General features: G+C 36.4%; 1 protein-coding gene across 7 annotated transcripts; it reads left to right on the top strand.

The window, feature by feature from the left end:
* The first annotated feature begins 9,128 nt into the window (after nt 1-9,128).
* RNF180 (ring finger protein 180) lies at nt 9,129-229,696 on the top strand. 7 transcript variants are annotated; one of them, XM_078004430.1, is made up of 9 exons: nt 9,129-9,460; nt 44,050-44,184; nt 46,061-46,554; nt 55,341-55,436; nt 56,810-57,769; nt 60,769-60,804; nt 170,291-170,516; nt 192,477-192,602; nt 226,457-229,696. In XM_078004430.1, exons 4-9 carry the CDS (start codon nt 55,389-55,391, stop codon nt 226,654-226,656), a joined length of 1,596 nt encoding a protein of 531 aa, XP_077860556.1. In that variant the 5' UTR covers nt 9,129-9,460; nt 44,050-44,184; nt 46,061-46,554; nt 55,341-55,388; the 3' UTR covers nt 226,657-229,696. The 7 variants fall into 7 exon arrangements, with proteins under 7 accessions (XP_077860556.1, XP_077860555.1, XP_077860557.1 ...); XM_078004429.1 differs by having other exon boundaries at nt 9,129-9,208; XM_078004431.1 differs by having other exon boundaries at nt 9,129-9,208; nt 46,436-46,554.
* Nucleotides 229,697-288,358: the final 58,662 nt, after the last annotated feature.

Raw genomic sequence — 288,358 nt, forward strand, 5'->3', positions numbered from 1 at the left:
CCGGAGGGCGGGAGCAGCGGTAGTAGATGGCCACAACACCATTTAGGCACAATCACTACCTCCTGGCACGTCTGCACAGAAGGCTGTGTTAATAGCACTAACCAAGGCCCTAGAGCTTTCCAAGGGAAAGAAAGCTAACATTTATACTGATAGCCGATATGCCTTTGCAACGGCTCATACTCATGGAAGTATCTATGAAAGAAGAGGTCTCCTAACCTCAGAAAGAAAGGAAATCAAGAACAAAGCTGAAATAATTGCCTTATTGAAAGCCCTTTTTCTTCCTCAAGAAGTGGCTATAATTCACTGCCCCGGGCATCAGAAAGGACAGGATCCAGTCGCAGTAGGAAATAGACAGGCTGACCAAGCGGCCAGGCAAGCCGCCATGGCGGAAGTACTGACCCTAGCCACAGAACCTGACGAAACCAGCCATATAACTATTGAACATACTTATACCCCAGAAGACCAGGAAAAAGCAAAAGCCATAAGGGCTATAGAAAACAAAGACACTAAAAACTGGGAAAAAGGAGGAAAAATAGTCCTTCCCCAAAAGGAGGCCCTGGCAATGATCCAGCAGATGCATGCCTGGACACACTTGAGTAGTCGAAAGCTAAAATTACTGATTGAAAAAACTGACTTTCTAATCCCAAAGGCAAGTACCCTTGTAGAACAAGTGACATCTGCCTGTAAGGTCTGTCAGCAGGTAAACGCTGGGGCTACCCAAGTGCCAGAAGGGAAACGAACTCGTGGTAACCGCCCAGGAGTCTATTGGGAAATAGACTTCACTGAAGTAAAACCTCACTATGCTGGATATAAGTACTTACTGGTGTTTGTAGATACCTTTTCAGGATGGGTAGAAGCCTACCCCACCCGGCAAGAAACGGCACACATAGTAGCCAAAAAAATTTTGGAAGAAATCTTTCCTAGATTCGGACTTCCCAAGGTAATTAGGTCAGATAACGGGCCGGCCTTCGTTTCGCAGGTAAGTCAGGGGCTCGCCAGGATATTGGGGATTAATTGGAAATTACATTGTGCCTATAGACCCCAGAGCTCAGGACAGGTAGAAAAAATGAATAGAACAATAAAAGAGACCCTTACTAAATTGACCTTAGAGACTGGTTTAAAAGATTGGAGACGCCTCCTATCCTTAGCTCTGTTAAGGGCCCGAAATACGCCTAACCGTTTTGGGCTCACTCCATATGAAATCCTCTACGGAGGACCTCCCCCTTTGTCAACCTTGCTTAACTCCTTCTCCCCCTCCGATCCTAAGACTGACCTACAGGCCCGGCTAAAAGGACTCCAAGCAGTACAGGCCCAAATCTGGGCCCCCTTGGCAGAACTGTACCAACCAGGACATCCACAAACCAGTCACCCCTTCCAGGTAGGAGACTCTGTCTACGTTAGACGGCATCGCACTCAAGGACTAGAGCCTCGGTGGAAAGGACCCTACATTGTTCTCCTGACCACGCCCACAGCCATAAAGGTTGACGGAATCTCCACTTGGATCCACGCATCCCACGCCAAGGCTGCTCCAGGGACGCCCGGACCAACACCACCTGAGACATGGAGACTCCGACGCTCCGAGGACCCGCTCAAGATAAGACTCTCTAGTATCTAGCCCCTTGCTTGTTACTAGCCCTCCTTCCCTGCGTCGCTGGCAGTAATAACCCCCACCGGCCATATAACCTGACCTGGCAGGTAACTGATTTTAGTACTCATGAGGTCTTAGATAAAACCTCAAAAATTGCTCCTATAAGGACTTGGTTCCCTGACCTCTATTTCAACCTAGACAAAATAGCAAAGATAGATGACATGGAAGGGGGAGAATGGAGAAAACAGGCTAGAAAGGTGTCCGTAAGCCGGAACGGGTTCTATGCCTCTCCCGGATTCAGGACAGGAGAAATGAGGAAAACTTGTGGAGAAATAGATGCCCTGTTTTGCGCTAGTTGGTCCTGTATAACTACTAATGATAGAGAATGGAAATGGGCCACGAAACCCTGGTACATAACCATGTCCTTTGTCCAGCGCTGCACCAGAACCCGATATTCAAAAACTTGCAATCTGGTTCGCATCAAGTTTGAAGATGCAGCAAAATCTGATAACCGTTGGATATCCGGGTTAACATGGGGCCTATATTTATACCAAAAGCCACTGTATGGAATCCCTATCCAAATCAAATTAATAGTCAACCCTATCACAGCCCCTGTCGCAGTAGGACCAAACCAAGTTTTATCAGAAACAGGGAAGCCCCTGGTTCCTGCATCGAGAGAGCCCCAACCAAGAGCTCCTAAAAGCACTTCCCCGCCCTTAATCTCCACCTCCTCTAAATACACACCCTCAGCCCAAAACGTCACCCGCGGGCCCCTTGACTTAGGAATAGGTGATAGGCTCCTAAATCTCACAAAAGGCTCCTATTTCGCTTTAAACCAGACAAAGCCAGAATTTACCTCCTCTTGCTGGCTATGTCTGGCAACAGGCCCCCCTTACTATGAAGGCATCGCCTCCACTAATAATTTCACTAACTCCGCCAATCCTACTGGATGCACGTGGGAACAACAAAGAAAACTAACCCTGGCTGAGGTTTCTAGGTCGGGAACCTGCATAGGCCGAGTGCCCCCTAGTCACCAGCATCTTTGTAATGTAACCTTGACAGTACCCAGCTCCAATCACTATTTGGTCCCCTCCGAGACGGACTGGTAGGCTTGCAACACTGGGCTCACCCCCTGTGTATCCACAGCCGTTTTTAACAGCGGCACCCACTATTGCGTATTGGTACAAGTTGTTCCCCGAGTATACTATCACTCTGGAGACTCCTTTGATCTCCAGTATGAGCAAAAAACTCATACTAGACCAAAGAGAGAACCTATCTCCCTCACCCTCGCCGTTATGTTAGGAATTAAGGTAGCGGCTGGAGTTAGGACCGGGACAGCAGCCCTAGTGCATGGTAACCATCATCTGCAACAACTTAGAATAGCCATAGATGAAGACCTTAGAGCCATAGAACAATCTATCACAAAACTTGAAGAGTCCTTGACTTCTCTGTCTGAAGTTGTATTACAAAACCGACGAGGACTAGAAATTGTCTTTCTGAAAGAGGGCGGGCTCTGTGCAGCCCTGAAAGAGCAATGTTGTTTTTATGCAGATCATTCAGGAGTAGTTAAAGATTCTATGGCAAAACTAAGAGAAAGATTAGACAAGAGAAAAAAAGAGAGAGAATCTCAGCAAAATTGGTTTGAAAATTGGTACAACCAATCCCCTTGGCTTAGCACCCTAATCTCCACCATCTTAGGACCCCTCATCCTGCTCACGCTCATCCTGACTTTCGGGCCATGCATACTCAACCGCTTACTCACCCTTATTAAAAATAGATTAAACATAGTACATGCTATGGTTCTGACCCAACAATACCAGACCCTCAGGACTGAAGAAGAGGCTCAAGATTGAGCCTCTGACACAAAAAGAGGAGGGAATGAAACTAGGCCTCATAAAACTTAGAAACTAGGCCTCATATAGAAAAAAAAAAAATTTAACACCAGGTGGCTCTGGATAGGGACCCTGCCTCCATAAGGACCCACCCTGATAGGGTCCCACCCTGCCAATTCCGGGAAACAACCTCATGGGGTCCCACCCTGCCAATTCCGGGGGTCCCACCCTGCCTCGAAGTTCCCGGAATCAACAACTCCAGGAAAAAACCTCATAAGGTCCTGCTCTAACCAATTAGCATAAGACACCTTGCTCAGGCCATAGCTAGACCCAATCATTTTGCGCCTTAAGCTTTGTTTGAATTTCGCGCCATAAGCTGTGTTTGAACTTGTGTTTGCCTATATAAACAACCTGTAACAAGCAGTCGGGGTCCCAGGGCCAACTTAGAGCTTGGGACCCTAGCGCGCTAGTAATAAATAACTCTCTGCTGTGAATCTCGTGTTGGTGATCCTTCGCGGCGACCCCTGCCCAGGAGGGAATCGACAGTTCGGTTCCAACAAACTGGCCATCCCTTTCACTCTGGCATTTCATCAACCAGAAAAAGGGAAACCACAACACCGTAAAATGAGAGAGGCCCCTCATGGATCTTTCATCTCTCATGTTTATATAGCTGCAGTTGGAGTCCCACAGGGGGTACCTGATAGATTCTAAGCCCAAGACTAAATAGCGGCAGGATTTGAATCATTATTTCCATGGCTAACTATTAATAAAAATGTAGATTGGATAAATTACATCTATTATAACCAGCAGCGATTACTTAATTACACTAGGGATGCTGTCAAAGAATTAGCCAAACAATTAGGGCCTACTAGCCAGATGGCTTGGGAAAACAGAATGGCCCTACATATGATATTAGCAGAAAAAGGTGGAGTTTGTGTTATGATAGGAACCCAATGCTGCACCTACATTCCCAACAATACAGTCCCTGATGGAACAATTACAAAAGCTTTACAAGGTCTTACCTCCTTATCAAATGAATTAGCCACAGAATCTGGGATAAACGACCCTTTCACAGGATGGTTAGGGAAATGGTTTGGTAATTGGAAAGGACTCATGGCCTCTACTATTACTTCTCTTGCAGTCACAATTGCTGTGTTTATTCCTGTTGGATGCTGCATCATATCCTGCATTCATGGACTAGTCCAAAGACTTATAGAAACAGCTGTTACCAGAACCTTCCCTAGTTCTTCCCAATCCTATACTAATAGATTCTTTCTCCTGGAAGAACAACAAAGCTGAGTCATATTAGGTAAGTTTGAATAACAAAACGTACAAATTCAAGAGCGGGAAATTGTTGTTAAGAACAAATAGTTCCCCTCTTCAGCGGGTTTCAGTTCCTGATTCTTTGTTCTATTCTAAAAGGTAATCTTACCCATTCATCTATCAGCCCTCCCTATCTCTGCTATGCCCAAACACCTCAGGAGGTACCATACCTGTCCTTCCGGTCAAACGCCCCTTGCCTCCTTTGATGATGTCAACAGCAGCCAATCGGAATTAGCCTAGATTGTGTAGTCTGACCCCAGTCCACAGTGGGAGGACACAGGAACAGGGTTTGCATTAGGAATAAAAAAACTTCTGCTCTCCTTTGTTTTGTGTGCTCTCCCTTGCCTCTGCCTTGCATGCAAGAGGTGCCCTTCTATAGAAGTACATTTCCTTGCTGAGAGAACTTTTGCCTGAGTGCTAGTTTCACTCTGTGGCATTGAATATTTGTTTCTAACAATAAGAACACTTAGATCCACACATGCCACACGTGCCTGAAGCTATCATAGGCTTATCCATACAAACTAGTGAATATTTTCCTTGGGCCAATTTGAGTTAGGTTTCTGTCATTTCACTGAAATGAGTCCTAACTTCTGGATGGAATAGATTGAGCAGTGCCTTAGGCGCTGTTTTCTTAAAGATTGTCATTAATACTAACAACAACAGCTGATATTTATTGAGTGCTTACTATATACCAGGTATCATTTTAAGCACTTTGCTTGAATAAAATCGTTAAAACCTCACAATAACTCTATGATGTTACTATTATTATCTCCTGTTTACAGGTGAAAAAACAGAGGAAGAGAGATTAAGAAACTTGTCCTCAGGTTATACACTTGTAACTGGAAGATTTGAGACTCAAGCCAGGGAAGAGTTCCACACCTGTGCTATTCTACACTGCCTCAAGAGTCAGCAAATCCAGTCACCTTTTCTTATTCTCTTTAGCCTCTTTGCCCAGTTCGACTATCCATTTGCTCTTCAAACTTGCATAGAAAGCTTTAGCTTTCCAGTCCTTCTATTAGGAACTTCATTAGGTTTTCTTTTGCCCTGCCTTCTAAATCTAAGGTTTTCCTAATAATTCTCTACTCTTTTCTTGGTAATCTCACATACCTTTGTGCATTAACTCAAGCCTCTAATTTTGAACTTCCTGCTGTCTCCAAATAACCCAAATGTCCTGCTAGGGCCTCAAATGGCATGAATTGCATCACACAATGTTGAGTTTGTAGGAAGAAATTAAATTTTTATTATTATTTCAGCCTTGGTTGGACATTATAATTTATGCCAGAGGTTATAAAATCCAACCGTTAGGTAATAAGATTATTGACACAGGTGCTTTGGGAGGACTAAGGATTCAGCTAGCCATTATATCTGGTGTGATGAGAGATGTTAGTTAATATTTACATACTAATTACCTAGCAGTTAAAATAAATCTGTACTTATGCTGTATCTTATAATCATAAAGCTGAGTTTTTGTCTGTCTTTTTACTAAAATGTAAATGATCTTCCCTGAAATACTGAAAATAATATTCTTCATTTGTACCTTGGAGATGAATATTTGTTAAGATGTTTATTAAAGCAAAAAGTGTTTCTTCTCTTCTGGTTGTAAAATGACTGGAGAGGTTGTTTTTAGTTTAACACACCTGTGCAAATTAATTCCTCTCTAGGGTCATGGCTTCTCATATTTGGCCTTTCTTTAGAATCGTCTGATATCCCACACCAAGAAATTCTGATTCAATTGTACCAGAGTAAGAATAGGGCATTGGTATTTTCACAAGCACTCCAGGTTATTCCAATGTGCTTCCAAGCTTGAGAATCATTGCTCAGAAGGTACACTTTTTAGGGTTGCTCAATAAATATGGAACACCCAGTTAAATTTTACTTTTTAGTAACCAAACATTTTTAGCATGTTTTATACTAAGAATTAATTCACTGTTTATCCAAAATTCAATTTTAACTGGGCATCCTGTGTTTTTATTTGCCAAACTTGTTAACTTTATCATTTATCCGAGTTCATCCCTGTGATTTCATCAGAAATAAGAGATTATATTACATTACTGAATCAGAAGCATCAAGACTATCATCTTGTCTTTCTTCTTTCAGGCCTGTTTGTAATAAATCTTGTACCTCCAAAAGTTTATTTCTTTAAAAAGGAAGCACTGCAAATTCAGCCAGGAGGCCAACATTTTCCTTTAGAAGTTGCCCACATTCTCCCTGTTGTGTGTTTCCCAGGTGGTTCCCTCAAAGGAAGGTCAAGTCTCTCTCAGGCTTCAAAGCTCTCTGACATTTCTTGCCGTCTCATCTTTCTGATTCTAGCTAGAGAATGTTTTCTGCTTTTAAAGGTTCATGTGATTAGGCTGGGCCTGCCTAGGTGATCTGAAATAGTCTCCCTATTTGGGTCAGTAACTTTTATTACATCAGTAAAGTCCCTTTTCTATATACTGTAACATCTTTACAGGATCCAGAGATTAGAATGTGGACATTTTGGGGGATACATTCTGCCTACTACAGTTGTTACGGATGGCACTTTCACTTCTCTCTTCGACAGATTCTCTGCCTATCCACTTTGTCATAGAATACATCCTCCAATTGCTTCCTGAGAAAGAATGCATGAAAATACTATTTAAACATTTGTATATTTGAAAATGTCTTTTTAGACCTCATACTTCATCAATTTCAAAATTGGAAATCATTTTTTTCTCAGAATTTATCTTTTATGTTTCTGTCGAGAATCCAATGCCATTCTGATTTCTAAATCTTCATAAATCATCTCCTATTTTTTCCTCCATGAAAGCTATTAAGATCTCTCTGACTCATGTGGTTTGAAATTTCACAACTTTGTTATAGATAATTTTTATCTATTAAACTGAGAGCTCATGTGCTTCTATCCTTTAGTTCTGAGAACTGTTGTCCTGGTTTTCTGGTAATTATCTTTCTTCTCTTTTCTCTACTAGCTGTTAGATATTCCACCTTTCCTTGCCAAACTGCCCTGGCTAGTGCCTCCACTATAATGTTGAATAGAAGTAGCGACAATTGACATCCTTGTCTTATTCCTGATCTTAGGTGAAAATGTTCATTCTTTCAAGATTAAGTATGATGTTAATTATGGATTTTTCATAGAGGCTCTTTATTAGGTTGAGGAAGTTTCCTTTTATTCCTAGTTGAAGTGTTTACATCAAGAAAGGGTGTTAGATTTTGTCAATTGCTTTTCCTTCATCTTTTGAGATGATCATGTGGTTTTTGTCATTTAGTCTACTAAAGTAGTGCTTACATTAATTTTGTATGTTACACTAAACTTCCATTCCTGAGATAAATCCTACTTGGTCATGTTGTATAATTTTTTTTAAATGTTGCTGGGTTTGGCTTGCTAGTATTTTGTTGAGGATTTTTATGTTACTATGCATAAGGTATATTGGTCTGTCGTTTTCTTGTGATGTCTTTCATTTTGTTCTTTATTTCCTTGTATTTCCAGATGGGAAGTCACTGTATACAGCCCTAATCTTAGGACAAGTTTCCAAATAAGCCACTTTAGGCAAATAAAAATTTCTGTATCTAGCAGAGAAACAAAGCTATATATTCTTTTGAGGTTCCCTCCTAGCTTCCTTCCCTCTCCTCAAGCCAACAAACTTGTTTTTTATATTCCAAATATTATTTATAGTCGTTTGATCATCTATGAGGCACCTGCAAGTCAACATTTACTGCAAGCGGCCCCCTCACTCCCTAAATAAGCAGTTTTGATTTAGCTCCAGTCATCAACTCACCTCCCAACTGTAATTTATCAAGCGTAGTGTCAGTCAGGTGCACTTCAGTGGTTAATCTCCTTGCACACCGGTGGAACTTTAGGCACAAGAAGGTAAGCAACGAAGATAGTGATACACAAAGGGAAAACTAAATCCAGGTAGTGATATACAAAGGGAAAGATAATGATATACAAAGGGAAAACTAAACCCAGCTTAGAAAGTCCTAGGAATGGGGATGGGTGGCTGGGACGCCGGCCTAAGATTTTAGCAGGGAACAGACCCAGCAGTTGGATGGGATCTCTGAACTCCAGAAAAGGCCGAGTGAGGACAAGGAAGACCACACTGATAATTTCTATGGCTCTGGTAAGGGGATGACAAGGGAGAAAAACCTTCCCACGGTTCCGTCTGGCCCGCGGCGCTTGTCTGCCTGCGCGAGGTCAAAGCCCGGCGCCGCCCACGCGCGGCTCAGGTGGGAACCCGCAGAGGTGGGGTGAGCAGGGCAGCTGGCGGCGGCGGGCTAGCGCCGGGGCGCCACGTCCGAGGCCGCGGGGTCGGGGCTGCAGGCACAGCTAGAGCGCTTTCCGCGGGGTTTGGCTCCTGTCGCTTCCCGTCTCGCCGAACCGGCATCGCCGCTGCTGCCGGAGTCGCAGCGACTCCTCAGAGCCTGGCTGCTGGCGGCCGGGAGCGCCGGGAGGGGGCGCGAAGCCGGAGGCTCCAGAACGTGGACACAGGTAAAGGCCGGCGGGTCGGAGTCGGGCGGAGCGCGGCGGCGGCGCCTCTCAGAGGGGCCTGGCCTCGGCCGGGCCCTGCCCAGCCGCGGTGGCCCGGGTCTCCACGTTGGCCCAAGCGGGGACGTGCCAAGGGGCTGGGCTAGGGCTGCCGCTGGCCTGGCCGCCTCTCGCCCGGGCCTCCGGTGACGCGGCGGCGGCTTAACTTTCGCACCTGAGACTCTCCGAGCGGCCTCGGGGCGCGCCTGCCTTGAGGTTGGAATCACACGGGGTGGAAAAAGCTGAGCCCTAGAACGCGAGGCGCCGGAGGCGTGGCGGAAGAGGCCGGGGAGGGTAGGGTGGGTGCCAGGGGTCCAGTACTGAACACTCTCCAGGTCTGAGGTGGGGAACTGCGTCCTGTTTAATTTCGGAGCTTGTGGGGACCACACACGCCCTTCCACGGCCAGTGCCTTCCGCACGGATCCACTTTCCTTTGTCTGGTCCATTTCAGTATTGGCGTCGCAATTGCTTTTGTTGCAGCCTTGGGTCCGGAGTGTACGACTTTCTACTAGGCAGAGGTCATAAGCTCTGAAATGCATCCGGGCGGAGGTGGGGAGATTGTCCTTTGGTGGGAAATTACTAGTGCTGCTATGAGCACTAACACGTATATACTACCTTGTTTTTTTTTTCGAGATAGTGCTCATTATTTTCGTAGCATCTAAGTGCTTTCGTCAGTGCAGCTGTGAGAGCTTTCATTAGTTAACTTCAAAGGTGCATTATGCGGACAGGTTACTATTATCCCATTTTATAGACCAGACAGCTGAGGCATCCAGGAGGAAAAGTGATTATATCAAAACTAAGCAGTCAGTCCTTGTGGAAGCTGTGATTAGAACTTGTCTGACTAGAGTTGTCCTTGGTCCAGTTGGTCTCTTAGCCTCAAACAAAATTTAGCGGTCAAAGATGGACGATATGATGCTCATTGTATTTTTATTTACTAATTGTTAAAATCTTTCTTAAAAAATAGAGTCGAATCCTTTCAGACTCCTGTTATAGTACCCCTAAAAGTGATACTTGAAAGATCATAATCACTCTGGTTTCAAATGAGTGGTATCATTTGAGTCGTGGAAAGAAGTAAAATTCCGTTGTCTTTTATCTGTCAAACTTTCATCTCCTGTATAAATGTAGTGCCACTGGCAGCCCGAAGATACTTGGTGACAATAGCAGAGACTCTAAATATTTAATAAGTAGAATCGAGGAGGCGAGCTGTTAGATTTCCCGAAATATTTGAGCAGCAAGTTTTTTCTCATAAAGAATAAAAATTTTAGGAGAATAGTCATTTGAATTACTTTAATGAAAATTATCTCGTAATTGTGTGCGTGTTACGTTGTACTTTATCTCTCTGGAACCATAAAAAATTTAGCAGTTTCCCTAGGGTTTGCTCTTCGTTTTGTCAATGGTATTTTGTTAGTCCATTTTTCTTCCTCTCTCATTTTTTATGTGTTTGGTTTTTCAAATGAAGATTTTTTTCTTCAAAAATTCAAAAAATAATATTAAAAAAACAAGCTTTCTTTCTTGATAACATAGACTTAATGAGCACTTTTTTGAGTGTGTCTGAGGACCGACACCAGCCTCTTTAATAAGCACCTCATGAAGCAGGAATTCTTCCAGGCAAGAATGCAATACATTAATCATTTTAATCTATTTCTGTAATATTTTATGATATAGCTACCTGAATAATAATGCTTTTTACTCTTACAATGTCTTTTCATCAAGGAGCATAAAGATTAAAAATTTCGCTTAAATTTTGCTAACTACATAGTACAAGGGGGCAGTATGCTTAGACTTAATTGTTGCTTTCGTGGAATAAACACAATTCTCTGTCCCTTATACCACCTCCATTTGGCCATCTGAAAAAAGGATGGTGATCTGTCCTTCCCTTCATAGGGATATTTGGGGAATTAATGAAGTAATATCTCGAAAGCAGTTTGAACTCCACGGAAGAAAGCAGCTTTGTAACTTTGAAATGTGATTGCAGAGTCTTGAAACATTTTCCCTCCTTAAACATGCTGCTGTTTATATTTTTAGAGAGTGGTCATTCCAAGTAGTCACCTCAGGAGGCTAAACACTTATTCCCGTAGTGCTGCTGCCATTCATAATTATTTTGTATTTTTTGAAATTTCTAGTCAGTTTACAAGCAAAATAAAAACATTTCATGATAACGTTCATAAACACTTGTTTTTTTCTATTTTTTATCAAAAATCTAATTCAGCTTGAGTACCTGTTTTCTTTGCTAAATTTGGCAGAATGATTTCTACATGGTTGTAAAACTCAATTCTACCTTCAAGATTTTACCACTATTAAGGATATTTAAAGGATTGTCCTGATGGCTATGAAGGCAGTTTCAAAAGGGCAGTTTAAAAATAGTTTAAAATAATGACAGACATTATTAGAATAAGTTTGCAATCTTCCCAGAAGTCTACTACAAAGGGGACAATGCTTACCTGGAGGCTGAAGTTCTGTGCATATGTGTACGTTTGTATGTAGTCTCTATTGTAACCCATCAATTATCTCTTTTCATCACATTGATTTCTTAGAAATTATGTATTTTACTTACATATTAAATAGAGTACATTAAGTAGATCACATCATACTGGAACAGTGTTAGATTGGGAGTATATTTCATAGAGAAGTTTGAATTTCACATAAATTTAAATTTAAATCTTTGTAACAATTTTGAATACTAAAATGTGGCTCCATATTATATGTTTTGAGTGTAATACAGCCGAGGCAATATAGCCTCAAAATATAAAATTGCTATTTTCAAAAAAAGTTATTAAGTTGTGTGTGCAACAGACTTTCCTGACCACACCAATGTCAAAATAAAAAATTTTGACAAATTAGTTTAAATATCAAATTGGTTTTTATTAGCAATTCTCAAATTGGGTAGCATCTCATTCCATAAAATAGAATTCCATGCCTTAGGCATGGCAGAATAGTTGGTTTTTTGTAAGGTGGGAACAAGGAAACAGAGTAATTTTTAAAAGTCTGTTGGTTAACATCAGATTACTTAAGGTTACTTTTAAGTGTTAAAGCAGAAGGGACTACTTACGCCAGCTCAGGTTTACTAACCCCTTTCCTGTTGCAGTGAATCTCCTGTTTTCAGGAAAAACTAGTTTGGTCTTTGACCTACTTCCTTAAAGTTTCAGTTTGATTATGTGGCACTGAGCATGAGTGACTCCCTTTTGGTTTGATCTCTTGGGGCCTAGTGGAGGAGCTCCGTCTAAAACAACGTCCTGTTGTAAATTTTTATTTAACAATTCTATCCTTTCAGTAAGCTTTCACCTAAGTGAGAATGTGACCAAAACTTAGGGCATTAATGCTACTGTCAGTTACTATCATTCTGGGTTTTCAGTCTCAACATGTCACTAATAGGTTAGGTGTCCTCATTATCATAGGTTTCTTTGAGTTTTTATCATATCAGCTGGAGAGAGATCATTGACATTCAGCAGATTGCTGCATGCAGTCATTTAAAACTTTTGAGAGAATGCAGCACACTAGGGAGACTGCTGTTATGACTATCAGAAAGATAATACCAAGAGTTTGGAATGTGCTCCTTAATCAAAGTTCCCATGAACCAAACCAACTAAAATTGAACAGATCAAAGAATGAGACAGACAATGAATCCACTCATTTTAACCAAGTAGCCTGTTCTTTAATTTTTTTTGCAACTGAGTCTCTATAATACCGGAATTTATCTGTGTGCAACAATAAGTGTTACCAACTGCAAAGACTCCTCTCTCTTTGACCAGTAGAAATCTAGAGCAATTCTGTTAATATCTAGTATTACTTTAACAAGAGAATTCAAAGAAGTCTTGTGCAGCTATAGCATTGCAGTAGAATCTTCTATAGAGGCCATTGTGAGGGATAAATTATAATCAGTGCTTTGTTTGTATTACTCCAAGCCATAGGAAAAGGGACCTAACAAAGCCCATCCAAAAGGGTTAATGCATCTTGGCAGTGTTGTCTTTAATCTATGACATAGGTTAGGAGGAGTGAGCCAGTGTTCCACTTCTGGATTATGGAGTGAAAACTTACCATTAAGATTTTTAGCCTACATTGGCCCTTCATCCTTTACCTGTCAAGGCATGAGGTTGCCTGTGTATAAGGTTGGCCACAGAATTATCCACAAATAATGATATACCCTGTGGGTGCACATGAAGACTGCTTTCCAGTTCTGTTGTTCATGGATATATTGCTTGGAATGGTGGATTTAGCAGTTTCTAGCCAAGAAGCTGAAGCAGAGTTTATAAGTTAAAATAACTGTAATATGTTTGCACATAAGTCAGTTTGCAAGAAACTCTATTCAGGCTTTTGGTACAATCCTGTCTTATGATACACTCATTTGGACTTGGTTCTTGTATCCCATGACTGGATTAAATTAAAACAGGGAGAGAGAACAAGTGGATCTAGAAATCTGACTCTATAATAGGGACAATTTGAACAAGCAGTTGTGTTAGGGATGTTTTTAAGTTAGCCACTGAGTGGACTAAAAGATATTTTAAGTTATGTAAAGATTTGGGTTTGGCAGGACAGATCCAACACTCTGTGAAATTACCTACAGAAGCAACTGGTTGTGACAATATTATCCTGCCAAGCGGAAAAGGCATAAGTAAGGAAAAATTAAGAGGGATAAGAGTCTTATTATGATGGAGGATGTTTTTCTGATGTCTTGGGGAAAGCCGTCCACAGTGTGAAGTCATCAACTTCTTATCCTGGTTAACGTGATTTTTTAAGGTCTGTGGCTTAAGAAGAGAAGCAAGTGGCATCAGGAGGTGGTCTTTTATGAGGGAGATGTGAATCCAGAGGTCAACACCTTTGAGTTTAGCTGCAGTGTCTGTAGTCAAGAGCACTTGGTAGGGTCCTTTCCAGGGGATTCAAAAGCAGTCTTTCTTTGATGGCATTTCTGGAACACCCAATCACCAGGATCCAACAAGCCTTTTTGGATCTGTGTCTTGAAAGTCTTTCTTTACCTGTTGGTGATAACTTTTAGCATAGTGCATTAAGAATGTACAGTATTGGGTCATTTCAACATCGGTCAATTAGGGATATACATTTGGTGTAGTAGCCAAAGATATAGACTAACCAGCAATAATTTCATAAGAAGTTAACTTGTGTTTTCCAGCACTGTTGCTCTGAAGAGTCATAAGAGCCAGAGACAGAATTTTAGGCCAAAGAAGTCTAGTGATTTCAGATAAGTTGGAAATTCTGAGGTTAAGTATCCCATTAGTTTTATCAACCTTACCAGAGGACTGAGGGGGATAAGGACAATGATAATGCTAGACTGTTTGTAATAATTTAAGTAGTGCATGAATTACTGTCCAGTAAAATGAGTGGCTCAGTTACTTGAAATGGCATTCAGTATACCCCAGGTGTGAAGTACTCCTTTTGGCAGTTTTGTTTTACAGTAAGGTCATGTCAGCCTTTTGACCTGGGAAGGCCTGAGCCCATCCATAGAACACACAGATTATAACAGGCACATACAGACTATTGCAAGTACATGCTTGGTGGGAGTGGATGAAGTCTAATTGTACATGTTCAAATGGGCCTAATGGTTGGAGTGAGGGCTGGTCATTCCAGGGGAACATAAAGAGACTTTCTTGGATTATGAGTTTGCCAGGTTAAATATTGATTTTAAATAGCTTTTATAACTTTATAACAATTTTCCCATCAAAACTTTTTGATCGTTTGATCTCTCTTGTCAGTACCATTATGGATAAGGGAATGTAAGAGGCATAACAAATACCCCTTAAGTGACCTTTGGAGTACCAAGTAGCTGTCCTGGCCTTCCCAGAACTTGGAAAGGAAATTACAAGAACATCCTTCTCATACATCCTTCTCATTCCGAAAATTCATTTTAATTTGTAGAGGCCTTCTCCCCCTCCCCCCCAATAACTAATAGCATCTGGTTGTAGAGAGGCAAAGTTAAGTAGCAGGGAGCATGCCTTACTGTTTCCAGCTGTTGGATATAGACAAAAGACCTCACAGAGTTGGGTAACATTTTTGGCACGAACATCAGTTGAGGCATTTACCTGATATTCAGCCTCAGTTCTCTTTGTTTGAGTCTCTTTTTTTGTAACAGTAATCTCTTTGGGCATCAGTATCCAGCAAGGAGGTTATCAACTTGCGGGCCACTTTTTGTTGGTATGCCTGAAGGAGTGAGGAAACCTCTTTGCTTCCAAAGTGTTTCAAAATCATGAACCACTTCAAATGCATAGTGACTGTCAGTGTAAATGCTGACAGACTGATTTTTAGATAAAATGCAGGCACAGGTATGTGTGTGAGTATTCCCCAATGCCTGCTTTAATGTACAAAAAAGATCCAAGGTTTTGAATCATTGGACAATTCTAAAGCAGGGGGCTAGGGGTCGTTGTACTACCCTTTTTCATTCTACAAAGCTGCCTTATGTCCCCCCCTCCCTGCCAGCTCCCGCAAGGAATGGGTTTAGGAACTGAATTTTTAGCGAGTTCAGTAAGTTGGGATGCTAAGAGTAAACATTTAGGAACCTGTAGATGGCAATATCCAACTAACTCTACTAACATGTTGTCTCTTAGTTCTGGGCCTGGGAAAATCATGGATAAGCCTAAGTTTATTAGGAGACTTAGATACTTACAGCACTTAGATCATGCCTTAAATAGTGAATAGTATCTGATGATAAATATAATTTTTCTATGGAGACTTTGTGTCCTTTCTCTATTAACTGTTAATAGGTAGATGAAGTACTCTTAGGATGCCTCCTCAGTGCATGAACAAAGAGGTCCTCTATGTATTGCGGGAGAGTTGACCCTTGATACTGGAGGGTGTGCTCAAGTCTTGATGGAGCACTTGAGAGAAGTAGGAGGGGGCTTCAGTGAACCCCTGAGGCATGACTGTCCAGGTACATTGTTGATTATTCTAGGTGAAAGCAAATAGATATTGACTATCATGGTCAGTGGGAATGCTAAAAAAAACTGAACATAGTTCTACCACTGTGAACTGTTTAGAATTCGGGGGACCTGGGGCAAAAGATTATTTGGGTTTGGAACCACTGGGAAATGAAAAATAATTATCCTGGTAGTGACTCTTAGATCCGGAAAAATTGCCATCCTTGCATCCTTGCCTGTTAGGTTTTTGTCCGTAAGTATACAACAGACTATACAAAAAATAGAATCATATTAACCAAAACCAAATATCCTTGATACAGTATATATTAACAATTTACTTAAGGTTTTTATTTTCTTTTACAGAGATTATTTAATTACTTGAATTCCCAGCCAAAGTAGAACCCACCCAATAACATTTAAATGAGAATCATTTTACATGTTTCTTGAATGTATATACAATTTTTGTTGTCATATTTTTGTAAATAGCCATTTAATTTCACTATACTTTTATTTATAATTTATCGGGAGAACCCGCTCCCGATGTTTAATGTGGGTTCTTTTCTATTTCCTAAGTGTCTTGGCTGGTTTGAGAAATAAAGGGAAAGAGCACAAGAGAGAGAAATTTAAAGCTGGGTGCCCGGGGGAGACATCACATGTTGGCAGGATCTGTGATGTGCCCCAGTCGAAAAACCAGCAAGTTTTTATTAGTGATTTTCAAAAGGGGAGGGAGTGCACGAGTAGGGTGTGGGTCACAGAGATCACATACTTTACAAGGTAATAAAATATCACAAAGCAAATGGAGGCAGGGCAAGATCACAGGACCACCAGATGGGGCGAAATTAAAATTGCAAATGAAGTTTCCACACACATTGTCATTGATAACATCTTATCAGGAAACAGGGTTTGAGAGCAGACAACCTGTCTGACCAAAATTTATTAGGCGGGAATTTTCCTCATCCTAATAAGCCTGGGAGCGCTACAGGAGACCGGGGCTTATTTCATCCCTTCGCTTAGACCATAAAAGATAGCACGCCTTAAAGGGGCCGTCTATAAGCCTACCTTCGGGGCGCATTCCCTTTCTCAGGGATGTTCCTTGCTGGGAAAAAGAATTCAGCGATATTTCTCCTATTTGCTTTGGAAAGAGGAGAAATATAGCTCTGTTCTGTCCGGCTCACTGGCGGCCAGTTCAAAGTTACCGCTCTTGTTCCCTGAACATCGCTGTTATCCTGTTCTTTTTTTAAGATGCCCAGATTTCATATTGTTCAAACACACATGCTCTACAAACAGTTTGTGCAGTTGGCACAATCATCACAGGGACCTGAGGTGATGTTCATCCTCCTCAGTTTATGAAGAAGATGACAGGATTAAGAGATTAAAGACAGGCATAGAAAATCACAAGGGTATTGATTGGCGAAGTGATAAGTGTCCATGAAATCTTCACAGTTTATGTTCAGAGATTGCAGTAAATACAGGCATAAGAAATTATACAAATATTAATTTGGGGAACTAATAAATTTCCATGAAATCTTCACAATTTATCTTCTTCTGCCGTGGCTTCAGCTGGTCCCTCCGTTCGGGCTCCCTGACTTCCCGCAACAATAATTGAGACATTTTTGACACGTATATTGTACATATTTGGGGGTACAGTACTGATACATGTACATGTTGTATGATGATTAAATCAAGGTATTTATTACCTCAAAGATTTGTCATTTCTTTATGGTGAGAACATTCAAAATTCTCTCCTTGGTTATTTTGAAATATATGCAATAGAGTATCATTAACTATAGTCACCTTGGTATGCAGTAGATCATCAAAACTTATTCCTTGTACGTAACTGCAAGTTTGTACCTATTGACCAATCTCTCTCCCTCTTCCTTTCCCTTTCCCCTTTCCCTTTTCCCTCTCTCCCCTTTTCTACTTCCCAGATACTGGTGACTGCTGTTCTCTGTACCTCTATGACATAAACTTTTTTTTTTTTTTGAGATGGAGTCTCAGTCTGTCACCCAGGCTTAAGTGCAATAGCGTGATCTTGGCTCACTGCAACCTCTGTCTCCCGGGTTCAAGCGATTCTCCTGCCTCAGCCTCCTGAGTAGCTGGGATTATAGGCATGTGCCACCACGCCCAGCTAGTGTTTGTATTTTTAGTAAAGATGGGGTTTCACCATGTTGGTCAGGCTGTTCTTGAACACCTAACTTCGTAATCCTCCTGTCTTGGCCTCCCACATTGCTGGGATTACAGGCATGAACCAGTGCGCCCAGCCTGACATCAGCTGTTATCAGTTGCATATGAGTGAGATTATGCAGATTTTGTCTTTCTGTGCCTGGTTTATTTCACTTAATATAACGTCCTCCAGACTCATCCATGTTGCCACAAATGGCAGGACTTCATCCCATTTTTTGACTGAATAGTGTCCCATTATGTATATATACAACATTTTCTTTATCCATTCATTCTTTGATGGACACTTAGATTGATTCCATATCTTGGGTATTGTGAATAGTACTGTAATAAACATGAGAGTGCTGATGTCTCTTCAGCATACTGATTTCATTTCCTTTGGATATATACCTAGTAGTGGGATTGCTGGATCATGTTGTAGTTCATTATCAATTTTTGAGGAACCTCCATACTGTCTTCAATAATGGCTGGACAAATTTACATTCCCACCAAGAGTATATAAGAATTCCTCGTTCTTCATATACATTCCAGCATTTTTTTTTGGTCTTTTCAATAATAGCCATTCTAATTGGGGTAAGATGATATCTCATTGTGGTTTTAATTTACATTTATATTTCCCAAACAGTGATCGTTGAGCATTTTATCATATACCCGTTGGCCATTTATATGTCTTCTTTTGACATCTATTCAGGTCTTTTGCCCATTTTTGATCAGATTATTATTTTGCTATTGAGTTAAGTTCCTTGTATCTTCTGGATATTAACTCAGATGCATAGTTTGCAAATATTTTTCCCATTCTATAGGTTCTCTTTATCGATTGTGCCCTTTGGTGTGCAGAAACTTTTTAGTTAAATATAATCCTGCTTGTCTATTTTTGTTTCTGTTGTCTGTGTTTTTGAGGTCTTATCCAAAAAAATCGTTGCTTAGACCAAGGTCATAAAGCATTTCCCTCATGTTTTCTTCTGGCAGTTTTATAGGTTCAGGTTTTACATTTAAGTCTTTAATCCAGTTTCTTTTTTTTTTTTTTTTTTTTGATGGAGTTTCACTTTTGTTGCCCAGGCTGGAGTGCAGTGGCATGAACTTGGCTCACTGCAACCTCCGCCTCCCGGGTTCAAGTGATTCTCCTGCCTCAGCCTCCCAAATAGCTGGGATTGCAGGCATGTGCCCACCACACCCGGCTAATTTTGTATTTTTAGTAAAGAAGGGGTTTCTCCATGTTGGTCAGGCTGGTCTTGAACTCACGACCTCAGGTGATCTGCCTGCCTCGGACTCCCAGAGTGCTGGGATTACAGGCATGAGCCACTGCACCTGGCCAATCCATTTCCATTTTGAGCTGATTTTTTTTTTATATGGTAGAAGACAGGGGTTTAGTTGTTGTTCTACATGTGGATATTCAGTTTTTCCAGTATCATTTATTTAAAATACAGTCCTTTTCCTAACATGTGCTTATTATACCTTTATCAAAAATCAGTTGGTTGTATGTGGATTTATTTCTGTGTTCTCAATTCTCTTCCACTGGCCTTTCTATTTTTATAGCAGTACCATGCCATTTTGATTACTATAGTTTTGTAGTATAGTTTGAAGTCAGATAATATGATCTCCAGCTTTATTCTTTTTGCTCAATATTACTTTGGCTATTTGGGGTCTCTTGTGGTTCTGTATGAATTTCAGGATTTTTTTTCATTGCTTTGAAAAATGTGATTTGTATTTTTATAGGGATTGCATTAAATCTGTAGATTGCCTTGAGTAGTGTGGACATTTTAACAATTAATCTAATTCATGAACACAGAATATCTTTCTTTACATTTGCATCCTCTTCAATTTCTTTTATCGATATTTTGTAACTTTTACAATAGAGATTTTTCACATGCTTGGTTAAATTTGTTTCCAGGTATCTAATTTTTTGTAGTTACTGTAAATGAGATTGCGTTCTTGGTTTCTTTTTCAGATAATTCTCTATTGGCACATAGAAATGCTACTGAATTTATATATTGATTTTGTATCTTAAACAACTTTACTGAATTTGGTAATTAGTTCTAACAGTTTTTTGATGGGACTTTTTAGGATTTTATAAATCCTGGAAAATTTTGAGAAGAATTGGTATTAGTCTTGAAATGTTTGATAGAATTCAGCAGTGAAGCCATCAGATCCTGGGCTTTTACTTTGATGGGAGACTTTTTATTACTGATTCAATCTCCTCATTTATTATTAATCTTAATGTAAAGGTTTTCTGTTTCTTCATAGTTCAGTCTTGGTAGGTTGTACGTATCTAGAAATTTGTCAGTTTCTTTTCAGTTTTCCAATTTGTTGGTGTATAGTTTTCATAATATTTTCCTTTGTATTTCTGTAGTGTCATTTGTTATATCCACTTTTTCATTTATAATTTTATTTGAGCCTCCTGTCTTCTTTTTCTTACAAGTTCTGTCAAGTTTGTTTATCTTTCCAGAAAACCAGCTCTGTTGTGCTGATCTTTTGTATTTTTCTTTTTAATCTCTTCACGAAAAAGTCCCTTTTTGCGAGGAATGCCAGGTACCTCTAGTCAGCCATCTTGGTGACATCACTATTAACAAGGTGTTTTCTTGCTTTCTTAGATTTTAGAAAATTTTTGAGAAATGATGGCTGAGTTTCCATAAAAAGGCTGGCTGAGGAAATTGGAACTCCTGGGGTTTTTAAATCTTGATAAATTTTTCCATAGCAAGCAGAAATACTGGAGAATATTCTGTTAGTAATTGAACTGTCCTTATGTTCTATAATCTCTTTACCTGATTAGTTCACTGATGGTTCGATATCTGGAAAACCTTAGAAACAGCCACAGCTGTTTAAAAGCAGCTTTAAAACATCCTTGATAAAATTGCTGAAATAAACAGTGAGGCTTGTTCTGAATGAGAATTGCCTAGTCTATTCAGAAACCTGCTGAAAAAATGTATCCTAGAGGCCAAAATTGATGTATGGACACATATTTTGGGCAGCAAGGAATGAATAGAATAGATCTGTGGGCCAATGGTATTATAGGTAAATTGGGGGCTGTTTACTCAAAGTTTGTTTAATAGAGTTAGAAATTAACTGCATGAGGAGAAGTTCTGTCTTTCTGGCCAAATTTTGCTCAGATCTTTGGTTTCAAGGTGGAATTTGTTATTTCCCAGACTGTTTTCTGATGATCCGTAAAGTGTATAATAGATATTTATATAGCTACATGTGTCTGACTTAGAACTAATAAGGCTGTAGAGTCAGAAATAAAGCTTTCTCTGCTCAGGTCAAACATTATACTTACTGCTAGCCAAACAACCTTACACTTTCCCAACTTAGTGTTTTGGCTTATTTATTTTCCTTGTTTTAGATGTCCGTATCTCTTCATTCTACTTGGCTAATGCTGTTTAAATCCCCTCTATACTTTAAGACCCAACTGGAAGACTACTCTTTTCACTGACTCCCTAATTCTTGTTTCTTGCCCTTAGTTTATCTGATACTGCTTAATTACTAGTTATTTTCTGTGTTCTTAATTATTTCACTTAGTTTGGCTATGAGCTTGTTCTCTATTTAGATTTTTTTCAAAGGCATAAATTATGCCATATATATATATATATATATAAGTATTTTTTTCTTTCTTGAATCATACGTAATACCTAGAACAGTGGTTAACAGTGGTATAGATCAGCTTATAAGATTAGATCTACAGAATAAATTTATTACTCTGATACTTTGGTATAAGGCATAATTTATACTTAGTAATGTCAGTCAGTGTTCTGGTAGAAAATAGATGACATATTCAAATGAGGTAACCGAGATAAGTTTAATTTACATAGGTGTCTCTAGGTTAAAATAAACCAACAATGGGTGGTGAAGCACCCCAAGACTAGCAATAGTGAGAGTCATTATCATCCCTAGGCCTGAAGAGGCAAGAGAAGGACCATTACTGAAACTCACATGGAAACTATGTAGAAAAGGCTGCCTGGGGCTGAGTGTGGTGGCTCACACCTGTAATCTCAGCACTTTGGGAGGCTGAGGCGGGCGGATAATGAGGTCAGGAGATCGAGACCATCCTGACTAACATAGTGAAACCCATCTCTACTAAAAATACAAAAATTAGCTGGGCGTGGCGGCATGTGCCTGTAAGCCCAGCTACTCTAGGAGGCTGAGGCAGGAGAATCGCTTGAACCAGGGAGTCGGAGGTTGCAGTGAGCTGAGATCACACCACTGCACTCCAGCCTGGTGACAGAGCTAGACTCTGTCTCAAAAAGAAAAAAAGAAAAGAAAAGAAAAGAAAAGGCTGCCTGACAAGAACTCTGGCCTTTCTGTGATCTGACAGGGGAGCACCAGAGGGAATACATACCCCCAGCCTCACACTCTTGTAGTCCTTTCATCTCCACTTGATACTTTCCACTGGCAGACAATATTAGAAGCCAAAAGGCCAGAGAGCCTTGTTGTAGCAGTCCAAAAGTCAACCTCCTAGGAATTAGAGGAAAGTTAAGAAAGTAAAGAGTAGACTCTGGAATGTGGAGCAAGGAATATCCAGCACTGTAATCATATCAAGAGAGTGTTTCAGTTACAGTTAATGTTTTATGCCTTTTTGTGCTGTTTTTATTTCTTGAAAGGCACCTATGTTTTTCTGGTCTAATTCAGTTACTAACATCCAAGAACATGGTATGATTGATACATTGCATATGAAATACAGCTACTGTCCCCTTTTCTTGTGGTATTAACTTGTGTAGTATTGTTAAATGTGTCTTCTTAATTTTTTTTTATATTTTTCCATTGCTTATAGAGTGAGTAGGTAGAATACATGGAACTGTCCACATAGCCATTCCAACTACATGTTTTTTCTTAATCAGTCAGGATTGCTCATTTTTCTTTTTGTGTCATTTTCATAGACAAGTGGTTTTCAGTCTTCTTGTGTATATGGTCCTCAATGTAGACATTTTGATTCAAGCAGGTTTAAGATGAGCCCTGAGCATCTATTCTTTAAAAAAAAAAAAAAACCTTTCAGATATTTCGGATGCACAGTAAATGAGAACTGCTTGCACAGGTAATCATTTTGACCCAAGTGGTGTTGCTGCTCCTTCCACACTCCCTAGTATATATCATACTTTTTAGTAACTGAGGCTTAAACGGAAATCTAATGCTGCTTTATGTGCTCTTCAAAGCAAATGTTTTATATTTTTCATATTCACAAATACTTATGGGATAGAAAATATGTGGTTTGCAGATTCCTAATAAAACAAATAAATTAAAAAATTTTTAAATAAAATATTTCAAATTTACAATATAGAGAATAATATACTGAACTTCTGTGTGTTCTCACCACTTAGCATTAGAAAATATTAACATTTTACTATTTTTCTTAAAAATACAGATAAAATTTAAGCCTCCTTTGATTTCTTCTAGAAGTTACTATTCTAAACTTGGTGTCTGTCATTCCTATGCATGTTCCTATGCTTTTGCTACACATGCATGTATCAGTAAACAAAATATTACTTTGTTTTACATGCTTTAAACCTTTTCATAACTCTTACTATGCTGTGTTATTCTTTAATGTGTATATTTCTGCAGCCTTTTTACTTAAAATAACTGATTTTTTTCTAGATACATATAGCTTTATTACTTTTTATTGTGATGTAGTATTCCATTGTATGAATGAACAAATACTTATCAAATCAATTGATGCACATTTGGGTTGTTCCCAGTTTTTTATATTATTGCAAAGTGTTGCTAAAATGAACATTCCCATATGATATGTTTCGTTATTCATATACAAACCTAGAAGTAGAACTGCACGTCCACAGATAGACCTATTTTATTTTACCAGACCTTACCAAATTGCTTTCCAAAATGGTTGTGCCTAGTTATACCTCCCTGTAGCAGTTTTTGAGATTCTTGTGGCTTCATATCATTTTTATAGTTGGTATTGTAAGACTTTTTAATTTTTCCCAGTGTGATGGGTATGAACTGGAACCTTGTTTTATTTTTCATTTTCCTGATTTCTGGTGAGGTTGAACACTTTTTATGTAATTGTTGGTCATTTGGGTTTCCTCCCCTAGGAACTGCACTTCCACACTCCTTGTTCATTTTTCTGCTGGATATTTTTCTTTTAAAAAATTTGTAGAATTAATTGTAGCTATTAACCATTTGCTTATATTTGCAGATTTCTGCTTCCAGTCTGTGGGTTGTCATTAATTTTGTCTTTTCTTATACTGAAGTTAAAATTTTATCAGTGTATCACTTTGCCACTTTATTCTACTCTGTTTTTTGAAACTTGACCCAGCCTATAGTCACAACTTTGAGCTCAAGGTTTGCAGCTTTCTATAATATCTTACTTTCAAAAATTGTTTGTAGATAAGGCAGGGTATAAATAAATAAATAAGTAAACATGCCATACAGTTTCTCATTAAAATTTATGTAAAATTATGAATTTTTAAAAAATTATATGAGGGAGTCTCCTGGTTCAGAAATGGCAGCTAGCAGCCTCCAATGTACCCTTTTCTCATTTTTCATTAAGTTCCTATGAAGATTTAGAATAAAATCAAAATTTATCACAAAACCAAAATTTAAAAACTTCAGAAACACAGAAAGCAGGAGGCAGTACCTTAATTAAGAAGCATTTGGCCTTAGGTTGAGAGGAATTTCTCTACTTTAGCGCCTGCATACCCCACCCTTGCCTCAAGATATAAACAACCTGATAAATACAGGCTAAAAGGCATTATTCTTCCCCTGTAGTCAGTTCCTTCACAGAACTCTACCAACAGCAAAATGGGAAGACATCCCTTTTCGCCTCTCAGATACTACTCTGGGAGGCAGAAACTGCTGAATTTCTTTCATTTCCTGTGTTCCCAGCAAATTTCAGGAAGCAACTAGGCAGAAGGGGAATTTGTTATGGTGTAGTAGGGTTCTCTAGAGGGACAGAACTCATAAGATAGATGTATATATGAAGGGGATTTTATTAAGGAGAATTGACTCACAGGATCACAAGGCCATCTGCAAGCTGAGGAGCAAGGAAGCCAGTCTGGGTCCCAAAACCTCAAAAGTAGGAGAGCCAGCAATGCAGCCTTCAGTCTGTCACTGAAGGCTTGAGAACCCATGGCAAACCACTGGTATAGGTCTAAGAGTCCAAAAGCCGAAGAACTTGGATTCTGATGTTCGAGGGTAGGAAGTATCCAGCATGCGAGAAAGATGAAGGCTGGATGACTCAGCAAGTCTGCTCCTTCCACGTTATTCTGCCTGCTTTATTCTAGCCTCGCTGACAGCTGATTAGATGGTGCAACCCAAATTAAGGGTGAGTCTGTCTGCCTTTCCCAGTCCACTGACTGAAATGTTAATCTCCTTTGGCAACACCCTTACAGACACACCCAGGAACAATACTTTGCATCCTACAGTCCAGTCAAGTTGACACTCAGTATTAACCATCACACATAGGTACCACAAAGCACTGGCAGATCTGACACAAAAAGAACCCTGTTGATTATGCGTGGTATCAATGGCAATTACAGTTTTTTGAAAGGGTTTCCGCTCCCAGAAAAATAGGTAGGCAATAAAGGGTATTGAAAAATGCCCTCGCTGAAGAATATTGAGCTAAAAATCAGGTAGTAAAGGCCTGTTAAGGATAGGTGAACAAGACGGAGTGCTTTGTATGTCAGCAGCCTTTGCCTAGATAGGAGCAGATGGGCAGAAAAGTGATCATGGGTAGTTTCCCTCAACTTGTCTGTCTGACACCAAAGTTTGGGCAGATCTCTCTGTAATCTCTCGGTGTATGCGAAGAAAAAGAAATAAAGCAGCCTGAAATGAAACCTCTGAAATACTGTGGAACGAGGGAAGATTTATTAGTGAAAATAATTGTAATAAAACATTAATTTCAGTAATTTGACTGATAGTGGTTTATGAACACCGTGTTTTATATCAGTAGTGCTCAAACTGTGTCTCAGGGACTCTGCAAATAGTGAAATATTTAACCCCTTAATTTCTTTGGTCAGGTTGACATTTTGGGGTTCCTTATAAGATTTTGTATGAGGGAAAAGTGCAACTGCTGCTTTCTTAATATGATTCACAAAGAAAATTATTTTAAAGAAATTTCACAAAATGAATCAATCCAATTGGATTAGAAGATCTTCACTGATCACCATTAAATATTTTATTGTGAAACTAGGAGTGCTGAATTTACTGAGAGTCATGAGAAACTTCAGAATGTAGGAAACATTAGTGTCTGGAAACATTTAAAGAAAATAAGCTAAATTGCATACTTCAGGAGCCTCCAAGGGCCTCAGTGAATGAGAAGACAGAAGAAACAACTGGGACAGCTTGGCTGTTTTAGTATTATAACCTAAATCTTTATCTTAGTGTAAGATCTAAGAGTATCACTGAATTTCAGGGAGATACATGCTAAAGAACTATATAGAACAGCTTTCTCCAGAGGCATTTGCTGCCAGATAGTAGTAAGTTTATAGGAAAATAAGTGATAGCAAATTGGGTATGTCTTGATGCAGATTCCATATTCTCAAAGAAAGGGAGAAAAGTACACAAAAGCAAAGAAAAAGTTTAAAAGTAAAGAAGGCTGCCAGTATTCATATGGCAAGATAGTAGTGTGTGCAGAGTTTTTTCAGACCCTGTCAATGTATTGGACCCTGTTTTATTTTTAGAATGGCTAAAGGAGAGTACTTCCAATGTCACCCAAAAGGTGATCAAGACTGAATGTAGATCTTGACTTTCCACCTTGGAGCTAGTTGCTGCTTCCTTGCCTTACCTTCTGCTACTGTAGCCAGCTAAGATGCCAGCAGGTTGGGGTGGACGACCAATGATGTTTGTTGCATCCTCCATTCCAGTATGTGCCCATCAGCTTAGAATTCTGTCAGAACTTCAATGCATCTTGCTCTTCTCATCCTTAGAAATCTCAAGACTACAAAATAAGAACATCCTCCTCACAAAGTGGTGGGAATAATTTGAGAAGTCACTTAACTTCTAGGACTCAGTTTCCTCACCTATAAAATGGAGTTAACAGTCCCTACCTCATAGGAATGTCTTGATGATTAAGGGAACTAATGCCACTTAATAAGTACTACACTAAAACATTATAGCTAGTTTTAAAAATAATATGCTTTGATTTCATGTTTTATATGTGGAAATTTTAGTTTTGAATATATGGAGGATATACCACTTTCTGGCCTATTGCCTATTAAAAAGGGATAAAGTGTACCTTTTTTTTTTTTGACACAGTCTCTCTCTCTTGCCCAAGCTGGAGTGCTGTGGTGCTATCTTGTCTCACTGCAACCTCAATCACTGCAACTTCAATCAATTCTCATGTTTCAACCTCTTGAGTAGCTGGGATTACAAGTGTGCGCCACCACACTTGGCTAATTTTTGTATTTTTAGTAGAGATAAGGTTTCACCATATTGGCCAGACTTGTCTTGAACTCTTGGCCTCAAGTGATCTGCCTGCCTTGGGCTCTGAAAATTCTGGGATTACAGGCATGAGCCACCGCGACCAGTTAGAAAGTATACATTTTTTGATGGATAGTTTCATAAACAGCATAATAACATATAGTCATCAAACCACATATCATGTCCTGAAACTCAGACTGTGTTCTTTAATGGATTTTCTAAAACATCAATCTCTATAATAGCTTTATTAGGCTGAATTGGGCACCCCCAAATTCATGTGTTGAAGGCCTAATTCCTAGTACCTCAGAACATGACTGTATTTGGAGGTTAGGGATTTTAAATAGGTGATTAAGTTAAAATCAGTTTGTTAATGCGGGCCCTGATCTGATCTGACTGGTGTCCTTATACAAAGAACAAATTTGGACACATAAAGACCTACTGGGTATGTGTTCCTACAGAAGACAGATCATGTGAGGACACATTGAGAAGACAGCCATCTGCAACCCAAGGAGAGAGGTCACAGAAGAAACCAAACCTGCTGATGTCTTGATTTTTGGCTTCTAGTCTCCAGAGCTGTGAGACGATAAGTTTCTGTTGTTTCAGCTACCCAGTCTGTGGTACTTTGTTATGGTAGTCCTAGCAAACTCATACAGTTGTCCTGTTTTTAGTGATTTTGGTTTGATCTTTGAGTGTAAGTGGTAACAGCCTTATTTGCCCATTATAGGGTGCTTTATTATCTTTTTTTTCTAATTGTTTTAGCATCTATTGATGGTTTTATCTAGATCCATTATTTCATCAGGGGTCAAAAATGGTAATTTTAATATAATCACCCTTCCTTTTTTTAGCACTGTGCTTCTATACTGAAGAATTTTTGTTCACCAACTATTTGGTTACTGTGAAATTGTCTGTATTGCAAAGGTACAATAAATGCTTGATTGGATTCTTTCTCTTTTTAAATTCATTTTTAGATTCTGACATCTTCCACATCACCTGAGAATCCTAAATTTCAGGTTTGGGGATTTGAATTTATACTATTAGGGTGAGCCAAAGACTTCCAAACTGAGAAATATATAAAGTATCCCTGGGCTGGTGATACCTTTGAAACACCTGGCAGATACATTGTGAAACTCTGTTTCGAGGAGGGACAGGTTCTCAAGGTCCCATGCTAGTCTCATGATAAAGGTAAGTTTATTTCCCAAGCTGCAGAATCCATGAGGAAATGAATGAGAGTTAATATATCCCCAGAAAATTTAGGTAAACCCAGATCTCAGTCTTTGGTCTTTTCTCTGTCCATACTCACAAACTTGTAGATATCATTTATTTTCATGGCTTTAGAGAACCATCCCAAATTTAAATCTTTTTTTCAGAGATCTTATACCTAAGTATGTCACAAACCAACTCCTGACTGTCCTTTCTGCTTCACTGGCAGCCTTTCCCATACCCATTGATGGCAGTTTCATCTTTACAGTTGCTTATGACAAAGAATTTGGAGATCCTTAGCTCCCTGTAGACTCAATTCTACATCCAATCTGTCTGGAAATCATCTCTGCTTTACTTTCAGTATATATCTAGAATTTGACCATAACTTAACACCTTCACTGCTATCACCTTAATCTAACTTTTGGCTATATTCCTGTAGCAGCATTTTTCATCATAATAGGGTTTGTCTGATAGAAGAGTTAGTTGATACTTTTCATAAACATAGTCCTGTTTTACACTCAGAGAGTTTTATTTAAAAATAAATATAATAATTCATTTAAAAAGTACTGCTTTATCTCATTTTCTTTATGTAATTATAAGTAAATTAAGAGTTTACTAGGAAAAGGGCAGAAGCTTGTAGAAGTGTATTATATACTAGGACAAGCATTTTGATTCAACCAGAATCATATGAGTATGTAAATCATAATTTAGTTTCTAATTAGGTTTTTTTCCCATGTAGTACAACCTAATGTACTTAAACATTGGTTTGACTCTTAGGTGAATTTATATGAAATAAAGAATGTGGTTTGTACCTGATATGTTTGAATTTCCTTTCAATGCCCAAAGAGAGAACAGTAGCTCTAATTGCCATAAATTCATTTCAGCAAGATATATACTCACATATAAGACTGTCTGTGGTATTGAGGGGGACTACAAAAACTTGAGCTACTGCTTATACCCTTTCTCTGGGAGCTTACAAGTAGAGGAAGAATCAGATGTACACATTAGTGTGGTATCTGGTGACTCAAAGACATAAGTACTACACAAAGGCATAGGTAACAGGTGAACGAAGGTATCAGATGAACAAAGGTAAAAGCTGTTTAGGAACAGAGAAACAAAAGTTCTAGAAATGTAAAACTCTCTTTTGGGGAAGATGGGGGATAAATAAGTAAACAAGCCCAAATTTCTTGGCTTCCCAAGCAGTGCTTTATTGGTCACTGTTTTATCTGCTAGGAGATACCTCGGTTTTTTTTTTTTTCCTCCATTATCTGGCAGTTTTTTGGAGCCATATCTTTTGGGTAACCTAGTATAGTTGCGTCTCTATCAAACAAAATGTCTCTGTGTGTGACAATTCCTCTTCCCTGAAGTAAAAATGATTTTGAAGCCAAGTCAATGTGCTTGTCTGTGAAGCCGCCTTTCATCTGAATCCTTTCTTGATTGCTGATACATCAAGAAGAATATATGTATCTAGTAAGAGTATAGCAAATTAGACAAATACTTACTATCCACACTTGCTTAAAACAATGCTTTATGTCATATTAATATATTTCACATAAGGTAAATATGTTTTAGCCCATATTTCCCCTTCTAAGACGTCAACCTGAGAAGCAGTTGGGGGGAAGAAGGCTCCATTTGAGTTCAGGCTCAAGTCTTTATTTAGATGTTTTCCTTTGAGAACCCTGACAATTTTTGCCTGTTCTCTCCCAGTCAACTGGCTTAGAACCCCTCTCACCCTCTCATATGCTTTCATAGCACATGTCTTTGTTATTCTTTATGTTCTGTGACAAAATAATAGTTTTTCAGCAAATAATTACTGAATAGTAACTGAAAAGAAATTTCCTGATTTTATTTTCTTCTTTACTGTATCTTTATGGTCCAATCAGAAATATTATTGGCACCTTTATTAAAATTGTATTTAGATGTGTCATGTCCTGGATTGCTCAAGAATCTCCAAAAATAATGAAAACTCTTCTTTGGAACCAGAACTTGTGTACTCATCATATGGTGATTTCTGAAAGTCCCTTATAAATACTGACATGCACACACCATTTTGAAAAGTGTATTTCAGCATTTTGTACAATTCTCTTAATTCTGCATGCAATTTCTACCTTTCATATATTTTTCCCATAAGAAAGTAGTATGTAAAAAGTCAGTGAATATATAGGTCCTGTTTATTGTTACTTTCATTCGTCTTTAAAATTCATTCTTTTATGAAAGAGAAGTAGCAATTAAAATGGACAGAACTAATCAGAACACATGTCTGCATTTCTTCAGTAGTATTTTATAATTCTTAAAGGTGTCACTTGGATTGAAAGACTGCAGTGGGCATTCAAGTCTAAGTGCCTGAGATATGTTTGTAAGAAAAAAAAAAGGAAAAATGAGTCAGTTTACAAGAATAAAATGCTATTCAACTTTAATTGAAGTGTGTGACTTAAGAACCTATGGGACAAGATATGAAGTACTGGTAGTAAGTACAATGCGAAATTCATATTACTTTTTGTCATTAAGGTTGTTTATTATGCATTGCACTATGCCTAACTCAACAACCCAGAGAAGACAGAAGAGAAGTAGAGATAAGGAAGGTGAGAGGTGGCTAGATGGAGATGGGAAAAATACTTATAGATGCGAACACCAAATTATATGCAGAACCATTTAAACTGTTGAAGTTGACTTCATCATGTTCAAACACAGAAGTATGTAACACCAACAATTATTTAAGAAGACTGTGGTCTCTCTTTCTGTCATTTGTGTTGGACAGTTTGAATTAATAAATTAGCAGTTTCAAATGCAGTTTTCATTAATGCAGCATAGAATTATAAAATGACAGTTTAGAAATCACCTGACACAATCTGTTTGTGTAGATGAAGTATCTGATATCTTTCACAAAGATTGAACAGTAATATGAGAGGGATCCTGGATTACAAACTCTGTCACCAAATAATACCGGTACTTGAAATATTCATTGAACTAAGTAAGGCACATACATTCCATCGGCATCTAGCCATAACTGTGAGAAGCTGTTTTAATTTCTACTTAATATAGGATTACTTTCTGTGTCCTAAGGTATTCTTAAATGAGTCACAAACAGATTTGGTGATTATCTGTTGTTTTGCAAACTCAGCTATTTTACGTTTTTGCAGTATTTCACAGATCATTGACTATAGTGTTGCTAGCATTTCTTTGCTGTGGCCTGCTTGGATTTGGACTTCTTTTATTTCAGTTCTTCCGTACTCACAATAGACATCAAGAAGATTCAGTATCAGTAGGGTGAGCTGACATGTAATCAGTTTTACAAAATAATTAATATCTGGGCAGCTCATCTGACAGAGTTATTATGTATGGTGTTCTGCTCATGTGAACAGCCACGGATTCCAAGGCCCACTTCAACAAAGCAGTTACGGATTATTGTTGGGATTGCTGTGCCCTGTATAACAATGAGATTTCCCTTACATTAAGAACATGGTATTTATTTATATCTACAAAAGGAATGCTCTTTCTCATTTTCTGGAGACATAAGGTACTGAACACTTATAGTATACAACCTTTAGGTGATTAATTATGCTAAACTTAATGGTTACAAATACATTATGGTGCTTGTAAGCAAACAAAATATATGTACATATTTTTAAGTGCCCAGGAGGTATGGATAGTTTTTTTTTTAAAAAGACAAAATTTAGAAATATTATTTGCCCTGAGATGGTTTGAACTGGCTAAATTATTTAAGCATTTTATTTTCTAAGTTGGTATACTTTGCTCCTTTTATAAATTTATCAATTTTACCTCACTTGAATTTTTATCTTAAGAAATATATTGATAATTGCTAAGGGAGCTCTAAATTCTTTGGTCATTTCTCTTCTTGATTTTTCTTTCTTGTTCACTAACAGGATTTTTACCCTTTGAGAAATATTTAATTTGGTGGGGTTTTTTTTGTACCATGACATTATGCATGTGGTATAACAGAAAAGACACATAATAAACATGAGCATTCTAATAATGACAAAATTGGGAGGACTGTCTTGAGTTCTATAGGTACTGTTACGGACTGAATTGTGTCCCTCACACCCTGCCTCAAAATTCATATGTTAAAGGTTTAACTCCCAATGTGACTGTATTTGGACATGAGGTCATAAGGGGAAAATTAAGGTTAAATGAGGTCACAGGGTGAGACCCCAATCTGATAGGACTAGTGTAATTATAAGAAGAGGAAGAGACATCTGAAATATACACAAACAGAGGAAAGGACATGTGAGGACTCAGCAGAAAAGTGGCCATCTGCATGCCAAGAAGAGAGGTCTTACCAGAAAGAAACTCTGCCAATGCCTTGATCTTAGACTTTCAGCCTCCAGAACTATAAGACAAAAAATTTCTTTGGTTTAAGCCACCCAGTCTGTGGTATTGTGTTATGGTAGCCCAAGCAGAATAGTGCATATTTTGGTACTGTGAATTGGTATTCTCCTGTAACAATCACATAAAAATGTAGAAACACTTTGGAATTAGGTAACGTATGGAAGCTGGAAGAGTTTTGGTGCATCTGTTAGAAAAAACCTAGATTGACTTGAAGGAGTCATTGGTAGGAATGTGGATGTTAAAGATGATTCTGGTGAAGTCTCAGATAGAAATGAGGACTGTGTCATGGGAAATTGGAAGAAGGTAGTCCTTGTTATAAAGTGGCAACAAAATAAAAGAAAAACCTTGGCTGAATTGTATTCTAGTGCTTTGTGGAAGGTAGAACTTGTGAGTAATGACCTTGAGTATGTAGCAGAGTAGATTTGTAAGCAAAATGTTGAAGATGTGGCCCACTTTCTCCTTACCACTTACAGTCACCTCAAAAGGAGAAAGATGAATTGTACAAGGAATTTTAAGCTAAAGGGAACCAGAAATTAAGATTCTGAAAATTCTCAGACTGTTTATATTGTATAATAAATATTGGAAAGCATGTTCTGGAGAGGACACTCAATGTATGGTTGGACAATCTTTCCATTCATAAAACTGTGATGGGATTATAGCAGCAGAGATACTGCCATTTTGGATTAAAGGAGACAAGACAGGACAAAATAAAGGAAGGCTTTCAGACTTCTGGGATTCTACAGAAAAGGACCACAGGCCTATCTGGCTATGAATATGCCTTATCAACTTCAACAAAAGATAAGGACCTGAAGATGATACAGAGATGCCTCCACAGGCCCAGAGCACACAGACTCACAGGGCTAAGGCTGTTTCTTCCTCAGTTTCAGAGTATAGGGCCATCTCTTCAGTTTTAGTGGTTGAATATTTGTATACTTGTGTCCATAGCCTTAGGGGCAAGGCTGCCACCCAGAGCCAAGGGAGCAGGCCTACCATCTCAGTGGGCCAAGAAAGCAAAGCCACTGTTATGGTGGGCCTGTATGTCAGACCATTAAGCCAGAAAGGATTATTACTGTGCCTTAATATCTAATGGAATTTGTCTTGCTACTTGATGAACTTGCTTGCGACCTGCCACCCCTTTCTTTGTTCTGATTTCTTCCTTTTGGAATGATTCCGAATGGCAACCCTATGCATGTGCCACCATTGTATCTGAGAAGCGTATACATTGCATGTTTTCAGTTTCACAGCTGGAGAGGAATTTTGCCTCATGATTAGTCATACCTTGAGTCTCATCCATACCTGATTTAGATGATATTTAGATGAGACTTTGGATTTGGAGTTAATGCTAACGTGAGTTAAGACTTTTGGGAGCTGTTGGGATGGAGTGAATGCTTTTTTGCATGTGAAGAGGACATGAATTTGGGGGTCCAGAGGGAGGAATGTTACAGATTGAATTGTGTCCTCTCCCCTAAATCCATATGTTGAAGTCCTAACCCCCAATTTGGAGATAAGGTTTTTAAGGAGGTAATTAATGTTAAATGAGGTCAAAAGGGTGGGGCTGTAACCCAGTAGGACTCCTGTCTCTAAAAGAAGAGGAGGAGACACCAGAAATACACATGCACAGAGAAAAGGCCATGTGAGGACACAGCAAGAATGTGGCTGTCTGCAAGCCAAAATGAGAAGCCTCACCAGAAAACAACCCTGCCAGCATCTTAATTTTGAGTTTCCACCACTCAGAGCTTTGAGAAAATAAATTGATGTTGTTTAAGCCCCCCAGTCTGTGGTATTGTGTTATTGAAACCCAAGCAGACTAGTACATATATCATACTGACAAAGTATAACTTTTTTTACATTTAGAAAACCAATGTTGATAATAAAATTTCGAAAGAAGGGTGTAAAAACTCAAGACAAAAGTAAACTTCTCCTTTTTTTGTTAATGAATGCCAATAACTTTGAGTAGATGGTATTGTTATTAGATGTCGAAATAATTAGTTTTTTAAATTCATAGACTATTTTTAGACTAGTCTGTTTATAGAAAAAATGAGTGGAAAGTTACAGAAAGTTCCCATTTGTTTCTGTATGGAAAGTACAGAGTACTTCCTCTTACCCTCCAGTTTCTCCTATCATTAATGTCTTGTATTAATGTGGTATACTTGTTACAATTGATCAATGAATATTAACTAAAATTAATAATTTACATTAGGATTCATTCTTGGATTTGTATAGTTCCGTAGGTGTTAACAAATGTATAACATCATGTATCCACCATTACAATATCATACGGTATTTTTTCACTGCCCTAAAATTCTCCTACATTTCACCTGTTCATCCTTCTCCTCCCCTCACAGATTCTTAGTTGTTTATACAAAGTGATGAAACTGCTAGAAAGCACTAAAGTTGGAAATTGTCTTTCTTTACTATTCTGATAGAAAATATAGACTATTTTACAAAGGTCAATGCATGAAATACAAACATATTTTTTCTGTTGTCTAATGACTTTAAAGACTAATATGTCAGTGTTTAATTGGCTTATTTTTTTGCTATTGAATTTTAGAAGATTATTATATATTTTTATATTAACACCTTATCTAAATGGTTTCAAAATATTTTTATCCCCTTCCATAAGTTGCCTTTTCACTCTGTTGATTGTTTCCTTTGTGTGCAGAACTTTTTGGTTTAAAGTAGTCTTACTTGTCTATTTTTGGTTTTATTACCTGTCCATTTTGTGTCAAATTCAAGAAATCCTTGCCAAACCCAATGCCAAAAAACTCTATTTTCTTCCAGGAGTTTTACAGGTTCAGATCTTATCGTTTAAGTATTTAATTCATTTCGAGTTGATTTTTGCATATGGTGTAATATAGGGGTCCAATTTCATTTTTTTTTTTTTTGCATGTGGGTGTCCAGTTTTCTCAGCATCATGTGTTGAAGAAACTGTCCTATTCCCCCACTGTGTTCTTGACACCTTTGTCAAAGATCGCTTGATCGTATATGCCTGATTTTGAGATAGCAAACAAGCAATTAAAAATGGGTAATAGACTTGAATAGACATTTTTGCAAAGAAGACATATGGCCACTAATATATGAAAGTGTTCTTAATATCAGTAATCATCAGGGAAAGGCAGTTCAGAATTACAGTGAAATATTCCCTCCCATCTGTTAGGATGTTATCAAATAAACAAAATGTAAGTGTTGGCCAGGATGTAGAGAAATTTTGTACACATTTGATGGGAATATCGAATGGTGTAGTCACTGTTAAAAACAGTATGGAGTGGCCAGGCACGGTGGGTCACGCCTGTAATCCCAGCACTTTGGGAGGCCGAGCTGGCGGATCATGAGGTCAGGAGTTCGAGACCAGCCTGACTAACACAGTGAAACTCCTTCTCTAGTACAAATACAAAAATTAGCCGGGCATGGTGGCGCATGCCTGTAATCCCAGCTACTCAGGAGGCTGAGGCAGGAGAATCGCTTGAACCCAGAAGGCGGAGGTTGCTGTGTGCACTCTAGCCTGGGCAGCAGAGTGAGACTCCATCTCAGAAAACAAACAAAACAAAAAACAGTATGGAGGTCTTCAGAAAACTACCACATAATCCAGCAATCCTATGTCTGATGTATATACAGAATAATTGAAATAACAATCTCAAAGAGATAACTGCATCCTCATGTTTATTTCAGGATTATTCAGAGTAGCCAAAATAAGGAGAGAAAAATCCAGGTGCCCATTGACAGATGAATGCTTGCAGGAGGTGTGGCATATATATATACAGTGAAACATTCAGCATCGAAAAAGAAGGAAATCCTACCATTTGTGACAACATGGATGAACCTAGAGAACATTATGCTAAGTGAAATGAGGCAGTCACGTAATGGCAAATACATTATTTTACTTATATGAGGTTATCTAAAATAGCCAAACTCATAGATGTAGGGAATAGAATTGTGACAGTCGGAATGGGGAAAGGAAATCGGTAGCTGTTGCTTAATGGGTATAAGGTTTTAGTTATGTAAGATGAATAAGTTCTACAGATCTGATATGCAATATATTACCTATAGTTAACAATACAGTATTATACACTTTAAAATATTTTGAGGATAGATTTCATTTTAAGTGTTCTTAACCAAAACCAAACCCTACAAAGGACAAGGAAATTTTTGGAAGTGATGGATATATCTAGTACCTTGATTGTGGTGGTAGAATCTTGGACATATACATATGTCTAAACTCATCAAAATGTGTATATTAAATATATGCAATTTTTGTATACCATTTATATCTTAATAAAGTTTTTTTAATAAAAGAATTAACATCAGTCAATATAAAGGATAGCAAATCACAAAGTTACCTGTTTTGAGAGGTTCTCAGCTTTACGTTAGATCTTTCTATCTTGGCCCATTCGCAGTTGCTTAGGATTTGGATTGTGAAAGTCTTCTTTAGCGTTTAACCAGTTCTTTGGTAGTGACAAGGGCTGGTACTATTTATCCACATATAAATTTATCTGTGTTGTATATCACTTTAATAAAGAAAGATCAGCCTGGATTCATTTCCACACTTTCTTGTTCTCCAGTTTTTCCTTGGTAATGGATAAGTAATCCCCATATGGGCAATGGTGTGAAAACACATCTGTGATTTCTTGTCTCATTGCAAGGACTTGACTTTTACCTACCCTAAAACCTTGGCCTTTTAACCAGGGCCCAATAATAAGAGTTGTCACTGTAGACACTGCCCCATATTGGGCATTCTTTACCTACTGTTATCAAACAGAGGCAAGCATAAGGTTATATTGATGAGAGGAAAAGAGGGAAAGGAAAAGAGACACACTTTAAAGTTACAAGTTTTAAAAGAAATTTTCATATTGAAATATACATATAGAAAAATGAACACATCACAAGTATACAGCAAATGACTTTTCACAAACTGAACATGTATTTATGTATGTAAAATAGCAGTACCCAGAGTAGGAAAGCTAATAGTATGTTAGAAATTAGTGTATTTCTAGTGTCACAGAAGCTTTCAGGTATTATGTTGACTTATTTATAAATTTAACATTGTATCCCAGGAGTTTTTTTTTTTCTTTTTTTTTTTTTTTTTGAATAGTACAGTTTCTCCTTCAAATAAGGAAAACTATATAGGAAAATATTTTCCATGATCTTATCCTCACCAGTTATCCTAGTGAGAAATGTACATATTGAGTGTAGAGTGTCTTCTGATTGATTAGTAATACTGAGAGTTATTTCATGTAAGTCCAAAAGTTGAATTTAAACATGTTTAAACCAAGCATATTTACTAATATAGGAAAAGTTTTATATACCAAGTATATGAAAGTGATGTAGTGAAAATCATTTTAGTAAGTAGATAGTTATTAACCACCTCCTGTGTAGTTAGGAAATAAAGAAATACCATATCAAAGGGGTGTTGTGTGTGTGTGTAATGTAAGTTTTGTTTATTCATACATGTGTTCTCTCCAGTTCCTCAGCATCAGGGAACAAACTTGCTAACTGTTGTTATTTATGTGCAGTAAGTCCTCACTTAATGTCATTGATAAGTTCTTGGAAACTACAACTTTTATTGGAATTTAGTATAATGAAACCAATTTTACCATTGGCTAATTGATGTAAATAAGAGTTAATTTCCTATGGCATATTTCTGGTCACAAAAACATCATCAAACTTTTAAGTAAAGACCAAAACACTTCTAATATTAAGTATTAAAGTAAATGTAAGCTATACAGACATTTAAGAAATCAAGACATTTAAGAAAATAAGATCAATATTCACCCAGTTATTCTAGTTCAGGGTTGCAGCTGGCAGAAACCTAATCTGTCAGCTCAGGGTGCAAGGTGGGAACCAGCCCTGGACAGGGCACCATTCCATCACAGGATGCACTCATACTGTCTCAGATTGGCACAATTAAGACATGCCAGTTAATCTAATATGTACATCTTTGGGACATGGGAGGAAACTGCAGTACCCACAGAAAACCTGCACAGATATGGGGAGAGTATGCAAACTCCACACAGACAGTGGCTCTGGTCAGGAGTTGATTATTTTTCTCATAATGTTACAATGGAAGTTGACTTTCCTTTCCTCATCAATTTTATAACTAGGTGATATTGAATAAAACAATGTTATTCAAGGGCCTGCTGTATTTCTAACAAGATGGAAACACCTGTAACCTAAAAACCAAAAAATGAAGTCATATATTAACAGGAACTTAGTTTGTTTTTTGTTTCTTTGTTTTTTTTTTTTTCCCTCACTGTTTAATGCTTTCTGATGCTGTATCTCTTATTTACTAGCATTAGCTAGGAGTTGTGCTACAAATTTGGATAATAGGAAAAATAGTGAGCGTCATTGTATTCTCCCTGATTTTAATGGAATGATTTTAAAGTTTCACCATCAAGTAATATATGATTGCTAATGTTTTTGATAAATTCCCTTTCTCTCAGGTTAAGGAAATTTCCTTCTGTGCTAGGGTGGTGGTTTTTGGTTTTGTTTTTCATTTCTGACTAAATGTTGAATTTCACCAAGAGTTTTATTTTTTGCAGTTTTTAAGGTGAGCATGTTTTTCTGTTAATCTTCCATTTCAGTATATTGAATAATTTTTCACCCAATTTTGACCATTCTTGAATTCCTGAAAGTAATCTTACTTGGTCAAAATGTATTATTATTTTAATTCATTGATGGATTCTGTTGGCTAATATTTTATTTAGAATTTTAGCATCTATGTTTGTAAATAGATTGGTTTATTTTTTTCTCATACCTTGTCTAGTTTTATATTTCCTTGTCTAATTAATATGTCAAAGTTATATTACTCTTATAGAATTATTTGGAGGAGCTGTTTTTTCTTTTCTGTATTCTGGACTACAGTTTATAGGTTATAAAGATTATTTCATAAAAGATTGGTAAAATATGGCAGTTACAGCATTTATGCTTATATCCCCCTTCCAACTTGCTTTGGAGAAGATATCTGAGTTCTGTTTCAATATTAAAAATTGTTTTGTTTTATTCGTATTTTCTAACTTTAGGTTAATTTTAATTTATAATTTTGTCCACCTCAAGTTTAAATTTATGAATAACAAATAAAAAGGTCAGCAAAGACTAAAGACCCAGGAATGTGGAATTATTACTGTGCCAAATGCTGGTATTTTACCATAAAGTGTAGCAAATAGCAAAGGATAGACAAATAAATGCAACTTTGTTATGGAGATTATAATTCCAGTGCTTGGTATTATAAAAAATTTCAACTTAATCTGTTATAAATATGTTTCTCCATAGGGACTCATCTATCATTCCTAAATATTTTGAAGAATGTTATTGAGAAGTAAAATTTTCAAAAACAACATTTTTGAGACAGCTGTTTTGCATAAACTAGCATTTTTCTAAATGTGGTTCATACCCCTGATGTCTGTGAGACCTTGTCAAAGAATCTGGTCAAAACTGTTTTCTTGGTAATATTAAGATGTCGTTTGCCTTTTTCACTGTGTTGACATTTGCACAAATAATACAAAAGCAATAGTGGGTAAAACTGCGGGTCCCTTAGCAAAATCAAGGCAATGGTGACAATCTGTACTGGAAGTCATTTTATTCTTTACCACCATACAGATGCAAAAAACCTGTTTATTGAAGCAGTAAATAATATTTTATTAAATCTTTACTTTTAAGTACATCTTTTAAATGTTCTTTGTGGGAAAAAATGAGAAGAACCCATAGAGCACTTCTGCAGTCTACTGATGGCCGATGATGGTCTTGAGGAAAAACCCATGTTCAGTTGTTTTGGTTGAGAGTTGAACTAGGTACCTTTTCATGGCACATTATGTTTTACTTGAATGATTGGCAAACTGTGTATTCAGACATGGATATTTGGCAGTGTTATAAGTGATAAATTTGAACTTTATGCAAAGATTTATATCCTAGAAACCCTGAATTAGAATCTCTTAGATTGTGGCCCACTGACTTGTATTTAAGTAAATTCAAGGGGTTCCTTATTCTGTATATTTGAGGAGATGACATTGAACCGAGATCTAAATGATGAGAAAGGAGCCAACCATGCAGAGACCCAGGAGAGGTGAGGAGGTCTAGACAAATGTTATCCAGTAGAAATATAATGCAGACCTTATCTATAAAGCCACACAAACAAGTACAAAGAAGCAAGTTAAATTAATTTTATAATACATTTTCCTTAACTTGGTATATTAGAAGTATTATTTCAACATGTACTTAAAAATACTGAGATATTTTACGTTCTTTTTTTCTACCAACACTTCAAAATCTGAACATCTCAATTTAGATAAGTCACATTTCAAGCACTCAATAAGCATGTCTGACTAGTAGCTACTGTATAGAATAGCTCAGATCTATGAAGAGTGAACAGCCAGTACAAAGGCCCTGAAGGAGATTCGTAGAGAGATGTGCATTGGCATTTGGAAATTGAAAATATTGGATTAGAGCTTTGGAACAAGACCAAAACAGATCTATGGATGTAAAAATCATTGATACAGAAGAATTATCGCACAGAGTGAGTATAGTTTTCAGTGTTTAAATGAAGACTTACAATAATCTCCTACAGGCTTTTTTCCTACTACATAATTGTACCCCAAGAAAGCATGAAAAAATTTCAGGGAGAAGAGGGCAGGTATCTCAGGGTTGGAGGGCACAGGCAGATGTGGAGTTTCTCCATACTTGATTTTGATATGACTCCTCCCTACAGTCCCTATCCTGGCTGTGGACCACTGGTTAAAAGGGAGGTGAAGATAAAAGAGGCTAAGAAGGATATAGAGAGGAAAGAAGAATACTAAAGAAGTTAAGTGTGTTAGTGCTTCAACAATGAAGAAAGAGGAGGGCAGGACATTTGCAAATTAAGCAAAATTTTTTTTTTTTTTTTTTTTTTTTGAGAGAGTTTCACTCTTGTTGCCCAGGCTGGAGTGCAGTGGCACGATCTCGGCTCACTGCAACCTCTGTCTCCTGGGTTCAAGCAATTCTCCTGCCTCAGCCTCCCGAGTAGCTGGGACTACAAGGCGTGTGCCACCACACATGGCTAATTTTTTGTATTTTTAGTAGAGACGGAGTTTCACCATGTTGGCCAGGCTGGTCTCGAACTCCTGACCTCAGATGATCCACCTACCTTGGTCTCCCAAAGTGCTGGGATTACGGGCGTGAGCCACCATGCCTGGCCAAATTAAATGATTTTTGGTGATCATTGAGGTTGCAGTTAAAATGGAGTGGTCAACTGGGCTAAGATGCATTCTGAAGATGGGTCAGTAGAGACAAAACTGCAGCTTATCTACTTGAAGGTCTGAACTAGAGGGGCTTGCTTTGCCCTCAGCCAGAGTTCTTTAAGTCCTACCTTTAAAGTTGATTACTGTCTGTCCATGTTCCCTCTCTTATAGTTGCATTTTACTTCATTGTTAATTGTATACACGTCTCTGTGTTCACTCTGACCATACTATAGATTCCCTTGGGGATTTTTTTTTTTTTTTTTAATGTCCATTTCTACCTCCATCCCCATCTCACAATCAGTAAAAATTTCTAGGAGTGGGACCTAGGCATCACTGTTTTTTTAAAGCTTCCCAAGCGATTCTATGTGCTACAGTTGAAAAACTGCTGATCTGTAGCATAGTGAGCACCTCTGAGACAGAAAGTAAGTTTTACTCATTTTCGTGTTCCCAGAGTTTGACTCATTGTCTGGCACATAGGTAGCTTTCAGTAAGTGTTGGATGAATGAGAAATGAATGAACAAATGAAATGTGGCCAGGGAACTAGGCAGGCCCATGTGGGTAGCCTGATAAATTAATATTGCCTTTCTTTATAATGGATAATTACCAGACAAGTTATTTAACACCCTGTACCTATTTTGGAATTGTTAGATATTAGTGTGAAACTATTATCCCAGATTGGTTTAAATCAAAGTAGTGACATAAAATCTCAGGTGCAAAAATAGATTGCAAAATTGGTGGGGCTGTTCTCTGAGTCTTGCTTGATTATATACCAGAGGTAGTATATAGTTAACTGTACCAAAAAGTACAATATAATGGAGACTGTTGCTTTCAGGATAAAGGATTTTTGCTATCAATTTAAAGTAGACACTTCCAACTTTCACAGAATTAACAACACGGTAAATCTTATTTTTAAAATTTAATGGTATGACTATTCAAAACATCCTGCTTATAAGAATATTTAGTTCTTTGTCATGACTTTTTAAAACCGCTATAGGCCAGATGCAGTGGTTCACGCCTGTAATCTCAGGACTTTAGGAGGCTGAGGCAGGGGGATTGCTTGGAAAGCCAGGAATTTGATACCAGCCTGTGCTACCAAGCAAGACCCTGTCTCTACAGAAAGTAAAAAAAAAAAAAAAAAAAAAAAAAAAGCCAAGCGTGGTGGTGCACTCCTATAGTCCCTGGTACTCAGGAGACTGAGGCAAGAGGATTGTTTGAGCCCAGGAGTTCGAGTCTATAGTGAGCTATGATTGTGCCATGGTACCACAGCCTGGGTTACAAGAGTGAGACCCTGTCTAAAAACAAACAAACAAAAAAACTCCTGCAGTAACTTATTGAATTGACTCTACAGATTGTGTTTACCACTTTTAGTGAGAGTCAAGTGAAAAGCAGTAGATATAAAGCTTTTTGCACAAAGAAAATAACCTGGTAAGTCACTAACATAATGTATCATCATAATTAATTGGAATTTTCAATCTCAGATGTAATGTATAGAGTACCCCAGACCTAAGACCTGATAACTAGTAGGTACCTTAATAAATGATAGTTCACTGCTTTATGCTCCACTTGTAGCTAATGCTGTGCTAAGGATTTAGAGAGTCCAGTTTATCTGACAGTTTAACAGTCTAAAAATGCATTATTGTTTCCACAGATGAAAAGAAGCAAAGAATTGATAACTAAAAATCATAGTCAAGAGGAAACAAGTATTCTTCGTTGTTGGAAATGTAGAAAATGTATAGCAAGCTCTGGTTGTTTTATGGAGTATCTTGAGAATCAAGTGATTAAGGTGAGTATTGGTAACTTCAGTCTTTGTTTCCTGGTAGAGGAGTGCTGTGGTTTATCCACACACATGCATACTTACTCTTCTCTACCTTATTAAGAATATTTATAGTTCTTTGTCATGACTCTTTGACTCTTACCTTATTTCACCTGACCCACTGAAAACATTCTAAAGTGGTATTCAAAAAGCATCCCCCTTCCACAGTTAAAATTAATTTTGCCTTTAATTACTAATGTTAATATGACATCAGTGTTTTAAGTGCAATGTTATAGGCATAAGCTGAAGATAATAGTCAATGTTTTTTATTACCACTATGAGTGAGCCTCAGTAATCACTGCACAACTAAATTCAGATTCCTAGTAAGAATTGGAAACTTGTTGTATAGGTTTTTTTTTTTTTTTTTTGTATTCACTATGGGCCTAGAAGAGAAAGTTCATGTATAATATAAAAGTAACCCATAGGAAAACCTGAATAATATTCAAGTGTATGTTTGTTCATCCTGGTAAAAAAATGAGTGTTTTTTAACAACAAAAATAAAAATTCCTTCACTTCTCTAAGAGTAGTATCAAAGAGGCATGAACTAGAAAGTAATTAATTAATGGAGTTTGGAGGGAATTCTGAATTTAACAGAGAGAGTGACTGTAATCACCTGTCATTGTTTTCTTCTGCTTTTTTGAGAGACATACTCAGCTTTTGGTTTTTGTTTGTTTCGTTGTTTTACCTCAGTTATATTTGTTAATGATGGTTTCCCTTCTACTTTAACAAATTAGCCAGTCTAAACTGATAATAGTAGATAACTTTGATTGGATACTTACTACATGCCGAATACTTATTTTTTTGAGATGGAGTCTTGCTCTGTCGCCCAGGCTGGAGTGCAATGGCGCGATCTTTGCTTACTGCAACCTCCACCTCCCAGGTTCAAGTGATTCTCCTGCCTCAGCCTCCCAAGTAGCTGGGATTATAGGCTCCTGCTACCATGCCTGGCTAATTTTTGTATTTTTTAGTAGAGATGGGGTTTCACCATGTTGGTCAGGCTGGTCTCGAACCAAATACTTTTTAATGACTTGAAATAACATTTTAATTGGGAAAAAATACAAAACTTTTTATGCTAAGAGTATTTTGGTGGATATAACTTATATGTAATACAAAAATTAAATGCACAGCTTGATAAGTTTTATCAGCCCTGCCATGAATCAGATCAAGATATGCATTTGCATCACCTGAGGAATTTTTGTCCTGCCCTTCTGCAGGCAGTGGACTCCTCACTGACGTCTTTCACCATAGTCTAGGTTTGCTTGTTCTTTACATTCCTTCAAATGGAATAATACAGCATGCACTCTTTTGTGCCTGACTTATTTTTGTCAGCGTAGTGTTTTAGAGATTTATGTTTTGCGTGTGTCAGTAGTGTGTTCCTTTTTTCTCCTGAGCCGTGTGCCACTTATGAATATACCACAGTTTATCAATTTTTTTCTGCCCAAGGACATTGGCATTCATTCCGGTTTTAAGTTATGAATAAAACTGCTATCAAAATTTTTATAATTTTTGTGATCATGTTTGTTTCTTTTTAATATATGCATAAGAATAGATTTTGGGGGTCATGGGGGTAGATATAGTTTAATTTCTTAAGAAATTATTAGTAGTTTTTCAAAGTTTATGTTCACTTCTGGTGGCAACAGATGAGAATTCCAGTTACATCTTTGCCAATACTTAATATTTTCTGTCTTTATAATTTTAGCCATTCTGATAGATGTATAGTGGTATATATATCATTATAGCTTTAATTTTCATTTCCTTGGTGACTAATGATGTAGAGTACTTTTTTATGTACTTGCTGGTTATGAACTGTTTTAAATGCTTTTTAAATATTTTTCATTCCTTACAGTAACTCTTTGAGGAAGATAACCTATCATCTCCATTTGCTAGATAAGGAAACTGAGGCACAGAAGATTAGGTAATTTGCCCAGGTTCACACTGCTACTAAGAAGTGCAGCTGCAATTGGACTGGGCAGTGAGGCTCCAGAGCCTGTGCTCATAACCTCCACACTCTCTTTGCTGCGTTTGCTCTTCCTTCAGGATAGCATACAATGTCACTTCTCACTAGAGTGGCTGATCCTTTTATTTAGCTGGAGAACTCCCACTTATTCATTCATTAAAACATACTTAATGAGCAAGAACAGTTCAAGCACTGCTGTAGGATGTATTGGAATGGATAGTGGAAGAGTGGTACAGAGTTGAAAAAATATACTCTGGTCCTTAGGATCTCTAAAGTCTTGTTGAAAATAGGCCAACCAGTATAGCCTGATTTGAGGAGTACTCTAAAAGAGGAATGCAAACAAAATTCTGCCTGGGCTGGTCACAGAAGACTTCGCAGAAAAGGTAATATGTGAACATATATATGTTTGTTTCTTACAGATTTTAAAGTATACTTTGTAGACCATAAAATTCACCCATTGTTATATAACAACTTAATGATTTTTAGTTGTGCAGCCACCACTATATTACAATTTTGAGCTATTTTCATTACCCCATAAAGTTTCCTCAGGCCTCTTTGTCCTGCTCCCATCCCCAGGCAGCTTACCAATCTTATTTCTGTCTCTGTAGATTTATATGTAAAATAAAATGTATAAACATAATAAAATATGTAAACCATGGAAAATACCTTATAAAATAAAAATACATTCATTTATATAAAATTGCATATGTAATTTAAAAATATCTAAAAATTATATACTATATTATATAAAATACACAAATTATTTTAAAATGAAGAAATAATTCAATATCATGGTTAAGTCTTAGCAGAAGGAGTAGTATAAGCAGTGACTCTGAGGGGGGCTTCTAAAGTAATGTTAATGTTAAATTTCTTAATCTTGGTAGTGGGCATATTGGCATTTTCTTTAAGTTCCCTTTAAACATATTTTATATTTTATAAATCTGTATACATTATCAAAATATTAAAAATGAACATGAAAGGATCCTTTAAAGGAAACCACAGAACAAATTATTAGAACCCCAAAGTAATTTTATCAGTACTGTGCTGAAAGATTGCTAAATTTATCACCTATTAAAGTAACTACACAGTTAAAAATAAGCCATATATGTAATAAGTGTTTTGTTTCTGAATTTTCTGTAAATGAAATTATACTATGATTATTCTGGAAATTGCTGTTTTTACTCAGTATTACCATGTCGAGTGTAGATTTAGTTCATTTCCACTTCTGTATAGTATTCCAGTATAGTATTCCAGTATATTAATATATCTCAAACTTCATAATTCATTTTGTTGATAGTCATTTGACTTACATCTATTTGTCTTGCTCTTATAATCAGTGCTGCTGTGAACTTTCTTATGCATATCTTTGCACACATGGGCATGAGTATTACTCTAAATGGAGTTCCAGCATCATAGGGTATGTGCATGTTCAACTTTACTGGACAATGCTGTTTTCAAATGACAGTCTCACCAGCAATAGTTCAGCATTGTTGTGATTTTACATCCTCACCAAAATTTAACATCTCATTCTCAGAGGTCAAGTGTGTTTTCTGCAAAATGTCTTTTTTTCTTGCCTGTTTTTCTATTAGGATGTTTTGTTTTTGATATTTGAAGATTCTGTGTTCTAAATACTAATCTCCTTTTGGTTATTGTGTTGAAACTATTTTTTCCAGTTTATGTAACTTATATTTCATTCTTGTGGTGTCTTTGTTGAACAGACATTCATAATTTATGAATGTATTAGTTCTGTCCTTTGTGTGTTGTACTGTTTAAGAAAATCTCTATCGTGAGGGGAAGATGTTTTTTCCTCTCCTTCTACTGAATATCAAAGTTGAGATAGGCAAGTTTCCTTGTGTGCCCTTCTGAGAAACAGGTTTCTCGTTTACCCTCATACTGAGGTTATAACCAGCTTTATGTAGGAAGTTTCTCTGTAGGTTCTTTCCATCCCAAGGGAGCCCATGGCTTTATCTCCTGTATTCCACATGCAGACATGAAATGGCTCTCAGAACAACATAGAGGATAAGGAAACTGGGGAAACAACATCAATAGCTGTTGACTCCGGGACCACACTTCTTTAGCCCTGACCATTGACAGGAAATTTTTTGTAATGTTGAGCGGATGTATCAGATGTGTCAAAGTTAGGTTGGTACGGAATTTGACCTGTAAGGGAAACTGGGACATCTGAGCTTTAGTTATCTAGCCACTGGCATGCAGTAAGACATGAGAAAGGGAATTTAGAATGGAGTTTCCAGACAATCTACAGTGCCCACAAGGAGAAAAGGGGACTTCAACCTTGCCTTCAGGCCTGAGATAGATGAAATGTGGGCAAAAACCAAAATCAAAATAACAACAATAAAGACCCTAAAGATGTAGAAATAAAATAACAGAAATGGTCTCCATTTGTGCAATCTGTGTTAGGGAGTGACGTCCTTAGTTTTAGTTAGTTTTGTTGGTTTTGGACATGTGAAGTTTATATGGCCTGTAGAATATTCAAATATTTTAGGAAGCTGCTGGGTTATGTGGATATGGGATTCAGAAGAGAGATCTGAACTAAAACTGTGGATCATCAGCATGTAAATTTTAGGTAAAGCTGTGAGAGTAGATGAGATTACCATGCAGTGTATGAATGGAGTGAGAGATAAGTAGTTCCTATCATATAGGAACATTTATAGGATAGACAAAAAGAGAAGCTCTCACAAAGGAGAAAAGAGTGAAAAAATAGAACTGAAAATTAGGATACAATATTATGGAAGTCAAGGGACAAACATTTTCTAGAAAAAAAAGTGTTGATTATTCATGTTAAATGTTAAATGAGATCTAAAAGATCAGACATTGCCTTCAGTGTGCAGACTGTATACTGCACAATTCTAGGGGGAGCTAGTTTGTGAAAGGTTTGCCCTGGATTTGTGCAGAGTTAGCATACAAACTATATATCCGTATGTAAGACCCTAAATGAGAGTTAAAAGTGTCCATTGGTTTTAAAAGAAATCATTGGTCAACATTCATTGTAGTTGTGAGACTTTTAGGGACAGTTACCAAATTCCACTGGGTTCAGGTAATTGGGAGCTGAGGGATAATAAAACACTTAACAATAAAACACTTTAATTATTAGGTCATGACTTCTTCTGTCACCAGGCTATGAAGTATTTCATCTGTATAACACCATTGCCAATGGATTGGCTGACATGAATAGGACTGATGAATGTTGAATTGATTATTGAAGTATATACCTCCTCCCTCATGTCTTTTGTTTAGAAAATTTGCTTGTTTTCTCTCTGGCTTTATTATTCTGGTGGAAATTTTCCTTCAATGGCTGTAATATTGAAAGAAATATTTTTATTGCTTACTACATTTTTAATACTTTGTGTTCCCTTTTCTTAGTGACAGTATTTGTTCCATGCTAGTCTTACCACATGCTATGCTATGGACTGAATTGTGTGCCCTCCAAGTGCATGTTTTAAAGGTGCAGTCAGTGTTACTGTATCTGGAGATAGGGTCTTTAGGAGTTAATCAAGGTTAAATGAGAGCATAAAGATGGGGCCTAATCCAATAGGACTGTGGCTCTATAAAAGGAAGAAAAGAGAAAGAGATCCTGTGAGGACACAGTGAGTAATCAGCCACCTGCAAGCGAGAAAGAGAGCCCTCACCAGAGCCAGAACATGCTGGTACCCTGATCTCAAACCTTCAACGTCTAGAACTGAGAGAAAATAAATTGCTATTGTTTAAGTCAAGTCTCTGGTATTTTGTGATGGCATCCCAAGCAGACTTAGACCGCACAGGTCCTGTAATAGGAACTGGAAATTCCAAGATGAGCAGAAGAGAAATGGTATGTCCTTGTGAAGGTTTCAGGATTTATCATTTAATTTTCTATTAATATTATAACATTTATAAATATATTCTAATTATAGTATAATTAATCATATTAAAAGTTTGATATTTATAACTTAATATTGAAATAATTTAATATTTGTAATATTGACCAGTTATATAAATATCAAATATTGATTATACATATAGATATAAATTATTAGCTGTTTCAGTGGCAAAAAGGAAAAGTATAGGAAGCCATAAGAGTAGGATATAGATAGGGTGCTGGACCTAACTGTAAGGTTTTTCTGAGGAAGTGACTTGTGTGGAGAAATGATGGATAAGTGAGGACAGTACAGGTGGGAGAACATTCCAAGATTCAGGACCAGCATGTTCAAAGGCCCTGTGGTGGATCCCCAGTTTACTAAAAGAGATTGCCATGATTGGAGTTCAGAGATGAAGAGGAAGTTTGGCAAGATCTGAGAGTAGAAAGTTGGGTACTGTTCAAATCATGTATGGTCTTGTAAGTCAAAGATTTTGATCTTTATCCTAGGAGCTGGGAAGTTAATGAGAGGAAGTAACATGACTTTTGAATTTTGAGATTAGTTTGGTAATAGTGTGAAGAGTGAATTAGAAAGGTACCAAGAATTGAGGGAGGGAGCCTGTTTGCTTTTTAAGTGAGGTTTTCATTTTTTTCAATTCATTGTGACCTTTTGATTATAAAAAGTTTTTAACCCTTAAAGTACCTTCTCAAAGTACAAATAGACAAACTAGGCAGTCCAATAGAATTTTGGTTCCTTTACATTTGTGACACTTTAGACAATTAATAATGTTAATTTAAATAACATTTTGATTACATAATCTTTTTTTGAGACGGAGTCTCGCTCTGTCGCCCAGGCTGGAGTACAGTGGCACAATCTCGGCTCACTGCAAGCTCCACCTCCGGGGTTCACGCCATTCTCCTGCCTCAGCCTCCCTGAGTAGCTGGAACTACAGGCGCCCACCACCACGCCCGACTAATTTTTTTTGTATTTTTAGTAGAGACGGGATTTCACTTGTGTTAGCCAGGATGGTCTCGATCTCCTGACCTCGTGATCCGCCCACCTCGGCCTCCCAAAGTGCTGGGATTACAGACGTGAGCCACCGCGCCCAGCCTCGTTACATAATCTTTTCCCTGTGGTGTTAGCTGTGGTAGTCAAGTAATATAGTTGGTTCACATTTAAAGAATTAGCTGAGGGAATGTTACTGCTTACATTGGAAATGCCAAGGGTTAAACATCTTCCAAAATTTTATATATTACCAACTTTTTGCATATAACTTGTTACACTTAATTAAAAATATTAAAGATCACATAATGATAAAAAATAAGGCATCAAATTTGTAATTTTAAAATTAAGTGATATTTCTGTTATAGCAACTGAGAATATTCCCAACACTTAAAGAAAAAATTAAAATAACAATACATTGGCTCCCTTTGCTGCTTGAACAAATTATTTCATTTACAAATATAATTTTGTCAACATTTTTCTGACATTATTATGTGAAATTGCTATTATTTTCTCCTCCTTTTCCTTCCTCCTTCCTTCGTGTGGGAAATTTGAGACATAAAGAAAATCTGTCTGGTAATTTTTTTTAAATCCTAGTGAAACAGTTCTAATTTTCAGTCAAATTTTTCCTGAGGAGATTAACTTGTTGTGCTAATACTTTGATGGCTTTAAATTCCTTAAATTGGGTTGCCTCCAGTTTCATCATTCATCTTAAAATATGTCCATCAAAAATTGTTTTATCATTTATATATTTGTGTGCTTTTACAAAATTAACTGACTTAAAACTTAGAAGCAATGGTACATCCTCTTTACTTGTAGAATTATATTGGAAATAAATATTACAAATAAAAAATACATGTTTTCTTAGACTGTGTTGGTAAATACAGGTGAAAGTAGTTGGCAGTTTCATTTATAATTGAGGTGTCTGTGTTTACCCTGGTCCATATGTAAAGTTTTCAGAAAATGAAACAATGTTATAAATTCAACCCAGCTTTTTATGCTTTCCTACCTGTATCAATTGCTATTTCTCTTTTTTTGGTTGTGAGGAGATGAAAGTATACTTTAAATTTTAGCTATTTAAAAGAAACAAATATATGCTGTTTTATATTATTTTTTCTCAAATGAAGGAGGGTGGGTTGAGGGGTACAAAAGCAGAATCAGCTGTGGAATTTTTTCTAAACATACCTCTCCCTACATAAATTTATTTTAGTTAATTTAAAAATAAGATATGCTTCAGTTTTAGTTTTATAAGCTTAGAGAAGAATAGCAGTATCATGCCTTAAAACATACACAGGCTGGAGATAGAAGAAAGTTTATTGCCCTAAAAACTATAGTATTTTATATGGCATAAGAGGCAATGTGGAAGCTTGGGATCTATTTCAGTGTTGTTCTCTGTAAGACAGTAAAAACTCTTAAGACAGTGCCTGTGCATAGTGAGCACAATATAAATATTTGTTATTTAGTGAAAATAAGAATAAGTACATTGGGCAACAGAGTGAGACTCTATCTCAAAAAAAAAAAAAAAAAAAAAAAAAAAAACTTCCACCTACAACTGTGACTCCAGTGTTTATTCTCATAGGAATATTCATAGAGCATTTCCGAAATTTATAGTGGGTAGTGGTTTTTTAGTGTTATGATCAATACTGTGTGATTAAAAAATGATAAATTTATATGATTAAATGAAATAATGAAATGTACATAGTAAAATAAGACATAGAACAGTGAAATATTAAAACATTAATACAAATAATAGAAGTACCTTTATGCAACACAATCCCTGGCATATTAATAAGTATGTCTCTACTTGCTTTGTGTGGTCAACACTGTATTTAGTAATCACTGAATAAATATTGATAGGTTGAGTGCCATTAACTATTTTGACATTGATAATCTATTGTTCTTTCTACCAGTGTAGAAATTTCCTCCCTCCCTCTGTCGCTCCCACCCTTCTTTCCTTCCTCTGTATGTAGACATAATCTTGAAAAGTCAGAGCAAAATTCTGGATCTGATAATGAAAAGGTTACTTCGTTTGCCAATTTCAGTTTGTATTCTCTATAAGATTGTTTTAAAGAATTCATTAGAGTTATACTAATCTTCATAACTGTCAGCTCCTAATGAAAGGAGCTAGGGTGTATGAATATGGATGTTTTGCAAAATTAATTCTACTTTTTCAAAAACTTATCCATACCTTTATTTTGTTTCTGGGGCAAAATAGATAAAGCTATACTGTTTAGTTTTATTGAGTCACTTCCAATATGTTTCCCAATGTTCTTTAAAAATTTTATATATGAGTTGGAGAGAAAAGCTAGTCATGACTGAACTGTTATTGTAAATAAATCGCTATTAGAACTTAGAAAAGGCAGATGACAGAAGCACACAAAATCGAACACTACAAAATGATGTCTCTGGGTTCATAACTTTAGTGTATATGAAAATCATAAGTAGGAATTTATAGACACTCTTAGGTGTAGCCCACAAGTATAAATTTTTAGTAAGTAACCCAACTCACGTCTAATGCTAGTGATCTAAGGACCATATTTTTTGAAATACTCCTCTAAGGTGGCTCTTCACAGAGTTCATGATCTTGATGCAGGCTCTTTTCTTCAGTGCTAGTCAAAAGAGAACCTTTAACTTACCAGAGTGTTGATATTCTCTCTCAAACTCTCTGTAGAAATTGGCATCCACAGATTTCTTAGAATAATTAAAGTTTGGAACCCTAGGATTATCAATGATTGAAGATGCCAGAATTTCTCTTTTGAGGGGGAAAATCTGATAACATCAGTTTATATTTGTATTATGTTGTGGGTTTATTAAAAAATCATTCTAGGGTGTTTGTTTTCATGCAGTTTGCTTGCTGCTGAACAGTGGAGATAGAATGTGACTTTTAAGTTTCTCTTCTCTAGCTAAAATTGAAGAATTTACCTCTCAAAAGGTAATATGCTTATCCATATACAGACTTGCACTGAAGTACACCTCTTCCCACCCAGTTTATTAGATGAATTGGTAAACTTACTTAGAGGGCCAATTTCAAATGAAGTTTTGAAGATACCCTTATCCTGGTGTAGGGGATGGCACTGTTATACAACTAACAGTTTCATATGCCCACTGTGTAGTAACAGACGAATACACTGAGTAGCAGGATTTGCAGCAGGGAAGGAATGTCATGATTGCAAGGTGTCCAGTGAGGAGATGGGAAGAGACCCTCAAATCCTTATCTCCCTGAGGAGTTCTGGGCTGGGATTTTTAAGGAGACCATGGAGAGTGAGGAACTGGAAAATTGGGGTGGCTGATTGGTTGGGGAATGAGAGATGAAATCATCAGGATGTGGAAACTACATTCTTTGGTGAGTCAACTTCTGGTGGTATCCTTCATTCAGAGCAGCTGGCATCAATGGGATTTTTCAGTCCAGCTGGTGTTAATAGTTTCATTGGTATTCAGGACCTAGAGGAATATCTCAAAGGGAAACTTTGAGTTTCATAATGTTGAAGTTGTTACCTATAGAGCAGTTAAGGGAAACTGTAATCTAGGATCTGTGGGATTTGGGGCAATAGGCACCAAATAGCCATGAGGAAGCAGGTCAGAGAGCAAGAAGACCTGGGGATTAATGCTCAATGTGCTGCAAGCTTGGCTTATTTTTGTTTGTCCCCTTGTTCTTCCTTGGTTAATTTATAAAGTTTATAAGGACAGTTTTAGCATCTCTCACATAAGAGTCTTATGACATACTTTATGCGAGGTCAGAAAATCCCTCCTAGGTTATTGACCTGCTTCAGGGGAGAGGGCAGGGGAAAGGTTAGTAAGACCTTCCTGCCTCTGCTGTTTTTCAGTATGCCACGGAGGCCTATTTTGGGGTAGTGTGTCCTGAATCCCATCATTCTACTCCCCCATCTTTCTGCACATTCATCTAGCATCTTGATAGAGAATGTGGCAACTTTATTCTGTTGTTAGTAGAATTCAGATAGAATAGAGATTTGGGGCTGGAGAAAGTTGCCATGAAAGATACTATTTTGTCTCACATGCAGAAAAAGGCACTAGATGTGTTCATTCAGTAACTGACTGCTAAATTGTAAATTTCATTTGATGACCTCAGTGAGATGGAAGGGCTTTGTCTTAAATCACGGGTAGTTATTCTCTGAAGAAATTTTAAAAAGATCTTTTTTGTGGGCTTGTTTTTTTATTATGGGAGTTAGGAAGGGAAGGCAGTGTATATTTGCTTTATAACTAAAATAGACTGTATTTTTGAGTTTTACTTAAATATGAAACCTGTGAAATAAATTCTGAACTGGTAATTAGTAATATCATTTATTTTTATTTAACAGGATACAGATGATTCAGTTGATGCTCAAAATATTTGCCATGTGTGGCACATGAATATAGAAGCCCTTCCAGAATGGATAAACTGCCTGATCCAAAAAGTAAGTTCTTAGTTTCTGAGTAAAATTAAGAATATACAACCTTCAGAATGTTTTTGTCCTCCTTTTAGAGCTGTTTTTCTTAGATGCATTGCTTGGCCAACCTCTTACTGTTCCTCACTCCCATTACCCCTCTTCACACTTCTTTTCTCCTTTCTCTGCTTTATATACCTATCTGTATTTTACACACACATATACACACATGTAATATATGTTACTTATACAGAAGCATATGTATGACATAAATATATATATTATACATGCACATATACATATTTACCTACATACACATATAGCTTATTTAACTTGTTAATTGCCTAGCTCCCACCCTAGAATATAAGCACCATGAAGTCAGGGACTTTATATTTTTATTCATTTGTATTTCCCAGCACCAAGAATAGGTCCTGTTCAATAAATGGAATATTCTGTATGTGTTATTCATATCTATATATACACACATAAATGCACAAACATACAAAATAAATAGGATAATTAATGACCTTCACTGGTATAATCAAAATGAAAATTCTACACTTTAAAGGATCCTTAATGAAATATTATAAGAGCGAGAACTGACCTTGTATGTATAGTTATTTTTTACAATTCAAAACTCCTGTCTTAGAAAATTATAAGTAGTAGGACTTTGGAAATATATAATTACATTTCTCCACTGAGCAGCTTAATTTTTTGTTAAAAAATAACATTTGATATCCCTTCTCACACTGTAACAATTTTCTAGGAGAATGCCAGTGCACTGTTTATAAGTGTCCTGAACTTAAAATATATTAGGACACTGCAGATATTTCACTATCTCAGTTGAAAAGATAATTTTAAGACAGTTCATTATTAATTTCCAATCCAAGCATAGAAAATGCACTGTCTGATGTATGCAATCAATATCTTTTGGTTGTATGTAAAAAGCCAGGAAGAGCTTTATTCTCTTGGTTGGGTAACGTTCCCTCCCACAGTGCTTGGTATGCAAGAAGTGTATCAAAACAGACACTTTTCTGTGAGATTTTACTTGCAAATTAAGCTCTGTCCACTGATTCGCTTCCTGGTTCCATAGCATATTTTTCTTTAGTTCACACTGTATCCATATTTAACCTATTGTTCAAGAGACTCTCATTTAGAATTCTTAGGAATATTGTTTGCTTGGGCATGATTTGCAATGTGTTATTCTAAAACTTTGGCGCTGCTTATCTTTATTTATTGGAAGGCTTGTTTTATTTGCTGTTCAGTCTACTAATCAGAAAACAGAAAGCTAGCCTTTCTGTGGCATAGAAAACTTTCATGTGGCTGGCTGTAAAGAAAAAAAAAATTCTCTTCGGTTTCTTTATAATGAAAGCACTGTCTTTATTTTTCTTTGTTACCTGTAGGCCCAGTGGACAGTTGGAAAACTGAATTGCCCTTTCTGTGGGGCCCGTTTAGGGGGCTTTAATTTTGTCAGCACTCCAAAATGTTCCTGTGGCCAGCTTGCAGCTGTACATCTCTCCAAGAGCCGGACCGATTATCAGCCAGCACAGGCAGGCGGACTAATGAGACCATCACTGAAATACTTGTCACATCCTAGAGTTCAGTCAGGTTGTGACAAGGAAGCTCTGCTGACAGGTGGTGGCTCTAAAAACAGAAATCACAGGCTTTTAAACATGGCCCGAAATAATAATGACCCTGGAAGATTAACAGAAGCACTCTGCCTGGAGGTGCGATCAACATATTTTGAGATGAAGAATGAAAAACTGCTCTCCAAAGCATCAGAACCAAAATACCAGCTTTTTGTTCCCCAGCTTGTGACTGGCAGATGCACTACAAGAGCTTTTCATAGAAAATCACATAGTCTGGATCTGAACATCAGTGAGAAACTGACTTTATTACCCACTTTATATGGAATACATAGTAAGACTACTGCCTATTCCAGACTAAATGAAACGCAGCCTATTGACCTTTCAGGCTTGCCTTTACAATCTAGTAAAAATAGCTGTTCCTTTCAGAATCCATCCAGTTTTGATCCTAGTATGCTGCTGCAAAGATTTTCAGTGGCCCCCCATGAGACCCAGACACAAAGAGGAGGAGAATTTCATTGTGGTCTAGAAGCTTCTTCAGTGTACTCTGACCATACTAATACTAACAATCTGACTTTCCTGATGGACCTGCCCTCAGCTGGCAGGAGCATGCTGGAGGCCTCAGACCAGGAAGAGCACCTCTCCCCTCTGGACTTCCTGCACTCAGCCAGTTTTTCATTGGGCAGCATTAATCAGAGGCTCAATAAGAGAGAAAGGAGCAAGTTGAAGAATCTAAGAAGGAAACAACGAAGGCGTGAAAGATGGCTACAGAAACAGGTAATATTTTTCAAAAGAGTTTACTAAAAAATCTGTATTATAAATACTGGAGTTTGGGGAGTGGAGCTAACTTTCAACATCTGTATAATAAAAACTTGGTTTTAATAATTCTGGAAATGCTATTTCTAAGTGCACTCAATAATCATGCAGCTGTATTATAATTGACATGTATAACCCAGTCTCTATGCTTCATGCATGTTTAGAAAAAAACCTCTTTTTCCCAATTCTGGTAATATTTTAGAGGGATATTAATCTCTAATTAACACTGGATTGTTTTTTACTATATTTTAAATGTTTTACATGTTAGGATTGTTTTGCAGTGGTTTTATTTTGGGTTAAAAATGTGTTTTTTTTTTTATTTTGGGTTGAAAAAATGTTTCTCTAAGTAAATTCAATCAGGTGACAAAGTCATTCACTTTTCATCACTTTATAATAGGTTAAGTGGGTATTTCAAGGAGCCTTAATCATGGGCTCACACGATCTAATTATGATTAACTGTGCTAAATTGTGAAAATTATCTAAAGGCTAGTTTACCCTTACTGTAATTTTGTAGGAGACTATGCTTCTCTATGATTTGATCTACTTCAGTGCCCATAGTAATATGCTCCAGAGTAGGATGTGTGAAGGAACTGAACAGTAAATGTTAGGTGCTATGGAAAGAAAGCAATTAAAGCCAATGGATGAGATGCTCATGAACATTTGAAAGTTTGAACCAATATGTTTCTGAATAAACTTTTTTTTTTGCAAACTGACTTTATTATCTACTTATTCATAATAGTGTCCTTATTAATCAGTGTGTTGTATATTAACAGAACTAAAATATAGAAAGCTGCAACTTGATATATTAGTTTTTTCTTTTAAAAATTGTTAACTGAGTCAAATGGTATTTCTAGTTCTAGATCCTTGAGGAATCACCACACTGTCTTCCACAATGGTTGAACTAGTTTACAGTCCCACCTGTACGTTGTGCACATGTACCCTAAAACTTAAATTATAATAAAAAATTTAAAAAAATAGTTAACTAAACTTATGGCTTATGATTCTAGTTTTGACTCAATATAATAAAATTACTGCGTTGAATGTTTCAGATTGAGTGTTTTTGCCATCTTTCAGTTATATAGTATAATTATTTCTATAGGTAATTTTTTATTATATTTTTGGTTGCTAAAATGCATTTCAGTTTGGTTTGTTTACAAGTGATAGTGTAATGTGACATCAAAGCATATATTACAGAATGTAAAAAATGAATGTGTTTTAGCATCATTATAACATACTTCATAGTTTAACTTAACTGAAACTGCAAAGTTCAAATTTTTCATTGAGACTTGACCTATATATAGGTAAATTGGAGATGGTCATAAGTTAAGTGAATATTCAGAAAGAATATTTTCAAAATGATTAATGTAATGTAGAGGGCTCTAAAATAATTCTGTAGCAAATAGAAATGTAAAAGAAGTATGAAAATTATACTTCATACTGTAAATATATGCAAATAACATCTTTGCAATTTAAAAATGTGTTTAATTCTTAGGCTAGGTAGTTTTGAAAACCTCAGCTACATGATTGATCATTTTCCATCATAGGAATACTCGTACACAGTTTAGAGTAAAGCAAGTATAAAGTTAAAGTGGTTTTTTTTTTTTTTGTATAGATGAAGTTATTTGTATTCATTCACATACATATGATATAGCTTAGCTAATTGATCAGAATTAATGAGTCTTAGACCTGTTGTCACAGGTCAGTATAGGAAGTGACATGGCAGGATCCTACTGAGTTTGGTAGCACAGAAGCTACAGGCAAACAAATACCCAGTGTTTGTTTAGCACAGAAAATTTTGAAGTGTATAGCAGCACAGAAATTTTGTGTTAGTGATGTAAGTATACATCGCAGTTAGAACCAGAATAATTACAATTTTTAAGTCTGTTTTGCTAATTCAAGCAAAAAGGCAAATCCTAGAAAGAGTAAATATCTGAGACAAATTAATGGCATAGGTGTGCAGTTTCATTCCATATTTAATAAAGATTGTGTGAACACTTATTAAATGCTTGTTTGGGATACTGTGTCTGAGTAATGACTTCAGTACAGATCGATCTTGCCTTTTTTAAAATGAGGATAAACATATAATATGTAAAGTAAAAGTTACTATTATTAATGATAGCTTTAAGTTTAGAATAATTGGTTGATATATCTGGATTTCTGACTTTCACTTGAGGTTTTTAATAAATGTTTGTAAGCTAGACATCTTTCAGTGATCTATACCATGACAGAAAGCATTAATGACAGTACAAAAAGTTATTTAAATATTTGAATCTTAGGGATGTAAATGAGATGGATATTGAAGCAGACATTACAGCCAGTTTTCAGGGTTTTTGTTTAGCAAAAGTTAATTGAGCATCTACTTTGGGGAAAGACATAGCACTGAACCACATTTAACCAGCAAACTTCTTTTTTATCCAGCATAGTCCTTTTGTTTTTCATTTTTATTTTTTAAATTATCATGCGATAAAATTATTCTCTACATACAGCTTTATGACTTAAACACATGTAAAGGTTTATATGTAATGACCAACAGAATGGGCACACAGAACATTTTGATCACTCCCAAAACTCCCTTGTGCTATGTGCCTTTATAATCACGTGCTCATCCCGTTCCTAATCCCTGAAAACCACTGATGTGTTCTCCATTATTTTTGTCTTTTTGATAATGTTGTACAATATTAATATACTGTTAAAATATAGAATCCTATAGTATACAACCTTGAGACTGGCCTCTTTTACTCAGTAAAATTGCCTATGAGATTCATGCAAGTTGTTGCATGTATTTATAGTTTGTTGTTTTTCATTGCTCAGTAGTATTCCATTGTATGAATGAACCACAATTTATCCATTCAGCTGCTGAAGGACAAGCAGGTTGTTCTAGGTTTTGACAATTATGAGTAGAACTTTTACAGACATTCATGTGCATATTTTTGTGTGAACCTAATTTTTTATTTCTCTAGGGTAAATACTCAGGAGTGGGATTGCTGGATCATATGGTAAGTATATATTTACTTATATAAGAAATTGTCAAATTGTTTTCCAGAATGGCTGTACAATTTTGCATTCCAAGCAGCAAAGAGTTCCATTTGCTGTGTATCCTTGAAAGCAAGCACTGGTATTCTCAATATTTTAAAATTTTAGTCATTCAAATATATAGACATTTGTATCACATCATGATTTTAATTTGCTTTTCCTTAAGGATGCTGAACATATGTGCTTATTTTCCATTTTGTATGTATTCTTTAGTTAAGTGTCTTCAAATCTTTTGGGTTGGTGTGGCAGCTTATGTCTATAATCCCAGCATTTTGAGAGGCCAAGGCAGGAGAATTGCTTGAGTTCAGGAGTTCAAGACCAGCCTGGGCAGCATCGCAAGACCTTATCTCTACAAAAAAAAATCAAAAAAATTAGCTGGGCGTGGTGGTGTGTGCCTGTAGTCCTAGCTACTTGGGAGGCTGAGATGAGAGGGTTGCTTAAGCCCAGGATACCAAGGCTACAGTAAGCGATGATTATACCACTGCACTCCAGCCTGTCTCAAAAAATACAATCTTTTACTCAGTTTTTAATTGGGTTATTTTCTTCCTTTTAAGAGTTCTTTATATATTTTGGATACAAGTCTTTCAATGAATATGTGATTTGTAAAAATTTTCTCTCAGTCTGTAGCTTTTCTTTTTATTCGCTTAATTATTTTTCCTGTAGAGCCAACCTGTTTAGTTTTTATGATGTCCTATTTCTCAAAAAACGTTTTAATAGATTATGCTTTTGTTGTTATATCTAAGAACTCTGTCTCATGCTAGGTTATGAAGATTTTCTCCTATGGTTTTTTCAAAAAATTTTATAGTTTTAAGTTTTACGTTGAGAATTAAGATTCATTTAACATTAATTTTAATAAGTTGTGAGGCTTAAGGGGTTTATTATTTTACATAGAGATGCTCAATTGTTTCAGCACCAGTTGTTGAAAACAATGTCCTTCCTTCATTGAAATGCATTTGCAGCTTTGTCAAAAATCAGTTGTCTGAAAATGTGTGGGTGTATTTCTGGACTCTCTTCTGTACAGTTCATCTTTTTGTCTGTGCTTTTGTTAGTACCCCTTTTTTCCTGTGACTTTATTACTCTTTTTCAAAATGTTTTAGCTATTTTAAGTTTTTGACTTTCCATGTAGAACTTAAAATCAGTCTGTTTATATTTATAAAACATCATGTTGGGATTTTGATTGCAATTATATTGAAGTTATAGATAAACCTGGAGAGAGTTGAAATCTTTACTATGTTGACTCTCGTAATATGTGAACATTGTCTTTCTTTTTATGTCTTTTTATTTAAGTCTTTGATTTCTTTCATCAGCATTTTGCAGTTTCCAGCATTCAGAACCTGTGCATGTTTAGTTAGATTTATACCAAGCATTTTTTCTTTTGAGGAGTTCTTGTTATTTAAAACGTTTTTGACTTACAATTATTTATTGCTAATGTTTAAAAACACTATTTTTGTTTTGACTTTGTATCTTGTGTTATTAAGAGTATACATTCTTGATGTCTTTTGTCAGATTTATTCCTATTCTTTTTAATGCTGTTGCTAAATGCTAATGTTTTATTAAATTTTAGTTTCCAATTCTTCATTATAGTATAATGCTGAATGAAAATGTTGAGAGCAGAAATCCTTGTCTTTTTCCTGATATTAGCAGGAAAGCATGCATTCACCATTGAATATAATGTTAGTTGTATGCTCTTTTTCAGGTTGAGGACATTTTCTTTCATTTCTAGTTTGCTGATAATATTCTCATGAATGGATGTTGAATTTTGTAGAATGCTTTTTCTGTATGAGTTGATATGATCATGTGTTTTCAATGTTAATATAATTCACTATCAAATATTGAGCCAGTCTTGCATTCCCACCATAAACTACACTTTGTTATGCTATATTATTATGTGTATTACTAGATACTATTTGCTAATCATTTTTGAGGATTTTTTTATGCCTCTGTTGATGAAGAATATTAGTCTGAAATTGTCTCTTTGTAATATCTTTGTCTGATTTTGGTACCAGAGTATATAATACTCTGAGTATATAGAGTATTATACTCTCTATATATAATATAGAGTATAAAATAGAGTATATAATACTCTAAGAATATAACTAAATGAGTTAGTTGTCTTTTTTTGTGTTTTCTGGAAAATAATGAGGATAACTTTTTTTTTTTTTTTTTTAAATTGAGATGGAGTCTCACTCTGTTGCCAGACTGGAGTGCAGTGGCACAATCTCGGCTCACCGCAACCTCTGCCTCCCAGGTTCAAGTGATTCTCCTACCTCAGCCTCCTGAGTAGCTGGGACTACAAGCGCACACCACCACATCCAGCTAATTTTTTTTTTTTTTTGTATTTTTAGTAGAGATGGGGTTTCACCATGTTGGCAACGATGGTATCGATCTCCTGACCTCGTGATCCACCTGCCTCGGCCTCCCAAAGTGCTGGGATTACAGGCATGAGCCACCGCACCTGGCCGAGGATAACATTTTTTTACTTAAATGTTTCATAGTGAAACTACCTGAGCCTGGAGATTTCTTTGTTGAAAGGCATTTAACTATGAATGCAGTTTATCTAATAATTACAGGACAATTCAGGTTATCTACTTCATATTGGGCAAATTTTGATGTTGTTTTTGAAGAATTATCCAAGTTGTCAAAGTTACATATGTAACATTGTTCATAGTATTCCTTATTTGTTATTATTTTAATATCTATTGGGTCTGTAATGATAACCTCTTTTCAATCCTGATAATGATGGCGTCTCTCCTTTTTTTTCAGTCTTGCTTAGAGGTTTATTAAGTTTATTGATATTTTCAAGGAAACAACTTTTTCAGTTGTTTTTATTGTTTTTAAAATTGTTTTACTGTTTTCAAAATTTGTTTATATATAAATATGTATATATTTACATATATTTCTTCTCTTTACTTCCTTTGCTTTGAATTTATTTGTTCTTCTTTTATAATATTTTTATGATAGAAACTTCTATTATTGATTTGAGAGTTTTTTCTTACCTTATCATTTAATGCTATAAATTTACTGCATTAGCTGTATACTATAAGTTTTATTATGTGGTATTTTTATTTTAATGCAGTTAAAACTTTTTCTAATTTGTTTTGCAACTTCATTTGGTCCATCTAGTTTATCTAAGTTATTAGTGTAATTAGGAAATTGCCAATATATCAGCATTTTGAGAAAATTAATAAAACATTTAATCCTAGAGCAAAACATTTTTCTCACTGAATTGAGGGAAACTAAAGCTACCATTAGTATAGTTGCTTAGTATTTCTTAGTATTTCTAAATAATTCTATTTAAACAGCATTTCATTCTACTGTATTTGCATTTCTTACCTTTTGGCCTATTTAATATGAATAAAAGAAGATGTCTCTTTAAGGCCAGAGGACGCTGTTGTGAAAAGAGGGAGTTTTGCCTTATGTGTCTGTGGAGTATTGTACTTGAAAATTTAAAATAATTGACCATATATCATGGTTTGTAATAAATCACTGAGTCATCTACAATAATTCTGTTACATTATTTTCAGTGAGCTAAATGAATTAAGGTACTTATATTATTAGAAAGGTATGATTTAGACACTGGGGATAATAGAAGCCAATAAGTTGTATTGAAGACCTGCTTATTTGGTTTTATCTAGCAAAGACATATCTTCCACAAAGGCACTAAGTTTCATTTTCATGGATCTGCATATAGGGGTCATTTTGAAATTTTTACAGTTTTTAAAGGAGCCCATTTAATATTTCATCTCTTGATTCATCATCTTAAAATCTTATACAAATCACACTCCCAATATATATTTGATTATCTATGCAGTGGAAATATTGGAGAATTATTCCCCATTCATTCTTCTCTTCCTCAAGGAGAAAATTAATAGTTATTGAAATGAAAAGCTGCAGTAATGAAAATGTGACAATTTTGAGTTTATAATACGTTTCTTATGGTTTTATTAAACATAGAAAGTCACAAAATAGTCGTTTAGTAAAGAAGACAATCAATAGAGTAAAAGAACATCGTGACCTTATTACTGACTCTACTTTCTGTCAAATTATTTCAGTGTAAGTTTGTTTGTTTATTTTATGATTGTAAAAATACCTAGGACATGCTCAGTAAGTTGATAATTCTAATTTTATTCTACCTTCTAGGAAGTCATCATCTAGAATAATAAGATATAAATGTGCAGTCAAGTTAAATAAATAAAACTAAATATCTTAATTTGGCCTTTCTGCTAGCATACAGCTAAATGAGCAGGTATGGAACAAAATAACTAATGATTGATAATGCCTTTACCTGAAGTAATTATATAGATCTAGTTTTCTGATGCTTAGCACAGTACTTTGTACATAATAGATGCTCAAGTATTTTTTAAAGAGTCTTTTTTATTTTAGGATAGTTTTGGATTTATAGAAAAGATTTGAAGATAGTACAGGGAGTCCCCAAATGCTCCACCCATAGTCTCCTGGATTGTTAATATCTTACATTAGTATGATACATTTGTCACAATTTATGAACCAATATCAATACATTATTATTAATATTTATACTGTATTCAGATTTCTTTAGTTTTTACCTAATATTCTTTTTTTCGTTGTTTCAGGATACCACCTTACAATTAGTTGTCATGCCTCATTAGTTTCCTCTTGACATTTTCTCAGACTTTCTCTGTTTTGATGACCTTGGCAGTTTTGAGGAGTACTAGTTAGGTATTTTGTAAAAGACCCTTCAACTGAGATTTGCCTGATGTTTTCGCCATGATTAGACTGGTCTTATTGGTTGTGTCATGGGTTCCCAAAACTACTCCCGTATTTGATGATTCACTAAGAGGACTCATAGAACTAAGCAGAACGTCATACTTCCAGCTATGTTTTATTACAACAAAAGGATATAAACCAATATCAGCAAAGGGTGGGGTGCATCGGGTGAAATCTGGAGGAAACCAGGTGCAAGCTTCCAAGAGTTTTAGCCCCATGGAGTTATACAGAATGTGCTGAATTCCCCCAACAGTAAGTTATGACAACAGGTGTGAAATGCTGGGCACCAGGAAGGTCATTATAGACCAAGTAGCAAAGGTTTTTACTGGGAACTGGTCACATAGGTACCCTCTATCTGGCACATACCAAAATTCCAAACTTCTGGAAGGAAAACAGGTGTTAAGCATAAATCACATTGTACTGTTTAGGCACGGTGAGTCACTATTATCAATTAGGATGATGGGAGCTCTCCGAAAATTCAAGTTTCTGGATGACACAAGGGCCAGCCTTGTAAGTGAAGACAAACATGCTATATTATCTCTTCTCTGCACATGAATTTCGGGGAGGAAGACTACAGAGATAAAATGCCATTCTTTATTAGAAGAACACGTACTATCAACATGAGTTATCACTGTTGATGTTAACTTGGGAATGTTTTGTAACAGAGAGGAAAAATAATTGTCATGCTTACATATCTCTTATATTAGTTTTCTATTGCTGCTATAACAAATCATTATAAACATTGGTTAAAATAACACAGTTTTATCATCTTATAGTTCTGGAGGTCACAAGTCTGAAAATGGGCCTTATGGGGCTGATATCAATATGTTGACAGGGCAATATGTCTTCTGGAGGCTCTGTAGTAGAATCTGTTCCTTTCTTTTTCCAGCTTCTAGAGCCTACCCTCATTTCTTGGCTTGTGGCCCCCTTCCAGCCATATGGCATCACTACAACTCCTGTTTTCTTTCATCTCATCTTCTCTCTGACCCTTTTAAGGACCCTTGTGATTACATTGGGTCTACCTGAATAATCCAAAGTAATTTTCCCATCTGAGGGTTCTTAACTTAATCATAGCTGCAAAGTTCCCTTTCCCATGTAAGGTAGTATATTCACAGGATCTTAGACTAGGAAATGGACATCTTTGGGGAGTCATTATTCTGCCTACCTCACCTTTCTAGATGCCAGTTATTTTTCTGAGTGCATTATTTCATTTAATTTGACACAATTTTAGAGATAATTTCTATTATCCCTATTTTATAGATGGATAAACTGAGTCTCAGAGTGGTTAAATAACTTCCCTAGGCCTACAAACCTAATATGTGATCATAGACCTGTGTCCCAAAGTTTGTGCCCTTAACCATTACTCCACAGCCTTTCAAGAAAGAAAGTTTTTCTCCCACATATTTTATCTTTTTTTGATGATTCAGAAAACATTTTACTATCATATATCTTTATTCTTCATTCGTCCTTTCCTTCATGTAACTAATGATCACTTGGTAGTTTACTCTTTGCCAGAAACTGTGCCAAATATTGAGGATACAACAATGAATGAAATATTATCCCTTCCTGGAAATGGAAGTAGATAGGGGGAGACACATGAATTTCAGTAATCATTTGCTTGGGTATTTGCAGAAATGTCATATCATAGAGAATTTTGGACCACAGTTTACTTAATATGTGATTGCTTTGGCCAAGACCTTAAGATGCAACTGAGAATTCTAAAGTAGTCACAAAGGAGCGAGCATGATTGGCTCTATAAGATTTCCTTCAGTTGGTCTAGGCTGGGCTGTGTGTGTGTGTGTGTGTGTACATATTTATATCTCAAGTTATTCCAGGGTCAAAAAACTATTGAAAGGAAGAGAGGTCAACAAAAAGGAATTAAAAGAGGTTTAGACTTGAGGTGATAAGAGTCCTTGACAAAAGACTTATTAACAGCAGCAAAGAGAATTCTGACGGATGTTATAGAGGGAAAGACAGCTGATTTCAGTGGTTGCCAGGCAGAGAAGGGTAGATAAAGAACCATACTGGGAGAGAGAAAATATTTTGATCCTATGCTGTCCAACACCTAATATAGGTCCTGGCACCTAGTAAAATGGTATAAATATTTATGTCCAAGTAATGTTTAGTTCATTCATACAGCTTTTCTTACCCTGCTATTGAGAGAATGAGAGTTTTGATTACGAGCAATGGGGAAAGAGAAAATGGGAGGGAGAAATTCTAGTGGTGAGATGATGACAGCAGGTTAATATTTAATGAGCTTTACTATATGCTGGGTACAGTGGAAGGTATTTTACTTGCATTACCTGATTTACATGAGCTACTAGGTCACTGGAGTATAGGAAAGGTTTGAGAAAGGAGCACTGACCTCCTCAGGCACTGGGGTGAAATGTCAGTTGGGAGGTAGGAGAACAGCAAAGATGCATGCATGCTGTCTTTCCCAAGTGCTATGGTTTGAACGTGTCACCTCCAAAATGCATATGTTGCCTATGTGATAGTATTCAGAGATGGGGCCTTTAAAAGGTGATTAGGCGTGAGGACTCCTTCCTCATTAATGGAATTAAAGCCCTTTTGAAACAGGCTGCATGCAGCATTCGGCTAGCTTGCTCTCTTACCCTTCCACCTTCTGCCATGTGAGGATGCAGCAAGAAGGCCCTCACCACAGCAAATGCTGGTCCCTTGACCTTGGGCTGCCAGCCTCCCAAACTGTGAGAAAATCATTTTTTGGTCTTAATAAATTACCCAGTCTTGGGCATTCTGTTACTAGCAACCTAAAAGGAGTAAGATGCTAAGTTTTACGTAAAACCAGCTTGTTAGGGGAAAAAAAATCAGAATCATCAGCTAGTCTCAGAGTAGTAACACACACAGAAAACTGGAATTAACCATTTTTGTCTGAGCTTAGTGCTAGCTGTGTTTGATGAATAGAACTAGGTGATACCTTCAGCTCTTTTGGCCTTATGCATAGGAAAGCCTGTCTTTTGTACATTCTAAATCTGCACAGTTGGCTTTATTTACCATGTCAACCAAGATAAACACTGCCAACCTGTTTTTCTCTCTCATTGCTCCATGTCTGCCCTTACCCATTTTTAAAACCATAGTCACTTGCTAGCAGTGCTTCCTTGTCCTGTTTAAACCTCCTTAAAACTTGTCCCATGTGGAGATGCAAATCTTACCTACTCTTCTCACATGTGGAGACCTCACAATATCAGCCTCCATGTGCCCCCAAACTGGGGTGGTACCTAGAATCCTCTCCTTGGCTCAGCATACCGACTAATTATCCCCTGGGATTCCTTTTTACAAAGTAATATTTTAAAGTTTATATTTAATCTTAGAAGCAATATAATAGTGTCAGAGAGCTGAAAACTGAAAAATATATTTAAGCATCAATCATTAAAAGGCCAAATTTGGCGAGGCATGGTGGCTCTTGCCTGAAATCCTAGCCTTTGGGAGGCTGATACAAGAGCACTGCTTTGAGCCCAGGAGTTCAAGGTCAGCTGGAGCAACATAGTGAGACCCCCATCTCTACAAAAAATGTATACTTAGCCGGGCATTGTTTTGCAAGCCTATAGTCCCAGCTACTGGAGAGGATGAGGCGGGAGGATCGCTTGAGCCCAGGAGGTTCAGAGTGCAGTAAGTCATGATGGTACCATTGCACCCCATCCTGGATGATAGAACAATACCCTGTCTCAAAATAAAATAAAATAAAATGCCAAATTTGAGGGAGTTGTTATCTATGAAGGGGAAGGAGAATGTATTCTGGAATGCTATTATGTTTTATTTCTTAAGCTGGGCGGTATTATCGCAGATGTTATTTTCTGTTCTATTTTATGTCTCCAGTATTTTGTAAAACATTAAAAAATCATTTTAAGTCATTACCCTAATAATACCCTTTTTATTCATTACTTTGGTGCAGAATCTTAGATCGCTCACCTTTGTTCTCCTTGTAAAGCTAGAGGGAAAATCTCCAACAGATCATGTAGCCAAGTATTAAGAGGCTCAATTTCAAAATAATGCTGTTTAAATAATCTATCAGAAAAAAAATTGAATAATAATCCATGACCAAAACTTTCTATTATTCCTTTTTTTTGTTTTTTTTTTTGATTTTTTAGACGAGGTCTCACTAGGTCACCCAGGTTGAAGTGCAGTGGCGTGATCTCAGCTCACTGCAACTTCTGCCTCCTTACCTCAAGGGATCCTCTCACCTCAGCCCCCCAATTAGGCGCGACTACAGGCACACACCACCAAGCCCAGCTAAGTTATTTTGTATTTTTGGTAGAGATATGGTCTTGCTATACAGGCTGGTCTTGAATTCCTGGACTCAAGCGACTCAGCCACCTCAGCCTCCCAAAGTGCCGGGATTACAGGCGTAAGGCACCGCAGCTGGCCTAAAACTTTCTACTAAAAAATAATTACATATCTGTGCTGTCCTGAAATATGCTATTTAGCTCTTAAATTCTGTGCTTTTGTGACCCTCTCTGAAGTGCTGGTTTATAACGGTGAAATGGATCATCTTGTTTTTCAACACCAGAGGGCACCAAATTCCCTTCTGGAGCAAAACAATCAAAATAATGTTTTCCATCAAAGAACTTCATTTACTGGGGTAGAATATGGATTGGTGTATTTTCAGTCGTTTGATAACCGAAAACGTAAAAGATTTTGTGCTTTATGAGAAAGGGTTTAGAGAATCGTAATAAGGCTTTCTCTTGCTATTAATCTGTCTCTAGCTAAGAATCTGTCAATGCTTTTGCTAAACTGCTTTTCAGGGACATTTATTGTATGTTTGTCCAGAGGGAATAAAACAACTACTCTGGGTTAATACTTGGGATAACTTATTTTTAAGGGTTAGGGTTAGACACATCATGTATTCTGGTTTCAAGTTTCAGGTAGCATGTGTAGTTTTCTGAAAATAGGCATTTCCTCTAAATTCAGCATAAAATCAGTAGCAGGTATTGTGCTTCAGTGTGGATTGAGGTGCTGGTAGAGAGGAGTGAAATGATGTTAGCTAGTAGGTTGCAGAACCATTCATATACATTGATGTTCAGCAGAGTTTCTTAACTTGGGTTTGGTAAATCATCCTTTTATTCATCAATAAAAGTGATTGGAACAAAGTCACACCAGTCAATGACTTCTTGTCACTAATTATACCTTTTTTTGTCCAATGAAAACATTTAAAGATATTTTTGCATTGTACATTAAGTTGTTTCTGGTTGCTGAATTTTTTCCCTTTTATCTCTAGCCACAACAATGGATAGTCTATTTAGGTTGTCTGATCCGTAGGAAATACAAATGAGGCAGCTTCCATAAAGGAGCAGCATAATCCAGTGGGATAAGTGCCAAGCATGTATTTTAAGGAAATGAAGGGACTAGCACTCTCTATGTACTTTGATAGTATGTTCATTTGCTATTGCCACTGTCACAAATTAACACAAATTAAGTTGTTTAAAACACACACATTTATTATTGTTCTGTAGGTAAGAAGTGGGAAATGGTTGTCATTAGACTAAAATCAAGGTGTTAGCAGGACTGCATTTCTTTCTGCAGGCTCCAGGTTAGAGTCTGTTTTCTTGCCTTTTCTGGCGTGTAGAGCCTGAACCTTGGCTCATGCACAGCTTCCATATTCAAAGCCAGCAATAGCCGGTTGAGTCTTTCTCACAGTGTCATCTCTTTGTTTCTGACTCTTCAGTCTTCTTTTTCCTCATTTAAGGACCCTGTGATTACACTTGGACCCACCCACTTCATCCATGATAATCTCCTTATTTTAATGTCAACTAGTTAGCAGCCTTAATTCCATTTGCAGTCTCAATTCTCCACTGCCATTTAACATAATAGATTCACAGGTTCGAGAGATTAGGATATGGGCCTCTTTGAGGGGAGGGAGGGAAGTAATATTCTGCTTACCACAGATAATTTTGGTGGAATTCTTGAGTCAGGCCAACCTTGAAAGAGAAGAGGTAGATACTACTTGTAGGTCTTGACAGCTTCTAGAGAAATTAATGTTTTCTCTAACCTTCTTTGGAATTTCCACATTATTCACTTCTCTAGTTTTTCTTGGGGTTCCAAAAATGAGTATGTGTTCTGGGAGGCATCATTCATTATGTATCTACCATTAGTATCATAATTTGACAGAAATGATCAGATTAGTCCATTAGGTCTTGCCTAAGTAGGACAAAGGGCAATTAAGTTTACATGGCAGAGCTGGATCAAGAAAAGTAAAAGGCACAAGGCATTGTTTGAAAAGGCTCAGTGGGCTCTGAAAAGAGAAAGCCGCATGAAAGCAAGGGCTGCTTAGGTAAAAGGTGTAGCACTAAAGATAATATTGACCTACCTCACAGTGTTGCCTGGAGCCAATCTGAGTAAAGAAACATTAGACAATAAATCACATCTTCTTGGTACATAAATAACATCCAGGTAGCACAAAGCTATGCCAAGACCTTCAGACTGCTAGTGTCCATTTTGGTCCATAGAAGTAATGACAGTCACAGACTAGAGGTGTATTAATGACAAAGACAATAGATTTCATTTGGGATGCCTGTGTGTGTGAGGTTTTTGTACTTATTAATGAGCAACGTGCCCTGAAAATCCAATTTTCCTCATGTTATTTTGAATAAACTAAGTATATGTGCAAGACACTCCATTTATCCTCAAATGGTGGAAATTTAATGAAAACTAGATGCCACACACTTGCTGAGTTTGATGAGGAAGAGTTGTGCTCTCTTTCAGTTAATTCATTAGTTATATAGGTCCCAAATCATTATGCGAAATGTTGAAGCCAGAAGTTTGAGTTAGCCTTTAAACTAATCAGTAATAGTTTGGGGAATAGTGTATGTTGTGACATGTTTAAGATTCTCTTCTTACTCAGATGCTAATTGCTGAGTTTTGCTCTACCAGCAAGCTCTGGAGAATTTTGTGCCATCTCCTTGATGCAGTGCTATCATCTTACCTATATTAGGTGAATACGTTTATTATTGGGGTTAAGCCTAAGGAAGAAAGAAAATAAAGCAGTGTTCCAGAGCAAAAAGCCTTTGCAGCCACTACAGACATTTATGAGTCAAAGAGTAGTGCTCATCTCAGCACACATGAAATTATAGGAAAATGTTCCTTTATTTTAAGTGACCAGTCTTTGTGTTAGGATATTTTGCTTTTTAGTAACACTTAGATTTTATTAGTTTGGAACTAAACACTTGAGAAGTCAAAAATCTTTGACTGCTTGATTGGCACCTAATAGTAACTGTTGTCATACCAAGTGCCAGAGGCTTCCTGTCTATTAGATAGTAATAAATACTGAGAATGTAATGGCTTCACCTTTATAAGGGTCCCAGAGCATGGAGGTTTATATTTCTAGCCTTGTGATAGAGGATAGAGCTTTACCTTAGGAACATATTTAGGGAAGAGATGGATATTTTCATCTCTTTGGATTGGTTTCTTTATGCCTTACAGAAATGTGTAGTGCAGTGGTTCTCAAATGTTCATCTGTGGACCAGCTGCATCAGAATCACTAGGGGAGATTTTTTACAAATTCTGCAGACATTGTGAGTATTATAAGTCTGGGATAGGCCCCAGACAGTTTTTTTTGTTTATTTGATTCTAGGCTGGAGTGTAGTGGTGTGATCAGAGCTCACTGCAGCCTTGAACTCCTGGACTCAAGTGACCAGACAATTTGTATAAGCACTCCAGTTAATCCAAGTGTGTAGCCAGGCCTGGTAACTCTTACATGTTTGTTCTAAAGTCAGCTGCAGTTAAAGTTTAGGAGAATATTTTCTCCTTAATGTTATTAGACTAATATCTGTCAGAAGTCGTAAGATTGATATTGATGAATGAAAATGAATAAACCTTCTTAAACGGTATGCCACCTCTAAAGGATTGACTTCAAAAATATTTTTACATGGGAGTCAAAGAATGGCAATAATAATAGATAGTAACAGCAGTGGTAACAAAAACAATAAACATTTACATAGTGTCTACTATGTGCCAGGTACTGCTCCAGTCCCTTTGGATATATTATTCACTCAATGTTCACGGCAGCCTGTAAGGTGCTTACTTTATTATTACCATTTTACATATGGAAGTTAGATATTTTGTCTGGGGTCACCAAACTAGTAAGTGGTGAAGCTTGAAATCAAACCTTGGCCATGAGGCTTAAGAAGCTGTGCTCTTAACCAGTATGCTGCATCCTCTGCTTATCTCATGATTTCGTTATGCTGTGGAGGTCCATAATGAGAAGCAACATAGTTAAGTTGGTTTAAACCGTGGGCTTTTGGGGCAGACACTGCACAGCACTGAAAGGAATCATTTAGGTGAATTAATTACCCTTTCTGGGGCTTAGTTCTCTCTTCCAAAAAAATGATATGTAAAATGTATTACTATAAGGTTGTTGGTAAGGCTAAATTAAGAAATGTTTACAAAGTGTTGAACACATGGATCTTACATAAGTCCCCAATCATTGATAGCTACAATTATTATAAGTGTTAAAGCATTAGACAGTCAAGAAGCCTAAAAAATGAAAAATTACTGGCCAACAGGACTGTCTAGAATGCATTGGTAGGTTAGATTTCAGCAGTTACAGGGCTCTGTAGCAAATACAGCAGCCAACATAAATAATTTTTAAAGAAGCTAGAAATGAAATAAAAAGTAATGTAATGAGAAATTAATAATTACCATTGAGAAACATAATTACAAATGACAAAAAGGTACAGCTTTTGCTTATGGACTATATACATACATTCTTTCCTAATTATCATAAGAATTGTGTGCAAGCCTCTGAGAAGAAACTGTAGACCAATGTGTATTGAGTAATATACGACAAAATTTGTGAAGGAAACTGATAGGATTGGGAGCTGCAAGAAGCCAAAGATTGTCCACTGTGCCCATGGAATTGCCATTGTTTTATTCCTTTACTTCCCTAATAAACTTACTCTAGGAACTTGCCCCAAATTCTTTCTTGTGCGAAGTCCATTTAAAAGAAAAAGAAAAATTCAATAACCTTTCTGAAGATTGCAGAGTCACAGAATGTTGGAACTGGAAAGGAACACTATGCCTGGTTCTTCTTCACCACCACTATAATTGAGACCCACTGCCCTAAATAATTTCCTAGCACTCCAGATGAATGTCCTGGTCTGGTTCAGAAAACGTATCATACTACCTGGCTTGTAATTGGAGAGAGGCAATATAGTATATTGGAAAGAAAATTAGAAATGTCAGTAGTTTGAGATTGGAGTCCTAACTCCCCTTTTAATTTAGCTGTATGCTCTTGTGCAACATGCTTAATTCAGCTGTCTTGGTTTCTTCTGTGTATTTACTACCTTGTCCACAGAAACTAATAAATAAATCTCATTTTTTTTTCCTGTTAAAGACTAATTAAAGTTTACTAACCAAGCGCAGTGGCTCATGCCTATAACCCCAGCACTTTGGATGCTGAGGTGGGCGGATCACTTGAGAACAGGAGTTCAAGATCAGCCTGGCCAACATGACAAAACCCCATCTCTACTAAAAAATACAAAAATTAACTGGGTGGGGTGGCATGTGCCTGTAGTCCCAGCTACTCAGGACACTGAGGCAGGAGAATCACTTGAATCTGGGAGGCAGAGGCTGCAGTGAGCCAAGATCATGCCACTGCACTCCAGCCTGGGCAACAGGATGAGACTCCATCTCAAAAATAAAATAAATAAATAAAGTTTACTAACATGGTCAGTGACAATACTATGACCTTAGGCTTTCTAATTCATAGTCCTATATAGCTGGGCTTTCCAAATGGCAGTTACCCCTTCTTATTTTACCTTAATTCTACATAATGATTTTGTTTAAGATATTCCTTTAAAGGGCTATGTCATAATGTTAAGCAAAAAACAAAGCAGGGGGCAGATACAGTAGCTTACACTTGTAATCCAGTACTTTGGGAGGCCAGGGCAGGAGGATTGCTTTATCCCAGGAGTTTGAGACTAGCCCTGGCAATGTACCAAGACCCAGTCTCTACAAAGAACAAAAATAAAAAAATTAGTTGGGCTTGTTGGCATGTACTGTAGTCCCAGCTACTCAGAATTCTGACGGGAGGGTCACTTGAGCCTGGAAGGTCAAGGCTGCAGTGAGCCATGGTCGTGCCACAGCACTCCAGCCTGAGCAACTGGACGAGACCCTGTCTCAAACAAACAAACAAACAAAAATAAAACACCAAACCAGAATATAAGAGTATCTTTATAGATAATTAAATCATCGATCACAATCAAAAGAATTGCAAGAAAACATCAAAGATTTACAAAGATTTTTTTTCTACCAAATACTTAAAATAAGCATGAATTTCTTTTATTACAATAAATAAACAGCACTATTTACCCTTAGGATAAATATATACATTTGCCAAGGTAGCCATACTCTGGGACAGGTTTTACACACTCATTTTGTGAAAATAGCTATTCTCATAGTGATACTGGATCCACCTACAATTCCAAAGTTTTCTAGGATAGACAATGCCGTGTTGAAGTTCTTCCAACTTTGCCTGAATTTCTATCTAAATTTATAGCATCATTTAGCCAATTGCCAAAGCTAGAAACCTGGGAATCTTTCATGACTTTATTTCCTTCATTATCCACATATAATTAGTTATCACATTTGCACATAATTGGTTATTTTTAACCCCTTTTGCTTTTAAACTGTCTCTTTTCTTCTCTACTCCCACTGTTCAAGATCCTAGTTAAAACCCTTACTATCTCCTTCTTGAATTACAGTTAAACTATACTTGGTTATGACAGTTTTTTGCCTATAAATCTATGATCACCATTTATGAAGGATAGTGTCCAAATTCATTCATGTTTTAGCCCCACCCCACATTTCCTTTTCCATCTTCTTTCACTTCATGTTCCTCACCCCTTCCTGCCACTTCTCTTTGGTCCAGGCTTCTCTTATTTCTCTGAAAATGGCATGGACTTTAGTGCATCTGTAAGTGGTCCCTCTGTTTTGCTTTCTCTACCTTATATTCTTCATTTAGGAAGTTACTCATCTTTCATGACTGAGTTCAAATATTTAACTTTGATTAACTTACCCAGGTGAATTTAGCTGCTTCCATGTCTCCTAGGCTCTTTGTAACCACCCTGATTATAACATGTAATATGTTGTAAGCTTTGTGTGCATACTTCAGAATTATTTATTGTTTCTTTGTTGGATGTAAAGTAGTTTCTAATCCCCCCTCTTTCTTTTCTTTCATGACTGAGTTGGAGTATTTTATTTGATTTATTTTTATTATTATACTTTACGTTCTAGGGTACATGTGCACAACGTGTAGGTTTGTTACATATGTATACATGTGCCATGTTGGTGTGCTGCACCCATTAACTCGTCATTTACATTACGTATATCTCCTAATGCTATCCTTCCCCCCTCCCCCCACCCCACAATAGGCCCCAGAGTGTGATGTTCCCCTTCCTGTGTCCAAGTGATCTCATTGTTCACTTGGTGTTCACTCATAGGTGTTCACTCACCTGTGAGAACATGCAGTGTTTGGTTTTCTGTTCTTGCGATAGTTTGCTGAGAATGATGGTTTCCAGCTGCATCCATGTCCCTACAAAGGACACGAACTCATCCTTTTTTATGGCTGCATAGTATTCCATGGTATATATGTGCCACATTTTCTTAATCCAGTCTGTCACTGATGGACATTTGGGTTGGTTCCAAGTCTTTGCTATTGTGAATAGTACTGCAGTAAACATATGTGAATGTGTCTTTATAGCAGCATGATTTATAATCCTTTGGGTATATACCCAGTAATGGGATGGCTGGGTCAAATGGCATTTCTAGTTGTAGATCCTTGAGGAATCGCCACACTGGTTTCCACAATGGTTGAACTAGTTTATAGTCCCACCAACAGTGTAAAAGTGTTCCTATTTCGCCACATCCTCTCCAGCACCTGTTGTTTCCTGATTTTTTAATGATTGTCATTCTAACTGGTGTGAGATGGTATCTCATTGTGGTTTTGATTTGCATTTCTCTGATGGTGAGTGATGATGAGCATTTTTTCATGTGTCTGTTGGCTGTATGAATGTCTTCTTTTGAGAAGTGTCTGTTCATATCCTTTGCCCACTTTTCGATGGGGTTGTTTGTTTTATCCTTGTAAATTTGATTGAGTTCTTTATAGGTTCTAGACATTAGCCCTTTGTCAAATGAGTAGATTGCAAAAATTTTCTCCCATTCTGTGGGTTGCCTGTTCACTCTGATGGTAGTTTCTTTTGCTGTGCAGAAGCTCTTTAGTTTAATTAGATCCCATTTGCCAATTTTGACTTTTGTTGCCGTTGCTTTTGGTGTTTTAGATATGAAGTGCTTGCCCATGCCTATGTCCTGAATGGTATTCCCTAGGTTTTTTTCTAGGGTTTTTACAGTTTTAGGTCTAACGTTTAAGTCTCTAATCCATCTTGAATTAATTTTCGTATAAGGAGTAAGGAAAGGATCCAGTTTGAGCTTTCTGCTTATGGCTAGCCAATTTTCCCAGCACCATTTATTAAATAGGGAATCCTTTCCCCATTTCTGATTTTTGTCAGGTTTGTCAAAGATCAGATGGCTGTAGATGTGTGGTATTATTTCTGAGGGCTCTGTTCTGTTCCATTGGTCTATTTCTCTGTTTTGGTACCAGTACCATGCTGTTTTGGTTACTGTAGCCTTGTAGTATAGTTCGAAGTCCGGTAGCGTGATGCCTCCAGCTTTGTTCTTTTAGCTTGGTATTGTCTTGGCAATGCAGGCTCTTTTTTGGTTCCATATGAACTTTAAAGCAGTTTTTTCCAATTCTGTGAAGAAACTCATTGGTAGCTTAATGGGGATGGCATTGAATCTATAAATTACCTTGGGCAGTATGGCCGTTTTCACAATATTGATTCTTCCTATCCATGAGCACGGAAAGTTCTTCCATTTGTTTGTGTCCTCTTTGATTTCACTGAGCAGTGGTTTGTAGTTCTCCTTGAAGAGGTCCTTTACATCCCTTGTAAGTTGGATTCCTAGGTATTTTATTCTCTTTGAAGCAATTGTGAATGGGAGTTCATTCGAAATTTGGCTCTCTGTTTGTCTGTTATTGGTGTATAAGAATGCTTGTGATTTTTGCACGTTGATTTTGTATCCTGAGACTTTGCTGAAGTTGCTTATCAGCTTAAGGAGATTTTGGGCTGAGATGATGGGGTTTTCTAAATGTACAATCATGTCATCTGCAAACAGGGACAATTTGACTTCTTCTTTTCCTAACTGAATACCCTTTCTTTCTTTCTCTTGCCTGATTGCCCTAGCCAGAACTTCCACCAGTATGTTGAATAGGAGTGGTGAGAGAGGGCATCCCTGTCTTGTGCCAGTTTTCAAAGGGAATGCTTCCAGTTTTTGCCCATTCAGTATGATATTGGCTGTGGGTTTGTCATAAATACCTCTTATTATTTTGAGATACGTTCCATCAATACCGAATCTGTTGAGAGTTTTTAGCATGAAGGGCTCTTGAATTTTGTGAAAGGCCTTTTCTGCATCTATTGAGATAATCATGTGGTTTTCGTCTTTGGTTCTGTTTATATGCTGGATTACGTTTATTGATTTGCATTTGTTGAACCAGACTTGCATCCCGGGCATGAAGCCCACTTGATCATGGTGGATAAGCTTTTTGATGTGCTGCTGGATTCGGTTTGCCAGTATTTTATTGAGGATTTTTGCATCAATGTTCATCAGGGATATTGGTCTACAATTTTCTTTTTTTGTTGTGTCTCTGCCAGGCTGTGGTGTCAGGATGATGTTGGCCTCATAAAATGAATTAGAGAGGACTCCCTCTTTTTCTGCTTGTTGAAATAGTTTCAGAAGGAATGGTACCAGCTCCTCCTTGTACCTCTGGTAGAATTCAGCTGTGAATCCGTCTGGTCCTGGACTTTTTTTGGTTGGTAGGCTATTAATTATTGCCTCAATTTCAGAGACTGCTATTGGTCTATTCAGGGATTCAATTTCTTCCTGGTTTAGTCTTGGGGAGAGTGTGAGTGTCCAGGGAATTATCCATTTCTTTTAGGTTTTCTAGTTTATTTGCATAGAGGTGTTTATAGTGTTCTCTATGGTAGTTTGTTTTTCTGTGGGGTCGGTGGTGATATCCCCTTTATCATTTTTTATTGCATCTATTTGATTCTTCTCTCTTCTCTTCTTTATTAATCTTGCTAGTGGTCTATCTATTTTGTTGCTCTTTTCAAAAAACCAGCTTCTGGATTCATTGATTTTTTTAGAGGGTTTTTTGTGTCTCTATCTCCTTCAGTTCTGCTCTGATCTTAGTTATTTCTTGCCTTCTGCTAGCTTTTGAATGTGTTTGCTCTTGCTTCTCTAATTCTTTTCATTGTGATGTTAGGGTGTCAATTTTAGATCTTTCCTGCTTTCTCTGGTGGGCATTTAGTGCTATAAATTTCCCTCTACACACTGCTTTAAATGTGTCCCAGAGATTCTGGTATGTTGTATCTTTGTTCTCATTGGTTTCAAAGAACATCTTTATTTCTGCCTTCATTTCATTATGTACCCAGTAGTCATTCAGGAGCAGGTTGTTCAGTTTCCATGTAGTTGAGCGGTTTTGATTGAGTTTCTTAGTCCTGAGTTCTAGTTTGATTGCACTGTGGTCTGAGAGACAGTTTGTTATAATTTCTGTTCTTCTACATTTGCTGAGGAGTGCTTTACTTCCAACTATGTGGTCAATTTTGGAATAAGTGCGATGTGGTGCTGAGAAGAATGTATATTCTATTGATTTGGGGTGGAGAGTTCTGTAGATGTCTATTAGGCCTGCTTGGTGCAGAGTTGCGTGCAATTCCTGTATATCCTTGTTAACTTTCTGTCTCATTGATCTGTCTAATGTTGACAGTGGGGTGTTCAAGTATCCCATTATTATTGTATGGGAGTCTAAGTCTCTTTGTAAGTCTCTAAGGACTTGCTTTATGAATCTGGGTCCTCCTGTATTGGGTGCATATATATTTGGTATAGTTAGCTCTTCCTGATGAATTGATCCCTTTACCATTATGTAATGGCCTTCTTTGCGTCTTTTGATCTTTGATGGTTTGAAGTCTGTTTTATCAGAGACTAGGATTGCAACCCCTGCTTTTTTTTGTTTTTGTTTTTCATTTGTTTGGTAGATCTTCCTCCATCCCTTTATTTTGAGCCTATGTGTATCTCTGCATGTGAGATGGGTCTCCTGAATACAGCAAACTGATGGGTCTTGACTCTTTGTCCAATTTCGCAGTCTGTGTCTTTTAATTGGACCATTTAGTCCATTTATATTTAAGGTTAATATTGTTATGTGTGAACTTGAGCCTGTCATTATATTAGCTGGTTATTTTGCTCGTTAGTTGATGCAGTTTCTTCCTAGCATCAATGGACTTTACATTTTGGCATGTTTTTTCAATGGCTGGTACCAGTTGTTCCTTTCTATGTTTAGTGCTTCCTTCAGGATCTCTTGTAGGGTAGGCCTGGTGGTGACAAAATCTCTTAAGCATTTGCTTGTCTGTAAAGGATTTTATTTCTCCTTCACTTATGAAACTTAGTTTGGCTGGATATGAAATTCTGAGTTGAAAATTCTTTTCTTTAAGAATGTTGAATATTGTCCCCCACTCTCTTGGAGTTTCTGCCGAGAGATCTGCTGTTAGTCTGATGGGCTTCCCTTTGTGGGTAACCCGACCTTTCTCTCTGGCTGCCCTTAAGATATTTTCCTTCATTTCAACTTTGGTGAATCTGGCGATTATGTGTCTTGGAGTTGCTCTTCTCAAGGAATATCTTTGTGCCGTTCTCTGTATTTCCTGAATTTGAATGTTGGCCTGCCTTACTATGTTGGGGAAGTTCTCCTGGATGATATCCTGAAGAGTGTTTTCCAACTTGGTTCCATTTTCCCCATCACTTTCAGGCATACCAATCAGACGTAGATTTGATCTTTTCACATAATCCCATATTTCTTGGAGGTTTTGTTCATTTCTTTTTACTCTTTTTTCTCTACATTTCTCTTCTCACTGCATTTCATTCATTTGAGCTTCAATTGCTGATACTCTTTCTTCCAGTTGATCAAGTCAGTTACTGAAGCTTGTGCATTTGTCATGTATTTCTCGTGTCATGGTTTTCATCTCTATCAGTTCTTTTAAGGTCTTCTCTGCATTGATTATTCTAGTTATCCATTCATCCATTCTTTTTTCAAGGTTTTTAGTTTCTTTGCGCTGGTTACGTAATTCCTCCTTTAGTTCTGAGAGGTTCGATCGACTGAAGCCTCCTTCTCTCAACTCGTCAAAGTCATTCTCCGTCCAGCTTTGTTCCGTTGCTGGCCATGAGCTGCGTTCCTTTGGAGGAGGGGATGTGTTCTGATTTTTTTAATTTCCAGCTTTTCTGCACTGCTTTTTCCCCATCTTTGTGGATTTATCTGTCTTTGGTCTCTGATGATGGTGACGTACTGATGGGGTTTTGGCGTGGGTGTCCTTTTTTTTTGTTAGTTTTTCTTCTAACAGTCAGGACCCTCAGCTGTAGGTCTGTTGGAGTTTGCTTGAGGTCCACTCCAGACCCTGTTTGCCTGGGTATCAGCAGCGGAGGCTGCAGAAGATAGAATATTGTTGAACAGTGAGTGTTGCTGTCTGATTCTTCCTCTGGAAGCTTCGTCTCAGGGGTGTACCCCGCCGTGTGAGGTGTGAGGTGTCGGTCTGCACCTAGTGGGGGATGTCTCCCAGTTAGGCTACTCAGGGGTCAGGGACCCACTTGAGCAGGCAGTCTGTCCGTTCTCAGATCTCAGCCTCCATGCTGGGAGAACCACTGCTCTCTTCAAAGCTGTCGGACAGGGACATTTATATCTGCAGAGGTTTCTGCTGCTTTTTGTTTAGTTATTCCCTGTCCCCGGAGGTGGAGTCTGCAGAGACAGGCAGGCCTCCTTGAGCTGCGGTGGGCTCCACCCAATTCGAGCTTCCTGGCAGCTTTGTTTACCTACTTAAGTCTCTGCAATGGTGGGTGCCCCTCCCTCAGCCTGGCTGCCGCCTTGCAGTTAGATCTCAGACTGCTGTGCTAGCAATGAGGGAGGCTCTGTGGGCATGGGACCCTCCGGGCCAGGTGTGGGATATAATCTCCTGATGTGCCGTTTGCTAAGACCCTTGGTAAAGTGCAGTATTGGGGTGGGAGTTACCCGATTTTCCAGGTGTTGTGTGTCTCAATTTCCCTTGGCTAGGAAAAGGAATTCCCTTCGCCCTTGCGCTCCCCAGGTGAGGCTATGCCTCGCCCTGCTTCAGCTCTCACTGGTCGGGCTGCACCCACAGATCAGCATCGACTGTCCGACACGCCCCAGTGAGATGAACCCAGAACCTCAGTTGAAATTGCAGAAATCACATATCTTCTGTGTTGCTCACGCTGGGAGCTGGAGGCTGGAGCTGTTCCTATTCGGCCATCTTGGGCACCCTCCCCCCCATTGGAGTATTTTATTAAAGATGACTCATTAAACTTAAATCCCCAAATAATGAAAAATAAAAGAAAAATTGAGAACACATTTGAGTGTATGGGTGTTGAGGTGTGGGGAAGAGCATTCTCAAGTAGAATATTGTCTGTTTTGATGTTCAAAAAATATTTATACATAATAAAATCTGTTATTTAAAAACCAGTATTAAAGATAAGAAAAATTTTTAACAAACTATAAAGAATAATTTTGTTAACTATGTTTCATTAAGAAGATGTAAGTTATGAATTGCTAGTGGTAATGCTGTAGAATGGTTGCTTGCACTAATGATAATTTGTTTGTTTTTTTTTTAAACACTAAATTCAGAACCCTGAATTCTGAAACTATTTGTAAGCTGTATCATTAAAAAGAGAAAAGTGGTAAGCACTTTATACATATTATTTCTAATTTATCCAGTAGGTCTGTGACATAGATGTGCTTATCTATTTATTTATCATTTGAGGCAGAGTCTCGCTGTGTCATCCAGACTGGAGTGCAGTGGCACGATCTTGGCTGACTGCAACCTCTGCCTCCCGGGTTCGAGTGATCCTCCTGTCTAACCCTCCCAAGTAGCTGGGACTACAGGCACATGCCATCACACCTTGCCAATTTTTGTATTTTTAGTAGAGATGGGGTTTCACCATGTTGGCCAGGCTGGTCTCGAACTCCTGACCTCAGGTGATCCAACCGCCTCAGCCTCCCAGAGTGCTGGGATTACAGGCGTGAGCCACCATGTCTGGCCTTTTCCCATCTTTATAGGTGAGGAAACTGATTCACATACAAAGAAATAAAGTAGGTTAAAATCTTAATTTGGGGGATATAACTCTAAAACCAATATATTTGTGCTGACGAAAAATATATTTATTTGCTTTTATTAAAGTAATTCTTATTTCTTTTAGGCAAAACAGAATATTCAGATAAGTAAGAAAACCTCCATAAATTACTCACAATCTGCTATTCCTATATGTGAATTTATTTAAGTGTAATAATTTTGTGTATGCTGTTCTCTAGCCTTTTGTTCTTAGCAGTGTTCTCTGGACATTTTCCCATGTATTTTTTCTATAGATACACCACAATGTATTTAATTTATTTTTTATTATTTGTTTTTATATTTTAGAGACAGGATCTTACTCTATCACTCAAGCTGGAGTGTACTTGTGTGATCAGAGCTTACTGTAACCTCCAACTCCTGGACTCTAGCAATCCTCCTGCCTCAGCCTCATGAGTCGGTAGGACTACAGGCATGTGTTGCTATACCTTTTTTTTTTTTTTTAGTTTTTGTAGAGATGGGGTGTCTCACTATGTTGCCCAGACTGGTTTTGAACTCCTGGCCTCTAGCAATCCTCCTTCTTCGGCCTCCCAAAGCACTTGGTTTACAGATGTGAGCCACCACACCTGGTCAACCAGTTCCCTTCTTTGATCACTGTTATACTTTTTGGCTGATACAGCCTATTCTGTGTGTGTGTTTCATTTCTATATGTCTTCTCATTTCCTCAAGATGAATTCCTCAAAGTGACTATTGCTGGGTGTAGTGTTGCTTAGCTTCATACTTTTGCCACCCTCCGTTTGTTTCACTTGTCACTATTCCCTTTTTAGCTGGCCATCTCATTTTTGGCCAGGGAGATCAGCATCTCATTAGTAAGAGACTCTGAGGTTCTTTTTTCTTTTTTTTTAACTTTTGTGGGCTTTTTATTTTAAGTAAGTAAGAACACTTATATGAGATTTACTTTCAGCAAGTTTTTAAGCATGTAATACATGGTCATTGATGATACATATAATGTTATACAGCATCTCTTTAGAGCTTATCATCTTGCTTACCTGAAACTTTATAGGCATAACATTGATTAACAACATCCCATTTTCTTCTCCCCCTACCTCCTGGAAACTATAATTCTGCATTTCGGGTCTGTGATATGGTTTGGCTCTGTGTCCTCATCCAAATCTCATCTCAAATTGTAATCCCCACGTGGGAGGGGATTACAGGGAGGGACCTGGTAGGAGGTGATTGGATAATGGGGGTTGATTTCCCCCTTGCTGTTCTCATGATAGTGAGTTCTCACAAGATCTGGTTGTTTGATAAGCATCTGGAGCTTCTCCCTTCTTTCCCCTGTTGCCATGTAAGACATGCGCTACTTCCCCTTTACCTTCCACCATGATTGCAAGTTTCCTAAGACCTCCTAAGCCACGTGGAACTGTGAGTTAATTAAACATTCTTTCTTTAAAAATTACCCAGTCTCAGATAGTACATTTATAGCAGTGTAAGAAAAGACTAATACAGAGAATTGGTATGAGCAGAGTAAGTTACTGCTATAAAGATAACCTGAAAATGTGGAAGCGACTTTGGAACTGTGTAATAGGCAGAGGTTGGAACAGTTTGGAGGGCTCAGAAGAAGACAGGAAGATATGGGAAAGTTTGAAACTTCCTAAAGCCTTTCTGAATGGTTTTGACCAACATGCTGATAGTTATATGTACAGTGAAGTCCAGGCTGAGGCTGAGTTGGTCTCAGGTGGAGACTAACAACTTACTGGGAACTGGAGCAAAGGTCACTTTTGCTATGCGTTAGCAAAGAGACTGGCAGCATTTTGCCCTTACCCTGGAGATCTGTGGAACTTTGAACTTGTGAGAGATGATTTATGGTATCTGGCAGAAGAAATTTCTAAGCAGCAAAGCATTCAAGAGGTGACCTGGTTTATTCTGAAAGTGTTCAGTTATATGCATTCACAAAGAGATGGTTTGAAATGGGAACTTATGTTTAAAAGGGAAGCAAACTATAAAGGTTTGGAAAGTTTGCTGTCTGACCATGTGGTAGAAAAGAAAGACCCATTTTCTGAGCAGGAATTTAAGCTCACTGCATAAATTTGCATAAGCAATTATATGAATATTAATAACCAAGACAATGAGGAAAATGTCTCCACCGCACGTCAGACATCTTTGTGATAGCCCCTCCCATCATACGCCCCAGAGGCCTAAGAGGGAAAAATGGCTTCGTGAGCCATTCCAGGCCCCCTGCTGCTCTGTGCAGCTTCAGGCCTTGATGCCCTGTGTCCCAGCTGCTCTAGCCCCAGATGTGGCTAAAAGGGGCCAAGGAACAGCTCAGGCTGTTGCTTCAGAGGGTGAAAGCCCCAAGCCTTGGTGGCTTCCACATGGTGTTGGGCCTGTGGGTGTGCAGAAAAGAGTTGAGCTTCGAGAACCTCTGCCTAGATTTCAGAGTATATATGGAAACGCCTGGATGTCCAGGCAAAAGTCTGCTGCAGGAACATAGCCCTTATGGAGAACCTCTACACAAGCAATGCAGAGGGGAAATGTGGGGTTGGAGCCCCCACACAGAGTCTCCACTGGGGCACTGCCTAGGGGAACTGAGAAGAGGACCACTGTTCTGTAGACCCCAGAATACTAGATCAATTGACAGCTTGGTGCCATCCTGTGAAAACAGACACAGGGGCTATACCCATTAGATCCACAAGGGCAGAGCTGCCTAAGGCTGTGGGAGCCTACTCATTGCATCAGCATGCCCTGGATGTGAGATATGGAGTCAAAGGAGATGTTGGAGCTTTAAGATTTATTGACTGCCCGGCCAAGTTTCAGGCTTGTATAGGGCCTATGTCCTCTTTTTTTTTTTTCTTTTCTTTTTTTAGCCAATTTCTCCCGTTTGTAATGGGAACATTTACCTAATGCTTGTACCCCAATTGTATCTTGGAAGGAACTAACTTGTTTTTGATTTTACAGGCTCATAGGTGGGAGGGACTTGCCTTGTCTCAGATGAGGTTTTGGAATTGGAGTTTTGAGTTAATGCTGGAATGATTTAAAACTTTTGGGGTTGGCTGCAAAGGAATGATTGGTTTTGAAATGTGAAAGGGACATGAGATTTGGGAAGGTCCATAGGCAGAATGATACGGTTTGGCTGTGTGTCCCCACCAAAATCTCATCTCAAATTGTAATCCCCACGTATTGAGGAAGACACCTAGTAGGAGGTGATTGGATTTTGGGGGTGGATTTCTCTCTCACTGTTCTTGTGATAGTGAGTTCTCGTGAGATCTGGTTGTTTGATAAATGTCTGGCACTTTCTCTCTGTCTCTCTCCCTCCTTCTCCTCCCTCCCCCCGCCCGCCTCGCTCTCTCTCCTGCTGCTATATACAAGGTACCTTTCGTCCCCTTTACCTTCCTCTGTGATTGCAAGTTTCCTGGGGTCTCCCTAGCTATGTGGAACTGTGAGTTAATTAATCCTCCTTTCTTTACAAATTATCCAGTCTCAGGTAGTATCTTTATAGCAGTGTGAGAACAGACTAATGCAATCTATGAAGTTGATGATTTTAGATACCTCATATAAGTGGAACCATGCAGTATATGACTTTCCACGACTGGCTTATTCACTTAGCATAGTGTTTCAGTGTTCAGCCATGTTTTTGCATATTGCAGAGTTTCCTTCTTTTTTTAAGGCTGTATAGTACCCACTATATCTATATCCCACATTTTCTTTATGCATTAATCTGTCAATGGACATTTGGGTTGTTTCCACAACTTGCCTAGTGTGAATGCTGCTACAATGAACATAGGAATTCTAATATCTATTTGAGATCCTGATTTTAATTATTTTGGACAAATACTCAGAAGTGGGATCGCTGGATCATATGGCAGTTCTATTTTTAATTATTTAAGGACCCTTTATACTGTTCTCTATAGTGCTCTACCATTTTTCGTTATCATCAACAGTATGCAAGGGTTCCCTTTTGTCCACACCCTCACTAACATTTGTTGTCTTTTGGTTTCTTTTCATAATAGCCATTCTGATAGATGTGAGGTGATATCTCACTGTGGTTTTAATTTATATTTGTCTGTTCTTTAGTGACATTCAAAATTTTTATATACCTGTTGTTCATTTGTATGTCTTCTTTGGAAAAATGTCTATTCAGTCCTTAGCCCATTTTTTAATTGGGTTATTTATTTTTTACTACTGAGTTATAAGAACTCCTTATATATTTTGGAGATTAACCCCTTATCAGAGATATGGTTTGCAAATGTGTTCTGCCTTTCTATAGATTGCCTTTACACTCTGTTGATTGTTTTCTTTGCCGTATAGAAGTTGTTTGAATTTTATTAGTCGCACTTATTTATTTTTGTTTCTGTTGCCCATGCTTTTGTTGTCATATTCATGAAATCATTCCTAAGGAGATCCTGAAGTTCTTAACATTCAATAATCTCATTTCATCATTCTGAGATATTAGTTTAACCATTAGGTGGATGAAATGGCTAATAATTTTGAGGAATAATTTTATAATATTCATGCTTTATGGGTGTTTTGTCTGATTTTGTTTTTGGAAAATTTATTATTTCTTTTTCTAGTTGAATATAATTTCTTAAGGAAAGTATTTGAGTATCATTTTGAGCCATGTATATGGTTCTCCCAACAGCATCTTAGATGTAGGTACTTTATAAATAGTATACTTCAGGGCTTGCTACTCAAGGGATTCATAGACAAGTGGCTTCAGCATCACCTGAAAATTTGTCAGAGACATACGTATCTCAGGCCTTCTACCCACTGAATTAGAATCTGCATGTTAAAACATTCCCCAGGTGATTCATATGCTCTTTACTATTTGAGAATCATTGCTTTCAGCTATTTTGTTCTCAACTTATTTCAGCTTTGTAGACAGCTTACTTTGCTCCTAGTAGTAATTGCTTTTGCTGCACGTTACATTTTCCTGTCTGCTAGTAGATACTGCCCTTCTTTTGGAAAAGCTTGGTTTTTACAATGTGTCTGGTTTGAAAGAAGAACAGAGTAGTCTGTTTCATAAGTCAATTGTCTTTTGAAATAACGTTTCTCAGTTGCATTAAAGGTGTTGTATTGATTATGGCATTTTAGACATAGCTGAATTATTAATTTGGCTGCATTTGGCAGATAGAAACATTTTAAAATCAGCGATTTTATGAAACGTGTTTTATGTCATGAGTCTGTTCTTGTCTTAAATATATGATAGTGCTAATAAATGTATCTCTTTGGAGATAAATAATGATCATCTTAAAAAATAAGCATTACCTTCATCTGAAAATGCTTACTTTGCAACTTCATTGTTTCAGGGGAACAAATCTGTACTTTGATAAAAGTTCTACTTGGCATTACAATTGTTTGCTAAATACAACAAAATATACTTTTAGATGTTACCTTTCCAAATCTTTAATTAAATATCTAATGTACTGCTTACTATATACAGGTATTCCTCACTATTTAAACTCAGAAACCAAATGGGTTTGAACATATTTTCAGAAATACACATTTGCCTTGTGTAGTCTTGCTCTTCACTCTCTGAACTCATTAACTGAGGAACTAAATAGATATGAATAGGAAGGGTTCCCCATGCCCTTCTTCCACACAAACTGTCAGCACAATAAATATCCATAGACTATAATATATAACAGCATTTCCTTGTTTGCTTTTCTCAAAATCTTAACAAAATGTTCTCATAGTACATTAAATATAGAAATGCCCTATTAACCATATCTTCTTTTTGAAGACTCAAAGTGCAGATCAGTATAATAAAGGCTCCAGTAGGTCCTCTGTTAATTAAATCTGATAAAATTTGCTTTATCCAGCATTTTTTGCACAACTATATGACAAGGATTAGCAGGCCATATGCCTAATGAGGAGGACATAATATATTTATAATAGAGTCTATGAAAGCCTTACCTAATATGAACCTCAGATTACTTAAAATCATTACTAAACTTTGTTATTGGAGTTAAACATGCTAACATGTGTACCTGATATACAGTCATTGGTTTTAGCTTCACAGTGGAAATTAGGTGACAGAGTTACTTCAGCACTTTTAACAGTGATGATTCCCTAAAAGTGTTGTTTTACAGTATCCTGTGATATGCCTTCTGAGATGGCATCACTGCTTACTTACCCCCTCATTCACTGTCCTATACCTACAGTAGTCTTCTCACCATCTTCCTAGCATACCAAGCACTTATTGTTTCTTCTGCCTTGGAAGGCTCTGCCCTGAGATATCCACATAAGTCCCTCACCTCATTCACATCTCTACTCAAATGTCACTTCCTTAGACCCCTATTAGACTACCCTTTCTGAAGTAGTGACCTACCTACCTTACATCTACATTCTTAATTTCTCTACTTAGTGTGGTTTATTTTTCTTCATAGTACATACTCCCACCTAATACATATTTTAATCTTTTTCTACCCTACTAGACGGTAAACTTCACAAGAAAAAGGTGTTTTTGGGTTGTGTTTACTACTGTACAAATAAGAATTCAATAGTATTGAATGAATGACATTTTATTAAGTATATATAAATGAGATTCATATGTTGGTATCTCCCAGTTGTATTTTTTAACATTAGATACATAATTTTGGAACTATGTAAATATAATACAGATACCATTGTGGCAGACATTGTTAGATCACTAACTTAGCACCTATTTCCAGCCTCCTTCTTTGCCTGCCTTTACTATAGAAGACCCCTTCCCAAAAAACAAAGGCACAAATTCTAAGTATTTTACTCATTTCGCCAGTCTCCTTGTAGTAGGATTGACTGTGTGGCATTATTCAGATCAGTGAGAAATAAGCAGACATCTGCTGGGGCCTTCTGGGAAAGCTTTCTCTTATGTACAAAAGGGTCAGATGTGGCTGATCTAGACATGTTTTCTTTCTGTCTTAAACAAGAACCCAATGCCTAAACCTGTGGAAGCCAATCTTGTGGCCTACAAGTTCAGACATTTTAGTACATAAGGAAATGAACCCCTATTAATTTGAGGTACATGTGATAACTTATTCTATTTATTGCATTTGACAGCTTTATTAACTAATAGAAAAGTCTGTGGAAGGAGGGTATGCTCAGTATTCGGCACACAGTAGATGAGTCTTATACATCAATTTGAACAACTATCTATGTACTAAAATATCCTCATAAGAGCTAAGGAAACCAGGTGAAAAGCCATAGTACTTGGTTGTAGCACAATAATAATAATAATTTTAAAAAGACTCATTGAAGAGGGTAGGAAGGACAGTTTTTCATTACCCACATTACTCCTCCCCAAACCCTAGGCAGCACAACACAGAGACAGATACCGTTTTCCTGGGGGAAAAAGAGGGAAGTGAGCACACGACTTTGCCATGGGTGCTAACACCAGGCCTACCACAGCACTGGGCAGAACCCCACAGCCCCATGTTCCAAGCTGGTACTCACTGATAGATCCTCTAAAACCACCCTCAAGCTTACATGGTTGACTTGGTCTCTAGTCCCCCCACCCTCCTGCACTGGGCTGACTCCATTGGCCTCAGGTTCCAGAAAGCCCTCAGTGGCAGGCAGCTCTCAGAGGCCCCAGCCTACTGACACAAGCTAGTGCTATGCTGTTTACATCTGTCCTGGGCTGCGGGTCTGCCCTACTGCTGTGTCTGCCATATTGGGCTCTGGGCTTCTGTCAGCCCTGAACTGATCATGGCTGCTTCTGGCATCCCAGCACCACCTACATCTGCCACAGAGCTTTCCCAGACAAAGCCAATCTGTGAAGACTGGAATAAGTACCTCCTACTTCAACTGTGCAGAGATCAGTGCATGAGAACGGCGATCAAGAACAATCAGGGAAATGTAACATAACCAGATGGACAACATAAGGTGTCAGTGACCTTAATGAAATGGATGTATGAACTGCCTGACAACTCACAATCACTGTTTTTAAGAAGCTTACTGAACCTCTGAAAATACAAAGAAACAATTAAAAAAACTGAAGGAAACTATAAGTGACCAGGATGAGAAATGTAATAAGGTGAAGTAATAAGACTATAATCAAAACAGATATTTTGGAGCTTCAAAGTTTTGGGCATCATCAAAAAAGCAAATCTTCAAGTTATAGGAGTTCAAGAATGAGAAGAGAAAGATAAAGGGAAAGAAAGCTTATCTAAATAAATATTAACAGAAACCTTTCAAACCTGGAAAAAGACGTAAATACCCAGGTAAAGAAAGACAAAGGTCTCAAATGAGATTCAATCCAAATAAGACTACCTTAAGACATATAATAATCACATTATCGGGATCCCAGATCAAAGATGGCCAAATAGGAACAGCTCCCGTCTGCAGCTCCCAACAAGATCAACACAGAAGGTGGGTGATTTTTGCATTTCCAAATGAGGTACCCAGCTCATCTCATTGGGACTGGTTAGACAGTGGTTGCAGCCCAAAGTGGGTGAGCCGAAGCAGGATGGGGCATCACCTCACCTGAGAAGCACAAGGGGTTGGGGAACTCCCTCCCCTAGCCAAGGGAAGCCCTGAGGGACTGTGCCTTGAGGAACAGTTCTCTCCAGCCCACAGTTGTTGCAACCTGCTGACCAGGAGATTCCCTCAGGTACCTATACCAACAGAGCCCTGGGTTTCAAGCACAAAACCGGGTGGCCATTTGGGCAGACACCAAGCTACCTGCAGGAGTTTTTTTTCATACCCCAGTGGCACCTGGAATGCCAGTGAGACAGAACCGTTCACTCCCCTGGAACTGAAGTCAGGGAGCCAAGTGGTCTAGCTTAGTGGATCCCACCCCTATGGAGCCAAGCTAAGATCCACTGGCTCAAAATTCTCGCTGCCAGCACAGCAGTCTGAAGTCGACCTGGGACACTTAAGCTTGGTTGGGGGAGGGGTGTCAGCCATTACTGAGGCTTGAGTAGGCGGTTTTCCCCTCATAGTGTAAACAAAGCCGCCTGGAAGTTTGAACTGGGTGGAGCCCACTGCAGCTCAGCAAATCTGCTATAACCAGACTGCCTCTCTAGATTTCTTCTCACTGGACAGGGCATCTCTGAAAGAAAGGCAGCAGCACCAGTCACAGGCTCATAGATAAAACTCCCATCTCCCTGGGACAGATCAGCTGGGGGAAGGGGCGGCTGTGGGCACAGCTTCAGGAGACTGAAATGTTCCTGCCTGCCAGCTCGGAAGAGAGCAGCGGATCTCCCATCATAGTGCTCAAGCTCTGCTAAGGGACAGACTGCCTTCTCAAGTGGGTCCCTGACACCCGAGTCTCCTGACTGGGACACACCTCCCAGCAGGGTGGACAGACACCTCATACAGGAGAGCTCGGGCTGGCATCTGATGGGTGCCCCTCTGGGACAAAGCTTCCAAAGGAAGGAACAGGCAGCAATCTTTGCTGTTCTGCAGTCTTTGCTGGTGATACCCAGGCAAACAGGGTCTGTAGTGGACCTCCAGCAAACTCCAGCAGAGCTGCAGCAGAGGGTCCTGACTATTAGAAGGAAAACTAACAAGCAGACAGGAATAGCATCAACATCAACAAAAAGGACGTCCGCACAGAAACCCCATCCGAAGCTCACCAACATCAAAGACCAAAGGTAGATAAATACACGAAGATGAGGAAAAAGCAGGACAAAAAGGCTGAAAATTCCAAAACCAGAATGCCTTTTCTCCCCCAAAGGATCACAACTCCTCACCAGCAAGGGAACAAAACTGGATGGAGAATGAGTTTGATGAACTGACAGAAGTAGGCTTCAGAAGGTGGGTAATAACAAACTCCGCCAAGTTAAAATAGCATATTCTAACCCAATGCAAGGAAGCTAAGAACCTTGAAAAAAAGAGGAATTACTAACTAGAATAACAAGTTTAGAGAAGAACGTAAATGACTTGATGGAGCTGAAAAACAGCACAAGAACTTTATGAAGCATACACAAGTATCAATAACCAAACCGATCAGGTGGAAGAAAGGATATCAGAGATTGAAGATCAACTTAATGAAACCAAGTATGAAGACAAGATTTGAGAAAAAAGAATGAAAAGAAATGAACAGAGACTCCGAGAAATGAGACTATGAAAAGACCAAACCTACATTTGATTGGTGTATCTGAAAGTGAGAGGGAAAATGGAACCAAGTTGAAAAACACTCTTCAAGATATTATCCAGGAGAACGTCCCCAACCTAGCAAGACAGGCCAACATTCAAATTCAGGAAATACAGAGAACACCACAAAGAGATTCCTCAAGAAGAGCAACCTCAAGACACATAATCGTCAGATTCATCAGGGTGGAAATGAAGGGAAAAAGGTTAAGGGCAGCCAGAGAGAAACATTGGGTTTACCCACAAAGGGAAGCCCATCAGACTAACAGTAGATCTCTCTGTGGAAACCCTACAAGCCAGAAGAGAGTGAGGGCAAATATTCAACGTTCTTAAAGAAAAGAATTTTCAACCCAGAATTTCATATCCAGCCAAACTAAGCCTCATAAGCAAAGGAGAAATAAAATCCTTTACAGTCAAGAAAATGCTGAGAGATTTTGTCACCACCAGGCCTGCCTTACAAGTGCTCCTGAAGGAAGCACTAAATATCAAATGGAAAAACCAGTACCAGCCACTGCAAAAACATACCAAATTGTAAATACCATCAACACTATGAAGAAACTGCATCAACTAATGACACTGTGAAGAAACCACATCAACTAACAGGCAGAATAACCAGCTAGCATCATGACAGGATCAGATTCACACATAACAATATTAACCTTAAATATAAGTGGGCTAAATGCCCCAATTAAAAGACATAGACTGGCAAATTGGATAAAGAGTTTAGACTCATCAGTGTGCTGCTGTATTCAGGAGACCAATCTCACGTGCAAATACACCCATAGGCTCAAAATAAAGGGATAGAGGAATATTTACCAAGCAAGCAGAAAGCAAAAAAAGCTGGGGTTGCAATCCTAGTCTCTGATAAAAGACTTTAAACCAACAGAGATCCAAAAAGACAAAGGACATTACATAATGGTAAAGGATTAATGCAACAAGAAGAGCTAACTATCCTAAATATATATGCACCCAATATAGGAGCACCCAGATTCATAAAGCACGTTCTTAGAGATCTAAAAAGAGACTTAGACGCCCACACGATAATAGAGGGAGACTTTCACTGTCAATGTTAGATCAACAAAACAGAAAATTAACAAGGATATTCAGGACTTGAACCCAGCTCTGGACCAAGTGGACCTAATAGATATCTGCAGAACTCTCCACCCCAAATCAACAGAATATACATTCTTCTAAATACCACATAGCACTTATTCTAAAATTGACCACATAATTGGAAGTAAAACACTCCTCACCAAATGCAAAAGAATGGAAATCATAACAAACAGTCTCTCAGATGACAGTACAATCAAACTAGAACTCAAGAAACTCACTCAAAACCACACAACTACATGGAAACTGAACATCCTGCTCCTGAATGACAACTGGGTAAATAAGGAAATTAAGGCAGAAATAAATAAGTTTTTTGAAACCAATAAGAAAAAAGACATAACATACCAGAATCTCTGGGACACAGCTAAAGCAGTGTTTAGAGGGAAATTTATAGCACTAAATGTCCACAGGAGAAAGCAGAAAGCTCTAAAATCGACACCCTAACATCACAAGAGAACTAGAGAAACAAGAGCAAATTCAAAAGCTAGCAGAAGACAAGTAATAACTAAGATTAGAGCAGAATCGAAGGAGAAGAGACATGAAAAACCCTTCAAGAAACCAAGGAATCCAGGAGTTGGTTTTTTGAAAAGATTAACAGAATAGATAGACTGCTAGCCAGACTAATAAAGAAGAAAAGACAGAAGAATCAAATAGATATTATAAAAAATGATAAAGGGGATATCACCAGTGATCCCACAGAAATGCAACTATCATCAGAGAATACTATAAACACCTCTATGCAAATAAACTAGAAAATCTAGAAGAAATGGATAAATTCCTGGACACATACACCCTTCCCAAACTAAACCAGGAAGAAGTCGAATCCCTGAATAGACCAATAACAAGTTCTGAAATTGAGGCAATAATTAATAGCCTGCCAACCAAAAAAAGCCCAGGACCAGACAGATTCACAGCCAAATTCTACCAGAGGTATAAAGAGGAGCTGGTACCATTCCTTCCGAAACTAATCCAAACAATAGAAAAAGAGGGATTCCTCCCTAATTCATTTTATGGGGCCAGCATCATCCTGATACCAAAACCTGGCAGAGACACAAGAAAAAAAAAAAAGAAGATTTCAGGCCAATATCCTGGTGAACATCTATGAGAAAATCCTCAGTAATATACTGGTAAACTGAATTCAGCAGCACATCAAAAACTTACCCACCATGATCAAGTCAGCTTCATCCCTGGGATGCAAGACTGGTTCAACCTTCATTTTATGAGTTTTTCTTAATTCTAAAAACTAAGGCATGTCAATGAAGTTTCTGTCTCCTGTAAAATAATAGAAATTTGTTAGCTGAGCTTTCAATTTCTATGAATTTTTCACATCATTTATATCCCTCTTGTCATTTAACCATCACAACTGAAGTAGCGTTCTCTGTAAATTAGTTCAATACTAATATTTATTTTTCTTCAAAGCTCAAATAAAAACTTAAAATTTTCACAGGTTTCCCATTTTGGAGAAATAAAATTTGATCCCCTGTAGTTTAATATTTTGCTACCAAAATATAACTAAGATTGAAATTTTTCAGTCTGTAAAAATCTGACTAGTTACTCTGGTTCCTCGTTTTTTGTGCTTCATTCCGTTAAACTGTTAAAGGCAATAGAGTCTCAGGAGTTTTATGCACAGGCAAAACTGAAATCAGTAAGATGTTTAGGTAAATAATACGGTTAGTACTAGAATAACTTTCATTTTTGTGTTGAGTCTTTGTCCTGAAAGTGCTTGTAATAAGTGGAGTTCCTTCATTATAACCCCATGGTCACCTATAAAAACCCTGAATTAAAATAATATGAGCATATTAAACTTTTAAGCAAACCTGATATGTAAAAGTCCGAATCGATATTATGGTTAAAATAAATACAAATTCTTATTTCAAAGTAGTTGCCATAGGCTTCCTTGAAATAGCAAGTTTGTGTAGGCTGACAAAAGTAGACATTTTCTGTTAACCAAATATAGTTGGTTATATCTTCAGAATATATATTGAATCCATTTATTTTTCTTCATCTTCCACCACTATTAATCAAGTCACCATTGTCACTTATCTAGACCACTGCACCTGCTCGATTTATCTTCCTGCTGTTATTCTTGCCCCCTTATATTCTTCCCACCCAACCCCACCAACCCTGTAACAGTCAGGATGGTTCTTTAGACTATAAATTAAATCATGTTATCACCTATGTAAAAATGTGCTATGGCTTACCATTGCCATATAAGATATATGCCATAGATAAAATATAAACTCCTTACCATGTCCTCAAGACCCTAATGATTCACCTGGTACCCTGCCTATCTTCTTGACTATTCCTTTGTCATTCTCCCAATTGCTCACTTTGGTTTGACTCTGCCATTCTTCTTGCTATTTCCTGGTTATTATATATAAAGGTGTAGTTCTGCCTTCTGGCCTTTGGCTGTCTGTGTGGCTGGCTCTTGTTTTTGATCAAATGCTGTCTTCTCAGGCCATTTTTGATCATTCACAGCCTTCATCTGTCTCTGCTTTATTTTCTTCATAATACTTACCTTGAAATTATTTCAAGGTAATTTGAAATAATTAAAATTTATTTGCTTGTGTGTTATCTCTTACTTTCAATATAAGGCAAACTTCATGGGAGAGAGTGTTTTGTCATTTTCACTCCAGTAACCCTACTATCTAGAACTGTGCCTGGCACATTATAGTGCCTAGCTTCATAAATGTTAGTTGAATGAGCTGTAGGCATGTAGCTGAAAAGAAAAATTTATGTAAATCTCTACTTATAAGGCAAATCATTTAAAAAGCATTAAGCAAATAATCTGTTGTTTAAAAGTTATTTATCTGCTTTATAAATCTCAATGTGTTTTAAATAGTTATCACATGGTTAGTAGTCTAAGAGGTCGAGCAGCTTAGGATAGCCATTTTAGAACACTATCTTGCATATAGTAAGCATTCGATAAATACTAGCTATTTTATTAAAGGTGAACTTATTTTTTATATTAAATTTATCCTTACCCTCTCTTCTCGAACTCCACATATATTTAATGATCACCTAACCTTTGGATATCCTGAGCTTGAAACTAGGCCCTAATTTCACTATTTCAACTCTGATAAACAGAAATTATTTCAAAATTCTATTCATTTACATAAAAGGTTGAAAAATCAAGATTATGAAGGCAAGTAGTTTTTAAGGTTAAAGAGAGCTAAACTCTTTAGGGAGCTAAACCTTTCAAGTCCACCTTTAGCTGTTTTAAGGAAGATACTAGTTCAGAAGCAATGTTGGAATGCTGACGAATGGGGCCTGATGACAGGATGAAAATGAAGATTGTGGAAGTGGTGTTTCATCTAATAATTCATCTTCCTCAGAGACTGGCAGAACCATATTGGTGCCTTATTTCTGGTAATGTATGGCTCTTCAAACAAGAATTGTTTATTTCTTCTTTTGTTTAAATAACAAAAAAGTATTTTATGCCTTGGGGAGATCAGAAAATCTCTGGCATTTTGCAACATGCTTTTTATAGAATATTATGGTTAAAAATTTAGGAGATTGGAGCTGGAGAAAAATGAATTTATAAATGGACATCAAATAAATTGAGTTTTGTAATGAAGCAATCATAAAGCAAGCCATACTATTAATAAAAATATAGGGACAGTCTCTTAAGATTATCCGTTCTTTTTATATAATCTTTTTATTTGGATATTGTGTACCAAAATGGACTTAGCTAATTATAGAGTACGTGAAGTTTATTCTATATTTGTATAAAATAATGTGCCTAAGGAAATGTATAGAACAACAGTGCAGGAGACTTTCATTCCTGTTTTTCTCCAGCCATTAATACTTAAAGGTAATTTTCTAGATTCACAGGTTTATAAGGGTCCTTAGAAAGACACTTGGTCAATACATCTGAGCCGTTGGAAATGATATCTGATATCTTTATCTTTGGGGGAGGAGAGCCCCGTTTTCTTAGAAGTCACCTCCAGTTGTTCCTTAGTGCATTTTCCCCACAAGCAAATCACATTCTCCATATTTCTAAAGACACTTTTTAAGAAATAAAACATTCTGTGTTTTTAAGAAATAAAACATTAAAAAACAAAACATTTTTTAAGAAAGTAGTCAGCCATGAGGTGAATTCTGAATCTTAAATTTTTAAAAAAATTCTTAAACCATTATCTAAAAAATGTTGACATTGGTTAAAGCTTCACAATTCTTGGTATATTTTATTTATCCAGCATTTCCGAACACTCTGTGTGTCAGATACTCTTCTTAGGGCCATGAAAACAAAGAAAAAGACGTAGTGCTTGCCACCTAGGAAAGCTGAGAAAGAGATAAAGGAAGTGATGACATCCTAATTTGGCCAGTGGCATAAAAGGAGGATGTTGGAATAACAGCAGACTTTGCATGGGAAAGGCAGAGAGTCAGAAGGGATTTCTTCCTGAGAGTCCTTGTGTGAAATCTTGTGGGACAGTTAGGAGTTGACAAGTGAGGCTGAGAAGAGAGAAAGGAGAGTGTATGGCCTTCCAGGGACTAACCACATGTTCTTGTAACATTGGTAGAATGAATATGGGGATACTTATGACTGGATATCAAGGTAGGAAGTATGTAGAGACCAAAACTAAAAGACCATATTATGCCTTGCAAAGAAATTTAAAATAAAACTAAGAGGCCAGGCGCGGTGGCTCAAGCCTGTAATCCCAGCACTTTGGGAGGCCGAGACGGGCGGATCACGAGGTCAGGAGATCGAGACCATCCTGGCTAACACAGTGAAACCCCGTCTCTACTAAAAAATACAAAAAACTAGCCGGGCGAGGTGGCGGGCGCCTGTAGTCCCAGCTACTTGGGAGGCTGAGGCAGGAGAATGGCATAAACCCGGGAGGTGGAGCTTGCAGTGAGCTGAGATCCGGCCACTGCACTCCAGCCTGGGCGACAGGGCGAGACTCCGTCTCAAAAAAAAAAAAAAAAAAAAAAAACTAAGAAAGACTTGATAGGGTTGTGTTTTGAATTCAGTCTGGCAGAAGTATGGAGGGTGAATGTGGGAAGGGAGGTGGGTGGGTAAGGTCAGAGAAACTAGTTAGAAGTTACTCTGGTAAGAGAGGTTGAGTGACTGAAGCAATAAAATATCATGCATTGACAAATTTGAGAGCAACTGAGTCCCAGCAGGACTTGGTAACTAGTTAGATATAATGGTTGAGAGTGAGACAGAATAATTAAGTTTTTTTTTTTTTCTTAGATGAATTGGGGTTGCTATTCCCTTGGATTGTAAAGGAGCAGTTTTGGAAGGGCAGTGAAGCAAGGAATGGTAGGCATGTTGAGATTGACATGCCTGTGGGGTGCGAGGTATATAGGAAGATATATTGAACAGTTGGCTTTATACATATGTATGTTTAGAGTTTAGAAGATATCTTTGGGCTGAGATATAGTTTGAAAAACATTTTCTTTTAAATAATAACTGATTAGTCATGGGTGACAAGGGAGTAGTTTAATGGAAGGAGAGTGGGTAATGTGAAAAATGAAAAGACTTATAGATACAGCTTGTGGAACACCATCATTAAGGGATGGAATAAAGAAAGAAGAGGTGTTAGGCTAGGCAGTACTTGTCAGAGAGTGGACTGTTTGAACTTGAAAGCCAAATAGTTGGGATATTTTTAAGTGACAGCAGACAAGAGGACAGCAGTGGGTAGAAGAAGCTTATATAGTCACATGTGAGTGTTTTGTTTGTTTGTTTTTGTCCTCAGGTAGAAGAGCACTAATCTGAAAGAAGAATTAATGGGGCAGGGGCGGGTGGAATAGTAACCACCTCCTTTCTCTTGAGGAACATGCTGTTGAAGGAGCTGTCTTTCATGAGAAGGTTGTGTAAGTGATGTGCTGGGGAGGAAAAGGTTTCATGCAAGGCAAGGAAGTATCTGCATGTCTTTGAAGAGGCCGAGAATCCACATAGTAAGGGGATTCCCAGGGCATGTTGGAAAGGGTTTGGGGGGGGGACAGTGAAAGAATGATTTAGAAAGAGCAAAGTATGAGGGTGATTTTTTGGAAGAGATCAGTTCTAGAGAAGCAGAATACTCTGCTCTAAGCCTGTTCTGATTTAGAGAGATTTCCTTAGTCATCAGACTTGATCCTGGGGAAACTAGTCAAATAGAGACCTTGTGATGTTCAACTCACACAGCTTAGCTCTGTATCTACTCACCAAGACTTCTTAGAGACTTACTTCTATTGTCTGAATTTTAATACAGACATAACTTGTTTTTTCAAATTTAAGTTAGCATTTTGTTTTATGATTATAAGAGCACTGTATGCTCATTATAAAAATTCAGGCTGGACACGGTGGCTTACGCCTGTAATCCCAGCACTTTGGGAGGCCGAGGTGGGCAGATTACCTGAGGTTAGTCAGGAGTTCGAGACCAGCCCGACCAACGTGGAGAAACCCCATCTCTACTATAAATACGAAATTAGCCAGGCATGGTGGCACATGCCTATAATCCCAGCTACTCGGGAGGCTGAGGCAGGAGAATCACTTGAACCCGGGAGGCGGAGGTGTGGTGTGCCGAGATTGCGCCATTGAACTCCACCATGGGCAACAAGAGCAAAACTCCGTCTCAAAAAAAAAAAAAAAAAAATTAAAAAATCAAACACTATGAAAAGAATAAAAATCTTTGAGGATCCTAATCATCCTAGCATCAAAAAAGCAATTATTATTAACATTTTAGGATGTCCTCATTTCTTATTGACTTTACACATACACAATTTTATATACTCACACATAAATGTACAGATAAAATAGTATATATCTATAGGCACATATGTAATGTACATATTTATACATATTTATGCATATAGATATTTTGTCCAACAGGTATAATGTGACATAGTCTTGTGAACTGTTTTCCCCCTCAAATTAACTAACAGACCCTTGTGGCAGTTTTTCTAGGTCTGTGATTTACATCATCATTTTCAGTAGCTACAGAATATTTTATTTTATGGTTATGCAGTAGTCTCTATAATTATCCTTCTATTATTGAATTTTAAAAATTGTTTCCAGTTTTATATTGTAACTGATTTTAGAGTTATTTGTAAAAGAATAGTCTTTATTTTGAAGTAAATTATTTCATATTTAAGAAAGAAATTAATTTCTTCAATGTTGGGTTAAAAGTCTTGGATTTCATGACAGATGCTATCTGAGTAGGCCATGTCACTTCTCTGTCTTCAGTTTCCTCATCTGTAAAATTATCTATTAATTTAGGATAACCAATCCCTCAATTCCTTTCAGCGTTGACACTTATGTGGACTTGCCTGTTTCTCTCTGTTGATGACTACTTCTAGAGAGGTAATTAAACATATTTGCACAGAGCAAAGGCCTTAGAATCAAATCAATTTAGGGTTGAACCATGGTTCTACAACTAACTGGCTGTATGACGTGATCAGGTTTGTTTAACATCTCATCTCTGAGCCTCAATTTCCTCATATGTAAAAAGGGAATGCTCATCCCTGCCTTAAAAGACTGTGGTAAGGTATTATATAAAATTTTCTTAGCACAATGCTTTCCACATAGTAAGTACTATTGTTTATATTGTTGTATGTTCCTTCTGTCATGATCAAATCATCTAACTTAGTTCCGTTTCCTCTTTTTTTGTGGGGGGGCTGTATTTTGGGTTGGATTTAATCCAACAGTCATGCTCATACTGAATGCAAACAAGTATTCTAATGCTCTAAATAGGAAAAAAAGAAGATATATTTCTTTGATGGCATACAGATTTATTTAAGCACATGCTGAAATAGTAGATTTAACAATTTTGGCTTTCTAGTTCTGTTGTAAAATCAAAAATCATTCACTGATCATTTGGCGGATCATATCTACGTACAACAGCAGCCTTGGAGAGAAGTGACTCTTCATTTGTCAGTTTTATCCTTTTGGATTCAGATTAGCCAATATTTTCATTCAGGAAAAAGAGATTATAAATGATGGCTCTACCATTTTTGCAAATTCATGTCAACCTAACGAGGCTTAATTTCATTTCCTAGCATCCACCTTTCAACACAGAAAATTCTCAAGCCTGGGTAATCCTGATGAGACAATCTTAGCCTTGCTTTGATAAAGCTCCTGTGAAATTTGACTGGATTAAAGAATGGTATTGCTACTTCTTTCAAAAACTTTTTTAAAGTGCTGTTTTTACATACTCCTAATACCAGTGCCTTTTATTCATTGGGTTTCAGAGTGTTTTAAATATTTTCTGTGAGGCTATAGGATGTTATTTATTTTTGAAAAGTATATCTCTTACCACACACAGTGAACTCACTGACCCTCTCCCTATCTTGGTGGTGTTTCTTTCTGAAAATGCTATTATCTGGTTGAATATTACAAACATATGTTTTAAATAGTGATTTCTTTTGAGTCTCTTATAAATGAATATCAGGTGGAAAGAAAGAAAGCTACTCAAGTGAGAACAACCAAAGTCTATTTATTCAGAATTTGCTGTAGCTAAGGAGTCATCCATCATCACTTGCATTTGGTGTTTGGCAGACCCTCAGAGGCAGGCAGATGAATGAGAATGTTTCACAGTGGAAAAAAGTGAAAGCTGTAGGTGTACCTTGATTGGATTCTGTTGGCATGGGGAAGCTTTAGGAGTTAATACAACTTCAGAGGCTTATTGACCAGAAACAAAGCTATATTGTTATTGACTTCATGGCCAGTATTATCCCTGTTCTCAAGAACTTCTTGTGAATTGTCATTTTATTGTTATACTTACCACATAATTTTTTGCATTTAGATGACTTTGGGAAGCTTTTACATCTGAGGTACTATTCCCCCTGTGATCTTCCTTTACAGTGGTAACTTACTAAGGGGATACAGATTGGTTTAATCAAATGGGAAGATTAAAGGGGTAAATAACATATGTATTTCAAAGCTAGATATAAATCTGTTGGATTATCCATTCTTTAAGATTACCTTTTTCCCTTTGTTATATACATAAATAAGTAAAAGCAGTCTGGGGGAATCAGGAAAATGACAAGACCATCAATTAATGAGTGTCATCTATGCACTGGGCACTGTGCTGGATGCCTTTCATATACCAACTTGTACATTACTCTTTTCATGTTTCAAAATGGAACAGCCAGAATTAGCACCACTCTTCGAATCTAAGGAATTTTTAGAAATTGATCACCCGTCTCTGTTACCATGGCATAGAGTCCAAACTACCAATGAGTGTGAATTTGAAATATATATGATTTACTAGTAACAGGCTGTTAAATAATGAACAAATCCTCAGTTAATTGTTTCATATTGCCTAAATAGGGAAAAATTGAGACTGTTAATTTTCAGAAACACAGTGCCACTGATGAATGAGAAACATCCATTCATTCAAGAGACTTTTTCATGAGTTGCAAAGGATTTTTGTTTTTTTTTTTTTATAATTCTCATATAGAAAATTCATTTTGACCTTGAGTTATTTATTTTGAACATTAAAGTCCTCAAAAGGGGCTCCCCAACATTTTTGTGAGCCACAGGTACTTTTTATTTTCCCTCTAACCTTCTCTACGTTCTGCAAAGGAATGTTTGTGATATGCTGACAGTGATGTTTCTGCCTAACCAAAAATTCCCACTGCAAACTATGTGCTTTTGTAGAAGATGCTGGTTCAGATATCCTGTTCTGTAGGAGTCCCAACAAGATGTAAAATAGGAGTGAATATAATGACCACAAATATGGTGTGGCATTATAGTCAGGCAGATTTAGAAATAAGTCCTGGCCCTAAAACTTCTATCTCTGTGATTCTGAATAAGTCATTTGTCGCAGAATCTGTTTCCTTGGAGGGAGCATGGTAAGGATATTCAGGGGATTAGTAAGATTATATTTATTTATTCACCTGGATGGTGGTTAGTCTGGTGTTTTCAGTTTGTTAGACTTGATTGCACATTTGTGAATTTTCTCTGTGTAAGTAATACTTGAATAAAAACAGCAGTGTGCAGGTGAATATTTCTCCAGTGAGTAAAAAGCCCCGATTTGTAACACTTGCCAGTGCCCATGGTGTAAATATTCTAGCCACACCTGAATTAATATGAAATCACCGAATGAAGAGTTGCGAAGAGATGTGCACATTTAGTTCTTTTGAGTTAGTGTGAATTGTCTCTAGCACATCACTAGATAAAATATGTTTAAAAGAAAATTAGGTAATGAACCTTTTAACTGTGATATTTTCTAACTTATCTTCCTTCCGATTTTGCTTAGCTGTTATGAAGTGAAAAAGCAATTGACAGAATGGCTTCATGAAAACCTGTTAACTTTTTTAATGTAAAACACTTCTTGTTTCCTCAGCTGCACAAAATTAAATTTTCATAATCCATAATTCATGACAAAACGTCATTGATCCACATACTAATTTTATTTTACCTATTTCATTTTACTTACCTGGTTTTTTAAATGTATTATTTGATGAAGTCGTGGGAACCCACTGCCCAGCTCAAAAACTAGAACAACCTCAGTTACATCTATTTTTTATTTTGTTTTAGTTACTTTAGTTACATCACATACACACTTGCTTACAGATGTGCAATCAGTATGTTTAGTTTTATCTATTTTTGACTTTTACATAGACAGCTTACTGTTTTGGGCTAATGTTTTGATATAACCTTGTGTTACTAAGACTCACCTATATTGTTAGTTTTTAAATTTAGTTTATTCATTTTCATGGCATAATTCTACTGGACTTTTGCCTACTGTTTGCTATGGCCTGATTTACTTAAGTCTCCATATACTAGTCTAACTTTCCTCAAAAGCAGGTATGTTGTGCTTTGTTTTGGTCCCCTTTCCCCTTTTTCACAAATTGATGGATTGTGAAATCTCTCTCCTCTCTTTTCTCTTATTGCCTTCTATCCAATATACATGTTCTTTGGCAAATGATTATGTTTTCCCCAAAGCAGGTCATAAGAAACATCTTTTTAAAATTTCTTTAATTATACTTTAAGTTCTGGGATACATGTGCAGAATGTGCAGGTTTGTTACATAGGTATACATGTGCCATGGTGGTATTTTGCACCCATCAACCCGTCATCTAGGTTTTAAGCCCCACATGCATTAGGTATTTGTTCTAATGCTATCCCTCCCCTTGTCCCCCACCCCCGACAGGCCCCAGTGTGTGATGTTCCCCTGCTGGTGTCCATGTGTTCTCATTGTTCAATTTCCACTTATGAGTGAGAACACACAGTGTTTTGTTTTCTGTTCCTGTGTTAGTTTGCTGAGAATGATGGTTTCCAGCTTCATCCATGTCCCTGCAAAGGATATGAACTCATTTTTGTGGCTGTATAATATTCCATGGTGTATATGTGCCACATTTACTTTATCCAGTCTATCACTGATGGGCATTTGGGTTGGTTTCATGTCTTTTCTATTGTAAATAGTGTTGCAGTAAACATACATGTGTATGTGTCTTTATAGAAGAATGATTTATAATCCTTTGGGTATATACTCAATAATGGGATTGCTGGGTCAAATGGTATTTCTGGTTCTAGATCCTTGAGGAATTGCCACACTGTCTTCCACAGTGGTTGAACTAATGTACACCCCCACCAACAATGTAAAAGCGTTCCTACTTCTCCACATCCTCTCCAGCATCTTTTATTTCCTGACTTTTTGATATCATTAAAAAGTCATCTTAAGCCATTCTAACTGACTTGAGATGGTATCTCATTGTGGTTTTGATTTGCATTTCTCTAATGACTAGTGATGATGAGCTTTTTCACATGTTTGTTGGCCGCATAAATGTCTTCTTTTGAAAAGTGTCAGTTCGGCCGGGCGCGGTGGCTCAAGCCTGTAATCCCAGCACTTTGGGAGGCCGAGACGGGCGGATCATGAGGTCAGGAGATCGAGACCATCCTGGCTAACACAGTGAAACCCCGTCTCTACTAAAAATACAAGAAAATTAGCCGGGCGAGGTGGCGGGCGCCTGTAGTCCCAGCTACTCGGGAGGCTGAGGCAGGAGAATGGCGTGAACCCGGGGGAGCGGAGCTTGCAGTGAGCCGAGATCGCGCCACTGCACTCCAGCCTGGGGCACAGAGCAAGACTCCGCGTCAAAAAAAAAAAAAAAAAAAAAAAAGAAAAGAAAAGTGTCAGTTCATGTCCTTTGCCTACTTTTTGATGAGGTTGTTTTTTCTTGTAAATTTGTTTAAGTTCCTTGTAAGTTCTGGATATTAGCCCTTTGTCAGATGGATAGATAGCAAAAATTTTCTCCCATTGTGTACGTTGCCTGTTCACTCTGATGATAGTTTCTTTTAATGTGCAGAAGCCCTTTAGTTTAATTAGATCCCATTTGTCAATTTTGGCTTTGGTTGCCATGGCTTTTGGTGTTTTAGTCATGAAATCTTTGCCCATGCCTATGCCCTGGATGGTATTGTCTATGTTTTCTTCTAGGGTTTTTATGGTTTTCAGTTGTACATTTAGGTCTTTAATACATCTTAATTTTTGTATAAGGTGTAAGGATGGGGTCCAGTTTCAGTTTTCTGCATATGACTAGCCAGTTTTCCCAACACAATTTATTAAATATGGAATCCTTTCCCCATTGCTTATTTTTGTCAGGTTTGTCAAAGATCAGATGGCTGTAGATGTGTGGTGTTACTTCTGAGGTCTCTTTCTGTTTCATTGTTCTATATTTCTATTTTGGTACCAGTACCATGCTGTTTTGGTTACTGTAGTCTTATAGTATAGTTTGAAGTCAGGTAGCGTGATGCCTCCAGCTTTGTTCTTTTTGCTTAAGATTGTCTTGCTATACAGGCTCTTTTTTGGTTCTATATGAAATTTAAAGTAGTTTTTTATAATTCTGTGAAAAATGTCAATGGTAGTTTGGGAATAGCATTGAATCTAAATTACTTTGGGCAGCATGGCCATTTTCACGGTACTGATTCTTCCTATCCATGAGGATGAAATGTTTTTCCACTTGTTTGTGTCCCCTTGTTTCCTTGAGCAGTGGTTTGTAGTTCTCCTGGAATAGGTCCTTCACGTCCCTTGTAAATTGTATTCCTAGGTATTTTATCCTCTTAGTAGCAGTTGTGAATAGGAGTTCACTCGTGATTTGGCTCTCTGTTTGTCTGTTACTGGTGTATAAGAATGCTTGTGATTTTTGCACATTGATTTAGTATTCTGAGACTTTGCTGAAGTTGCTTATCAGCTTAAAGAAGTTTTGGGCTGAAACGATGAGGTTTTCCAGATATACAATCATGTTATCTGCAGCCAGGGACAATTTGACTACTTCTTTTCCTAACTGAATATGCTTTATTTATTTCTCTTGCCTGATTGCCCTAGCCAGGATAATCAGGAACATCTTGATATGTGTCAATGCCACATAGAAAAAAAATGTGTGTGGTATTCTATGAAGGTTGCCAAGCAAACCTTTGCTGTTAATAGCAGAACTGAGAGTTGAAAGTGACACCAGATTCACATTTAAATATCAAATTCATTTATTGGTTATAACTATAATAGTTATAATATACAGTCTTCTTTTTTTTTAATAAAGTTATTACCATTATAGTGCATATCTTTTGTATGTAATTGAATGGAAAAATTGTTGCTAAGGGAATGACCCCAGAATATTATAAGCTACTAGTAGCCAAAACCATGAGTTTGCGCTAAAAGGGATATTGTTCACTCAAGATAATTACCTATTACCAAATTTCATCACTGTATTTCTTTGAATTGTAGGAAAAGACATAAATGGCTTTATGCTACAAGTTTAACTGCTCTAACCAGATTTTTAAAAAAAATCTTGCAACTAACAATCAAAATTTAAATAATGCAGAGTATAAAAAAACCTATTAATTCAAAATTAAGGGGAGGGAGTAGAGAGTAGGTGTAAATTGAGAAAAGGACAGGACAGATAGATGTGTATTTATTTATATATAAAACAATAAGACCTCAGTCCCTTATTACAGTTCCAAAATTCAAAAACTACTGAAAGCCAAAAGTTCAGTTTTCATAATTCACTTATTTGCAAAACCTCTACTGTTCTGAATGTATTTGGCAGCAAAATCTGACTCGAACTATTTGTTGCTTGGATTTATTCTACTTAGCATGTATTTTTATATTTTTGCTGAAGAAATATTAGTATGTTTAATTTTAGGATGCTGCATCAGACTGTGCTGAGATATTATATCATATTCAGCTTCTCTACCTGTCTGAAATTTTAAAATTTCTGAATTCTGAAACATCTCTGATCCTATGGGTTCTATTAACAGATGATAAACTGTAGTTAAGAAATTTTTCGCCCAGACCATGGTTTCTTAACCTGTTTTGTACCGTCAGTCTCTTTGGTAGGCTGTTAAAGCCTATAGATACTTTCTTTAAAACAAGGTTTTAAATGCATTTAAAAAAAAAAAAAAGGCATAAGAAAGTAATTACACTGAAAAAGTTTTCAAAATCTTAAAACTCATGATATAGTAATATATGTGCTTCTTTATTAAGGCATTAAATAGAAGTATCTAGTCATGGCTCTAATTGTTACTGTAAAGTCTTTGCAATGATTAGTGTAAGTAATATTGGGGTATATCTGCAGTCACTGGAATTATCTTTGATTTCTGGTAACAGTGTCACAGGTAGTGCTGATACTGCTGTGATTTGTCTCCTGCATTTATCATTGAAGGATATGATATATTTTAAATAGAGATTAGGGAAGATAATTATGTTTGTAATTATTTTTCCTATCCAAGTTCATAGAACACCTCTACCCTCACATTGTATCCATGGGTCACAGTTTAAGAAACCTTGATTTCTTGAAACATGATTACAAATCTGTTGACCATAAATATATCTGTCTTCTCTATTAGTTTCCAATGTTGATTCATTTAGGTTCACAAGGTGGTAATGGTGAAGTTCAAATTATGCCTTTACTTTTAGCTAGCATTATTTTAGACGGTTCCTACCTTGAGTTTTACTTTACATTAGACACAGCAGCAGAGTGTGTATTTATAGGTTGAATTGTAAGTACATTACTACACTTTAGAGTGTATTCTCTTCCAGCCAGATTATAAATTAAGAAGCAATGAAATATTTTCACTTGTCTTTTCTCCTTTTTTTAGTGTCCATTACATTTCATTTCAAATAAATGAAAAAGAGAGATACTTTTTTTCCCTTTTCTGTTATAAATTTCCCTATATCTTAGGTAGAGATAATTTGCATAGAGGGGCAAGAACCTACTTGTGTATGTATCCTCTGCTGACATTTCATCATTGACATTTCTAATACTACCAGCTAAGTGATTCCTTAACTTTTAAAATCAAAATACCCCTTATACATGGAAGACAACATACCAAAGTAAGATTTTGAATCTTTCACTTTTTAAGAACCATCTAATTAATTCCAAAGGAACCAATGCATTCTAATTTCCTTCAAACGCAAAATTTAATCTCTGCCATTGCTCCTCTACGGTGCTACAGCCAAAAACCTAGTCCATCACCGTGTCATATTTGGGCTGTTGCAACAACCTTGGGGAACGTGTCCTGACTTCAGTCCCTCTTAACTTCTGTTAGTTTTATGCAGAGCTGCCAGCTCTTCCTTGAACATGACTTTTTATCACAAGAGCCCTTCTCTGGAACCTATATTGATTCATAGCACAGCATAAAAATCTGCTATCAGGGAACCCCCAACCCACTTTTATCTATTATTACTTCTAATGTCTCTACCTTTTGTTGCCTACCTACATCCAGATTGCTAGTTCCCATGTCTATAGTCTTGCTCATCCCATCCTTGCCTCTCTTATATTCTTTCTTTCCCATCTTTAATAGTCTAAATCTGTCACTTCTTTGAGGAATTATTCCAAACAGTCCATCCAATGACACATTGTCAAATTAACTCCAGCCTGCTCTAGTCACTTTTTTTTGGAAATGCCTTTAATATTTTTACACTGTCTTCATTTGTGTATTCTTCCATGGAAAATTATCATACCTCTCTTATTTTGAGACAGGGTCTCTGTCTGTCACCTGGACTGGAGTGCAGTGCAGTGGCACAGTCATTGCTTACTGCAGCCTCGAACTCCTGGGCTCACGCAATCTGTTGTAATTTTAAAAGAGGAAGTGTGTGATAGTTTTGCTCTCCCTGACATTTCCTGTGATAGGTTTGTCATTGCCAGGAGCAGCACACTTGCGGCACATTTGAGGTACTTCTGTGTTTCCTTGTGCCTCATAGAATACTACAGTCTCTTTTTTAGTATCCCTGTGTGCCCAAGTAAAAGCCTGAAAATTATTCCTATGTGGAAGTGGAAATGATTTTCAAAAAACGTTACTGAAGGCCCTGATATGTTTGTCTGAGATAAATTACTCTTACAATAAGCCACATTTAAGCTAAGCTGTGGGACATCAGAGTAAATCACATGACTTTCGTAATTGTGATGAGGACTACAATTATTCACCTCTGATACTATTTTCTTTTCTTTTCTTTTCTTTTCTTTTTTTTTTTTTTGGCCAGGCTCCTGAAATCTTTTATTGAAAAGAATGCCAAGTAAACACAAATTAAAGGCACTGTACATGTTATTAAGCAAAAGTGTCAAAATTATTAGACATATGATAGGATATTTACCAAAAAGAACATAAGCATTTACCAAGTTTACTTTGTAACAGCTGATATTTTCCAAAAGCAGTAATGAAAATTTTAAGGATTAAAATTGTAGGGATGAATAGTTTAGTTTAAAGCCATATTTGTTTTCATTTTAGTTGGAAATTTTTAAAGTTTCAAATTACATCACTGTGTTACTCAAATAAAGTTAAACATTTAAACTAATTACTATATCACAAATATCTATATAGCTTAATACCTTGTACATCTAAATCTGTTATCTAAATATAAGGACTATTTGCTCCAAAATGAAGGGAAAGAGTCACATTTTTAAAGATAAGTAGGTTCATTCCCATTTTTAGAAAATTCTCATAAAACCACCTTGCTGTTAATATAGGTGAAACGCATATAGCATTTCATTTCTTCTTTGCCAGTGCTAAAATAATAAAGGAAATCAGAGGTGGAAGAAGTACCTTGACCAATGCTTATCACCTCTGATATTATTTTCAAACTTCAAAGTTTTTTTTTGAAGTAAAGCTGATTTTCAATGGAGTACCAAACATTTTGGCATGTATTTGAAATAATATATTTTGGCATGTATTTGGCATGTATTTCAAATTTTGGCATGTATTTAAAACTTTAGTTTGGAACTTAAAGGTAACCATCAATTTTCAGGCACTTACTATAGGAAATGCTGCCGGCATTCATTGCCCGGCGGAAATCCATGGGCCAGGTCAACCCAGCTCTCCATAATGCCATTCTGATGAGTTACCTCTTCTCTCTCTTCCTCCTTCCCAATAACAACCACAAAAAAATTAAAAATAAAAAAAGCCTTTAGTGGATCATAAATCGGTGTATTTCACAGAAATACATGACAAGATTCTAATATCTTTTCATAGAATATTTCATGGAATAAGTGGGCAAACCATTGTATTAATATTTGCCTTGTCTATTTTTATTACATTTTTAGAGGGGACTACTGTAATTGATAGCTAGTGCCAACCAAGTGAAGAGAAGTTAAATGGCAGGCTTCATTGGTACCAGATTTTACATCACCAAAGCAGTGTGGTCTATATCCTTCTCTCTTCAATTTGACAGTAAATTGCTGGACCAGGAAAAGGGAAATTAATTGAGTAAATGCACTATTCATTTCCCTGTATAGTTATCGAAACAGTAAGCAAACCACTCAAAATGTTCTTACCTTCCTTCCCCATGAATTTCAGAGATTCTGGATTATATTTGCTGAATATGCTCATGGCCTTAAGCACATGTATTTTATGTGCCCATGTCATGCTCTTTTTGTATATAGTCTCATTTAATTCTTACAACAGTTCTGTGAGGGAAATGGCATTCTTCCCATTGTGCTGATAAGTACATTGAGACTCAGAGAGGTTAAACAATTTGTCTAAGATCACAAAATCCAGTAAGTGGCAAAATTAAGAATTCACTTACACCTTTCTGAAGCAGTAATTTTTTAACGATTTAAAACTTATTTCTGTATATTACCTATAATTTAATTGCTAGCTATTTGACTGTTTTGCTTCTCTCAATTAGCTTTTCAGTTTCTGAGGAAAGGAAATAATTTCAAAATCATTTGCTCATATTAAATTGTATCTGAAAGGAAATTCAAATAATTTTAATGAAAATAAGGAAGTGACTAAGATATAATCACAAAATACCTGATGTGTTGTTTACCCTATACTGTTGAAATATCAGCTTATAATCATATAAATACTTGAAATTGACTTCTTTAAATGTAATTCTTAGTCATTAATTCCTACTAGAGTTAAAAAAAAAAAAACAGAATAAAAATACTTGATTTGAAGAAACATTTCATTTGCTTGGTAATATTTCATGTGCTTAGTAGTGATTGATTTTCTATATCTGTGTATCTGAACTAAAAGTAAATAGCTAAATTAGAGAATGTAGAAAGTAAATTAAAAAACTACAACTAAGTGTGAACCAGATTATTGTATTAAATAAAAATCACAAAGTGTACATTGTATGAATACCTACTCTTAGTATTTTCTGGCATTTTAATTAAGCTGAACCCTCTTTTTAAGGTGGAACATTTGACATGTATATGCTGCTACTGAATATTTAATTAATACACGTTATCACTTTGTTTTTTATATTTTCTTTGATTTTCGTGACCAAAATATGAAAAGTAATTATAGTATATGTCATATAACAACACTGCATTCAATATTCACATATAAAATAGTCATCCAATAAGAAATCAACATTCTGTACTATGCAGCCATAAAAAAGGATGAGTTTGTGTCCTTTGTAGGGACATGGATGCAGCTGGAAACCATTATTCTTAGCAAACTATGACAAGAACAGAAAACCAAACACCGCATGTTCTCACTCATAGGTGGGAACTGAACGATGAGATCACTTGAACTCGGGAAGGGGAACATCACACACCGGGGCCTCTCATGGGGAGCGGGGAGGGGGGAGGAATTGCACTGGGAGTTATACCTGATGTAAATGACGAGTTGATGGGTGCTGATGAGTTGATGGGTGCAGCACAGCAACATGGCACAAGTATACATATGTAACAAACTTGCACGTTATGCACATGTACCCTACAACTTAAAGTATAATAATAATAATAAATAAAAGAAAAAAAAAGAAATCAACATTCTGTATAGGTTTGTAGCCTAGGAGGAATAGGCTATATCATATATCCTAGGTGTGTGGTAGGATATACCATCTCAGTTTGTGAAGTATATTCTATGACTTTCACACATTGACAAAATTGCCTAACGTTTCTCAGAAACGTTTCTCATACTTCATGGTTCATATGTTCCATGCATGTAGTACTATGCTGGATATTAATATTATTCATTTAATAAATATTAAATACTTACTGTATGTAAGGCCTTATGCTAAAGAACATAAGGATGAGAAAAGATAAAGGTCCTTGCCCTTGTGAAAATTATAATTTAGTGGAAGATACACATTTCAATGTAAAATTACATTATGATAAATTCTAGGAAGAGAGGTACATGGTGTTATGAAAGAATGTAATGCTGAGTTAAGGATTACATTTTTCACAACTGAATGTTTAGGGATTGGATGTCAGGATTTTTCATTGCTTTTCAAAAGCTTATTCAATAGGAATAAATCACAGAGAATTTTAGGAATATTAAAAGGGACTTCATGCATCCTTATATAAAAGTACAGTAGAGATTTAATACTAGATCTTCATAAATTAATGACAATGCAGTGTGAGGTTTAATTTCACCTTCCATTTATTGAAGCATTAGTGTACAGTACACAATGTGCTGCATTCTGTACACTAATATAGGGTTTCTCAACCTTGTCACTGTTGACATTTTGGACTGGATAATTTTGTTATAGAGGCTACCGTGCATTATACTATATGTGGCAGCATCACTGGCCTCTGCACACAAGGTGCCAGTAATATTCCCACATCCCCAGTCATAGCAATAAACAATGCTTCTAAACATTGCCAAACGTCGCCTTCAGGCAGAATTTTCCTGGTTAAAAATCACTGCTTTATTCTAATATTTTTCATCTATTATGAAGGATAGGAAACAATACCGATGTGCAGAGTGTTAACAATGGGAAAATACATAAACCATAATATTTTTGTAAAAAAAAATCACACACACATCGAAAGAAAACTCAAATGGCATGTAAAATATTAACAATGGGTATCTTGGTCATACAAATAAAATGTGGTTTGGGGTTTTATCCTCATTTTGTTTTTCTTCCAATTATTACCTTTTTAATCAGAAAAAGAATGTATTCTATATACTATTCCGTCATTTAAATGGAAGATATGATAAATTTTCACAGATAGGGCTATATTTTTAAATTACTTTAGAATATTGTACACTGTATCATGCTGGAAAGGCAAAAGTAAATGTTATATATATATATGAATTTAATTTTTGATCTCCATGTAACTAGACTAAAGCAAGTACCTAATATTGTGTCTTTTTTTAAAGTAACTATCAGTATAAAGAATATCCCGTAAACTTGAGGCATTATTTTGGAGAAATTGATTGTTTTACTTTCTGCCTATTATAGTTACTTATCAAAAAAAGCGTGTTTATTCTTGGAGGGAAGATTAAAACTAGGACACCCCACAGTGGATACAATGGAGTAAACAAAATGTGACTTCTCTTAGTCACATGTTGCTGACTAGCCTAAAGAGGCATAATATGTCTCAAGATTATTTGTACTTTTCTTGGAATTTGTTTTATTTAAAGAAACAAACAATTGACAATCAAGAGTAGCAGTTATGAGTTTTTTGGTTTTTATTTTTTATTTTCTCACTGTGACACAAATGAAGGAGGATTTCACACACATTCTCAGGAACATTCCCAGGTTTATGCATATTTCCCACCTCACCAGCATTAACCCTTCCTCTTCTTTGCCAAAGAAGAAAATCAGAATGCGGTAAATTTAGAATATATAAAATACAATAGACTAGAAAAAAGGAATTTTAAAACTATTAAACACATATTATAACATCTCTTTTATTCAAAAAATATTAAGTGAATGGCTACTACGTAACAGATAATGTATTAGACATATAGCTTAAGGTATAGTAAGAGTGGCACACATTATTCAAGCCCTCTTTCACAAATATGTAAAATTCAAACTATGATAAATGCTGTGAAGGAGGACATGTTTCTGTGAGGACATGTAAGTAGGGGAGCTGTTTTAGTTTGAGGGGTCAGGGAAGGCTTTCTCAATTGAAGAAGTGTCTTTTTGGACAAGATCTAATAAATGAGTAGGAGTTAACTAGGTAAAGAAGTATGAGGGCCAAACATTACAGACAAACAGACCAATGTGTGCCAAGGTCTATATCCCAGAGAAGAATGGTACACTTAAGGAAGTGAAAGAAGGACATGATGAGGCTCAGAGGGCAATGGTATGGGTGGTAAGAGATGAAATAGATGAGGTTAGAGTGGAGTAGGAGGGACCATGATATAGATGTTGGTCTTTAGCCTAAAAATAGTAGGAATATATTGAAAGTTTTTGAACTATGGAGTGGCGTGATAAGAATGACAGTTTGAAAAAAAGCATTTTGACACAGTATGCAAAATTTATTAGATGCAAGAAATGATAGTAATGAAAATTAATAGCTTATTGAAGTAGTCCAAGTAAGAGACAGTAGTGGTTATAAACGTAGAATGATAGGAATGGAGAAATTCACAAACTAGGATGAAAAGGATTTACTGATAAGTTGTGAAGAAATGTCAAGGATAATACCTAGGGTACTAGCTTGTGGACCTGGATGAATTGAATTAGTTAAAAAAAATTAGGAGTAGTTTGGTTTACAGTCCCACCAACAGTGTAAAAGTGTTCCTATTTCTCCACATCCTCTCCAACACCTGTTGTTTCCTGACTTTTTAATGATCACCGTTCTAACTGGTGTGAGATGGTATCTCATTGTGGTTTTGATTTGCATTTCTGTGACGGCAAATGATGATGAGCATTTTTTCATCTGTTGGCTGCATAAATGTCTTCTTTTGAGAAGTGTCTGTTCATATCCTTTGCCCACTTTTTGATGGGGTTGTTTTTTCTTGTAAATTTGTTTGAGTTATTTGTAGGTTCTGAATATTAGCCCTTTGTCAGATGAGTAGATTGCAAAAATTTTCTCTCATTCTGTAGGTTGCCTGTTCACTCTGATGGTAGTTTCTTTTGCTGTGCAGAAGCTCTTTAGTTTAATTAGATCTCATTTGTCAATTTTGGCTTTTGTTGCCATTGCTTTTGGTGTTTTAGACATGAAGTCCTTGCCTATGCCCATGTCCTGAATGGTATTGCATATGTTTTCTTCTAGGGTTTTTATGGTTTTAGGTCTAACATTTAAGTCTCTAATCCTTCTTGAATTAATTTTTGTATAACAAGTAAGGAAGGAATCCAGTTTCAGCTTTCTACTTCTGGCTAGCCAGTTTTCCCAGCTGCATTTATTAAATAGGGAATCCTTTCCCCATTTCTGGTTTTTGTCAGGTTTGTCAAAGATCAGATGGTTGTAGATGTGAGGTTTATTTCTGAAGGCTCTGTTCTGTTCCATTGGTCTATATCTCTGTTTTGGTACCAGTACCATGCTGTTTTGATTACTGTAGCCTTGTAATATAGTTTGAAGTCAGGTAGCGTGATGCCTCCAGCTTTATTATTTTGACTTAGGATTGTCTTGGCAATGTGGGCTCTTTTTTGGTTCCATATAAATTTTAAAGTAGTTTTTTCCAATTCTGTGAAGAAAGTCATTGGTAGCTTAATGGGGATGGCAATCATTGTGGAAGACGGTGTGGCAATTCCTCAAGGATCTGGAACTAGAAATACTGTTTGACCCAGCCATCCCATTACTGGGGATATACCCAAAGGATTATAAATCATGCTGCTATAAAGACACATGCACACGTAAGTTTATTGCAGCACTATTCACCATCGCAAAGACTTGGAACCAACCCAAATGTCCATCAATGACAGACTGGATTAAGAAAATGTGGCACATATACACCATGGAATACTATGTAGCCATAAAAAAGGATGAGTTCATGTCCTTTGTAGGGACACAGATGCAGCTGGAAACCATCATTCTCAGCAAGCTATTGCAAGAACAGAAAACCAAACACCACATGTTCTCACTCATAGGTGGGAATTAAACAATGAGAGCAGTTGGACACAGTAAGGGAAACATCACACACCAGGGCCTGTTGTGGGGTGGGGGGCAGGGGAGATATACCTAATGTAAATGACAAATTAATGGGTGCAGCACTCCAACATGGCACATATATACATATGTAAGAAACCTGCATGTTGTCCACATGTACCCTAGAACATAAAGTGTTAAAAAAAAAAAAAAAGTTGTTTATGGAGAGAAGATTGTGAGTTCAGTATGGGTGTATTGAATTGAGGTGCCTTTAAGACATCACAATGAAAATATCCAAAAGACACTTAAATGTCTAGTTTTGGAGGTCAAAAAAAAGGTCAAGGCTGGAATACGAAATCTGAAGTTTATCTGTATACAAATATTAACAGAAGCTGTCGGTCCATTGCCTAGGGTAAAGAAGCCAGCCAAAACCCACCAAAACCAAGATGGTAATGAAAGTGACCTCGGGTTGTCCTCACTCCTCATTATACACTAATTATAATATATTAGCATGCTAAAAGTCACCAGCACCATGACACTTGACAGATGCCAAGACAATGTCAGGAAGTTACTCTATATGGTCTAAAAAGGGGAGGAACCCTCAGTTCTGGGAGAAATTGCCCACCCTTTTCCTGGAAAACTCATGAATAATCCACCCCTTGTTTAGCATATAATCAAGAAATAACCATAAAAATTGCCAACCAGCAGCCCTCAGGACTGCTCTGCCTGTGAAATAACCATTCTTTTATTCCTTTACTTCCTTAATAAACTTGCTTTCACTTAAAAAAGAAGAGAAAAAAAAGAGAAGGCAGCTTAAGACTAAGCATTAAGGAACTCCAACTTTATGGAAGGATAAACAAAGACATACTTGAAGAATGAGCAAGGAGTTAGGAGAAAAGAATGTTGTATCATAAAGATGAAAAAAAAAAACACCTACTTCAAGATATTTGAAAAAGAGGTCAAGAAAGATAAAAAGTGAAAAATATCTGTTGGCTCTAGTAACAGCAGAAAGTGGGTTGAAGAATGTTTGAAGAAGTAAGAAAACTAAGAAAAAAAATATGGACAATTCATTTGATAAGTTTGGCTGTGACTGGAAGAAGAAAGAGGGAGGTCACTGAAAGAAAAGGCACAAGACTAAGAAAATTTTATTTTATTTTTTGTATTTATTTTTTAAATGTGAGAAGCCACTAGAGACAAACAAATTGTAGATTCAGGAAGAATTTGAAAGGAATGGTGAAGGTTTCAAAAGAGTCATATCAGAGAGCAGTGAAGTGACTTTAATATAAGGTGGCCAGAAAAAAAAAAATATTGGAATTGTTCCCACAGATTTGACACTAGAGTTGAGAACTGCCAATCTAAAAGAGTTCAGTATAGTTTAATTATTAGGAAATGGCACAGAGCATTACATGAAAGAGATTTTCAGAGAAACCCTGATTTTAGTGCTGAATTGGATGATGTTTTAAAAATTATTTATAGCCCTATACCATTCTTGGGAGGTTTCAAGGAGTATCTACCTTTTCTCTCTAAAATTAACTGAGAATCTTAATGGTTAATCATTACATACTTTTTTTTTAGTTTTCCAGTTTACTAATTTTGTCTTCTTTAACCCAGCTTTTCATATGTAAAATCTCCATTTGGGTACTTTTTTTCAAATTCACTTTTTCTTTTTTATTATGTCCTATTCTTGCCTTATCGGCTGTATTTCTTTTTTTAAATCTCAACACACTCACTTTTAAAAGTTCCTTATATATTTCTCAGTTACATGTAGTCTTCAAAAGTGAATTCTTCTATTTATACGTCTGCTTATACTTGTTCATTGGCAGTTGATTTTCTGGAATGCGTTTAATTTATAATTGTGAGTTTATCTTTAGTGGGTGGTGTTTCTGTATGTCTTGGGTGTTCTGAATTATGGAAGCAACTCTGTGGGGCCAGTTTTGTGTTTGATTTTGCTGTGATCTTATGGCTTTTACCAGTAAAAGACTTGTTTTAATGTTATTTTCTCTGTTCAGGGTTTCCAAGCTCCTTGAGAAGTGCTAATTCAGCCTCACAGCCACAAATAGTGCAGATTTGGAGTGCTAGTCCTCCTGGTGACTCTCTTTCTATCCTTTGTCCAGAGTGGCTGGCTTCTTCTGTACTGTATTCCTCAGACCAAAACAGCCTTTCTAGCTTGCTGCTATACATAGAGTGTAGAATTTTGACTCCCACTCTGTATCTCTACCATACACATCAGGGTTTTAAACCTTTTATCTAGCATTTTAATCTAATTAGCACTGGAGAAATACTTCCTGCATTGGCATGGTCCTCCATATTGACCAAAGAATTTGTGGACTGTATAAAAACTGTTCTAGTTGATTAAAATATATGGTTGGATGACTGATATGGACGTTAGCATATGTTAGAAATCCAAAACTGTCAAATTTGGAATGTGTATAAATGCACATTTGAAGCCATATTCTGAGACTAGAATTACAAATTCTTTTGACACAACAATGACATTTATAAAAATTTACATTTAAGAATTAGAAATTGAAAGAATTCTGTTACATACATGTCTGTATATTTAAAGTAACTTCCATATGCTATCTCTTAATCACTGGTGTTTTCTGATAACCTTAATATCTAAACTTTTCCCATGACATAATGTGTACTTTGTGTCAGGCATATGAAATATGTAGTACAATAAGATTTAGAGAAAAGTAGGTATCCTTCAAGTTTGTGTGTGAAGAGGTTAAACGATATAATGAAAAGAGAGGAAAGGAAATAATTTAAGAATGAATGACAGTCCACAAAGTCATATATTTAGAAAATGTACTTTTTATTACCTTTAATTAAAAGTTATTTGTACATAATACAGTGGATATAATGGGTACTTGTTGAATTAATTAATTTCTATGTTAAGGCCCGTTTCTGTGAGGAGGTAGACACTAAATCTTAATAAATGCAGGGCCTTTTTCTCTCTTTTCTCCCTGGATCTGGGTCCTAAGATTCTAGTGCCTTCAAGTGCCAGTATTTTGGCAAGGATGAATATTTGACTTGGCTGATGCTTTCTGAGCTATAGCCCTCCAGGTCACTGTACTCTCTTCATTCTACTAAAAGATGTTTACTATTTACTCAGTACTAAATCAGTGACATCCTCTGCTGCTCCCCTACCATCCTAAGCATGAGAAAATTCTTGCTTTCTCTTTAAAGTGTATTCTGGAAGTGGGATGAAGTGGGCTTCCCTGCTGACAAAACTCCAAACCTTATGGAATGTTCTATCCTGTCATTCTCCCACCAATTGTAAGCTGAGGCAAATATGTTGCAGAGTACCTTCCCAGAGATCTGTCAGCATCTTGCCCCAACCCCATAGAATCTTTATCTACTATGTGTTGAGTGTAAGGGGATGGGGAAAAGAGGAGCAGGAAAAAGACCTTCCAGATCTATTATTATGCTCAGAATCGTGGGTTTCTGAAAATCAAAGACCAAAAATTTAATAATTTAATTTCTTTGTTATCCACATACTACTGTGTCATCCATTCCTTGAGCATTTTCTGCTTCTGCCTGAATGGAGAAGAAGGGTCATGGATAACCAGAACTGGGAACAAAAACCACATTGGTATATATGTGTATATGTATATATATATGTATTATTTTTTCCCACAAAGAAATAAAGGAGAAAAGAATAAAGCAGGAAAAGAGGCCCAGGAGATTTAGTAAAGGAGAGAAAAGACTAAATGACCTCTTTACTCTTTAAAGTAATGTATGACATGCCTGTGACTGAGGATTTAATGGATCTGGAACCAGTGGACAAGTATAAGGATTGTTGTTGGGGAGGCTGAAAAATGAATTTTGTTATGGAGCCATGTTCTCTCTCAGTGATAGCTCAACGGGATTTGTCACCCACCTAGAGATCAGAAACTAAGAACTTTGATTTATTAAAAAATTTAAAAATAAATGAGGGAATACAAATCAAAATAATGTAAACTCAGGGGATACGATTATTTTAAGGCTTATAAGGAAAAATATCATAATTATTCATTATAAAACCAAGGTATCTTATTCCACTCAAATGAAAATTACTTCCTGATTATTTTACTTTCAAAATGTCTTACATTACCAACACAAGCACCTGGTTCAGGCCCTTGATATCCATGCCTTAATAACCCTCCTTCTGCCATTTAGCACTCGCATTGTTGAAGATATCTTCTCTTCATGTTTTTCTCCGTTTTCAAAGAATTCATAGGTCCTACTTGCTCAGCATGTTCACTGTAGCATCCCTAGTGCCTTGGGTATTCTTGCTATGCATGGAATTACATTTTCCCAGAATTCATGTGTTTAAACCCTAATCCCCAATGTGATATTTGGAGATAGAGCTTTTACGGTTAAATGAAGTTAGGGTCCTAATCCAATAGGATGGGTGGTCTTATTTAAAAAGAAGAGCAGTCTCTCCTCTACCCCTTTCTTTCTTACCGCCCCCCCACCCCCCTCACTGATACAACTCCGATGACTAGAGGAACATCAGGGTCTTTGGCCTCACGCCAGTAGGAGTAATGACACTGAAACACATGGAGTGGTTTTAAGGAATGAAAAGTTTAATAGGCAAGGAAAAAGAAAACAGCTCCTGGTACAGAGACAGAGGGAGGGGAGATCTGAACAAAGAGAAAACCCCGTGTGTAGCAGAGAAGTGGCTGCTTATATTGGGATCCTGGAAGAGGAAGTATTTGGTTTCCACAGGGCCCAGGGGATTGGTTTGACCAGGTGTGTCATTTATGTAGCCCGCAAAAACAAAAACCTGGCCCTCCCACCCTAGCGCCTTTTTATATGCAAATGCAGGCCTCCATGTCCATGATATTCTACACATGTGGGGATATGTGGGGGCGGCCATGTTGCCAGGCAAATGTTTGGGCAAGAGCAAGAGAAAGACCGTGGGAATCGCCATGTTTGGGTGGACCCAGTTTCTAATGGCCATATCAAAGCTTGCCAGCCAGCTCTAAGAGCCAGGGTTTTCCTGCTAGACAAGAAACATTTCTTGAGCTTCTTTAAAAGAAACAAAAACTTCCCGAGGACCCCCTTTCCTCTCTATCTGCCTAAAATAATTTTTTAATGACTCTTATAACACCACCATCCCCCAGTGCCCCCCGACACACATGTGAACACACAGAAGGTGGATATCTGCAAGTCAAGAAGAGAGACTTCACCAGAACCTGACCATACTGACTCCCTGATCTCAGACTTCGACTCCAGAACTGTGAAAAATAAATTTCTGTTGTTTAAGTCACCTAGTCTATACTATCTTGTTTTGGCAGCCCAACCAGATTGAAATAATCCCCAAGGCCTAGAATAATGCTTAGCCCATTCAATAAATATTTCCTGGCTGCCATGGACATTAGCTGGACTACATTGCATTCAGGAACATGATGAAACTTCCCGGCTGACAAGTAATGACGTCTGCTGTAGGCTTATACAGTCTTTGTCACAACTACCAATGGTCTCTGACTTAAAATGGTTGCATTTATGATTTTTAAACTTTATAGTGGGTTTATCAGGATTTATGCCTTTTCAACTTATATTTTTGACTTACATGTATCAGGATTTAGCCCTATCATAAGACAGGAAGCATCTGTACTTAGCTCTGCCATAGTAGCACAAAAGCAACCATCCCAAATACATACACAAATGAGCATGGCTGTTTTCCAGTTAAATTTTATTTATAAAAACAGGCAGCAGACTGTATTTAGCCCACAACTTTACAGTTTAACCCACCTTAGCTGTCCAAGGAATATTGCATGCTACTTCTTAGAAAAGCTCTCACCCAATCATACTGACAGGTGCTCCTTCCACATACTCCATGTTGTTCCCCTTGCCTCAAAATTCCTCTTCACTTTTTGTGGAAAGAAAATTGATTCCAATTTCCATTCCCTCCATGTCCAGGAATTAAGGAAAAACAAAACACAGTCCATTCCCACAGGGTCTTGTAATAGAGGGGAATATATGTAGCTAATCAATATAGTTATTGTAGGAGGTGTAAAAGGAATAGTAGGGACATAAAGGAAGAGATGGAACATTTTACATAGGGTAGAATAGTAAAAGACCTCAGAGGAAATGAAAAGATACAAGATGGAACACTATAAGAAGTGAGATAGTGGCCGGGTGCAGTGGCTCACTCCTGTAATCCCAGCCCTTTGGGAGGCCGAGGCGGGCAGATCACAAAGTCAGGAGATCGAGACCATCCTGGCCAACATGTTGAAACCCCGTCTCTATGAAAAATATAAAAATTAGCTGGGAGTGGTGGTGCATGCCTGTAATCCCAGCTACTCGGGAGGCTGAGGCAGGAGAATTGCTTGAGCAGAGTCAGAAGTTGCAGTGAGCTGAGATCTTGCCACTGCACTCCAGACTGGTGACAGAGACTCTGTCTCAAAAAAAAAAAAAAAAAAAAAAAAAGAGAGACAGCAGAGAGTGGAAGGAGGAACAAGTCTAAGACAGTAGGGAAGGGGAAAGGCAAGCAAAATGGAAAGTAAATGCTGAAATATAAAAAGCAGGAATGAGCTCATCCTGTTTATGTAAAATGTGTGTGTATCTAAGTTAAAATCAAGGGGAAAAGATTGATCAATATATGCTAACTTATCGAGATACTCATGGTATGTTGGTAAGGGAAAAATAAATAAGCAGTGTACCATGGGCGCACATGCTTTTGTGTTTTCTGTGAGCCAAGGAAAGGTATGAGAGGAGTTACCAGTGTTGCCTCAAGGATGGTTGTCTCTGGAAGGTAGGGGCTGGGCAGGTGGGATAGAGGTAGTTATGGTGATTTTAGCTGTAAATAATAAAAACATGACTGACAGGGGCTTGGCAAGTTGATGTTTATTTTTCTCATATGATAAGTGTAGTACTTTCTGCAGTCAGGGATACAGACTAATTTTGTGTCTGCATTCCTTCTGTTCTCATGCATGTTGCCTCATTTTGCAAGATGACTGACACAGATGGAAATACCAGGGACAAATCATGTTCAAGGAAGGGAAAAGGGATAGTGTCGGCTCCTTCTTCTCCTTTCATCAGGAAATCAAAAGTTTTCACAGGAACTTTAAGCATACTTTTCCTTTGGTCTCATTGGCCAAAGCTGGGCCAACTCTATCTGAAGAATGCTTAGGTAAACAACTATTTAGGCTTTCTGCATTCTATAATGGAGAATATTTTTATAAAGAAGAAGGCTGGGGAAAGTATTGGTTTATCCAACCAAGAGTATCTGTGACAGTTTGTTTTGCCTTTATAGGTATTATATTTCATTGTTTCATTATTTGCTATGATGTCTTCATTTTACAGTAAGAAAATAAATGCCAAATTTAGAATTTGCCATCACCCAACTAGTTGACCTCTCAGCCTAAAAATGTGAGATTGCTGAGTGTCGAAATGTTACGTGAAAAAGAGGAAGGAAGAAGATAATGGAAGACAATGGCAGGGCCTGCACTTTTAACATAATGATCTCATCCACCAGTTAGTAATCATGATTTGGTCAGTTACCTGTAAACTGATTTACCTGATGTGTAAATCCTTTCCCAGAGACTACATGGCAGTTTCTCTGGACTGAGAAAGAGTGGAATTTTTTAATAGTCTCAAGAGACACAGACAGCAAGCTCTTCCAGATTCCATTATAAAAGATCTGTCCTGCAGTAGTACAGAGCATGAATTGTACACATTGTGAGAGAGGAGGAAATGCTAAGTCCAGACTAGAGATTATGAGAGCTGAACTGAGGTGGTAATAATGGCAAAAGAGAAAGGGCGTAAAGTATAAGAAAAGTTAAGCAAGAAAAATTTACCTGAACTGATGGCTAGTGAAATGTAGAAAGAGATGATAATGGAAGAATCTAAAATTATTACTAAATTTCCTCCTTAGATGGATAATAATTGGATTGTGGTAACAGTAATTAAGATTTTGGATGAGGTATAGGTTTAAAGGAAAAGTTAACTTACCTTTGAACATGTTATGCCTGCCTTTTCCTATGTGGCAAATCCACAGAGAGATGGATATCTATTTATTTAAATTTTTGTAGAGATGGAGATCTCATTGTGTTGCCTAGGCTGGTCTCAAACTCCTGGCCCCAAATTGTCTTCCTGCCTTGACCTTCCAAAGTGCTGGGATTGCAGGTGTAAGCTACTGTACCTAGTATGATGGATATCTAATAGATAGACTAATGGTTTGGGGGATTAGGAGAGTGGTCCCAGCCAAAGCTAGAGATTGAATCATTAGATTAACAGGTAGTGGTTGAAACGGTAGTAATTAAAGATATAACTACTCAGGGAGAATGTATACTGTCAGAAATGAAAAGACCCAAGGCTGGAGACCCTATAACGTACCAACATTTAATGGTTTGCTAGGGGAAAAGCCAAAAAAAGAAAGAGTTAGAAGCTAAAAGGAAACTCTATTCAAGTGGCATCCTGGAACTGGATAACTTTAAGAGTTTGGCCAATAATATTAAATGCTGCAGATTTATTGAGTACAATGAGAACTAAAAATAGAGTATTGGATATGGCAATTGGGTCATAGATTTTTGGCTATAGCAATTTTATTTTGATAGTGGGTAGTGCGAAAGAATAGACAGAAGTGAGCTGGAACTCTACTCTGAAGGAAAGGAAAGAAGTGACTATGGCTAGATGAAAATGTAGCCTGCAGAGACACGTTTTTCTGTTGGTGGTGGTGGTGGTGGTGGTGGTGTTTTTTAATAGGAAGGATTTGTACATGTGTGTCTCCTTTAGGGAAGGCCATGTCAAGAGAGAAATGATTATTTTATTTATTATACTTTTATGTTCTAGGGTACATGTGCACAACGTGCAGGTTTGTTACATATGTATACATGTGCCATGTTGGTGTGCTGCACCCATTAACTCATCATTTACATTAGGTATATCTCCTAATGCTATCCCTCCCCACTCCCCCCACCCCACAACAGGCCCTGGTGTGTGATGTTCCCCTTCCTGTGTCCAAGTGATCTCATCGTTCAATTCCCACCTATGAGTGAGAACATGCGGTATTTGGTTTTCTGTTCTTGTGATAGTTTGCTGAGAATGATGGTTTCCAGCTGCATCCATGTCCCTACAAAGGACATGAACTCATCCTTTTTGATGGCTGCATAGTATTCCATGGTGTATATGTGCCACATTTTCTTAATCCAATCTGTCATTGATGGACATTTGGGTTGGTTTCAAGTCTTTGCTATTGTGAATAGTGCTGCAATAAACACATATGTGCATGTGTCTTTATAGCAGCATGATTTATAATCCTTTGGGTATATACCCAGTAATGGGATGGCTGGGTCAAATGGTATTTCTAGTTCTAGATCCTTGAGGAATCGCCACACTGTCTTCCACAATGGTTGAACTAGTTTACAGTGCCACCAACAGTGGAAAAAGTGTTCCTATTTCTCCACATCCTCTCCAACACCTGTTGTTTCCTGACTTTTTAATGATCACCATTCTAACTGGTGTGAGATGGTATCTCATTGTGGTTTTGATTTGCATTTCTCTGATGGCCAGTGATGATGAGCATTTTTTCACATGTCTCTTGGCTGCATAAATATCTTCTTTTGAGAAGTGTCTGTTCATATCCTTTGCCCACTTTTTGATGGGGTTATTTTTTTCTTGTAAATTTGTTTGAGTTCTTTATAGGTTCTGGATATTAGCCCTTTGTCAGATGAGTAGATTGCAAAAATTTTCTCCCATTCTGTAGGTTGCCTGTTCACTCTGATGGTAGTTTCCTTTGCTGTGCAGAAACTCTTTAGTTTAACTAGATCCCATTTGTCAATTTTGGCTTTTGCTACCATTGCTTTTGGTGTTTTAGACATGAAGTCCTTCTCCGTGCTTATGTCCTGAATGGTACTGCCTATGTTTTCTTCTAAGGTTTTTATGGTTTTAGGCCTAACATTTAAGTGTCTAATCCATCTTGAATTAATTTTTGTATAAGGTGTAAGGAAGGGATTCAGTTTCAGCTTTCTACTTCTGGCTAGCCAGTTTTCCCAGCAGCATTTATTAAATAGGGAATCCTTTCCCCATTTCTGTTTTTTGTCAGGTTTATCAAAGATCAGAAGGTTGTAGATGTGTGGTATTATTTCTGAGGGCTCTGTTCTGTTCCGTTGGTCTATATCTCTGTTTTGGTACCAGTACCATGCTGTTTTGGTTACTGTAGCCTTGTAATATAGTTTGAAGTCAGGTAGTGTGATGCCTCCAGCTTTCTTCTTGGCTTAGGATTGTCTTGGCAATGTGGGCTCTTTTTTGGTTCCTCTTTTATTTCACTGAGCAGTGGTTTGTAGTTCTCCTTGAAGAGGTCCTTCACATCCCTTGTAAGTTGGATTCCTAGGTATTTTTTTCTCTTCAAAGCAATCATGAGTTCACTCATGATTTGGCTCTCTGTTATTAGTGTATAAGAATGCTTGTGATTTTTGCACGTTGATTTTGTATCCTGACACTTTGCTGAAGTAGCTTATCAGCTTAAGGAGATTTTGGGCTGAGACAATGGAGTTTTCTAAATATACAATCATGTGATATGCAAACAGGGACAATTTGACTTCCTCTTCTCCTAATTGAATATGCTTTCTTTCTTTTACTTGCCTGATTGCCCTGGCCAGAACTTCTATTAGTATGTTGAATAGGAGTGGTGAGAGAGGGCATCCCTGTCTTGTGCCAGTTTTCAAAGGGAATGCTTCCAGTTTTTGCCCATTCAGTATGATATTGGCTGTGGGTTTGTCATAAATACCTCTTATTATTTTGAGATACGTTCCATCAATACCGAATCTGTTGAGAGTTTTTAGCATGAAGGACTGTTGAATTTTGTCAAAGGCCTTTTCTGCATCTATTGAGATAATCATGTGGTTTTGTCTTAGGTTCTGTTTATATGCTGGATTGCGTTTATTGATTTGCATATATTGAACCAGCCTTGCATCCCAGGGATGAAGCCCACTTGATCATGGTGGATAAGCTTTTTGATGTGCTGCTGGATTCGGTTTGCCAGTATTTTATTGAGGAATTTTGCATCGATGTTCATCAGGGATATTGGTCTAAAATTCTCTTTTTTTGTTGTGTCTCTGCCAGGCTTTGATATCAGGATGATGTTGGCCTCATAAAATGAGTTAGGGAGGATTCCCTCTTTCTCTGTTGATTGGAATAGTTTCAGAAGGAATGGTACTAGCTCCTCCTTATACCTCTGGTAGAATTTGGCTGTGAATCCGTCTGGTCCTGGACTTTTTTTGGTTGGTAGGCTATTAATTATTGCCTCAATTTCAGAGCCTGCTATTGGTCTATTCAGGGATTCAACTTCTTCCTGATTTAGTCTTGGGAGAGTGTAAGTGTCCAGGAATTTATCCATTTCTTCTAAGTTTTCTAGTTCATTTGCATAGATGTGTTTATAGTATTCTCTGATGGTACCATGTTTGTATTTCTGTAGGTCAGTGGTAATATCCCCTTTATTATTTTTTATTGTGTCTATTTGATTCTTCTCTCTTTTCTTATTAGTCTTTCTAGCAGTCTGTGCATTTTGTTGATCTTTTCAAAAAACCAGCTCCTGGATTTATTGATTTTTTGAAGGGTCTTTTTGTGTCTCTTTCTCCTTCCGTTCTGCTCTGATCTTAGTTATTTCTTGCCTTCTGCTAGCTTTTGAATGTGTTTGCTCTTGCTTCTCTAGTTATTTTAATTGTAATGTTAGGGTGTCAATTTTGATCTTTCCTGCTTTCTCTTGTTGGCATTTAGTGCTATAAATTTCCCTCTACACACTTCTTTAAATGTGTCCCAGAGATTCTGGTATGTTGTATCTTTGTTCTCATTGGTTTCAAAGAACATCTTTATTTCTGCCTTCATTTTGTTATATACCCAGTAGTCATTCAGGAGCAGGTTGTTCAGTTTCCATGTAGTTGAGTGGTTTTGAGTAAGTTTCTTAATCTTGAGTTCTAGTTTGATTTCACTGTGGTCTGAGAGACGGTTTGTTATAATTTCTGTTCTTTTACATTTGCTAAGGAGTGCTTTACTTCCAACTATGTGGTCAATTTTGGAATAAGTGCGATGTGGTGCTGAGAAGAATGTATATTCTGTTGATTTGGGGTGGGGAGTTCTGTAGATGTCTATTAGGTCTGCTTGGTGCAGAGTTGAGATCAATTCCTGGATATCCTTAACTTTCTGTCTGATTGATCTGTCTGATGTTGACAGTGGGGTGTTAAAGTCTCCCATTATTATTGTATGGGAGTCTAAGTCTCTTTGTATGTGTCTAAGGACTTGCTTTATGAATCTGGGTCCTCCTGTACTGGCTGCACATGTATTTAGGATAGTTAGCTCTTCTTGTTGAATTGATCCCTCTACCAGTATGTAATGGCCTTGTCTCTTTTGATCTTTGATGGTTTAAAGTCTCTTTTATCAGAGACTAGGAATGCAACTCCTGCCTTTTTTTGTTTTCCATTTGCTTGGTAGGTATTTCCCCATCCCTTTATTTTGAGCCTATGTGTGTCTCTGCACATGAGATGGGTCTCCTGAATACAGCAAACTGATGGGTCTTGACTCTTTATCCAATTTGGCAGTCTGTGTCTTTTAATTGGAGCCTGTAGCCCATTTACATTTAAGATTAATATTGTTATGTGTGAACTTGATCCTGTCATTATGATGTTAGCTGGTTATTTTGTTCATTAGTTGATGCAGTTTCTTCCTAGCGTCAATGGTCTTTACATTTTGGCATGTTTTTACAGTGGCTGGTACCGGTTGTTCCTTTCCATGTTTAGTGCTTCCTTCAGGAGCTCTTGTAGGGCAGGCCTCGTGGTGACAGAATCTCTCAGCATTTGCTTGTCTGTAAAGGATTTTATTTCTCCTTTACTTATGAAACTTAGTTTGGCTGGATATGAAATTCTGGGTTGAAAATTCTTTTCTTTAAGAATGTTGAATATTGGCCCTCACTGTCTTCTGACTTGTAGAGTTTCTGCCAAGAGATCTGCTGTCAGTCTGATGGGCTTCCCTTTGTAGGTAGCCCAACCTTTCTCTCTGACTGCCCTTAATGTTTATTCCTTCATTTCAACTTTGGTGAATCTGACAATTATGTGTCTTGGAGTTGCTCTTCTCAAGGAGTATCTTGGTGGCGTTCTCTGTATTCCCTGAATTTGAATGTTGGCCTGCCTTGCTAGGTTGGGGAAGTTCTCTTGGATAATATCCTGCAGAGTGTTTTCCACCTTGGTTCCATTCTCCCCATCACTGTCACGTACACCAATTAGACATAGATTTGGTCTTTTCATGTAGTCCCATATTTCTTGGAGCCTTTGTTCTTTTCTTTTTAGTCTTTTTTCTCTAAACTTCTCTTCTCGCTTTATTTCATTCATTTAATCTTCAGTCACTGATACCCTTTCTTCCAGTTGATCGAGTCAGTTACTGAAGCTTGTGCATTTGTTCACATAGTTCTCGTGTCATGGTTTTCAGCTCTATCTGGTCATTTAAGAACTTCTTTGCATTGGTTATTCTAGTTAGCCGTTCATCAGATCTTTTTTCAAGGTTTTTAGCTTCTTTGCCATGGGTTTGTACTTCCTCCTTTAGCTCAGAGAAGTTTGATTGTCTGAAGCCTTCTTCTCTCAACTGGTCAAAGTCATTCTCCATCCAGCTTTGTTTCGTTGCTGGCGAGGAGCTGCGTTCCTTTGGAGGGGGAGAGGTGCTCTGATTTTTAGAATTTTCAGCTTTTTTGCACTGCTTTTTCCACATCTTTGTGGTTTTGTCTACCTTTGGTCTTTGATGATTGTGACATACAGATGTGGTTTTGGTGTGGATGTCCTTTCTATTTGTTAGTTTTCCTTCTAACAGTCAGGACCCTCAGCTGCAGGTCTGTTGGAGTTTGCTCGAGGTCCACTCCAGACCCTGTTTGCCTGGATATCAGCAGCAGAAGATGCAGAAGAGTGACTATTGCTGAATAGCAGATGTTGCTGTCTGATCATTCCTCTGGAAGCTTCGTCTCAGAGGTGAATCTGGCCACGTGAGGTGTGAGGTGTCAGTCTGTCCCTAGTTGGGTGTGTCTCCCAGTTAGGCTACTCCATGTCTGGTATCCCCTTCAGCAGGCAGTCTGTCAGTTCTCAGATCTCAAATTCCATGCTGGGAGAACCACTACTCTCTTCAAAGCTGTCAGACAGGGACGTTTACATCTGCAGAAGTTTCTGCTGCCTTTTGTTTGGCTATGCCCTGTCCCCAGAGGTGGAGTCTACAGAAGCAGGCAGACCTCTTTGAGCTGCAGTGGGCCCCTCCCAGTTGGAGCTTCCAGGCTGCTTTGTTTACCTACTCAGGCCTCAGTAATAGCGGGCGCCCCTCCCCCAGCCTCACTGCTGCCTTGCGGTTAGATCTCAAACTGCTGTGCTAGCCATGAGAGAGGCTCCGTGGGCGTGGGACCCTCCAAGGCAGTCGCGGGATATAATCTCCTAGTGTGCCATTTGCTAAGACCCTTGGTAAAGCACAGTATTAGGGTGGGAGTGACCCGATTTTCCAGGTGCTGTGTGTCATGGTTTCCCTTGGCTAGGAAAGGGAATTCCCTTACCCCTTGCACTTCCCAGGTGAGGCGATGCCTCGCCCTGCTTCAACTCTTGCTTAGTGGGCTGTACCCACTGTCCTGCACCCACTTTCCAACACGCCCCAGTGAGATGAACCCGGTACCCCAGTTGGAAATGCAGAAATCACATGTCTTCTGTGTCACTCACACTGGGAGCTGGAGGCTGGAGCTGTTCCTATTCGGCCATCTTGGAACCTATATTACCTATCATCTTATTTTAAAAAAAATATTTAAAAGTATGCTTATACATAGGAAAAATCTCTAGGAAGATATATACTTAAATATTAGTAATTCTGGCTAATGGATGGTTTTTATTTTTTCTATTTATATCACTTAATTTTTCACAATGAATATTTATTGAGAATCTAAATACATTTTAGACTAGTTAGTGTTATCTTTAATCCTACTACATCCTGTGATGAGTTAATGAAGAGTTGGCTGGGTGCTTTTATTACCAATATGTCCTCAAAAATATAGTCCATTTTTGGCCAGACACGGTGGCTCACATCTTTAATCCCAGCACTTTGGAAGGCCAAGGCATGTGGATCACTTGAGGTCAGGAGTTCAAGACCAGCCTGGCCAACATGGTGAAATCCCATCTCTGCTAAAAATACAAAAATTACCCGGGCATGGTGGTGCACGCCTGTGGTCCCAAATACGTAGGAGGCTGAGGCAGGAGAATCACTTGAATCCTATATATATATGTGAGATGGTATGTTAGTTTGGTTTTTGATTTGTACTTCTCTTAATGATTAGTGATGTTGAACATTTTTTTCGTATGGTAGTTGGCCATGTATATGTCTTCTTTTGACAAGTGTCTGTTCATGTCCTTTGCCCATTTTTTAATGGAGTTTTTTTCCTTGTTAAGTTTCTTACAGATTCTGGATATTAGACCTTTGTTGGATGTATAGTTTGCAAATATTTTCTTCCATTCTGTAGATTGTCTAATTAGTCTATTGATTGTTTCTTTTGCTGTGCACAAGTTCTTTAGTTTAATTACATCGTATTTGTCAATTTTTTTTTCTTTGCTGCTGTTGCTTTGTCTTTGGAATGAAACCTTTGCCAGGGCCTGTGACCACAATGGTATTTTCTAAGTTTTCTTCTAGGGTTTTATAGTTTTAAGTTTTATGTTTAAGTCTTGAATCCATCTTGAGTTGATTTTTATATTGTAAATAAGGTGTCTAGTGTTAATCTTCTGCTATGGCAAGCCAGTTGTCCCAGTATGATTTATTGAATAGGGAATCTTTTCCTCATTGTTTGTTTTTGTTGACTTTGTTGAAGATCACATGTTTTTAGGTGTGCAACTTTTTTTCAGGGCTCTCTGTACTGATACATTGTTCTACGTGTCTGTTTTTGTACCAGTACCATGCTGTTTTGGTTACTGTAGCCTTGTAGTATAGTTTAAAGTAATGTGATGTCTCCAGCTTTGTACCTTTTGCTTAGGATTGCTTTGGGTATTCTAATTCTTTTTGGTTCCATATGCATTTTAGAATAGTTTTTCCTAATTCTGTGGAAAAGGTCATTGGTAGTTTGATAGAAAATAGCATTAAATCTGTAACTTGCTTTAGGGTGTATGGCCATTTTAATAATATTGATTCTTTATATCCCCTATCTATGAGCATAGGATGTTTTTCCATTTGTATTTGTCATATCTGATTTCTTTCAGCAGTGTTTTGTAATTTTCATTGTAGAGATCTTTCACCTCCCTGATTAGCTGTATTCCTAGGTATTTTTTTGTGTGTGGTTATTGTGAACGGGATTGCATCCTTGATTTCACACTACACTTGGACAGTGTTGGAATATAGAAATGCTACTGATTTTTGTACATTGATTTTATATCCTGAAACTTTGCTGAAGTTCTTTATCAGATCTAGGAACTTTTGGGCAGATACTGTGGGGTTTCTGTATATAAAATCATATCATCCATGAATTTAGTTTGACTTCCTCTGTTATTATTTGGATGCCTTTTGTTTCTCTTGCCTGATTGCTCTGGCTAGGACCTCCAGTACTATGTTGATGGTGTGAATGGGAATTCTTGATGGTGTGATGGTACTAGGCATGGTGTGAATGGGAATCCTTGTATTACTGTAGTTCTTAAGGGGAATGCTTCCAGCTTTTGCCTGTTCAGGATGATGTTGGCTGTGGGTTTGTCATAGATGACATACCTGTTATTTTGAGGTATGTTCCTTCAGTGCCCAGTTGCCTAGTTTGTTGAGGATTTTTTTTTTTTTTTTTTTTTGAGATAGAGTCTCATTCTGTTGCACAGGATGGAGTGCAGTGGCAAGATCTTGGCTCACTGCAACCTCTGCCTCTCAGGTTCAAGCAATTCTCCTGCCTCAGCCTCCTGAGTAGCTGGGATTACAGGCATGTGCCACCATGCCTGGCTAATTTTGTATTTTTAGTAGGGACAAGGTTTCACCATGTTGGCCAGACTGGTCTGAAACTCCTGACCACGTGATCTGCCTGCCTCAGCATCCCAAAGTGCTGAGATTACAGGCGTAAGCCACCGTGCCTTGCTAAGGATTTGTAATATGAAGGGATGTTAAATTTTACCAAAAACCTTTTCTGCATCTGTTCAGATGATCATGTGGTTTTTCCTTTTAGTTCTGTTTATGTGATGAATCTCATTTATTAATTTGCATATGTTGTACCTACCTTGCATCCCAGGGGTAAAGCCTACTTGATCATGGTGGATTAGCTTTTTGATGTACTACTGGATTTGGTTTGCTAATATTTTGTTAAGGATTTTTGCATCCATGTTCATCAAGGATATTGGCCTGAACTTTTCTTTTTTGTTATTTTATCTCCTCCTCAATTTTTTGGAATAGTTCCATTAGGAATGGTACCAGCTCCTCTTCATATGTCTGGTAGAATTCAGCGTGAACTTCTCTGGTCTAGGACTTTTTCCGGTTGGTAGGCTTTTTATTACTGACTCAATTTCAGAACTCATTATTGATCTGTTCAGAGTTTTAATTTCTTCTTAGTTCATTCTTGGGAGGTTGTATGTTTCCAGCAATTTATCTGTTTTTAGATTTTCTAGTTTGTGTGCATAGAGGTATTTGTAATAGTCTCTGAGGGTTATTTGTATTTGTGTGTGGTCTGTAGTAATGTCCCATTTGTTGATTCTAATTGTGTTTATTGGATCCTCTCCTTTTATACTAATGTAGTTAGTGGTCTGTTAATCTTATTTATTCTTTCAAAGATCAAACTTCTTGTTTTGTTGTTCTTTTGTATGGTTTTCACATCTCAGTTACATTCCCTCCAGCTCTGATTTTGTTTATTTATTGTCTTCTAGCTTTGGAGTTGTTTTGCTCTTATTTCTTCACTTCCTCTAGGTATGATGTTAGGTTGTTAATTTGAGATCTTATTTTTTTATGTGGGTGTTTAGCATTATGAACTTTCCTCTTAACACTGTTTTAGTTGTTTTCCTGAGATTCTGGTATGTTATATATTTATCATAATTTCTTTTAAATAATTTCTTGATTTCTGCCTTATTCAGAAGAAGGTTGATTAATTTGCATGTGACTGTATGCTTTTCACTGACTTTAGTATCAATTTCTGTTTTTATTGTGCTGTGGTTCAAGAGTGTGATTGTTTTGATTTCAGTTTTCTTGAATTTGAGAATTGTTTTATTCTCAATCATGTGGTTGATTTTAGAGTATGTGCCATATGCAGATGTGAAGACTGTATGTTCTGTTGTTTTGGGGCGGAGAGTTGTGTTGATGACTGTTAGGTTCATTTGATCATGCGTCAAGTTCAAGTTCAGATATCTTTATGAATTTTCCACCTCAATTATTTGTCTGATATTACTACACAATGTTGAACCTACCCCGTATTATTGTGTGGTTATCTTAAGGTTCTTTGTAGGTCTCTAAGAACTTGTTTTATGAATCTGGGTGCTCCAGTGTTAGGTGCATGTATATTTGGATAAATACATGTTGTTGTTGAATTGAACTCTTTACTGTCATGTAATACCTTGTCTTTTTTGATTGTTGTTGGTTTAAAGTTTGTTTTGTCTGCTTTTTTTGTGTGTGTTCTGTTTACTTGGTAGATTTTTCTTCATGCCTTTCCTTTAAGTCTGTGGTGTTACTAGATATAAGATGGGTCTCTCTGAAGCTATTGTAAATGGGAGTTCATTCATGATTTGGCTCTATGTTTGTCTGTTACTGGTGTATAAGAATGCTTGTGATTTGCACATTGATTTTGTATCCTGAGACTTTGCTGAAGTTGCTTATCAGCTTAAGGAGATTTTGGGCTGAGACAATGGGGTTTTCTAGATATACAATCATGTCATCTGCAAACAGGGACAATTTGACTTCTTCTTTTCCTAACTGAATACCCTTTATTTCTTTCTCTTGCCTGATTGCCCTAGCCAGAACTTCCAACATTATGTTGAATAGGAGTGGTGAGAGAGGGCATCCCTGTCTTGCTCCAGTTTTCAAAGGGAATGCTTCCAGTTTTTGCCATTCAGTATGATCTTGGCTGTGGATTTGTCATAAATAGCTCTTAGCTTCAAAGAGAATAAAATACCTAGGAATCCAACTTACAAGGGATGTAAAGGACCTCTTCAAGGAGAACTACAAACCACTGCTCAGTGAAATAAAAGAGGACACAAACAAATGGAAGAACATACCATGCTCATGGATAGGAAGAATCAATATTGTGAAAATAGCCATACTGCCCAAGGTAATTTATAGATTCAGTGCCATCCCCATTAAGCTACCAATGACTTTCTTCACAGAATTGGAAAAAATGGCTTTAAAGTTCATATGGAACCAAAAAGGAGCCCGCATTGCCAAGACAGTCCTAAGTCAAAAGAACAAAGCTGGAGGCATCACGCTACCTGACTTCAAACTATACTACAAGGCTACAGTAACCAAAACAGCATGGTACTGGTACCAAAACAGAGAAATAGACCAATGGAACAGAACAGAGTCCTCAGAAATAATACCACACATCTACAGCCATCTGATCTTTGACAAACCTGAGAGAAACAAGAAATGGGGAAAGGATTCCCTATTTAATAAATGGTGCTGGGAAAATTGGCTAGCCATAAGTAGAAAGCTGAAACTGGATCCTTTCCTTACTCCTTACATGAAAATTAATTCAAGATGGATTAGAGACTTAAATGTTAGACCTAAAAACCATAAAAAACCCTAGAAGAAAACCTAGGTAATACTATTCAGGACATAGGCATGGGCAAGGACTTCATGTCTAAAACACCAAAAGCAATGGCAACAAAAGCCAAAATTGACAAATGGGATCTAATTAAACTAAAGAGCTTCTGCACAGCAAAAGAAACTACCATCAGAGTGAACAGGCAACCTACAGAATGGGAGAAAATTTTTGCAATCTACTCATCTGACAAAGGGCTAATATCCAGAACCTATAAAGAACTCAATCAAATTTACAAAAGAAAAACAAACAACCCCATCAAAAAGTGGGCAAAGGATATGAACAGACACTTTTCAAAAGAAGACATTCATACAGCCAACAGACACATGAAAAAATGCTCATCACCACTCGCCATCAGAGAAATTCAAATCAAAACCACATTGAGATACCATCTCACACCAGTTAGAATGGCAATCATTAAGAAATCAGGAAACAACAGGTGCTGGAGAGGATGTGGAGAAATAGGAACACTTTTACACTGTTGGTGGAAATGTAAACTAGTTCAACCATTGTGGAAAACAGTGTGGCGATTCCTTAAGGATCTAGAACTAGAAATACTATTTGACCCAGCCATCCCATTATTGGGGATATACTCAAAGGATTATAAGTCATGCTTCTATAAAGACACATGCACACGTATGTTTATTGCAGCACTATTCACAATAGCAAAGACTTGGAATCAACCCAAATGTCCATCAATGACAGACTGGATTAAGAAAATGTGGCACATATACACCATGGAATACTATGCAGCCATAAAAAAGGATGAGTTTGTGTCCTTTGTAGGGACATGGATGCAGCTGGAAACCATCATTCTCGGGAAACTATCACAAGAACAGAAAACCAAACACCGTATGTTCTCACTCATAGGTGGGAATTGAACAATGAGATCACTTGGACACAGGAAGGGGATCATCACACACCGGGTCCTATTGTGGGGAGGAGGGTGGAGGGATAGCATTAGGAGATATACCTAATGTAAATGACGAGTTAATGGGTGCAGCACACCAGCATGGCACATGTATTCATATGTAACAAACCTACACATTGAACTTAAGGTATAATTTAAAAAAAGGAAGAGTCATGCAGTACATCCTTTTTAAAAAGACTTCTTATATAATGCATAGTCATATTTACTTTATAATGTAAACATATTCTTTAAAAATCCATGTTTATAGTTATGTATCCATGATGTGTGGGCCGACACACTTCAAAACGACCTGCAGGAATCAAGTAGTAAGTTCTCCACCAATTGTAGACTTCTAACCACCTGCCTACAGTTTTGGTTTAGGGGTTTGTTTTTGAACAACATTTAAAAAATCAATAATAACTGGATTGTACATTTAAAAATAATTTAAAGAGTATAATTGGACTGTTTGTAACTCAAAGGATTAAAAAAGTTTAAAAAGTTTGTAACTCAAACTTTGCAAAAGGGTAAATGCTTGAGGGGATGCATACCCCATTCTCCACGATGTGCTTATTTCACATTTTTGCGCCATAAATATATACACCTGCTATGTACACACAAAAGTTAAAAATAAATTTCTATACTTCAAAGAAGAAAAATATTTGAGGGGTGGCAAATAGCCACATGCTAAGTGCATTTTATTTATACTTTAATGTAATTTTAAAATTATAGCAACTATGTATTACTTTTTTTGTAAATGCTTAATATGTATACTGCATTAGTATATTTTTCTACCTTAAAAATTACATTATTAAAACAAAAAGTTTGAAAAAGCTAAAGACCCGTTAACCAGTGCTTCCAATTTAGATCCTCTCCCACTTCCCACGGAATATGTATGTATTCATAAAAAACATATAACATTATTCTTTCTTCATTATTTTACAAAAATGGTATACTATATTAAATTGTGCTGTCGTAGTTCATTACTGATTGATTATATTGCATGACTGTCTTTTTGCTGTAAATTTTACCTACAATGAAATCCATAAATCTTAGCTGTTCATTCACTGAATTATAACAAATGCAGACACCTGTGTAACCCAATCCTCACAAAGACATAAAATGTATTACTCTGGAAAGTTTCTTTATTCCCCTCTCATTCAATTTTCGTCCCGTCATTCAGAGGCAACCACTCTTCTGATTTGTTAATCACAGATTAATTTCACTTGTCTTGTTACAAAACTAGAATCATATGCTATGTAATCTTTGTGTAAGGTTTTTAAATGTAAGTGTTATATTTTAGGGTTTCATCCATGATGTTGAGTATATGTTTTCTCCTGGTTATTGCTGAGTAGCATTTCATTATGTGAATAACTACAGTATGTTTATTTGTGCTTCCAGAAATCCTACTAGTCTCAACTATCTCTAGCCCTTTGGCCACTTGTTCTGGCCTAGCAACCACCTCAAAAATCAGTTCAGCCTGGGCTTTGCCCAGCTGCTACTCCAGCGAGCAGAGTAGTAGCACTTGCCACCTGGGGCTTCTCTGTTGCCACTGAAGCATGAGATGCAATGAGACCTAGTTGGTTCTTGTGTGTGTGTAACCTGGCAGTGGTGTGGTATTAATGCTCTATGGGGAAAACCTTGGACCATGAGGAGATGGACCTCAGAAGATAAATTATTCTCCTTTCATCCTTCAGTGGCCTGTAACTCATAATGTATAAAGTTGGAACATAATCATTCATGGGGCCTTTCAAAAGATTGTACTTAATACTAATTAAAGGCCTACTCAGAAATCCATGTCCTGATATTTGTTCTCTCCCACTAACTCTCTTTTTTAGCCACCCCTGTGCTTCCTAATAAAGTGTATCTGGTAAACTTTTGCCTCAGTTCCATTTCCTGGGGAACCCCAGGTAATGCATCTTATATGCAGACATTTAGGTTAGTTTTTCCCTTTTTTCTTTTACTTACCTGAAGTGTTTCTCTAGAGTTTTGCTAGTTTTTAAAGTATGCTGAAGTATGATTTGTTCCAATCCTCAAAGTTTAGTCTTACATATTGAGCATCTTCTATGTGTCAAGCACTCTTCTAAGTTATAGGAACACACTGATTAAACATAATATTCATGATCCCTGCTTGATGGGCAGAAGTTATATAGGAATGTTTTAGGGTTATTGATAAGCCATTTCTAGTCACTTCTGTGACTTCCATTGCTTTGCTCTGCCAGTAGCAGAAATTAAGAATATGTCTAGAAACATTAATATTGGTGTATGTGTAGTAGGTTTAGATTTAAAGACCTTTACTCCTAATATGACTACAGGCTACTTCAGACAACTATGACAGGGACTTGAAAATGGACAGTAGACTTCCTATAGAGAGGATCTGGAGGGCACTTAGGTCCACAGAAATTTCTAAAGTATGACTAACATATCATGACTAGCCCCCGATATTTACCCTATCTTACTTGCCCTGCTGCTTTGATGCTGAATGAAAAAATAGACAACAGGAAGTGGGAAATAGGTTTTGAATAGTTTAGGTTTTGAATTGTATTTAGTCCATTTCAGTTTAGTTCAAAATAAAGTGTGGGTGAACATGATTAAGTCATGGGAATATTCTTTCTTAAATATGCTCAATTTGACATTGGTGTCTTTAGGTAGTTAAATGTTGCAAACTTTATTGACTCGACAAAAATTCCATCCAAATGTTAAACAAGAAGTTTTAATCTGCTCCATGATCAATCTTTAAGGAGTGTGTGGACTCCCTGAAATTTTGTGCAATATAGTATATATAGAAACTTTGTGCATTTTTCTAGGGAGAGGATCCATAGCTTTCAGAAGAATCTCAGTAGGATTCTTTTGGGGTGAGGGGGAAGCAAGCAAAAGGTTGGATTTGCTCCATTTCCTAGGGTGGAAATAAAAAAAGGAAAATGATTAAGAGTTAATGAGTCAAATGTGCTGCTGCACAGGTAATTAGAATTTTGTTTTGCAACCTGTGCTCTCCCGTCCCAGGCTTTGGAGGGAAATGCAAAGTTGGAGCTGCTGCTGCCTCCTTTCCAAGACTTGTACTGTCTGCCTGGATATCAGGAGGTACAATTTTCTCTACTTCTCTTGAAATGGAGGTTTGATTTTGTATTGGAAAGGCCTTTCCACTATTTATGGAACTCTCACACTTCATTCATCTGTTTTTCTTTGGTAGAAAAAGAGTGACTTTTCTAACTGTGTCCTATAAACTTACACAAAGAAAACTATAGCCAGACATTAAATTATATGATAAAATGTAGCCAGCTGTTATGAAGATAGTAATGTGTGTATAAAATATTACAAAATTCTAGTCAATAACTACTAGCTATAAATAACAGTTCAGGACAGGAACCACTGAAAATAAAGTAATAAATTTAAATTACTCTGATTATTAGTCTCATTAAATGGTCATATATGCTATTCTTAATGTTTTGTACACTGGTTGAGATAGCTTGGTTTCTCCTCATGGTTACTTTTTGATTTTAAATTTGTGGACAGATATTCTGGTAAATTTCTCACAAAAGGCCTGGTTTCTTACATTTTACAGTGTGTTATAGAAAGTGCCAAAGTCTGTATGTCCGGTCTATTCTCTCTATAAACCAATTATTTTATAGTTGTTGAATTTTATTTCTAATTTTTATAAATCCCTCAAAATTTGGCTCGAGTTTCAATTTATTAGAAGAAGAGCTTCTTAAAAGCATTTGAGAGCAATAAAAAAAAGTTTCCAGTTTTTAACTGCAACAGAAGAAATAGACTGAAGTTGAGTTCACTGTCTAGTTTCTTCAGGGACTTCAGGAGAAAGCTTCCAAACTTGGTTACTTGAAATGACAGGAAAATTAAAAAGATATTTAAATAGTATATTTGTTTTATGGTAATGAAATTGTATTTAGTCCATTTCAAAACATTATTATATAAAAGGATATTTTCTTTTTTTTTAACTTTTAAGTTCAGGGGTACATGTGCAGGATGTGCAGGTTTGTTACATAGGAAGTTTGTGACACAAGGGTTTGTTGTACAGATTATTTCATCACCCAGATATTAAGCCTAGTACCCATTAGTTATTTTTCCTGATCCTCTCCCTCCTCCCACCCACCACGTATCCATGTGTTCTCATGATTTAGCTCCCACTTACAATTGAGAACATGTAGTATTTGGTTTTCTATTCCTGCATTAGTTTGCTAAGGATAATGGCCTCCAGCTCCATTGATGTCCCTGCAAAGGACATGAACTCATTCCTTTTAATGGCTGCATAGTATTCCATAGTGTAAATGTACCACATTTTCTTTATCCAATCAATCATTCAGATCGAGTCCATGTCTGCTATTATGAATAGTGCTGCAGTAAACATGCCCGTCCCTGTGTCCAGGATGGCATTGCCTAGGTTGTCTTCCAGGGTTTTTCTAGTTTTTGTGTTTTACATTTAAGTCTTCAATCCATCTTGAGTTAATTTTTATATATTGTAAGGGATCCAATTTCAATTTTCTGCATATTGCTAGCCATAAAAGGATATTTTCTTATAACTAAGTCTTACTCCTTTATGCAGTGAAACTTTCTTACTGAGGGGTATTATTCCAGCAATAGAATGTAATGCCTTATTCTGCATTAAACATACTACAATGGACTGAATGTTTGTGTTCCTCCTCCCTCAGTTCATATTTTGAAATTGTTAAATGGAAACCCTTAGACAAATTTATATTTTAATTGAGGTTATTCAGCAAAGAAAAACAAACCAAAGCAAAACAAAACAAAAATGGTTCAAGAATTAGGCAGTCCCCTGAACCAGAGCAGGTTCAAAGAACTCAAGCCAATAATGTGATCTGACAGCATTTATAGAAAGTGGAAGTGCAGTGTAGAGACAACTTTATTGGTTATTGTTTAATTAGTTCCAGAGCCTCTTGCAGTTAACTAAGGCTCAGCTCCTATAGCTAAACTCCCTATTGATTTGGTCTGTTAGGCTTAGTGCAGGAGCCTAGTCCAAATCAGTAGCCTCCTACAAATTTTGTTTGACAAAATCCTAAGCCCCAAGGTGATGGTGTTAGTATGGCCTTTGGTAGTTATTAATAATTAGGTAACTGGGCAGAGCAACTATGAACAGAATTAGTGTCCTTTAATGAGGACCAAAAGGGCTCCCTTGTCCTTTGCGCCATGCGAGGACACAGCAAAAAGATAGTTATCTGTCTATAAATAAGGAATCAGGCCCTCACCAGACACTGAATCTGTAAATTCCTTGATCTTGGACTTCTCAGGATCCAGAACTTTGAGATACAAGTTTCTGTTGTTTATAAGCCATTTAATTTATGGTATTTCATTACAACAGTCTGAGTAGATTAATTTTTCTTGGTAACTCAGGGTCATGATTTATCAAAATAGTCATTATCCTATGCCTATACAGCAATGATCTCAGTAGTTACTGGGTTATTATTACAAATACAAATGCATGCACACAAATAGACACATAGACACCAATTAAACATTCATCTTTTCATCTGTCTTTAATTATTTAATTATAGAAAATGCTTCAAAACAGCTCTTTGATTTTAAAATGACAAATGTTCTTGTCTATTATTTGACATTCTGTTATATTGTTATATTATTTAAAAAGTGATTTAACTATCTAGGCCTAGCCTCTGAGACTGATTCTTAACAAGAGGTATATGTTAGTATCATCTTTTGAAAAGTATATTTGTCCAAGCCTTACACTAGAATATTTCGACTCAGTAGGCTTGTTTTGGAAGTTGGCTGTGATTTCTCTTATGCATCAAAGTGAATTTTTATGAAGAGTCAACTTTGGTAACTGCTAATTTAAGGAAATACAGTAGTCCTCCTGTATCTGTGGTTTCACTTTCCATGGTTTCAGTTACCTGTAGTCAACTGTAGTCCAAAACTATTAAATAGAAAATTTCATAAATAAATGGTTCATAAGTTTTCATAAGTTTTAAGTTGCATGCTGTTCCGTGTACCATGGTAAAACCTTGTGCAGTCCCCCTAGATCCTGCCCAGGATGTGAATAATCCTTTTGTCCAGTGTATCCATGGTATCTATACTCCCTGCCCATTAGTCACTTAGTACCTGGCTCAGTTATCAGATTGACTGCCACTGTATCACAGTGCTTGTGTTCAGGTAACCCTTATTTTACTTAATAATGATCCCAAAGCACAGAAGTAGTGCTACTGGCAATTTGAATACACCAAAGAGAAGCCATGAAGTGCTTCCTTTAAGTGAAAAGGTGAAAATTATTGGCCTAATAGGAAAAGAAAAAAAATCATATTGCTAAGACCTAAGGTAAGAATGAGTCTTCTGCGTGCGACATTGTGAAGGAAAAAGAAATTTGTGCTAGTTTTGCTGTCACACCTCAAACTGCAAAAGTTACAGCCACAATGCTTAAGTACTTCCACAGACATTTCCTGACTTACGATGGTTAGACATAATGACATTTCAATTTTACTGTGGGTTTATCTGGACATAACTCCACTGTAAGTCGAGGACCATCTGGATTTATGATGGTTCAAATTACAATTTTTAAATTTACAATGGGTTAACTGGCATATAAATTTATTTCTGACTTATAGTGGCTTTTTGGGGATGTTAGTCCTTCATAAATCAAGGAGCATCTGTATGGAATTTGGTACTGTCTGTGGTTTTGGGCATCTGCTGGTGATCTTGAATGTAATCCCCTCGGATAAGTGGGGGACTACTGTACATTGTTCAGATATCTGAGAATTAACCCATTAAGGGCCAGATCTTGAGCATTTAAGTACTAGTGAGTATGGCACAAACATTAGATTCTCCCACTTCTTGCTCTCCCCTGCCATTGCAAAGCGAAGGGAGAGATGCTTTAAGGCTTCAGATGCACTATGTTGAGGATCATTTTATTCTCTAATAAAGTGTCTCTCCATGTATTACTAACGCTTTTCCTCAGTATATCTCCTGTTCACTACCCTTGTAATCAGTAAATAGTTACCAAGTTTTATACCCATACAACTGTTTTTTCCATTGCTTTCATTCCTTATTGGTATATTTGGAAAAATTGCTACTGTATGCCCAGGAGCTCCTGCCTCACTCTCAAAGACATCACAAACCCAGATATTTCCAGAAAGCTAAATTCCAGATTGTTGTAGGTCTTTTGTCTCTTTCTTACAAAACAATTCTTCTGTCACAGTACTGTACATATACTATAAAACAGTAAGGATTCATTGCTGAGTAAGAATAAATAATAGAATTTCAGAGTGTACTACTTCTCTTAGCTTTTCCTACTGAACAACAGCAATAAGAACAAATGGTAAATGAACAAACCCAAGTATGACAATTAAATTTATTCAGTATGTTGTATTTACAAACATAAATGCAAATCTGTATCAGTATTTTAATCCTCATAGTCATTATCAACTTTACTCTCAAAGGATTTGACCTGCAAACATCAAAATTTCAGGTTTGGGTTTATTTGTGAGTCTTCCAATGATCTTACTTTCAATGTTTTTATACTTAGTTCTGAAAATTAAATTAACCAAATAACTAAAAAGATGATTTTAAATTTTATTTTATGAAATGACAGATGGTTTCTGGTTAACTATGTTTTATTTTTTGTTGCATATTTGTTAAAAAAGAAAATGGTTAGATCTGGAAAATGCTGTTAAACATTCCTTCTTTTAGTTTTATGTTCAGACATTTATTATTTAGCAGTGAGTGTGATGACTTTTTAAATAACCAAATTAGTTGGAAATTAGAGCTGCTTTTAACAAATTCTTAGTCATATATTTGTTGTATGCCACATCAGAATGTGTGCGTGTGTGTGTGTGTGTGTGTGTGTGTGTAGTTTTCAGTCTGGTTGTTATAAGTCTCATGGCAGGGGAAAACGTCACAGGAGCGCCAAATGATGACTCTTAAACCTTCTGTTTAGGAATGGCACATATCATTTCTACTTACATTCCATTGCCCAAAATAAGTCAGATGGTCAAGCTTGAGGGCTAATAGGGCAACAAAGTGTAATTCTTTTACCAGGGAATGAGAACAAATAATTGGAAGTGATAATACAACTTAACACATATACACTCTTAATATGTTTTTGACCCTCTTGGTCAAAAATATTTCTCTTTTACACATGTAAAATATTTATTCACTCCACAAAGTATATAGTCATAAGTCCCATCCCAGGCTCAAAGTGCTGAATTTAATGATAGCTGTTGTATCAAGTCTCCATATGGCTCTTCCTGATCCAGTGAGCTTCGAACTAAAAAGACAAATGTTCTGCCCCACATATACCCAATATACACTGCTGGAGCAGGAACAGGATAATCACAGTAACTCCAATTTAGAAAGGGAAAATTGGAAGCACACAAGAGTCGCTGGTCAATAGCAATTTTGAAATCCCACTGGCATATGTTGCGAAGGAATCCTACATTGTGGTAGGGAATTTTTTTTTTTTTTTTTTAGCTTGGATTCTGTTCTCTACCGTTATATTCCTAGTCCATTGTCTCTGTGTTGTTTTTTTTTTTAACTGAATTTTATGTGGCTCATTCTTTTCCAGTATCTTCCTTGGCCACATCAGAAGATACCGAAGTATATATGTCTTTTTAGGGCTGAGAAACTTTTTCAGGCTACTTTCATTGCCATAGAAGATTGGGGCCAAAGGGTCATTATAAATCTCAAATAGTCCAAGTCTCTTAGTCCACACAAGAAGCTGTCATGGCAGAACTGTCTAAACCTTAGCTTTTTATGTGTTTTATTCAAGGTGTTTACATGTGTCACTAGCTATTTTGAAGATAATTATTTTGATGACATGTCCATCTTTCTTCAGACTTAATGGTTGGCCTGTTAAGCTTATAAGATTTCCATGAGAAAACATACATAGTCTCTTTTCTCCAATCTACTTTTGTCCAAGGATTTGTAGGGGCTACACTTAATCTAGATAGAACTTATTGAGTGCCACTTTTAATTTATGAAGAACGTATAACAAAGGACATCACGGTTATATACAGCCAAACCTTGTATTTTTGCTCTTTGCTTTATTTCACTTTGTAGATACCATGTTTTTAACAAACCTGGTATGTTTGTGACAACCCTGCATTGAGCAAGTCCATCAGCATCATTTTTCCAATAGAATGTTCTCTTTTTGTGTCTCTGTGTCACATTTTGGCAATTGTTGCAATATTTTAAACATTTTTGTTATAATATGTGTTATGGTAATCTGTGGCCAATGAAATTTGATATTACTATTGTAATTGTTTTTGGGGCATCACAAACTGTGTCCCTATAAGATGGTGAACTTAATCCAAAACTGTTGTGTGTGCTTAGACTGCTCTACTGACCAGCCATTCCCCCATCTCTCCCTTTCCTTGGGCCTCCCAATTCCCTGAGACACAATAATGTTTAAATTAGACTAATTAATAACCCTACAATGGTCTCTAAGTGTTCATGTGAAAGAAAGAGTCACATATGTCTCACTTTAAAACAAAAGCTATAGATTAAGTTTAGTGAGGAAGGCATGTGGAAAGTCAAGATATCCTAGGCCTCTTGCACCAAATAGTTAGCTAACTTGTGAAAGCAAAGAAAAAGTTCTTGAAAGAAATTAAAAGTGCTACCCCAGTGAACACACAAATAAGGGAAAAACAACCTCATTGCTGATATGAAGACAGTTCGAATGGTCTATGTAGAAGATGAAACCAGCCACAAGATTCCCTTAAGCCAAAGCCTAATCCAGAGCAAGTTCCTATGGTTAATTCTTTGAAAGCTGAAAGAGCTCAGGAAGCTTCAGAAGAAAAGTTTGAAGCTAGCACAGATTGATTCATGCGGTTTACGGAAAGAAGCTGTCTGTATAACAAAAAAGTGCAAGGGGAAGCAGTAAGTACTGGTGTAGAAGCTGCACCAAGTTATCCAGAAGGTCTAGCTAAGATCATTGATGAAGGCAACTAACTAAACAACACATTTTCAATGCAGACATAACAGCCTTCTGTTGAAAGAAGATGCCCTCGAGAACTTCATATCCAGAGAGAAGTCAACACCTGACTTCAAAGGATAGGCTTACTCTCTTGCTAAGGGCTAATGCAGCTAGTGACTTTAAGTAGAAGCCAGTGCTCAATTTGCCTGTTTCATAAATCCTAGGGCCCTTAAGAATTATGCTAAATCTACTCTGCCTGTGTTCTATAAATGGAAGAACAAAGTCTGGCTGACAGCACATCTGTTTACAGCATGGTATAGTGAATATTTTAAGCCCACTATTGAGATCTCCTTCCCAGAAAAAAAAAAAAAAAAGTCTTTTCGAAATATCAGTGCTTGTTGACAGTGTACTTAGTCACCAAAGAGCTCTGCTGGAGGTGTACAAGGAGATTAATGTTGTTTTCATGCCTGCTAATAAAACGTATATTCTGCAGTCCATGGATCAAGGAGTAATTCTGACTTTAAAGTCTTATATTTTAAGAAATACATTTACTAAGGCTGTAGCTGCCGTGGATAGTGATACCTCTGATGGATCTGGGCAAAGCACATGGAAAACCTTCTGGAAAGGATTCACCATTCTAGATGCCATAAAGACCATTCTTGAGTCATGAGAGAGGGTGTGAATAACATTAACAGGAGTTTGAGAAAAGTTGATTGCAGCCCTTATGGATGACCTTGAGGGTTTCAAAACCTCAGTGGAGGAAGTAACTGCAGATGTGGTGGAAATTACAAGAGACCTAGAATTAGAAGAGGAGCCTGAAGATATAGGACTGAATTGCTACAATCTCATGATAAAATTTGAAAAATGAGGAGTTGCTTCTTATAGACAGGCAATGAAAGTTGGTATCTTGAGATGGAATCTATTCCTGGTAAAGATGCTGTGAACATGGTTGAAATGACAAAGAATTTAGGATATTCCATAAACTTAATTTATAAAGCAGCAGCAGGATATAAGAGGATTAACTTCAATTTTGAATGAAGTTTTACTGTGGATAATATGCTATAAAACTGCATCGCATGCTACAGATAAATTTTTGTGAAGAGAAGAGTCTAATAATGCAGCAAACTTCATTGTTGTCATAAGAAATTGTCACAGGAAATTGTCACTCCTTCCTCCAGCAACCACCACCCTGATCAGTCAGTAGCCATCAACATCAAAAGACCCTTCACCTCCAAAAAGGATTATGACTTACTGAAGGCTCAGATGATCATTAGTGTTTTTTTAAGCAATAATGTGGGTTTTAATTAAGCATGTACATTATTTTTGTAAACACAAAGCTATTACACACTTAATGGACTACATTATAATGTAAACATAACTTTTGTATGCACTGGGAAACCAAACAATGTGTGCGTCTTGCTTTATTGCAATATTCACTTTAATGAAATGGTTTATTACTAAACCCGCAGTATCTCCAAGGTATAGGTTTACTTGATTTGGTCTTTGACTCTAGGTCAGCCTTTGTTTCTCGGAGCTTATTTAACTTTGATCTTTCACTGGTTGAGCATGAGAAACAACTGGTATCTTTAACTCTGTGGGTCCTATAATTTATAGATTCTTCTCTTCCTTTGTTGATGTTTGAAACCAGATCATTTCCTTCTGGGCTTATCTTTTTCTTGTTGTACTATGTTAAATGCAGCCAGTAGCAACGAAGGCATGTCACTGAATTCTTTTTTCTAAGCTCATTTTGCTCAATATCGCCTGCCAGTTTAATATAGGTGACAGTTTTACCATATGCCTCACCAGTGTATGAGTTCTATTTTTTATTTATATCTTTCAACCTCTAATAACAGTTTCCTAAGTCACTGTCACATATTTTAGACTGTTACATAAGTACCTCTATTCCTGATACCAGTTTTTGTATTAGTCACTACATTAGTTACTACATGTTAATGTAGTAACAGTCTCCCCCTAAATCTCAGTGGCTTACAAGCAACAGAGTTTTATTTATTTCTCATGTTTCATGTTGGCTGCTGCTCTGATTTAGTGACTTCTTAACTAAGGATCTAGTTAAGAGATCTAGAATGATGGAGCATATGCTATAACAGATATGTCATTATTATGACCAAGGTGAAAGTACCATGGCAGAACCATGCAATGACTGTTTAAGGAAATCTGTTTATACATGGTTTTAATTGCTTCCACTCACATTCCTTTCAACAAAATAAGTCAGCCTAGCTTGATGTCAATGGTGGACACATTTTATCCTAATCCTTAAAGGGATTAGAAGTGGCTAATTAGCTATAGAAAAATCTAATCTCTTACAGCTGTATTGTATTTTCTGCTTTTTAAAAATGTAACTTGCAGTTATTGCATTTGAAAAGATCTAAGCTAAACAAAAAGGTAGATTTCTTGAAACCCAATTGCATAAGAATTGTTTTCTGTGAGATTCTGTTTATTCACATAATAGTAATATGTTTATAATTCAATCTCAGAATCCAAAACAACTGTTTGAAAGAGTATGTATTATACTGTTGATGATATCACAGTGGGAAGGCAGGTTCCAATCATAAATAATATATGTAAAAAACTGTGGAAGCTATAACAAAAACAACATTAATTTAGGTGTCTGTTTTTAGATGAAAGGGTAAAATACATAGTCTAGCCAGCATAGCAGGTAGGACATTTTGAAAAAGGAGGTAAATTTAAACTAAAACCAGAAAGATTATATGACCTATATATAAGAAGGGAATATGTACTTTTTAGTTTCCACTAAAAAGATGTGATCATAAAATGGTTAATGTAATCCAAAATATCCCCCCAAATTATTGTAAAAAGCATAACTGTGAGCCAAAGAATAGCAAATCTCTTCATGTTTTCTATCATTTCACCTTCTGTACCCTTTGTAGGCATTAATAACCAATTACGGCTCCTTCTCATCTAGTATAAGACAAGCCCTCAGATAATCTCAACCCAATATTCTAAATATGTCGGGTAGTCATTATTCACTTAATATCAGTATTGATTTAATTAGGTTGGCTTAGGACATGAAACTTATTTGCTATTTTTGACACTTAAGACTTGGTTAAACTGCTTTTAAAAGTTAGTGTTAATATTGAGACATCTGTTCTTTGATTCCACATGTATAATAGAGAAAGACGAAAGGAAGATTAATTAAAAGACATGGTTGAAATCCTTAGCCTCTAACTAACTGGGAAAACAAAATATTTTAAGGCATCCAGAGAAGACTTAAAAAGCTAAGTATGAGTGTGTTGTTTAGTATAAATCTGAGTGATGTACATATAGCCCTCAAAATATAGTTGTTCCTCAACTTACAATGGGGTTACATTCTGATAAACTCATCATAAGTTGAAGTCAAAAATGTATTTAATACGCCTTACCTATCAAACAACATAGCCTAGTATACGTTAAACGTGCTCAGAACGTGTCCATTAGCAAAATCATATAACACAAAGCCTATTTTATAATAAAATGTTGAATAGTTCACATAATGTATTGAATACTGTACAGAATGTGGAAAATGAAATGGTTGCATGGGGACTTGAACTATGGTTTCTGCAGAACATGTATCACTTTTGCACCAGTGAGAAGTCAAAAAATTTCAAGTCCAACCATTGTAAGTTGGGGACCACCTGTAATCTGCTATATTGCAGGAAACAGTATGGCTGAAGCAGGTAGTTTTCTCAGAAATGAATTTTTAGTTGGACTTTGGAAGAAATTTTTAAATTTTTGGGAAATGACTAGAAAGAACATTTCAGAAGAGCTTAATAGTATGAATCAAGGTACAAATTTCAGCTATTCTAAGAAGAAACCCAAGGCTGTTTTGATTGCAGTGAAGTTATGCATAGGAAAAATGAAAGTTGAAAGTTGAAAGGTGAAGAGAGTCTAGTTTATGGAGAGCTTTGAATAACTGATTCAGTCAATCCTTATTATTTGTGGGTTCCACATTTGCGAATTTGGATACTCACTGAAATGTATTTGTAACTCCAAAATCAGTACTCACAGTGCTTTTGTAATCATTCGTTGACATGCACAGAATAGCAAAAAAACTGTAATCTTATGTTCATATTCCCAGCTGAGGTCAAACAAGGCAACAGTCTGACTTCTTGTTTCAGTTCTATTACTATAGACAAGTGTCATTTTGTAGTCTGTTTAGTGTCAGGTCACAGTTTTTGCATTTAAATGAGATGTCTTTAAACAGCAACAAACATTAAACAAAGTTATATATTGATTATTTGACAAAAACTTGGCCAGGGGCTTAGAGGAACCTAATTCTATGTTTTTCCAAGGAACAGTGGTTCAGTGTTCCTTAATTTTATATTCTGAGGAACTTTATAGAACATAATTACCACAAATAATGAGAATCAACTGAATATGTCAACTTCTAATAAATATAAAAAGTCCCTTTTATATCTTTATATTGTAGTATATCCATGTCCTCAAAGCATCTGGTACCATCCTTTTCTTTAATCTATAAATAAATAAACTTGAACCCCTGCCTATAATGTGAGAAGTCCAGCATTCACTACAATATTTCTGACAATTTCTGAGGAGTAAGTTTTGGTGGGAGTTGGTAGTGTTTCCTGTCATCTCTTATTCCAAAATACAGCACTTTGCTACCCAAGACTGGCTTCCTGTTTTACTCCCACCTTGCTCAGAGTAAAAATATAAAGGGGAATTTTTCTGTATTCTTCAGTTACCAGTAACTTAAAATTGGAATATATAACCACCTTTTACTAAAGTCTTAGAGATAACGACTAAGATGAGTAATTAATATGCAGAACTAGAAATATCTTAGAATTGAATATTAAACTTCACTTTTCCTAAAAGTTCTTCAGCTGACTCCCCCGCAGGCAAATGCATTCTTCTAGTCCTGTTCTAGCTTGCGTAGGTCCACATTTCTGCTCTCCTCCTCCTCCTGTAACTCTGTTATCCATTGTTTTATAAAGCAGAATAATTTGCCCTCTTCTGGTGTCATCCTTGCTGTCCTTAACCCTCATTCCAGCCTAATCCAGATGCCAGTCTCCACATAATCAAAAAGTCTATTAATGTATTTCCTCAAACATTAATAGATGTATTGCCATATTTTGGTGAAAATGTCGTTTAACAGTCATAGGAACAAAGGCAAGGAATGTAAAAGGCCTAAAGAATTCATGAAACTTTGACTACATGAAAATTAAAAGAGCAGTTATATACCTTCAATGAAAGGGACTCTGGCTCAGCCAGCAGACAGTTTTCAAAATGGGAAAATAATTTTCCACCTACTATATTAGCATAATTTATATGATTGGTAAGAAAGTATTTCTTGAATTCAGCAGAAAATATATTCACTCAGACTACATAATGAAAGCCATGATCCCATCAACCATTAAGAATTGATTTAGATTTATTTTATATATATGAAGGAGCCAAAACAATCTTTTCTTTCCCACTTGTTCCTATAAATATGAAAAACAGTTTGTCAGACTGTTTTTGCCTCCATAATGTAATTTTTTTTTGTTTTTTTAATATTTTGGTAGAAAATACTAATATTGGACCTTTTCACCAAATGTGGTTCTAACATTGTGGTGTGTTTGTTTTAATAATTAATACTTGGAGATCGCCTGAACTTTTAAATATTTTCTTTAATACATTGAAGTGATTTGTTTAATGTTATAATCTATCTGAATTATACCTGTTTATAGGTTCTTTATAAACAAAATGGGGATTTAGTTGCTTCTGTTTTAGTAATATATATAAATAAATTCAGCAACCACTAAAACCTTTGTATTTTAAAAAGTCATTCAGTTTTTTCTTTACCAACTCTTACCAGTTCTCAAGTTGACTGGCTTTTATATTTGTATTAATTTTTCCATTCATCTTTTGGTAAAAATGTCATTTAACAGTCAAAGGAACAAAGGCCTAAATGATCCATAAAACTTTGACTACATGAGTTTCTTATAATTGACACTTAATAAGATCTGGCCAGATTTGTTGTAGTGCCCTTTCTCAGATGGGTATCTATGATGGGAATATTTTCAAACTCATTATATGAGACTAGCATTACCCTCATATCAAAAAACTTACAAGAAAACCACTAGTTGGTGTCATTCATGAAGATAGATGTAAAAATCCTCAACAAAATATTAGCAAACCAAATTCAACCATGTATAAAAAGAATTATTTATATACTACAACCACATAGGTTTAGTTCAGGGATGCAAGGCTGGATCCACATTCAGAAATTAATATGATTTTTCATATAGTTTAATAAAAGTAAATGTTCACAACTACTTTCATTTCAGCCACTTCCCCTAAAGATCTAGGCTTCAGGGGCACACATAGTCTACCTACCGTGTTATCATCGATGACATTTTACCAAATGTTTTGTCATTGCTTAATATATGTCTCAATCTTTTAGCCTCTGAGTATCAGTCTCCTCACTGCTAAACCAGTGCCTCATATGTTAGGTTTTTGTTGTGACCGCAAAATACTTTTGCAAAAAAAAAAAAAAAACTGTTACTGAGTAGCAAAAAAAAACGTTACTGATATAACAGTTTTTGTAGTACTTGATAACACTAGCTGCTATAACTGATAAACACCAGATCTCAGTTGTTTTATGTGATATATTTTTATTTCTCACTCAAGTGAAGTTCTCATTAGCACATAGTTCTTTTGTAAATGGTAATCCAGAGATCCAGGTTCCCTCCATCTTGTAGCTCTATCATATTTCAGTATGTGGCTTCTACTGCCACCCATCTGCCTCAATTTGGAAGGGGAAAGAGTGTGGAGGACCACTAAGGAAAGGATTTATTGTATATGGGCTAACCCTGGAAGTGGCACATCTCACTTCTGCTTACGTTCCTTTGGTTAAAACTCAGTCACATCAGTAATTCATTTCTTCTGCCACACCTAACTCACAGGAACTCTGGATATATAAACTAGCTAAGGACCTGGGAAGAATAACGAGTTTCATGAACAACTATAAGTAAATGGATAGTAATACACTTTTTATCACTTTTCGGACTTAAAAATATCAAGAAGAATTTCATGGTAGAAATTACTGATTATTTGGGTGGGGCACAGTGACTCACTATAATCCCAACTCTTTGGGAGGCCGAGGAGGGAGGACCACTTAATGCCAGGAATTCAAGACCTGGCTGGGCAATAAAGTGACACCCCATCTCTACCCAAAAAAAAGAAAAGAAAAGAAATTACAGATACTTTGATCTGAAGAATGCTAGCTATTAGCCTGGCTCTTTGGGATGTAGGAAGTAAGTTATGGTTGATATAGTTCAAATTAAATACTAACCAAACTGTAAAAGCATAGGTATGCATCAGACATTGGAATTTAAGTCACTAAGTACTTGCTTTGTGTCCAGTATGGCATGTACTGAAGTATAGTACCCAATCTTTGAGACACAAAGACCTATGGTTTTCTGCCTCCAGGTGGGAAAAAAACGGATGGAGATGTACATGAACTAGAGTGTGGGTCTAAAATTCTGAAAGGGGCCTGTAAGTTCTCTCCTCTTTCCTGTTTTATCTTTATCTAACCAAAATACCTTCCTGTTTCTCAATTCCTCCAAAGTCTTTACTGTTTTAGAAGATGTTTGCATAAACTGTTCCTTTTGCCCAGAATGGTCTTTCTCTTCTATTGTTTTCCTGGTTAATGTGTGCATACCATTCAAATCTGATATGGTCTGGTTTAGTGGACATTTCTTGGGAAACGTCAGTACCAATTCCTACCATCTTCTACCAATAATCTCCTGATTTTCCATTAGAAAATTCACCTTTCCCCCATTTGTAGCCATAACCATGTGCTCTGATTAGATTAAATAATTCAGTGTCAATTATCTCCCTGAGGATAGGGTTTTTCCTAAGGATAGATAAACAAACCCTCTTCAGGCCAGTGAAAGAGAATGGTTATCCGAGATTATGCAAGAGCCACCAGAAAAGACCCTCTTTATTTCTTTGGGTAGTATGATAGTACAAGTATGCGAGAGTTGCGGCTGCCAGAACCATTTGAGGGTGCAAGGGAGAGAGAATGAAGCTGCTAGACGTTAGGAAAAAACTGTCATCACAGAGAGCAGAACAAGAAAATTCAGGTTCTTGGAGATGTCCTGTAGGCTACTGAGTCAATTCTTACCTGAAACTAGATATACTTCTGGATTTTTTCAGTTTCTTATACCAACAAATTCCATTTTAATTATTGAGCCACACTGAGTTCCATTTTCGGCCACTTGTAACAAAAAGATTTCTAACAAGATCTCCACTTAAATAGCACATCCTCACAGATGCCTGTCTGGACTAGAGACTAATTAGAGTTCCTCCGTTTCATGGTTTCTTAGTACCCTCTTATTCTCCTCCATTAGCCTAAAAGTTCTATGCTATATTTTCAGAGCCTGGAACAGTACTTGGTATGTAGTTGACACTCAAATATTTGTTAAGCATATATAAAGATAAGAACCTGAATTAGGAAGTAGCAATAAAAATAAGGGAAAGCATCAAACCACATGGAAGTGGAGGGGAGCATCTCTGTCCAATAAGACATTTAGCATCAAAAACTGTGTTAGTGGGGTTCATTGCAACTTGATACTTTGCAGTGTTGTCAGTCATTCAGCATCAGTAAGGCAACATAGCTTGGAGTGGTTCCGTTTCACTGATTGTTGGTAATTATCTCTACTTTTCTGTGCTGGAAAACACCCACACAGGAACAGGAGTAGATGGTACCAAAATCACAATACCAGCTGCAGTTCCCTTAGACATGGTTGCATGTGTGTAGGCCTGGCTCAGATTGCAAAGAAAACACAGGAACCTCAAAAGCTGCTGCCATGTTCATTGAGACCTCACATCTGGGGTCTTCTAGTAGCTCTTCTCATTTTAAATGAAGTTATTTATCATATGAGCTGTAAATAAAAGCTATTTATCTATAACATGGAACTATATCTGTGTGTGGCTTTTTGAAGTAAATTCAGATTGAGTATCCCTTATCTAAAATGCTTGAGATCAGAAGTTTTTCAGACTTTGGGTATTTTCAGAATTGTGAATATTTGTATGTACATAGTAAGATATCTTGGAGGTAGGACCCAAGTCTAAACATGAATTTATGATTCATATACATATTATACATATAGCCTGAAGGTAATTTTATTTTTAACTTTTTTTTAACTTTTAGGTTCAGGAATACATGTGCAGGTTTGTTAAACAGGTAAATTGTGTCATGAGGTTTTGTTGTGTAGATTATTTAATCACCCAGATAATGAGCATGGCACCCAGTAGGTAGTTTTTTGATCCTCACCTTCCTCTCTCCCTTTACCCATAAATAGGTTCCCCTGTCTGTTCCCTTCTTTGTGTCCATATGTACTCAATGCTTAGCTCCCACTTGTAAGTGAGAACATGTGGTATCTCATTTTCTGTTCTGTGTTAGTTTGCTTAGAATAATGGCCTCCAGCTCCATCCATGTTGCTGAAAAGGACATGATCTCATTCTTTTTATGACTACATAGTATTCCATGATGTATGTGTACATTTCCTTTATCCAGTCTACCATTGATGGGCATTTAGGTTGATTCCATGTCTTTGTTATTGTGAATAGTGCTGCGATGAACATAACATGTGCATTTGTCTTCATGGTAGAACAATTCATATTCCTTTGGGTATATACTCAATAATGGGATTACTGAGTTGAATGGTAATTCAGCTTTGAGTTCTTTGAGAAGTCACTAAACTGCTTTCCACAATAGCTGAACTTGTTTACGTTCCCACCATCAGTGTGTAAGTGTTCCCTTTTCTGTGCCACCTTACTAGCATCTATGATTTTTTGACTTTTTAATAATAGCCAGTCTGACTGGTGTGAAATGGTGTTTTGTTGTGGCTTTGATTTGCATTCATCTAATGATTAGTGATGTTAAGCATTTTTTCCAATGCTTTTTGGCCATGTGTATGTCTTCTTTGGAAAAGTGTTTGTTCACGTCCTTTGCTCACTTTTTAATGGGGTTGATTTTTGCCTGTTGACTTAAGTTCCTTATAGAGTCTGCATATTAAACCTTTGCTGGATGCATAGTTTGAAAATACTTCCTCCCATTCTACACGTTGTCTCTTTACTCTGTTTAACAAAGTTTTTGTACATTGAACCATCAGTGAGCAAAGGTATCAGGTATCTTAGCACTCAAAATGTTTCAGATTTTGGATTTTTGGATTAGGGATGCTCAACCTGTACTAAATATTTTTTCTCCTCTGTCCTTCTAAAATCTATAGCATGCCAACATTTTTTTACTACTTCTTTGAGCTTTTATTTATTTGGGTCTCAGATAGATAGAATTTATCATTATTTAGATCCTAAGTTGAATTTTTACCCTAAATAGTATTATTTACTATTAGCATTGATATTGACAATATTGCCAATTAAGTACTTATAAACTTTAATATAGTACCTAATAGTAGATGTCTAGTACTCAAATCTTCTTTGCTTTCCATCTCCTCATGTGTCAGTTTTTATTACACCTTTTGGTCTTAAGATCCCTTTACAATTTTAAATTTATTTGAGAGCCCAACAAACTTTTGTGTACCATATTAGAAATTGAAACTAAGAAAGATTTAAGATATTTATGCATTCATATAAAGATAATAAGCTATCGCATGTTGTATAACTACTTGAGAAGAATGCCATTGTTTTACATTTTTGCAAATCTCTTTAGAATTTGGCTTAATAGAAGACACATGTATTCTCATACCTGCTTCTGCATGCAGTCTACTGCCACTTGTTGTTTTGGTTGAATTATGTCAAGAAAATCCAGCTAGACATGCAGTCATAAAAGGGAATAGTAGTATAATAGCTTTTCAGGAAAATTGTGGACATTTGTCTTTGATAATTACAGCAAAACTTGACAAGTACTAGATTTTAAAGGCTAGTTGCAATGTAGTCTTGACACCTGATATTAACTTTAAATACTGTATTACATTAAAATCCATGGGTCTGTCTTTGCACTTTGAGTGGTTCATTTACCCATGCATGATTTTTGTAACATCGTGTATTAGACATTTAGAAGATATTCGTTTACTGAATTATCTAACTCTTCTAAATGTTGACATATTTTATTATGCAGTATCAAAAAGTATTTGTTAACATCACCACCAGTCTCTTAACAAAAGTTGTTAAGTATTGGGAAGCTGTAAGCAAAAGCAAATTTTACAAACTTCTGACTTTTGCTTGAAAGTTCAAATTTTGTGATTTTGATTGGCAGCAAATACTGTCAGTTGTTTCCCTTGGAGTGACAGATTTACTTTGTTCTTTTTTGTGAAATTGTCTACCAAATAACCAAATCTGAATAATCAGCGTGTCTGACAATTGTTTAAATAAAAATGGTGTTCTATGAAAAAAGAAGCTAATGCAGGAGTTTGAGACCAGCCTGACCAACATGGTGAAACCCCTTCTCTACTAAAAATACAAAATTAGCCAGGCATGGTGGTGCATGCCTATAATCCCAGCTATTTGGGAGGCTGAGGTAGGAGAATTGCTTGAACCTGGGAGGCGGAGGTTGCAGTGAGCCAAGATCGTGCCGTTGCACTCCAGCCTGGGCAACAAGAGCGTAACTCTGTCTCAAAAAAAAAAAAAAATGCTTTTACTCAAAATAACCATTATGCTTTGGTATACAGCTGAACTGCTTTATGGTACTTCCCATTTCTGTCACTTGCATTATTAAAAGGGCGAAAACAATAAAAATACAAATTAATATTTTTCCAGATTGATTATGGATATTCTTAATACCAATGAGCTTTTCTTTTTTTCCCACAACTCAGTAAAGTTTGGCCTGCTGCCTTGATTCACACTAAGGCACTAACAGTTTAACCCACTATTACTTCTGCACCATCAGTACAATTGCCAACACAGTGAAAATGGCAAATAACATCTCAGTATATTATTTTGTTGTTTTTATTTTGTTTTTTGTTAGGGACAGGGTCTTGCTATGTTGCCTAGGCTGGAATCAGATTTCTGAGCTCAGTCCTCTAGCCTCAACCTCCAGAATAGCTGAGATCGCAGGCACATGTCACTGTCCCCAGCTTTTAATATTATTATGAGAATACTTTTGCCCTCAGGAATCTGTGAATCACACTTAAGAATTGTTATCCTAAAGCACCCATTTTACCCATTAAATATTTGTCTCCCACAAATACCCTATCATTTTATTTTGCTAGAGAGGAATGTGATTTTTATAAACTCATACAAAGATACTACAGAAAGTGAGGTGTCCCTTTCTGGTAATGTTTGTACTGCAGAAGAGGCTTAATTACAGAGGACAATGTGCGGTCTGAGTGATATTTATTCATCCATGCACAATTTGTTGAGAACTTACTATGGTGTTGTAATACACTGTGATATTTAGGGTTTCAGGTAGTGACATTTTTGTGAAATTGTCCCTGCATTCTTCAGATTGCAACAGATACAAGATTTTGGATATTATATAGCTTAGGTCACGTATTTTTAACTATTAAACTCGAAATAAAAATATATAAATCAAACACAATTAGTACTTGATATAATCTTTAAGTCTTGAATATATGAAATGTAATTGTGTTGATGGAGAAGGCAATTTGAATGCTTATCCTTTACTTCTACGGTATATTTCTGTAATCCAAGAGAATATTGTTAAGTTTATTAATTTTGCACTGAAATATAGCTATGTCCCTCAATGTCTAAGGGGGATGCTTCCAGCAACCCTTTACACCCCATGGCAAATACTAAAATCCACACATACTCAAGTCCTACAGTAGGCCCTGTTGGGATCCAGATATATGACAGGTCAGCCCTTCATATCCACAGGTTTTACTTCTCACAAATACTGCATTTTAGATTCATATTTGATGGCAGATGCAGAACCTGCAGACATGTAGGGCCAACTATATTTATTGAAAAAAATATGGATCCACATATAAGTGGATCCACCCAGTTCAAACCCATGTCAACTATATAAATGTGTGTGTGTGTGTGTGTGTGTGTGTGTACACACACATATACAGGCATACCTCAGAGCTATTGGTTTGGTTTCAGACAATCACAATAAAGCAAATATCGCAATAAAACGAGTTGCATGAGTTTTGTTTCCCGGTGCATATAAAAAGTTATGTTTATACTGTTCTGTAGTCTGTTAAGTGTGCAGTAGTATTATGTGTAAAAAATGTATGTCTTAATTTAAAAATACTTTATTGCTAAAAATATATGATAGATACTAAGTGAGCACATGCTATTAGGAGAAGTGATGCCAACAGACTTGTTTGTCACAGGGTTGCTACAAACCTGTAATTTGTTTTTAAAGCAATATCTGCAAAATGTGATAAAACCAAGCATGATCAAGTGAGGTATATATATTTTTGTGTATGTGTGTGTATATATATATGTGTGTGTGTATATCTATATATACACAATACACACACAGTAGTCCTGCCTTATCCACAGAGGATATGGTCTAAGACCCCAAGTGGATGCCTAAAGCAGCAGGTAGTACCAAACCCTATATATATATATAATGTTTACACACATATGCTCCTCAACTTTCTATGGGTTTATGTCCTGATAAACCCATTGTAAGTTGAAAACATAAGTTAAAAATGCATTTAATACACCTAACTTACCAAAAAATCGTTGCTTAGCCTAGCTTACCTTAAATGTGCTCAGAACATTTCCATTAGCCCACAGTTGGGCAAAATCATCTAACACAAAGCCTATTTTATAATAAAGTATTGACTATCTCATGTATTTATTAAATACTGCACTGAAAGTAAAAAACAATGGATCGATGGGTGCTCAAAGTATGGTTTCTACTGAATGCATGTAATTTTGACACCATCCTAAGTTGAACCATTTTCAGTTGGGCACCTTCTGTGCTGTGTGTACTGTATGTGTACTGTATTTTTTTCCTATATATACAACCTGTGATAAAGTTTAACTTACAAATTAGGCACAGTAAGAGATTAACAATAAAAAAAGAACAATTAACTATATTCTGTAATAAAAGTTACGGGAATGTGGCCTCCCTCTTCTGTCTCAAAATATTTTATTATACCATACTCGCCCTTCTTCTTGTGATCTGTCAATCTGATAACTGAGACATGTATGAAATAACTAACAGGTGGGTAATATATACAAAGTGGATATAATGGACAAAGAAATGATTCACATCCTGGGTAGGATGGCAGAAGATTTCATAATGTACCTAGAATGACACACAATTTAAAACATGAATTGCTTATTTCTGGAGTTTTCCATTTAATATTTTCAGGTAAATTTTCAGGTGAAACCACAAATAAGGGGGAACTATTCTATATACACACATACATATATGTATATATATAAAATAAGACTAGGTGAAAATTTTCACTTACTTTATACAACTTTTTTAGACAATTTTTATTGAAAGCAAAGTGATACTTATTCTGTTTCTTTTCAACTGAGAGTTAAAAGTGGGATTATACAGTCATAGATTGGGTTAAGAAAATGTGGCACATATACACCATGGAATACTATGCAGCCATAAAAAAGGATGAGTTCATGTCCTTTGTAGGGACATGGATGAAGCTGGAAACCATCATTCTCAGCAAACTATCACAAGGACAAAAAACCAAACACTGCATGTTCTTGCTCATAGGTGGGAATTGAATAATGAGAACACTTGGACACAGGAAGGGGAACATCACACACCAGGGCCTGTCATGGGGTGAGGGGAGCAAGGAGGGATGGCATTAGGAGATATACCTAAGGTAAATGACGAGTTAATGGAGTTAATGGGTGCAGCACACCAACATGACACATGTATACATACGTAACAAGCCTGCACATTGTGCACATGTACCCTAGAACTTAAAGTATAATTTTTTAAAAAAAAAAAATTTTAAAAAAGTGGGATTCTAGAAAAGGGTATATTTTAGAAATAATAAATGTATCATACTGCTGGAAAACAGCAATATACATCAGTTGAACAGACTCAGGGATTTCTAGGCAGTAAGAAACAATTGTATTTGCATTTATTTAGAAAATGAAGCAAATTGATCTTTTAAATGCCCAAGAAAAAAAAAAAAACTGATGTAGAATTGAGAGTTCTCATCAGAGACCTGGAATAATTTCAAGATCAAAAATCAATTAGGATACATGACATTATGCATTTGACAAAACCCATAGAATTGTACAACAAAAAGAGTGAGCCCTCATGTAAACTGTGGACTTCAGTTGTTAATAATGTATTAAAGTTCGTTCATCATTTGTAACAAATGTACCACACTAACGTGAGATGTTAAAAATAGGCAAAACTCTGTGTGTGTGCATGTGCATGTGTAGAGAAAGCATATGGAAATTCTCCGTACTTTCTGCACAATTTTTCTGTGAACCTAAAACTTGTGTGTGAAAAAAAAAAAATAAAACCTTTGTACCTATAGAAAGGTTACCTTGAGGTTGAGTCCTCGGCCACATGCTTATAATGCATATACCACAATAAAGGATCCTAACCACATTTTGGACAATAAAGATTGTTCTTTATTTCATTTAAAAAATGTTATAGCGGCCTGGCGCGGTGGCTCAAGCCTGTAATCCCAGCACTTTGGGAGGCCTAGACGGGCGGATCACGAGGTCAGGAGATCGAGACGATCCTGGCTAACACGGTGAAACCCCTTCTCTACTAAAAAATACAAAAAACTAGCCGGGCGAGGTGGCGGGCGCCTGTAGTCCCAGCTACTCGGGAGGCTGAGGCAGGAGAATGGCGTAAACCCGGGAAGCGGAGCTTGCAGTGAGCTGAGATCCGGCCACTGCACTCCAGCCCGGGCGACAGAGCCAGACTCCGTCTCAAAAAAAAAAAAAAAAATGTTATAAAAGACACCACTGGAAAAATTATTAAAATTGGATGTACTATACAGTATACTATTGTGTTAATGTTTAATTTGCTGATTTTGATCATTGTGATGTGCAGTGTGATTATATGAAATAATATGAACAAGAAAGAGAATACAATAAAGGCAAATGTTAACAATTGATGAACCTTAGTGTAAGGTAGGGTTCTTTTTATTATTCTTTGTGCTTTTTCTATAAACTTGAAATTATTTAGAAATACACTTTTAAAAAAATTTAAAATACTAATGTTTTTCAAAGTCTAGAGCTTTCCTCCTCCTATTGGGTGGGCTGGCTGAGGTCATAAGTATATCATGTACACTGTGAGTAATGCAGAATATATGATTTAAGCTCCTGAGAGTATTATCCAGTTGAGGAAGAAGTGTTTCCTTTTAATAGGTGAGTGAGGAGTGGCATACAAGTTATAGGGATGCCTAGGGCCTTTTATTATGAAAACAAACTAGCAGCAGTCAAAACAAAACAAATATTATGTACAGTTGAATCTTTATTTTTACAAGATTTGGCAGGTGTCAAAAGATCTAGAAGAATGAGACTGTGGGGGAACTTTGTATTCATTAAAATGATCTGAAAATTGTTTTAAAAAATCAGCCAGGTAGCAGGAATATAGGTAGTGATATGAATCATCAGTTTTCAATGTGTGAGGCAACAGCATCAGCATTACCTGGGAGAACCTATTAAAAATGCAAATTCTCAGGCCCCATCCCAGACCTACTGAAGCAGAAACTCTAGGGATGGACCCAACATTATATAATCTAACAAGCTTTCCAGCTGATTTTGATAGGCAGTAAAGGTTTAGAGCCACAGGTGTGAACATTACAATTGTTACTAGATAACCTGTTGAATAGTTGGCCTACTCTTGATCCTGCCCTTCCACTTCCCATGTAAAGAATAGCTAGCTTTGACATTTACACTCTGATAACACCATGGGAACTCCTTCCTAAATTCAAGGACCTGCCTGGTTCTTGGAGCTGGAAGGAGAAGCAGAGTCTGGAAATAGATTAGTGGTGGGTACGGAAAGGCAGTTCTCATGAGTGAAGTAAGTCCTTCACTCCCTAGGAAAACATTCTATATTTTAGCAATTGTGAGAATCCTAAGCCTGTATGCTTGCTTCCCACTTATAATACAAAAGATACATGTTTATTGACATATTTCGTTCATTTAGGATTTGCAGTCAATTTCCTCTATTCAGAGTAGTAATCTCTTGCAGAAAAAGACCTACACAAGTGAGGGAATCTGTGTCAGCTACCTATACTAATAAACCTAATCCCTTGTATATAAAAATAAAGCAAATATCCATAATGTAAAAGAAGAAACAAAAAACATGACACAAGGAAAAACAGATCCAGAAAACAAAAGGGATATTATGAAAGCTCTAATTAAGGCCAGGCGCGATGGCTCACGCCTGTAATCCCAGCACTTTGGGAGGCCGAGGCAGGCGGATCATGAAGTCAGGAGTTTGAGACCATCCTGGCTAACATAGTGAAACCCCGTCTCTACTAAAAATACAAAAAATTAGCTGGGCATGGTGGCGGGCGCCTGTAGTCCCAGCCACTGGGGAGGCTGAGGCAGGAGAGTGGCGGGAACCCGGGAGGCGAAGCTTGCGGTGAGCCGAGATCGCACCACTCTACTCCAGCCTGAGGGACAGAGCAAGATTCCGTCTTTAAAAAAAAAAAAAAGAAGAAGAAAAAAAAAATTAAAATTAAAATCATGAATGGGCAAAAGCTGGAACCATTCCATTTGAAAACCGGCACAAGACAAGAATGCCCTCCTCTCACCACTCCTGTTCAACATAGTATTGGAAGTTCTGGCCGGGTAATCAGGCAAGAGAAAAAAAAAAAAGGAGGGGGAGGGGGGCGGCATTCAGATGGGAAGAGAGGAAATCAAAGTGTTGCTGTTGCAAATGACATGATTCTATATTTAGAAATCTCCATAGTCTCAGCCCAAAACCTCCTTAAGCTGATAAGCAACTTCAGCAAACTCTCAGTATAAAAAATCAATGTGTAAAAATCACAAGCATTCCTATACACCAACAATAGACAAACAGAGCCAAATCATGAATGAACTCCCATTCACAATTGCTACAAAGAGAATAAAATACCTAGGAATACAGCTAACAAGGTACATGAAGGACCTCTTCAAGGAGAACTACAAATCACTGCTCAAGGAAATAAGAGGACACAAACAAGTAGAAAAACATTTCATCCTCGTGGATAGGAAGAACCAGTATCATGAAAATGGCCATACTGCCCAAAGTAATTTATAGATTCAGTGCTATTCCCAAACTACCATGGACATTTTTCACAGAATTAGAAAAAACTACTCTGAATTTCATATAGAACCAAAAAAGAGCCCGTAGAGCCAAGACAATCCTAAGCTAAAAGAAGAAGACTGGAGGCATCACGCTACCTGACTTCAAACTATACTACAAGGCTACAGTAACCAAAACAGCATAATACTAGTACCCAAATAGACATATAGACCAATGGAACAGAGACCTCAGAAATAACACCACCCATCTACAACCATCTGATCTTCGACAAACCTGACAAAAACAAGCAATGGGGAAAGGATTCCCTATTTAATAAATGGTGCTTGGAAAACCGGCTAGTCATATGCAGAAAACAAACTGGACTCCTTCCTTACACCTCATACAAAAATTAACTCAAGGTGGATTAAATACTTAAATGTAAAACCCAAAACCATAAAAACCCTAGAAGAAAACTTAGGCAATACCATTCAGGACATAGGCATGGGCAAAGATTTGATTATGAAAACGCCAAAAGCAAAAAAAAAAAAAAGAAAAGAAAAGAAAACGCCAAAAGCAATTGCAACAAAGGCTAAAATTGATAAAGAGGATCTAATTAAGCTAAAGAGCTTCTGCATAGCAAAAGAAACTATAATCAGAGTAAACAGGCAAGCTACCAGAATGGGAGAAAATTTTTGCAATCTACCTATCTGACAATGGTTTAGTATCCAGAATCTATAAGAAACTTAAATTTACACGAAAAAAACAACCCCATCAAAAAGTGGGCAAAGGATATGAACAGATACTTCTCACAATTTTATGCAGCCAACAAACATATGAAAACAAGCTCAACATCACTGATCATTAGAGAAATGCAAATCAAAACTACAGTGAGATACCATCTCATGTGAGTCAGAATGGTGATTATTAAAAAGTCAAACAATAGATGCTGGTGAGGGTGTGGAGAAATAGGAATGCTTTTACACTGTTGGTGATAGACACATATATATATATGTATGTATGTATGTATGTATCAGAATACTATTCAGCCAATAAAAGGAATGAAATAATGGCATTCTCAGCAACCTGCATGGAACTAGAGACCATTATTCTAAGTGAAGTAACTCAGGAATGGAAAACCAAACATTGTATGTTCTCACTCATAAGGGGGAGCTAAGCTATGAGGATGCAACGGCGTAAGAATGACACAATGGACTTTGGGGACCCAGGGGGAAAGGGGGAAGGGAGTGAGGGATAAAATTGGATTCAGTGTGTACTGCTCAGGTGATGGGTGCACCAAAATCTCACAGATCAGCACTAAACAACTTACTCATGTAACCAAAACCACCTGTTCCCCCAAAACCTATGAAAATAAGTAAAATAACAAAATAAAGAGGACAATAAGGAATATGAAAAAGCATTATTAAATAAGCCAAAGAATGAAAATAAGCAGAAGAGTAAAATCTAGTTAAAATGCATAGATAACGGTTGTAAAGAACATGTTCCTGACAAGTAGACTCAGAGAGCAGTCTTTGTGTTTGGAGTTGAGAATATAATGTCTTGTTTAGGAGGAGGAGATTACAGATACTGAACTTCAACTATTTTTCGTAACAGTTAAGATTAATCTCAAGAATACAAATAGGATATAGGCTGGGTGTGGTGGCTCACGCCTGTAATCCCAGCACTTTGGGAGGCCAAAACAGGTGGCTCACTTGAGCCCAGGAGTTCAAAACCAACCTGTCCAACATGGTGAAACCCTGTCTCTACTAAAAATACAAAGAATAGCCGGGCACCATGCCACATGCCTGTAATCTCAACTACTTGGGAGGCTGAGGCAGGAGAATCACTTGAATCCAGGAAGCAGAGGCTCAGTGTGCAGAGATCACGCCACTGCGCTCCAGCCTGGGCGACAGAGCAGGACTCGGTGTCAAAATAATAATAATACAAATAGAATAATAACAGTGAAAACTCATAGTATGTTTTATATTATAAGCACTATTTTAAATGCCTGGTTTGAGAAAAATGTTCTCAAGGCTTTAGCAAAAACTACAGAACCTGTAGAGAAAGAACAGAAGGGATGGGGGAGGGTAGAGAAGGATGGCCGTGGCTAACATTTTTTGATAATTAATTACTATGTGCCAGATATCATACTAAATGTATTAAGTGGATTACCTCATTTAATCCTCACAGCAGTTTCACAAATAAGGAAATTGGGAGTTATAGGAATTCTGCTAACAGACCTTCTACTATTAATACTAACCTCTGAGCTACCTCTTTCCTAACTACAGTAAATCCTCATTTATGTTGCTTAAAGCCACCATTTCCAAGAACCTACTGGTGATGTTTTAGGTGGATGCAAAGGTAATTGCAGTTTAGTAGCAAAAACCGCAATTACTTTTGCACCAACATAATATCAGTGACTTTAAGTGAAATAACACCACCAATTTTACCATAGGCTAATTGATATGAATAAAGAGTTCAATTTTTACAGCCTATTTCTGATCACAAAAGCATCACCAAACTTCTAAAGACCAAAACACCTCTAATATTAAATACTGAAATAAATGTGAGCTATACATGTATTAACGAAAGATAAATAAAAACAAGATAATTACTGGAGCCTGTCCTGGCAGTTCAGGGTACAAGGCAGAAACCAGGCCTGGATGGGACACCATCCCTTCACAGGGCACACTCACACACACCAGCACTCACCCCAACTGGGACCATTTAGACACACCAGTGTACCTAACATGCACATCTTTGGGATATAAGAGGAAACTGGATTACCCAGAGAAAACACACACAAACACAGGGACAACATGCAAACTCCACACAGACAGAAACTCCACACAGACAGCAACCCCAGCTCGAAATCAGTTTTTTCTCATCATCGTTATAAGACCATGTTGAATGAAATGACATTATTAAGAACCTGCTGTACCTTTTTCCTAACAATTCCATTTGGGAGGGGAGACAGGCTCATCATGTTTTCCCATAGCAAGGCTAATCCCATAATTACTCTGAGATTTGCTTTGCTTTCCTCCTGACACCACTTAGACTTTGACTCTTTCTTTGAGCTCCAGGAAGACACAAAATATAGAATAGAGAATGTTCCTTGCGCAGTATGAGAATGAAGTATGACGCCTTCTGCCTTCACTTTTCATCATGCATGGATGCTCATATTAAAACTCTATAACCTTGTGACAACCAGCTTATTTGCTGTGGTAGGAATGGGGTAGATAGAGAATCTACATAATTCTGGGACTGGTATACCTAACACCTATCTACTGTTGATTAAGCCAAAATACAGGTATACTTAATAGGTTTAGGTATATTAGGTTTAGGTATATTTTAGCACTTAGCACGATGTCACAATACTAAAAAGAAAAGTAGGCTTCTGGGTTTTCATGTATATTTTTAGTTTCTTGACTTTGAAAGGTAGCATTTCTGTTACTTTGAATACGCCACAAACAGATTATATGCTTCTCAAATATTTTCGTTCATTTTAACAAAATACAAAAGCTATCTTAAGGAAACCAATCTCACACTAAGAAAAAAAAGTTTTCTTGTGTTTTGCAGACTTTGAATAATGAGATGAGTACAGATGAAGACAATGAATATGCAGAAGAAAAGGATAGCTACATCTGTGCAGTGTGTCTGGACGTTTATTTCAACCCTTATATGTGTTACCCTTGCCATCACATCTTCTGTGAGCCCTGCTTGCGGACTCTGGCCAAAGACAATCCTTCCAGCACTCCATGCCCATTATGTCGGACAATTATTTCTAGAGTCTTTTTCCAGACAGGTAACAATTCTCTTTCATTAACATGATTGTCTGATTATTCTACCTCTTGGTTATAGTTCTAAAGGTACTTTATAAATTATTAAAAAGTTACTGATAAATCACATATACCATAATTTGTTATTCTCCACTTTATAAAACAGTACTTACCCAACTTATAAAACTGTTAGAATCATAGATGAGAATAGAGCCTCATCTCTAATTCCCTACTCTGCACTCAGATCCTTTCTAAAACACTGTAACTAGTTGTTCGGCCTTGGACATTTCTAGTGTTAAGGAAGTTCCATTTGAAGCAGTGCTGTTGATTATTTATTCCTCGTATCTGCCTTCCACTACCCCTTATTCTTTGGCTCTTGTTATTTCCTTTGGAGTCACAGAGAATAAATCCATAAATATCTATCTAAGTACAATTATTACATCTTTCTCCCAAACTCAAAATTTTCTCAACCTTCTTAATGTTCTTAAGGTTAAGGTCCTTCTCTTTGGACAGGAAAAAAGTCAAATTGGAGCAATGATTTGTTGACCTAATTTTCATGTAAAGATGTAATACAATATTTAAAACATTAATGAAGAGATAATGAATGTGGAACATAGAGAATGACTAAGGGTAGAATGATAGAATACACTACTATGTGCTAAATGTTAGGTGGGAAATTTTCTATCTTCACATTCTCCTCTCAGCTGTAAAGGAGCTAAATGAGGATCCGAGTATGTACTACATTAATAGTAAAACTGAAGAGAATAAATACATGGTGCATCTTTCTTCCCTCAAGGAAATCCAAGGACCCACCTGCATGGGAGAATCAGATTATTAAAGTAAGCTTTGACTGTCCTACACAACCAGCTGCATGAAGGCTTGCAAACCTTTATAGGCTCAGTAATCAAACAAAGAAGAGAAACTAAAGCTGTGCCTCTCTGTTCTACCTAGTGCATGTAGACTGCAGCACAAAATTACCGCACTGAGCTTGGGCAGATCTAGAGCCAAAAGGACTTGCCAAGCACAGCAACTCTACCCCAGTCGAGAAATGTGGTCAGGACACCAGGCTGTCATCAGTCTCACCAGACAATTCATTTACTCCTTTCATAGGGAAGACCATAAAGGGTACAGAAAGGAAAGGATGCACTTCCATGAGAGGGTCAAACCTTACTGGAAGTTCTTCTCTGGCCTCTGGCTGGAATGTTGAGATGTGGGAGAAAAGAATTATTTTCTAATACCAGATCTCTTGCTGTGTCTTTTGGGGTGACAAAAAAGAGGAGCACCAGTGACACCATTTGGTCAATGTTATCTCTGGCCAGCTTTACAAGCAAACATTTACTGAAAACTTGTTTTGATAGGAAGCGTCTAGGCAATATACAGTGTTTAGGCAGATGTTGTCCCTGCCTTCCATGATCTCACTTAACACTGGTAAGGGTTATAAAATTTATTTTCTTCAGGTCCTAAAACAGTAATGACTCAAGTTTTTCTTGGTTCATTTATTAAAACAAAAATTTCATATCTTCCTTTATTTTTAAAATCAGTTATTCTAAAATAAATCACATTGGGAATACTTAGGGTCTTTTCCAATGTAGACTATATTTGGTTGTGTGCTGTCATTTACAGGCTGATAGTAGGAATATTCTACTTACTTGTTTATACTCTACCTCAAAAGGATTTGAGGTGATTTGTAAAATACATTTAATGAAGTAGCAGGACAAGGGAATTATGAATTGACATAGATTATAAAGATCAGGTGAGGGTAGGTAGACAGATAAATAAGCATATGATCCTACATAGTATTTTATTTTTAATGGCAAAAACCATAATTACTTTTGCACCAACCTAATACTACAATTAGATGAAGTAATTGCTTTTAAATTTGCTTTTTCTGATTGCCTAAAGGAAAATAAAAGTCAATACACAAAGGATTCTCGGGATCCATAAAAAAAAAAAAGCATGCCAATTCTTCAGGATAAGCAAAGGTTTTTCTGGCAATTGTCTTTAAACAAATTTTTTATGTTATTTCTCCTCTAGGGCATATTGGGAGAGAGACTAGGCAATGTCCTCAAAAACATCATCAGAGCAAATGCACTGCCAGGTTTTCTGGTGTTTTATCTTATGGTATTTTTTGGTAAAAGCTGAGGTAATATAGTATAAATTAGGGAAAGTAACATTGTTAGTAACGAAAGAATGTGGTTTAGTTTTCTTATAAAAATAACTTAAAATTATATAGATAATACAGTTTCATTATAGGAAAATCAGAAACTATAAATAAAATGTAAGCTCAAAATTAGCTGTATTTCTATCATTTAAAACTAATATCCTTCCAGAATATATCAGAATCAGATTATATTGTACATATGGTCTTTAAGCTGTTGTGTTTGTTTAACTTAAAGTTCTTGTGATTATATTATGGCCCTGCTTAGCCAGCCTACTCTTTTGGGAAATTTAGTTTATTTATTTATATTTATCTACTGATATATGTGGATAAATATTTGAACGCATTACAGAGTACTTCCTTAAGATGAATTTCCAGAAGTAGAAATGGTAGTTAAAGCCTACATATTTTAAGGGTACATATACATTGCAAAATTATACTGAAATTATTGTAAACAGAAGTGTGTGAGGGCTTGTTGTCTCTAGAGTCCTGACTATCCTAATTTTCCTTTTTAAATTTGTGACCAGATTTTTTATATTTGGTGTCAGCTTTTGTCATATATGGTAATAAATTTTCCTTTTTTGTCATTTGTACTTTAATTTTGTTTATGGTATTTTTTGAATGTGCAGGACTTCTACATTTGTATGTAGAAGTGACCTTTGCCAGGTAGTGATCTTGCCTTTATTATTTATAATTTCAAAGTTAGTTTTAGGCCTTTCCCACTACAGAATTAATTAAACATTCTCTTTCCCTATATTTGTTTAAGGTTTCAGTTTGTCCTCATGTCCCCACATATAACTCCTGTCCATTTATTCTGGTGCATGGTTTGGTAAATAATAAAGTACATTTTTTTGATTCCTTAGGCATGTGTCCTGGCAGCATTCATTGAACAGTCTACTGTTACTATGATGACTGAATTGTATTTCTTTAAAAAGCAATTACAGTAATTTCTAAAACGCTCTTTAGCAGCTATTCTTTTCATCTTTATCTTGTCCTATACTTTTACTCCACTTTTATAATTATTCTAGCATTTATGTTTTAATTGCTCATGAGTGAATTAAACTTAATTTGGGGATAATTGACATTTTAATTGACATTTTTATAATATTGAGTCATTGTTGTCATGGTATACCACCTCTCAATAAAGTTCCAAAATTTCCTTCCTAAAGACTCTGCACATTTATTAGTTTTGTACCTATATATTTTTGTTCTTGCTATTGTAAATGAGATTTTCTTCCCCTCATTTAGTTTTTGCTTTTTTTGATATTTTAGGAAACTTAGTTTCCCAGTGTTAGACTTTTCTGTTACCAGTCAGCTTACCCTGGGAGTTATTTATTAAATGAATTAGTTAGTTATGTCAGCTACCTCAGTTGTCACCATTCAAATTGTGTATAAACCAGGGACTGTTATTGTCATGGGGCCTTTTTAAAGATTAAAGTGGGAAAGCTGTCATTTTCTAAAGATATGTGTGGAATAAGGGATTAGTTGTAACAGTTCTATTATAGTAGCTCAATGAATAGAAATATAATGAAGTTACTCCCACATTTACTCCATTCAGTGTGCTTTAGAAAATTAATGACTTTAAAACTGAACTATAACAAACTAATTTCTTGTTTAAATTACTTTACACTGTTAGCTGTTGAGAAGTTGATGTGGGATAAGATATGTACAGAAAAGGGTAGAAACATTAATATCTATGTTTTTAATGGAAGTCAAGGTATACTGTTGAAAGTTGATAAAAAAAAAAATTCATAGTGTTCACTGTTGGTTGCTAATTAGTATGCATAACCTCCTTCTTTCTTCTCAACATAACCCTGAGTATTCAACTCTTCCAACACAGACCAGGTGACTCTTGGTAGCAGACCCCATCCTCTGCTCCTGGGTAATCTATCCCCTTTGCCAATAATTGGTTCACAAATAGGCATGTGGTCCAGTTTGGGTCAATGAGATGAGAAGGTTTGTCTTTCCTTTTAAGACATGAAATGAAGAAACCATTTTCTCTCCCTTTGGACATAAACAAGAAAGTATATAACAGAGATAGTTACAAGTAGCTGTCTTATGAGACTTAGTATGAAGTCTTATTTTTGGATTGTAGAACTTAGGACAGAGGTGAACATGAGGTCTTGAAGACACTGTTGGACCAGTGACTCGGCCAAGTTTGAAGCCCATGCTTTAATACATGAAATATTAAATTTGTTAATTAACTAAGTCAGTTTGAGTAAACTTTCATTAGTTTGAACCAAGAGCAACGTAACAGATAAAAGCATATCAATTATTTGATAGGTGAGAAGGGAGGAAGGTAGTTTAAAAAAACTTATATCCCCTTAGAACAACATTAATAATGAAGTTTATAAATGAAGAAATAATTCTGGATTGGTGCTATAAGAAGCTCAGTGGACACTTCCCCAGCAAAATCAGCATTTAACTGGTGAAAATAATTTTTTTAAAAAACAGATTAGAAGTAATCCTAAAGACATACAGCAAATGAAGCATTTATTCAAAAATATCTACTAAAATCTACTGCTATTATAGGTAAGAATGAGAGCCTGTAGCATTTGAGACAGGACCAGCTTTCAAACCCATCACTGCTAGCTCAATGTGACAAAAGCTTTAATTCAAGTGGATACAACTAGGAAGACTGGGCTCCCTCCGTCCATTCTCCCACTCCCTAGTCTGGTGCTATAGTTTCACCACAGGGGAAGTAGACCACTGATATCACTTATCCTCTCAGCTTCATGTTGCAGAAGCTGTATTCCAGGCAGGCGCAGCCAAGAGCACTGGAGCTCCCTTCCCCACCTATCCTCCACTTGTAAGGTGGAAGTTTTACTCCAGGCACATGAGTCTTAGTATCCTGAGCCCTGAGCTCCCTCACCCCGGTTTGCTAATAGGGCAGATGTTCCAAGCCAGGAGAGCCAAGCCAAACCAAAGAAGATCAGGAGCTACCATTCCTGCCCAGTGCCTTACTCATAAAGCAGGAGTGTTATACTGGGAGAAACAGACCACTGTCCTTGTGCCCAGCTCTAGTGCAGTGATGCAGAGGTTCTGCCAAAGGGAGGAGACAGACACTAAGAACAGAAAGCTCTGAAGCTCTATTTAAAGGAACTGATTTTAATTAGAACAGGATGTAGGGAAATTCTTGCCTATGAATTGTGTGTTGTTGAAAACAGTGGAGTTTTTGATGGTAAGCAATTTAGGGGAGACTGGTAGCTCTAGTAGCAAAAAGCAAAATAATAAATAAACTAGAAGATAATCACAGCAAGAGACAGCTAAGAAGAGCCTTCCTAAGGTGCAGTAAACCTCAGACTGGCAGCACAGGGCTCCTGCCAAAGAGATGGACTTTAAATGAATCAGACTATAGAGCACGTTATGCCCCAGGGAATTGTTAGAAACAGTAGAGCAATCACCAAGCAATTAGTAGAATCTAACAGCTGAGTGTGATACTAATAAAGACAGTCCAGACAGAAGCTTAAAGGAGAGATTATGGAAAGAGACAGTCAAAGAACCTGGCTAAAGCTGTGTGCAGTCATCCTTGGTGATCAGGGAGACTGATCACACATTCCTCAGTCTGTATTCTGGAGTATCATCAGAGGCTGCACACAGTAGGAGAAACAGACTTCCCTAAACTAATTCATCCACGTTACCAAACATAAAAGAAAATAACTAAAACCTCCAGGAGGAGAGTCCAGAAGGAATCTCATACATCTATGGTTAATTGATTTTTGACAAGAGTTATAAGAATTAGCCTTTGTGTCATTTCAAAACAATGGCACTGGGACAACTGGATACCCACATGTAAAAGAATGAATTTGGACCCCTACCTCGTGCCATGTATATGTTAACTCAATATAGAAAAAAGAACTAAATGTGAGGGTTGAAAATATAAAACTCTTAGAAGAAAACATACATATAGTTTTTTGTGAACTAGGATTAAGCAGCAGCTCCTTAGATATAAGACCTGATATATGAACAGCCAAAGAAAAAATAAGAGTTCAAAGTTGAAAGCTTCCTTGCTTTAAAGAATTTATCAAGAAAGTAAAAAGACAACCACAGAATGAAAAGATATATTTGTAAATCATGTGTATGATAAGGATCTAGTATCTGGAATATATAAAGAACTCTTATAACTTAATAAAAAGACAAATAACCCAATTGAAAAATGGGCAAAAATTGAATAGACAGTTCTCCAAAGATGATTTAAAAATGGCCAATAAGCATGTGAAAAGATGCTCAACATCATTAGTCACTAGTGAAATGCGGATTAAAAGTATAATGAGATATCACTTCATACCCACCAGCATGGCTACAATCAGAAAGATAAAAACAAGTGTTGGTGGGGATATGGAGAAATCAGTACTTCTGTATATCGCTGGCTGGAATTATAAAATGTTCAGTCACTTCAGAAAACAATAAATTTCAACATGGCAGATTCCAGGTATGCTTGTGGGTTGGGAAAGTTCTGGAGTGTCCCAAATTAACTAGAGTTTTTGTTGTTGTCTGTGGAAATAAGAAGCCTCCCAGTGTATGTAGAGCTGAGGAAGACCTTAGGATAGGTGGGACACTTCACATTCATTGACTGATAACCTCACATCTTTTCACACTTGGAGCTACCACATTTTAGATGTGGGCCTGTTCCGGGAGGTGCCATGTGCTTCCCAAAAGAATCTGCAGGCCAAGAAAGGGAAAAGGGCATAATTTAGAAACGTTTTGTGGAATGGGGTTATCCAGGTGAGGGGATCCCTCCCACAAAGACATCATTGTCTTGGGTTGAGAGGATCCATTATCTGTTCTTGTTGACTTTCTGACTGCAGCATTCAAACCAAGCATGCCATTTCTCCCATTGTGTACTGACACTGGAGGGCATTCCTATCTTCCTGCAGGCATTGCTACTAACAGACCCAGTTTCAGCTGTTCAGATCCCAGTCCATAGTCACACAGAAGATAGGAGTGTTTCATGGGTTGCAAAGGGAGCCACGGTCATTGCAACATGCCTCCCCACAGTGAACTTTCTCACTGCTGTCACCCCCACCCCATTCACAATACACCCATGCCTCAGCAAGGATGATTCCCTTTATTGTTACATTATTTTCCTCCCTTAACTTCCCTCTCCCTTTAGACCATACACCACCCCCCAACACCAGTACTCATGGGCCTTAACATAGTGGAACCAGGTGCTGATGAGCAGATGTATGGGTGAACTCCACTGGAGAAAGGAAAAGGAAATAGCTAATTCTCTACCTTGTCTATGGAAGTCCCAGACTAGGTATGGAAATTACATTTAAACTAACTAGGATTTTAAGTGATGGAACAGAAAAATACGAGGGATATTATGACTGTCACAGTAATTGGAGCATGCTCCTAGCATCTAGACAGCAGGGTAGGGATGACATATCCTGCAGCACTTGGCCAGTCCCACACAATGAAGAATATCCTGAGTTCTGTCTGATGTTCTGATGTCCTGCTGGACATTATCCAAGATATACAACTCATTTGCAAGAATATCACGTGTCTCTTCTTATCCACTATGACAATTTATCATTTGTCTTGGTCTATTGTCCTTATTCCCATTAAGGCCATTTCACACTTTCTCTTATTTTATACCAGTAAGTCTGGTCTGTTAATTCTAATGCTAATAATGGTTTTATTCTTGCCTCCGTATATACCTCTACTCTTCGTTTTTCTGTTCATCTTGTACTTTTAGTCTCTGTTTCTAAAAGCCATACTTGTCACGATACATTCTAGTGTAGTCATTCTTAAACTTACAGAATTGAATATTTTTAAAATAAAAAGGAATAGCAAAATAAGCATGGTAGTTAGAGCAGTGTTTCTCAAACATTTCTATACCACTTTTACAATTTTCACTAAATCCACATACCTTGTGATTTTTCTTAAATCTAAGGGTTTTCTTTATATCAACAGTTTTTTTCTTAAGTACTTATTTTAACCTCATCCTTAGCAATATATTTGTGAATTTATGGATTTAATATTTAGTTTATATATTTTTTCTAATACCTCAAGTAGGTAACTGAAAATTTTTAATATGTTCATTCAATTCAACCCAAAATTATCTCACATATTACTCGTGCTTTGCAAACCAATTTTTGAAACACACTGACTTATATACATGCAGGTTTCTCTCTAGGGAAAAAAAAAAAAAAAACCTGAAGACAGAAACACTTAAAACAATCCCTGGAGTTTAGGGGTAAAGATAGAGGAGTAGAACAGATCATTCTATCATTGTTGTTTTTTTAAGCTGTACTGTACCACTTGATTTTTTCAAAAAACCATCAGAATGAGTTACTTTTACCCTTTTAAGAAAGTAAATAAACCAAACTGCAGCATTAAATGATGGTGGGCATAGAGGGTGAAGTCCTATATCTTTTCACACAGAACACAGAGAGAATCATCACTTGTTTGAAGCCAAGGATGGATTCAGTGATTACCTTTTGTGAAGCCACCAATGTATCTCTATTCATAGCTTTCAAAGACTTTTCCTAAACCCTTAAGCATAAATTTATATAAAAATAATTATAAGCATCATAAAAGTATAAAATAGCATTTTGTATCATAGTAAAAGCTCAATAAAGTTATAGTTTAATTGGGATTACTTTAATAGATTTCCTTATTTCTGTAACAGTGGGCAAACCAGTTATTCTCGGACACAGAAACAGTTACTGAAATGATTTTTCAGTGCTCCAGAGCCATTAATGGACATCAGTAAGCACAAGGTAAACATAACTTCCTGGGGCAAAAAGCTTGGATAAATGTTCTAACGTAAGGAAGTTTTCTAATACTACAGATTTCTCCTAGGGGAAAGGGTTTAAAAATGATTGCAACAGCTTTTTATTCTACTAAAAAAAAAAATTATACTGAATTATAAGTACCAAATATTGTACTACCAAAAACTAAATGAAATTAAAATGGACAAATTTTAACTAAATCTGACTTAATAGAAACTCCTAAATATTAACATTTGCTAAGCATATGTTGCTTACTATAATGACTTACATATTGTAAAATCTATAACTCCATTTTGACAAAGTGTCAGGTAAAGAAATTTTGTTTTTTGAAGTAAAGCACTCCTCAGCAAATGTACAAGACAGAAATTATAACAAACTGTCTCTCAGACCACAGTGCAATCAAACTAGAACTCAGGACTAAGAAACTCAATCAAAACCGCTCAACTACATGGAAACTGACAACCTGCTCCTGAATGACTACTGGGTACATAACGAAATGAAGGCAGAAATAAAGATGTTCTTTGCAACCAATGAGAACAAAGATACAACATACCAGAATCTCTGGGACACATTTAAAGAAGTGTGTAGAGGGAAATTTATAGCACTAAATGCCCACAAGAGAAAGCAGGAAAGATCTAAAATTGACACCCTAACATCACAATTAAAAGAACTAGAGAAGCAAGAGCAAATGCATTCAAAAGTTAGCAGAAGGCAAGAAATAACTAAGATCAGAGCAGAACTGAAGGAGATAGAGACACAAAAAAACCCTCCAAAAAATCAATGAATCCAGGAGCTGGTTTTTTGAAAAATCAACAAAATTGACAGACCACTAGCAAGACTAATAAAGAAGAAAAGAGAGAACAATCAAATAGATGCAATAAAAAATGATAAAGGGGATATCACCACCAACCCCACAGAAATACAAACTACCATCAGAGAATACTATAAACACCTCTACGCAAATAAACTGGAAAATCTAGAAGAAATAGATAATTTCCTGGAGACTTACACTCTTCCAAGACTAAACCAGGAAGAAGTTGAATCCCTGAATAGAACAATAACAGGCTCTGAAATTGAGGCAATAATTAATAGCCTACCAACCAAAAAAAGTCCAGGACCAGATGGATTCACAGCTGAATTCTACCAGAGGTACAAGGAGGAGCTGGTACCATTCCTTCTGAAACTATTCCAATCAATAGAAAAAGAGGGAATCCTCCCTAACTCATTTTATGAGGCCAACATCATCCTGATACCAAAGCCTAGCAGAGACACAACAAAAAAAGAGAATTTTAGACCAATATTCCTGATGAACATCGATGCAAAAATCCTCAATAAAATACTGGCAAACCGGATTCAGCAGCACATCAAAAAGCTTATCCACCATGATCAAGTGGGCTTCATCCCTGGGATGCAAGGCTGGTTCAACATTCGCAAATCAATAAACATAATCCAGCATATAAACAGAACCAAAGACAAGAACCACATGATTATCTCAATAGATGCAGAAAAGGCTTTTGACAAAATTCAACAGCCCTTCATGCTAAAAACGCTCAATAAATTCGGTATTGATGGAACGTACCTCAAAATAATAAGAGCTATTTATGACAAACCCACAGCCAATATCATACTGAATGGGCAAAAACTGGAAGCATTCCCTTTGAAAACTGGCACAAGACAGGGATGCCCTCTCTCACCACTCCTATTCAACATAGTGCTGGAAGTTCTGGCTAGGGCAATCAGGCAAGAGAAAGAAAGAAAGGGTATTCAGTTAGGAAAAGAAGAAGTCAAATTGTCCCTCTTTGCAGATGATTGTATATTTAGAAAACCCCATTGTCTCAGCCCAAAATCTCCTTAAGCTGATAAACAACTTCAGCAAAGTCTCAGGATACAAAATTAATGTGCAAAAATCACAAGCATTCTTATACACCAGTAACAGACAAACACAGAGCCAAATCATGAATGAACTTCCATTCACAATTGCTTCAAAGAGAATAAAATATCTAGGAATCCAACTTACAAGGGATGTAAAGGACCTCTTCAAGGAGAACTACAAACCACTGCTCAGTGAAATAAAAGAGGACACAAACAAATGGAAGAACATACCATGCTCATGGATAGGAAGAATCAATATCGTGAAAATGGCCATACTGCCCAAGGTAATTTATAGATTCAATGCCATCCCCATCAAGCTACCAATGAGTTTCTTCACAGAATTGGAAAAAACTGCTTTAAAGTTCATATGGAACCAAAAAAGAGCCCGCATCTCCAAGACAATCCTAAGTCAAAAGAACAAAGCTGGAGGCATCACGCTACCTGACTTCAAACTATACTACAAGGCTACAGTAACCAAAACAGCATGGTACTGGTACCAAAACAGAGATATAGACCAATGGAACAGAACAGAGTCCTCAGAAATAATACCACACATCTACAGCCATCTGATCTTTGACAAACCTGAGAGAAACAAGAAATGGGGAAAGGATTCCCTATTTAATAAATGGTGCTGGGAAAATTGGCTAGCCATAAGTAGAAAGCTGAAACTGGATCCTTTCCTTACACCTTATACGAAAATTAATTCAAGATGGATTAGAGACTTAAATGTTAGACCTAATACCATAAAAATCCTAGAGGAAAACCTAAGTAGTACCATTCAGGACATAGGCATGGGCAAAGACTTCATGTCTAAAGCAATGGCAACAAAAGCCAAAATTGACAAATGGGATCTCATTAAACTAAAGAGCTTCTGCACAGCAAAAGAAACTACCATCAGAGTGAACAGGCAACCTACAGAATGGGAGAAAATTTTTGCAATCTACTCATCTGACAAAGGGCTAATATCCAGAACCTACAAAGAACTCAAACAAATTTACAAGAAAAAAACAAACAACCCCATCAAAAAGTGGGCAAAGGATATGAACAGACATTTCTCAAAAGAAGACATTCATACAGCCAACAGACACATGAAAAAATGCTCATCATCACTGGCCATCAGAGAAATGCAAATCAAAACCACAATGAGATACCATCTCACACCAGTTAGAATGGCAATCATTAAAAACTCAGGAGACAACAGGTGCTGGAGAGGATGTGGAGAAATAGGAACACTTTTACACTGTTGGTGGGATTGTAAACTAGTTCAACCATTATGGAAAACAGTATGGCGATTCCTCAAGGATCTAGAACTAGATGTACCATATGACCCAGCCATCCCATTACTGGGTATATACCCAAAGGATTATAAATCATGCTGCTATAAAGACACATGCACACGTATGTTTATTGCAGCACTATTCACAATAGCAAAGACTTGGAATCAACCCAAATGTCCATCAGTGAGAGATTGGATTAAGAAAATGTGGCACATATACACCATGGAATACTATGCAGCCATAAAAAAGGATGAGTTTGTGTCCTTTGTAGGGACATGGATGCAGCTGGAAACCATCATTCTTAGCAAACTATCACAAGAACAGAAAACCAAACACCGCATGTTCTCACTCATAGGTGGGAACTGAACAATGAGATCACTTGGACTCGGGAAGGGGAACATCACACACCGGGGCCTATCATGTGGAGAGGGGAGGGGGGAGGGATTGCATTGGGAGTTATACCTGATGTAAATGACGAGTTGATGGGTGCTGACAAGTTGATGGGTGCAGCACAGCAACATGGCACAAGTATACATATGTAACAAACCTGCACGTTATGCACATGTACCCTAGAAGTTAAAGTATAATAATAAAAAAAAAAAAGAAATTTTGTTTTTTTGTTTAATTTTGTCTATTTTATATGCTTGTGTCATCAGGCTGCATATTCATCAGAGATTGGGACTTCTCAGACTAGATTATAATCTTTTAACAGTTCACTAGGAAAAGATGAAAATCAGATTCAAATATACTTTGTTTCATCCATGTTTCCGTGAATTTATTCAACCATCCTTGCATTTGTTACATAAATCCCACTTGGTCATGGTGTATCATCTTCTTGATGCGTTGTTGAAATCCGTTTGCTAGTACTTTGTTGAGGATTTTTGCATCTATTTTCATCAGGGCTGTTGGCCTTAAAACTTTTTTTGTTATTGTCTCGTCTGGTCTTTATTTTTTTTTCCCCTTCTAATTTGGGATTTAGTTTGTTCTTGCTTTTCTCGTTTCTTGAGGTACATCATTAGGTCATTTATTTGAAATCTTTCTAGTGTTGTGATGTATGCATTTATTGCTGTGAACTTGCCTCTTAATACTGCTTTTGTTGTGTCTTGTAGCTTTTGGCATATTATGTTTCTATTTTCACTTGTTTCACATATTTTTAAAATTTAAATTTCTTTCTTTATACGTTTGTCTTTCAGGAGCATATTGTTCAATGTCCACATATTTATATAGTTTCTAATGTTCCTCTTTTTCATGTCCAGTTTTATTCCATTGTGACCAAATAAGCTACTTGACATAACTTCAAGTTTCAAAATTTTGTTATACTTCTTTTGTTCTAACACATGGTCAACCCTAGAGAATGGTCCATGTGCTGATGAAAGGAATGTGTAATCTACTGCTGTTGGGTGACATGTTCTGTAAATGTCTGCTAAGTCCATTGGGTCTGTGGTGCAGCTTCAATCCAATGTTTGTTAATTATCTGTCTAGATCTGTGCAGTGCTGAGAATGAGTTATTAAAGTCTCCAACTGTTATTGTATTGAGATCTATCTCTCTCTTTAGATCTAATGATACTTGCTTTTATCTGGGTGTTCCAGTGTTTGGGTACATTTTTATAGTATTTATAATTATTATATTCTTGTGCTGAACTGATTCCTTTATTGTAATATCGCTGCTTTTCAGCTTTTAACTTGAAGTCTGCTTTGTCTGATATATCTATTTCTGCTTACATTTGGTTTGTGTGGAATTTTTTTAAATTTATTTACTCTCGGTCTATCTGTATCTACATGTGAGGTTAGTTTCTTGTATGCAGCATAGAGTTAGTTATTGGGGTTTTGTTTTATTTGGGTCCATTCAGCAAGTCTGTATCTTTTAAATGAGGAATTTAATCCATATACATTCAAGGTTATTACTGATAGGTGAAAACTTACTCCTGTCATTTTATTGACTTTTTTCTGGTGGTTTTGTATATCTTTTGTTCTATATTTCCTCTCTCATTGTTTATTTTTGTGGTTGGGTTTTTTTGTAGTGAAAAGCTTTCTTTTCTCTTTCTTCTTTGTATTGATTCTACCAGTGAGTTTTATAGTTTCACATATTTTCATGATGGTTATTGTCTTTTCACTCCCAGATACTAGACTTTCTTGAGCATTCCTGTGAGACCAGTCTAGTGGTGATGAACTTTCTTAGTTTTTGTTTGTCTGTGAACGATTTTATTTCTGCCTGGACCTGGATGTCCATCTGTTTCCCAAGACTTGGGAAGTTTATTCTGTTATTTTATAAGTTTTCCTAATCTTTTTTCTTCTCCTTCTGGAATGCCTATAACACAAATATTTGCTCAGTTAATGTTGTCCCATAAATCCTGTAGGCTTTCTTCATTCCTTTTTCTATCTTTTTGTCTCCCTCTGTTATTACAAAAAAAAAAAAATTGTTTTCAGGTTCTGAAATTATTTCTTCTGCTTGGTCTAGTCTCTTATTGAAGGTCTTTATTTTATTTTTATTTCATTCATTGAGTTCTTCATCTCTAGGATTTCTATTTAGTTCTTTAAAAATATTTATCTCTGTTGAATTTCTCATTCAAATCATGAGTTGTTTTCCTGATTTCATTGAATTTTTTTTATCTGTATTCTCTTTTATCTCACTGAGTTTAAGATTGTTATTTTGATTTATTTTTCTGGCATTTCATATATTTCCTTATGATTTGATCTCTTACTGGAGAATTATAATTTTCCTTTGGAGGTGACATGTTTCTTTACTTTTTCATGGTTGATGTTTCTCTACATCGATTCTAATCATCTGGTGGAAAATTAGCCTCTTTCAGTTTTTTGGAATAGGTTTTATATGGAAAGACTTACTTGTATAAATGGTCTTAGGGTGTCAGTTCGATGGGGTACATTGGCTTTGGTTCTAGGTGGATACAGTTGTCTTCATATAGTTTCTTCAACTGTAATCCACACTACTTGTGTTTGTGAGTTACTCGTACTGGCCTATTTGTGGTGATGGTGTTGCAGCTTTGCCAGGGGTGGACTCACTGGGCTGTTTCTCAGGACTGGGTCATGTGTGTACACACAATGAGTCAGCCAACTTGGAGTCTGGCTTACTGGGGTTTGTGTCACAGTGCTGTTACTCTGGCTGGGAGCATGGGCATGCAGTTGCACAGCCAGCCTGGGGATGTGCCTACCAGGAGCAGCTCATGGGGCTGTTTCTAATGCCTGGGAGGCAGGCGTACAGTGGCTCAGCTATCCTAGAGACATGTCTGCCAGGGACTTCCCATCATACTATTTCTCAGGCCTACAACATGGGCACAAGGTGGCTCAGATGACCTGGGATGTACACACTGGGGGCGACCCACAGGATGTTTCTCAGGCCCAGGACACAGCTGTATGGCTGTTCAACTGGTCTACAGGTGATTCTGAGGGTTGGGGAGTGGCCCATGGGGCTGTTTTGTAGACCTGGAATGCAAGCCCAGGGTTGTTTAATACGTCTGGATGCATGCTCACCAGAGGCTTCCTACATGGCTATTTCTTGATCCTGAGACATGGGTGCACAGCTGCTCAGCCAGCCTTTGGGCATGTCCGCCAGGGATGTAGGTATGAGGCTGCATAGTTAGCTCAGGGGCATGCCTCCCCAGGGCAGCCTGCAGGCCTGTTTCTCAGGCCCATATTAGGGATACAGGACCATTGGGGGCGTGCCAGGGCTATGCTTCAGGTGACGGGTGCTATATGGCTGCTTCTCAGGTCCTGAGCATGGGTGTGTAGCCCTTCTGCTGGCCCAGAGATGTATCTGCTGCTTGGAGGCTCAGGAGGTCTCTTCTGCTTAGGGGACGACATGCAGTAGATTGGCCAGCTCAAGGGCAGGTTGCCCTGGGTGGAACTGGCAGACTCTTTCTCCAGCTGAAAATGTGACAACAGGGGTTGATTTGCCTACTATGCTTATTCAGAGTCACGGCCAATTCATGCCGCTGGAATTGTGGTTTTCAGCCACCTGTGTAGGCTTTGTATAATGAAGATGGGGCCCCAATGCTGGAGACATAGATGCAGAGGCTACTGGTCCCCAGAGTAGTGTACTCCAGAGGCAGCTCTCATCTGAAGATGATACCATGCTGCAGCAGCTTGGCTCACAGGGGGTTGGTAGGAGTGGAGCATGCACCCTTTGTCCTCCTAATCTTGGGCAGTGCAGCTGCATAAATTACTGGAAGCTTTCCAAACTGGGATCAGGGCTTGCAAGGACTATGGAATTCTCCTATTGTAAGGACTGATAGGTGTTTGTCAGGGAGACGAGGGTCAGGGAATGATCTTTGGCTTCCCTTTTCCCGACACGGAAGTCCATCTGGACCCCAAACAGATCTGATCTTAGTCGGGGAGATGGGGGTGCAGAAGTCAGGTGCCTCCACACTGCCCTCCTGGACTTCCAGTGACCACAGGTGCATCTCCACTCCTGTGCTGCACTCCAGCACTCGGCCTTCAACACTCAAGTCAAATCCTAGCTGTATATTTGTTCCCTTAGTCCTTTCCCATGAGGAGGTGGGAGATGAATGCCAGGTGTCTGTAGTCAGCTATCTTGCTGGTATCACTCCTCCAAGTTTACTTCCAGAAGATACATACATAAGCATTCGTTAGCATGGGGTGAGATATTCCTGGTTGGTGTCTCCTTTCCCAGCATATGAAGTATGCTGTTTTGGCCCCAGATCCCACAGGGTGTGCCGTTACTAGTAAACCTGGCAGCTATCACTTGGTGAGCACCTGCTATGTCTCGAGAGCTGGCTCTGAGACTTAAACTGTTCTAATTTCTGTGATTCAAACTGATAATTTTCTGTTGAATATAAGCTTTAACAGTAAACCCAAACTTTTCACTAACTTGTGTTGTTCACCTTATAAATAAGTATTTTGAGTGCCTCACATGAATACAAAATGAGTTTCACCAGAAGGGTCCCTTGCAAGTGAAACTTTCTTACCCTTGTAAAGGTACAAAGCAAGCATTGCTCGTGAAGCCCCGAAGATGGTTTTAAGACAGTTTGTGAATTTTTATTGACACAGAAGGTGGGTCAAACGCCAAATATATTAACCCCTCTCCATTCTTACTTAAGAATAGCAGATGTACTTAGCACAGCATCCTCACTGAACCATACTCTTGCCTACTGTTCAACAATACAAAGAAAACTATTTTAGTTATATACCACTGGAAAAAAATAGTAAAACCAACGTATTAAAGGATAAGAGTGAAATGAGATTTAAAGTTCTAAAGATCACCTCACAAGATATTACTAAACCAAAAGCTATGTTAAGTATTGAGGATTTAGCATCAGCTGGTAAACATTATTTTGGTGGAGGTCTCCCTTTTTACACAGATCACTTACTGGGACTCTGATTCCTAGTCTTGTCTATTCCTTGCAAATGTGTCCTTTATTGTACATTAAGTTCCTGGAGCCAAAGAATGCCTATAAATAAGCATATGCAGCACATATTGAAACTTGGGATAGTCAGATCTCCTCTCAAGGGCAGGACCCATCCTAAACATAGGTATATAATGCAAAACTCTTGAAGTAGTCTAGTAGTAGTAGTAGTAGTAGTAATAGTAGTAGTAGTAGTAGTAGTAGAAGAACACATTATAAATTTATCAGATCATTTTTTTGCAGTTTGTATCTCCAGGAAAAAAAATAATATATCCAACAACAAAGAACAAAGAACGGAATTCTGAGGAGAAAAAGCCTTCAGAATTATGAGATAATTTTAAATGGGTAAACAAGGCCATCAGTAATCTGAATGAGATGGCTAGACATACATCTCCTAGTCTTTTACATTTGAACATAATACTATTAGGTCCACTTAAATGACTGTGCCTTATATTTATAATAATGTTCTTATCTTCCCCTCCTGAATAAGACTAGGGCACCCTGAATAAACTTATCAAAACACTTGTAACTTTAGAATTATCTTTTTACTAGATAGGATTTAATAATACTTTACCTATCATACAGCTTTAACTCCTGCATTTAGCAGAATGCCTAAAACTATTCTCAACATATTTACTTATATAATGAATTGTTTACATAAAAAGTTACCAAAATTTAAGCATAATGCTGAAATCGAAGTTGCACCACCATATTGATGAAGTCTGTGGTTTAAAGTTATCCTAATATGTGTGGTCGTTCTTTTTTAAATTGTGATATAATACCGTGAAACCTCATGGTAATACATCCTGTAATAATGTGAATTCTGATCTTATGTAGTTGGTGATTGCCTCCTGCCCTCAGGCAAATTAAGACTAGAATTATTTTATTCTAACAGTCACTGATAGTGTCACACAAAAATGCTGCTGTTTCCACTGCCACTACAACCACATTTAACTAAATGTATAATTGAAATACACTTGAGATCTTTCCAGGATATTGTTTTTTTGTCTTTTTCTAGCATACTCAACAATATTAAATACTGATTAAATGCAATAAATTATGTGTTTAAATAAGCATCGACAGCCTAATAGGTAGCATCGGCTGAGGAGGAGATAAAGGTAGTTTTCATCACCTTTTACTCCAAGCTGTACATCTTAGTCTGCCTTCAGATTTTTCTTAATGTTTCTTCCAGGTAATTTTAGGAAGTGTAGTATTGAATATTGTATGTTGCCAAATTCTACATTTCCAAATTCAAATGTCACTGGAATGGGGCAACACAGAGCTACAGAAAGAACGATATCCTTGGATAAGGTTAGTAAAGTTTTATAATGGAATGAGATAAACCTTAACATATTTAAATAAATTCAAATAATTTAATTACAGAAAAGGACCATTTCATCTAGTTGTTATCAAATCTATCTGTGCATCAGAATCACCCAAGCAGCTTGTTAGAAAGCATAGACTCCCAAGTCAAATACACAGCAATTGTGCTTGCACATGTCTGGGTGAGGTGCTAGAATTTGTCATTTTAACAAGCACCCTAGGTGATTTTGATATCCAGCCAAACATTCTGGAATCGCTGATCTAGTACAATGCCCTACAGACAGCAATTACATTTAATTCATCTCTGTATTCCTAGCTGGATCAGCAAAGTGCCATGCATATAGCAGGTGCAAGATAAATGTCTGCAGGAGATACAGCAGGAAGTTGGTACAAAGAGAAGTTCTGTGACTTGTGGAAGGCCCTCCAGTTAAGAAGCGTTGGAAACCACTTCTTATTTGGCCCAGCAATGGAGGGACAAGGGGTTCTGGATCCTCTTTTAACCATCTTTCCAAACAAGTATACTATATTACATCATCCAAAATTGGTCTCATGAGGTTATAGTAAGCACATGCAGTTGTATATGTTCAACGGTATGTTGCAGGTACAATTCCCATCTCATCTTGCAAATTTCAATATAGCAGCTTCTCTAATAGGTGTTATAAAAATATTTCTAACCCTTGCCTGCTTCAGTGCTTTAATATACGAGTTTAAGTAGCTTAAAAGTACATTGTGTAGTTAAGTTCCTTGAAGACAGGAAACAAAATGTCATGGACATCATTATTACTTTCACTTCTCTCATCTACCCCCTAGAAAGTTTGTGGGCAGTTATCAAAACTGCAGGTATTAGATGACTTTTACAATGTCCTTTTGATCTGCTGTACTAGAATTCAATTACATTTCCAAATAAGTTCTCAGTATTAAGAGAGGGTAATGCAATGGGATTCTCCAGTTATTGCTCAACATTTTAGAACATGGCTACCAATTTTCCGGAAGGAGGAGGAAGAGGGAGAGGAAAAGGAAGGGAAGGGAAGGAATAATAAGAATCCCTAAGTTGCAGACTCTTCACCTTCGTTTGCATTATCTGCCATATGACACACCACATGGGTCTCATTTCCAAGGGCATTTAGAAAGTTGTGAGTCAATTTTCCCAAGAGTTAATACAATACCTCTTATTTGGGGGGATTTTTAACCTCTCAGAAAATACCCTGAATCTTAGTTGTTAAGCCCTAAGAAAAAGACCATATTACTGTAAATGAATGTTATTTGATAACTTCTCTCATTTTCTTCATCAATATGAATGACACTGACAAGCCCCTTTAACCAAGTGATAGTGCCATAAGCATCTTACACTAAAGGGCTGTAAATGGGCAGTGGGAAAAGTGGACTTTAATAAAACAGCTATGCATTGCTGCAGAAACCGTTGAGAGAATATCTAACTTGAAATGATTTAACTCTTAAACATATGAAGGATTTTTAAATGCACTACAGTCATATCAACCTCTAGCATACATGATGAGCATGAAAATACCTTTTCTCTAACTTGTATGCTGGTTCATGGGTGTGCGATTGGGAAGGGAGTTAGAGTTGCAGGGTTAATAGATAACTTCAGTTGCCTAGAGTAGTGTATTTTTCACATTTTCCCTTTTGTTGTTAATTGTAAACTTTGTGAATCAGTTTTCCCTTTAAATTTCTTAGGTAAAAATCAACCCAAGGCAGTGATTAAGAAAAACTGAGAAAATTTAATTCAAATCACTTGAGCCAAAGCTCAAGGCAGTGAAGTAGGATGGAAACTGAGGAAATGCTACAGGTGATCATTGCGGGATGAAAGTAAGAGGGGATGGTTGACGGAAAACCTAGTTTACTTCTCAGGTTAGTAACTAGCTCTGCACCAGCCAAAGAGGTTGTTCTCCATTAAACGGTCCAACTCAGATCATGCCTTGCTTTCTATGGCTCAGATATAAAGAGTTTCTACCATTTAAAGTGAATACCGTCATATGTGTTCTCCAGTTGGTCTGTGTGTACTTCAAATGACTATTTCCTTTTTAACTCATTAGTAAGCTTCTGAATGGTTATTTTCACGTTTTTAAAATTACCTCAAATATATAGCGATAGACTCAGGTGGTCAACCCATCACATATAGATTGAAATAGATTATGAAGTTTAAAGTTCTATAAGTGTTTTTCCTTTTCACTGTCACTCCTGAGCCCAGATTACACTCTAGCTATTCTATTGCTACACTCATAACACGTTATTCCCCTTTTTTGTCTACCTGTGTATTTCTTTTAGACCACCAGTCCACAACCTTTTTGGCATAAGGGACCCGTTTTGTGGAAGACAGCTTTTCCAAGGATTGAGCGGGGAATGGTTTCAGGATGAAACTTTTCCACCTCAGATTATTGTGCATTCGTTAGATTTTTTTTTTTTCTTTTGAGACATAGTCTCACTTCTTCACCCAGGCTGGAGTGCAATGGTGCCATCTCAGCTCAGCTCACTGCAACCTCCACTTCCCAGGTTCAAGCAATTCTCCTGCCTCAGCCTTCCAAGTAGCTGGGACTACAGGTGCCTGCCACCACACCCAGCTAGTTTTTGTATTTTTAGTAGAGATGGGGTTCCACCATGTTGGCCAGGCTGGTCTTGAACTCCTGACCTCAAGTGATCTACCTGCCTCAGCCTCCCAAAGTGCTGGGATTACAGGCACATTCGTTAGATTCTTATAAGGAGTGCAATCTACATTCCTTGCATGTGCAGTTCACAATAGGGTTCACTTCCTATGAGAATCTAATGCTGCCACTGATCTGACAGAAGGCAGAGCTCAGGCAGCAATGCTTACTTGCCCATGGCTCACCTCCTGCTGTGTGGCCCAGTTCCTAACAGGCCATGGACTGCTACCCATTTGTGGCCCAGGGGTTGGGGACCACTGTTTTAGACTACAGTTGTTTTAAGGTCAGGGACGATGTCTTATTTACCATTATATACTCCATAGTACTTGTCATAGGAGCTACTCCGTAGATTTATGTTCTATGTGTAGGCATGTCAGAGTTGCACCAAATGTGAACTTGGGGAAATTGTATTTGCTTGAGTAAAAAAAAAAAAAGTTGAATCTACTTTTGTCTTCACTGACTTAAAGAGGTCTGAATTGTATCAAATAGTATCAAAATACTACAGTATTCACTTGTCATTTTCTTGCCATTTTACTCAAATTGGTTTCAAAATCCTATTTTCTTCTGCTTTATTCTAGAATTGAACAATGCCACAAAAACATTCTTTACTAAAGAATATTTGAAAATAAAACAAAGCTTTCAGAAATCCAACTCTGCAAAATGGCCCCTACCAAGCTGCAGAAAAGCATTTCATCTTTTTGGAGGTAAGGAAATCTAATGCCAAAAGAAATGTCTGGTAATTTTGTCTAAGGTCTCTTCTTAAAAGTAACTTCCTCCTGTCTCAGAAATATTAGAGGAAATATATTTCTGTATTAATCAATTTTAAATAAGGATTTTGCTAAGTATCTCCTTGCTGAAAACTACAGATGTACAAAGGAAGAAAATGAAGACTATACAATAAAAGCAAATTCGAAGACTCATGACTAAATAGACTTTGCCATGCTTTCACTGTTTAGTACATAGATAATGAAAATATGTCTCAAAAGTATCAGATTTGACAAAAGTCATATTTATGGCGGCTGCGGCCCATCTGGAGCGGCTGCTACTATGAAGCCAGCTGCAGTCAGGGAGGCGTAGCCAGGGCTGCACACTCCACAGAGCAGGTGGGAGCCACGAACAGGCGGGAGCCCTGCCCGCTTCCAAGTTGACGGGGTGGGAGCCCTGCCCACCCAGGCAAAGTTGCAGCCACCCAGTCATGGCTGCGGACGTGGACATCCCTGTACTCTTGGGGACTGTGGAAGCCCCCTTGCCCCTGAAGGCTCAGAAATGCCCACTCCTGCTGCTGGGCCTCTCCATCCTCCTGGCACCCACTCCAATTTCAGAGCAAAGTTGAGGCCAAGCCCAGGCATTGTCACAACCCAGCCAGGTGTGCACATTCTCAGGGCAGTGCTGACATGCCAGCCCTCTGCTGCCTTGGCCCACTCCAAACTTTGGGTACTGACAAGCATGGGAGGAAGGCTGAGGGGAGCTGAGGGCAGCTCAGCACAACCTGCAGGCACCTCTTGGCAAGAATAGCTTGGGCACTGTGGGCACCATGGATGGCAGGTTGATGGTGGCAGGAGGTAGACAGGCTCCTGGGCAGAAAGGGGACAGGTCCCTGGTAAAGCCCCACCTTCAAACCTGTAGACTGGGGGCTGGGCTGTCAGTTCTATGGACCAGAGTGAGAACTTATGGTGCTTTTTCCAGGACTGCCCATGGCTACCCATGAACCAGTCAGTACACACTTCCTCCCCTCTTTAGCCCATAAAACCCTGGACTCAGCCAGACTCAGGCAGACAGTGAGACAGCCTACCTGCCAATACGACCTGCCTGCGGCTAGGAGCTGCCCACTCTGAGTCTCCTCTCCACTGAGGGCTGTAGAGACGGCGGGACAATCTGCCTACGGATAGGAGCTACCCACTGTGGGTCTCCTGAGATCTGTTCTGCCACTCAGTGAAGCTCCTCTCCACCTTGCTTACCCTCCAGTTGTCTGCGTACCTCATTCCTCCTGAACGTGGGACAAGAACTCAGGACCTGCTGAGTGGCAGGACTAAAAGAACTGTAACACAATAAGGGCTAAAACACACCCCTCTCCCCTGCTCACCACGTTGAGGGTGACAAGACAAGAACAGCTGCAGCCCTTTGGGGAGCCCAGAGGTAGAGAATCCCTGAGCCAGGGCTGTGACACCCTCCTTGGGGTTCTGCAGTTCCTGGAGTTTCCAGGCTTCCAGGCACCACTGTGTTTCCCTAGTCCAGACTTGGGTGCCCACAGCAGAAGCCACATGAAGTATATCGCATCCAGCCGCAGCCTAACACAGAGCCAGCACCTGGAGCTCCCTGCCCCGCCACAGCAGCCAGCATGCCTGGCTGTGCAGAGTGGCTGGACCTCGCGCTCACTCAACCACACACCCCTCGCCATTCTGCACCTGGCTTGCGCTTGGCAGATGTGGGATCTGAGCCGGTAGTAAGAGCCAAGCACAGCCTGCCAGACCAAGTGGGAGAACTAGCCCAGCAGGCACAAGCAATACTCAGGCAGAAGATGCCGCCAGCTACAGAGGTTTCTGGCTGGCGAGGTGTCACCCTAGGGATCCTGTGACAATATTTAACAAAGGCACTAGTACTGTGTATAAAGATTCCTAATAATGCATTCATTAGCAGAAGCTAAGTTTATTTAGTTTTAATATTTTATAGTTGTCCCACAAGTTTAGAACAAATAGAAAGTAACAGAGCCTTGGTGGCAGGGTGTCTTAGAGATGTGCAGTGGTTAAGGAATACCACTTTCTGGCTTTAGGTCTAAGTATCAACATGACTTCAGAGGTGTCATAGGATCTTTTTTTTGATCTGTAAAATAGGAATAATTATTTCTTCCCCACCTAACTAATATAGTAGTAAAAATAAATGGGCTAATGTGAAAGTACTTTCTAAATTATAACTAAATTAACTATAAAAATATAAGGAATAAAGGTAATACAGTATCTAATACCTTTTTCTGCTTTGGGAATTTGTTACTGTATGAACATACAATATGGACATAAATATAATTTCATCTTTTATAAAACCATAGTTTATCAGAGCATGAACTATTGTGCAGTTTTCATTATTTAACAATTATGACATTACGGGACCTGGTAGAAAAGTCCAGATATGAGGAACTGTGATCTTTAGGGAACAGGAAGAACTTCTGCATAAGACCAACAAGATCAGTACAGCAATAACCTACACAAAAATGAGATGGAAGCAGAGCCCCTATGATTGTGGCAAAATTGGTGCATGAAAAATTGGTGCATGAAATTGGTACTCTCAAAGAAAGTAACATAAGAATATAACTTTACACAGCGATTTGAATGAATAAAAGTTTAAGGACATTATATAAGGACATACTACTTTATAAAGTGGTAACTGTAAAAATTTAATATCTAGAGATTTGGTACAGATAGGTTTTATTATTTATTTTTTCTTCACTTATTTTATTTTTTTGAGACAAAGTCTGGCTCTGTCGCCCAGGCTGGAGTGTAGTGGCACGATCTCGGCTCACTACAACCTCTGCCTCCTGGGTTCAAGCAGTTCTCTTGCCTCAGCCTCCCAAGTAACTGGGATTACAGGCGTGTGCCACCATGCCAAGCTAATTTTTGTATTTTTAGTAGAGAAGGAGTTTCGTCATGTTGGCCAGGCTGGTCTTGAATAATGAATGACCTCAGGTGATCCACCCGCCTTGGCCTCCCAAAGTGCTGGGATTACAGGTGTGAGCCACTGTTCCCGGCCATAGATAGGTTTTAAATAGGTCACATTTAGCCCCCAAAATATGAAATCAAATATAAGGAAACTAGTCCTAAAGGATTCATACCAAAGAAAAGAAAGTTTATCATTTTAAGCGTGTTCTTTAAAACAGTCCCTTGTATTCTACCTTCTACGCTACACCCAAAGTTTTAAAAGAATGGAGTACCTTCTGGATAACTCCACACTTTCCCTTGTCTTCTTGTATTCTGAGGTAGTACAGAAGCTATAATTTAAGCAGTTGCTTCTTTGTGATTTCATCTTACTTGTCTTCCCCATAGGAGTTCCAAAGAACTTAAGTTTTTAAATGTGTGTTCATGGAGGAGGTTCAAAGTAGCATTATTACACCACCCAACATAAGAAATACATATATTCTACCAGGAGCTCAGCTGAGCTGGGCAAGAGCTGAGTTATTAGGTGTCTGGAGTAGCCGATTAAAGTATCAAGCCAAAAATGAAAGAGTTAAGCCTTTAATCATTTACTGCAATAGTGTAAGCAAGAATCTAAAACCAGAGGAAATGCTGACTCCTCCTGTTCAGTTTTCTCATGCAATAGTGCACACTGGTCAGGGCCACATAGAGCAGGGCAGAAGGAAGGATTCACTCACTATGGAGAATGTCCCAAACAAAAGGCTCCAGCAGTTTTTCAGACCCTGAGGTCAGGAGGCATGGCAAAGAGGAAAGGCTAGGAGTGGGAAAGCACTGGGCACTGAGTCAGAGTGGAGAAGAGTGTTTCCCCCTCTCCAGCCTCCGTAAGAAAACCTTTGTAGAGGCACAGAAGGAACTCTGTCCAAGCCCTCAGGTAACTATAACTAGTAACGAAGTGCTGGGAATACAAATATAAATATGTGAAAGTGTATATGCAGCCAGGGGAGCCTGAACTGGACTGCAGCTCCCTTCAGAGATTGTAATGCACTGGTTGTACAACAAATCTGACTTTTCCCCATGAATCCTGCCAGATAAAGCCTTTGTAATGGTCTGTTGAGGCCTAAAAAAAATCACACACAGGATTTTAATCAGGAACTGGACTCCTCAATTACCAGTATTATTGAAGTACCTTCTGTAGTTCTATTTTGTTTACCCTGATTCCCCTGAATTTTGTATTATTTCTTTGTATAAGTATACATATGTACATTTAATCATGTTATTTAATTTTGCTTGTCTTTTAACTTTTATAATGGTAGCAATGTATATATTCTGCTTTGCTTTGTCATTCAATATGAAATTCATCCATTTCAGTAAGTGTGGCCACATTCTTTTTACTTCTACACTGTAGTCAATTATGTGAAAATACCCCAACCCAACTTATCTATTCTCTTTTTGATGAAAATTGAGTGGTCCAATTTTTATTATAGAGTGTTGCTATAAACACTCTTGTGATACTCCCAGAGCATAAGAGTTACTCTAGAATAAATGCCAGGTAGAAACTGGCTGGGTCATAGGAAAAGCATGTCTTTAACTTCATCAACTAACCAAAACCGTTTTCCTAAATCGTTGTGATGATTTATCACCAGCTTTGTCTACCACATTTGATATTTTCAGTCCTTTAAATTTTACTAATTTGATAGGTATAAAATGATATCTCATTGGGGTTTTAATTTCCATTACTGTGATTGTTGATGGGGGTTGAACATAGCTTTGTAGGTGTACTGATCATTAAATTTCATCTGTGAAATGCCTTTTTATGATTTTCTGTTGGTTGTATTTTTTGTTGTTGTTGTTTGAAAGTGTTAAAATATTTTCTAGTGACTTTTTTTCTGTTAATTATATGAATGGCAGCTATTGTCTCCCAGTTTGTGGGTTCTTTTTACTTTGATATATTTTAATGAATTGTAGTTCAATTTCTTCACCATCTTTCTGGTGTGTACTTGCTTAAGAATTTCTTCTCTTTCCCCAAGGTCATAAAGATATTTTCCTATGTATTTTTCAAATAGTTTCAAAGATCTTTGAAACCGATTTGTGCTGATTTTTTTTTTATTGATTTACTTTCTTTGTTATAGTTAGAGACCCAGTTTCTTTGGATTTTTTTTCTACTACCATTTGTTGAAAATAATGTATCATTTCCTCACTGATTTACAGTACTAATATGTCATACTTTAATTTCCACATGTGGGTCCGTTTTGAGGTCTTTGAGTCCATTGGTATAATTTTTTATTCCTATAACAATACCATACTGTTTCAGTCACTAAAAACTTAATAAGTTTTGATATCCCCTCTTCCAATTTGTTTTGCTGCAAGAGTGTCTTGGCCATTTTTTGGCCCTTTGCCCTTCCATATAAATTTTTAAATCATCGTCAAGTTGCATGAAAAACTATGTTCTACTTGGGAAATGGGGTCCTATTAAATGTATAAATCAATTTGGGGAGTATTGATTAGAGTAAAAATTCTTCTATCAATATGGTTTATCTCTTCATTTGTTTAGATCTCCTTTGATGTCCTATAGTAAAGTTTTATAATGTTTTTATAAATATCTTGCACATCTTTTGGCTAGATTTATTCCCATGTACTTGCTATGTTGTCCTCTTCTCTCCTTTTTTGAAACTTTGGTGCAGAAAAATTGTCCCAGTCACACTTAATTTATGGCATACCATCATCACTGTTCCACATACTCATTTGTTTTCTTTTTATCCCCATATCCTTCTTTCTACTTCACTCTCATCCCATAGCCAACCATTACATTGGGTTTACTTAATGTGTGTCATTTTATGTTCTTATAGAATGTATATTGTTTCTGCGCATATATTTTTAATTTATGAAAATGGTTTTATATATTGCATTGTTTCTTTTTCACCTAGCACTAGCCTTTAGATCCATCCAAGTGGCTATGTGTACCTCTAATCTGTGATTTCTAATTAATGCTCTACTAAGGTGTGCATTTGCCATATTTTATCTATTCACTATCTAGAATACTTCCAACTCTCTGTCACAATAAATAACACTCTAATGAATATCCTAGTGTGGACTGTGAATATCTCTTTGGTATATAGACTCCAAAGCAGAATATCTGGGTCATAGTATATGAGTATGCTTGACTAAATATTGCCAACAGTTCTCCCAAATGACTAGCCTAGACACCCATTACCAGTGTGTAAGGTTGGGAAAAATTAGCACTATGGAAAATGTTGGCAGGAAATGAGAATTAGAAACTCATTTTAATTTGCATTCATCTGATAATAGTTTAATGTCATTTTAAATACTTCTTAGCCTTTCAGATGCCTGTTTTGTAATTAATTTGCTTATTTTACTAAGGGGGTTTCTACCCTTATTAGTTTTATAAAATTTCTTTTATATTCTAGATATTAATCTTCTACTTTAGACATTACAAATTTCTTCTGCCATTTTTATCATCTACATAGTGTTTGTCCATGGTATCTTTCATTGTAAGGAATTCTTAACTTTGATATAATTAAATGTTTTTCACTTTGTGTCTTAAATTTTTATTTAGGTTCTTCCCTATTCCCAGACGACAAAGGTTTTCACTTTGACTTTCTTTTCTTTTTGGGACAAGGTCTTACCCTGTTACCCAGGCTGGAGTGCAGTGCTATGATCACAGCTCACTGCAGCCTCAACCTTCCAGTTCAAGCAATTCTCCCACCTCAGACTCCCAAGTAGCTGGAACTACAGGAGCACGCCACCATGCCTGGCTCATTTCGTATTTTTTTTGTAGACACAGGGTCTCACTATGTTGCCTAGGTGGTCTTGAACTCCTAGCTCAAGCAATCCTCCTCCCTCAGCCTCCCAAAGTCCTAGGATTACAGGCATGAGCCACCATGCCCGGCCTCACTTAGAGTTTTTAAATATTTATTTTGTAGTTTTACTTTTTAGGTCTTTATCTAGAATCCTCCCCTTATGTTTTGTTACAAAGTGTTCAACACCTGTCTTTTTTCATATAATAGCTTACTTTTCTGAATATTATACAATCTTGCTGAGATTTTTATATGGTTTCTTATTGTTGTCTAGAAATATATTGATATTGGTATGTTGATATCATAGTTAACAACCTTATGAAATTACTTTAAGTCTAATTATAAGGTTTTTGTGGCTTTCAGTGAAGACAATATCATCTTAAATAAGGACAGTTTTATATCTTTCAATTTAATGCATATGCTTTTTTCTCTTTGTACTTGCCAGACTTTCTGAGCTAGGACTTCTATTTGATTTTGAATGGAAAAAGTGATCATAGCATCCCTGATTTTAAAAGGAATGCTTTTAATATTTACAAATAAGTATAATTGTTGCTCTGTATTTTTGGTAGGTACCCTTCATCAGGTTTTAAGAATGTTCTCACCTATTCCTAATTTCTAATACCTGTAGTTTTTCTTGAATGGAGTTTAATTTTGTGAATGGTTTTTCAGCATTTCTTGAAATGATCATATGGCTTTACATCCTCCATTTGTTAATGCACTGAATCATATTAATAGATTGTAATTGATGTTCTAATGTTAGGACATTAGAACACTGCTAGATTTGTTTTGCTAATATTTTGTTTCAGAATTTTACTTATTTATGAGTAAAATTGTATTTATTTTTTTATACTGTGTTTTGTCAATTTCTTCCTAAGTCAGTTTATATATCTTTTGGCTGATAATTTTTTTGTTTCAAATTTCTTGGCCTTTGTTTATAATATTTTAATATTTTAATCTCTCTTGTATGTCTAGTTATGTCCTTTGAGTTCTGATTACTCATATTTTTCTGTGATATTGCTGAGTATTTGTCAATTTTATTATTCCATTTAAATTACCAAATTTGAGAATTGACTATTGTATCTTTGTTTTTGTACATTCATTTCTGTTCTTTACTAAATCCTTTCTGTTACTGTCTTTGGATTTATTTTGTTATTTTCATACCATATTAAGGTGACTTTCTTAGTCAATTTGCATCCTTTTTACTTTCTTTAAATTATTACTTAAGGCTATAAATTTCCCTTTCATGACTTGTAGAATTTTTTATTCTTTATTTCTAATTTTTTTTAATATACCACACAATCACATACTGGTTGAATCATCTTGATTAAAAATAACAATTGTACAAAATCAGGGTTATATTGGAAAATTAGCATCTGTGATTTCAAGTTATACCACACTATTTCATATAAGACGCCATCTACACAACGTTAATAGGTTCCCTAAGAAATTTACTTCTCGGCTTAGTTTTTCATGGTTGGTAGGTGGAAGTAAGGTGGAAAGGGGGATCTTGTGGGGAAAAAAATAGACATTCCCATGAATGCCTTTGGCTCCACAAAATTAGTGGGATTTTTTTCACACACACACAAAATTGCAAAGACAAACAATTATAGATTTTCCAACCAAAGAGGCTTGTATAAAATCTTGAACTCAGGTATAAAACTAGCTAATACTTGTCCTTTTTGCCCTATGAAGATAATTAATAAGTAAGCAGACATGTTTTAAATTTTTTTCTTCTTACAAATACATATTTGATGTATTAATATATAAAATGGGTAATACGAAAAGGAATGGAAATAATCTAGATAAACGTGAGCTGGCACTTTTTAATCTCTCATCAGATGCTAGTTGCACTGATGACTCTTTCAATTGTAAATCCTCTCCCTGAAATACCTGCCATTTCCAGGCATTTAATCCTGAGTTTATTTGAACAGTATCCAACTGATATGGTTTCCATCTATGCTATGTTAATTTATTCCCTGAGAAACCAATCATTCATATATATAATTACATGTATATGTATGTACACATACATACACAAAGCAAAGTAGCAAAGAGATTTCACTAAAATATTTTTGCAAAAAGTTCTACATTGTTGAATTTATTTTCTAAACATACTCAAGTCAAAGGAATTTTTAACAAAAATTAAAAATTCCATGTCTTAATTTTACTCACTGTAAGAAAAACATGCAGCTGAAATGCCGGTGTCTGATATATATTTATGACAATCCATCCATTTTTCATGACAGCCTGGGGAATTATTTTATTTGGTCATTAGTTTGTCTGAAGGTGTTAGACTGATGCTGCAAGTTTAAACATGCTCAGTATAAATCAAAGAACTCCACATGGAAAAGAATGATTATCTCTAATAGAAAACAAAACAGTACATGCTCACACAGCATGAGTGTGAATATAACCCAGAAATCCACCTTCTCAGAAAGTTGGAGGTAAGTCAGAGAAAATTTAAAATATGCTGTAGACGTGGGACTGCCTTGGAGCACAAAGGTACATTAACCTTTACATTTCCTCTGAAACCACAACAGTTTTGTTCACAAGATAATTTTTTGAAAAGGCCTGCAAATTCTGAACTTCTTTATAGTTTGGCAGAATCAGGTTATATTTTTGTTACACAGTTTACTTATGAGTTTAGAATTTCAGAAGCCTTTTGCTTCTATATTAAGTTTATGACCCAAATCACTTATAATGCAAATTGTACATTTTGTTCAAGTATCACCACTTCATAACTTATTTTAAAAATTATGAGCAGTGTTTCATTCTCTCCTCCCTCCCTCTTCCTTTACCTCCTTCCCTCTCCCTTTACCTTCCTCTTTCCCTCCAACTCTTCCTTTTGCACATACACTCACAATTTTTGTTCTTTTCATTATTTCACATATATAGAACTTGCTTGTTCTATATGAAATTGGATGTTGGTGGGATATGATGCCTTCATTTTAAAATATTTGCATTTATAAAAGTACACATGTATGCTTGTGCGTTAAAAATTCAACCAGTAACCACAAAACTTCTGAAGTTAGCACAATAAATAAATTCTCCTAGTGTGAAAGGGTGGTGGCCACATAGTCCTGACCTTGGCCCAGAGCTCACAATTTTAATAATGTGTCCCAAAATAGTGCTTTACCTAACTACCCTGCAGAATAAATGACACCAAGTAAAAGTGTTCAAAGATATAAGAAGATGACTGATACTAGATTTTTTAAACCTTTTAGAAGGGGCAGAAAGGAAGTGAAGGAGCTCAGCATCACTTTTAACTCAAAATGGACTATTGATATCAATAAATGGTGTCATTTAATTTTTAAAATATTTCAGAAATGTTCAGGTGTTCTAAAGTTTGATCACTGTGTGACTACCTTGTTGGAGCCGTGGGCAATATATGTACTCATTGTGAATCATTCTGGGAAATTGTGGTCAGTCTGGTACAGAATATGAAGATTGAGTATGTAGGCCTTAAGTGAGATGATGGAAAACCTACTCCATTTCTGCGAGACCTCATGGTAGGTGTAGGTTTATCCTATTCTACAATCATGAAGCGTAGAGTACTCTTGGGGATGATGGTGGATACTCACTCCTGGGATACAGAGGTGAGCAAGTAGTACAAAGGTGTCCTCAGGATTAATCCAAGTCTGTGCAATAGCTGCAGGTTATTCTTGATGTTGTGTCATACCTTTTATCCCAAGTGATCAAAAATGTTATGAAGAGTTATAGCAGATCTCATCTATACAACATTTGAGACACAGTAGCAAAAGGGAGCTCAGGGCTGTCCTCTTCTGCTTCAACACTAAAAGAGTAGAAATCTCATTTGATCAGCAGCTGCAAAGATGGAAATGGCAGATCAGGAGGCCAGATTAGAGGGATGAATGTGACCCGATTCTGAGTACAACAATGAGAAAACAACCACAGAACCCTGAGAAAGAGCAGGGGCATATACAAGTCAAGTGTATTATTTCTGGCAACAACTGGAGTGGGAATTTCTGCTTCTGAGTAGGATATAGTAAGTGGTGGCAAGCCATCACTCTCAGTGTCAATAACTGGGGGGAAATTATAAATTACAAAAATCATATTTAAAAATAAATTTAAGAGAGATGGAACTGAAGACTAGGTGAATTAAAACTCCAGTATGGTCAAAGCCCCCTAGGAAAGCTAATATTGCCAGCTCTTTGCTTTCCTGGGAGTATTTTCTGAGTCTGAAGATTAGTCTAGCCATGGGCAGAGGACTTTATGAGGGGGAATAGAAATCAGCAGAAGTTTTGATAACCATAGAGACTGACATGTCTCTATGGTTATCAAAGAGGAGTCCAAACATATAGCCAATTTTCTACATGAGACATTTGCTAAGAGCTTTGGGAGTAAAAAAGGCTAAAACAGTTGGCTAAAAAAAGAATGAAATTTCTTGTAGTCTCAGAGTTTAGGAATCAAGTTATCCTACAGGGAGAGTATATACTATAACAGATACATAGTAAGAATCCTCCTTCAGATATATCTCATATTTTAAACCTATATAGGATGGATGGCTAAAGAGCAACATCCACAACCTCTGAAAGGCGCAGCTTTCAGATTAGAAGAGCTAGGGACCTTATAAACTGTTAAGCAAAAAATGCAGAGAACCATGCTCTAGTAGGGAGTCCAGACCTGAAACACAACACTCTAAACACTAAAAATTTTCTGCAGTCCCTTTGTGAACTCCATAGTGCTTTGGAATAAAGTCCCATTAAAGGAATAAGGCAGCAGTAAACACAGTATAGGTCATGTGTCCTTAAGACATTTGAAATTAGATTGAGTATAATGAAAGTGCAACCTAACTTCAAACCCAATCCTGCTTATTTATTAGATTGAGGGGATGAGCCTCTCACTCTATCTGCCTGAAAAAAGAACGGTCCAGTCCTCTCTGAAGGGAAATATTAACTTCAGTCTCCATGGGTCTTTCATACAATAAAAAAAAAGGGTTAGGAAAATGTGACCAATAATCAAAAAAGAAAGTACAAAATAGAAACATCTCTCCTCATTAATCTAGATGTTGGAGTTAGCAGACTTCAAAATATCCATTAGGAAAAAGATATTAATGAAAATAGATAAAAAGAATAGATAAAAAGGTAAAAACAGCCAATAGAAAATAGAAGCTATAAAAAAAGAATGAAATAGTCTGGGACTACAAAGTGCAATAGCTGAATTAAGAATGCATTATATGGATTTAACAGCAGACTGTGTGGGATATAATCTGTTGAATATGTGTAACTGGAGACCCTCAAGGGGCAAGAAGGGAATAGAAAAATATATCTGAAGAGCCAATTGTCAAGAATTTTCCAAAACTGAAGACAGACATCAGTATATATTGATAAATCTCAGCATAGCCTAATTAGGCTAAATAGAAAGAAAACCATATCTAGAGACATCATATAGAGCAAACTGCTGAAACCCAAATATAAAGAAAAAAAGTCTTTAAAACATCTAGAAAAAAAAAAGTTACCTTCCAAGAAGCAAGGATGACTGACTTGAACAGAAACACCACAGGACCAGACAGTGGAATAATATCTTTGATGTGCTCATGGAACATTAAAGATGCTATTTAATGATTACTGCTAACCAATAATTCTTTATCCAGCAAAAATATCCTTCAAAAATGAAGGTAAAATAAAATCTTTTCAGGTATCCAGTAGACCTACACTACAAGAAAAACTAAAGGTAGCTCTTTAGGGCAAAAGAAAAGGATCCTAGCTGGAAGCACAGAACTTCAGCAAGGAAGAACACCAGAAAGGATAATTATGTGGGTAAATACAAATAAATGTTATTTGTTTATAACAATAATATCTGGTGAGTTTAAACACAGAAAATGAAATATATGACAGTTATTGCAAAAATGGTGAAAGTAGTAAATGGAGTTAAAATGTTGTAAAGTTCTTACATTGTTTGTGACAAAAATACTAATTTAGAGTATACAGTCATAAATAAAAGTTGCATACTCACTGGAGGAAACTACTCAAGGAAAATGAATAAATGTATAAAAAGCTAATAAGGACACTACCTCTCTGGACTTCCTCCCAAAAACCCATAATCCCAGTTGACTCATAGGGAATGTATAATGACTCTAATAGTAATGTATTCATATGGGCTAACTAGTTGTTAACTACTATATTAATGTAATAAGGGAAATTGAGTGTGAAGTATACAGGAACTCTCTACTGTCTTTGTAACTTTTCTGTAAATATAAAATTATTCTAAAAACATTTATCAAAAACAAACAGCTAATACAGAATGGAATAATATAAAATATTTGGTTGATCCATAAGAAAGCAATAAAAGAAATACAAAAGAATAAAGATCAGATACAACAAATAAAAAATGTAAACATTAAAAATTCATACTAAAATAGATTGGCAGATGGGTTAAGAAAAGCAAGAACCAATTATATGTTGTTTATAAGAGATGGCATTTAAATATAAAGGCACAGAAAGGTTGGAAGTATATAAAATTATATATGTGTAAACAGTAATCAAAGCAGCTATGGCTATGTTAATATAAAAAATTAGAATTACTGGAGAAAAAAAGGAACATTTCATGGTAATAAAAGAGGCAATTCCATAGGAAAGCATAAAACCATAAATTTGTATGCAACTTAAAGTTTCGAAATATATAAAACAAAAGTTCACAAAATTAAAACAAGAAATAGATATAAATCCACTATCACACTTGGAGATTTCAACATATCTATCTCAGGAACTGCTAGAAAAAAAGAAGAAAAACATACTTACACAATGATGGTGTACAGAATCCTTCACCTGTGAAGAATAGTGGCTATTCTGAAAGGTTGGGGCTTGTGTTATTAGTAGTGGTCTGCGTGTTCAAAGTCATTGCTTTGGAGTGGAATTGCCTATTCTTTTCCCTTTCACTTCTTCTTCCTGTACTGTAGCACAGTGGTTGCCCTTCACTTTCTGAACCCAGAAAAGGCCTCTTTTAGCCAATTCACTGTTCTCATTCTCTTCTGCTTGTAACAGGTTAAATAATAGTAACCTGTCATACATTTCTGAGTTCTACTTCATCTGTGCAGCTGAGTTGATTGAATAAATGAACTGAGACTTCCAGTCTGTAGGCTTAGTTCTGCGTCTTTATTTATATGGATCCCAAGATGTAAAGTAGAGAAGGGAACAAGAAGCCCCTCCTTCTTCAAGCCAGTTTACCAATAAGCCTTGCATTTGGGGGATTACGAGGGATTGCCTATATTAATAAAATCAGTGTTTTGTTTCTCATTTGGCTAGTGATCCATTCATCAGAATCTAGATAATGCAATTTGCAATGTATAACTTATAAACTTAACTTATAGCCCCCTAAAGGGCTTCTAGCCTACCTCATCATAGAGAATTATCCACCTGAGTTTATGCACTCCAGCACTCTTCTAATTTAGAAAAGCAATGAGAGCTTTGAAATTAGGGATCCCATGCTGCCCAACTCCAGCAAGCACCTTTGGCATAGTTGTATATGAAGGATGCCCTCTGGAATTCTGCACTGCACAGCAGAAGTGTCCATATATGGCACTCTATGTCATATCCTCTCTCCTGATAAATGGTTTCTGCTTAGTTTTGGCTTCTTGATCCTGAGGAGTACCTCTCCACTGGGAAAGATAACTATCCATAGGGGTATTTCTTGGTCTCTGGGCATAACTTTATCAGGAAATACCATAATAACCCCAACATTGATATAAGAGAAAAATAATGGAGAGATACTCAGTAAATAAAATATATTTAAAATGTATTAATTAAAGATGGAAAGAGATGCAGTCTATAGTCTAAGCAATTTCTTAGTGACATTTTCCACAATGTTCAGATCTAAATGATTTGAAAGCTAGGATTTATCTTTAAGGCTGGGCCACTTCCAATCAACCACACTCATAGCACCTGTCATGACAGATGCAAAAAGGAACACATTACAAACAGTTTGCTATTCTTCATGTAAGTTAAGGATTGGATAATTATCTAATATAACTCACATTACTGACCAAAACCCTACTACAAAATAATGGCCTGAGCCATTATTTTGAATACATGTAAATCTTATAAATTTATTTTAGAACCAAAAAAATCCTTAAATTTGGAAGGAATTTTTGTTCTGATTTTTTTATATGTGTGAAGTACAATTATATTGGCAGTTAAAATATTTTTCAAAATGACATAAAATAACCAGCTTCTAGGAAATTACAGTTTGCAATCATTTTTTTTTTTTTAGGGTAAGTGAAATGTGAATTTCTCAGATTAATTTCAAATCAATCAAATGAGCATTTAGTTTGATAATACTAATAAGGAGGTAAAGAACTTCCAGGAGAGACAACCGTCAGCATTCATAATCTTAATCTAAAATTTCAGGAATTTTGCTTCCCAAAATAGACAAACTACAAAATAAGACCATTATTATGAAACAGAACTTTTCATCTTATCTTGGAAAATTCCAAGGTCCTCAACTCACATTGGCAGACAGAAAAACAAAAAATGCATGAGGTGAGGGAAGACAAGAGCTAAGGTTTGGTTTGGTTTTTTGAAACAAAACAATTCTGGCTACTAGTTTTTGTTGTTGTTTTTTTTTTTTTTTTTTTTTTTTTTTTATTTCTGAGAGAGTTTTGCTCTTGTCACCCAGGCTGTAGTGCAGTAGCACAATCTTGGTTCACTGCAACCTCCACTTCCCAGGTTCAAGTGATTCTCCTGCCTCAGGTTCCCGAGTAGCTGGGATTACAGGTGCCCACCACCATGCCCAGCTAATTTTTGTATTTCTAGTAGAAACGGCGTTTCATCTTGTTGGCCAGGCTGGTCTCAAACTCCTGACCTCAAGTGATCCCACCTGCCTCGGCCTCCCAAAGTGCTAGGATTACAAGCATGAGCCACAGTTCCTGGCCTAGTTTCTGTTCTTTCATGCTTATGACCTTGACTAAGTCCCAATGCCCAGACCATATCCCGGACCAGTTAATTCAGTATCTCTGGAGATGGGTCTCAAACATCAGTATTATTTAAAGCTCCACAGATGATACCTATCTGCATCCAAAAAGTCAAGGTTACAATTACACTGCTCTAAAACATGATAGGACTTGGGAACATAAGAATAGAATTGTGAACTCAGAATGGAAAGGTACCTTGAAAGATTATTTTGTTTATTCTCTGACTTGTCTATTTTCTGCATATCTGAACTATGACCAAGAAAGAATCAGAAGAAATGAAATGTTAAAAATAAAAGAGACGAACAGTGTTTGCCTTATACTGAAATAAAGTTAACTCTGGCATGGTATAATGATACTTTAATAGTGCATGGCTATTGTCCATTTGTTTCATATAGCAGATGCAGATTTGGTTGGAAACTACAATGCAAATTGAAGAAATCTAAGTAATTGTACAAACTGAAGTTTAACCAATATGCTGAGAACAACAGCACCCTGGGGAAATGACCATGGGATTTGTGAGACCACAAAGTGTTTATAGGACTTCAATACTGTATTCAAGGCCTTAAATTTATTTGCTTTTGTCTATAAAAAATTACCTTCAAAAAAATCTGTAAAAAAAAAAAAAAAAAAAAAAAAGAGGAGTGGTTTAAAATAGATATCAAGGTAGTCCCAGAAGAGGAAAAGAAATTCCAAAAAGTAAGGTAACAACTACCTGGAGAAGAGGGAAGGGGCAGTTCTAACTTCTTTCTTTTGGGGACTTGAGGAGTATGTTAATGATCTGAAGATAGGCTTAAAAGTGTCAGACCTTTTTTGCCAGCTGGTGGAGCTACTACCATGATTTACCATCCCATAACTGTAGCTGCATCTTTCATTGTTGCAGTGCACATGAAGTAGGACATATTTATTATGACTTAAAACAGATGAATATTAAACGAGATGTATACTCATAAATTTCAGCAGCTATTAGAACATTCATTAAAATAGGATAATATGAAATGTTTTAATATTTACAGATTTATAATTTGCAGTTGAAACCCTGCAAACAACTGAACAGTTTAAACGTTGAAATCTTTGCCTTTACCAGTATCAGGACTGTGTTATTAACAAAAGCAGCTTCAGACGTTATTCACTCAAAAATTAAGTGTTGCAGAAAAACTTCATAACTGTGCTGGCAATGAAGTGGCTTTTTTGGCAAAATCTTACTCTACATACATGTTTTAACTTTGCTAAGATTATATTGTAATAATTCAAGATGTTGTTGAGAAATAATAGATACTACTACTTTGTGAACAAGACCATTATTTTGTTAATAATAAAGGTGCTACTGCATTATAGTATCACTTAAAATATATATCTTATGCATTTCTGATGCACTGAAATATTGTATAGGTAGCTGGATATAATGCAAGGTTATGTATGAATTATAGATTTTATAATCTAAAAATATTTCATTTTGTTCTATTAATTTTTTCTTCAATACTACACATAAATATCCTTTTTTTCTAATAGCAAAGAGAGAAAACAATAATACATGCCACAGGTGCTGTGTATTCTTTTGTTACTTTTTTCTGGCCTGAGAAAATCAAAAGCCATAGGATAATTTCTGAAAATATTCCAAAGATAATTTAAGAGACAGAATTTCAATGAATTGAAAAAACTCTGAGTTCACTGTGAAACTTACACTTTCAAGTTATTTTCTTCTGCGTTCCTTAGGGTCCTAAGAATTCACACATAAAGGATACATTAATATTCACTTTTAAAAGAGATTATACAAACAACTGGTGGCCATATAGCTTTTTCAAGCTGAATCTGATAATACGACTTCCTTTCTTTTTTTTTGTTTTTTTAAATTATTATTATACTTTAAGTTCTAGGGTACATGTGCATAACGTGCACGTTTGTTACATATGTATACTTGTGCCATGTTGCTGTGCTGCACCCATCAACTCGTCAGCACCCAACAACTCGTCATTTACATCACGTATAACTCCCAATGCAATCCCTCCCCCCTCCCCCCTCCCCATGATAGGCCCTGGCATGTGATGTCCCCTTTCCCGAGTCCAAGTGATCTCATTGTTCAGTTCCCACCTATGAGTGAGAACATGTGGTGTTTGGTTTTCTGTTCTTGTGATACTTTGCTAAGAATGATGGTTTCCAGCTGCATCCATGTCCCTACAAAGGACACAAACTCATCCTTTTTTATGGCTGCATGGTATTCCATGGTGCATATGTGCCACATTTTCTTAATCCAGTCTGTCACTGATGGACATTTGGGTTGATTCCAAGTCTTTGCTATTGTGAATAGTGCCGCAATGAACATATGTGTGCATGTGTCTTTATAGCAGCATGATTTATAATCCTTTGGTTATATACCCAGTAATGGGATGGCTGGGTCATATGGTACATCTAGTTCTAGATCCTTGAGGAATCGCCATACTGTCTTCCATAATGGTTGAACTAGTTTACAATCCCACCAACAGTGTAAAAGTGTTCCTGTTTCTCCACATCCTCTCCAGCACCTGTTGTCTCCTGAGTTTTTAATGATTGCCATTCTAACTGGTGTGAGATGGTATCTCATTGTGGTTTTGATTTGCATTTCTCTGATGGCCAGTGATGATGAGCATTTTTTCATGTGTCTGTTGGCTGTATGAATGTCTTCTTTTGAGAAATGTCTGTTCATATCCTTTGCCCACTTTTTGATGGGGTTGTTTGTTTTTTTCTTGTAAATGTGTTTGAGTTCTTTGTAGGTTCTGGGTATTAGCCCTTTGTCAGATGAGTAGATTGCAAAAATTTTCTCCCATTCTGTAGGTTGCCTGTTCACTCTGATGGTAGTTTCTTTTGCTGTGCAGAAGAAGAACAAAGCTGGAGGCATCACGCTACCTGACTTCAAACTATACTACAAGGCTACAGTAACCAAAACAGCATGGTACTGGTACCAAAACAGAGATATAGACCAATGGAACAGAACAGAGTCCTCAGAAATAATACCACACATCTACAGCCATCTGATCTTTGACAAACCTGAGAGAAACAAGAAATGGGGAAAGGATTCCCTATTTAATAAATGGTGCTGGGAAAATTGGCTAGCCATAAGTAGAAGGCTGAAACTGGATCCTTTCCTTACTCCTTATACGAAAATTAATTCAAGATGGATTAGAGACTTAAATGTTAGACCTAATACCATAAAAACCCTAGAGGAAAACCTAGGTAGTACCATTCAGGACATAGGCATGGGCAAAGACTTCATGTCTAAAACACCAAAAGCAACGGCAGCAAAAGCCAAAATTGACAAATGGGATCTAATTAAACTATGACTTCCTTTCAAATGAGCACTGATTTTGTTGGAAACACAAGCAGCAGAGCTTTGAGGAGATAAGACATAGCTGAAGCAGTAGTGATTTTTTTAACCCTCAAGAGAAAATCTCTCAATCAGATAAAAAATTTTTTCTAAATTGAATTGTCATTACATTAATGGAGTCTGGTATTTCTGAACAATATTTCCTGTTGGGATGATATTTAAAATATTAAGTACTAGTAACAAAATCTGTATGTAAGTCTAAAATTATAAAATAGATTTTTTATTCTCTAAATGGCTATTTATAAAACTGATTACCAAGTGATATTGCTTATTATTTACCATGTCAAGTAATTTGTATTTGTAGATTTAGAAAGTATAGCATTGTTTTGATATGAATATTGCTACTTAAATACCTTGTCTGAGACATGATCCAACAAGAGAGTTTCATCCAATAAGCTTGAGTTAAGATTTTAACTACCTATGAGTCATTTTCTCCTTAATTCCTCTTTTGTTTCAAAAAGGTTGCTAAATAAGTAACCTCCAAAGTATTTCCTAAAAGGACACCTGTTAGTCAGTTCTAACCCAACACTGCTTGCTATAAAACTAAATCAACACTGCTGAACATTTAGCATACCTAACCAGAAGTAAGTCCCCCCCCCCCATTTATTATATCAAAAAATGTCCCCTGTATTTCCAAATGTCTGTCACCACCATTCCTTGAGAACAACTGAGGCTACAAATAGACATAAACATTAATTAGGGTTGCTTATTCTTTTAATGCCAAAGAAAAGATTTTAAAGTAAGATATATTTCTGTATTTATAGAGAATGGATAAAATGATTTTTAAAAATAGCTGTCTTCTCAAAAAGCAATTGTTTGGAATTTTTTAATATAAAATGATGGCTACTGAAAGAAGCTTTTTGAATTGCCTTAATGTTTGAAATACCTGAAATTCATGGTACTATCACAGACACATAAACAGAAACTGGCTGAAGACTCAGCTCCATCACATATGTAACCCATGGCAAATCAACTAAACTCAAAGCTAGAGCCTTCCTTTTTTATTTTTAATCTGTAAAATGGGGTCACATATCTATCTTACATGACTGTTAGTTATGATCTAATCCAGTCTGTTCCACAACCTAAATGAGATTCTTTGATGTATTTCCTGACAAAATATAATTTTGTAATATGTTACACGTTAGGTTAAATTTAAAAGTTAAAATCTCTAGGCTATATTTGCTGTTAAAACTTTACCAATGAATTTGTTTTTAATATATAGCTATATTATAAATAGACTAATTGGTAATATCTAGTTTATTCTGTATTCCACATTAACAGAAGTAAAGGAAAAACATTTTCTGCTTATTACAGAAAAACTAAGTTTTGCTTCATTCATGTGGAAAAAATCCTCAATTTTGAATATAAAATGACTATTGGAAAATGTAATTGAACATAAACTGAATGCTATTAAAGTAAAACGAATAAACAAAAATTAGAGATTGTGTTTACCTCAACCTTGGAAAGCAACCATTCGGTCAAATTAGTATCACTAATGGATTGCATAAGTGCTGTTTGCTTATCTTTTTAATATTAAAACTGCCTTCTGGTATTTATTATATTAATATATGTACTCTGGAAACAAAGTAAAAAATAAATCGTGGTTAACCTAATTGTGTCCAATTTGAAATAGTATAACATAAACCCAGAATTCATGAATATAAATATAAATATTAATGTTATATGTTATATAACCTAGTGACAAGTATTATAGCCCCCAGAAACTAAGGAAAAAATTAAAATATGTAAATCCATGTTTACTTTTGGTATTTAAAGTCATAAAAGTTAAAAGACATCGTATTACCACAAAGTAAGTCTTGATACATTTTAAAAGATTGTATCTTCTCTGACTGCATGGAATGAAGCTAGAAATCCATATAAACAGAAAACTGAAAATTCACTAAATGTGGAAATTAAACAGCACACTCTCAAACAACCAATTGGGTCAAAGAAGAAAGCACGAGGGAAATTAGAAAATACACTGATATGTATGAAAACAAAAATATGGCATACCAAAAATTTACAGGATCCAGCAACAGTAGTGCTAAAAGGAAATTTTATAGCAGTAAATGCCTCCATTAAAAAAGAAGAAAGATCTCAAGTCAACATAATTTTATACTTTGAACTAGAAAAGTAGCACTCTAAACCCCAAGCTAGCATAAGGAAGAAAATACATGATTAGAATAGGGATTAATGAAATACATAATAGAAAAATAGAATCAACAAAACAAAAATTTGGCCAGGAAAACATCAAAAACCTGGGCAAGCTTTTACCTACACTGACAAAGATAAAAGAGAGAGGATGCTTATAAATAAAATAAAAAATGAGAGTGGAGACATTACTACCAATTTTACAAAAATAAGGATTATAATACTATGAGCAATTATATACCAACAACTTAGAGGACTTAAGTAAATGCATGAATTTATAAAAACATACAAATTATCTGAACTGAATCTGGAAGAAATAGAAAATCTCAACAGAACTATAACAAGTAAAAAGATTGAGTCAGTAATCACAAACTTCCTAAGAAAGAAAAGTCCAGGACCAAATAGCTTCACTGATGAATTCTGCCAAATATTGAAAGAAGCAACACCAATCCTCAAACTCTTCAAAAAAAAAAAAAAATGAAGAAACACTTCATGATTCATTCTATGAGGAGGACAGCACTACCTCAGTATGGAAGCCAAAGTTATCACAAGAAAAGAATTATAGACCACTATCCTTTTGGAATATAAATGCAAAAATTCTCCACGAAATACTAACAAACTGATTCTAACAGCATATTAAAAGGTTTATGCATTTTTGCCAAATGGGATTTGTCTAGGAATGCAGGCATGGTTCAACATAAGAAAATCAATGTAATGTACCACATTAATAAAAGGGGGAAAGGGAATTGTTTTACTTGATACAGAAAAGCATTTGACAAAATCTAGCACCCTGTCATGATAAACACACTCAGAAGACTAGGAGTAAGACTGCTTCAACATGACAATGGGCACTTAGGAAAACCTCATAGCTGACATCACACATTTGTGAAAAACTGAAAGCTTTCCCCCTAAAATTAGGAACAAAATGAGGATGTCCAGTTTAATCACTGCTGTTGAACATTGTGCTGGAAACTCTCGCTGGAACAATTTGATTTATTTATTTACTTATTTATGCCATAAATAAATGGCATCCAAATTGGAAAAGAAGCAGTAAAACTATCTCTATTCAGATGTCCTAATCCTGTATATAGAAAATCCCAAAGAATTCAAAAGAAAGCTATTAGAGCTAATTAATTTAGCAACATGGCAGGTTATAAGATCATCACAGAAAAATCACTTGTGTTTCTGTACACTAGGAATGAACAATCCAGAAAGGACACTAAAAGCAATTTGGTTTACAATGGCATCTAAAAGAATAAAATACCTAGGAATAATTTTAAGCATGGATGTTAAAAACTTGCACACTGAAAACTATAAGATGTTGCTGAAGGAAATTAAAGAAGACCCAAATAAGTAGAAAGACATCCTGTGTTGATGCATTAGAAGATTTAATACTGTTATCAGTACTACCCAAGGCCATCTACAGATTTAACACAATTCCTATCAAAATTTCAACAGCGCTTTTTGTAGAAATGAAAAGGATGATCTTCAGATTCATACAGAATTTCAAGGGTCCTGCATAACCAAAAAAAAATCCTGAAAAGAAGTACAGTGTTCATAATATCAAAACTTACTACAAAGCTACAGTAATCAAAACAGTGTAGTACTGGCATAAAGACAGACATACAGACCAAGGGAATAGAAAGTACAGAAATAAATACATATATCTATGACCAGTTGATTTTTGACAAGTCTACTGATGAAGTCCATTCATCTGGGAAAGAATAGTCTCTTTGATAAATAGTGCTAGGTTAGCTGGATTTACATATGCAAAAGAATGAAGTTGGACCCCTTAACTACAAGTTGATCAATGACCTAAATATAAAAATTTAAAAACATAAATCTTGCAAAATAAAAAGGGGTAAATATTTACGAACAGTGGAGTCTTAGATATGACATCAGAATCACAAGCAACAAAAGTAAATTGAACTTGATCAAAATTAAAAATTTTGAAAGGAATCACTTGAGGCCAGGAATTCAGGACCAACCTGGGCAACATAGTAAGACCCTGTCTCTAACAACAACAAAAAAAAATTGTAATTAGCTGGACATGGTGGTGCATGCCTATAGTCCTAGCTACTTGGGAGGCTGAAGAGTAGGAACATTTTTTCAGCCTAAGAGGTTGAGGCTGAAGTGAGCTATTGCTGTGCCACTGCACTACAGCCTGGGTGACAGAGTGAGACCATCCCTGAAAAAAAAAAAAAAAAAATTAAATGTGGTGCAAGGGACATATCAAGAAAGTAAAAAGACAACATGGGTACGTACAGAATGGAAGAAAATGGTTGCAAATCATTTCTGATAATGGCTTAATATCCAGATTATACATATAAAATGTTAGCAAGGAGAAATTGGAACTCTGATACATTGCTGGTGGAAATGTAAATTCTTCAAAAAGCTAATCATAGAATTACCATATGACTCTACAGTTCTGTGTATACCCAAAAGAATTGAAAACAGGGACTCAAAAAGATATTTGTATGCCAGTGTTCATTGCTACATTATTCACAATAGCCAAAGGTAGAAACAACTAAAATTTCCATTAGCAATTGAATGGATAAACAAAATGTGGTATACAATAGGTAAAAAGGAATTAAAGCCATAAAAAGGAATAATATTCTGATACATACTGCAATATGGATGAAGCTTGAAGACATTATACTCAGTAAAATAAGCCAAACACTAAAGGCCAAGATTGAGTGATTCCACTTATATGAGATATCTAACAGGCAAATTCATATAGGTAGAAAGCAGAATAGAGATTACCAGTGGCTGGGGAAAGGGACTCATGAGTTACTGCTTAATGGCTACAGTTTCTGTTTTGGATAATGAAAAAACTTGAAAATAAATAATGGTGATGGTTGTACAACATTGTGAATGTAGTTATTGCCACTGAGTTGTACACTTAAAATTAGTTAAAATGACAAACATTATGTTATATATATCTTACCCAATAAAAACTATTTTTAAAAAAAGTGGTATTCAATTCTTACCTGGTTATTGAACCAAAACAAAAAAATTTGTAATGTAGCCTGATAACTTTAAAAATTATACTGAAATTTAAGATGTTATAAGTAATGTACAATAAATTTTAACTTATTCAATATAAAAGGTTAGCTTTCAGAATTAATACTTTTTACTCTAGGAGCCTGGGGATATAGGAGAAAAGATGAAATTTAAAATCTCTTTTGCATTAACTTTTTAAGTATATTAACAGTAACTCTATACCTAGTTGTGACTATAAATATATCGTTCCACCTCTGCTAAGACCTACTTATATCAATCAACTTTTGACACAACAAAATTCTTATGTAATATGAAGCAGTACAATATTGTGCTTTAACCTTTTATCCATCCCATCATGTGAAAGATAGGACATGTCTCATTTTTAATACTAATTTCAAGACTCTCTGAATTAGCCTCTAAAGAACCTACAAAATGCCTTTCAAATATATTCATATTAATTTTCAATTCCTGCCGAAAATATATTTGAAAGCCTTGATTTAGGACAGTCTCAAAAATATGCTAATTATTCATTTTATTCTCTAAAGTCGATCCTTTTATGCAGGTACTCGTCCATCCAAAAACATTTATTGAATGCCCACCATTAGCACAACACAACCTACCAAAATTACAAAAATTCGTGATTAGAGATAGTTTTTCTATCTCTGAAACAACTCAAAGTAACAGAGTTCACTTTATGGTCTTTGATGGTGAATATAAATTTGAATCATATTCTGTAGGGAAAAAAGTCATGTTTTTTCTAGGATATGAGAGAGAAATCACTCTGATGTAAAATTATTTCTACAAAATAGAATTGAAGAAAAGACAAGAGTATCTTTGTAATTTTTATAATCTAAACCTGATGGCAACTTGGAGATTTTCTTCACGGGTCCTTCTTCCTCTTTGATTTCACCACAATGAATTTCTCCAAGAACTTGTTTTTTCCATGTGGGAAAAGAAGTCAGATTCAAGTTTCATTTTTATCACCTGTTTCTTCCACGGTTTTATTAGTTACTTCATTGTTTTCAGTAAGAATTCATAGTAAGATTAAAATTTTCCCTGAACTGCCAGGTGCTCCACCCCACATCATCCTAAACCTTGGAACCCAACCTAAATCACGATGACAGAGCAGCCCCTGTGTGGTATATTGCTGGTTATTGTGGCAGAGGAAAAGAGACTGCTGCAAAGCAACTTAAATGGATAAATGCCTCTACCCAGAAACAACACACATAACTTTGATTGGACAACCATTTTCACTGGTCAAGTCCCATGGCCTTCATAACTTCCAGGGGACAGGGAAGTACAAACACCATGTAATCAGAGACTAGAATATTTCTGAAGAGCCTTAAGGGAACAATTATGAAAGTTTTAGTCCAGTTTATTTGAAAACTTGGATATAATGGATAATCTTTTATAAAAGTTATTAGAAATGGCTTGAGAATAACTAGAAGACATCAAGAGACCAACAAATATTAAATAAATTGGTAGGTATCTTTAAGTCTGCCCATAGACCTGAAAAAACTACAGGCCCAAGTGGTTGTATAGACTAGATTTATCAAACCTTTAAGAATTCTATTTTTATGCAAACTGTTTGAGATACTAAAAGAGATTACAAGATTACCAATGTCTAGAACTGTTAATGGCTTGAGATTTTACCCTATTTGTAAGCTAACAAGTTATTTGGCCACTGTCATAGTTGGTGGCAGAAGACAAAAGACTTATGTGTTAGAGACAAAGGATGGTTTGTTACTCACAGTGGTAGCCAGAGTAGCAGCATTTGTGATGGATACCTGAGCCTCATTTCTTATAGGGTATCATAATATCCATATATGCAGTGGGGTGTGTTACATGGGAGAACTCTAAGCTTACAAAACCCAAATCTTTTATAACAGGCATTAAAAATGCTGTGTTCTAAGAATACAAACAAACCTATACTCTGCTCCAAAGGGAGACACACTATCTTCCAAGACAGTTTACTATGCAAATATCTTTCAAAACATAGTCCAGAACAAAGGCAGTTAGTACTTATGCTTGCAAGATGTGCACACACACAGAGATCGATGGAAAATTGTCACCCAATAGCTAACATGTTTTATGAAGCCAATAAAATCATGATACACAAACCAGGTAAAAGTAGCATAAAACAGAATACTATAGACCAATCTCCCTTTTAGCATATGGATTAAAATACCATATAAAATAGTAGCAAGCTGAGTTCCTCAGTATATAAAAACCAGTATTAAGGACATGTGGAATTTATCCATATGAAGGAATGGTATATATGAGGGAGGAAAATCAATTTAATAAATTTAATATTATTCAACAGTAGAAAAATTCACAGGTTGAATTTATCACATTAACAGATTAAAGGAGAAAACCATATGAACGTCTTCAGAGGTAAAGAGAAATTATTTTGACTTGTGAATAATGAGTATGTGGAATATTGGCACAAGAATTCAATTCTTCAGATTCCTTGAAGCGTACAGTTTTCACTGCAGTATGCCTTTTTTCACTGGATTGTATGGCAAAAAAAGTGAAGTATGTGTCTTTATTATGTGTCTTTAAAATAGCATGGTTAAAATGAACTATAGCATAGTTAAAATGAACTAAGAATACTGAGTACTCTTTAAACTGTGTCTTAATAGCAAAATAATTACCAGCTTATCACAAAGAATAAGTTATGATTATGCCTGTAAAAGTGAATTCCTGGTGCAGAAGCTTCTCTTACCATTAACTCCAATCCAAATTTTTTAAAATGAAGTGGTTATATATATTAAAATATATACATTGACTACTATGTTATAATAGTTCTAAGTGTATTATCTCCTGTACCATGCATTTTAAATGGGGACAAAAATTGGTACTTAGTGGACAAAAAAAAATCTTGGATATTAGAGTGGTTTGCGACCCTCATAAGCTCAACCCTACCAGACAAAATCTTACATTTATTTGCCCTATTAGAAACTAGAAATTTAAATTTAATAAATTTAACTTATTAATTAATTTAAATTTAAATTTATTGATTAAAATAATTTTTTAACTTTTGGGTTCAGGGGTACATGTGCAAGTTTGTTGTATAGGTAAACTCATGTCACAGGGATTTGATACACAGATTATTTCATCACTGAGGTACTAAGCCTAGGAACCAATGGTTATTTTTCTGCTCCTCTCCTTCCTCCCACCCTTCACCTTCTGATAGACCCCAGTGTCTACTGTTCCCCTCTTTGTGTCCATGTGTTCTCATCATTTAGCTCCAGCTTATAAGTGAGAACATGTGATATTTGGTTTCCTGTTCCTACATTAGCTTGCTAAGGATAATGACCTCCAGCCCCATCCATGTTCCTGCAAAGGCCATGATCTCATTCTTTTTTATGGCTGCATAGTATTCCATAGTATATATTTACCACATTTTCTTTATCCAGTGTACCATTGTTGGGCATTTAGGTTGATTCCATGTCTTTGCTATTGTGAATAGTGCTACAAAGAACATACATGTGCATGTGTCTTTATGATAGAATGATTTATATTCCTTTGGGTATATACCCAGTAATGGGATTGCTGGGGTTGAATAGTAGTTATTTTTAGGACTTTGAGGAATCGCCACACAGCTTTCCACAATGGTTGAACTAATTTATAATTTACACTCTCAACAGTGTATAAGCATTTCTTTTTCTCTGCAATCTCACCAGCATCTTTTATTTTTGGACTTTTCAATAGTAGCCATTCTGACTGGTGTGAGATGGTATCTCATTGTGGTTTTGATTTGAATTTCTCCAATGATCAGTGATATTGAGCTTTTTTGCTGTTTCTCGGCCATATGTATGTCTTCTTTTCAAGAATGTCTGTTCATGTCTTTTGCCCACTTTTTAAAGGGGTTGTTTTTTTCTTGTAAATTTAAGTGCCTTATAGAGGCTGGATATTAGACCTTTGTCAGATGCATAGTTTGCAAAAATTTTCTCTCATTCTGCAGGTTGTCTGTTTATTCTGTTAATAGTTTCTTTTGCTGTGGAGAAGCTCTTTAGTTTAATTAGATCCCAGTTATCAGTTTTTGCTTTTGATGCAGCATTGCTTTTGGCATCTTCATCATGAAATCTTTGCCCATTCCTATGTCCAGAAATTAATTGGACATATCGTGTATATTGTCTTCCAGGGTTTTTATGTTTTGGGGTTTTACATTTAAGTCTTTAACCCATCTTGAATTGATTTTTAATATGGTATAAGTAAGGGGTCCACTTCAGTCTTCTACATGTAGCAAGCCAGTTATCCAAGCACCATTTATTGAATAGAGAGTACTTTCCCCATTGTTTGTTCATGTCAGCTTTGTTGATAATCAGATGGTTGTTGATGTGCAGCCTTATTTTGGGGCTCTCTATTCTGTTCCATTGATCTCTGTTTTTGTACTAGTAGCATGCTGTTTTGGTTCCTATCACCCTGTAGCATAGTTTGAAGGCAGATAGCATGATGCCTCCAACTTTATTCTTATTGCTTAGGATTTCCTTGGCTATTCAGGCTCTTTTTTGGTTCCATATGAACTTTGAAGTAATTTTCTCTAGTTCTGTGAAGAATGTCATTGGTAATTTGCTAGGAACAGCATTAAATCTTTAAATTGCTTTGGACAGTATGGCCATTTTAATGATATTGATTATTCCTATCCATCACATGGAATGTTTTTCCTTTTGTCTGTATCATCTCTGATTTCTTTGAGTAGTGGTTTGTAGTTTTCCTTGTAGATATCTTTCACCTTCCTGGTTAGCTGTATTCCTGGGTATTTTATTCTTTTTGTAGTAATTGTGAATGGGAATTTGTTCTTAATTTGGCTTTCTGCTCACCTGTTGTTGGTGTATAGGAATGCTAGTGAGTTTTGCATATTGAGTTTCTATCCTGAGTATTTGCTGAATTTGCTTATCAGCTTAAGAACTTTTAGACTGAGACTATGGGCTCTCTAGATATAGAATCATGTTGTCTGCAAACAGGGATAGTTTGACTTCCTCTCTTCCTATTTGGATGTTCTTTCTTTCTTTCTCTTGCCTGATTACTCTGTCCAGGACTTCCAGTGCTTTTCAAATAAGAGTGGTTACAGAGGGCATCCTTGTCTTATGATGGTTTTCAAGGGGAATACTTCCAGCTTTTGCCAGTTCAGTATGATGTTGGCTGTGGGGTTGTCATAGGTGGCCCTTATTATTAAGGTATATTCCCTCAATACCTAGTTTGTTGAGAGTTAACGTGAAACGATGTTGAATTTTATTGAAAGTCTTTTCTGCATCTATTGAGATGGTTATTGTCTTTAGTTCTGTTTATGTGACAAATCACATTTATTGATCTACATACATTGAACCACACTTGAATCCCAGGGATAAAGCCTACTTATTTGTGGTGAACTCACTTTTTGATGTGCTGATAAATTCAGTTTGCCAGCATTATGTTGTGGATTTTTGCATCGATGTTCGTCAAGGACATTGGCCTGAAGTTTTATTTTTTTGTTGTTTTGTCTGCAAGGCTTTGCTATCAGGATGATGCTGGCCTCATAGAATGCATTGGAGAGGAGTCTCTCCTAAATTTTTTTGGCATAGTTTCAGTAGGAATGGTACCAGCGTTCTTCGTATATCTTATAGAATTTGCCTGTGAATCAGTCTGGTCCTGGAATTTTTTTGGTTGATAGGCTAATACTGATTCAATTTCAGAGCTTATTATTGGTCTCTTTAGGGATTCAATTTCTTTCTGGTTCGGTCTTGGGAGTGTGTATGTGTCCAGGAGTTTATCCATTTGTTGTAGATTTTCTAGTTTATATGCATAGAAGTGTCCATAATATTCTCTAATGGTTACTTGTATTTCTGTGGAGTCGGTGGTGTAATAATATCCCCTTTGTGTTTACTTGGATGTTCCTTTTTCTTGTTTATTAGTCTAGTTAGTGGCCTATCTGAATTTTTTCAAAAAAAAAAAACAGCTTTTGGTTTTGTTGATATTTGAATGGCTTTTTGTGTCTGTCTCCTTCAGTTCAGCTTTGATTTTGATTATTTCTTGTCTTCTAGCTTTGGGGTTGGTTTGCTCTTGTTTCTCTAGTTATAATGTTAGGCTGTTAATTTCAGATCTTTCTAACTTTTTGATGTGGGTGTTTAGTGCTGTAAGTTTCCCTTTTAACTCTTCTCATTAGTTTCAAAGAGCTTCTTGGTTTTTGCCTTCATTTCATTATTTGCCCAAAAGTCATTCAGAAGCAGGTTAATTTCCATTCCAGAAGCAGGTTAAATGTATAGTTTTGGGACATATTCTTCTTATTAAATTCTGTTTTTATTGCATTGTGGTCCAGGGGTGTGGATGTTTTTATTTCAGTTTTAATTTTCTGGGGACTGTTTTATGTTCAATTGTGTGGGCAATTTTAGAATATGTGCCATGTGGCAATGACAAGAATGTATATTCTGTTGTTTGGTGGTTGCAAGTTCTGCCCATTTGGTCAAGTGTCGAGTTCAGGTCCCAAATATCTTTGTTAATTTCCTTCCTAGTGATCTAATACTTTCAGTGGGGTGTTGATAGCTCCCACTATTAGTGTGAGGGAGTCTATGTCTCTTTAAAAGTCTCTAAGAACTTGCTTTATGAATCTGGGTGCTCCTGTGTTGGGTGCATATATATTTAGTTTAAGTCTTCTTATAGAATTGAACCCTTTACCATTATGTAATGCCCCTCTTTGTCTTTTTTAATCTTTGTTGGTTTAAAGTCTTTGTGTTACTAGGATTGCAACCCCTGCTTTTTAATGCTTTCCATTTGCTTGGTAGATTTTTCTCCATCCCTTTATTTTGAGCCTGTAGGTGTCACTGGATGTAAGATGAGTCTCTTGAAGATGGCATACCATTGGATCTTGGTTCTTTATACAGCTTGCCATGCTGTGCCCCTTTTTTTTTTTTTTTAAACTGTGGTATTTAGCACATTTACATTCAAGGTTAGTATTGATATATGTGGATTTGATCCTGTTGTTAGTTGTTTATTATGCTAACCTGTTTGTATGGTTGCTTTATAGTGTCACTGGTCTGTGAACGTAGAATTTTTGCAGTGGGTGGTAACAGTCTTTCCTTTCCGTATTTGATGCATCTTTCAGGAGCTCTTGTAAGGATGATATTACGGTGACAAATTCTGTCAGCATTTGCTTGTCTGAAAAGGATATTATTTCTCCTTTGCTTATGAAGCTTAGTTTGGCCATATATGAAATTCTTGGTTGAAATTTCTTTTAAGAATGTTGAATATAGACCTCCAATCTCTTCTGGCTTGTAAGGTTTCTGCTGAGAGGTCCACTGTCAGTCTGATGGGCTACCCTTTGTAGGGGATCTTTCTCTCTAGCTGCCTTTAACATTTTTTCTTTCATTTCCACCATGGAGAATTTTATGATTATATGTCTTGGGGATAACCTTATTAAATATTTTGCATTCACTGGATTTGAATGTTGGCCTCTATAGCTAGGTTGGGGGAGTTCTCGTGGATGATCTCCTGTAATATGTTTTCCAAGTTGCTTCTCTCCCCAACTCTTTCAGTAAATGAAATATAAAATATATTCAAGCACTTCAATAATAGTTTAGATAAAGCAGAAGAAAGAATACCAGAACTTGAAGACAGGTCTCTTGAAATAACCCAGTCAGACAAAAATAAAGAAAAAAGAATTTTAAAAGGATGAACAAAGCCTGTGTGACATATGAGACACCATAAACTGACCAAATATTCAAATTTTTGGTGTCCCAGAGATGAAGTGAAAAATGAAAGGTATAGGAAACATATTTAATGAAATAATAGATGAAAGCTTCACAAGGCTAGAAAATTATTTACATATCAAGATACAGGAAGCTCAGAAATCCCCAAATAGACATACTGCGAAAAGGTTTTCTCCGTGGTACATATAGCCAAACTATCAAGAGTCAAAGAATCTTTAAAACAGGAAAAGTATCTAGTCACTTACAAGGGAACCCCAATCAGAAAACATTGGATTTCTCAGTAGAAACCTTATAGACCAGAGAATAGAATGACATATTCAAAGTGCTGAAGAAAAAAAATGGCAGCCAAGGATATTATACCTGACAAAGTTTTCCTTCAGAAATGAAGGATAAATAATGCCTTTTCCAGACAAGGAAATGCTGATGGAATTCATCACCACTAGGCTGGCCCTGTAAGAAATGCTTAGGGGAGTCCTACACCTGGAAGCAAAAGAATGACATCATGAAAACACTTGAAAGTAAAACCCAAATGGTAGAACAAACATACAAATAAGAGAAAAAATACAAAGGATACCACTACAGAGAACCACCAGACTACAAAGATAAACAATAAAATATTACATATATGCCGTAAAAATGTACAAATATTGTGTGGCAGTAAAAAAAAGTTTTTTAATCAGATATGATAGAAAGTCAACCAAGATCAATTAGAAATCATTTTAAAACCTACTTGAAATGTAGCTCTACAAATTAATTTAAAATATCACTTACTTCATGTTTATCTTTTTAAATTTCATGTTTTGAACCTATATAAGCAAATATAATTTCCAAATAAACTTAATACATAAAAAATAGGATAGTTCTTGATTAAAGAGTTTTGACTTTAAGCGACCATACTAATACCCAGGTAAATGCAACCTTGCCATCAGAATAAGCAGCCTGACCTAGAGCATATTTAACATTACTCAATTGTTGTAACAAATGAACCAAAATCTGCCTCAAGCTAGAGCTTCACAGAACTTTTATCACCAGAATTGCTAGCAAGTACCAGAATTACATTTTTCTGCCTAGTTTATTATGCTGTCCCTGCTTCCTAACACGAATAAACACAGAAATACTTAAAGTAGAAAGTAGATAAGTAAAAAGCAAAAGATTAATAGGTTATCAGTCCTCAGAAAATTGAATTTTGTTTTTTAAATGACTTTGAGTTTATATATTGGTCAACCAAAAAAAAAAAAAAAAAACAAGTTGCTATTAAGCAGGTTTTTTCTCAAGCTCTAATTAGCATTAAATATACAAAGAAAATTGTATTTCATGGTGTAATATTTCTCAGAAATATCATATTCATTTAGTAATAAGACTATAGTTTACTTTCAAGATTTGCTTTTTCTCTACCAACCAATCCCCATGCTTTCAATTCTCTGGAAATTAAAGCTAAATTTCTTTAAAGGAGTATCATTACATCTGTCCAGTTTATTCGATGCTAAAACAAAATAAGATATTATTCTTAGAACCTTGCTCAAAGAATTAAACTGAATGAAATTCTCATAATATAAGATACAAGGTTAAGTGGGTGATCAGAAGTTATAAAAGCAGTTGTAAAAATAAAACATGAATAAAGTTTAAATTTAGAAAATATTCTCTTGAAAATAATTACATTTGATTCCCACAAATTTTTGAAGAAATCAGATAGCAGAAATGAGAAATTCATGACCAAAAGAGATAAATGTCTTGCCCCAATGAAGTGGCAGACCTAGGCAAATCTCCTGACTTAATATCCTGTGTTCTTTGCTACCCTGCCTTTAATGCCCTGAACTAGAAGAGGCTTCTAATAGTTGCTTGTCGTTGAAAAAACTGTCGGGAAGCAACATAAATCCACTCAGTGAAATCAAGATATGCTTTGTTTAATTGTACTTGTGTTCATGTTGCAGGTTCTTTTCTGAGTACTAGCTTGAATTTAATGGGCTTTAATATGTTCATACATCTTCTAGGTTTCCACAGACGTGCAGCTCCAGTTACAAGAAGGCAGTTCCCGCATGGTGCACACAGGATGGATTACCTGCACTTTGAGGATGATAGCCGTGGATGGTGGTTTGACATGGATATGGTGATCATATATATTTATTCAGTGAACTGGGTCATTGGATTCATTGTTTTCTGCTTTCTTTGCTATTTTTTCTTTCCGTTTTAGGAATTTTCATACCTTACTACAGTTGACCAATCATAAATGATGTAAATAACAATTGCTTAAACATTTTTAAAATGTGCTTTGAAGTTTTTTTAATGTTGCATTATACAAATTGTTGGTGTTTATACAAAGCCTGAGAATAATGAATTCATTTATTAATGTTTTTCATGTAACAAACTAAACCTTATTCAAGAGCTAACCTACCCACCACTTAGCAACAATGCACTATTAATTTCATAGTTGTTCTTGGGTTAGGGTTTGGGGCTCTGATTTTATAATATCACTAATACTTATTTTGATTGTAAAAAACTGAAGTTTTCTCTCCACTTAAAATAGTAAAAATACAAAAAGAAATGATAATCTAGGTAGATTTTATCTTTACTGATAAAATATTTAATCAATCACCACTTATTCTCAGGCAAATTATATGTATTAAAGATAAACCATATTCTCTGGGAAATAATGTAGCAGGGTATGTTCAGTTTTGCTTTCTAATTATCACTACTTATATCCCTTTCTATTACCAAGAAAACTGACTATTCTTTTTGTACAGATCTAATTAGTGCAACATTTTAAATTATTATAAACTGAATAGTAAATACAAATCATGAGACTAATCTCTACGAACAGACACTTTAGAGAGCTATATTAACACTTTCCAGATAGAAGGATTAATCACCTGAAGACATAAAAAATTTACCGACTTTTAGTAGTCTAAAAGAGCAGTGCATGTCCAAAATGTAGTTTAGTGATTCATTTAACGAGGAGATGGTCAAATATATTGTAAATGTGCAATAAAGAGTGGCTTTTAATTTTTTTTAAGTTTTTAAATGTCTGAATAAAGAATTGTTAGAAATAGGCTTATGGATTTATAGAAAGAAAGCCTGACATTTTTAATTACAGTAATCATTAATTTTTTCATTATTAAACTTTAAAAATAGGAGACCTGAATCATTAGAACGTGGGATAGAATTGGGGCAGGTAACCCAATTTGAAAAATGAAAAACTGGAGCAGAGACTTAAGCTTATTTATTCAGTTATTCTGGTGGTCTTTGTGAAACCTCGGACAAAAGTTTTTATTATGAATTACTCATCCAGTATTACTACATTGTGATGTCATATATCTGGTAATTCAATAAGCATACTTTTACATAAACTAGGTGACTCTCTCATGGCACTAAAAATACTACCACTATCCAAAAACATTGGGATCAACTGGACTTTAACAGTTTCAATCTATGAAAAGCCAAAATTTAGGCTAATTGCTACTAACTGTATTTCAATAAAAGCACTTGACTGTTGGTATGTGATGTTCTAAGAAATCTAGAAGAATGGTACTGATTTCTATTCTAATGCTGTTCTTATTATTGTGTTTTAAATTATATCTATTACAGAAAATAATAGTATATACTAGACATCAAATCTAGAAATCAGAAAACTAAATGTAATTTAGAAACACAGAGATACCTTTATACTCATAAATGGATATTTATAATTACTAATTCCTCAAAGTAAACAAGGGAAAATATCAGCCCTCTTAAAATATATAACAAGATTGAAAAATTAACACACACCTGAGGAGTTGCATTATTTTAAGAACTTTAAATTGCAGCCATTACCTAGGCAACTTCTGGTTTATACACTCTAGAAAATATATCTTGATTCCTTCCTAAATTTCAATAAAAGCTTAGTTTAATTATGTATAAACTAAATAAGTAGTATTATATATACAGATCTCTCATAGAAACAAAGTTGATTCCCAGTATATATTTGTTAGGTCAGTGATACATATCCGTTTATAGATCTCAATCCACTAAATATTTATGATACCCTTAAATAAATATTAACCTTTAAATGAAGAAAGTATTATCTGGAAAAGCATTCAAAATGGATTGAGTATATACATCTTGACTAATAACTTGATCTGAAAATTATAGAATATTAAAATAAGTAAATTCATGAAATTATAAATTACTCATCTTACTTTAAAATATTCTTAAATTTTATACAAGTGGAGATAAAAAACTGCTAAATATTAAGAAGTATGGCATTTCCTAGATCCACCAGCTTATGAGAAGCCAGATAAAATCTCAGATGGAAAGAAACAAGTTTCTTCTGGTACGTAGCACACAGTAGCCATTCAAAATAAAATACATGGATGAGCTTTAGAGTAAAACAAAAAATTATAATGCTCTTCCTTAGCATGTCTCACAGTAAAAACTCATTGTCCAATAAAGAACCAAAGAAGGGAAAAGAAGAAAAATGTTAAAGTTAACAAAGTATAGTACTTGTCCCAAGTAATATTATTTAATAAGCTTAATTTTATGAGTTATTACCTATAATAATTTCTATTTCTACCAAACTTAATTATGGTAAAGGTTAATTTTAAACATGTTCACACATTCTTTTAAAAAAATGCCCTAATTGAGGTACATTTCAGAATAGTTTCAGCAGATTATTTTTTAATTTTACAAAAGCAAATTCACAAATCCAGATCCATTTATTTTATACTTAGCAGAAGATAGGGAAATTTAAATTAGACAAAGTTGAAAAAGAATCAGAATTTATATTTTACAAAGCTACCAGTATGAATCCAACAAAATCAGGAATGGGAAAAACATTTTCTGTACCTGCTATATTATTAATGCCACTCTAGTATTATATGCTAAATATGAAAGCAGTGCTGCCATCAGATTCACTTCTGCCTTGGAATCTTGCTCCTAAGTTCTATGGCATAACAAAATTCCAGTTAATAAAATTTTCATTTAAATGTCTTTTGTATGGCTAAATACACAGATTCTTAAACATCTAATTTTTATATGGATTTCTCAAAGAATGCCTTATAGAAGAGCATTCTCTGACTGAATGCAATTACAGTTGAAGTCTTTGATTCTTCACAGAATTCTGTAGTTGAAGCCAGAGAACACTGTCATTTAGGAAAGTGTTCCTAAAGGTTTGCATGCTTTAACATGCTCAATTCTTACTTCTTGAAGTGTTTGATTGTCAGTAAATTTTCAAAGAACATTAAAGTTCTACCAATGTATACTTTTTTCCCAGAATGCATTTATTTTTCTTGTGCTTTTTCTTGAAGACAATACCTATAATAATTACTTTACACATTTCAGTTTTTACTTTTTCTTGCATAGATCCTGGAAGAACCATCATCAAGAAGTATCTTTAGACCATGGTATTATCATATTACAGTAACAAGCATCTACTAAAATATGTACTTATCTTACATCCATGCTTCTATTGTAGGGTCAGGAAAACAAATACTTTACCATTTCCACTGTCCTTGAGGATCTCTCATATTGTACAATAGATATACTTTGATCATTATTTTTCTTATTTCAGTACTTCTAAAAGTAGTTTTTGGACTAGTATTACAAACTTATGGGTATTTCTCTTTCTATATGTTACTATTAAGTACTGTAAAACATGATCCTTCTAAACTTCCCTCACTCTTTCACATATCAAGTCTTAAGAACCTCATCTAGAGCATGTCCAGTAAATAAAGAGAATAGTTAAGTAACTGCCCACTACAGTGAATTTTTATTACTGGTAACAGCCTTGCAAGAGACAAATAGTGTTCTTCTAGAACTTGATAAATATTTTACTTGCTTTACAAGAGTCACCTTGTCTACCAACAAAACTATTCAGGGGAAAAGGGAAGTGAGGGAAGACAGCAGCTAACATTTATATAACTTCTGTATGTTTGCTGGTTACATTAATGTGTTATTTAATCTTCTCAATACTCTGTATCAGATGACATCCTCATGTTACAGATGAGGAAGAGAAGTAATGTAACCAAAGTCACACAAGAAGGATTATTCTGTCATATTCTAAGACCTTTTACTCTTTTCACTATACTGTCAGTAATATCTGGTAACTTGATGAAGTTCAATATTCACTGAGGAAGTTTTGGTAACACTGCCAGAGAAGCATGAGGAATAAAAGATGGTCTGGATTAAGAATGCAGGAGTATGATACTTGTACTTTGTTTTTGACAATTTTCATTGCTTGTAACAATGAAAAATTTTAATATTTGCAGGAGACTAATATGAAATGCTACATTTTATAACTTTTATTCTGCTGGCAACTTTGATTTCTGGTAGCTGCCTAGAATGCTTTATTAAGAAGGATTCTGAGGTTACATCCAGGATCCAGGGGGAAAAAGTTTTCTGGATCCACTGGCATTGCCCCTCAAATATAGGGGAAGGAGGGTCTTAAGGGAAAATTAGCCATCTCTGATATTTCCCATCCTTGGATAAGGGCACAAAAAATCATTCATGTTTTAGAAACTGGTCTTGCCATTTGTTAAGGGGAACAAAATGTAGTTTCCTGACTATAATTAATAATACTATGATATAGTCCAATTTAGCTGTGATATAATTAATAAACTACTTTCCAGTAGTTTATTACTAAACATCTCATTTTGCCTTAAAACAGAAGCTTAATAGGAACCTAATTGTGAATTACATCGATTTTTAAATCATATGATGTAGCTATAGTGTAATTTTCTCATTTTAGAAAAATGTGAACTGTCATTCAAAAAATGAAGTAGAGTTCTGATTTGTACATTCTGCAAAACTAAATGGACACTACTGGCTACTCTGATTCCAATATTGCAAGTAAATTGGGCAGACAGGAATATAGTACAGAAATCAACCTAGGTTCCGATTTGCAAATACTACAAAACTAAATGGACACTACTGGCTATTCTGATTCCAATATTGCAAGTAAATCGGGCAGACAGGAATATAGTACAGAAGTCAACCTAGATCAGAAGTCAACAGCAATGCCTTTTAAACCTTCATATGCCTACATTAAATCTTGGTAAAATGTATATTTTTATTCAGAATGTGTAGGGTAGACCTGAGATTCTGCGTTGCTAATAAGCAGTCAGTGATACTTGTTTGCTGCCCCATAGACCACACCTGGGATAGCAAGAAACTAAAGGAAGCACATCTGAAAAGGTGGCCATGAATCTTGCTTTCTTATCATTAACTGTCCCCAAAAGACAAATTTCACATTGTTTTTGCATTTGAGAATTACATAATACTGGTTATCCAATATAAAGGAAGAATAATGAATTATGCTATAAATAATTTCATATAAATCTATTGAATAAGTTTTTAACATTATCTGGCACATATTAAAGTCTAGGTATCAATATATAAGTATTTTATTTAAAATCTGTAATTCAAACTTTTTCTTTTCTTTAAACAAAAAAAATTATTTTCCCACTCTTCCTGTTCTCTCTCTTTACCCATTCTTTCTGTGGCTATCTCTAGCTAGACTCTATTCAAATAGAACAAATGTGAGATTATATATAGTCACTTATAAAACCACATCTGGAAATAGAAAACAAAATACACTCTGGCACGTCTGCTCACTTCTAATTTTTAGTACATATTATAACTGCAAAAATCAAGAGACCTTATCATCATCTTGGGTTATACGACTAAAATTCACTTTATCTTTCTTTCCTCATTTTCCTCACCTGTAGAACTGTGCATAACACAAACCTTCCCATAATTCTGCTGCCATAAAATTCAATTTACAAGAAAATTGTGAATTGAAACACCTATTATCCATATATTTTCATGGTGATTCTTCATAATATAAGGAGAAGGAGCTGCAGTTGTTCAGTGCTAAATATATGCCAGGTACTATACAATGCTTTGCACACAGTATCTCATTTCATATAACAACCCTAAAATACTTTTGTTAACACATCCATTTTATAGACAAGAAAATTGGAGCTCAAAAAGGTTAAGTAGCTTTCTTAAAGTCCTATAGCTACCAGTGGTACAGCTAGGAGTCAAATCCAGGTCTGACTAGTTCTTGAGGCTATATTCTTGTCACTACATACAGCTACAAAGTTCATTTCCTGATTTAGTTTTTCTTTAACAGTAACAAAGTAAAATGAAAATTCAGTAAAACAAAAATTCTACCATAGTGAAATTTCTAGGGGTCCAGTGATCTATAAAATGTCAAGATTCCCCTTCCAAGGTAAAAGATAAAGTGCTGCATCTAACCTTCCTGCCACTAAAATAGAGGCACAATGCCCAAGGGATCCTCTTTAGATTTTGGATATAAGATACACCTTATTGGGGGTGGCTATTCTGACCCATTTGCCAGATCATGCAAAGATGTGGCAGTATAGAATATGGCCCAGACAAAAGAAGGCTCTTCAATACGTTCATGTTGCCATACAAACTGCTCTGTCAATTGGGTCACATAATCTAGCAGATCCAATGGTACTTAAAGTATAATTGGTAGATGAGGTTGATATTTGGAGCCTTTGGCTAGCTTCACTAGGTAAATCACAGCACAGACCTTTAGGATTTTGGAGCAAAGCTACACCATCCTCTGCGGATAACTACTCTCCTTTTGAGAAAAAGCTTTTGGCCTATTACTAGGCCTTAGTACAGACAAACACTTGATCATGGGCCACTAAGTTACCCTGCTACCTGAAGTTCTCATCGTGAACTGGGTGTCGTCTGACAAGATATAATGTTGAGTGTGCACAGCAGTACTCTGTTATCAAAGGGAGGCAGTATATATGAGATCAGACTTGAGGAGGCCCTTAAGGCACAAGGAAGTTACATGAGGAAGTTGCCAGTATGTCCATGGTCCCTATTCCCCCTACGTTACCTTCTCTCTTTCAATCCATACCTAAGTTGTCCTGCCTAAGACAAGTCGACTAAGGAGGGAAAAAAAGAAAAAAAAACCCTCAGGTCTGGTTAACAAATGGTTCTACATTGTATGCAAGTACCACTCAAAAGTGTACTCTGCAGCCTTACTCTGGGCCTCCCTGAAAGACTGTAGTAAAGGAGAATCCTCCCAGTGGGCGGAACTTCAAGCAGTGCCCTTGCTTGGTTATTTTTCCAAAGAGAACAAAACAGCCAGAGATACCAGTCTGTAATGGATTGACTTTGACAAATGGTTTGGCTGAAGGGTCAGCGATTTAGAATGAACACACTTGAAAAATTGTTGGCAAGGAGGTTTGGGAAAGAGGAATCTGGATGGACCTCTTCTAGAATGGCACCCAGAAATATTTGTGTCAATATGAATTCTCACTAGAGAGTTACGTCAGTGGAGGAGAATTTTAACAATAAAATGGGAAGAGTGACCTGTTGTGTAGACACCAGTCAGCCTCTTTCCCCAGCTACTCTAGTTATTACCAAAACACTTTGTTCAATGGGCTCGTGAACAAAGTGGCCATGGTGGCAGGGACGGAGGGTATGCATGGGTTCAGCAACATGAATCTCTACTCATCACAACAAACACTGTTGAGGACCTAGACTGCCAGCAGCAGGGACCAACAATAAGTCCCTGATATGGTGTTTCCTGGGGTAACAGGCTGGGGGCAGGTTTATTATGCACTGGACTGCTTTCTCATGGAAGGGGAAGCATTTTGTTCTTCGAGGAATACACTTTTACACTGAATATGATTTTTTCTTCTCTGCATATGATTCTTCTGCTAAAATGACCAAGTATAGACCTACAGAATGCTTTGTCCACTGTCATGTATCCCACTCAATATCAATTTTAATCAAGAACTCATTTCACAACTGATGGAAGTTACTGATCTCCTCATTTTCCCCATAATCCCAAAGCAGCTGGTCTGACAATTGCGCAAAGGCCTTTGAAGACCCAGCTAAGGTAACAAGTGGTGTTACTTTGCAGGGCTGGGGCAGTGTCCTCCAGAATGCGGTATGTGGTCTAAATTAGCATGTAGTATATAGTGCTGTTTTTCCCATTACCAGGATTCACACACCCAAGAATCAAGAAGTGGAAACAGGAGAGGCCTCTTTACTACTCCTAGGGATCCACCACCAAAATTTCTTCTTCCTGTCCTCATAACTTTAAAATATGCTGGCTTAGAGGTCCTAGTTCCAGAGGGAGGAATGCTTCTACTAGAGGAACAATGATTCCACTAAACTGAAAATTGAGACTGCCACCTGGTCGCTTCGGATTTTTTATGCCTGTGAATGAACAAACAAGGGGGTTTCTGTAATTGCTGAGGTAACTGCTCCCATCATGAGGGGACTGGGTTGCTACTACACAATGGAGGTAAGGAAAAGTATGCCTGGAATACAGAAGATCTTCTAACATGCTTCCTAGTATTCACATCCTGTGATTCATATCAACAGAAAACTACAAAAAAACAATTCAGGCAGGACTGTAATGGCCCAGACCTTTCAAGAATAAGGGTTTGATACCGTCTTAGGTGACTGCTGAGGGCAAAGAATATGGAATGGATAGAAGGTGGCTGTTATAAATGCCAACTACAATTCCATGACCAGTTGAAGACTGCATTAGTTACGAGTTTGCTCTTGATGTGAATGTTTGTATAATATTAAGTATTTTTGTTTTCTTCTCTCCCTTATCCTCTTATCTAACACAAGATGTGTTAATAATAGCTAACTTTACATCATGAGATGTTTTTATGGTAGTTAATCTTGGTATTTAAATTTCAAAACAGAAGAGGAACGTTACCCGAGGATTTTGTATCCTCTTTTGAGGAAAAGGTTGGCATGTTTGTAGTTGTATATGGGAGAGTTGTATCATATAGGCAGTATGTTTTAAGGAAATATGTATGGGTACCAAGTTGACAAGGGTGATCTGTGATGGCTTTGTGATGTGTCAGCCTGGCTAGGCTAAACTCCATTCCCCAGAATTTCCTTTTCCCAGTGCACAGTCAACTTGGTAAAGAGCCATAAGTCCCTTTGGGGAAATACTGAAAGAAAAGTTAACAGTATAAATTTTTGACAGTGGAGTGGGTTTCTTTCTCAAGGGGTTCTGAGTCTGTTAACTGACTCAAATTAGGAAATGAAGGAATTAACTCTATGTTTTGGAAATTCAAGCCAGACTTCTATTTACTAGACCTAGAACTCCTCTGCTTATACAGATCAAAAAAGAATTTAATAGGTTAACCGTCTATTTCCACTCTTGGGACATCATGAGAACTTTGATCATCATGAGAACTAACAGCATAATCTCTTTGAGTCAAACTATTCTGGTTACTTTTTTTTTTTTTTTTTTTGAGACAAAGTCTCACCCTCTCACTCAGGCTGGAGTGCAGTGGTGTGATCTCAGCCACTGCAACCTCCGCCCCCTGAGTTCAAGTTATTCTCGTGCCTCAGCCTCCCAAAGTGCTGGGATTACAGGCGTGAGCCATTGAGCCTGGCCTCTGTTTACTATTTTAACTCTGCTATCCATTATGGTAACCCTGCCTATCTTATCTTTGGCAATTAAGTGTCACCATTTGGCCCTTAACATCCCAGAATCTATTATCTCTATTGCATTTAGGTATCCTTGTTCAATGGTAGCAGTTTACTTTATAATTTCCAACCTACGGAGAAGAGAGACTACAGAGATTTTCAAGGATGCTCATGCACCTCCACAAATTTATTTTTCACAGCTCTGGTGAAAGGTATGTTTTTCCAGGACTAGAGAGCAATCTTGCATGGTAAATACACTCCAACATTGCAATCTCAAGCCTTTAGCTACCTTCCTCTATAATGTAATAAAGCATTTCAAACTTATTTAGTGTAGGCCACCATTTTGTTCCAGGCAACTAGCCAACCATCTAATTAAGCCCTTCCTAACTCCTTGAGCTCAAACATTGAATCTCAGAATAGTGAGCCTACAAATTCAGCCTGATGACCTTATATTCCTTACACTTTGATTACACACCAATATCCATTCTCACACATATCTCCTAGATTTCTATCTATATAAATGGAAAAAAAAAAAGCCATGCACTGCTTTTGTTGTATATCACACCTCTTCATGAGTCATGTATTGTACCTCATTTTTTGAGGGCTGCTTCAATTTGAGTCTAGTTATAGAAACAAAAAGGGATGTTGGGGTGTGGGTCCTGTGGAGCATCAGGAGTACCTTGTAAGCAACTTCCTGAAGACTAAGCTCTCGTTTTTTTGGTTTTTTGGGTTTTTTTTTTTTTGGGTTTTTTTTGTTTGTTTTTTTATCTTGCCCAAATTCCTGTCTAAGGAGTATGGGGAGTCATGACCTACAAACCATAAATTCTTATCAGACGGGTTTTATTTAACCCTGTATATTGTGATTTGCTTTCCAATCTCTGGCATAACAAGGAAGAAAATCAAAATATTTTACCCCAAAACATGTTTCTCTGCCATATCTTGAAATGGTCCTGCAGAGCCGTCCCTTGTGGGAAGAACCCACATTCTATCGAGAATCCCTTTTCCCCTTGTTTTCCTTCCCTCCTTTCCAGATCCAGGAGATAATCAACTAAGTTCCAGGCACCCTTTGAGGTCTGATAAGAAACATTTTACAACCTGTTCTCTCTGAAGTCTGCTATCTAAGAGCTTCCTCCACACAATAAAATTTGATCTCCACAATCCTTTATCTTAACCTGAACACTTCCTTTCTACTGATCCCAGGTCTTCAAATAAACTCAACCAATTGTCAACCAGAAAATGTTTAAATTTACCTGTAGCCTGGAAGCCTCCACTTTGAGTTGTCCCCTCTTTCTGAACCAAACCAGTATATTTCTTAAATGTATTTGATTACTGTCTCATGCCTCCCTAAAATATATAAAAGCAAGCTGTACCCCCAACCTTACCTTGGGCACATGTTCTCGGGACCTCCACGGACCATGGTCTCTCATATTTCGCTCAAAATAAATCTCTAAAAATGTTTTACAGAGTTTGATGCTTTTTATCAACAATCAGGGGAGGCCATTCCAGGTTATTCAGGTAAATGGGGACTATCTTCCCATATTAATCAGGGTTCTCCAGAAAAACAAAATATATACATATATTTATGATATGTATTATATCTATATTGTTTAAATGTATATATTTATGATATAGTATAAATATATAATTTAAAAGGAAATGGCTAACATAATTATGGAGGCTGGCAAATCCAAAATCTGCAGAGCTGATACCCCAGTTCTAGTGCAAAGGTCAGAAGCTGCTGTAGAACCAGAAAAAAGAGCCAATGTCCCAGTTAAAGTCTGAAACTGGAAGGTTGTTGTAGAACGAGGAACAGTTGATTTCCCAGTTCAAAGGCTGTCAAGCAGGAAATTATCCTTCTCGTAGGAGCGTCAGCCTTTTTTTCTGTTTAGGTCTTCAACTGAGGATTGTAGCCCACCCACATTACGGAAGGCAATCTGCTTTCCTCAGTCTACTGATTTCAATGTTGATTATCCAAAAATGCCCTCACATAAACCAGAAAAATGATAAACCAAATATCTGGGCACCATGGGGCCTAGTCAAGTTGGCACAGTACACTTCCTCAGGGAGAGGTGAAAAGACTGGTTCTATGAGCAAAGATTCAATTTCATATGGGAAGCCAAAATCCCCAGCTTTATCAGAATCTACCCATATTTCCCCACTTCCATTTGTAGAAGGCCATTTCTTCCCAATCACTGGCCAAACTTTAACAGAAGTGGTTAGGAATTCAGTTTGCCACTCACAGGAGGAAACTGTGACTTTCATTTTCAGAAACCCCAGCCTTATAGCTACAGGTTTTTTTTTTTTTTTTTTTTTTTTTTTTTTTTTTTTTTTGAGGGAAAATGTAGAAGTTTTCAGAACATTTAGCTAGAAATTTAGAGCCCTAAGTTCATTTTTCTATGGTCACTTTCTCTAGAGCAGTTAGGAATAACCAAAACAAAACAACTCCATTACACTCCTTATTTTGACTAAAATGTTCTCAAGTGATTCATGCTTAGACATCTTGAATCTCACCTTCTATAGGTATTTAATTATAGTATCCAAAGGTGATAATTTGAGCAACTCTTTCACCACATCATGCCATGGACTACCAATGTCTTGTAAACCACTAGAAACAGGCTTATTAGTGCCTTAAGTTTTATCACATTAGAAAAACAATTCCAGAAAATCAGAACCAATTCAGAGAACTCATCCTTAATATCTGTGCCTCCGGATCCACTTTTGATACAAAAATCTGTGTCAGAGTCCAACCAGACAAGCAGAACCAGTAGGAGATATCTATCTAATCTATACATATATGTGTGAATATACACATACATATAACAAGGAATTGGCTTACAGTTTCGGAGACTGGATAGGAAAATCCGGAGTCCATAGAGCAGAGAAGATCACAAGAAGACTGAAGCCTCACAGACACTGGCTGAAGCTGTTGTCCACAGGTTTAACTCTTTTACCAGGAGAGGTCGACATTATCTTTTAAGGGCTTTCAGCTGAGTAAATGAGGCCTACTCAGGATAATCTTCTTGACTGATTAGGAACTTTAATTCTTCACAGCAACAGCTAATTAGTGTTTGATTCAATAATTAGGAGAAGGTGTGTATAGATCACAAAACTGCTGGTGCTCTCTTCTATCTTCCAAATCTTGATAGAATATATCTTATAGCCCACTTATCCAGAAACTTACTGAAAAAGAAATTCAAAAGAATGCAGTTTTTTAGCCTAGCCAAGACAACATACCACACAGCCATTACATATGCTATGCTCAACTAACTGCCCTTTCACTAAATTTTATCCTTGGCCTATTGATACAAAATTACCAAAGTATAATTTAAAAATTATAGCATAACTTATAATGATTATTCTCCAGTACCATAAAAGTGTTTAGATGTCCTGTGTAGGTGGTTTGATTATCTATTGCTGAGTAACAAACGACCCCAAATTTAATGGCTTAAAAAACATTTCATTATATCTAACAATTTTGTGGGTCAAAGAATCAGACAGGGCTCAGTTGGATGATTCTTCTCTTTCAACAGAAGTTAGCTGGTGGAATCAACAGAAGTTAGCTGGTGGTATTCAGCTAACAAACTAGTCTGGAGGATCCAAGACAACTTCAACTCATGTAACTAGTATCTTAGTAGGGATGGCTGAAAAACTAGGCCCAGCTGAGAGGGTCAAATAAAGCTCTAACACATGATCCCTCTCACATAGCAGTCTCAGGTACTTGTTCAGAATTAATATCAAAAAATCAAAAATTTTTAAGAGATGAGGTCTCACTCCATCACCCAGGCTGGAGTAGAGTGGCACAATCCTAGCTTCCTGTACCCTCGAACTCCTGGGCTCAAGGGATCCTTCCACCTCAGCCTCCAAATACCAATAAATTATTAAAGCTAATTGTAAGTTATAGTGTAACCAACTAATAGCCTATTTTTATACATGCTGTCTTCTCTTTATCTTTGCTGACGCTATTTAGTTTTCCTTTATGAAATAAAGGAATTAGCTCCCTTTATGGTTTTAACTTCCTTAATCATATTTCTATCTACTTTAAAGCTTTCATATAAAACGGTACTTCTGAACCCAGTAAAACTCAGCAATAACACATACTTACAAGGCCCGCTAATTCATTCTTGCATTCAGCAAACAAAAACAGTACACATTCAATAAATATTCATTGAATAAATGAATGCATACTTACTCTATAAATCATGCTCAACTGAAGTTTTCTCCATGATCTAAAGCCCACTTAAGTGCCAACCACATATCCTGAGGATTTCAGAATGAAGTTCTTATGAACTAAGATTTCAGAATGAAGTTCTTTTGACCTAGGAGTTTGTATACTCCTTCTAATTTAAAAATAATGTTCAGAAATCTACCTGGTATCTGATTATTCAAATAAAAGCTAAAACTGCTGCTGGAAACAAAGTTTTCTACTGATATGCTTCTATTGTCATTGATTTCAGAGATAATTCGTATATATGTATGTGAGCACATTCATTTCTACTTGTGGCTACTAGAAGGCTGAAAGCAGAGAAGAAACTAAATTAAACTAGCACCACCACAGTTCTTTCTACCACATAAACCTGCACTTATGGTTTTGTTATTTATTACTTCCAATCTAGACACTAATTGGGTGTGACTTTTTCTTTCTATGATATGAAAACGCACACATGGCCTCCCTAGAAACATACCTTTGCCCTAATTATCATATGTAGATCTTTAACTGAGAAAAGACAGTAAGACTTAAAGGATGACGTGTTTTACTTCCAAAAATGATAAACTTAAAACTGTCAGAGGTGAGGTATAATTAGGAAAGACCATTATTTTATCAAGCAATTAACCAATTATAAATTCATTATGAATTTGGTCTCATCTGGTTTTAAATTATCACGAACTGAATTTTTATCAGTTTATTGATAAGCACTACAATATACCCTCACATTTATTTCTACTAAGACTAAAGACTGCTATAATTGAAATAACAGATAAGCAAACTACGAAAGTTCACACTGTCTGTTTCATTAAAATGAAAAACTCAGGACTTCTAAAAAGAAAGTACTTAATATCCCTTTGTATACAACTTCATCATCATCTTTACTGGAACAAAGAATAGTAATGATCAGTGTTATATACACATTTATCTTATTTTATCTTATTCTGAATCAAGTATGAGTGACAACAGAGAGTGAAATTAAGTGGCTTTAAACCAATGGAAGGAAAAGGACACATATTTCATTCAGGAAAAAAATGATTAAAAGCAAAAATGGATAATGTATAAATAAGTACTTTGAAAAGGTGAGCATGGAAGTCATTTAATCTGGAAACAGTATGCAGCATATATATGTAAATCACAAACATGTTCATAAGTGTACATAAATTGTTTCCTGTGTAATACACTACTTATTTTAATCTTAAAGAAATACCAAAAATTTTCTTAAAGAAAAACTCAAAGCCTCAGGCTTCCAATGTGTCTCCAGATAACTAATATAGTATCCACAAATATAGATACAAACACTACAATAGGTTCTGATTAAAGAGAAACAACACAGAGACAAAAAAAAATCTGATTTTCACTATAATTGGTACATTGGTAGAACAGAAAAACTGGACAGATGTGGGATTTTGCACAAAAGCAGCGAAGTATGAGAAAAGGAATAATCAGAAAATATAAAAAAGACTGGGACAGGGGGTGAGGAGTGAATGAGAAGCACATATGGCTGACCATGAACAGATCTGCTAGCAGTGATGACATGGCAATCAGGGCAATCAGTAATGGCAACAGAGATGACAAGGAGAAGACTCAGCCAATGGAAAGATGCCAACAATGAAAAGAAAGAAAATGGTTTCGCAGTAGTATAGAAGAAAGAAACAAAGCCACATGTACTTTTCTATTTTCCCTCTACCAGTTTATGTAAAAGACCAAAAGCAACCACATTCTAGAAGGAAGGGAGGCAAGGAGGAAAGGAGAAATGGAGGGAGGGAAGGAGACAGGAAGAGAGGGAGGGAGGGAGAGAAAGAAGGAGAAAGAGAGGAATGAAAGCAAGCAAGAGAGAGAGATACTTCGATGGCCTAATACTTTAGGTTGACCAAAGATGGTCATGCAATCACAATCTGCAATCTAAGTGAGGAGGTTCCAATTCTGGGTTAGAGATAAGCACACCCCACCCTGTATATCCCAATGAATACATCAATAAAACCTGAACAGAACAGATGAAACAGATATATGAGAGATTTTGAGTAGTAAACTGTTGCAGCTGGATTCTGGAAAAAGAACAGAATTTGAAATATCGCTGAACTGACAGTGAGTTTACTAATTTTTTTTCCTCCAGTAACTCTCAGCCTAACTTTAACATACAAGAAGTGGGCAGCAACACATAAGCAGAGAGAGCTCCAAGTGAAGCCCACTAGCTCTGGCTGCAAGCAGAGAAAAATAACTACAAAAGCTCAGAGAGACTGCTTCTTTCCACCACACCAAGCCCCCAAGCAATACAGTGGTGGTGTCAACAGGCAGAGGCAACAGGAGACTGCAAGAACCAAAACTGTAAAAGAGAGGAGCTATGGTTCAAAGAGTGTATGAAAACTCCCCATTCCTTTTTTCTCCCTTAGTTCCCCCTCCCCACTACCACTTGACCCTTGATGCAGGATACCTGAAGAAGTCTATGGCAATGTGTGGTAACCAAAGTCTTGGCTTTCTGGCTGAACAACTAAAAAGAGGAGTCTTGAGGAACCAGAAAGTTTGAAGGAGATGGTGGAGAGGTGAAAGCTCAGGAAAGCAAACCCACAAAGTCACTTATGAACTCCTAAGCTCACACTAGAGCTGCATAAGTGTGCACCTGATCCTATTCAGCATAATGGTGACTGAAAACTGAACAGATAGACCATAGCCAAGGTCCAAGACTGACCACTGGGAGGCACACATCCAGGAAAGACACATAGTACTTATAAAGACTTTGCAAATGGAACTGATATTGAAACCACAGTCTGCAGAGGAGGGTTGGAATCAGTGGCTTGAATCTAAGCAAGTTGACTGCCTGCTAGAACAAAACTATTTAACATTCTCCATAAAAATGAAATAAGATCATATTCTTATAAGATCAGATTCAAAATGTCCAGCATAGCCTAGTAATTTGGGGTAATAAATTACTAGGTAACTAGAATTACCTCGTTCTTTGCTGGTAACCTGAAATTACCCGGCAAATAACTAGGAAAATGCCAAAGCACCAGGGAAAAGATAGCAAAGGATGCCAGTGTTAAAATAACACAGATGTTGAACTTTTCAAAGATTTTAAAGCAGCCATTATAAAAATGTTCCAGCAAGCAATCAAAAGAATTCTTGAAACCAATGAGAAAATAGTAAATCTTTGCACTGAAATTGATAATATGAAAAAAACAAAAGAAAAGTTTGACCTAAAAATAAAATTTAAAAAAATTTAAAATTCACTGGGTAGCAAAGAAGGAAGACAAGGAGGAAAGGAGGGTGGGAGAGAGGGAGACTTTCACTAGCAGAATGTCAGTAACAGAAAAAAAAATCAGTGAACTAGCAAGTATGTTTGTTCTGAATCAGTCTGGACAAAGAGGAAAAAAATATTTTTTTAAAGAACTGAACAGAGCCTCATGGACCTAAAAGACTATAACAAAAAGTCTAATTTTGTGTTATCACAGTCTCAGAAATACAGAAGAAACAGGGTGATGCTAAAAAAAAATTTAAGGAAATAATGACAGAAAACTTTGCAAATTTGATGACAGACAAACATAGATTCAAAAGCATAGCAAACCCAAAAAGGAGAAATCCAAAGAAATTAGGCCTAGGCACATCAAAATCAAACTGCTGAAAATAAAAGACAACCAGAGAAAAGCAATGCTGTATACATAAAGGAAAAATAATTTTAAAGACTAAAATTTTTCATCAGAAATCCTGGAGTTTAAAAAGAGTAGAACAAGATATTTAAAGAGCTGAAAGAAAAGAACTGTCCTCCAAGAACTCCATGTCCAGCAAAAATATTATTCAGGAATGAAGGCATTCTCAGATAAAGAAAAACTAAGATAATTCACTGTCAGCAGTCATGCTTTCAAAGAAATTCTGAAGCAACTTCTTCAGACAAAAGGGAAATGAGACCAGAAAATAAATTTGGAATATCATAAATGAAGAAAAAGCAATAGAAATGGAAAATATCTGGGTAAATAGGAAACTATATTTCTTTTAATTCTCTAAAATATGTTTAAACGTTGAAAGAAAAATTATAATACCTTGTGATGAGATTTATGATGTAACTATGTGTAATGTATAAGAACACTATAACATAAAGAAGAGATAATACATAGTACTACATAGTGGGAAAGTTTCTGTATTCCACTTTAAGTAACAAGAATATTGATTCTAAATAGTCTGTGAAAAGTTAAGTACACATATAGGAAGCCCTAGAGCAACTACTAAAGAAAATATAAAAACACTACACATTAAAGCTGGACACTAAAAATATTCAAATAACCCCAAAGAAGGCAAGAAAAGTAAAACAAAGGAATGGAAAACAAAGAGAATAAACAAAAAATACTAAAATTTTAAAAATACTCCAAACATTGAAATAATTAGAGGCAAATGCAACCTACAAAAGGCAAGACAGAAATTGTGGAATGGATCTTTCTTAAACACATGAACCAACTATACACTTTCTATAAGTAACTAACTTCAAATATATAAAGACATGGTTCAGTTAAAAGTTAAAGGATAAAAAAGATATACCATAAAAACACTAGTTAAAAGAAAGCTAGACTGGATATACTTATATCAGCCAAAGTATACTACAGAGCAAAGTGAATTACCAGTGACAGAGATACTAAACTTTTTCCATAAAATCCCAGATAAATATTTTAGTCCTGACAAGCCATATAGTCTCTGTTGCAAAAGTATAATTCTGACACTGTGGTACAAAACAAACCACAAAAAAAATACATAAATGAATAAGCTTGAATGTAGTCTAATAAAATTTTATTTACAATAACAGATGGCAGGCTGGATTTTGGCCTGCCATATTTTGAGCCACAGTTTATGGAGCCCAATACTTTATGTAAAAGTAAAATGGTCAACTGGTCAACAAGATACAACGTTGCAAATGTATGTACCTATCAACAGAGCTACAAATACATGAAGCAAAACCTGACAGAACTAAAAGAAGAAACAAAACCACAATTACAGTTGGAGAGTTGAATATTCTTCACTCAGAGAGACAGAAGTGGTTAACAGAAAATTTTTAAAGGATAGAGAAGAACTGAACCTAATTGATTTAGTTGACATTTACAGAATATTTCACCTATAATAGTGGGATATATAATATATTCTATTCAAGCATACATGGAACATTAATCAAGGCAGACCATATCCAGGGCCATAAAAATCTTTCAATATCAAAGAACTGAAATCCTACAACATATATTTTCTAACTATAATTGAAATTAAACTAGAAATCAGTAATAAAGGTAACAAGAAAATCTTAGAAATAAAATTACTTCTAAATAATCCATAGGTCAAAGGAATTCTCAAGGAAAAATTAAAAATATTCTAAACAAAAATAAGAATATAGCATATCAAAATCTGTGTGATACTAAAGTATTGCTTAGAGTGAAACTTACAGCATGAAATGCTCATATTAAAATAGAAGAATGATCTCAAATCAGCAAGTTAAGCTTCCACCACAAGAAGCAAGAAAGAAGAGAAAAATAAACCAAAGCAATGTAAAGAAGATAGTGATATAAATAAGAGCAGAAATCAGTGGAACTGAAAGCAGAAATCAATAAAGGAAATCGATGAAATAAAAAGCTGATTCTCTAAAAAGATCAACAAATTATTGTTAATTATCAAGAAAGTCTGACCAAGACTAAAAGAAAGAAGATACAAGTTACCAATATCGGATGTAAAAAAGGGTTTTTACTACATACCCTACAGACATTGTAAAATATAATAAAGGAATACTATTTAAAAAAACTCTACATAAGGAAATTCAACAACTTAGATAAAATGAACCAATTCCTCAAAAACCACAACCTGCCCAAACTCACCCAAAATAAACTAAACAGTATTATATTAAGAAATTGTATCTGTAGTCAAAATCCTTCCAAAAAAGACATCTCTAGACTCAAATGGTTTCACTGGTAAACTACACCAAACATTTCATTTCATTTTATTTTATTTTATTTTATTTTATTTTATTTTATTTTATTTTATTTTATTTTATTTTTATTTTTTGAGACGGAGTCTCACTCTGTCACCCAGACTAGAGTGCAATGGTGTCATCTCGGCTCACTGCAACCTCCACCTCCCGGGTTCAAGCGATTCTCCTGCACCAGCCTCCTGAGTAGCTGGTATTACAGGCACCTGCCATCATGCCCAGCTAATTTTTGTATTTTTGTAGAGACGGGGTTTCACCATGTTGGCCAGGCTGGTCTTGAACTCCTGACTTCAAGTGATCCGCCCACCTCGGGCTTTCCAAAGTGCTGGGATTACAGGTGTGAGCCACCACGCCTGGCCTCCAAACATTTTAAAAAGAAGTAATATCACTACTGTATTCCAGAAAACAGAAGAGAAAGAAATACTACCTATTTTATGGGACCAGCATTACCTTCATATTAAACCAAAGACAGTATAGAAAAAGAAAACTACACAACAATATTCTTCATATATAAGTGGGAAAAAAATCCTTAACAATATCCATTCAAATCCAGCAATACACCAAAAAATGAATACACCATGATTAAGGTTTATTCTAAAACTGTAAGCCTGGGTCAACATTGAGAAACCAATCAATATAGTCCACCATATCAACAGTCTAAAGAAGAAAAAAATACATGGTCCTTCAATTAATATTAAAAAAAAAGCTTTTGACAAGATTCAAAATTCATGATTTTTTAAAAACAGTCTCAGTGACTAGGAATAGAAAGGGACTTCAACTTCCTATAATTTGGTAGATGATAAAGTTCATCATTTTTTAAAATCCCATAAATAAAATCATACTAAACAGTGAAAGACTGAATGTTTTCCTCTTGTAATGGGAAAACAAAGCAAAGACAAACACATTCACCAAATTCATCATCATCATACTGGAAGTCCTAGCTAATTTAATAAAGCAAGAAAAATAAATAGGAGGAAACTAAATTGTCTCTGTTTGCAGATGGCATGATTGTCCATGAGGAAAATCCCAAGAAATCTACACCAAACTGCTACCATATCTGAATATAGCATGGGGACAAGATACAACCAACATGAAAAATTGACCATATTTCAATATACTATGAATCTACAATTGGAAAGCAAATTTTTTAAGAAGGACCAAACGTCTCCAGAAAATACTGAAATACTAATTATGTAAAAATGGTAAAGTGAATTCAGATCTCACCAATTACGTGAACTAATTTATGTGTCTGTGTATTCTATGCAATTTTATTACATGTGCAAATTCATATTACCACCACAGCAGTAAAAATATAGAACGGTTCCATTACAAGGACCTTTAGTGCTATCCTTTCGTAGGGACAGTCTTCCCCCCCGTTGGCAACCACTAATCTGTTCCCCATCACTATAATTTTGGCATTTCAAAAACGTTATATACATTGAATTATATAGTATATAACTTTTTGAGATTGGCTGTTTCCACTCAGCATACTGCCTTTGAGATCCATTCAAATTATTGTGTGAATAAGTTATTTCTTCTTTTTTTATATTAGAGTAGTATATCAACAACCTGAATGACTTTTAAAGATACACTGAAAGTCTACTTTCAAAAGGTTATATACTGTATTATGACATTTATGTGGCATTATCAAAAAGAAAAAATACATATATAGTGATTGAAAATAGATCGGTGGTTGCAAAAGGGAGGGAGATATGACTATATACAATAGCATGACAGAGTTCTTTGAAGGGTGATAGGAGGTACTACAGTTTCTTTAACCATTCACCTATTGAAGGACAGTTGGGTTGTTTTCAGTTTTTGCCTATATTGGAAAAAGCTGCTATGAACATTTTGGCATAAGCTTTTGTGTGAACATAAGTTTTCATTTCTCTGAGATAAATGCCTAAACATGCAAGAGCTGGGTCATATGATAAGGAGTAATTTTCTAGGGAAGAAAAATTTTGCCATATTCTATTCCAGAGAGGCTATGTGTTCCTACCAGCAACATGGTGTCTTCCATCATCAACAGCATTTGGTGTTATCACTATTTTTTTTTTAATTTTTAGCTATTCTAACAGGTATCTAGTGATATACATTGTAGTGTTGTCATTCCCTAATGGCTAATGATATTGAACATCTTTTCATGTGATTATCTTTCATTGAACATTTATCTTTTATCTTTGATAAGCCGTCTGTATATGTCTTTTGTCTACATTTTAATTGGGCAATTTTTTCATCACTGTTGAGTTTTGAGAGGTATTTGTATATTCTAGATACAAGTTATTTGTTAAATATGTGTTTTGTGAATATTTCCCCCCAATTTGTAGCTTGTTTTCATCCTCTTTACAATGTTTTTCAGATCATGAAAGTTCTCAAATTTGATAAAGTCCAATTTATAATTTTCTTCCTTTTTTGGATCATGCTTTTTTCAAGTCTAAGGACCCTGCCTAGTCCTTGGTCCAAAGATTTTCTATGTATTTTTCTAAAAGTTGTATAGTTTTACGTTTTACATTTAAGTCTTTGATCTATTTTTAGTTAATTTTTACATAAAGCATGAAGCTTAAGTCAAAATCTACTGAGCATATGTGTGTGGTTTATTTTGGGGTTCTCTATTCTGTTCCATTTATCTATGTATTTATTCCTCCATTAAATACCACTGTCTTTATTACTGTAGTTATGTAAAACCTGAGCATCAGTTATTCACCACATTTTACACTTCTTTACCAAAATTATGTTGAGTCTAGATTTTTTGCATTTCCATATAAATTTTAGAGTAGACTTTTTTACATCTACAAAAACCTTTCCAGGATTCTGAAAGATACTGAATTAAACCTACAGATCAATTTGGAGAGAAATGACATCTTTACTATGTTGAGTCTCCCAATCCATGAACATGGTACATCTTGCTACTTAGTTAAGTTTCCTTTGATTTCTTTCATCAATACTTTGTAATTTTCAGCATACATACTCTATATGTACTTTGTTAGATTTGTACTAAGGCATTTCATTCTTTGAATAATTTGTAAGTAGTATTGTGTTTTTAATTTTGGTTTCCACATGTGCATTGTTAATATATGGAACTGTGATTGATTTTTGTAGCCTGCAACCTTGCTGAGCTCATTTATTAGTTCTAGAGATATTTTTTGTAGATTTCTTGGGAATTTTTTATGTAGACCTTCATGTCATCTGCAAATAAGTATAATTTTATTTCTTCCTACCTAATATGTATGCCTTTTTTTCTTGCATATTGCACTGGCTAGGACCTCTGGTGTTGTATTGAATAAGAGAGGTGATAGCAGATTATCTTTGGTTTATTTCCAATATTGGGGAAGAAGATTCAGAAGTATGATGTTAGCTTTAGGTTTCTGTAGATGTTCTTTATTAAGTTGTGGAAGTTTTCCTCTTCTTCAGATTTGCTGAGAATTTTTACCAAAAATAAGCAATTTGTAAAATGTCTTTTCTGCATTAATTAATGTAATTTTTCTTCTTTAGCCTGTTGATATAATGAATTTTATTGACTGATTTTCAAATATTGAACCAGCCTTGCATACCTGGAATAACCATGATTAATGATGTTTTATAATTATTTTTGTACATTATGAGATTAAATCTGCTAACATTTTGTTGAGGATATCTGTGCCCAAGTTCACAAGATATCAGTCTATAACTGTATTGTTTTGTACTATCTTTGTCTGGTATTTGTATTGATGTAATAATACCCACATACAATGATTGGGAAATGTTCCCTCCTCTTCTATTTTGTGGAAGAAATTGTACAAAATTGGTGTTAATTTTAATTTCAATGTTGAATAGAATTCCCCAGAGAAATTATGTTGGCCTAAAGATTTCTTTTGGGGGAGCTTTTAAATCATGAATTCCATTTATTTGAAGGGTATTGGATTAATACTGTATTTCATCTTGGATGAATTTTGTATTTTGTAGTTTTCTAGGAATGGATTTATTTATTCTAAGTTGTCAAATCAAATTTATCTATGTAGAGATATTTGCTATATTCCCTTACTATTCTGTTAATGGCTATATAATTTATAGTAATATCTTGTTTCATTCCTGATACTGGTATTTTGTGTCTTGTCCTTCTTTTATCTTTATCTGTCTTGGCCACTGGTTTTTAACAGAGATGAAAAAGGAATTCGATAGTGAAAGGTTAGTCTATACAACAAATAGTATTGGAACAATAGGACATCCATATGGAAAATAAAATGGATTTCAACATATACAAAAATATCTCAAAATGAATCTCACAACTTATACAAAAATATCTCAAAATAAATCTCAGATCTAAATGATATAAAACTTTTAGAAAAAATAGAAAATATTTTTGTTAACTGAAGTCAGACAAATAATTCTTATACATGATACCAAAAGCAAGATCCATAAAGGAAAAAAAATAATTAAATTTTATTAAAATTAAAATATTTTGTTTATAAAAGATATTCAATGAAAAGAATGAAAAGATGCAGACTGATAGACATATCTATAAATAACTTGAATGAATTTCCTGTATTCAAAACATTCCAAAAAGTATCAATACTCAACAGTAAGAATATATATATATATATATATATATATGGACAAAAGACTTAAATGCTTTACCAAAGAGGATATATGGATAGAAAATACATAAAAAGATGCTCAACGTCATTAGTCTTAAGAGAAATGCAAATTAAAACAATGAGATACTACTACTGACCTATTAGAATACATAAAATAAAAATACTGGTAAGAACAGCAAACAGTCAAAACTCTCATACAATGCTGGTGAAAATGTAAAAATACTACAGATCCTCTGGAAAAAGTTAGCAGCTTGTTGTAAAAATAACATACACTTACTATGTTACAAGGCAATCCCACTCCTGGCCACCTATTCCAGAAAAAAAAAAAAATGAAAATTTATATTCACATAGACATCTGTACAAAATGTTTATAGCAGTTCTATTCATAATTGTCAAAACTTAGAAATAACATATAAAGGTCTTTCAGTGGGCAAACAGATAAACAAACTGGGTTACTTCCATACAATGGAATGCTACTCAACAATAAAAGGTATCAAACTTTTAACATTGAACATCTTGAATGAATGTCAAAGGTATTATACTGAATGAAAGAAGGCTACTTTCAAAAAGTTATGTGCTGTATAATTATATTTGCATGACATTATCAAAAAGAAAAAAACTATAGTGATTGAGACTAGATCAGTGGTTGTAGAACTTAAGAAAGGAGGAATACAGGACTGCATTATAAAGAATAGCATGAATGAGTTTTTTGGGAGATGATGGAACTTTTCTATAACCTGATTGAGGCAATGGTTACATAAACCTATGCATGTACTGTTAAACTTCATTTAAATGTGTAACAAAAAAACAATTTTATTGATGATTTTTTGAATAAATAAATAAAACAAGGGAGGAAAGATAGAAGGCAGTCACTGCATGTGACAACAAGGATCACTCATAACATGATAGAGTATTGGCTCTCAGCTAGTGTTGGCATTTTAAAGCTATAGCTCAGTAGAGAACAAAAAGAGTTAAAGCAAGTGCTCTAGCAACTATACCTAAATTCTCAGTCCATCTTTTTATACAGAAGCCTATACTGGAATAATTTTTAATGATGAAATTGGAAAAAATTAAAGCATCTGACAATACCAAATGAGAAAAAATTGAACCTTATACACTACAAATGGAAGTGTTAATTTGTATGACCACTACAGGGTCATAAAATTTTGTAAAAGTGAATATGTACATGCCCAGCAATTCCATTTCTATGTGTTGATCCTAGAGAAAGTTGGTGCTTCTATAGACAATATCGTATGTGAGAGGATATACCCATCAATGCTGTTTATAAAAGGAGAAAATTGGAAACAACCCATATGTCCACAATTAGGTGAGTGGATAAATGAATTGTAGTATATACTTACAATGAAGTAAGTTTCCAAAAAAGGACATCTGGTCCCGAGGGTTTTAATAAAGACCTTTTGAAATGCTTTAAAAAGAATTAACACTATTTCTACGCAATCTTACCAAATAACAGATAAGGAAGAATGCTTACCAATTCATGTTATGCAGCCAGTATTTCCCTAATATCAAAACCAGAAAAAGATGACAAAAACAATACCTAGAGACTATTATGCCTCCTGAATATTAAATATGGACACACAGATCTTTAACAAAATATTAAAAATAAAACTCAGTAATATATTTTAAAAAGTACACCTTCATCAAGTTAAATTTATTTCAGGGGTGTAGGATGGTTCCCATTAACAACATAAAGAAGCAAAATTACATGATCTTATGAATTGATGCAAAAAAATGCATTTGAAAAAATTCAACACTCAATCCTGATTAAACACTCTGAAAATTTAGAATAGAGCAGAATCTCCTTAACTTAATAAAGAGCATCTACAAGAAATCTGCAGCTAACATCCCACTTAATGGTGAAAGCATGTGTGTTTTGCCCCCTCAAATTAGGAGAAGGGAAGTATGTCTGCTCTCACTTATTTTACAGTGTTGGAAGTGCCAACCAGTGCAATAAGGCAAGAAAAGGAAATAAAAGGCATACAGACTATAAAGGAAAAAATTTTGCATATTTACAGATGGCACATGGTTTAAATCTGAAGAAATATACAAATAAACTCCTGGAATTAACTAGTAAGATTACAGGATACAAGATCAATGTTCAAAAATCAATGATATTTCTCCCATCCAAGTACTAAAAAGCCCAACCCTGCTTAGCTTCTGAGATCAGACAGGATCAGGCGCATTCAGGGTGGAATGCCATAGACAAAAATCAGTGATATTTCTATAAAAATGTCACAACCTCTGATGTTTTGACTTTACAATTGTGGAAATGGTATGCATTCCCTATGCTCATTGACCTACAATGGGGTTATATCTGGATAAACCCATTTTCATCATAAGTTAAAAATACCTTAAGTAGAAAATGCACTTTCAACTTAGAGCATTTTCAACTTATGATGGGTTTATCAAAACATAACCATATCATAAACTGAGGAGCATCTGTATAGCAAAGAGCACACGGAAACAAAATTAAAAATACAAGACCATTCACAATTACACATAACAATTAAATACTTAAGTATAAACCTTAAAAAAATATGTACAGGACTTATATGCTGAAAACTACAAAATACTGATTAAAGAAATCAAAGAAATATATAAATAAAGTGGAGTGGCTTACCACATTCATAGAATGGGAGATTCAACATAGTGAAGAGTCAGTTCTTCCCAAATTGATACACAGGTTTAAGATAATTCATGTTAAAATTCAGCAAGATCTTCTACTGTAGACAAGCTTATTCTAAAATTAATATGGAAAGGCAAAGCAAATAAAATAACTAAAACAATTTTGAAAAAGAAGAAAAAAGTGGTCTCAAGACATGTGAAATGTAATAATCAAAACTATGTAGTATTGTTGGAAAAGAACATAAACCAATGAAACAGAATAGCAAACCCAAAAACAGACGCACATTATTATGGCTAACTGATTTTTTTCACAAGGGTACACAAGTAATTCAGTGAATGAAGGATAGCAAATTAAGTTGGAGGAATCAGATGTTCATTGTCAAAAAAAAAAAATGAACTTAAACCTAATCCTCACGCCTTATACAGGACTTAATTCAAAATGAATTGCAGATTCAAATATAACACATAAAAGTATAAAACTTTTGGAAGAAAATGTAGGAGAAAATCTTCAGGTTGGTGAAAAAATTCTAAACCTGACACCAAAAGCATGATGCATGAGAGAAAAAAATCAGTAAGTAGGGCTGAGTTAAAGGTAAAAACTTGTTCTCTGTGAAAGACCCTATTAAGAAGATGAAAAAGCAAGTTAAAAACTGGAAGAAAACATTTGCAAACCACATATCTGACAGAGGACTGATATCTAGAATGTATGAAGAAGTGTTGAAACTCAACAGTGGAAAAACAATACAATTTTAAAATGACCAAGAAAAACATGAACAGACATTTCACCAAAGAGGAGATACAGATGGTAAATTAGCACTTTAAAAGATTTTCAACATCACTACACTGCTTGTGGGAATAGTACAGCCACATTAGAAAAGAGTTTGTCAGTTTCTTTCTTTCTTTCTTTTGTTTCTTTTTCTTTTCTTTCTTTCTTTCTTTTTTTTTTTTTTTTTTTTTTTTTTTTTTTTTTTTTTTACGTTTCGCTCTTGTTGCCCAGACTGGAGTGCAATGGTGTAATCGCAGCTCCCTGCAACCTTCGCCTCCCAGGTTCAAATGATTCTCCTGCCTCAGCTTCCCAAGTAGCTGGGACTACAGGCATGCACCACCATACCCGGCTAATTTTTTGTATTTAGTAGAGATGGCATTTCACCATGTTGGTCAGGCTGGTCTTGAACTCCTGACCTCAGGTGATCCACCCACCTCAGTCTCCTAAAGTGCTGGGATTACAGGCATGAGCCACTATGCCCAGCCAGCAGTTTCTTAAGGAATAAAATATGTATTTACCATGTGCTCCAGAAATTGCACTCCTGGGCATTTATTTTAGAGAAATGAAATTTTACATTCACACAAACACATACACAAAATTCTCATAGCAAGTTTATTTTTATAGCCAAAAACTAGAAGTAAGAAACAATCAAAATGTTCTTCAGTAAGTAAATGGTTAAACTGGTGTACAGTAGTCCCCCTTCATCCATGGTTTTACTTTCCACAGTTTGAGTTACCTGCAGTCAATTGTGGCTTGAAAATATTAAATGGAAAATTCCAGAAATAAAAATTTCACAAGTTTTAAATTACACACTCAGTAGCATGATGAAATCTTGCCTGTTAATCACTTAGTTATCAGATTGATTGTTGCAGTATCACAGTGCTTGTAACACAGGCACACTTATTTTAATGTTTACTTTTATTTGTTATTGGTACCCTTATGGTAAACTAGTAACCCTTATTTTACTTAGTAGCCCAAAAGCACAAGAGTGCTACACCTAATTTGTAATTTACCATCAATATGTATGTATAGGAAAAAACATAGTATATATAGGGTCTTGTACTATCTGTGGCTTCTCAGTCATTAACTGGGGATCATGGAATGTATCCCAGTTGGATAAGAGGGGGACTACTATACATCCATACCATGTAATATTACTTAGTAATGAAAAGAAATGAGCTGCTGATACATGCAATAACTTGGATACATCTCAAGGGCATCATACTGAGTGAAAAAAGCCAATCACAAAACATCACATTACTTATAATTCCATTTATCTCGTATTTTCAAAATGAAAAAAAAAAAAAGATACAGATGGAGAACAGGGTAGTGGTTTCCAGGTATTAGAAATGGTGAGAGGGAAAGTGATGGGTGTGACCATACAGAGTAGGTAACATGAGGGAGGTCTTTGTGATGATTGAACAGACACTTCTCAAAAGAAGACATTTGTGCAGCCAATAAACATATTTTAAAAAGCTCAACATCACTGATCATTAGAAAAATGCAAATCAAAACCACAAATGAGATACCATCTCATGTCAGTCAGAATGACGATTACTAAGTTGTCCAGAAACAACAGATGATGATAAGGTTGCTTTTACACTGTTGGCGGGAGTGTAAATTAGTTCAACCATTGTGGAAGACAGCATGGCGATTCCTCAAAGATCTAGAAGCAGAAACCCCATTTGAACCAGCAATCCCATTACTGGATGACATAGTTTAGCTGTGTTTCCATCCCGATCTCATCTTGAATTGTAGTTCTGATAATCCCCACATGTCATGGGAGGGACCTGGTGGGAGGTAACTGAATCATGGGGATGGTTACCTCCATGCTGTTCTCATATAAGTGAGTTCTCATGAAATCTGCCGATTTTATATGGGGCCTTTGCCCCGCTTTGCTCTACACTTCTTGCGGCCACCATGTGAAGAAGGACATGTTTGCTTGACTTTCCCCCATGATTGTAAATTACCTGAGGCCTCCCCACCCATGCTGAACTATAAGGCAATTAAGCCTCTTTCCTTTATAAATTACCCAGAGTTGGGTATGTCTTTATTAGCAGCATGAGGGCAGACCAATACACTGGGTATATACCCAAAGGAATGTAAATCATTCTGTTATACATGAATACTTATGTTCACTGCAGAACTATTCACAATAGCAAAGACATGGAATCAACCCAAATGCCCATCAATGATAGACTGGATAAAGAAAATGTGGTACATATACACCTTGGAATACTATGTACCGATAAAAAGGAATGTGATCATGTCCTTTGCAGGGACATGTATGGAGCTGCAAGCCATTATCCTCAGCAACCTAACACAGGAAAAGAAAACCAAACACCACGTGTTCTCTCTTGTAAGTGGGAGCTGAACAATGAGAACACATGGACACATGGTGGGGAACAACACACACTGGGGTGTGTTGAGGAAGGTAGTAGGAGGGAGAGCATCAGGAAGAAAAGCTAATGGATGCTGAGCTTAATACCTAGGTGATGGGTTGATCTGTGCAGCAGACCACCATGCCACATGTTTATGTAACAAACCTGCACATCTTGCACATGTACCCTGGAACTTAAAATTTGAAAATATATGTATATAACAAAACGACGATGAATGAAATGTTATTCAGGGATTCGCTGTACTGTTATTCTTGGGAGAGATATGTATGCATATGTATATGTACCTAGATACAAACAGATATAAAATCTACATGATAAGCTCCTCATGGGTATAAACCATGCCGTATTTATTTTTTTAATCTTCAGAACAAATTATAGTGCCTAGTATACAGCAGGGATTCAATAAATTTTTGATGAATAAAATAATAAATTATAAACTAAGATAATATTTTATCAGTGATCTTATTGGCTTTTCTGAAATAATAATCTTTTCAGAATCATAAGCTTATTGAAGAACATCAAAGCTATTGTTTTAGAACATAATTCTAGAATTTACTCCCAAGGCATTGTTAGTGACTAGGAATATTTTTCCATTTTCCTGCCCGTTAGTGTTACCACAGTAACTCAATCTATTCAAAATGATACTATTCAAACTATAAAGACGCTCCATGAGATAATGGATTCATCATGCATGTACTATCCAGGACTTTCAATCTTACAATATTTCTTATAATATTTAGATGAGTTGTTAAAGGTGCTAACAAGTGAAAAATACACAACAGTTAAAAAAAAAGATGGTAACTTTCTGGAGGGAAAGCCACTTACGAAAAACTTCAGTCTTTGATCTGCTAATTAATATTACAGAAAAGGAGCCATTCTACATTCCATACTGCCCAAGATAGGATGTCTTACCAATGTACATGCATAATTCCACCTTTGTGAGAAACAAAAAGCAAATAATCAAAAAAAAAGAAAAGAGCCACTCCTATACTCCTAGGTAAATACCGAAAAGAAATGAAAAAGACCCATACAAAAAGTTGTACATTAATTTTATTACACCATTATCTATAATAGAATAAAAGCAAAAATAAATGTCCATCAACTGATGGATAAATAAAATGTGGTTTATACTATAATGGACTATTATTCATCAATAAAAAATAATGAATTACTGATACATGCTACAACATGGATAAACCTGAAAATATTTGGTGAGTGAAAGAAGACAATCACAAACATTACATATTATGTTATTCCATTTACATGAAATGTGAGAGTAAGTAAATCTATACAGAAAGAGTAGACTGGTGGTTGCCTAGGAATGAAGGTGTTTTGTGAAAATGTGAGGTAATTGTTGATAAGTACAAAGTTTCTTCTTGAGATGATGAAAATATTCTAAAATGAACTATGGTGGTAGTTCAGAACTCTGTGAATATATGCTAAATCATTTAATTGTGTATTTTAAATGGGTAAACTATCTGTGAATTATATCTCAATAGAGCCATTAAGTGTTTTAAGTGATATTTGGAACTTTTTCAAGAGAGCAAGATCCAAGTAAATTATTTCTGTGAGGAGTTACATCACTGATGTTTGCATATAACTATATCTTCAGCACATTACAGTACCTACAGTTAATGATGATGACTTCGTGTCATTAAACAGGATAAACTTTAGTGATACATTTGAAGGCAGAAAACAAGATAGTATATTATGGTAAGTTTTCATCCAGAAGGATAAAATTTGAGTTCTGGTATGAAAGAGTTAATCCTAACTGGAAAAATCAGGCTTTTCCTAATGGTAGACTTGGAGTCTAAATCACTGATGATTTTCCTGCAAATATATTAGTAGATAACACTAAATAATACAATAATTTATATACACAGCAGTTTCATGATTACCTGAGACAGGGCACATGCAAATGCTTGCCCAATAACTATTCACTAAGAAAAGCTGACAAAGTATTTCTACAGGTCTGAAGCTCATTGATTTTGGCATCTTAACAGTTTCCCCTTCCCAACCCAATTAATTCTGAGAGCCAGAATGATGCCCGAAAGAAAGAGCTAAATTTATAAAACTCTTGGAAGAAATATAGGCATAAACCTCTGTAATATTGCATTAAGAGATTGTTTCTTGCTATTACAACAAAAGCACACTCAACAAAAGAAAAACATAAATTAATTGGGTACTAAAAATTAAAAACTTTTGTGCTTCAAAGACCACCATCAACAGAGTAAAATGGCAAACTACAGAAAGGGAGAAAATGTTTGCAAATCATATATCGCTGATAAGAGACTTCTATCTAAAAATACCAAGAGGTCCTATAACTCTATAATTTAAAAAAAAAAAATTTTAAGAGCAAAATACATGAATAGACATTTCTCCAAAGGGGATATACATATGGCCAATAAGCACAAGAAAATATGCTCAATATCAACAAACATCAGAGAAATGCAAATCATAACCAAAATGAAATACTACTTTTCATCTATTAGAATACTATTAGCAAAATGACAGATAAACAAAAAATGTTGGCAATGAAGTGGAGAAATTGAAACCTGCATACATTGCTGGGAGGAATTTAAAATGGTGCAGCCACTTTGGAATACAGTCTGTCAGTTTCTCAAAAGATTAATCTTAAGAGTTACCATATGACCCAGCAAATCTATTCATAAGATATAGCCCAAGACATACAATATATGTCCACATAAACAATTTTATATGAATTTTCATAGCTGCATTATTCATAATAGTCAAAAAGTGGGAAAAATCCAAATGTCCACCAACTGATGAATGAAAAATGTGTTATATAATGAATGTTATTCAACCATAAAAAATGTGATACATGCTACAACATGGATGAACCTTGAAAACATGCTAAGTGAAAGAAGCCAGTTAAAAGGCCACATATTATATGATTCTATTTGTATGAAATGTACAGAATAGGCAAATCCAGAGACAGAACATAGAGTAGTGGTTGCCTAGAGCTGGGGGCTTTGGGAGGAAATGCTGACTGATTGGTAACAGATACAGGGTTCCTTTTCGGGGTGAGGAAAATGTTCTAAAACTGATTGTGGTAATAACTGCACAAGTCTGTGAACATACTAAAACCCACTGAATTATATACTATAAATAACTGAATTGTATAGTATGTAAATATGTTAATAAAACATTTTAAACAAAACTTGATGTAATATTTTATAAAAGCAAAAATTTTTTCTTTAAGCTTTCTTGCCAGATGGTCTCGTTCTTTTTTCAGCCTCTTATTAACTATTGCCATTTTAATACTCTATAATATGTACAGTGTAATGATACCATAGATTACAATATTGAATTACTAGTTCATCGTATATTTTTGTTTAAGAGTTATACAAAGGGAGAGAAGTACCTCAACCCTCTAAGTCTACTAGTTTTGCATCATTTACCTAAGAATTCTACAGCAGAATTTGGGCATAAATCCAGCCAACAAGGTACTACCTTATTTCTTAAACAAGAAAAAAAAAATTATATACTTAAATATTGAAATTAAGGACTCACCCCAAAATAACCATATAAATCTAAAAATAATTCTAATTTTTAATAGAAAGTATAATTTTTCTAGACCAACACTTTGCCAATCTCACACTGTTTTAAAAAGGATTTAAAAAGAATTTAAAAATTTAAAAGAGAATTTTAAAAATCACCCTTATGTACTAAAAATTTTAAAGTTTTATATATTTAAAATGTTTTAATCTTAACTCATATTTAAATACAGAGTTTTCTTTCAGTTCCATGATACAAAAAAAAATAGCTGATGAGTACATCAATTAGTATATATACATACTTCCCATCTGGAGACGGTACTTACAAATTCCATTTTCAAGTGCTTCAAGCAGCTAAGCACCTTGTCACTCTGACAACTAAACCTGTATCCACTATGGGAAGAATAGCCAAAAGATCATGTAAAGTGAAATTCCCCACTGGATGTATTCGATCTGATATAAGAGTGCCTATAGCAATATAAGAGAAAAAAATACGAACTTTAATATTGTCCATAAAATACCACCTTTATGACTCAATACTATATTCAAAACTACAGTTATACACTACATTGCCAAAAGTTCCTAATTATTTCTCCAATCTTTTCTCCACATTTACTTCCATCTTAATCATGTGATTATATCTAACCTACTCCTTTTTAAAAGATTTGATTTCATGTTAGCTACCATTTTCTCTTTACAGAATATTCCAACTGAAAAACTACTATTTCTACTCTGGCTTTCAGACAGAATCATGCCAAAGCAAAGATGTTCTATTTTTAAAGATCTCCACAGAAAGGAATTCAGAAACTTCCTAAGTAAACAATACTAAAGCTGTACACATTTCAGTCTTAGGAAATTTTTCCATAAACTAAATTATCCATGTGGAAGATTAAGATCACTTGTATTTTCAGTGAAAATGGCATTATAAGAAGTTTATTATTAGGATGTTACATAATGTAACATTCCACATATTTCATTTTATTTTATTTTATTTTTATGAGACAGAGTCTCGCTCTGTCACCCAGGCTGGAGTGCAGTGGTGCAATCTCGGCTCACTGCAAGCTCCGCCTCCCGGGTTCACGCCATTCTCCTGCCTCAGTCTCCTGAGCAGCTGGGACTACAGGCGCCTGCCACTGCGCCCGGCGAATTTTTTTGTATTTTTAGTAGAGACGGGGTTTCACTGTGTTAGCCAGGATGGTCTCGATCTACTGACTTCGTGGTCCATCCGCCTCGGCCTCCCAAAGTGCTGGGATTACAGGCGTGAGCCACCACACCCGGCCTCCAGTATTTTAAATAATCAGTAACCTAGTCACAGCATCTAAAGCTCTGGATTATGGCACATAAATCAAGGTTGCTTTCAACAAAAGAGTTGGTTTTAATTTTCTATTCTCTACAGAGATTCTTAATACTTTGTCCCCTACCGAGGACAATTTCAGATGATTACAACAGTACACAAAAATACTAAGATTAAGGAGGAGTCTCTCCATTCACCCTGCTAGATTTCTCTTACCACTTCCTCTTATTGCACAGGTAAAAAAAAAAAAAATAAACCTGGCAAAAGAGCAAAAACCTAAATAAAAGATTTTGAGGCAATATAGGGAAGAGACTTGGTCCTGGAAGAGAAGTGACATGGTAACCAAGGGCCCAATGGGCCTTACATGTCCAAGCATATTCCCTCCCCTACCTTTTTTCCTCCCTTAACAAGCTGATTCAAGTCATGTAGCAGGAAAGGGGGCCTTGCCTAACTTAACTGACCAGGCTGAATTCCTAATTATAAAAGGAAGAACCTAACCATTTATCTCTTTGAGTCATGCCCTCCAAGGTCACTGAAACGAGACTGTGGCATTCCTGATAAGAACCTGACCAGATTCAGTGGCTGAAGACAAGACGGACTCCAGCACTGACATTTTACTGACTTTTTCCTCATTATAATCTCATTGTAATACTAAAATCTCTGCTCAAGATGGGGCATATCCACCATTTTCTGGTCATGTGATGCATGTTAAAACATGATGTCCCACTACACAAGCATGGAAAAGACCCTGCCTAAACATGCTTGTATATCATTGCTTTTCCCATCTTAACTTCCTTAAAATGACAACAGCCTAGCCCCTTGGGGAGCTAGCACCAGAATCCCCTTCCTATATGCTGCTCCCTTGTGATCGTTTAAGCTGCAAGCCTATTAAACACTGCCTGAAAAAAGTTTATATTTGGCCTGGTATTAATTTATATTTACATGAGGGCCAAGAACTTGAGGTCCAAGCTACAGTAACAATTTTCAGTCCACTGCTTCTTATATAATCAACAATTCACTGCACATCAAGTTTAAAATAAATAACAAGGCTACATCTTCATTCAAAATCTTACTGAATACAAAAGTCATAATTTTTAAAACCTGATGCTTTAATTTTCAAATAAACTGAACTAATTGTGTATGCTGTACCAGAGAAAAGCAGAAAATGAAGAACTGATCTCATGAAGTTCATGGAATGGATTTCTAAACAGGACTTTGCATGTAATAAAAGCAGTCTATGGAACTATAAGTTTTAAAAACTATTTTTAGTCCTTTTAAAAGTATAACTGTTTATTTTTAACAAACTACATAAGAAAAATCACCTAAATTAAATAGTGCTACATCTCCACGAGTAGCTTCCAACATTGCACTAGTTACCAAATTTCCAAGATTGCTCTCAGATTTTCTTACTGTAATTTCACAGTCATCTAATTGCATATCAGTTGGGCACAGAACTTCTTCTAACATATACTAAAAGAAAAAAAGGCAGGGAGGGGGGCAGATTCAAGGTGGCGGAATAGGAACACCACCGGTCTGCAGCTCCCAGTGAGATCGAGGCAGAAGGCGGGTGATTTCTGTATTTCCAAATGAGGTACCTGGTTCATCTCATTGGGACTGATTGGACAGTGGGTGCAGTCGAAGGAGGGCGAGCTGAAGCAGGATGGGGCATCGCCTTACCTGGGAAGCAGAAGGGTTGGAGAATTTTCTCCCTTACCAAACGGAAGCAGTGAGGGTCTGAGCCTGAGGAACTCTGGAACAGATACTGGGCTTGTCCCATGGTCTTTGCAACCGCAAACCAGGAGATTCCCTCTGGTGCCTAGTACACCAGGGCCCTGGGTTTCAAGCACAAAACTGGGCCACCAATTGGGCAGATACCAAACTAGCTGCAGGAGCTCTTTTTTTTTTTCCCCGTACCCCAGTGGCGCTTGGAACGACAGCAGGACTGAACCGTTCACTCCCCTGGAAAGGGGTGCTGAAGCCAGGGAGCCAAGTGGTCTGGCTTGGCGGGTCCCACCCCCAGGGAGCCCAGGAAACCAAGGTCCACTGGCTTGAAATTCTCACTGCCAGCAGAGCAGCAATCTGAGCTCCATCTGGGATGTTCCAGTTTGGTGGGGAGAGGGGTGTCTGCCATTGCTGAGGCTTGAGTAGGCAGTTTTACCTTTGTTTACCTTCACAGTGTAAACAAAGCCACTAGGAAGTTCTAACTGGGTAGAGCCCACTGCAGCTCAGCAAGGCTGCTGTGGCCAGACTGCCAGATTTCTCCTCTCTGGACAGGATATCTCTGTAAAAAAAAGCAGTAGCCCCAGTCAGGGGCTTATAGCAGACTCAAATGTCCCTGCCTGATGGCTCTGAAGAGAGCAGTGGACCTCTCAACACAGTTTTTGAGCTCTGCTAAGGGTCAGACTGCCTCCTCAAGTGGGTCCCTGACCCCTGTGTATACTGACTGGGAGATGCCTCCCAGTAGGGGCCGACAGACACCTCATACAGGAGAGCTCTGGCTGGCATCTGGCAGATGCCCCACTGGGTCAAAATTTCCAGAGGAAAGAACAGCAGAAATCTTTGCTGCTCTGCAGCCTCTGCTGGTGGTGCCCAGGTAAACAGCGTCAGGAGTGGACCTCCAGCAAACTCAAACAGATTGGCAGCAAAGGGGCCTGACTTTTAGAGGGAAAAGAAACAAGGATTAGCATGTCCGCTCAAAGACCCCAGCTGAAGGTCACCAACATCGAAGACCAAAGGTAGATAAATCCACAAAGATGGGGAGAAACTAGTGCGAAAAGGCTGAAAATTCAAAAAACCAGGACACCTCTCCTCCTCCAAAGGATCACAACTCCTCACCAGCAAGGGAACAAAACTGGACAGAGAATGAGTCTGATGAACTGGCAGAAGTAGGCTTCAGAAGGTGGGTAATAACAAACTCCTCCAAACTAAAGGAGCATGTTCTAACCTAATGCAAAAAACTAAAAACCTTGAAAAAGGTTAGTTGAATTCCTAACTAGAATGACCAATATAGAGAAAAACATAAATGATCTGACCACAGCACAAGAACTTTGTGAAGAATACACAAGTGTCAATAGCTGAATTGATCAAGTACAAGAAAGGATATCAGTGACTGAAGATCAACTTAATGAAATAAAGAGAGAAGACAAGATTAGAGAAAAAAAAAAAAGGAATGAACAAAGACTCCAAGAAATATGGGACTATGTGAAAAAACCAAATCTATGTTTGATTGTTGTACCTGAAAGTGACGGGGAGAATGGAACCAAGTTGGAAAACACTCTGCAGGATATTATCCAGGAGAACTTCCCCAACCTAGCAAGATAGGCCAACATTCAAATTCAAGAAATAAAGAGAACACCAAAAAGATACTCCTCGAGAAGAGCAACTGCAAGACACATAATCGTCAGAGTCACCAAGATTGAAATGAAGGAAAAAATGTTAAGGGGAGTCAGAGAGAAACATCGGGTTACCCACAAAGGGAAGTCCATCAGAGTAACAGCAAATCCCTCTGCAGAAACCCTTCAAGCCAGAAGAGAGTTGGGGCCAATATTCAACATTTTCAAAGAAAAGAATTTTCAACCCAGAATTTCACATCCAGCCAAACTAAGCTTCGTGAGTGAAGAAGAAATAAAATCCTTTACAGACAAGCAAATGCTAAGGGATTTTGTCACCAGCAGACCTGCCTTACAAAAGCTCCAGAAGGCAGAACTAAACATGCAAAGGAACAACTGGTACCAGCCACTGCAAAAACATACCAAATTGTAAAGACCATTGACACTATGAATAAACAGCATTAACTAATGACAAAATAACCATTCAGCATCATAATGACAGGATCAAATTCACACATTACAATATTAACCTTAAATGTAAATGGGCTAAATGCTCCCAATTAAAAGACACAGACTGGCAAATTGGATAAAGAGTCAAGACCCATTAGTGTGCTGTATTCAAGAGACTCATCTCACATGCAAAGAGACACATGGGCTCAAAATAAAGGGATGGAGGAATATTTACCAAGCAAATGGAAAGCAAAGAAAAGCAGGAGTTGCAATCCTAATCACTGATAAAATAGACTTTAAACCAACAAAGATCAAAAGAGACAAAGAAGGGCATTGCATAATGGTAAATGGAACAATGCAGCAAGATGAGCTAACTATCTTAAATATTAATACACCCAATACAGGAGCACCCAGATTCATAAAGCAAGTTCTTAGAGACATACAAAGAGACTTAGACTCCCACACAATAACAGTGGGAGATTATAACACCCCACTGTCAATATCAGACAGATCAGACAGAAAATTAACAAGGATATTCAGACTTGAACTCAGCTCTGGGCTAAGCAGACCTAATAGACATTCTCAGAACTCTCCACCCCAAATCAACAGAATACACGTTCTTCTCAGCACCTTATTGCACTTATTCCAAAATTGACCACATAATTGGAAGTAAAATACACATCAGCAAATGCAAAAGAACAGAAATCATAACAGTCTCTCAGACCATGGTGCAATCAAATTAGAACTCAGGATTAAGAAACTCACTCAAAACTGCACAACTACATGGAAACTGAACAACCTGCTCCTGAATGACTACTGGGTAAATAATAAAATGAAGGCAGAAATAAAGATGCTCTTTGAAACCAATGAGAACAAAGACACAACATACCAGAATCTCTGGGACACATTTAAAGCAGTGTGTAGAGGGAAATTTATAGCACTAAATGCCCACAAGAGAAAGTAGGAAATATCTAAAATTGACACCTCAACAACAAAATTAAAAGAACTAGAGAAGCAAGAGCAAACAAATTCAAAAGCTAGAAGAAGACATGAAATAACTAAGATCAGAGCAGAACTGAAGGAGATAGAAACAAAAAAACACCGTTCAAAAAATCAATGAATCCAGGAGCTGATTTTTTGAAACCATCAACAAAATAGATAGACCACTAGCCAGACTAATAAAGAAGAAAAAATAGAAGAATCAAATAGATGCAGAAAAAAAAAAGGTAAACAGAATACTAGAAACACATCTATGCAAATAAACTTAAAAAATCTGGAAGAAATGGATAAATTCCTGGACAAATACACCCTCCAAAGTCTAAACCAGGAAGAAGATGAATACCTGAATAAACCAATAACAACTTCTGAAATTAGGGCAGTAATTAATAGCCTACCAACCAAAACAAGTCCAGGACCAGATGGATTCACAGCCAAATTCTACCAGAGGTACAAAGAGGAGGTGGTATCATTCCTTCTGAAACTATTCCAAACAACAGAAAAAGAGGGACTCCTCCCTAACTCATTTTATGAGGCCAGCATCATCCTGATACCAAAACCTGGCAGATACACAACAAAAAAAGAAAATTTCCGGCCAATATCCTTGATGAACATCGATGCAAAAATCCTTGATAAAATACTGGCACGCCAAATCCAGCAGCACATCAAAAAGCTTATCCACCATGATCAAGTTGGCTTCATCTCTGGGATGCAAGGCTGGTTCAACATATGCAAATCAATAAATGTAATCCATCACATAAACAGAACCAATGACAAAAACCACATGATCATCTCAATAGATGCAGAAAAAGCCTTTGACAAAATTCAACAGCCCTTCATGCTAAAAACTCTAAATAAACTAGGTATCAATAGAATGACTCTCAAAATAATAAGAGCTATTTATGTTAAACCCACAGCCAATATCATACTCAATGGGCAAAAACTGGAAGCATTCCCTTTGAAAACCAGCACAAGACAAGGATGCCCTCTCTCACCACTCGTATTCAACATAGTATTGGAAGTTCTGGCCAGGGCAATCAGGCAAGAGAAATAAATAAAGCTTATTCAAACAGGAAGACAGGAAGTCAAATTGTCTCTGTTTGCAGATGACATGATTGTATATTTAGAAAACCCCATCATCTCAGCCCAAAATCTCCTTAAGCTGATAAGCAACTTCAGCAAAGTCTCAGGATACAAAATCAATGTGCAAAAATCACAAGCATTCCTATACACCAATAACAGACACACAGAGAGCCAAATCATGAGTGAACTCCCATTTGAAATTGCTACAAAGAGAATAACATACCTAGGAATACAACTTACAAGGGATGTGAAGGACCTCTTCAAGGAGAACTACAAACCACTGCTCAAGCAAACAAGAGAGGTCATAAACAAATGGAAAAACATCCCATGCTCATGGATAGGAAGAATCAATATTGTGAAAATGGCCATACTGCCCAAGGTAATTTATAGATTCAATGCCATCCCCATCAAGCTACCACTGACTTTCTTCACAGAATTGGAAAAAAAACTACTTTAAACTTCATATGGAAACAATCAAGAGTCTGGATAACCAAGACAATCCTGGGCAAGAAGAATGAAGCTGGAGGCATCATGCTACCTGATTTCAATCTATACTACAAGGCTACAGTAACAAAAACAGCATGGTACTGGTACCAAAACAGATATACTGACCGATGGAACAAACGGAGGCCTCAGAAATAATACCACACATCTACAACCATCTGATCTTTGACAAACCTGACACACACAAGCAATGGAGAAAAGAGTCCCTATTTAATAAGTGGTGTTGGGACAACTGGCTAGCCATATGCAGAAAACTGAAACTGGACCTTCCTTACACCTTATACAAAAATCATCTCAAGATGGATCAAAGACTTAAATGTAAGACCTAGCACCATAAAAATCCTAGAATAAAACCTTGGCAATACCATTTAGGACACAGGCACGGGCAAAGACTTCATGTCTAAAACACGAAAAGCAATGGCAACAAAAGTCAAAATTAACAAACAGGATCTAATTAAACTAAAGAACTTCTGCAGAGCAAAAAAAACTATCAGCAGAGTGAATAGGCTGATACACTCTACAGAATGGGAGAAAATGTTTGCAATCTACCCATCTGACAAAGGGTTAATATCCAGAATTTACAAATAACTTAAACAAATTTACAGGAAAAAAAGCAAACAACCCCATCAAAAAATGGGCAAAGGATATGAACAGATACTTCTCAAAAGGAGACATTTATGCAACCAACAAACTTATGAAAAAATACTCATCATCACTGCTTATTAGAGACATGCAAATTAAAACCACAATGAGATACCATCCCATGCCAGTTAGAATGGTGATCATTAAAAAGTCAGGAAACAACAGATGCTGGTGAGGATGTGGAGAAATAGGAATGCTTTTACACTGTTGGTGGGAGTGTAAATTCAAGCATTGTGGAAGACAGTGTAGCAACTCCTCAAGGATCTAGAACTAGAAATACCATTTGACCCAGTAATCCCACTACTGGGCATATACCCAAAGGATTATAAATCATTCTATGATAAAGACACATGCACATGTTATGTTTATTGTGGCACTATTCACAATAGCAAAGACTTGGAACCAACCCAAATGTCCATCAATGATAGACTGGATTAAGAAAATGTGGCACATATACACCATGGAATGCTATGCAGCAATAAAAATGGATGAGTTCATGTCCTTTGCAGGGACATGGATGCAGCTGGAAACCATCATTCTCAGCAAACTATCACAAGATCAGAAAACCAAACACTGCATGTTCTCACTCATAAGTGGGAGTTGAACAATGAGAACACATGGACACAGGGAGGGGAACATCACACACCGGGGACTGTTGGGGGGTGGAGGGCCAGGGGAGGGATAACATTAAGAGAAATACCTAATGTAGATGAGGGATTCATGGGTGCAGCAAACCATCATGGCATGTATACACCTATGTAACAAAACTACGCGTTCTACACATGTACCCCAGAACTTAAAGTATAATTAAAATAAAATTAAATTTAAAAAAATAAATTATAAAAAGAAAAAAGTTATCTAAAAACCAACATTTCTCATTTTTTAATTACTTTTTCTCTTCTTGATCATTTATTCACCTCCACCTCAAAATCAGATAAATTTATCACAATTCTTCCTCTCCAAATATGAAAGTACTAAAGGGATATCAAAATACTTCATATTTCAACAATTATTTACTTTTCAGAGTAAATAATTTAATGAGCCAGGTTATCATAAATTTTAGGAGCCCCTATCTACACTTTCAAGAACCAGAAAACTATTACAAAATATCTAATATTCACGATACCAAGCGGATCCAAACATGAAGCCATCCATTAATATTTAGACCCTAATCAAAACAGAGTGCTCCATTCCCACAGAGCTAACTGAGGCACCAGAAGTTATATGTGATAATGCATGAATAAATATAAATAGAACCTGGCTTATATTGTGCATCAGCTCTTACAAATGTCACACACTCACATGCCCACATGCACATGCGCACACACACACACACACACACGGATTTTCCAATGCGTAGGGAGCCCTGGAAAAAAGACAAACCTCAAGGCTTCAAATGTGTGTAAAAGTTTAAGTGGCATGATTACAAATCACTCAATATTTCAGGTAGTTAAGAAGGACAGAAGGCAAGAAAAAGTACATTTTCTCATTACAAGCTGCTGTAAAATTCACCATTTCCATTGTTAACCCAGTGCTTCTTAAATTTGAGTACTAATCCCTTTATTCGATAAATAAATAATTGCAGAGTTTGAGTGCTTAAAAATGTTTTCATAATGATAGCTAATGTAAGTTCAAACATTAAAGCAGATCTAAATTCCTGTTACTTATAAAGCCAAAATGAAGTATAAATTGAATATGCAAATTAAAATCCAATAAATCTAAAACTAGCAATAATTTATTCTGATTAAATATGCCTTCTACAGTGTTGGTTAGTCATTAATCATATGCCACTATGTTAACGTTTTGTCCAATAAATGTGAACCTGATCAATCTGTACTTTGCTAAATAATATAAGGAATATTCACGTACCTGTATGTTTTGAGTAAAATCTTTTACTATTGCTTTAATATATGAATCTTCTTCCAAATAATTCAAAATATCCACTTTCTCAAATACATATTGGAAAGATGCACCAAAGAGTCTTCTTATATTTATTTTTGTTAAGTTTTTAAAATCGGATCCACTTTTGACAATCCAAGTTTCATTCAGCTTACTGATTCCATAATCATGGTCATGGCCTCCTGGAATCAAACTGACCCTTTCTGCTCTTTGGGCAAGTCTTGTATCATTTCCCCATTTCATATGAGTTATTGCAATAACCAGATCTGCTCCTTCTTCTTTAAGTTCTACTTCCCTTCCTTTTATTAGCGACTTCAACATAATTCTTATAGTTTAACTTAATAACTGTAGCCAATGTATCTAGCCAATCTTCTTCAATTAATCCCATTAATCCAACTTGTATATTGTTCCAATTAACTGGTTTTTTTTTTTAGTGCACCATGTCCAAGAGGTTCAGAAGTAAATCTGTCATAGACATTACTGAGAAACCATGTAAAATGCATTTGTTTCATGTACTCTTCCAAAATATCCGCATCGAAATCAAACTCGCTGTTTCCTAAAAATAAACACAAAAGGTTTTAAAATTAATTCATAAGAATGTTATTCCATTTTCATATTTAAATATTGTTCTCAAAGTAGTAAAGTTTCCTATACTTGCAAGACTATATGTTAAGAGAATGCATTTTATCATACACTGCATTTGATTTTGCCAATATTTACTTACAAATGATAAAAGATTTTAGAAGCTTTTATTATACAAAATTTCTCTGTAATCCAGGTAGCACTACATTCTAAAAAAAAAAAAAAAAAAAAAATCTGAAGTAGGATGGAAAAAATGCCTTACAATATGGGGGAAATGTAAAGACATGATGAATCTTAGGTAAATAACATGCTAACTTAAATATTATTTTTAGTAGGTGTAGGCACACTGGCCTACTTTATAAAAATACATATTGTTATTCCTAACTGAAATAATTTTTTTAATTCATTCATAGTCACTGCAAAGGACTAAAAAGAAATCCTGATGTTTTTCTCCTGCATTTTCTGAAATAGTTTTATTCCTTATAAGGGTAAATAAGTGCTGATTTTCACTTTCAAAATCAGTTTTGAAATCACTAATATGAATTATTACTAAAACTAATCCTGTGGTAGGGTCCTTTGTAAATTTTTTAAAGATGAATAATATTCATAATTTTCCATTGATTGAATTTTTTATCATTTAATATTTTAAAGCATCAGATTTACATGAAGTAGGATGCTTGAACAATAGAGTGAAAAATATAAATATGCATTTTAATTAAACAGCATGATATAGAAAACCAACTATTCCGAGAAAAATAAAAATAAAAAATTTTTATTTTGAAAATATGTGGACAAATGATATGAATGTATGTGCAGTTTCTTTTAAAAATCAGAGATCTTTATGAATTATATTTGCCTTTTTACACCCTTAGGGCATTCTGTAATCGTTAAGTTAGTTCCAATCTTTCATCACTGATACCTCTGGCATATCTTTTCCCCACAGCACTTCTTGGGAAAACACTTCAGTGGGACCATTAGGGATTATGAAGTAGGAGTTGAAGAATTACAGACAATTACCTATAATAACACTTTTGATTTCCACAAATCTTATGAAGATATGAGTGTAAATAATCAGCAAGAGTGGAAATAATTGTAGCAAGACTATAAGGTTAATATACGAAAGTCAATCACTTGTCTATACACAGTAGTCCCCCTTTATCTGTGGGAAATACATTCTAAGAGTACTAGTGGATGCCTAAAACCACTGTACTAAAACCTATATATACTGTTTTTTTCCTACATATACACATCTATCAAAGACTTTAATTTACAAATAAGGTGTAGTGAAAAATTAACAACAATAACCAATAATAAAATAGAACAATTATAACAATATGCTGAAATAAAAGTTATACAAATGTGGTATCTCTGTCTCAAAATATATCATTGTCTGTACTCACCCTTCTTCTTCCTGTGATGATACAAGATAATAAAATGCCTACAGGATGAGATGAAGTGAGGTGAATGATATAGGCATTGTGATATAGCCTTAGGCTACTACTGACCTTCTGACAAGACATCAGAAGGAGGATCATCTGCTCCACATGATCCTAGATCATCAAGTCATGACAGTGTTGATGCATGGAAGTCAGAAGCAGACTATGTCCATGACTAAAGGGCAGTAAGTGTATATAGTGTGAATACGCTGGACAAAGGGATGATTCACATCCCAGAAGGGATGGAGTGGGATGGTGCAAAATTTCATTATGCTGCTTAGAACAGTGCACAATTTAAAACTTATGAATTATTTATTTCTGGAATTTTCCATTTAATATTTACAGTCCATAGTTGGCAACAGGTAACTGTAGCCACAGAAAGTGAAACTGTAGATAAGAGGAGACTACAGTGCTAGCAATGAAGAACTGGAATTTGAAATTAAAAACACAATGCCATGTACTAAAATAGGTATAAAACTAACAAAATGTGTATAAGATGTATGATATCTATATGAGGAAAACTACAAAACTCTGATAAGAGGAAAAAATAACTAAATAACTGAAGAGATATTCCATGTCTATGGATAGGAAGACAATATTGTCAAGATGTTAATTCCAGGCATTTAATAACATCCAATTCCAATGACAATGCAGAAGCAAACTGGCTTCAGTCCTCCCCAACCCTCCCCCACCCCCAGAAAACCAAAAACCAATATATAGCACAAGATTATAACTAGCAATATCACAGAACTCAAACATAAGGATAAGACAGTCCCACAGTTACAGAAAAGTGAAAAAATTCTGAGCAGACAGTAAGAGAATCAGACTCCCACATCCACAATGCTCCTACCCCCAACCTGCTGACACCAAGTGTGCAAAAAATGTCCCCCACCCTAGTTCTATTTCTACACTGGAAAAATGATACTGAGTTAGACAACCAGCTTCCCCACCATCTTGGGTTGCCTAGCAAGAGACCTGTCTTTGCTTTAACTCGTGGGAAGCATCAGGAGTGCCTGAAAGGGGAAATATCCCTGAGAATAATCAAAGTAGGCAGACAGAACTACCATCCTCTAGCCCTAGAAATTCTGCTCTGTAACTCGATCAAAGGAGATGCCAGATCGGAGTGACTGTTCAGCGGCACCACACTATAGGAGGTTTGTTACACAAGTCCCTGGACACAAACTTCTAGTCAGCCTTCCCACACTATGTGATAGCACAATTAGAACCTCCCCAATTTGGGACAGGAAGTACTCTGATTATTTACTATACTGGAACCAAGACAAACCTGGGCATAAGATGCCATCTAGTGCTAAGAAGGAGGAAGTGACCAAGCAGAAAGTAAAAACAATCAACAGATAAATTACAAAAAAAATCTCAAGGCAAACATAGTCAATAAAAAACAAACCAAGCCAAACAGAGAAAACTGGAATAACTAATCTTTCAATGAATACACAAATGTACATCCACAAGAAACAATGGCAAACAAAACCAATACCTCCCAAAACAGACAAAGCAAGAGACCAGTAATTGATCCAAAGAAGATAGTGATATGTGAACTCTGACCAACAATTCAAAAACAAAACAAAACAAAAAAACAATTTTAAGGAAACTTAGTGATCTCTAACATAATACAGAAAAGCAATTCAGAAATTTGTCAGAGACATTTAATGGAGATTAAAATAATGGGCTGGGTACAGTGGCTCACGCCTATAATCCCAGCACTTTGGGAGGCTGACGTGGGCAGATCACCTGAGGTCAGGAGTTCAAGACCAGCCTGGCCAACATGGTGAAACCTCATCTCTACTAAAAACACAAAAATTAGCCAGGCGTGGTGGCAGGCGCCTGTAATCCCAGTTACTCAGGAGGCTGAGGCAAGAGAATCACTTGAACCTGGGAGGCAGAGGATGCAGTGAGCTGAGATTGCACCACTGCAGTCCAGCCTGGACGACAGAGCAAGACTCCGTCTCGAAAAATAATAATAATAATGTAAAAAAATCAAACAGAAATCTTGGAACTGAGAAATCCATTTGTTTAACTGAAAAGCTCACTAGGGGCACTCAACAGCAGAATGAATCAAGCAGAGGAAAGAATCAGTGAACTTGAAAACAAGCTATTGAGGGGCACAGAGCAAGATAGCCTAATAGAAGGCTCCACTGATCAGAAACACAAAATTTATCAAATATCTACACAGACACAAAAAAAGCACCTTCATAAGAACCAAAAATCAAGTGAGCACTCACAGTACCTGGTTTTAACTTCATATGGCTGAAAGAGGCACTTAAGAGGGTAGGGAAAAAGTCTTGAATTGCTGATGCCACCCCTCCCCCATTTCCTGGCAGCAGCCATTTGTCATGAAGAGAGAATCTGTGCACTTAAGAGAGGGAGAGTGCAGCAATTGTGAGACACTGTGTTGAATTCAATTCTGCCCTATCAGAGCAGAAAACAACACCAGACTGAACTCAGCTGATACCCACCCACAGAGGGAGTATTAAAACCAGCCCTAGCCAGAAGGGAATCACCCATCCCAATGGTCAGAATGTGAGTTCTGGCAAGCCTTACCACCACAGGCTAAAGTGCTCTAGGGCTCTAAATAAACTTAAAAGGTAGCCTAGGCAACAAAGACTATAACTTCTACATGAGACCTACTCTTGAACTGACTCAGAGCCAGTGGACGTGGAAGAGGGTGGCACACAACCTACTAAGATACCAGCTGGGGTGGTTAGGGGAGTGCTTGTGCCACCTCTCCCCCACCCCCAGGCTGTACAGCCCACAGCCCCCCAAAAAGACCCTTTTCTTCCACTTGAGGAGAGGAGAACGAAGACTAAGAAGACATTGTCTTGCATATTGGATATCAGCTCGCCACAGTAGGATAGGGCACCAATCAGAGTTGCGAGGCCCCCTTTCCAGACCCTAGCGCACAGACAACATTTCTAGACACACTATGAACCAGAAGGGAACCCATTGCCTTGAAGGAAAGGAACAATCACCTGCTGACTAAAGAGCCCTTGGTCCCTGAATAACCTGCAGTAACATCCACATAATACACTGTGGACCTTGGGTGAGACTCCAAGACTTGCTGGCTTCAGGTGAGACTCAGCACATTTCCAGCTGTGGTGACTACAGGACAAAGTTCCTCCTGCCTGAGAAAAGCAGAGGTAAATTAAAAGGAACTCTGTCTTGTACCTTAGCTCAGCCACAGGGCGGTAGAGCAACAGTTGGGCTCTAGCAGTCTGCAATTCCAGGCCTTGGCTCTTAGATGGCTTTTCTGAACCTGCCTTGAGACACAGGGGAGCCCACTGCCCTGAAGAGTGAGTCCTAGGCATAGCAGCATTCACCATGAGCTTGACTGAAGAGCCCTTGGGCCTTAAGAGAACATTGACAGTAGCCTGGCAGTACTTCTCATGGGCCTATGGTGGTGGTGGCCACAGGGTGAGGTTCCTCTACCTGTGGAAAGGGGAGGGAAGAGTGGGAAGAATTGCAGTTCATGGTTTTAGCACCAGCTCAGCCACAGTACTAGAGAACACTGGATAGATTCCTAAGGTTTTTTACTCTAGTCCCTTGTTCCCAGATGGCACCTCTGGACTCACCCGGGGCCTAAGGGAACTCACTGCCCTGAAGGGAAGGACACAAGCATGGCTGGCTTTGCCAGCTTCTGATTGTAGAGTCCAAGGGCCCTGAGCAAATATAGCCAATAGCTAGGCAGTGGTTACAGTGGGCCTTGGGTGAGACCCAGTGCTGTGCTGGCTTCAGGTCCACCTAGCGCAGTCCCAGTGGTGGTGGTCACAGAGGTGCTTGTGTCACCATACCCCCAGCTTCAGGCAGCTCAGAACAGAGTGAGAGACTTATTTGTCTGAGAGAAAGTAAGGGAAGTAAACAAGTATCTCTGCCCGGTAATCCAGAGAATTGTGCTGGATCTTATCCAAGACCACCAAGGCAGTATCTCTACAAGTCTGCAAGAAGCAGTGTTACTGAGCTTGAGGTGTTCCCTAATGCAGATACGACTGAGATCACAACACCCAAGTCCATTCAAATACCTGGAAAGTTAGGATGGGTACAAACAAGCCCAGACTAAGACTACAGTAAATACTAACTCTTCAATACCCAGACACAGACAAATACCAAAATGCATTAAGATCATCCAGGAAAACATGACCTCACCAAACAAACTAAATAAGGCACCAGGAAACAATCCTGGAGAAACAAACACTTGTGACTTTGCAGACAGAGAATTTTAAATAGCTGTGTTGAGGAAACAAACAAACAAAAAAGTAAATAAAACAGAAGGAATTCAGAATCCTATCAGATAAATTTAACAAAGAGACTGGTATAATTTAAAGGAATCAAGCAGAAATTTTGGAGTTGAAAGATGCATCTGACATACTGAAGAATGTGTCAGTCTTTTAATAGCAGAATTGATCAAGAAGAAAACAGAATTGGTGAGCTTGAAGACAGGCTATTTGAAAATGCACAGTCAGAGAAGATAAAACAGAAAATAATAAAAAATAATGAAGTACACCTGCAGGATCCAGATAATAGCCTCAGAAAGGGGAATCTAAGAGTTATTGGCCTTAAAGAGAGGGGGGAGAAAGAGATAGGGATAGAAAGTTTATTCAAAGGGATAATAACAGGAAACTTTCCAAACCTAGAGAAAGATATCAATATTTAAGTACAGGAAGGTTATAGGACACCAAACAGATTAAACCCAAAGACTACCTCAAGACATCCAATAATAAAATTCCCAATGGTCAATGTTAAAGAAATGATCTGAAAAGCAGCAAGAGAAAAGAAACAAATAACATACAATGGAATTCCAATATATCTGGCAGCAGACTTTTCAGTAGAAAATTTATAGCCCAGGAGAAAGCAGCATGACATATTTAAAGTACTAAAGGAAAAAAACTTTTACCCTAGAATAGTATATCCAGTGAAAACATCCTTCAAACATGAAGGAGAAATAAAGACTTTCCCAGACAAACAAAAACTGAAGGATTTCATCAACACCAGACCTGTCCTACAAGAAATACTAAACTGAGTATTTCAATAAGTAAGAAAGGGATGCTAATGAGAAGAAATCATCTGAAGGTACAAAACTCACTGGTCATGGTAAGTACGCAGAAAAACACAGAATATTACAACACGGTAACTGTGGTGTGTAAACTACTCTTAAGCAGAAAGACTAAAAAATGAACCAATTAAAAACAATAACTATAACATATTTCTGTTCAGATCTGTATTATGTCTTTTCTTCTACTAATTTTGGATTTCGTTTGCTCTTTTCTAGTTCTTTAAGATGCTTTGTTAGGTTCCTTAGTTGAAGTTTTTCTTCTTTTTTTCATGTGGGCATTTATAGCTATAAGCTTTCCTCTTACGTACTACTTTCACAGTATTGCATAGGTTTTGGTATGTTATATTTCCATTATCATTTGTTTCAAGAAAAAAATACAAAAGATTAATGAGACAAAACTATATTTTAAAAAAATAAAATTGACAAACCTTTAGTCAGACTTACTAAGAAAGAGAGAAGTCTCAAATAAATCAGAGATGAAAAGGGAGACATTACAACTGATACCACAGTCATTTAAAGGATCATTAGTGACTACTATAAGCAATGATATGCCAAATAAATTTTTCAATTTCCTTCTTAATTTCTTCATTGACCTACTAGTCATATAGAAGCATGTTGTTTAATTTCCATGTGTTTTTGTAGTTTCTAAAATTCCTCTTGTTATTGATTTCTAACTCCATTGTGGTCAGAGAAGATACTTCATATTATTTCAGTTTTTTGAACCTGGAAAATCTAGAAGAAATGAATAAATTCCTAGAAACATACAGCCTACCAAGATTCAGACCCAGTGCTGTGCTGATTGAACTATGAAGAAATCCAAAACCTGAACAGGTAAATAACAAGTAACAAGATCAAAGCCATAAAAGAAGTCTCCCACTTTAAAAAAGCCTGGGACCCAGTGCCTTCATTGCTAAAACAAACGTTTAAACAAGAACTAATATCAGTCCTACTCAAAGTATTCAAAAAAAAATAGGAGGAGGAAATGCTTAATACTTGCAAACCCATTCTATGAGGCCATTATTACCCTCATACCAAACCATAAAAAGACACTTCAGAAAAAAAAAAAAAAAAAAAAAAAACAAAACAAAAGGAAACTACAGGCTAATATCTCTGATGAATATTGATGAAAAAATTCTCAACAAAATACTAGAAAACCAAATTCAACAACACATTGAAAAGCTCATTCATCATGAGCAAGCAGAATTTATCTCAGGGATTCAAGAATGATTCAACATGTGCAAATCCATCAATTTGATACATCATGTCAACAGAATGAAGGACAAAAATCATATGATTATTTCAACTGATGCTGAAAAAGCATTTGATACAATTCAACCTCCCTTGAGGATAAAAATCCTCAAAAAACTAAGTATAGAATGAACATACCTCAACATAATAAAAGCTATATATGTCAGACTCATAGCTAGTATCATAGTGAAAGAGGAGAAACTGAAAGCCTATTGAGGATGCCCACTTTCACCATTGTTATTCAACACAGTACTGGAAATCCTGGCTATGGCGATCAGACAAGAGAAACATATAAAGGGCATTGGCAAGACTGAATCAGAAAGAAATTGAATCCCTGAACAGACCAATAATAAGCTATGAAATTGAGGCAAAAATAAACAGCCTACCAAACAAAAAAAAAAGCCCAGGACCAGATGGATTCACAGCTGAATTCTACCAGATGTACAAAGAGCTGTACCATTCCTACTGAAACTATTCCAAAAAATGAGGAGGAGGGACTCCTCCCTAACTCATTCTACAAGACCAGCATGATCCTGATACCAAAACCTGGCAGAGAAACAACAAAAAAGAAAATTTCAGGCCGATATCCCTGATGAGCAATGATGCATAAATCCTCAACAAAATACTGGCAAATCTAATCCAGCAGCACATCAAAAAGCTTTTCTACCATGATCAAGTAGGCTTTATCACTGGGATGCAAGACTGGTTCAACATATACAAGTCAATAAATGTGATTCATCACATAAACAGAACTAAAGACAAAACCACATGATTACCTCAATAGATTCAGAAAAGGCTTGTGATAAAATTCAACATCTCTTCATGTTAAAAAATTCCCAATAAACTACTTACTGGAAAAACATACCTCCAAATAATAAGAGCCATCTATGACAAACCCACAGCCAACATCATACTGAATGGGCAGAAGTTGGAAGTATTCCCCTAAAAAACTGGCATAGAACAAGGATGTCCTTTCTCACCACTCCTATTCAACATAGTATTGGAAGTCCTGGCCAAGGTAATTACACAAAAGAAAGAAATAAAAGTGTTCAAATAGAAAGAGAATAAGTCAAAATAGCCCTGTTTGCAGAAGACCTGATCCTATATCTAGAAAACCCCATTATCTCAGCCCAAAAGCTTAAGTTGATTAACAAACTCACCAAAGTCTGAGGATACAAAACAAATGTGCAAAAATCACTACCATATCTATACACCAGTAACAGTCAAGCGAGAGCCAAATTAAAAATGAACTCACATTCACAATTGCCACAAAAAGGATAAAATACCTACAAATACAGCTAACCGGAGAGGTGAAAGATCTCTACAAGAAAAACTATAAACCACTGCTAAAGGAAATCAGAGATGATACAAACAAATGGAAAGGATTCCATGTTCATGGATAGGAAGAATCAATATTGTTAAAATGGCCATACTGCCCAAAGCAATTTACAGATTCAACACTATTCCTATCAAACTATCATTTAGATACTTCACAGAACTGGAAAAAAATGATTTTAAAATTCATATGAAACCAAAAAAGAGCCCAAATACCCAAGGCAATACTAAGCAAAAAGAACAAAGCTGGAGGCGTCATGCTACCCAACTTCAAATTATACTATAGGGCTACAGTAACCAAAACAGCATGGTACTGATACAAAAAAAAAAAAAAAAAAAAAAAACAGACACATAGGCCAATGGAACAGAATAGAGAACCCAGAAATAAGATTGCACACCTGCAACTAGCTGATCTTCCAGGAACCTGACAAAAACAAGTAATGAAGAAATGATTCCCTATTCAGCAAAAGGAACTGGGAGAACTGGCTAGCCATATGCAGAAGATTGAACCTGGACCCCTTTCTTACACCACTGACAAATATTAATTCAAGATGAATTGAGGACTTAAATGTAAAACCCAAAACTATAAAAACTCTGGAAGACAACATAGACAATAGCATTCAGGACATAGGCATGGGCAAAGATTTCATAATGATGATGCCAAAAGCAATTGCAACAAAAGCAAAAATTAACAAATGGGATTTAATTAAACTAAAGAACTCTGCACACCAAAATAAAGAGTTATGTTCTTTCACAGAAACAACTATGTTGTTACTATCAACATAGTAAACAAACAACCTACAGAATGGGAGAAAATTTTTACAAATTATGCATCTGACAAAGGTCTAATATCCAGAATCTATACAGTACTTCAACAAATTTACAAGAGGAAAACAACCCCATTAAAAAGTGGGTAAAGGACATGAACAGACACTTTTCAAGAGAAGACATACATGCAGCCAACAATTAGATGAAATTAAAAAGTCCAACATCACTAATCATTAGAGAAATGCAAATCAAAACCACAATGAGATATCATCTCACACCAGTCAGAATAGCTGTTATTGAAATGTCCAAAAATAGCAGATGCTGGTGAGGTTATAGAGAAAAAGGAACAGTTTTACACCATTGGTGGGAGTATGAATTGGTTCAACCATTGTGGAAGACAGTGTGGCAATTCTTCAGAGACCTAAAGACAGAAGTATCATTTGACCCAGCAATCCCATTATTGGGTATATACCCAAAGGAATATAAATTGTTCTATTATAAACAAACACACACATGTATATTCATTGTAGCACCATTCACAATAGCAAATACATGAAATCAATCTAAATGCCCATTGATAACAGACTGGATAAAGAAAATGTGGTACATATACACCATGGAATACTATGTAGCCATAAAAACGAATGAGATCGTGTCCTTTGCAGCAACATGGATGGATCTGGAGGCCTTATCCTTAGCAAACTAATGCAGCAACAGAAAACCAAGTCACATGTTCTCACATATAAGTGGGAGCTAAATGATGAGAACATATGGATGCATAAAGGGGAACAACACACACTGGGGCCTATTGGAGGGTAGAAGCTGGGAGGAGAGAGAGAATCATGAAAAATAACTAATGGGTACTAGGCTTAATACCATGGTGACAAAATAATCTATACAACGAACCCCTTTGACACAAATTTACCCATGTAACAAATCTGCACATGTACCCTGAACTTAAAATAAAAGTTAAAAAATAAAATTAAAAAAAATTAAAAGAAAGCAAGGGTATCCAAATGGAAAGAAAGAAGTCAAATTATTCTTCTTTGCAGTTGATATGATCTTATATTTAGGAAAACATAGGCTCCACCAAAAAACTATTAGAACTTATAAACAAATTCAATAAAGTTGCAGGATACAAACTTAACAGACAAGAATCGGTAGCATATCTATATGTGTAGAGCAAACAATCTGAAAAATAAATCAGGAAAGTAATTCCATTTATAATAGCTATAAGTAAAATATCTAGGAATTAACCAAAGAATTGAAAGATCTCTACAATGAAAATTATAAAATACAGATGCAGGAAATTGAGGAAGACAAAAAAAGTAAAGATATTACATGTTCATAGACTGGAAGAATCAATATTGTTAAAATGTCCATACTACCCAAAATAATCTACAGATTTAATTCAATCCCTGTCAAATTACCAATGACATTCTTGCCAGAAATAGAAAAATTATCCTAACATTTATAAAGAACTACAACAGACCCCAAATAGCCAAAGGTGTCCTAAGCAAAAAGAACAAAACTGGAAGAATCACATTACCTGACTTTAAATTATACAACAGAGATATGGTAACCAAAACAAAATGGTATTATATAAAAACAGACACATAGATCAGTGGAACAGAATAGAAAACCCAGAGATAAATCCATGCATCTATAGTGAACTCATTTTTGACAAAGGTGCCAAGAAAGTACATAGGGGAAAGGAAAGTCACTTCAATAAATGGTGTTGGGAAAACTGAATATCCATATGCAATGGAACGAAACTACACCCCTCTTATCATATACAAAGATCAAGTCAAAGTGGATTAACAACTTAAACCTAGGACCTCAAAGTTTAAAACCACTAAAAGAAAACACTGTAGAATCTCTCCAGGACATTGTACTGAGCAAAGATTTCTTGAGTAATACCCCATAAGCACAGGCAACCAAAACACAAATAGACAAATGGGATCACATCAAGCTAAAAAGTTTCTCCACAGCAAAGGAAACAATCAACAAAATGAAGAGATGACCTACAGAATTCAAAAAAAATTGCAAACTATTCATCTGATAAAGAATTAATAACCAGAATATATAAGGAGGTAAACAACTTTATGGGAAATATATATAATAATCTCATTGAAAAATGGGTAAAAGGTCTATATAAACATTTCTCAAAAGAGGACACAAATGGCAAAGACGTATATAGAAAGGTGCTCAACATCACTGACCATCAGAGAAATGCAAATCAAAACTACAAGGAGTTATTATCTCACCCCAGTTAAAATGGCTTTTATCCAAGCCAGGTAATAACAAATACTGGTGAGAATATGGAGAAATGGGAACTCTTGTACATAGTTGGTGGGAAAGTAAATTAGTAAAACTAGTATGCAGAGCAGTTTGGAGGTTCCTCAAAAAAAAAAAAAAAAAAAAAAATAGAGCCACCATATGATCCCTGAATCTCACTCCTAGGCATATACTGAGAAAAAAAGAAATCAGTATATTGAAAAGATTTCCGCTCTCCCATATCTAGTGCAGCACTATTCACAATAGCCAAGATTCGGAAGCAACCTACGTGTCCATCGACAGATGAATGGAGAGAGAAAATTTGGTCCATATACACAATGGAGTATTACTCAGCCGTAAAAAAAGAAAAAAGAAATCCTGTTATTTGTAAAAACATAGAGGAACCAGAAGGTCATTATATTAAATGAAATAAGCCAGGCACAGAAAACATCACATCTTCTCACTTATTTGTGGGAGCTAAAAATTAAAACTATTGAACTCATGGAGACAGAGAGCAGAAGGACAACTAAAGGAGGCAAACATTAAAACTATTGAACTCATGAAGATGGGAGAGTAGAAGGATGGCTATCAGAGGCTTGGAAGGGTAATTGTGGGTAGGAGGGATAAGTGTGGATGGCTAAGGGGTACAGAAAATTGAAAGAATAAGACCTAGTATTTGCTAGGACAACAAGGTGACTATAGTCAATAACAATTTAATTGTAAACTTGTAAAACAACTAAAAGAATATAATTGGATTGTTTGTATCACAAAGGATAAATGCTTGATGTGATGGATACCCCATATGCCCTGATGTAATTACTGTGCATTGCATGCCTGTAACAATATATTTCATGTAACCCATAAATATATACTCCTAGTGTACATCCACCAAAATTAAAAATTTTAAAAACAGGTTATCTGAGAATACATGGTACGAGTAGAAAAAAGAATAAATAATAAAAAGGAAAAGAAAAGGCTAGGTGACGTAGCTCATGCCTATAATTCCAGCACTTTGGGAGGCCAAGGCAGGTGGAACACTTGAGCTCAGGAGTTTAAGAACTGCCTGGGCAACAGGGTGTAACCCTGTCTCTACAAAAAATATAAAAATTAGCAGATATGGTGGTATACGCCTGTAGTCCCAGCTACTCAGGATGCTGAGGCAAGAGAATTGCTTGAGCCCAGGAGGCAGAGGTGGTAGTGAGCCAAGATCATGCCACTGCATTCAAGCCTGGGAGACAGAATAAGACTCTATCTCAAAAAAAAAAAAAAAAAAAAAAAAAAAGAACAGAAAGCCTAAAATATTGTTTAGAAAAATTACCTCAAAATACCACATCTAAGAATTACTGGTGTTCAAGATGGAGTTGAGCAAGAGCAAGAGCAAGGGGTAGAAAGCTTATTCAAAGTAATAATAACAGAAACCTTTCCAAAACCTGGAGAAGATTTAAATATCCAGGTACAGGATGATCAGAGGACACCAAACAAATTTGACCCAAATAAGCCTATCTGAAGGCATAAAATTCAATTCTCAAAGGTCAGTGAAAAACAGAGGATCCTTAAAACAGTAAGAGAAAAGAAGCAAATAACATAAAGGAGCTCCAATTTGTCTGGCAACAGACTTCTTGATAGAAATCACGCAAGCCAGGAAAAAGTGGGACAACATTTTCAAAGTGCTGAAAGAAAGAAAACTGGCATCTAAGAATAGTCTATCCTGCAAAGCTATCATTCAAATAGGAAGGAGAGATAGTCATTCCCAGATAAACAAAAACTTAGAGAATTCACCACCACCACCAAATCCATCTTGTAAGAAATGCTAAGTTCTTCACTAACATGCAAAAAAAAAAAAAAAAGTGAAGATACAAAATCCACTGGTAACAGTAAGTACTTGGAGAAATATACAATACTCTAATACTGTAGCTGTGGTTTGCAATCCACTTATAACTCTAGTATAAAGCCCAAAAGAAAAATTATCAAAAACAATAACAGCTACAGTTAAGAGATAGACTAAAAGCATGTAAATTTAGACAACATAATGTCAAATGTTGGAGGGTGATGAAGTTTGTTTCTATTTCTTCATTGTGATCTAACATAAGTTGCCATCTCTTTAAAATAACTTCTTATATCTATAAGATATTTTTGTAAGCCTTATGGTAACCACAATACAAAAATCTACAATAGCTTTATTAAAAATAAAAGGCAATTATTTAAAATGTACTACAAGAAAAAATCACTTAACCACAAAGGCAGCCAATAAGAAAGGAAGAGAGGAAAAAATAAGTTACAAGACAACCAAAAACCAAGCAACTAAATGGCAGTAATAAGTCCTTATCTATAGTAACAATGAACATAAATGGACTCAATTCTTCAATTAAAATGCATAGAGTGACTGAATGGAGGAAGGAACGAGACCCAACTATAGGCTGTCTACAAGAAACCCACTTCATCTATAAAGACACAGAGTGAAAGTGAAGGAGTAGATAAAGATATTCCATGCAACTGGAAACCAGAAAAAAAAAAAAGAAAAAAACTCAGGAATATCTATGTGTATATCAGACAAAAAGAGACTACAAATCAAAGACTATAAAAAGAGACAATGAAGGTCACTATATAATAATGAAGAGGACAATTCAGGGAGATGATATAACAATTATAAGCATGTATGCACTAAATAATAGAGCTCCAAAGTATATAAAGCAAACATAAGTATATCTAAAGGGAGAGACAGACTGCAATATGATAATAGTAGACGATCTCAACAGCCCACTCGTAGTAATGAATAGAGAGTTCAGAACAAAAATCAACAAAGAAACATTGGTGTTAAGCTGTACATTAGACCAAATAGGCCTAATTGACATTTACAGAACATTTCACCCAAGTACTGCAGAGTACACATTCTTTTCATCAACACATGTAACATTCTCCAAAATGGACCACATCTTAGGCCACCAAACAAGTCTCAACAAATTCAAAAAGGTAGCAATTACATCATGTATCTTTTCTAACAACAATAGAAGAAAACCAGATGTTAATAAGAAGAAGAACGCAAGAAACTAGAAAATCAAGAAAAAACCAAATGCAAAACTAGTAAACACTGACATCAAAAAGCAGAAAGACTTTCAGATAAACCCAGCAATGCACCACAAGAAACTAGAAAATCAAGAAAAACCAAATGCAAAATTAGTAGAAAGAAAGAAACAATAAAGATCAGAACAGAAATAAATGGCATTGAGATCTGAAAAATTACAGAAAATCAACAAGATGAAAAGTTATTTTTTGGAAAGATAAACAAAATGAAAAAACTCTTAACTGGACTACTGAAAAAAAAAAAAAAAAAGGTGGGAAGGCGCCAAATAAGTGAAATTGTAAACAGAAAAACTGAGACATAATTGAGAAGACAGAAATATAAAGAATTATTAGAGGCTATTATGAACAACTATATTTCAGCAAATTGGAAAACCTAGAAGAAATTGATAAATTCTGGGACATTCACAACCTACCATGACTGAACCATGAAGAAATAACCTCAACAAACCAATAACATGTAACAAGATGAGGCTGTAATAATGTCTTCCTTCAAGAAAATCCCAGGACCCGATGGCTTCACTGTGAAGCTACCAAACGTTTAAAGAAGAACTAACATCAATTCTACTCACACTGTTCAAAAAAAAAAGAAATTTACAGGGAAGGAATACTTCCAAACTAATTCTACAAGGCCAGCATTACCTTGATACCAAAACCAGATAAGGACTCAGTGGAAAAAAAAAACTACCAGCCAATATCCCTGATGAACATATATGCAAAAATCTTCAACAAAATACTAGCAGATCAAATTGAACAAAACATTAAAAAGATTATTCACCATGATCAAGCAGGATTCATCCCAGAAATGCAAGGATGGATTGACATATCCAAATCAATAAACATGATACATCACATTAACAGAATAAACAAAAATCATATGATCATTTCAATAGGTGCTGAAAAATCATTTTATCAATGATAATAATTCAACATTCTTTATGATAAAATCTCTCAACCAAACTGGGTATGGAAGGAACATACCTCAAAACAATAAAGGCCATACACAACAAACCCATAGCTAACATTGTACTAAACGGAGGGAAATTGGAGGCTTTTCTTCTGAGATCTAGAACAAGACAACGATACCCACTTTTGTTCACCATTATGCTGGAAGTCCTGTACAGGACAATTAGGGAAGAGAAAGAATTAAAGGCATCCAAATCAGAAAGCAAAAAGTCAAATTAGCTTTGTTATAGACATGATCCTATACTTAGGAAAACCTAAAAACCACCGAAAAACTGTTAGGATAAACAAATTCAGCAAAGTTACAGGAAACAAAATCAACCTACACAAATAAGTAACATTTATATACACCAATAGCAAAAATAAAATCAAAAAGAAATCAAGAAACAATGTAATACAATAGCTAAAAAGAATATTAAAAAATTAGAAAGAAATTTAACCAAAACATGAAATTTCTATCTAAAGAAAATTTTAAAACATTGAATTTGAAAGTTGAAAAAGAAACAAAAAAAAAAAAAAAATGGAAAGACATTCCATGATCATGAACTGGAAGAATTAATACTGTTAAAATGAACATACTACCCAAAGCAATTTACAGGTTCAATTCAATCGCTATCAAAATACCAATGACATTCATCACACAAATAGAAAGAACCCTAAAATTTATAATGGAGCCACAAAAGACCCTAAAAGGCTAAATCAATCTTGAGCAAAAAGTACAGATGAAGGCATCATACTTCCTGACTTCAAAATATACTGCAAAGTTCTAGAAACCAAATCAGCATGGTCCTGGCATGAAAATAGACATATAAACCAATGGAACAGAATAGAGAACCCAGATATAAATCCATGCATTTACTACCAAATAATTGTTTACAAAGATACCAAGAATACACAATGGGAAAAGGACAGTCTCTTCAATAAATGGTGCTGAGAAAACTGGATATCTGGATGCAGAAGACTAAAACCAGACCTCCATCTCTCACCATAAACAAAAATAATATCAAAATGGATTAAAGACTTAAACGTAAGACCTGAAACTATGAAACTACTAGAATAAAACTTTGAGAAAACACTCCAGAACATTGATCTGGGCAAAAATACTTGTGTAGGACTTCAAAAGCATAGACAACCAAAGCAAAAATGTACAAATGAAATTAAACTTAAAAGCTTCTTCCCAGCAAAGAAAATAATCAACAAAGTGACGAGACAGCCCACAGAAAGGAAGAAAATATTTGAAGGCTATCCATCTAACCAGGATTTAACAACCAGAATACATAAAGAGTTCAAACAACTCAATAGCAAACAATCCAGTCTAAAAATGGGCAAAAGATCTGAATAAACATTTCTCAGAGAAGATATGGAAATGGCCAAAAGATATATGAGAAAATGCTCAACATCACTAATCATCAGGGAAATGTGAATCAAAACCACAATGTGATATCATCTTACCCCAGTTAAAA

The sequence above is a fragment of the Macaca mulatta genome, chromosome 6 (assembly GCF_049350105.2).
Source record: "Macaca mulatta isolate MMU2019108-1 chromosome 6, T2T-MMU8v2.0, whole genome shotgun sequence".
Classification (NCBI taxonomy): domain Eukaryota; kingdom Metazoa; phylum Chordata; class Mammalia; order Primates; family Cercopithecidae; genus Macaca; species Macaca mulatta.

Coding starts and splice junctions, on each gene's coding strand:
- RNF180 (XM_078004428.1), top strand. CDS start 44,050: ATGAAAAGAAGCAAAGAATTGATAACTAAAAATCATAGTCAAGAGGAA. Junction 60,805..170,290: donor TGGGATTGCTGGATCATATG/GTAAGTATATAT, acceptor TGTGTTTTGCAG/ACTTTGAATAATGAGATGAG. Junction 170,517..192,476: donor TAGAGTCTTTTTCCAGACAG/GTAACAATTCTC, acceptor GCTTTATTCTAG/AATTGAACAATGCCACAAAA.